Source organism: Cetorhinus maximus, chromosome 3 (genome assembly GCF_964194155.1).
Source record: "Cetorhinus maximus chromosome 3, sCetMax3.hap1.1, whole genome shotgun sequence".
Classification (NCBI taxonomy): Eukaryota; Metazoa; Chordata; class Chondrichthyes; order Lamniformes; family Cetorhinidae; genus Cetorhinus; species Cetorhinus maximus.
In genome coordinates this window covers 79147585-79382399 of record NC_135881.1, presented here as the reverse complement: position 1 = coordinate 79382399, position 234815 = coordinate 79147585, and the positions used below count along the sequence as shown (strand labels likewise).

The 234815-nt window shown below is 42.9% G+C and overlaps 2 protein-coding genes across 4 annotated transcripts; both read right to left on the bottom strand.

Annotated features, from left to right (window-relative positions):
• Positions 1–12592: 12592 nt before the first annotated feature.
• Positions 12593–142180, bottom strand: LOC144678744 (cullin-1). Its single transcript, XM_078538607.1, has 22 exons — positions 141984–142180; positions 108172–108471; positions 87347–87521; positions 77260–77427; positions 71814–71864; positions 65375–65465; positions 65083–65246; positions 64528–64690; positions 47761–47891; positions 44513–44620; positions 42840–42946; positions 40646–40694; positions 35745–35876; positions 35061–35178; positions 34525–34601; positions 34280–34411; positions 29012–29104; positions 28632–28679; positions 28463–28545; positions 28275–28380; positions 17952–18065; positions 12593–13239 (listed from the first exon to the last, which is right to left on the bottom strand). Exons 2-22 carry the CDS (start codon positions 108309–108311, stop codon positions 13159–13161), a joined length of 2331 nt encoding a protein of 776 aa, XP_078394733.1. The 5' UTR covers positions 108312–108471; positions 141984–142180; the 3' UTR covers positions 12593–13158.
• A 62245-nt stretch (positions 142181–204425) lies between these two features.
• LOC144678741 (uncharacterized) lies at positions 204426–231645 on the bottom strand. 3 transcript variants are annotated; one of them, XR_013576168.1, is made up of 5 exons: positions 230322–230646; positions 212244–212378; positions 211092–211177; positions 207130–207663; positions 204426–204924 (listed from the first exon to the last, which is right to left on the bottom strand). XR_013576168.1 is itself a non-coding variant. In XM_078538601.1 (5 exons), exons 1-5 carry the CDS (start codon positions 230897–230899, stop codon positions 204871–204873), a joined length of 864 nt encoding a protein of 287 aa, XP_078394727.1. In that variant the 5' UTR covers positions 230900–231636; the 3' UTR covers positions 204426–204870. The 3 variants fall into 3 exon arrangements, 2 of the variants coding, with proteins under 2 accessions (XP_078394727.1, XP_078394726.1); XM_078538601.1 differs by lacking the exon at positions 212244–212378 and adding an exon at positions 230836–231636 and having other exon boundaries at positions 230322–230447; XM_078538600.1 differs by lacking the exons at positions 204426–204924; positions 212244–212378 and adding an exon at positions 230836–231645 and having other exon boundaries at positions 205451–207663; positions 230322–230447.
• Positions 231646–234815: the final 3170 nt, after the last annotated feature.

Sequence of the window (234815 nt, the reverse complement as noted above, 5' to 3'; positions counted from 1 at the left end):
AAACCGAGATCGCCCCATGCAGGCATTTATCCATACTCCCATTGTCAGTTCCGATCTCCCAAGTAACAGAAAAAGATCTTAACTATGTATAAAAAAAAATCAAGTCAAAAACCTTTAGCTTCAACTCCACTTGTCTGCTTCCCATTATCCCTTGATTTTCTCAGATCAAAAATCTATCTAGGCCTTAAATATATTCAATGGCTGAGCATCCACAACCTTATGTGGTAAAAAGAGCCACAGATTCACAAGATTTGAGTGAAGACATTGTTCCTCATCTCAACCCGAAATGATCAGCCCCTTTTCCTGAGACTGTGTCCTTGTTTTCTAGATTCTCCAGCCAGGGAAACTTCTGTGCCTAATAAGCTCCTTCAGGATCTTGTTTCAATGAGACCATCTTTTATTCCAAAGTCCAGAGAGTATAGGCCAAATTCACTCAGCGCCTCATCATTGGACAATTGTTGCATTCTAAAACCAGATTTAAATTGCAGACTACAAAAGAAAGTCAAGTTGTGATGTGGCATAAGCCAGACTAAACTTTTGATGTGAAATAGTTATTACCGAGGAATTCCCCTTCCCAGTGACACTGTAGTATGTCTGCTTTTATTTTGAAGATAATGGATAAAAACAAAGCTTACAATTTTTTTTTAAATGTACAGCACTGGTTAAGACTGCAGACACACTATTCCTTGACCTTTTCTTTGCCCCATCTTAAAAGCCCCTTCAGGAACACCACGTAACAAAACTCCTTTGATTTTCAGGAAACAATTTTGGTAACTAAAATCTACAACAGTGAGCAGACACGTCAGTCGCTGCTTCCTCATTCTCGATGATATTCCATACTCCACTTATACATCAATTAAACTACAAACACAGGGTACAGGCACCAAAGCAGCTGCTCAATAGCACCGCAGTAACAATAACCATTTATTGATATTGTCTTGAAAGTTACATCTAAGAAACCACTTTCTCCCATTTGTCCACCTGCATCCAAAGCAATACTCTGATTTTATTGCCAAATTTCACACCTTTGCTCGATTCTTTTCCTTAAAAAGTGTTGCCTCTGATATAGTTACGTTGCATTAGCAGCCCACTGGTACCGAAAATGAGTTGCCGTTCTTTACATGACCCCCATCATGGAAAAGGTCAGGCCATCATAACGAAACCAGATGCTTCCTCACCAAACTATAGGGTTTACATGTGCACTTTGCATTGTGAAAAAAATATATATACTGTTATTAGCTTTGTTTGGAGACAGTATGGCTTTCCCTACCAACCAAAAACTACTCAAGCCAGTAGCTGCTGTACGTGAAAAAGTCAGTTTTCCCCTTAATTTCTTTCCAACTCAGCATAGGAAAAGGGAAGTGTTTGGTCTAACATATCTGCTGGCAGGTAAGTAGAAACTCAACATTTAAGACAGGAGACCATTCAGCCCATCATATCCATGCTGGATCCCACCTTCCTCAGACCTGGGAGTTAGGTATCTCAAGTTTTAAAAACGTGCAATTAAGGGGTTCTGCCTCCATAATCCTTTCAGGCAGAGTTCCAGATCCCCATCACCCCCTGGGTGAAAAGCTTACTCAACTCCCCTCTAATCCTTCCACCAATTACTTTAAGTCTATGCCCCCTGGTTATTCACCTCCCACTTAACAGAAACAGGCTCTTCCTATTCACTCTATAGGAATAGGAGCAGGCCATTAAGCCCTTCAAGCCTGCTCCACCATTCAATTAGATCATGGCTGATCATCTAGCTCAACATGACTTTCCCATGCTGTTTCCAGCAGTCTATTGATTTCGGTTTTGAACATGCTCAATATTGGAATTCTTTACCCCAGAGGCCTGTGAAGCTCAAAGATTCATCACCCTCAGTGCAGAAATTCCTCCTCATCTCAGTCTTAAAATGGCCTACCCTTTATTGAGATTTTTTCCGCTGGTTTTAGCCTCACCCTGGCATGCCCTGTAAGGATTTGTAAGTTTCAATGAGGTCACCTCTCATTTTTCAAAATTCTAGGGAATAAAGATCCAGTCTCCCCCATCTCTCCTCATCTCTTACCATCTCAGGGATTAATCTGGTGAACCTCCATTACAATCCCTCTAGCAAGCATATCCGCCCCCGCCCCCCACCCCTTAGATAAGACCAAAACTGTACACAATACTCCAGGTGACGTCTCACCAAGACTCCATACAACTGCAGCAAGATATCTTTAAGCATGTACTCAAATCCCCGTGCAATGAAGGCCAACAAACTATTTGCCTTCCTAATTGCTTGCTGCACCTACATGCTAACTTTTGGTGACTCATGAGCAATGAAACCCAGATCCCTTTGGACACCCGCAATTCTCAGCCTCTCACCATTCCAGAAGTATTCTGCCGTTCTGTTTTTTTCTCCCCAAGTGAATAACTTAACCTTAAATTCCATCTGTTCTAGCCCATTCACTTAGCCTATCCAAGTCCTCTTGAAGCCTCCTTGCATCCTCCTCACATCTTACGTTCACACCCATTTTGGTGTCATCACCAAATTTGGAAATATTACAATTGATCCCCACATGCAAATCATTTTTATAGATTGTGAACAGCTGTGGACCTAGCACTGATCATTGTGGTACCCCACTAGTAACAGCCTGCCATCCTGAGAATGATCTGTTTATTCCTACTCTCTGCTTTGCCTGTTAACCAATTCTCAATCCATGGCAGTACATTATCCTAAATCCCATGTGCTCTAATTTTGTTTACTGACCTGTGTGGGACCTTATCAAAAGCCTTCTGAAAATCCAAATATACCACATCCACTGGTTCTCCCTTACCAATGCTACAAGTAATATCCTCAAAAATCTCCGCACAAGTTTGTCAAACATGAATTCCCTTTCATAAATCCATGTTGACTCTGCCCAATTTTACCATTGCTAAAAAAGAGACATCAAAGCTTTTTGTCTTGCACTCATCAGGACACTGCGCAAGAATACCAATAAAAGAGGAAAACAACAATCTATACTGCATGAGAAGAGAATGCTGATTGGTTGGCAAATACGAACATATGAATTAGATGCAGGAGTAGGCCCATCGAGCCTGCTCCGCCATTCAATAAGATCATGGCTGATATGAATGCAACCTCAACCCCACATTCCTGCCTACCCCCAATAACCTTTCACCCCCTTGTTAAGCAAGAATCTATCTAGCTCTGCCTTTAAAATATTCAAAGACTCTGGAACTCTGTACCTCAAAAGGCAGTGAAAGCAAAGACTCAACTCTGAGAAAAAAATTCTCACCTGTCTTTAATGAGCGACCCCTTATTTTTAAACAGTGACCCTAGTTCTAGATTGTCCCACAAGAGGAAACAACCTCTCCACATCCACCCTGTCAAGAGCCCTCAGGATCTTGAGGGTTTCAATTAAGTTGTCTCTTAATCTTCTAAATTCCAATGGATACAAGTATAACCTGTCCAGCTTTTCCTCATAAGACAACCCGCCCATTCCTGGTATTAGTCTAATAAATCTTCTCTGAACTGCTTCTAATGCATTTACATTTTTAATAAATGAGACCAGTACTGTACACAATACTCCAGATGTGTTCTCACCAATGCCCTGTACAATTGAAGCATAACCTCCCTACTTTTGTAATCAATTCCCCTCACAATAAACGATAACATTCTATTAGCTTTCCTAATTACCTGCTGTACCTGCATACTAACCTTTTGTGATTCATGCACGAGGACATCCAGGTCCGTCTGAATCTCAGAGCTCTGCAATCTCTCACCATTTAGATAATAAGCTTTTTTTATTCCTGCCAAAATGAACGATTTCACATTTGCCCACTCACTTAACCTATGTCTCTTTGTAGCCTCCTTACGTCTTCTTCACAATTTACTTTCCTACCTATTTTTGTATCATCAGCAAATTTAGCAACCATTCCTTCAGTCCCTTCATCCAAGTCATTTATATAAATTGTAAAAAAGTTGAAGCCCCAGCATTGATCCCAGTGTCACACCACTCATCACATCCTGCCAACCAGAAAAAGACCCATCTATGCCAACTCTCTGCTTCCTGTTAGCTAGCCAATCTTCTATCTATGCCAATACATTACCCCCTACACCATGAGATTTTATTTTCTACAATAACCTTAGATTTCCAGGAGGCATTTGATAAAATGCCACATCAAAGTACAGTACATCTATCGGTTCCCCTTTATCCAAAGCACATGTGACTCCTTCAAAGAACTCCAATAAATTGGTTAAACTTGATTTCCCTTTTACCAAACCATGTTGACTCTGCCTGATTGCCTTGAATTTTTCTAAGTGCCCTGCTATAACATCTTTAATAACAGCTTCTAACATTTTCCCGATGACAGGTGTCAGGCTAACTGTAGTTTCCTGCTTTTTGTCTCCCTCTCTTTTTTGAATCAAGGAATTACATTTGCTATATTCCAATCTAATGGGACCTTCCCCGAATCTAGGGAGTTTTGGAAAATTAAAACGAATGCATCAACTATCTCACTAGCCACATCTTTCAAGACCTTAGGGTGAAGTCCATCCAGACCTGGGGACTTGAGCCTGCAGCCCCAATAATTTGCTTAATACCACTTCCCTGGTGATTGTAATTTGATTTATACAGTGCCCAACATTACCATTACAGTTTAGTGGCCTATAAACAACTCCCACCAATGTTTGCCGCCCCTTGACGTTTCTTTGCTCCACCCAAACGAATTCTACATCTTGATCCTTTGATCCAAGGTCCTCTCTTACTAATGTACTGATCTCATCCCTTATTAAGAGTGCTACCCCACCTCCTTTTCACCTATCCTTTCTTGGATATTCAGTTTCCAATCTTGGTCACCCTGTAGCCACTTCTCTGTATTCACCTATCTAGGCCCCTCATATTTTTATACACCTCAATTAAATTTCCTCTCAACCTCGTTTGTTCCAAAGAAAATAATCCCAGCCTATTCAATTTTACCTCAGCTGCAATTTTCCATTCCTAGCAACATCTTCATGAATCTCCTCAGTGCCCTCTTGAGTGCAATCACACACTTTGTGTAATACAGCGATCAGAACAGTATGCAATATTCTAGCTATGGTCTAAGTAGTGTTTTATAAAGTTATTGTATAATCCCCCTTGCTCTTATACTGTAGGCCTTGGCCAATAAAGGCAAGTATCATGTATGCTTTCTTGAGCACTATGTTCCTATTATCTTAATGGATCCATGGACACGCATTCCAAGGTCCCTCTGCTCCTCTACATTTCTCAATATCCTACCAGTTATTGTGTAATTCCCTTTGCCTCATTTACTCTTCCCTAAATACATTGTTACCTCCACACCCCTGGATTTTTAAATTATTCTTTCATGGGATGTGAGCTTCACTGGCTGGGCCAGCATTGATAGCCCATCCCTAAATGCCCTCGAGAAGGTGGTGGTAAGCTGCCTTCTTGAACTGCTGCAGTCCATGTGGTGTAGGTACACCCACAGTGCTGTTAGGAAGGGAGTTCCAGGATTTTGACCCAGCGACAGTGATGGAAGGGGAGTCAGGGGATGAGTTACTCATCGCAGGATTCCTATGCTCTGACCTGCTCTTGTGGCCACAGTATTTATTTGGCTAGTTCAGTTCAGTTTCTGATCAATGGTAACCTCCAGGATGTTGATAGTGGGGGATTCAGTGATGGTAATGCCATTGAACGTCAAGGGGTGATGGTGAGATTCTCTCTTGTTGGAGATGGTCTTTGCCTGGCACTTCTGTGGCATGAATGTTACTTGCTACTGAACTGGACTAGCCAAATAAATACTGTGGCTACAAGAGCAGTGTGTATGCGAAAGGGGTGCGGGGCAGCTCAATCTCATTCCAGCTTCCTGTTTCCTCAATGATTCAATCAGGGGCCCTCCGACACCCAAAGGGAGAAGAATCAGCAGGTGCGCACCCTGGGGCCATCCACCCATGTGACTCTGGGGGAGCCATCCCAGCTGAATCCCCTCTTCCTGTGACCCCAGAAGCTCCAGCTCCAAAGGCCAAGGAGCGTGCCACTGCCACACATCAGAATCCCAGAGGACACCTGCCAAGGTTATCACAGACAGGGTGTAGCAGTCAGCAGGCTGCCTCCACCTCTGCTGTGGATGTCGGGGGAACACCAAGACATAGCAACAAGGTTAGGAATGTAACTTAAGAGTCAACCAATTAAACTAAATTAACAAAATAAGGGATAATTCAAGCACAGCCCCTAAGTCAGGTCAGCTGTAAAACCAAGGACAAAGTTTAAAGGAAACTTACAAACATTAAACCAAAATGTGATTAAAGGGGTCAATAAACCACCCCAGTCCCCCACGGTGCCCACCGGGCACGGAAGGCCTCGATGGTGCCGGCAGACACCGCGTGCTCCCTCTCCAGGGACACCCGGCCGCGAACGTAGCCGCGGAAGAGGGACAAACAATCGGGCGGGACTCCCCCCTCGATCGCCCGCTGCCTGGACCTGTTGATGCCCAACTTGGCCAGGCCCAGGAGCAGGTTCACGAGAAGGTCCTCCTCCTTCCCGACCCCCTTCCGCACCGGGTGTCCGTTAATCAGGAGCGTGGGACTGAAGTGCAAACGAAACAGTAACAGAAGATTTTTTAAATAACTAAAAAGGGAGTGCAGCCTATCACACCCTATGTAAACGTGGTCCACGGACTCCACAAGACAAGGTTAGGAGTGTAACTCTTTCAGAGTTAAAACAATAAACTAAATTAACACAATAAGGAATAAATCAAGCACAACCCCTAAGTCAGGTCAGCTGTAAAATCAAGGAAAAACTTTAAACGAACCTTATAAACATTAAACCAAAATATGATTAAAAGGGTCAACAAAACACCCCAGTCCCCGCGGTGCCCACCGGGCACGGAAGGCCTCGATGGTGCCGGCAGACACCGCGTGCTCCCTCTCCAGGGACACCCGGCCGCGAGCATAGCCGCGGAAGAGGGACAAACAATCGGGCGGGACTCCCCCCTCGATCGCCCGCTGCCTGGACCTGTTAATGGCCAACCTGGCCAGGCCCAGGAGCAGGTTCACGAGGAGGTCCTCCTCCTTCCCGACCTCCTTCCGCACCGGGTGTCCGTAGATCAGGAGCGTGGGACTGAAGTGCAAACAAAACAGTAACAGAAGGTTTTTTAAATAACTAAAAAGGGAGTGCAGCCTATCACATCCTATGTAAATGTGGTCCACGGACCCCATAAGACAAGGTTAGGAATGCAGTTGCACAGCCTGGGCATGGGTGTTAATCACTTGTACATAATGTTCACTATTGTAAATAAACTCTTAAGAATGTCTCCCTGCTTAAAGCTCCTTGTTCTGATGAGCAGTGTTTGCGTCACTCAGATGTGAAACCTTGGGCCAGGATATTGCGCTTGTCGGGCAGGCGCACACCTTACCTGAACGAGCGTAAAATGACACGATAACGTTGGTTGGCAGGCGTGCGGCCAACTCCTGCATGCACCCGCCAACAACAATCAGGCCTATTAAGGCCATTAGAGTACCAATTAAATGACATTTTTCACTGCCCGTCCAACCTTAAGGTTGGCGGCAGGTGAAAGAACTAAGCAGCCTTTGCATTTTTTTTAGGAAACCTCATCCACGGGCAAGATGAGGTTTCCAACAGCAATTAAAAACAAAATAAAAATTTTAATATTTTATTAATAACATGTCCCTGCTCATGCGACACATGAGTGGGGACATGTTTTTTAACATCTTAAAATTCCTTATTTTTCATTTTCAAAATTCTTCATCTCCCTGTGGCAGCTCTGTTCCTCAAGGAGCTTTTCTTGTACACAGTTGTGTGCATGCGCGAACCTGCGCATTCCCCCTTCTCCCCCTAACCCCACAGGCAGCGCTGTAGCGCTTATTTGGCCTGGCAGCATGAAATCGCAGTCACAGCCCAATCGCAGCGGCGATTAACTCCCCGACCTCTCCTGTGCACCCCCGCCAAACCCACCTGACGAGGGCAAAATCCTGGCCCTGGTTCCTGCACAAGGTGAAGGCAGGTATCTCAGTCCAGGGCCTCTTCCCTGTGCTTTGTGCAGCCTTCAGACCAAAGTGATGGTCCAGTCTCACACTCCCTGGACACATTACTGATGCCTGCACCTTGGCGATGGTGGTCATTGCTGCCAGAATGTTGCGGGCAGGTATCACAGAGTTCTATCATTCTTTCTGTTGCTTTCAACACCTTTAAGGCGGGGTCAGCACCCATCTCGTCAGCATGCGTGACCGGTGACGCTGTGCTCCTGAAGGGGTCAGGTGCTGAAGGTAGACAAAGGATCATTTGCATTTAAAGTTTCACAGCTGCGTCGCTATGATATGACTCTGATCACAGAGTGCAAGCGAGCTGCCCTCGGCCAGATAGGAGTTAGACATTCACAGTGGCTCCAAGAACTATGGAGTGTCCTCAATGCATCTCATCATCATTGTCTTGGAATTGAGGGGCTATTAGGGCCTCCACTGCGTCTCCATGACAGGAGCCTATTCACAGGGGATATGTGCGTTGCCATCAGCCAGGCTGCAGTCAAACGTTCACAGATGCAATGTGAGGGTCTATGGTGTCTCCTCACTGCATGTCGTCATCATCATCCTCCACAAATCTAGCAGCTATGAGAGCCTCCCGAGCACACTTGCCTGGTCTGGCCAGTGCAATGGTCTCATCGCCAGCATCGGCGCCTTTGAGGACCTCCTCACCCTCATCCCCTTCCTAATCGGAGGAGGCCTACAGCTCGTCCATCTCCTCCTCAGCCAACTCCTCTCCCCGTTGCAGCGCCAGGTTGTAAAGGATGCCTAACACCCTCTGTGGACTGTATTGCAGGACTCCACCAGACCAGTCCAGGCACCAGAACCTCATTTTCAGCATATTGATGGTTTGCTCCACCAAATTGCCAGTTGCAGCATGAGCCTCGTTGTACCGTTGCTCTGTTGCAGTCTGAGGCCGCCACATAGATCTCATCAGCCACGTCCTCTGCGGGTAGCCCTTGTCCTTGAGGAGAATTCCTTGCAGCCTCAGTGGACCCTGGAAGAAATCAGGGATCTGAGACCAACTGAGAATGTAGGAGTCATGGGCGCTCACTGGGAATTGTGCACAGCCCTGCAGGATGCATTTGTGGTGGTCGCACACCAGCTGAACATTCAGCGAGTGGAAGCCCTTGCGATTGACATAGATGACTGCTTGATTCAATGCAGATCCAAGCGCCACGAGTGCAGTCAACAGCACCCTGCACCTGTGGAAAACTTGAGATCTGGGCAAATCCCAGCACTCTTGCATCCTGGCTTTCCTGATCCCGGGCGAAATGCACAAAGGTGTGTGCCTTCATGAAGATGGTGTCCGTGACCCCATGGGATGCGTTTGTGTGGAGACTTGCAATATCCCACAGAGGTCACCTGTGGAGCCCTGAAAGGAGTTACTGGCATAAAAATTGAGCTCCGTGGTCACTTTCATGTCTGTGGGCAGTGGATGACCTCCATGTCCCCATAGCACCAAATCCTGAGCAGCTGGCAGATGTGACCGACCTGTTCCCGAGAGATACGCAGTCTTCGGCGACACTGGTTCTCGGTCATCTCCTGGAAAGGTGGTGTCTATAGGCCCGGGGTCGAGATAGGCGCCGAGCAGCAATGGCTCACTATGGCTCTTCAGCAGTGTGTGCGGGAGCCCCTGCCACCCCTTCTTCTAGAGGGTGCTGCTCCTCCCTCTCCCAGCAAGGCGCCTCAATCACTCTCTTCTCCTTTGTCTCCGCTCTCAGTATGCCACGAGGCACACAGCTAGGTCACCAGGCTCCAAGCTCCAGATGTACTCCTCCTGCAGGATGAAAAAGAGAGAGACGCGTGGGTTAGCTTGGGTGTTCTAAGAACCTCTCGGTTATCTCTGATGGCTCCTTACTGCATTAGAGTGTGCTCGCCAGCACTTGGATGGCCAAAATTTAATGTGCTGCATGGCTGCCCAAAACCCCACCCACCTCCACCCCAGTCCATATGAACAATTGACAGCAGCTTCACCCATTGGACTACATACTGTGCTCTCAGCTCAGGCATTCCCCTAACCCGCATTGCAAGGCTGCATTGTTAGCTTGAACTATGGGGAGACTGGTCCAAACTGGAATGATGACATTGCAACGGGCTGTGAGCGCCGCAGTCACCGGTGGAGGCACTCTCAGCCCCTTGCAAGGAGATTGTACAAATTGCCCAGTTGTCCAATTGTTCTGCAGTCCACTAAAACGCCCTTTAATTTGCAGTCTATGCCAGAGGAGTGAAAAGCTTTGGAACAGTTAGTGGCATTTTCATGCCTCTGTGTTGTTCGAGTGGGCAGGTAAGCTAGAGGCCCCACTTCAAGCATGTCAAATCGACTGTGCCTGAACTGTCTCAGCTGTAGAGGAATGGTCACCATACAAGGTTTCCCTATGTGTGGCCTCTTCCCTCCCCACCCCACGTGTTTGTACTCTACCATCAATGGCAGTGCAGCCCTTGGGGCCCCCCCCACTCCTCCTCCCCCTGGCAGGACAGCCCCTGACCTGGCACCACACTGTCAGCCAGCCAGGAGAAAACGACTTCTGTGTCCTCGCCTCGACCTAGAGTCTTTTTAAAAATTTGTTCATGGGATGTGGGCGTCACTAGCTAGGCCAGCATTTATTGCCCATCCCTAAATGCCCTTGTTCAGAGGGAATTTAGGAGTCAACCACATTAATGTGGGTCTGGAGTCACATGTAGGCCAGACCAGGTAAGGACAGATTTCCTTCCCTAAAGGACATTAGTGAACCAGTTGGGTTTCATAATCATCATCAGACTTTTAATGAATTCAAATTTCACCATCTGCTGTGGTGGGATTCAAACCCAGGTCCCCAGATTACCCTGGGTCTCTGGAATACCAGTCCATTGGCAATACCACTATTCCATCATCTCCCATAACAGGCAACCCAGGCAAACGCTGCACAACATTACTGCGCACTGATCTCCGAGTTCCCCTCGAAGTGCAGCCTACCAAGTGCAGCCTGGGATGCATTTCATCCAGGCCTGGAGATCTACCTCCTTTCAAGGGTACCAAATAGCTTAATACTTCCCCTCTCATTACTTGCAATCCCATCCAATATTTCACAATCCTTATATATGCTATTGTGAAATAAGTCGGCTTGATTTGCTCGAATGATCCAGAGTCGGGGGACGATTCCAGTGAGCTGGGTTTATTATGAAATGCAGATGTATTACAACGAGGTTCCTGACGTCCGACAGCGTGAAATGCAGCCCGCCATTGACGATTGCAAACTGGTTTCACGACATTGTAAAACTGATTTTTGGGCTTCTCGCCATATTGCCTGTTGATGATGCCAAAAGAGAGACAGAAAATTCCACCCATAGGCTATTCCTTCCTTTATAAACAATGGTTCACTTGGAACATTCCTCCAGCACCACACCTGCAGCCGGAGAATTGGAAACTGGGGGCAAGAGTCTCCGCTATTTCTTTCCTTGTTTCCCTCAACAGCCTGGGGTGCAATTCAAGGATGCTAAATACCTTAATAGTTCCTCTCTCATTACTTTTATCCCATCCAATATTTTACATTCAACTACAATATTTGCTTCATCCCTCTCGTGAGAACCATGCCTGTGTCTTGTGCCTCCATACAGTTACCTTTTTTCTCTAATTAGCCCCACTCTTTCCTTAGTTATCCTCTTTTGATGTTTTTGTAAAACGTGTGTTTTCCTTGATTTTTTTTTGTCGATATTTTTTCATGCCCTCTCTTTGCTCTCAACTTTCTTTTTTAATTTCAGCCCTGCGATTTTTAAACTCCTTTACATCCTGATTGCTCCCCGACAATCGGCACCGCTTCTTCCCCAGTCAGTGACAATGAAGGAGGATTCCTCTCCGGGATCCAAATCTCTCCACTCACTCCACAACTGTACGGGAGGGAGTAGGATCCATCTGGTGGTCTCAAAATAAGAATTTAAGTTAAGTTATCACCTCCATGCCTCCAGATGCAAGAACTTAGGAATTCTGTATCACTGTAATTTTTCCTATAACTTTATGAAGTTTACTTCACTCACTCATTAAACCTGGTTCAAAACAGGCTTTTGAAAGGTGTTAGTTACTCTGTGGAAAGTATTTAATCATAAAAACAGTGCACTGCTGCATCTTGTGAGAATTACATCCTAAGTTAAACACCAACTCAATGTGGTGATTTTCCTGCAACATTTCATGTGTTACAAGCTTAGATGGCTACTCATGATCAACCATTCCATTTTAGCAGAGTTTACAACAACAAAACAAATGGGAAGAGGATAATTAATAGAAAGGCTGAAGTGCACAAATCCTATGTCCAGTTACTAATCCAAAACAGCGCATCCCTCATGCATCTTTGAAGTTACAAGTTAAAGTGATCTGAAACATTAAAAATTGGTACATCATAATAGAAAACACTTCCATCATTGTGTGTGTGAGTACATTATAAATTGGTTTCACTGAAGTTGGATAATTTCCTTTTGTAAGCACAATGTACAACTCTTACATAAATATTTCAGAATGTTGCACTGAGGAATGGTTAGTGAAGATACCTCTGTATCCTCAACAGTTTGTTGGCAGATTTAAAAGGTTAAGTGTTAAATGAAGTCACACCATTTACAGAAATCATTAAATTTTATTTATCACACATTAAAAAATGAACCACACTATACAAATGGTTTTTCTTGTAGCAGATAATGCAGATTACACATTTTCTAAAGGGCTTGTTCAAATTCACTAGTATGCTTTTGGAAAGTGCTGCCAACATTGCATTCATAAATTAGTTTTTTTTCCTGCTGCCCCTTACATTCAGAGCAGTGGTGACCAGGTATAGCTGAAGTAAGGTTTTTAAATGCAGATAGGCAGTAGCATGCAACCCCTATGTAGAAGGTTCAATTCCTTTTTTTTTTATCACTTTACTGAATTAAGGTTAGGGGTTTCTTTCGATATTTACATATTGAAATGTAGCAATCCTGAGAACAGTTCTGTAAAGTAAATGTGACTGGCTGGTGGTTTCCACTCTCACAGTTACCGGAGGTCCAGCGAGCAGCAGACTGGCTGCAATGGAGTTCAAGAATGCAATCTTTTACATTCCCATCTTTATCACAAAACTAATAGCATTCTCTGTATTCAAAGCCAGTATGTCTTAGGAATGAAGTTTTATTCGGACACTTTTATAATATTAAGCCAAATAACTGTATGTGTCCTTTTCCCCATCCACACGCTCCAAATACTCCTTTTCTATCAGTATGTCGATGCATTTCTGCAAAGGAAAAATTAGGATAATTCAGTATGAAGCAAATACAATGCTTCCTTTATGTACAGATTTTATACATTAAACAGGTGTCTGACAATGGGAACATGTGCAGAGATTCCAATTCAATATTTTAATCAAAAGCCTCTTGTTGGAAGGAAGGCAATTTACAGTTACAACTCTTAGCTAGCACCACATAATTTCACATTAGCAGATAATTTAAATAAAAGCAATTGTCTACATTTGACTGCCATATAGTTAAGCAAATGTTGGAACTCTTAACACATATGGGTGTATGAACACAGGTAGATTTTATGTACTACTTTGTTGTTGTCATATAGTTGCAGGGAGTTCAACAACTCAGTTTTACAAAACCAAATAATTGCAGATGCTGGAAATCTGGAATAATAACAAAATGCTGGAAATACTCAGCAGGTCAGGCAGCATCCGTGAAGAGAAAAACAGAATTAACTTTCAGGTTCTGATGAAAGGTTACAGACCTGCAATGCAAACTGTTTTTCTCTTCGCAGATGCTGCCCTGACCAGCTGAGTATTTCCAACATTTTCTGTTTTAAGCTCAGTTGCACAAGATGAGATGTAAAACTAAGTCAGATTTTTAAACAAGTATTATTTTTGGTGAACACAGATAAATGTGTATACTTTTTACATGTTTTGCATAAATTGAATACATCATTTGTCGCATGTTTAATGCAAAGTTAATGCACTATCATAAATGTATTTTACTGCATTGTGTATATCAGTTTAAAAGACAAGAATTAAGAGCAGTAGGCCATTCAGCCCCCAAAACCTGCTCTGCCATTTGATAAGACTGTGACTGATCTGACTGTGGCCTCAACTCCACTTTCCTGACAGCCCCCATAACTCTGGACTCCCTTGTCTGTCAAAAAATCTATCTAACTCTGCCTTGAATAAATTCAATGACCCAGCCTTCATTGCTCTGAGGAAGAGAATTCCACAGACTAACAACGCTGAGGAAAAAGCAATCTGTCTTAAATTACAGTTTTAAACTGTGCCCCCTAGTACTAGATTCCCCCACAAGGACAGATGCCCTCTCAGCATCCGCCATGTCAAGTCTCCTCAGGATCTTATATGCTTCAATAAGATCATCTTCTAACTCCAATGGGTAAAGGCCCAATTTGCTTAACCTTTCCACATAAGATAACACCTCCATGAGCTCTTATTTTGTGTAGTAACCTTTGATGTGGCACCTAATCAAATGCTTTTTGGAAATCCAAGTGTACCTCATGCACAGGTTTCCCTATATCCATCTTGCTTGTTACTTCCTCAAAAGAACTCAAATAAATTAGAGAAACACAATTTCCCTTTCACAAAACCATGCTGACTCTGACTGATTGCATTATGATTTTCTAAATGTCTTCCTACTGCCTCCTTAATAATGGATTCTAGTATTCTCTCCATGACAGATGTTATGCTAACAATTTCCTGCTTTCTGACTCCCTCGTTTCTTGGATAGAGGAATTACATTTGCAATTTTTCAATCTGCTGGGGCCTTCCCAGAATCTAGGGAATTTTGGGAGGTCACAACCAATGCATCTATTTTCCCTGCAACTGCTTTTTTTTAAGACCCTAGGACCCTGGACATCATGGGACTTGTCAGCCTTCAGTTGTGAGTTTTCTGAGTACCTGTAATTGTTTTAAGTTCCTCTCTCTCCCTTACCTCTTGATTTAGAAACCCTTACCATTTGTTTTTATATTTCTAACTAGTTAGCTCGCATACTCTAATTTCTCCCTCATTTTTTTAGTCATTCTTTGCTGGATTCTAAAATCTGTCCAATCTTCTGACCTACCACTAATCTTCACAGTATTGTATTTTTTTTTCCCCAATTTGATTCTATCCACCAATGTGCATTCTTCTCAGAGTCTGTCTTTTTCAATGGAATGTATATTTGTTGAGTGTTATGAAATATCTCCTTAAATGTCTGCCACTAGTTCTCTACTGTCCTAACTTTTAACCTATTTTCCCAGTTCACTGTAGCCAATTCTGTCTTCATATCCTTGCTATTTAAAACACTAGTCTTAGACCCACATTTCTTACTCTCAAACTGAATGTGACATTTTATCTTGTTCTGATCAGTGGTGCCTAGAGGCTACTTCACAATGAGGTCACTAATTAATCCTGTCTCATTGCACATCACCAGGTCATTTTATATTTAGTTATTACTCACCTGAATAACTGATTTGCTCTAGATGTTAAAAGATTTGAGCACCCAAAACCTCAGCTAATCAACAAGTCTAACAGTTGCCAAAATCATTAAGTATCAATTGATCACAAATTTTAAACACAAAGGTGAAATCTGTATGAAACCTGTGATTACCCAACCTCTGGAATATTCAAATATTGCTGTCACAGAGAAGATTTAAAAAAAAATATTTAGCAGCAATATAATAGAGCTCAAAGACTAGCTTTGGTCAGAAAATATGGCTATTACCAGTCCTGAAGGGCATAGATATACTGTATTGTGAATTATTAAGCATCCCAAAATGATATTAATTCTAGACTCTAGCTAGACAGGATGAAAAAATACTATTTTTCATATTTGTCTCCAATTGCACTGTACTTTTTATTACTGCAGTGATGTAACTGAAGATAAACCTCATTGTAATCTGTTGTAAAATTTACTTCAGTTAGCACACAAAGGATAGAAATTCATCTTGGGCAACAGAGTGAAATGGCGGTAGTGAATCACAACTGGTTTTACACTCCGTAATAGATTTACTTTTCTAGTAAAACGTAAGCATTGTAGAGATAGAGAAACAAGGTGCCTTGAGTTGCATACAGACCACCTGAATGCTATTCTAACATTCAACAGCAAAAGGAACCATAACTGCCACACCAAATATAAAAGAATTTAAAATTAGAAGCTGCATGATTTCAAGAGTAAAGGACATATTAACAAAGAAATCATTCAAAAGAAATTCCCTATTGTGTCAACATTTTATTCATTAGTACATTTTAAAGTAGTCTTTAGAAAGTAATTTACTCTGCTCACGTTTTAAATTAAATCTGAAATACCGTAATTATTTCAGAACAATGGCTAACTGGGAATAATTGCAAGGTTGTGATCTCACATCAGGGTTCAAAGAACCATTAATGAGATTCTTTTTTAAGTCATGTGCTATGGCATTCAAGTATTCTCTGCTGTGCTTTATTTTCTCTTCAATTTTCGTTCTCCTTCTCACTAGGATGTATTCCTACAAGTCCAAATGGCTTGTCTTCATGAAGTCTAGAAAGGCACTGCAGCCAAGCCAAATTCTGAATCTCACCAAATATTCATACAATCTTAACCTGCAATACAGATCAATGAGCAGCAACCCAAAGTCAGAACCATGACTGACTTTATCACTCCTTAGTTGATTCACCTTTACCTTTACCACTATCCAAAATCAGATCACAATTCAGTATTCAGATTTGCTGGTCCATATAAACTTGGTACAGGGGTTACCAAATTGTGGGTTGTGGGGTGAACAATCGGGCTCGCGAGCTCCAAGGCAGCAATTGGCAGCTGCGGAGCGGAGGCTCGGATTCGACAGTCCTGGGATCAGCTGCGAGACCCCTTCAAATGCACGCAATTCTTTTCTTAATCCAATAAGCTCTGGGACCCAACCGCTGAATCCAATAGAGCCTGTAAAATGGTAGGTGTCTTGGTTGTTAAATGCTTCCAAATTAAAGTTAAAGTTGAGCAATGGCTTAAGGTTTCTGTCATCCCCAATTACAGGCAACTACTGATTATATGTCCATCTCTGGGATTGAAAATCACATCATCTCCAGGCTGTATTTCCATAGTTTTCTGCTGCAAGTTCACATCAATTTGGAAGCATTTAAGTTTCACTTACAACTATTGGCAACGGCAAGCGTTGGCCAGTTGGTGGCCTTACTTTGCTAATGACGTCAATGCTCTGAAAGCCAGATGTGTAGAGGATGCACAGTCTTATCAATGTAGAATTTGCAACACTTGCAATGGTTGGGATAGATTCCATGCTAATTACAAAAAGCAAGGTCCTTTGGTCAGCTCAGGATGCTTTGAATCTCATGTGGTGCAATTTACCCTTATTTACCACAAAACCCCAATAACATCACGTCAGATGCCAAGGAATGACCATACAGTGATTGTAGGGTATCACTTTTCTATTAAATCAAAATCTGGTTTAGAGACAGCTTCATTATTATTTTCAGGCACTGCCTTGTGACAGCTGGTTGTCCAACGTAGCCAACAGGTTGAGAATTTTTATTTACTTGCAGTTGCTTTTTGAGCCAGGCTTTTATAAAAAGTAACAACTCATATCCATAGTTTTGTCACCTCTAAAGATACCAGTTTTGCAAAATGTAGTTTTACGTTTTAATTAGTTCTGTATCTAACTATGCATAACCCATGTTTGAAGTCTCTAAACAATCCCATCCTAGAAATCTTTAAGTAATTTTCCAGAGTTTACAAAATTTAATGGGAGCCATAAAAAATGTAGTTTAATTTTTTTTATATATAGAACTCATCAATAACAGTTACATTTTACTTCCAAGAAGGAAGGCTGCAAAGACTGCACTAAAAGTGGAGGGGTTGGGCTGGACAGAAGAGAAATTGGTTGTAACTGCCCACCTCCACTGCCCTTACACATATTTTAATATTAGTTTTTGATTAAGTATAGTTAGTATGCATGCAAATACATATATTTGATGAACCTACCTTAATGACTGGGACCCTAGGTTTGAATCTGGAAGAGAGTTGATTCAGTACCTCTGCCAGTAACTGCTGATGTTTCAGAACTTTTCTCATCTTCATTATTCGCACAATTGCAGCCTTGGAGATAGAAAGAATATCAAGGAATGGAAGATTACGCCACTTGTTCCAAGATTTAACTGCAGATTAGAACCATAAAATGATATAGCACAGGAGGCAGTTATTTGCCCAGTATTGCTGTGCCAGGTCTTTGAACAGAAATCCCAGTGCCCTCCCCTTTCCTCAAAGCCCTGCTAACACTTCCCCATTGAATATTTATTCAACTTCCTTTTGAAAATTATTACCAAATCTGCTTCCATCACCCTTTCACGGAATATGTCCCAGATCATAACTTACTGTGTACATACAAAAAGTGTCTGTTCAACTCACCTCTGCTTCTTTTGTCAATTGCTGTAAATAATATGTCCTCTGGTTACTGATCCTTCTCCTATTTATTTATTCTATCAAAGTTCTTCATAATTTTACATAAGAAACAGGAGCGGCAGTGGAGAATGTTCCCTTTATTTCTTTTGTGTGGAGTGCATGGGCAATTTATTTAAGAGCATGGCCCCTTTAAATTTTTTTGCATGGTAATTTAAAGCAGCCAAATTGTGCACAGCCTGCATTGGGGGCTTTCATGTTGCTGCACGGAAGGAACATTGCCAGAAGAGATGGCGTGGGGGGGGTGGATTTAGATTCCTGAGGCATTGGAACCGATTCTGGGGACGATGGGACCTGTACAAGCTGGATGGGTTGCACCCCAGCAGGACTGGGGCCAATATTCCGGCAGAGGTATTTGCTAACACTTGTGGGGGAGGGTTTAAACTAGATTGGCAGGGGAATGGGAACCTGAGCGGGGAGGCACAAGAGAGGGAAACAAAGATAGGAATTAAATACAGAAAAGTAGAAAGCAAAAGTGGAAAGCAGAGGAAACAAGGGCTAGCAGCGAATAGGGCAATAGTACAAAAAGGGATGTGTAAAAATGTTAAAAACAGAAGTCTAAAGGCACTGTAGCTGAATGCATGGAGCATTCACAATAAAGTAGACAAATTAAGAGTGAAAATAAATGTAAATGGGTACAATATGATTGCGATTATGGAGACATGGCTACAGGGTGACCAAGGCTGGGAACTGAATATCCAAGGGTACTCGATATTTAGGAAGGCAAAAAAAGAGGTGGGGTGACATTGTTAGTTGAGGATGGAATCAGTGCAATAGTGAGAGAGGATATTGGCTTAGAAAATCTAGATGTAGAATCAGTCTGGGTGGAGCTAAGAAGCAACAAGGGGCAGAAAACATAGTGGGAGTTGTCTATAGGCCTCCAAACAGTCGTGGCAAGGTAGGGGATAGCATTAAACAGGAAATTAGAGATGCAGGTCACAGAGTGCTACAATAATCATGGGTGACTTTAATCTATATATAGACTGTGCAAACCATATTAGCAATAATTCTGTGGCAGATGAATTCCTGGAGCTTGTACAAAATTTTTTTTTAGACCAGTATGTCGAGGAACCAACTAGAGAACAGGCTATCCCAGATTTGGTATTGTGCAATGAGAAGGGGTTAATTAATAATCTTGTTGTGCAGGGTCCTTTAGGGAACAGTGACCATAACACGATAGAATTATTTATTAGGATGGAAAGTGAAGTAGCCCAATCCGAAACTAGGGTCCTAAATCTAAACAAAGGAAACTACGAAGGGATGACAGGGAAGCTGGGTAAAAAAAATTGGGGAGCTTCATTAAAAGGCATAACGGGGGATAGGCAATGGCTAATATTTAAGGAACGAATGTATGCATTGCAACAGTTATACATTTCTTTCTGGCACAAAAACATAACAGGAAAAGTGGCCCAACCTTGGCTAGCAAAAGAAATTAAGAATAGAATTAAAACCAAAGAGGAGTCATCTCATGTTGCTAGAAAAAGTAGCAAGCCTGAGGATTGGGAGTAGTTTAGAATTCAGTAAAAGAGGACCAAGATATTTATTAAAAGGAGAGAAATTGAGTATGAGAGTAAACTTGCAAGGAACTTAAAAGCTGGCCATAAAGGCTTCTACAAGTATGTAAAAAGAAAAAGATTAGTGAAGACAAACGTAGGTCCCTTACAGCCTGAAACGGGGGAACTTATAATAGAGAACAAGGAAATGGCAGAGCAATTAAATAACTACTTTAGTTCTGTCTTCACGGAGGAAAACATAAATAACTTTCCAGAAATGCTAGGGAACCAAGAGTCTAGCAAGGAGGAGGAATTGAAGGAATTTAGTATTGCTAAAAAAAAAGTGCTGGAGAAATTAATGGGATTGAAAGCCGATAAATCCCCAGGGCTTGATAATCTACATCCCAGGGTACTAAAGGAGGTGGTCATGGAAATAATGGATGCGTTGGTTGTCATCTTCAAAACTCTGTAGATTCTGGAACATTTGCAGCAGATTGGAGAGTGGCAAATGTAACCCCACTACTTAGAAAAGGAGGGAGGGAGTAAACAGTGAATTACACACCAGTTAGCCTAATGTCAGTGGTAGGGGAAATGCTGGAATCTATTATAAAGGATGTGATAACAGGACACTTAGAAAACGTCGATGGGATTTGACAAAGTCAGCAAAGTGGGGAGGTGATGGCATAGTGGTATTGTCGCTGGACTAGTGATCGAGAGACCTAGGGTAATGCTCTGGGAACCCGAGTTCGAATTCCGCCATGGCAGATGATGGAATTTGAATTCAATAAAAATCTGGAAGTAAAAGTCTAATGATGACCATGAAACCATTGTCGATTGCTGTAAAAACCCATCTGGGGTGCCCTTTAGAGAAGGAAATCTGTCATCCTTACCTGGTCTGGCCTACACATGACTCCAAACCCACAGCAATGTGGTTGACTCTTAAATGCCCTCTGAAATGGCCTAGCAAGACACTCAGTTGTAACAAAATGCTACAAAGTCACAAAAAAGGAATGAAACTGGATGGACCACCCGGCATCGACCTGGGCACCGGAAACGCCAATGGCAATCTCAGCCCTGTCAACCTTGCCAAGTCCTCCTTACTAACATCTGGGGTCTAGTGCCAAAATTGGGAGAGCTGTCTCACAGACTAGTCAAGCAACAGCCTGATATAGTCATCCTCGCAGAAACATAGTTTACAAATGATGTCCCAGACACCACCCCTGGGTATGCCCTGTCCCACCAGAAGGACAGACCCAGCAGAGCTGGCAGCACAGTGGTATACGTTTGGGAGTTGCCCTGGGAGTACTCAGTATCGACTCCAGACCCCCTGAAGTCTCATGGCATCAGGTCAAACATAGGCAAGGAAACCTCCTGCTGATTACCACGTACCGCCCTCCCTCAGCTGATGAATCAGAGCTCCTCCATGTTGAACACCACCTGGAGGAAGCACTGAGGGTGGCAAAGATGCAAAATGTACTCTGGGCAGGGGACTTCAAAGTCCATCACCAAGAGTGGCTCGGTAGCACCATGACTGACCCACAGCTGCTAGACTGTGTCTGCGGCAGGTGGTGAGGGAACCAACAAGAGGGGAAAACATACATGACCTCATCCTCACCAACTTGCCTTGCAGATGCATCTGTCCATGACAGTATGGGTAGGAGTGACCACCGCACAGTCGTTGTGGAGGCAAAGTCCCAGTTTCACAATGAAGATACCCTCTATTGTGTTGTGTGGCTCTACCACCATGCTAAATGGGATAGATTTTGAACAGATCTAGCAACTCAAAACTGGGCATCCATGAGACGTTGTGGGCCATCAGCAGCAGCAGAAGAATTGTACTCGAACGCAATCTCATGACCCGGCATATCCCCCACTCTATCATTACCATCAAGCCAGGGGATCAACCCTGGTTCAACGAGTGCAGGAGGGCATATCAGGAGCAGCACCAGGCATACCTAAAAATGAGGTGTCAACCTGGTGAAGCTATAACACGGCTACTTGTGTGCCAAATAGCATAAGCAGCAAGTGATAGACGGGGCTAAGTGATCCCACAACCAACGAATTAGATCTATGCTCTGCAGTCCTGTCACATCCAGTCGTGAATGGTGGTGGACAATTAAATAACTCACTGGAGGAGGCGGCTCCACAAATATCCCCATCTTCGACGATAGAGGAGCCCAGCACATCGGTGCAAAAGATAAGGCATTTGTTACAATCTTCAGCCAAGTGCCGAGCGGATGATCCATCTTGGCCTCCTCCGAAGATCCCCAATATCAAAGATGCCAGTCTTCAGCCAATTCGATTCACTCCACGTGATATCAAGAGACGGCTGAAGGTACTGGATACTGCAAAGACTATGGGCCCTAACAATATTCCGACAATAGTACTGAAGACTTGTGCTCCAGAACTTGCTGCGCCCATAGCTAAGCTGTTCCAGTACAACTACAACACTGGCATCTACCCAACTATGTGGAAAATTGCCCAGGTATGTCCAGGACACAAAAAGCAGGACAAATCCAACCCAGCCAATTATCACCCCATCGGTCTACTCGCCATCAACAGTAAAGTAATGGAAAGGGGTCAACAACAGTGCTATCAAGCGGCACTTCCTTAGCAATGACCTGTTCACTGACGCCCAGTTCTGGTTCCGCCAGGGTCACTCATCTCCTGACTTCATTACAGCCTTGGTTCAAACATGGACAAAACAGCTGAACTCCCGAGGTAAGGCGAGAGTGACTGCCCTTGACATCAAGGCAGCATTTGGCAGAGTGTGGCATCAAGAAGCCCTAGCGAAACTGGAATCAACGGGAATCAGGGGGAAAACTCTCCATTGGTTGGAGTCATACCTAGCACAAAGGAAGATGGTTGTGGTTGTTGGAGGTCAGTCATCTCAGCTCCAAGACATGACTGGAGTTCCTCAGGGTAGTGTCCATGACCCAACCATCTTCAGCTGCTTCAATGACCTTCCTTCCATCATAAGGTCAGAAGTGGGGATGTTCGCTGATGATTGTGCAATGTTCAGCACCATTTGCGACTCCTCAGATACTGAAGCAGTCTATGTTCAAATGCAGCAAGACCTGGGCTACACCCAGGCTTGGTCTGACAAGCGGCAAGTAACATTCACACTACACAAGTGTCAAGCAACGACCATCTCCAACAAGAGAGAGTCCAACCATCAGCCCTTGATGTTCAATGGCATTACCATCACTGAATCCCCCACAATCAACATCCTGGGGGTTACTATTGGCCAGAAACTGAACTGGACTAGTCATATAAATACTGTGGCTACAAGAGCAGGTCAGAGGCTAGGAATCCTGTGGCAAGTAACTCACCTCCTGACTCCCCAAAGCCTGTTCACCACCTACAAGGCACAAGTCAGGAGTGTGATGGAATGCTCCCCACTTGCCTGGATGAGTGCAACTCCCACAATACTCAGGAAGCTTGACACCATCTAGGACAAAGCAGCCCATTTGATTCCACATCCACAAACATTCACTCCCTCCACCACCAATGTACAGTAGCAGCAGTGTATACCATCTACAAGATGCGTTTCAGGAATTCACCAAGGCTCCTTCGACAGCACCTTCCAAACCCACGACCACTACCATCTACAATGACAAGGGTAGCAGACAGATGGGAACACCAGCACCTGGAAGTTTCTCTCCAAGTCACTCACCATCCTGACTTTGAAATATATCGCTGTTCCTTCACTCTCGCTGGGTCAAAACCCTGGAACTCCCTTCCTAACAGCACTGTGGGTGTACCCACACCACATGGAGTGCAGCAGTTGAAGGCAGCAGCTCACCACCACCTTCTCCAGGGCAACTAGGAATGGGCAATAAATGCTGGCCCAGTCAGCAAAGCCCACATCCCATGAATGAATTAAAAAAAAGCATGGATTTAAGAAAGGGAAATCATGTTTGACAAACCTACTGGAGATTTTTGGGGATGTAACTAGCAGAATAGCTAAGGGAGAACCAATGGATGTTGTGGAGTTGGATTTTCAGAAAGCTTTTGATAAAGTCCCACATAAGAGATTAGTATGCAAAATTAAAGCACATGGGATTGGGGGTAATATATTGGCATGGACTGAGAATTGGTTAGCAGACAGGAAACAGAGTAGGAATGAATGGACCTTCTTCAGAATGGCAGGCGGTGACTATGGGGTACTGCAGGGATCAGTACTTGGGCCCAGCTATTATATCAATGATTTGGATGAGGGAACCAAATGTAATATTTCCAAGTTTGCTAATGACACGAAGCTTGATGGGAACGTGAGTGATGAGGAGGATGTTAAGAGACTTCAAGTTGATTTAGACAAATTTAGTGAATAGACAAACATACGGTAGATGAAATATAACGTGGATAAGTATGAAGTCATCCACTTCGGTAGGAAAAACAGAATGGCAGAGTATTATTTAAATAGTGATAGGTTGGGAAATGTTGATAAACAAAGGGGCTTAGGTGTCCTTGTACATCAATCACTGCAGGTGCAGCAAGCAGTTAAGAAGGCAAATGGTATGTTGGCCTTCATTGCGAGGAGACTTGAGTACAGGAGCAAGGGTGTCTTACTGCAGCTGTACAAGGCTTTGGCGAGTAGTGTGCGCAGTTTTGGTCTGCTTACGCAAGAAAGGATATAGTAGCCATGGAGGGAGTGCAGGGAAAGTTCACTAGACTGATTCCTGGCATGGCAGGATTGTCATATGAGGAGAGATTGGGCCAAGTGGGCCTGTCGTCACTGGAGTTTAGAAGAATGAGAGGAAATCTCATTGAAACCTATAAAATTCTGACAGGGCTGGACAGACTGGATACAGGGATGATGCTTCCTCTGGCTAGGAGGTCTAGGACAAGGGGTCACAGTCTCAGGGTATGGGATAGGCCATTTAAGACTGAGATCAGGAGAAACTTCTTCATTCAGAGGGTGGTGAACCTGTGGAACTCTCTACCACAAAAGACTGTGGAGGACACTGAAGTCACTGAATATATTTAAGGAGGAAATAGATTTATAGACTCTAAAGGCGTCAAGGGGTATGGGGAGAGAGCGGGAGTATGGCATCGATGGAGGATCAGCCATGATCACATTGAATGGTGGAGCAGGCTCAAAGGGCCGAATGGCCTACTCCTGCTTCTAGTTTCTAACCCACCAAATAGAACATTTAACAACGTTACACCGTTTAAAAAATATTTTGCTTTTCTATTCTACCCCCACATTATACTCCACCTGCCACTTTCTCACTCACCCAATTAAACACCTTTGAGTCTTCATCACAGCTTACTTTCCCACCTAGTTTTGTATCACCAGCAACTTGCATACATTATATTTGGCCACCTCATCTAAGTCATTCATACAGATTGCAAGTAGCCGAAGAACTCTATTCAATATCCCTCTAATCTTCACTGGTCTAAGAGAACCCCAGCTTCTCTAATCTCTCCATGTAGGTGAAGTCTCACATCCCTGGTGCCATTCTAGTAAATCTTCTCTGCATCCTTCCTCAAGTATGATGCCCAGCAGTGCACTCCATAATGTGCTAGTCAGGCGTCAACTGCTTGTTTAGCAAAACTTCCTTTAGTACTCTACTTCTGTTTATAACGCCAATGATCCCATATGCTTTCATGGATCTTTCAATTTGTGCTGCCAGCTTACAAGATTTGTGTACATATACTCCCATATCTCTCTGTTTGTGCATCCCCTTTAAAATTGTACTACCAGTAGGTAAACAAAATCCACATACAATAAGATCCACTAAAATTGCAAAATAAATTTGAGGATATGCTTGAAATCTAGCCTTTCAGGTTGGAATTTTTCTAGAATTGCTTAGCTAGGAGAACAGAATTTGCCTTCACAGGAAATTAATTCTAATTACGGTATTTTAAGATTCAACTTAGAAAGTTACAGCAATAGTCAATTATACAGCACAGAAACAATCATGTAGCCCAAACCTGTCTGAACATTTTTCATCACAAGTCTCATTATCTAAGCTTATCTTTCCAACAAAGTTAGTAGTGAGGCAGCAAGTCCCTTATAAGAGGAGAGGGTATAGCTTTATATGGCTGGTCAGATTTCAGCAAAAACAGCTTGCATTTCTATAGTACTGTTATCAAACAACATTTGATGCTGAGCCACATAAGGAGATATTAGGACTGATGCCAAAAGCTTGATCAGAGGTAGATTGCTTCGTAAAGGGGATTGGGGGGCAGGGTGGAGGATCAGGGACTTGCAAGCGATCAGAAATCGAACAATGCAGAGATGTTCGAGGGTTGCAGGGCTGGAGGAGGTTAGAGATAGGTAGAGGCAAAGTCATGGAGGGATTGAAAATAGGGATGAGAATTTTAAATGAGGCATTGCCAGACTGTGATCCAATGCAGGTTCAGTAAACGTATGGCTGATTAGTGAATGGGACTTAGTGAGAGAAACAAAGGAAATAGGAGTAGGCCATTCAGCTCCTCGAGCCTGTTCTGTCATTCAACTAGATCATGGCTGATCTTCTACCTCAAAGCCATTTTCCTCACACTATATCCATATCCTTTGATAACTTTAATATCTAGAAATCCATCAATCTCTGTCTTGAATATACTCAATAACTCAGTCTCCACAGCCCACTGGAGTAGAGAAACCCAAAGATTCACCCTCTGGGTGAAGAAATTCCTCATCCCAGTCCTAAATAGCCTACCTCTTATTTTGAGAATGCGTCGCCTGGTTCTAGGCCTCCTAGTCCAGGGAAACATCCTTCCTGCATTAACCCTGTTGAGTCCTGTAAGAATTTTGTATGTTTCAACGAGATCACCTCATTCTTCTAAACTAGAGCATATGGGCCAGTCTCCTCGATCTCACCTCTCAGGACAATCCCACAATCTCAGAGATTAGTCCGGTGAATCTTCGTTGTACTCTTTCTATGGCAAGTTAGTACCGAGGCAGCAGAATTTTGGGTGAGTTCAAACTTATAAAGGCTGAATGATGGAGGGTTGAGGCCGGCCAGGAAAACAGGAGAGTAAATGTCTAAAGGTAATAAAGGCATTACTGTGGGTTTCAGCAGCAGATGAGCTGAGGAAGGGGGCTCGAGAAAGAATGTCCAAGAAAAATGAAATAAAACAGAAAATGCTAAAAACAAACAGCAGGCCTGGTAGAGAGAGAAACAGTGTTAACATTTCAGGTCTGTGACATATCACCATGCATTTTCAGTTTTCATTTCAGATTTCCAGCATCCAATATTTTGCTTTTGTACAAGTAGTGATTTTTTTTTTAACTCCACTGAAAGGGTCTCTCTTTTTTAATAATTAGAAGGAAAAACTGAAATTAACTTATATTAATTTGCAGATTTGCTGTACTTTAAACACTCATTCGCTGATTGTAAAACACGGCTTAACAAATTGTGTCTGGCTACTAAAGGGTTCCTGTAATGCATCTTGTAGATGGTAAACACAGCTGCCAATGTTCATCAGTGGTGGAGGGAGTGAATGTTTGTGGATGTGGTGCCAATCAAGTGGGCTGTCTTGTCCTGGATGGTGTCAAGCTTCTTGAGTGTTGTTGGAGCTACACTCATCCATGCAAGTGGGGAGTATTCCATCGCACTCCTGACTTGTGCCTTGTAGATGGTGGACGTGCTTTGGGGAGTCAGGAGGTGAGTTACTTGCCTCAGGATTCCTAGCCTCTGGCCTGCTTTTGTAGCCACAGTATTTATATGGCTAGACCAGTTGAGTTTCTGGTCAATGGATGTTGATAGTGGGGGATTCAGCGATGGTAATGCCATTGAACGTCAAGCGGCGATGGTTAGGTTCTCTATTGTTGGAGATGGTCATTGCCTGGCACTTGTGTGGCATGAATGTTACTTGCCACTTGTCAGCCCAAGTCTAGATATCGTCCAGGTCTTGCTGCATTTGAATATGGATTGCTCCAGTGTCTAGAGGAGTTGCGAATGGTCCTGAACATTGTGCGATCATCAGCGAGCATTCCTACTTCTGACCTTATGATGGAAGGAAGGTCATTGATAAAGCAGCTGAAGGTGGTTGGGCCTAGGGAACTACCCTGAAGAGCTCTTGCAGTGATGTCCTGGAACTGAGATGATGGACCTTCAACAACTGCAACCATTTTCCTTTGTGCCATGTATGACTCCAAATAGCAGAAAGTTTTCCCACTGATTCCCATCAACTCCAGTTTTGCTAGGGCTTCGTGATGCCACACGCAGTCAAATGTTGTCACTCTCACCTCACGTTGGCGGAATTGTTCATTGCTAATCTTTTTTAGAAATACACAACTATCATAGTAAAAACAAAAACGGCAATGTGGGCTGCAGGTGATCAGGCAATAGTCAAGCTGAAAAAGTCATGAATCAACATATTTATCTCCAAAAGGGCCTACCTGAATCAACAGCTTCCTATCTTCTTCTATGTTTTTGTGTGTGGTCTCTTGCTCTTGTTTCTGCTCGGTCTTCATCGGTACATTAATGTTCACTCTCAGCTTTTTACTATATAAAAAATGTTCAGTTTAGGAAACATGATCCAAACATATGTTCGACAGCTTTTTTTTATTACTTCAACATCACTTACTTTTTGTACCCCAAGTACAGTTTGATTAATGTGTCAGGCTTCATCTCTACTTCATCCACATTTGCACTCTCATCTTCCAAAACCTAATTTAAAAAAGAAACTGATCAAGACAAGTTACGTATTTGATTGTTTGATGGCTATTGCCTTTGAACAATAAATCAGCACTTACCAGCAGTTTGGACTTCAACAATATCTGTAAAACCTGTACCAAGATGTCCTGTAATTAATATCAAAAAATATTACCACAATTTCAAGTTTGAAGCCAAATACCTTATCCTATCCTGAACAAAATAATGCACATAAAAGGCAGCTACTGAGAGATCAAGAAATTTGACTAATTACACCTGCTGCTGAGAACCATCAAGTAACAATTTGTTTAACTACAATACCATAACGTGACTGCAATTTTTTTTTTCCTGGCATTATCCCAAAATCGTCACCATTTTCTGTTCTTTATCAATGTGCAACGCAGTTAAATCTCCCTGTTCTTGTTGGATCAAACATCAAGGTCATTAAGGATAGTTATTTTTGCCTTCTCCCTGCTCTTACCATTTTGATTTGAGTGCTGTCTGTTAACTGCTGAACAGTGTAGGCATCCTCTGTGTTATACTGAAGTAGGATCGCCATCTGGAATGTGGATGCCTTTGAAAAGAAAAGCAGATGATTACATCCTGAGTATTTAGAGAAAGACCCTAACAAACTACTGCTGTGCATAATGCACGATGATGATGGGGAGGAAAACGTACCATAACTTGTATTAGGCAATTTAATACCCAATAGTAAGAAAAAAAACACAGCTGTAACAAAACAAACTCAATGGCAAACGATAGATGTAAAACACTAATATTCTGTTGAGTGAGTAAAACCAACACACTTATAATAGATGAACTCAAATATCATTCAGTAAATTTGGCAGGCATCTTTCTGGTTGCCACAAATCTGGCAAAAACATGCTGAAAATTGTTTTTTTTAAATTCATTTATGGGATATGGGCATCACTGGCTAGGCCAGCATTTATTGCCCATCCCCAATTGCCCTTGAGAAGGTGGTGGTGAGGTGCCTTCTTGACCCACAGCAGTCCCTGTGGTGTAGACACACACATAGTGCTGTTACGGAGGTAGTTCCAGGATTTTGACCCAGCGACAGTGAAGGAACGGCGATATATTTCCAGGTCGGGATGGTAAGCAGCTTGGAGGCGAACATCCAGGTGGTGGTATTCCCATGTATCTGCTGCCCTTGTCCTTCTAGATGGTAGAGGTCGTAGATTTGGAAGGTGCTGCTTAAGGAGACTTGATTAGTTTCTACAGTGCATCTTGTAGATGGTAAACACAGCTGCCACTGTTCATCAGTGGTGGAGGGAGTGAATGTTTATGGATGTGATGCCAATCAAGTGGGCTGCTTTGTCTTGGATGGTGTCAAGCTTCTTGAGTGTTGTGGGAGCTGCACTCATCCAGGCAAGTGGGGAGTATTCCATCACATTCCTGACTTGCACCTTGTAGATTGTTGACAGGCTTTTGGAAGTCAGGAGGCGAGTTACTTGCCACAGGATTCCTAGCCTCTGAGACCTGCACTTGTAGCCAAAGTACTTATGTGGCTAGCTCCCTTCAGTTTCTGGTCAATGGTAACCCTCAGGATGTTGACAGTGGGGAATTTACCGATGGTAATGCCATTGAATGTCAAGGGGCGATGGTTAGGTTCTCTCTTGTTGGAGATGGTCATTGCCTGGCACTTGTGCGGCACAAATGTTACTTGCCACTTGTGTAGTGGATATACATACAAAATATATATGGAGTATTAACTCCTAAATAGAATTTCAGGATACGCAACTGTCAGAAACAGGAACAATGTGGGGAACAGGTAAACATACAGCCCAAGGTATAGTTCCAATTGCATCCGGAGTGTTTTTTTCCAGAAAGCCAGTTGAAGGATAAATCTGGAGCTAATCTTTAGACTTTCATATTTATTTACAGAGTTACACATTACATGCATATCTCCTAACCCAACAGCTGGCTTCAGTCAGTCAGAAAATATTGGAAATACTCAAGCAGGTCAGGCAGCGTCTGTGAAGAGAATGTTTCAAGTTGATGACAACTCTTCATTAGAATGCTTTTGTATCATTTATCACTACTGTACTGACCCCATTCCTTATTAAGAGAGCTACTCTGCTTTTCCTTTCTGCTACCCATCCAAAATGTCAAGTGCCCCTGAATATTTCTCAGCCTTGGTCACCTTGCAATCAGGACTGTAACCAGGACTAAAGATGGATTGTGCGCTTCCTTCTTGGATCTTACCAATGCATTGAAATTCCCTTTATTGCATCAAACCCTATGTATTTCATTCTATTTTTGGAAACAGTATTTTTGGATAGTCATCAAACAAGCAAGTTTTACAGAAAGACTAAATCTAATTGCCAGGTCTATTAAATGTAGAATGAAAATATTTCTTTGTCTCAGATCTTAAGATCCATGGTAACTACCTCACTGAAGTCACATGCCAATGGAAGGCTTACATAAGTTGCGGCAGCATCCTGAGATACTTTTTATAAATTTCACACTTCTTACTAATCTCTTCTATTAGCCCTTTATACTTTTCATCAAACACCCATGCAGTCTTTAGCAGAATTTTTAACCTCCAACAAGGAAGTTGAACAAATTATCTACAATAAGACAATTTGCTGTTTTTTCCTCTCTGAATCTTAACATTTGATGCCATTAATATTTGTTTTAACATTAACAAGAAACATCTGGCTTTGTTAAGGAAGTACAATAATGCCTTTCCTGGGTAAACTGCAGCCTAACTTTTTAAAGGTAATTGCCTCATCATGTTCCATGTCACGTTTCATTTGTACCTTTTTCATAGGTATCTCACTAGAGGTTACATCAGTATTGATAAAATGACCTACTCCAAATGGCTTGCATGGAATTACAACTCTCCTTAGTAACCTCAATTGCGTTGTCAACACTAAACCTAAAATAAGTATTCCTTCTGTATTTTATAACCTTGCATCGACTACTGTGAACCAAAGTAACATTTTAAACAATACGTTGCACGTAGTGTTGAAGTGCAAGCACTGAACAGTTAAATGAGTCTGCGACTAACGCATTCATTACAATACTAAAACTCCTTATCCATATAATTGATTAGGGTTCATTCTTACTTTCATCCTTTTCCTCAAAAATCTCTGCATTATGTTGAGGATCCTGACTCTCCACTTTGTGCATCACATAATGATACTTTGAGTCATATCTGAAGCAGCTATTAACTGTTCCTTGTGCATTCCTGGGATTCATTTACCTACTATCGCTGTTCCAAATTCTGTCTTCTGCTCCAATAGCCAGATCTGCTAAAGGTGCTTTCATTCTCATTCTGCCTATCCTAATCCTTCCATTGTAAAAGCAATTGCGTCCAGTATGTGGACCATTCTGAAATCTGGAAATCATTAAGCCCCCTCTTCTGTGTGTCACTGCAGAATGCCTCATTTGTTCCATGAAGGTTGAAGGAAATGACTGTTCCACCAGGACATTTTTTTTAAGGCAGCAGACATCTGATCCAACAGGGGCTCCTTCTTCAAGAACAGAACACCAGTTAGAACCAAGAGCCTATCCATATACTTACACATCAAGCAACTGAAATGCTAAAAATGATCCAGGGATCCCCAGGTTGAATTTTATCAATCTCTTGTACAATCTGATAAGATCCATGATATATTCTTCTATGGAATGCCTATCTGCTTTCTGAAATCTGTCAAAGTCTGACCATGGCTCATAGGATTTAATACATCAACTTTCTTGTAAATTTCATCCAAAAATTCTAACGACTGGCATCAGGTCACAAAAGCCTTCCGATTTTACTTCTTATAGGAAGTGACAACGCCAACGTCAAACCTCGTTTCCTTTTTGGTAGGGACATAAACTGTGTCCACATATCCACTTCATTTTTCCACTGGTCATATGGTTCAGAATCTGCAAACATATCCTGACAATGTACACTTGCTGTCTGCCATTTTCCACAATGGCTACCGGAATTTTAGCTTTCTGAGGAATTATTTTTCTTAGCTTTCAACCATCACTGCTACCATGTTATTTTCCAGAAAGCCAGTTGGTGAAGGATAGGTGATGAAGGTTGGTGAAGGAGAATGGAACTTAGGATGGAGGAGGTTAAATAGGGATTGGATACGGACAGAGAGGGTTAGAAAATAAGGTGTGTGGTGTGTGCATGTGCTGTGTGCGCGCATTTCGGGGGGGGGGGGGCTAGCAGTTGTATCAAACTGCTACAAAGTCACAAAAAAGGAATGATACCTGACAGTGATGGGGAGCCCAGCCCAGCACATCATTTCCTACAATCTTCAGCCAGAAGTGCTGAGTGCATGATCCATCTCAGCCTCCTCTGGAGGTCTCCAGCATACCAGTCTTCAGCCAATTCGATTCACTCCACGTGATGGCAAGAAACTGAAGGCACTGTGTCACTATATATCACTGTCCCTGGGAACTCCTTCCCTAACAGCACTGTAGGCGTACCAACACCACATGGGCTGCAGTGGTTTAAGGTGGCAGCTCACCACCAACTTCTCAAGGGCAATTAAGAGATGGGCAATAAATGCTGGCCTAGCCAGTAACACCCCATGAACGAAAATATAAAAAAGAAACTAAAATGCCAATGATTTCAACAGAGAAAGAGCAAGTTACTAAAGATTCTTGTGGAAGGTGCAAATGAAGTCCTTGCCAACAGATCCTTAGCTAAACTATGACAGAAACCACTTCCTTCTTGTGAGGAAGATTCCTAATCTGTCATTATAACAGGTTGTTTACTTGCAGGAATTTAACCTCAAACTATAACTTCGCAGCCACAGAACCCAAGGAGTAATGATATCCAATTACACACTGTTGGAGAAGAACCCTCGCCAGAATCCATTCAAGACCTCCTGTCAGTTAATTCTGCTAATGCCAACAGATAGTGATATCGTTTGCAATGAGAGACAATGAAGTAGTAAATCACATTTTCTGTAATACAAAGAGTTTCTTTTATGTGGGTTTGCAGATTTATTTAAGAAAAAGGTATGGCAATTTACCATTATCCAAAGTAATTAAGTAGGCATTTTAGCCCAACCAACACTTACCATTCCTATGCCTTACCTGCTTCATCAGCATCAATGTTTATAGGAGCAATATATGATAACAGAGCATGCAAGCCTCAGGAAATCCATGTGAACAAATTAAGTTTAATAAGCCCAACTGTACACCATTCATGCAAAGGAACACAATGATTGAAAAGTACCTGATGGTAAAATGGTATATTGCTCATAGAAACTTACTGGTATGTCGTATTATAGTCATGTGCAACATAAGAAAATTTGCGTGTTGTTTGCATTGCACATGAAAAATAGTTTCCAAGAGAAAATATACATGCCTATACTGTCATATCTTTTGTTCATGCATACAAATAATTTATATCCCATTAAAATTTAACTGTCACAATTTAAAATTTATTACACTGACATCAAGTTATCATGTTAGTTTGATGATACAAAAAGGAGATTGCTGTGTCAACCATTTGTCTCAATAAAGAGCTTTCCTGACTTAATGGTAATGTGCTTTTTGCACCTCATTTGAATATATATTGTTTTTTCTTTCTTTAATTTAAAACAAAACAACTAGAAAGATTTTATTCAAGTTTTAAAACCTTGACACTAAATAATCTGAATATGTGCATATAATATACACAAAAAATCATATATGCACACAATATATAAAATAAATGTTATCAACAACTTATTATAGCTATTGAAGATGGACTTTTTTTTATCATTACATATCTCACCTGTAATGTATATCTGTTTTTGAAGCAGTTTGTGACTAGCTCGCCTTTGGACAACTGATAGAGCCACGTCAATTTCCGACCACTGTGGCGACTGGCATAGAATGCTGTGAATCTCTGGTAACTGCGTTCCAACTGCAGTAACACAAAGCTGATGTTTATTCAATGAATTTTATTAACTTCTATTATTACTCACGAACCATTTGTAACAAGATTTAAAATAAATAGCAAACATATATCAAATTTACCTCAGATGGGAGTGCAAATGTGCAGGACTGCTGAAAAGGCCAAGAACCGGAGCTCAAAACCTGAATACTGAAATCCACTGAGGGAGAAGGAAAAAAAAACCCTTTTCAAAATGTAACCATATTTTTATGATACGTATGTTGAATCCAAACATCAAACCACATTAAGTTTGAAAAGAACAAGCCAAATTAAAAAGGAAAAAAAAGTATGTAGGCCCTGAAATTATGCTGGTGGGATGTTAATGTACAAACACTTAAAATATTTGACCGAAATTTCTCTCTCCATTATAAAAGAAGCAGTAATCCACTCAAAACAAATTGGTTAACCCCTCTAATAAAGCCAAGAGTGTGAGGATTTCAGACATATCCAGAAGTCACACTGTTCCTTTAAAAAAAAAACCTACAATGAAACAGGCAGAATTTTTGGTTATATGCAGTAGATATTTGACGTAGTGATTATATCTAAATAACCTTTCATTACTAATAAAAGTTTACATAGATTCCTTCAATTTGATAGATCATTCACAATTTATACTCACAGTCAAGCGGCTCAGAGTTAGACAAATGCTTTTTGAATTGTTCATTCAAGTCTTTGCTCACACCGATATCTTGAAACATTCGCTGGAGTTTAGAGGTATACTCAAAGCCACAGGCTTGCTGAAATATGAAGTAAAATCTCATCAGGTGATTGCATTTCAGCCTAGAGCTTTGATTAATGTTGAACAAAAATATTTTCTGGGCAATTCTACTTATTCTGTAGAAATTCTGTTAACACTTAATTGGAATAAATTAGAATTTAATTGAGCTTAAGTATGCAGCAGCCTGGAGAACAAAGGGGGCAGGGAAACATTAGAAGTGTGCCAGACAGTGGCGTTGAGAAATCTCTGAGTCAAGAGATTACACAGCAGTAAAGAAAACTTCAACCTATCACTATTCATGTGTATGAAAAATTATGAAGTTTGCTGTAACACTTCAAAGCAATCCCCAGTCTGAGAAGTGTTTTGGGTGCTCACAAAACTGTGTGCTATATAAATGCAAGCCTTTATTTTACCTCTTGTCACTTCCAACGATCACTAAAACTGTTCCATTGATTTGATTTTCAGAACAATACAAAAAAGCACATAATCTCAATCTTTGCTGAGTTGGCCAATCTTAGCCAGAACGGCAGGAACCATTAATGGAAAGCAAAGTTACAGACCAAGTTTAAATAAACTCCTACTGACCTTTAGTTTGGAGATCATACTGGCTTCTGCATCATCACTAGCACTGTTCTGATGAACCAGTCTCTTTGCTAACATCTTGGCATAGAACTTCTGGAATACATCTTTGTCTTCAATATACTTAAACACCACCATCTGAAAATTAAACAATCCATCAACAGGTGTTAAATTTATTGAGGCAGGTACAAAGTAGTTACCCAACCATGTCCAAGGATAATAAATAGCACAAAAATATTCAAATTAAACAGATGGAGAGTTGTCCAATGATGTTGCAAAAAGGTCCTATGACATTAACACAGTTAATTACTTCCCTTCTCAAAACCAAGACAGCAGTGGTTATTTGGGACCAAAAGATGAATAACAATGGTGAAGCCAAGTCAAACTATTTGTTCATGGGATGTGGGCATCTCTGGCTAGGCCAGCATTTATTGTCCATCCTTAATTGCCCTTGTTCAGGGGTCATTTAAGAGTTTTGAATCTGGAGTCACATGTAGGCCAGACCAGGTAAGGACGGCAGATTCCTTCCCTAAAGGGCATTAATGAACCAGTAAGCTAGTAAAACAATGGTTTTATGGTCATCATTAGACATTTAATTCCAGATTTTTTATTGAATTCAAATTTCACCATCTGCCATGGCAGGATTCAAACCCAGGTCCCCAGAGCATTACCCTGGATTTCTGGATTACTAGTTCAGTGAAAATACCACTACGGCATCACCTCCCTTTGCTATCCTGACTCCCTCTTAGATAAGCCTATGGCCTTCCTCTGTGTTCCTCTTGGCATCCGCAGAAGAGCCCACTGAGGCAATTGGTACTGCTTCATTATGAGCAGCAACCTAAGGCACATCTTATTTTCTTGCCAAGTTTCCTGCCCAGCGTACCTGTTGGGGACTGACCTTGCCAACCTTCTTCCTGCACAACTCACACTTCAAAGTGGCAGATGATGAGAATCTGACTTACATTAACAATGTGGACTCGGTAATGAGAAAAAATTTCTATTTGCAGGGTGACACTATATTTTATGGTGCAGGGTGGCGCAGCAATACTGAAGATGACTGCAACATATTATGGGGGGCATTAATAAACTTGCAGAATAGGTAAATGATTGGCAAACGAAGTTCAACACAGATAATGCAAGGTTTTACATTTTGGTAGGAAGAATAGGCAGGTTACTTATTACTTGGAAGCGCAAATCTAGGTGGAATAGAGGGACAAAGGGATTTTGGAGTACAAATACATCAATCACAAAAGGTTGTGCCACAGGTTAGCAAGGCCATTAGAAAAAGCAAACTTTTTTTTAATCATCCACAGGATGTGGGCTTCACTGGCTGGGCCAGCATTTATTGCCCATCCCTAGTTGTCCTTGAGAAGGTAGTGGTGAGCTGCCTTCTTGAGCTGTTGCACGCCATGCGGGGTAGGTACACCCACGGTGCAGTTAGGGAGTTCCAGGATTTTGACCCAGCGACAGTGAAGGAACAGCGATATATTTCCAAGTCAGGATGGTGTGCGGCTTGGAGGGGAACTTCCAGGTGGTGGTGTTCCCATGTATCTGCCACCCTTTTCCTTCTAGATGAGAGCAGTCGTGGGTTTGGAAGGTGCTGCCTGAGTCTTGATGAGTTCCTGCAGTGCATCTTGTAGATGGTGCACACTGCTGCTACTGTGCGTCGGTGTGGAGGGAGTGAATGTTTGTGGATGTGGTGCCAATCAAGTGGGCTGCTTTGTCCTAGATGGTGTCAAGCTTCTTAAATGTTGTGGGAGCTGCACTCATCCAGGCAAGTGGGGAGTATTCCATCTCACTCCTGACTTGTACCTTGTAGATGGTGGACAGGCTTTGGGGAGTCAGGTGGTGAGTTACTCGTCACATTATTCCTAGCCTCTGACCTGCCCTTTTATCCACAATATTTATATGGCTAGCCCAGTTCAGCTTCTGGTCAATGGTAACCCCAGGATGTTGATAGTGGGGGATTCAGTGATGGTAATGCCATTGAACATCAAGGGGCGATGGTTGGATTCTCTCTTGTTGGAGATGGTCATTGCCTGGCTATTGTGTGGCGCAAATGTTACTTGCCATTGTCAGCCCAAGCCTGGACGTTGTTCAGGTTTTGCTGCGTTTGGACACGGACTGCTTCAGTATCTAAATGGCTCTGGACTAGTAATCCAGAGACCCAGGGCAATGCTCTGGGAATTTGGGTTCGAATCCCGCCATGGCAGATGGTGGAATTTGAATTCAATAAATACCTGGAATTAAAAGTCTGATGATGACCAAGGAACAATTGTTGTAAAAACCCATCTGTTTCACTAATGTCCTTTAGGGAAGGAAATCTGTCGCCGTTACCTGGTCTGGCCTACATGTGACTCCAGGCCCACAGCAGTTGTTGACTCTTAAATGCCCTCTAAATGCCGCTCAGTTGTAACAAACCGCTACAAAGTCACAAACTAAGCACTCGGCTTTATTTCTAGAGGAGTGGAATTGAAAAATAGGGAAGTTATGCTAGGGAATTCAGAAGAAACTTTTTTACCCAAAGAGTGCCGAGAATATGGAACTGGCTACCACGGGGATCGGTTTAATCAAATATTTGAGGGAAACTAGACAAGCGCATACGAGGGAGAAGGGAATAGAGGGTTACAATGATAAGAGTTAGATGAGGAAAGATGGGAAGAGGCTTGGGTGGAGCATAAGTGCTGGCATGGACTTGTTGGGCTCAATGGCCTGTTTCTGTGCCGTACATCCTATGTATTCCTATGCAATGTTTCTCTCTTTATTTATTTACAAGTGAACACTGGCAAGAATTTCTGGAGTGACTCCTTTCTCCCTCTGGATAAAGGAAATGCTTTTACGTGGCATAAAGAGATAAACATTTGATTATTTTAAGTGTACAACATTCATGCTGACAAAACAAAATGGACACATTTGTTTATGAGACCAAGATGAGGATTGTTGAATGCTACTGATATTACAGCCCTTGATACTATGGGTCACTACTTTGAGTCTCCAAATCAGAGCATTTCTTCTATGGATTTTCCACAGACACTCAAAAAGCCATAATGACAATTAACTGAACAAGTTTGAGACACTCCAATTAATACAACCTTGAACTGTAACATTTGAAAGTGACTGACCTTGCCCTGTATAACAAATCACAACTGACCATCAGTCTTTGCTTTTAAAATGTGACTTTATGGATGCCAGGACAGTGTCCATCACTGAAGGGTGAAAAGCTTCACTGAAGTTCTCTAAGACAATGCATTAGAGTTAGGGTTAGGGTTACCTTAAACCCTAACCTCAATGCCAACAAGCATGCCCTAATTTCTACCAAAATATAAACGTATCACTCCCTTGAAAATTTTAGGTGTTCCTCTACTCTCCACTTCCCTCCAAAAGGGACATTGGGTCCAAATCCCAATCCAGGGCTACCCTAGGTTCCAACCTGATTTTTGGCCGGCCAAAAACTCCGAAGCTATGGCTACCTTAAACCCTAACCTCAATGCCAACAAGCATGCCCTAATTTCTACCAAAATATACAGGAGGTCCAATAGTTTAGATAACTTTGAGAAGTTTAGGTGCATCTGGGACTGAAGAGGCCAGAAAGTCTGGGGCACAGAGGCAGGCGGAGAAAAGCGTATCACTCCCTTGAAAACTTTAGGTGTTCCCTCTACTCTCCACTTCCCTCCAAAAGGGACATTAGGTCCATTTGGCCGGCCAAAAACTCCGAAGCTATGGCTACCTTAAACCCTAACCTCAATGCCAACAAGCATGCCCTAATTTCTACCAAAATATACAGGAGGTCCAATAGCTTAGATAATTTTGAGAGGTTTAGGTGCATCTGGGACTGAAGAGCGTCTAACCACTTTCCCTTGATCTTCAATGGCCTACCATCACAAATCCCCCAACATAAGCATTCTGGATGTCACCACTGACAAAGTCTGGGGCACAGAGGCAGGTGAAGAAAAGCGTATCACTCCCTTGAAAACTTTAGGTGTTCCTCTACTCTCCACTTCCCTCCAAAAGGGACATTGAGTCCAAATCCCAATCCAGGGCTACCCTAGGTTCCAACCTGATTTTTGGCCGGCCAAAAACTCCGAAGCTATGGCTGGAGTCCAATGCAAATCTGGTTCCTTTCAGAAACAGAACTTTTCATGGTTAGCACCAAGAAGAATTGGGTCATACTTAACTATTACTCCAGGAAATTGATGTAGAAGTTCAGTCATGATCTTGTTGAAAGCACAACCTTCAGCCAATCTGCCCATGAAGGGGGAAGTAGATGTTTATGTTGACAAATGGGTCGTCAATCAAGAAGATTGCTTTGCCCTGAATGGTGCCGAGCTTCTTGAGAGCTGCTGCAGCCACACCTATCCAGGTAATTGGAAAGTGTACCATCCAACTCCTAACTTGTGGTTTTTAGATGGTAGCGAGGCTTTGGAGAGTCAGGTATGAGCCATTTATTGCAGAATACTCATTCTCTGACCTGTTCTAATAGCTATGGCATTTGAGAGTCTGGTTCAGTTGAGTTTCTGGTCAATGGTGACATCCAGAATGATTATGTTGGGGGATTTGTGATGGTAGGCCATTGAAGATCAAGGGAAAGTGGTTAGACGCTCTCTTGTTGGATATAGTCACTACCTAGCATTTTTGTAGTGCAATTGTTATTTGCCACCTATCTGTCTGAACAGAGTGTTATCTGCATGCAGGTCAGGTATTCTAATCAATGATGATCTATCAGATATTGTGTAAAAGGGAATAATGAAGATTTTTTAAACATTGACTTTCCTTACAAGTTATATGAATAGTTTCAAACTGCTGCATCGCTTCCGAAAATAAAGCAACCTCTTAAGAAGTCAAAATTAACCAATTCTATCCCAGACAAATGAGTCTTTATAACATAGCAACTGTTTTGCAATACTCACCACTTGATTAAGTGTATCCTCAAGCTCAGCTTCTTCTGGATTCTTGGAGCTATAGAGCACAAATTAAAATGTTCATTATAATTAATCTGTACACACACACAGAAGGTAACACCACAGTTTTTCAGTATTACTTATCCATTTTATATAACATTGGGGCAGCATTAAAGTATGCTTAAATAAAGAAAAGTTAGTACTCTAAAAATACTGCAAAAATCAATGTTGCACTACATTCTTGCATTCCCAAGGAGCAGGAAGTCTACTAATTATTGAAGTAATAATACTCTTACTATATTGCAATATCAGAATTTTACTCAGGGGAAGTTATTTAATAAATCAGAACTTTATGAAGAATCACCCACGAAAAGAAGTTATCACTAATCCTTCATTTTGCTACCCTGCTCCTTGCAGGCTGACAATCTTGTTTATGCTGTTGTTCACAGCTAAAATAATGGCTCCCCATGCATCCTCAACTCACAGACTGGAATTTAGATCTATTGAACTCAACATGCCTCGTTAACTAAGAACTTAAACACAAACTCAGGTGGATGTAAAGGATCCCATGGCACTATTCAAATAATATAAAAGGTCCTTGGCTTTATAAACAGAGGTAAAGAGTACAAAAGCAAAGATATGCTTAGGCTTTATAAATCACTGGTTATACATCAACTGTACTGTCAAGTCCAATTCTTGACACCATGCTTTGGGAAGGATGTCAAGGCCATGGTGAGGGTGTAGAGAAGATTTAACAGAATGTTACCAGACATAAGGGCCTTCAGTTATGTGGGGGGACGAGCGGCGCTGGGATCGTCCTCACTAGAGGATAAGGAGGCTAGGCAGAGATTTAATAGTTCAAATGATATGGGGTTTTAATAAGAGTAGATAGGGATATACTGCTTCCACTGGCAAGAGGGTCAGGTAACCAAAGGAGACAGATTTAAGATGATTGGTAAAATGCCAGCTGGCAGCCAAGGATTCTTTGTTTTTAAATAAATGCAGAGTTTTATGATCTGGAATGCATTGCCTGAAAGGATATAAATAAATGACTTGGACATAGGAATACAGAGCAAAATTTCATAATTTGCTAATACTACCAAACTTGGAGGTATGGTAAACAGTGAGGTTGATACCAAAGCAAAATACCGCAAAGGCTGGGAATGCAAAATAATACCAGAAAATGCTGGAAACATCCTGCAGGTCCAAGAGAAACAGTGTTAACCTTTCAGATTGATGGTATCATCTTCCATGAAAAGTCAATCAACTGCAACAAGGCCTTGATAGGCCACAGAATGGGCAGATAAGAAGCTGGAATTTAATACAGAGAAGCACGAGGTGATGCATTTTGGCAGAAGCAATACAGAATTAATGGCATAGTTCTAAAGAACATACAGGGACAGAGTGGCCTGCAGTTTCCAGAGTGCAGATCTTCAAAGGTCACAGGAGATAGTGAGAGAAAAGGGCTTTGTAAACAAAGGCACGAGTACAAAAGCAGGGAAGTTATGGTGAACATTTATAAAGTTTTAGTTAGGCCACAACTAGAATATTGCAATTGCATCCAGTTCTGACACCACACTCTAGGAAAGGATGTGAAGATCCTTTAGGAGAGTGCAGAGGAGATTTACCAGAATAGTTCCAGGGAAGAAGGTATTTAGCTACAAGGTTAGGTTGGAGAAGCTGGGACTGATCTCCTTGGAGCAAAGGAGGTTGAGGGGAGATCTGGTAGACTGTATGAGGTTTACATAAGATAAACAAAGAAACGCTTTTCCCATTAGCTGATGGTTTAAGGACTAGGGAACATAGATTGAAGGTTTTGAGAGGTACAGGAGAACGCAAGGAAGGACTTTTTTAATGCAGCAAGTGAGAATGACATGGAACTCGCTGCCTGAGCACGTGGTGGAAATTGAGATGATCAATGAATTTAAAAGGAAATTGGATAGGGACTTGAGGGAAATAAACTTGCAGGGCGACAGGGGAAGAGCAAAGAAACAGGACTGATTGAACAGTTCTGAAGGAAGGTCATCAACTTGAAATGTCAACTCTGTTTTTACCTCCACAGATGCTGCCTGACCTGCTGTATGTTTCTAACAGTTGCTGTTTTTATTACTTTTTCTTACTGTTCAACTTGTGGGCAATAATGAATTCAATTTCTGGCTTGGAAAAGATGTTGCACTTATATATCATTTTCCCACGATCTTACCTTTTCTTCAGTAGTGAGTCACAGTATCGTGCCAAGAGTTCTGGAGATTTACTTGACGACTGAGCCATTTTCGTCACTGCATTATTATTTATGAAACGGCCACATGCCTGCATAAAAGCAAGTAACATTTTTCAATACTATTAAAAGAGCTATTAGGTCTTCACACTTTCAATTAAGCATTACCAAGTAACGCATTACCACGTTAAAAAAAACAATTTTAAATCTTGACATTTATCATTTCTACTGAATTCCAATTAAGTCCTAATACAATCTTTCCACAAATTTAACAATTCTTCTGAAATCAGTTAAGTTTTCCCATTTTCGTAGTGTACTAAAATTACAATTATAGAATTTCCCATCCTAGCACAATAATTTTGATGCTCATTCTATTCTAACTCATTAATGAGAAAACTCAATTACATATTAACAGAATATTTTAACAGCCTCTTATGCTACCTAACAGACTTTGCTGTTCAGGTTACACAGGGACAGGAGTGAGCCTTTCAGCCCCTTGAGCCTGTTCCACCATTCAACTATGTCATATCTGAATCTGTGCCTCAACTGCATTTAACTATGTTGGTTTCATATCCTTCAAAAACCTTACTTAACAAAATTCTATTGATCTGAGTCTTGAAAATTTCAATTGTCCCAGCATCGATGGCCTTTTGAGCATGCAAGTTCCAGATTTCCACTACCTTTTGTGAAAAAGTGCTGTGTCATGGGGAACCAACAACAGACTAATACAGGTAGAGTACAGCAGTTGGTCAACTAATCCTACACCAGGACCTTGCTTAGAGATCCCACCAAACCTACCTGCACATGTCACTATTTCACCAGGAAGGCTGTCAGAGTTGTAACCATCTGCTAAAGCGTAACCTGCAAACAATATCTGGAAAGGAATGATTCTTCCTAAGTGAAGGTTACCATGGCAGGAAGCTTTCATGCCATTGCATCCTTACAATCCACCACATAGGACACTTCACATCAGACATTTTGCATTGCACATCTGTTTCAAACACACAACTGCTATGCTTGCAAAGGGCAACACCTTCATACCTTTTTTCTGTGAAAGAATGAAATTTTTTGCACAACACAACTTTCACCTGTAACCAAATGCCTAAAAGGCAGAGTTTATGGGCTGCAAACCACCAGGTCTCTTCCTAGCAACCCGATGATACAGATTATTTAGCGCACTCATACCCCAATTAAAATTAGTCAGTGGATTATTATTCGGATGGAGTCACCACTGAAGCTTTGAGAGTTTTAATCTTTGCCACTGGAGGCTTTGACAGGATAGCACTGATAAGCTGTTAAACACTACAAACTTGTTCTCCCATTACAATTGATAATAGGCAAGAGCAGTCACTTTACCCAATTTATAAAGTTGCAGGAATGAAAAAAAGCCAAGTGAACCTAGTGGGATCAAAAAAATTCCACCCACTGGGCATTATCAGGGCTCTCTTCAATTTATCAAGGGGACCAGGAGCTGGAGAAAGGAAACACACCATCTAGCAATTTATTTTTTTGTTTTAAACTTTTTTGTTGTTGATTGGTGCTTTCTAGCATGTTTCCCTCCACTGTCCAAAATTTGCGTTTATTTACTTGCTAAGCTGTAATTGTGAATACAAGCTATTAAGAATTAGTTAAATCACTGCTACACCATAACACCTTACCTTATCCAAAGCAGCCACAAAACCAGCATCATTGTTGAATGCTGACATCACTAATGCATTATACTTCTTATGAACATCCAGAATTGTCTGTACATACATTTTGGGGTCCTGGGTCAAACAAAGAAAAGGAACAAAAGATATGAATACATTAAACATATTCATTTTATAAATGTGAAGAATGAAACTTACTTATTGATGAATAATAGCTTTAAAACAAAACTCAGTTTATTTGGATGGTCTCAAGACATACTCGTGTACAAGTCCAGAAGCCTAGGTTACGGCTTGGAGATTGAAAGTGGTGGGGGTGGTGGGAGGTTGGCAGCGCATCGTCCTACACAGAAGTAATTTCAGTGAGTGGTATTGTAGCTCAATCTGGGGGAGCACACTCACCTGCTCCTGGCCCAGTCCCACTTTCCAGTCGCCCCAAAGAATGGGAAATTTGATTTTAATATACGCTGACAGTTCCATGCGCTGTCGCCACTGCGCACAAACACAATTAACACGTATGAGCAAATTAATTCAAATGTGTGCAAAACGTTACCACTTGTAATACACATTTCCACCATCGAATCAGCTCTTTTCTAAACCTGGCTGCCAAAGCAGTTTGGCAGCATCAGTATAGTGATACATGCCAACTACACTTGCAGCTTTTGTTTAGAATGGTTCAATTAAAATTTCCATTGTTTTGTGACTCATACTGAAACAAACTGGACCGAAAATGTTTATTTAAAAAAAAACGTATAGGACAATGACCATGGATCCAAACTGTTTAGTTTACTTCACTGAATAAGAATATTGCAAACCCAAGTCCTGTAAAGTTAATCCCTATGTTTTAACATCGTAAATGTTAAACTGCAATGGTTCCCTTAACATCAATTTGGAAGTGTGAACATAATGATCATGCTGCAAGTGTGAACATGTTGTTGAAATGTGATAACAAGACCCAGGCTTTGTATTTAACCAGCAAAAGTCTTCAACGTTCACATCTTTCATAATTTATGCCAAGCAAACCTAAATTTGGTTATTTTGCAGGCAGATTTTCTGCTGCAATTCAAAACTAAATTACTGAAACTTAGGTGTTTAGTTTGTTATAGTTCATGGTCTTTTTTATCTGTTCTTGGAACGTGTGCATCACTGCCAAGGGTACCATTAGTTGCCCATCCATAATTGCCCTTGAGGTGATGAACCACTGCAATTCATATGTGTAGATACACCTAGAGTACTGTTGGGAAGGGAATTCCAGGCTTTTGATCCAGCAACAGTGAAGGAGCGGCGATATAGTTTCACATCAGGGCTGTGCGGGACTTGGAGGGGAACTTGCAGGTGGTGGTGTTTCAACGTTTCTGCTGCCCTTGTTTTCCCAGGTGGTCAAGGATTTAGGTCTGGAAAGTTTTATCAAAGGAGGCTTGACGATTTGCTACAGTGCACCCATCTTGTATAGAGCATACACTGCTACCACTGTATGTTGGTGGTAGGAGGAGTGAATGCTTAAGGTGGTTGATGGAGTGCCGATCAAGAAGGCTGCTTTGTCCTGGACGGTGTTGAGCTCCTTGAGTGTTGCACATCCAGGCGATTTGAGAGTATTTCATCACATCTGACTTTTTAAAAAATTTCATGTTATGAGTATTGCTGGCAAGGCCAGCAATTGTTGCCCATCCCAAATTGCCCACGAGAGGCCGGTGAACTTCCTTTTTGAACCACTGCACTGTAGGACAGACTTTGGGGAATCAGGAGGTGAATTCCTCACTGCAGAATTCCCAGCCTCTGACCTGCTCCTGTAGCCACAGTATTTATATGGCTGGTCCAGTGAATTTTCAGGTCAATTGTAACCCCTAGATGTTCAGGGATTCAGCAATGGTCATGCCCTTAATATCATGGGGAGATGGTTAAATTCTCTCTTATTGGAGATGGTCATTGTTTGGCACTTGCATGGTGTGAATATTACTTGCCACTTATTAGCCTAAGCCTGAACGTTGTCCAGGTCATGCTGCATGTGGGCAAGGACTGATTCAGTATACAAGAAGCTGTGAACACTGTAATCATCAGCAAACATCCACACTTCAGACTTTATGGAGGGAAGGTCACTGATGAAGCAGCTGAAAACGACTGGGCCTAGGACACTACCCTGAGGAACTCCTGCAGCGATATCCTAGGCTGAAATGTTTGACCTCCAATAACCACCACCATCTTCCTTTGTGCTAGGAGCCATTCCAGCCAGTAGCGAGTATTTGCCCTGATTCCCACTGACTTCAGTTTTGCTCGGGCTCCTTGATACCAGACTCTGTCAAATGTTGCCTTCATGTCAAGGAGAGTCACTCTCACCTCCCTCTCATATGCAGCTCTTTTGTTCATGTTCGGACAATGTCTTAAATTGAGGTATGGAGCTGAGGTGCCCCGACAGAAGCCAAAATGAGCATAAGTAGGTTACTGCTAAGTAAATGCCACTTGACAGCAATATCAACAACACTTTCATCATTTTGTTGATGATTGAGAGTAGATTGATGGAGTGTAATTGGCTGGAATGGATTTGTCCTGCTTTTTGTTGACAGGGCACAAAGTATCAATTTTCCATATTGTCGGGTGATTGCCAGCGTTGCTGCTGTACTGGAACAGCATGGCTAAGAGTGCAGCTAGTTCTGCGACACAAGCCTTTAGTGGTACAGCTGGGATGTTGTCAGGGCCAAAAGCCTTTTGTCTCTCACCAGAAGAATTCTGATTGGAAATGGTGTAGGCTTCATGACAGAAGCAATTTAATTTAGTTTCTCCTCAAAAAATGGATAACTACACCAAGCAAAAAAAAAATCTGACAATCACAAGAAAAAAACTCAAAATTTTCAGCAAGATGACATGCCTTGGTACCGTAATTTGAAGAAACTTATAAGTTTTAAAACTCACAGCAGATAAGCCAGACTCAACCAAATTTAATTAGAGGCATTATCACCATTTTAAACTGTACTTTTTGGTGTTCTTTTCTTCCCACACACATCATTAAAGGGTGTCTAAGAAACCAAAATTCTCTATCCCCAGAAAGGATGGTGGTGTAAGGGGTGCATGTGGGTGGAGTGGGAGGTGGCTAAGGGAGGAAAATGAGAGAAACTTGGAAAGTAATGAAAGTTTCTAAAAGCATGAAAGGTATAGGTAATCGCAGATGTCAGCAACATTGGTAAAACAAAGATAATGGGTCAGAGGACAAGGTAACCAGGGGTTTTGCAGGTTAACTTTTTGCTGATCAACATTCTACAACTCACATTTAGAGCAGCTTCTCCACACTTCTCAATGGCAGCCAAACCCTGGTTATGAATGTGTGTTTCTAGAAGCTTCTTCAGTTCCCCAAGGCCATCTTGGATTCGAGAAACGAGGTTATACATCCTACCCAGATCTGCCAAACCAAAAAGACAAATCTGATCAAAATGTCAAAAAAACAATTGGAGTTGAATATTTCACTTATCCAACAGCTGGGACATGTTATTTTACTCTTCAGAATAATAAATAAAAATCATAATGTCTTAAAAGAAAAATGGAAAATACACACCCAAATCTATAATCATACACTGGCCTATAGCTATCATTGAAAAAATTATACATCAGACTTGGTCGCAATTAACAGAAAACAAATAGTGCGCACAGAAAAATGCATACAACCAAATATTTTAAAAGTTTTTAAGTAGCCCTTACACTCAATTCAGGCCTGTAACTATGTTTCACATTATCTAGTTATAAAGAAGCTTCATTTTTCTACAATGCTTGTTTTTCCACTACTGAGTGTTTCAACTTTTAATTAAATGATTTAAACGCCAATGGCAATATTTGGATACCATACTTGAAAGCTAGAAAGCAAAACTTGCACCTTTCACAACATTAGGATGTGAATGTACTTTACATTCAATGAAATGTTTTTGAAGAAATGCAGTCAGTGTTATATTGTAAGGAAGGTAGCAGCTAATTTGCGCACAGCAAGCTCCCACAAACAGTAATGTGATAGTGACCGGATCACTGATTTCTGTGATGTTTACTGTGGGATAAATATTGGTGAGGACACCAGGGATAAACTACCTGCTCTTCTTCAAAATAGTGCCACTGGATCTTCTACGTCCATCTGAGGGGGCTGACGTGGCTTCAGTTTGACATATCATCCAAAGACACCTCCAACAATGCAGTACTCCCTCAGTATCACACTGGAGTGGCAGCCTTGATTTGTGTTCAAACCCTGGAGTGGTTCCTGAACCCACAACATTCTGACAAAGCGAAAATGCTACAAGCTGAACCAAATGAACACAGGTCTAATGCACCATTCTTAGTTTCTTGCTTTTTTTCTTCATAGAGCGTCACAGTGTTAAGCTGGGAGTTTGGTAAGTGAGAGAGTTAGGTGAAGACAGAAACAAAAAATTAAGAAAAATAAATTTAATTAACATAATAAAGATGGCAGGATGGGCGATGTATCACAGCTGCAGCATGTGGGAGCTCCTGGATGCCACTGCAATCAATGGCAACCACATCTGTAGTAAGTGCCTGCAGGCTCAGAGTTAATGAGCTGAAGGTTGAGCTGCAGACATTGCAATGCATCAAGGAGGGAGAAAGTTACCCACACCGTATTCCCTTCGAACAACCTTTTCTGGTATTTCATCAAAAAATTCAATTAAGCATAATCTGCCTTTTACAATTCTGTGCTCTCTTTAATTAACTCAAACCTCTTGAATTGAGTGGTAATTTTTGCCGATTATTTCTAAAACCTTACTCACAATGGATGTTAAGCTAACCAGCCTGTAGTTATTAGATATATCCTTACTATCTCAAACAAGGATGTCACATTTAAGTCATAACATCTTAAGGTAAGAAATGGGAGCAAGAGTAGGTTATTCAGCTCCTTGAGCCTACTCCATCATTCAACAAGATCATGGCTGATCTGATTGTAGCCTTAACTCCACTTTCCTGCCTGCGCCCGCACCCCCCCACCAAAACCCTCCACTCTCTTGTGGATCAAAATCTGTCTAACTCAAGCCTTGAATATTTTAAATGACCCAATCTCCACTGCTCTCCAAGGTACAGAATTCCAATAATGATCCTCAGAGAAGAAATTCCCCCTCATCTCAGTCTTAAATGGGAGACCCCTTATTTTGAAACTCTCCCCTAGTTCCAGATTCCCCAGACAGGGGAAACAACTTTGGGGTTAAGCCCCTTCATAATCTTAAAATGTTTCACTAAGATCATCTCTTATCCCTCTAAATTCCAGAGTATAGGTCCAACCTGTTCAACCCTTCTTCATAAGACAATGCCTTTATTTCAGGAATTAACCTATTGAGCCTGCTCTGAACTACCTCCAATGCAAGTCTATACCCCTTCTTAAGGAGGCCAAAGCAGTACACAGTATTCCAGATGTGGTCTCTGTACAGTTGCAGCAACACTGCGCCACTTTTATATTTTATACTCCATCCCCCATGCAACAAAGGCCAACATTCCAGTTGCCTTCTGAATGATTTGCTGTACTTGCGTGCTAACTTTGAGATTCATGCACAAAGACACCCAGGCATCTATGTACAGCAGCATTTATGCAGTGTCTCTCTATTTAAATAATATTCTACTTTTCTATTCTTCCTGCTAAAGTAAACAAGTTCGCATTTTCCCACATTATATTCCATCTGCAAAAGATTTGCCCACTCTCTTAACCTATCTATATCCCTTCACAGACTCTTTGAATCCTCAACTTGCTTTTCTACCTATCTTTGTATTGTCAGAAAATTTTGGCTACAATATAGTCAGTTCCTATTTCCAAATTATTAATATACACTGTAAATAGTTGAGGCCCCAGCACTGATCATTGTGGCATTCCAATCGTTATGGTTTGTTAACTTGAAAATTCAAACACTGCTTTCTTTTGGTTAGCCAATCTTCTATCCATGCTAATATTACTCCCAACACCATGAACTTGTATATAAAAACAGAAAATGTTGGAAAAACTCAGGTCTGACAGCATCTGTGGAGAGAGAAACTGAATTAACGTTTCGAGTCTGAAGAAGACTCTGAAAAGTCATACAGACTTGAAACGTGAACTGTTTCTATAAGACATAAGACGGAGGAGCAGAAGTAGGCCATTCAGCCCATCGAATCTACTCTGCCATTTGATGAGATCATGGCTATGATAATCCTCAACTCCACTTTCCTGCCTTTTCCCCATAACCCTTGATTCCCTTACTGATTAAAAATCTGTCTGCCTCAGCCTTAAATATACTTAACAACCCAGCCTCTACAACCTTCTGCAGTAAAGAATTCCACAGATTGACTACCCTCAGAGAAGAAATTCCTCCTCATCTCTGTTTTAAACGGGCACCCCCTTACTCTGAGATTATGCCCTCTGGTCCTAGACTCTCCCACAAGGGAAAACAACCTCTCAGCATCTACCCTGTCAAGCCCCGCTAAGAATTTTATATGTTTCAATAAGGTCACCTCTCATTCTTCTAAACTCCAATAAGTACAGGCCTAACCTACTCAACCTCTCTTCATAAGAAAATCCCTCCATACCCAGGATCAACCGAGTGAACCTTCTCTGGATTGCCTCCAATGCCAGTATATCCTTCCTTAGATATGAGGACCAAAATTGTTCACAGTATTCCAGGTGTGGTCTAACTGATGCCTTGTATAGTTTTAGCAAGACTACCCCATTTTGATACTCCATTCCCTTTGAAATAAAGGCCAACATCTCATTTGCCTTCCCTATTACCAGTTGAACTGGTATGTTAGCTTTTTGGGATTCATGCACAAGGACTCCCAAATTCCTCTGTGCTGCAGCCTTTCTCCATTTAAATAATATTCAGCCTCTATTCTTCCTGCCAAAATGTTTAACCTCACATTCTCGCCTCTTACATTCCATCTACCAAGTTTTTACCTAATCACTTAACCTATCTATATCCCTCTGTAGACTCCTTGTGTCATCTTCACCACTTGCCTTCCCACCTATTTTTGTGTCATCCACAAACTTGGTGATAGTACATTCACTTTCCTCATCCAAGTCATTAATATATATTGCAAATAATTGTGGCCCCAGCACTGATCCCTGTGGCACTCCACTAGGTACAGGTTGCCATCGTGAAAATGCCCCCCATTCCCCAACTCTCTGTCTTGTATTAGTTAGCCAATCCTCTATCCATGTTAATATACTACCCTCAACACCATGGGCTCTTATCTTATTAAGTAGCCTTATGTGCGGTACCATATCGAACGCCTTTTGGAAATTCAAATATATTACATCTACTGGTTCCCCTTTATCTATCCTGCTTGTTACCTCCTCAAAGAACTCCAATAAATGTGTCAGGCATGATTTCCCCTTCATGAAGCCATGCTGACTCTGCTTGATTAGATTATGTGGGCAGAATTTTCCCAGATTTGCACTAAGTGCAGTAGCAGGCAGGTAAAATGGAGTCCTAACCGCTGACAAAAATGGTGGGTTCTAATGCCGTATCTTCCTGAGCCCGCCCATTATTTATTCACTCCCGTGAAACACGTTGTTTCCATGACGAGCGGGGTCTCATTCGCCCACTCGCCATCACCCCACTGTTGCATCACGCCAGCCGCCATCTTTAAAAGGCAGCAGCCCGCAAAGCGCTCATCGCCGCCAGCTCACCACCGCTGCCTGGGAGACATGGCCAGCAAAGGCAAAAGGGCTGGGGATCCCAACTTCAACGATGGGTCCCTCAAGTGACTGCTGGATGCTGTGGAGGCGCACCGGGATGTGCTCTACCCCATTCTGGCCGTAGGATAGGTAGCAATGTCACCAACCCTGCTTGGGAGGCAGTGACAGCGGTGGTCAGCGCGAACGCCCTGCAGAGGAGGACAGCCACCAAGTGCCGCAAAAGGATGAATGATCTCCTCCGTTGCGCCAGGGTGAGTCACTCTTTTCATCACTCTCAACTCTCTCACTCACAAACCCATCTCACACTCACAGGTCCCTCACTGCTAGTGCAAGGGACATCACCATTCACTCTTTCATATACACCGTCATTGTCCTCATCCCGTCCATGGGACCACTCACACCGGCCAGGCAGACTTATCATCTGGCCCAGTAGGCATCCTGATACACTCTCCCCGTCTCTATCCCAGGACAAACTGGCTCACAACAGAAGGAAAATGTCGCAGACAGGTGGAGGGATGCTAGAAATCAAAGTTCTGACAGAATTCAAAAACAGAGCCATCCAGCTGGCCGGCGATGACCAGGACTGATCCTGTGCTGATAGTGAGGTCGGCGCTGCTCTGCTAAATGAGGACCCGGCAGTGCAGCATTCATCAGAAAACCAGGCCACTGCCATGCACTAATTATCTCCCCTTGCTTTCGCAAACACATCTGCCAAACAGCCGACAGAGTCCATGACCCAGGGCCTCCAATCAAGCTCCGAAGAAACTTCTGAAGAAGAATCCGAAGGCACCCTCCCTGAAGTCCCGTCACAGCGCTCAACCACACCCTCCACCAGCACAGAGAGACGCACCTCGGTGGGACCTAGCTTTAGAGTAGCCTAGGGATCACAATCTGGTGAGCACATCGCACTTTCTGATCCACAGCAGGCGGAGGCAGGGACTTCCCAGGTTCCTGGCACTCGGAGGGTTGCTGGAAGCCAGAATGTTGCTGAGTCCGAATCAAATGACGAGCCTCTGGACTTGGTCATGTCACAGTTGCTGCAGCTGCAAAGGCCAAGCCAGGGAACAACAGGAAGGGATGTCCACTGCACTCCTTAGATTGCAAGGCAAGATGGAGGAGTCCATCCGTCTTCAGGCTGAGCTGATAGCGCCGGCATTGCAACACACCAAGGTCACCACTGGCAGGATGGCAGCTGCCATGGGCACCTTGGTCCAGGACGTTACTCCTGCACTGCTGCGTTGGTGTCATAGTTGGCCTCCAACAGTGTGTACATGAGGGGGATGCTGGACAGTTCGATCTCACTCCAACTACGCTTTCCACTCCAAGTCAACCAGGGGCCCTCAGTCTCTTGTAGGGAGGAGGATCAGGAGGTGCACACTCCGGGGTCATCCAACCAGGTGACTTTGGGAGTGACTGGCTGATCTGACTCCCCTAAGTGCGACCTCCGCAGGTCTAACTTCACAGGCCGAGGAGGGTGCCACTGCCACACAGCAGGCCGGGGCCCTCCAAGTCTCGGCCCTCCAGAGGACACCCGCCAAAGTCATCACAGGTAGGGTGTCACAGTCAGCAGGCTGCCTCCACCTTTGCTGTAGGTGTCCCAGGAGCACCCAGACATAGCGGCAAGGTTAGGAATGTTAGGTTAAAGTAGCTGCACAGCCTGGCCACGGGTGTTGATCACTTGTACATACTGTTCACTATTGTCAATAAACTCCTCAATGTCACCCTGCCTGTGGTTCCTAGTTCTGATGTGTAATATTCTCACTCAGATGTGAAACCTTTCTGCAAAAAATAAAAGGCAGGTGTCACAGTTCAGGGCCTCTTCCCTGTGCGGCCTTCAGACCATAGTGATGGTCCAGCCTCACATTCCCTGGAAACATTACAGTTGCCTGCACCTTGACAGTGCTGGTCATTGCTGCCAGAATGTAGTGGGCAGGTGCCTAAGTGCTCTCAGCAGCTTTAAGGTGGGGCTGGCTCCCACCACACCAACATCTGCAACCAGTGCTGTGTACCAGCTCCTGAAGGGCTGAGGCGCTGAAGGCAGATACAGCATCAGGTGCGTCTAAAGTTTCGTGGCTGCGTCTCTGAGATGGCCCTGATCAGAGTGCAAGCGAGCTGCCCTTGGTCAGACAGGAGTCTGGCATTCTCAGAGGCTACATGAAGATCTGAAGTATCTTCGCTGTATGTTGTCATCATCCTCCTGCAATTGAGCAATTATTAGAGCTTCCATTGCATCTCCATGACAGGAGCATTCTCAGAGGGTAATGGTGCTTCGATTAGCCAGACTGGAGTCAAACGCTCACAACTGTGATGTGAGCATCTATGGGGACACCTCATTGCATGTCATCATCCTCCACAAATCTGACAACTATGAGGGCCTTCTGAGTGCACCTGCCTCGTCTAGCCAGTGCGAGAGCATCAACCCAACTGTTGTCACCATCGAGGACCCCCCTCACCCTCATCCCCAGGAGGAAACGTGCAGCTCCTCCATCTCTTCCTCAATCAGCTCCTCATCCCGTTACAACCTGGCACTGCAAAGGGCACAGCAGACGACGATGATGCATGGCACCCTCTGTTGACCATACTGCAGGGCTCCACCAGATCGGTCCAGGCACCGGAACCTCATATTCAGCATCCGATGGCCTGCTCCACCCTTGCAAGCTGCTGCATGAGCCTCATTATAGCGCCACTCTGCTGCAGTCTGAGGCCACCGCGTGGGTGTCATCAGCCATGGCCTCTGTAGGTAGCCCTTATTCCCAAGGAACCAACCCTGCAGCTTCTGTGGACCCTGGAAGACTGCAGGGATCTGCAAGCGACTCAGGATGTAGGCGTCGTGCACACTCCCTGGAAACCGTACGCATACCTGCAGGATGCGTTTCTGGTGGTTGCATACCAGCTTCATGTTCAGTGAGTGGAAGCCCTTGCGGTTGATAGTCCACTGAGTGTAGCAATGGAGACCTGAATGCCAAGAGTGCAGTCAATCGCACCCGGCACCTGTGAGAATCCCAAGATCAGGACAAATCCAATGGCCCTTGCATCCTGGCTGTGCCGGTCCAGGGCAAAATGTACAAAGTTGTGTGCCATGGAGAAGATGGCATCCGTGACCTCATGGATGCATTTGTGGGTAGCAGATTATGAAATCCCGGAGGTCACCTGTAGAGCCCTGAAAGGAGCCACTGGCATAGAAATTGAGCACCACGATCACTTTCAAAGCCACTGGCAGTGGATGCCCTCCATGTCCCCTTGGCACCAAGTCCTGCAGTAAGTGGCAGATGTGAGCCACCAGGTTCCTAGACATGCGCAGTCATTGGCGACACTGGTTCTCAGTTATCTGCAGGAATGGCAGGCGGTGTCTATAGACCCTAGCTGTCACTAGGCACGACCAGCCACAGCTCATGGTCGCTCCTGGGCAGCCTGTGCGGGAGCCCCCGCTGCCTCTTCATGAGCTTGCTGCTCCTGCCTTTGCGCGGCCAGGTGCCTCAGTTGCTCTCTCCTCGGTCTTCTATGGTCTCTGTAGGCCACCAGGCATACAGCTAGGTCACCAGGGTCCATGATCCTGACGTGGACCTCTGCAGCATGAAAGACAGGCGTGGTTATTATGACTGTACTTAGCACCTTTCCTAGTTGTGTGATTGGCCCTTAATGCTTCCCGGAGAGTGCTGGTCACCCCTCAGATGGCCACAGATGACTGCATTGCATGGCTGCCCAGACAACCTGCGACATGGCGGACACTGGTCCAAACCAGGATGCTGAGATTGCAAGGGGCTGAGAGCTCCTCCAGCAGTGACTGCTACATGGCCAGCGTTGGCGAGGAGATTGTACAATATGTGCAGTCCAACTGCTCCGCGGTCCAATAAAGTGGTGGCGGACTCAAAGTCTGTGCCAGGGGAGGGGTGGGGGTAAGGAATGGAACACTTGGTGGCCCATTGGTGCCTCCGTGTTGCTTGCATTATCGGGTAGGCTAGGAGCCTGACCCCAATCATATCACTGTAGCTGCGCTGATCTGTCTTAGTTGCAGAGGCATGGTCAGTTTATACAGGTGTCCCTAATGTGTGGCCACTTCCCTCACTTACCCTAATCCACCCCCCTCAGCAGTCGCCTCCGAGGCTGGCCAGCATTTGCCCCCAGACACCCCCCACCTCTCAGCAGTGACCTGTGGGGCCAGACATCAGATTCCAATGCCCCCCGAGGCCTGTAAACACTAGCGAGGAGTGAAGAACGCTGCAGCTCACTCACCTCAGTCCCCCACAAAGTGAAGGCCGCCAAGCGCATGTCCCCTGCATGCTGTTGTGAAACACATGGGGGTGCTTTCCCGCCGACGTGGACAGACGATACGGCGGGGTTCCAAGAGCCTGGCAGGATGGCCTTTTAATTATATGCTAATGTATTACAATTGGCTCCCCGCCAACCGATGGCGGGAAAACGCAGCCCGTCATCGGCGGGCTGAGCGGAAGATCGTGACCTGCCTTCACGCTGTCATGAAGTGGGCCCTGCCATATTTTCTGCGCACGCCACCTATCACGCCCGCCAGCAGCGGGCTCAGAAAATTCTGCCCTGTATTTGTAAATGTTCTGCTATTACATCCTTTATAATAGACTCCAACATTTTCCCAATGACAGATGTTAAACCAACTGGCCTATAGTTACCTGTTTTTTGTCTCCCTCCCTTTTTGAAAAAGGATGGTACATTGGCTGTTCTCCAATCTTCTGGGATTTTTCCAGAATCTAAGGATTCTTGGAAGATTACTACCAGTGCATCTACTATTCCTGTAGCTACTTCCTTTATTATCCTAGGATGCAACCCAGCAGGTCCAGGTGACTTATCAGACTTTAACCCCATTAGTTTCCCTAGTATTTTTTCTCTAGTGATAGTTATTGTAATTATTTCCTCCACAGCTTTTGCCCCTTGATTTAGTATTTTTGGAATGCTATTAGTAACCTGTATCGTGAAAACAGAAGCAAAGTATTTATTCAACTCCTCTGCCATTTCCTGGTTCCCCAGCTTCATTCTCCAAGGGGCCTACATTCACTTTGGCATCTATCTTCCTTTTTATTTATTTAAAGAAGCTCTTACTGTCCATTTTTATATTACTTGCTAGTTTACCCTCAAAATTTTTTTCCTCCCTCTTTATTTTTTTTTGGTCATCTTTTGTTGGTTTTTAAAACTTTCCCAATCCTCTGGCTTACCACTAATCTTTGCCATATTATACGTTTTTTCTTTCAATTTGATACTGTCCTTAACTTCCTTGGTTAACCATGGTTGGTTTATACCCTTCCTTGAATCCTTCTTCCTCACTGGGATATATCTTTGTTGAGAGTCATGAACTATTTTCTTAAATGTCTGCCACTGTTCATTAACCGTCTTTTCTGCTAAACTCCTTTCCCAGTCCACTCCAGCCAACTCTGCCCTCATTCCATTGTAATTACCCTTATTTAGGTTTAGCACAGTTGTTTCCGACCCATGCTTCTCACTTTCAAATTGAATGCAAATTCTACCATATTATGGTCACTGTTTCCTCGGGGATCCTTTACTCAAAGATCATTTATTAAACCTGCCTCATTACACGTTACCAGATCCAAAATAGCCTGAGCCCTGGTTGGATTCACAACATACTGTTCTAACAAACTGTCCCGAATGAATTTTTGCTCGTGTCTACCTCTGCCAATTTGATTTTCCCAATCTATATGAAAATTAAAGTCACCCATGATTAATATGCTGCCTTTTTTGCATGCCTTCATTATCTCCTGATTTATTCTCTGTCCTACAGCATAACTACCGTCAGGGGGCCTATAGACTACTCCCCACCGGTGTCGTCTTCTCCTTGTTATTTCTTACCTCTACCCATATGGATTCTACATCTTCCGATCCTAGATCCTTTCTCGCTATCGTCCTTATTCCATCTCGTCCTAACAAAGCTACCCCACCAGCCTTTCCTTCCTGCCTATCCTTTCCTAAAGACACATACCCTGAATATTTAGTTCCCAGCTTTTATTTCCTTGTAGCCACATTTCTGTAATGGCTATAAGATCATACCCATTATCCTCTATTTGTCCCATTATTTTCCCCTTTTGACCCTATTTGCTGCTGTTTTTTTATGTTTGTACACTCAGTCCCTTCCTGTCACACTCTGGGTATTATTACCTAAATAGCTCCCTTGCAAGGCTGCCATGTCGTTTTGCTTTGTAAGCCTACATATCCCCTTTCCAGAACCCTCCCCCCGCACCCCATTTAGTTTAAAGCCCTCTCTACTGCCCTAGTTATTCAGTTTGCCCCAGCACGGTTCAAGTAAAGCCCGTCCCACCAGAACAGCTCCCTTCTACCCTAGTACTGGTGTTAGTGCCCTATGAACTGAAACCCATTCCTCCCACACCAATCTCTGAGCCACGCATTTAACTCCTTGACTTTATTTACCCAATGCCACTCTCTCCACAGATGCTGCCAGATTTCCCAGCATTTTCTGTTTTTATTTCAGAATTCCAGCATCTGTAGTATTTTGCTTTTATCTTACCATTCACTCTTATCTTATGTAGTAACAAGGGTAATTAAGAATGGGCAACAAATGCTAGCCTTGCCAGTGAAACCCACATCCCATGAAGGAATAAGAAAACCTTTTATGTGGCACCTTATCGAATGCCTTTTGGAAATCCAAATACACTACACCTACTGGTGCTCCCTTGTCCACCCTGTTCGATATCCCCTGAAAGAACTCTTAATATATTTGTCACACCATATTTTACTTTTATAAAACAGTGTTTGATTGTATTATGATTTTCTATATGTCTTGCAACTACTTCCTTAATAATAGATTCCAGCATTTTCCCAAGGACGGACTAACTGGCTTGTAGTTTCCTGGTTTCTGTCTCTCTACATTCTTGAATAGAAGAGTTACATTTACAGTTTTCCAATCTGTGGGGACATTTCCAGAATCTAGGGGATTTTACATGAAAGATTACAACCAATGCATCTACCACCTCTGCAGTCACTTCCTGTAGACCCTCTCATCCAAGCCATCAGGTCCAGGGGGACTAGTGAGCCTTTAATCCACACACAAACAGCAAAACGGTGGTAAAAGGAGGAGTAGGGCTGATTAGGGACCAAAAAGGGGGTATGGTGTTAAATGAATACTTTACATCTGTCTTTACCAAGGAAGCCACACGGTGACAGAGAAGGAAACTCTGTCACTACAAGGGTTCAAAATTGATAAAGAGGAAGTGTTGGATAAACTGTCGGTACTCAAGGCACCGGGAATGGATGAGATGCACCCAAGGATATTGAAGGAAGTAAGAGAGGAAATTGCAGGGGCACTGGCCATAATCTCTGAATCTTCCCTAGACTCAGGGGAGGTGCCGGACGACTGGAGAATTGCAAACATTATGCCCTTATTCCAAAATAGTTGAAAAGGATATGCCCAGCAATTATAGACTAGTCAATTTAACTTCAGTGGTGGGGAAAGCTTCTTGAAACAATCACTGGGGATAGAATTAGTAGTCACATGGAAAATTGTGGGTTGATTAGGAAGAACCAGCATGGATTTCTAAAGGGGAAATAGTGTTTAACTAACTTGCTGGAGTTTTTTGAAGAGGTAACAGAGAGGGTTGATGAGAGTAATGCTGTTGACGTGCTGTACATGGACTTTCAAAAGGCATTCGATACATTGCCATACAACAGACCCTTGCTTTTCCTGATATGTATTAATGGCCTAGATCTTGGTGTGCAGGGGACAATTTCAAAGTTTGCAGATGATGTGAAACTTGGAAGCATTGTAAACTGTGAGGTGGACAGTATAGAACTTCAAAAGGGCATCAACAAGTTGGTGGCAGATGAAGTTCAATGCAGAGAAGTGTAAGGTGATGCATTTTGGTAGAAAGAACATGGAAAGACAATATAAAATAACGGGTACAATTCTTAAGGGAGTGCAGGAGCAGAGGGACCTGGGTGTATATGTGCATAGATCATTGAAGGTGGCAGGACAGGTGGAGAGAGCAGTTAATAAAGCATACAGTATCCTGGGTTTTATTAATAATAGGGGCATAGAGTACAAGAACAGGAAAATAATGTTCAGCTTATATAAGACACTAGTTAGACCTCAGCTGGAATAGTGTGTACAGTTCTGGGCACCACACTATAGGATGGATGTGAATGCATTGGAGAGAGTACAGAAGAGGTTTATAAAAATGGCTCCAGGGGTTAGAAACTTCAGTTATGAAGATAGATTGGAGAGGTTGGGACCTTTCTCCTTGGAGAGGAGAAGGCTAAGAGGAGATTTGATAGAGATGTTCAAAATCATGACGGGGCTGGACCGAGTAGATAGGGAGAAGCTGTACCCAGTCAAAAAAAGAATCCAGAATGAGAGGACACAGATTTAAAGTGATTTGCAAAAGAAGCAAACGTGATGTGACAAATAACTTTTTCACACAGCAAGTGGTTCTAGTCTGGATTGCACTGCCTGGAAGTGTGGTGGAGGCAGGTTCATCGAGGCATTCAAGAAGGTCTTTTCCCCATACCCTTGCACATTGTTTCTATTTAAATAATCATCTAGTGCCAGTGCAGACATGATGGATCGAATGGCCTCCTTCTGCACCCTAACATTCAGTGATTCGTTTTCCTAGCACTTTTTCTCTAGTGATAGTTTAAAGTTCCTCCCTCTCTTTGCCCCTTGATTTTCTATTATTAGTGGGTGCTTTTTGTATCTTCTACTGTGAAGACAGATACAATATACTTATTTAAAGCCTTTGTCTTTTCGTTTCCCGTTATTAATTTCCCAGTCTTGTCCTCTACAAGGCCAAGTTCACTTTACCTGCTCGCTTCCTTTTTTTTTAATATACTTGTTGAAGCTCTTGTCTATTTTTATATTTCTTGCTTTTGTACTCTCATTCTAATTTTTCCCTCTTTTTTTTTTAAAAAAGACAACCTTTGCTGGTTCCTAAAATTTTTCCAATCCTCTAGCCTACCACTAATCTTCGCAGCATTGTATGCCTTTTCTTGCAATTTGATACCATCTTTATCATCCTTAATTAGCCATGGAAGGTGCAACTTTCTCCTAGTCTTTGGGTGGAATTTATAACCAAAGTGGGACTCATGGAGGAACAGGCTGTAGAATTGTGCGGGAGCAGTAGACAGAAACTGCCGTCAGAATTAAATTGCCAGCGGGAAGGCAACAAAGCAGCAAACCCACATGAACATGGCGTGAAGCCAGTTAAGATTGTTAAGACAACAGTTAAGAGATATTTGCATGCTGTTGAATGCAATTATAAGCACCTATTGGGATTAAGCAAGTGGCAAGCGACGATGACCAGATGATCAGATCCCCAACCTGTGAAAGTTGGAGTGTTGAGGTGGAAGATCAGCCATTTTGCAGTTGCCTTCCACAGGAGCACAGAAGGAGTTCAGAAAGTTGCAGGCTGAGAGGCATAGATTGGAGGGAGGGGGCCTGATGGTACAGGTTGAGGGGCATACATTGGCACTTGAAATCCCATGGTAGCAGCCAGTGAAATGGCTAAAACCAGACACATGGTGATCACAAAGCCAATATTGTTCGACACGAGTGGTGGAGGAGTAGTGCCAAGGGAGATATCTGCAGACACCAGAGGCTCCATTATTGGAATGGCAGGAGCAGCAAAAGGGCCCGTCCCTGCCACATAATTGGATGGGCCGCGCACTTCACTCTCCCTAATCAGCCAGATGCCCCGTGATCAAAGTCGTCCCCTTCCAACCCACTCAGGAATCCAGACTTCCAAATCTGCCGGTGGGAAATTGCCTGGATTAAATTCCGCTCTTTCTTTCTAAATGGAAAGCATCTTTTTTTGAGGGTGATGAAATGTCTCCTTAAATGTCTGCCACTGCTTCTCTACCATCTTATCTTTTAACTTATTTTCCCAGTCCACTGTAGCCAACACGGTCTTCATACCATTGAAATTTCCTTTATTCAAGTTTAAGACGCTAGTTTCTCACCCTCAAATGGGATGTGAAATTCTATTATGCTGTGATCATTCTTGCCTATAGGATCACTTACTACATCATTAAAATAGACTTCTCCCTGGTTGATTCCATGTCTTATTGTTCTAGGAAACTGTGCCAAATACACTATTCTCAAGTTGGCCTCTGCCAAATCAATACGTCCAAAGTTTAAAACTGCTCACCATTATTTCAGTACCTTTCTTACATTATTTCTTGATTTATACTGTCCTACAGTGTAGCTAGTTAGGGGGCCTATAAACTACTCCCACCAGTGACAGCTTTCTCTTGCCATTTCTCATCTCCACCCAAACTGATTCTACATTTTGATCTTCCGAGCTAAGGCCATTTCTCACTACTGTGCTGTACTGATCTCATCCTTTATTAACAGGACTACCCACCTCCTCCTCGCTTCCTATCTTCCAGGATTATCACATACCCTTGAATATTAAGTTCCCAGCCCTGGTCACATTGCAACCATGAGCTGAATTTTACATCCCATGAGCGGGCGCACGCCTGACCCAATTGGGCGTAAAATTGCGTGAGAAGGTGTTGGACGAGCGTCCTGACATCATCGCGCACCCACGTGATATTTCACTCGACAGGTGCGTGCAAAAGTCAGAAGCATGCCCGCTGACAACTAAGAGGGCAATTAAGACCATTAACTGCGCAATCAACTCCGATTTTTCGCTGCCCAACCTTACAGTTGGTGGTCAGGCGAATTGGCCAGTCAGCTTCTCCATTTTTCATCAAACTTCATCCAAGGGCAGGATGAAATTTCAGTGATTAGATAAAATAAAAGCAAATTTCTGTCGACAGCATTTTTATCAGCTATATTTATTGATTATGATGCATGGACACTTTTTTCAGCTTTTAAAATCTTTAATTTAGCATTTTCAGGTCTGCAACTCCGAGGCAGCTGTCTGCCTTCAGGGAGCTTTCTCATCACGCTCACCTGTGCCCGCAGAAATGTCATCACCTGCCCTCTTCCTGCCCCCACCCCGGCAGCGCTGAGCATTTCAGCGTGCGGTTCACGCTGGTTGGCTGTTAATTGGCCAGCCAGCTCGAAATCGCAGTCAGGGGCTAATCATGATCGGCGGTCTGTTTCCCGACTGCTCCCTGGCCCGCTGATCGGGCGCGCCTGCCGAAGGTAAGATTCAGGCCCGTGTCTCTGTAATGGCTATAATATCATACCCACTTATTTCAATTTGCGCTATCAATTCATCCATCCTGTTGCAAACACTGCATGCATTAAGATAAATAGCCTTTAATTTTGTCTTTTCACCATTTTTCCCTACTCTGACCCTATTTGTTGATGCACTCAAGTTTGTATGCTCTGTCCCTTGCTGTCACCTTCTGGTTTGTCATTATCCATATCACTACCCTGCACTTGTCCTTTCTCATTAGCTTTCTAAATCTCCCCTCGCATGAATCCAAACCCCACTATTTAGTTTCAAGTCTTCTCTACAGCCCCAGTTATACGATTCGCCAGTACACTTGTCCAGGTACAGTTCAAGTGAAGACTGTCCCAATAGTAATGCTCCCTCTTTCCCAGTACGGATGCGATGGCCCATGAATCAAAACCCATTTCTCCCACATCATCTTATTTATCCTATGTCTATTTGCTATAGACTTAGGTAGTAATCCAGAGATTATTACCTTTGTGGTTCTTCTTTTTAATTTAGCCCCTAGCTGCTCATACTCCCTCAGCATAACCTCTTTCTTACTCCTACCTATATCGTTGGTACTCTCATAGATCACAACAAATGGACCCTACCCCTCCCAATCAAAGTTCTTTTTCAGTCCGAGATGACGACTTCAACCCTGACATCATGCAGACAACACAGCCTTCTTGCTCTCGGCTGCAGAGAACAGTGTCTATCCCACTAACTATACTGTCCCCTTCTACTATAATGTAGGAATAGCACAGAATAGATCTCAGCTGCCCATCCATGAGCCAAAAACAACATCTCTACATCCTCTTTTAGAATACGGTTAGTGGTTTGTTTAAGCTATTAATTTTAATTAATGCCTCGAGACCTTAACTCTCAGGCCTCGCCATCTCCCATTCCCTCTCTTATTGCTTCTTGTTTTTTTCATCAAATTCCCCGAGTTCAGCACTCTGTAGAAATAGTACTCTGTAGAACTGGACTACGTACTACTTATGTCAGGCGTTAGCAAAAGTCTTCTGTAAACTATACTAGCAAAAATTCCAAAGACCTGACTCAGCCCCTGCTGTCAGTGATTACCAGCTCAACTAGTCAGCTAATTAACTAGCTGTGCAACTACTACTAGCATATTACTGACTAACACTGTAGAAAAAGCAACAAGGTTAACATAAATGCTAAATGCAAAACTTAACTAAATTTAAAAAAAGTTAATGCTTTGCGCTACAGAACTGGGCATAGATGCCTCTGAATGGAATGAAAAAGAGCCTTACCTTCATTTTTATCAGCATCTAATAAGTTCTGGAACTCTGTATGAAAAATTTCTAGATGTTTTTCAATAAGTACTTGTTCACATTTACGAGCCAGCTCATCTTGTGTACTTTCATGAAGATAAACTTGTACGCGGCGTTGTTCCTCCAGCAGCCGAGCCTCTGCCTGTAAAACAAAATTTACTGTTATCCTTAAGAATACTTCTAATAACTTTTAACCTACAAAGTTCAAAGGGCTCAGTCAAGTGACAAAATACATACCTTGAGTCATACATACAGTGATATGGGGAGGGGGAACAGCAATGTTGGGGAAAGTATGCAGAAATAGGCAAGCAAGGAGCATGGTCGGGGTGGGGTGGGGGGGTGATATGCAACACAGACACACACATATTTATGTAAACATAAAATGAGGTTAGGGAACTAATTTATAGCAGGAGGGCTTCCAAAAACAGATTTCCAGGCACCTAAATTTGCATAGGCTTGTAAACGTCCAAATCAAGTAACTGCTGACAAATAGACTCCGTATACTATCCACTTATGTAATCTGCAGTTACTTACCTTTTTCATGTATTCTGTTACAGGGTTTTGCTGTAGAAATTCAGTGCTTTCCCTTGTGTAAAATCTCTCCGTGTCAGCCAAAAATTGTGACTCAAATGATTCTTTATACACAGTTAACGTGGGTCCCTTTGCAAAAGCATCATCTTCATTCAGCCCAAGTTCCACTGTTAAAATAAATGCAATGAACAAAAACATCCAGCTTGATAAGCTTTCATGTGGAAGATTCAGCGGACACTTCATTACAAATATCAGAGTATTAACATTTAAGGAAGCACAAGAACTTCAAAATTACCATACGACTGAACCACACCGCTAATCAGTCTGGTGTTGATGGTTTCACCATTTCTCTCCTTTTCAATCAGCTTCAAAACTGCATTTGTAACCTGACAGGAAAAATAATGGTATTTTGGTTACCCAATACCAATAATTCATAAGTTAAATATTTATTGCTCTCTTCTCAGCTCTAGTTGTGTAGATCAAACTTCACCTATGCACATGCAGGCAGCAAGTTCGGGGGTGCCACTTGACATGGTGGTCAGAGCTGCTCAAGTCAGCATAAAACAATTAGGAACACAAACTCAAGCTGAGTTTCTTTAGCCATCCTAAGTTCAAGCCAACTGCCCCAGCTGAGATCCAGAAACTTAACAGCAACTAGACAGTATGAGTTCTTTGGTCCACAGGGCAATCATTAACAGTGCATTTATCCACTGACGAACATTACTAAAGCGACATTACATGAAGTGCCTGAACTCAGAACAGTCAAGATGCAAACACGTAAACTGCAACCGTGTACATGGTCTTGCATTGAAAAACAACTCAGTGAATTAGGCAAATCTGTTAAAGACTAAAACAAAAGATCAGAAGAAGTTTTCACAAAAAATAGTTTAAGGTGATAGAGAACCAGTTTATACCCTCATGGGACAAGAGCTCTACTTGCCAAAAAAGGCAACATGGACAACTAAGGTGGTAAGAGACAACATAAAGATCAAAAGAAAAAGCATATAAACATGGGAAAAAGCACAGATCCCAGCAAATGGGAAAAATACAAACAGCAAGGATAACAAAACAGTTATAAAAACAGAACAGGAAAGGGAATTTCCAAGGGATATTAAAATTAACAGATATGATCTGTATTAGGAAAAATAGGGTGATCAGAAGCAACATGGGCCCCTTTAAAACTGGTAATTTAAAAAAAAATTCTTTGATGGGGTGAGAGGGTCGCTGGCAAGGCCAGCATTTGTTGCCCATCCCCAACTACCGTTCAACTGAGCAGTTTGCTTGGCCATTTCAGAAGGCAGTTAAGAGTCAACCACATTCCAGCGGGCCTGGAGTCACATGTAGGCAAAACCAGGTAAAGACAGCAAATTTCCTTCCCTAAAGGCCATTAGTAAACAATCGATACTAGTTTCTCAAGGTCTGAGGTTAGCTTTCAATTCCAGATTTATTTTATTAACTGAATTAAAATCCTCAAACTAATATTGAATCAGGGTAGGTAATCACCAAAATTAACAGAAATCAAATAACAGTAATGAACTACATAATGGCATTAAAGAGCAAAACATCTCCAAGACCAAATAGTTTCCATCCCAGGGTTTTAAAAGTTGGTGAAAACATTGCAGGTGGCCTAACTATAATCCTGCACAATTCTCTAGATTTAGGAACCACTCCTTCAGGTTGGAAAACTCCATGGGCAGAATTTTCTCGTTGGCGTGCGGGGGCGGGCCCCGCACGTCCACGCATAAAATGATGTGCGGTGATGTCGGGCGAGTGTCCCGATGTCACCGCGCGCCATCGCGATATTTCGCTGAGCGGGCGCACGATGATGTCCAGCCCGCACCTGCCATTAATTAACGGGCCACTTAAGGTCCTTGACTCACCAATCAACGCCGATTTTTCGGCGCCCGTGCAATCTTCAGGTTGGCGCACGGGCGCAATGGGCAGGACACATTTATATTAACCTCATCCACGGGCGGGATAAGAGGGTTCGCTGGGGTTGCGAGTGTGCACAGTCAAGTATTTATTTTTGAAAGCTTTTGAAACTTGCCTGTAACACACAATACTTCAAAACGCATACCAGCTGCTTTTCCTGGACTCTGAACCTCAGGTCAGCACTCTGCAGTGAGTAATCTTTTCTGGGCCTACAGGTTTCAGGGAGCCTTCCGTTAGTCTGGGAATGGGAGCTGAATTTCTGGAGGCAGCTCCTCTGAGGAGAAAGGGAGGGCTAGAAGGGGGAGGAGGCCAGGAGTGCACATTCAGCCTCCAGGGGAGCCACCTTTGGGTGGACAGGCACAGGCACAAGGGGTGCAGGGCCAAGAGGTAGTCCAAGGTGGAAGGAGTCGCAGAAGACGCCACTATCCTGCTGCCAGGGTCTACAGGCAGCGAAGCAGCTACCTCAATATGTCTGAGGTGCAGTGCTAAAGGAGGCTCCGTCTCTCAAGGGAGACAGTCAGCTATATGTGTCAGATGATAGGGCCTGATATCTCCGCTGTGTGGGCGGACACCCCATGCCAGTGGCTCTGAAGGTCACAATTGCCCTCAACTTCTATGCATCTGGCTCCTTCCAGGAGCCCATGGGTGATCTTTGCAGTGTCTCCCAATCAGCTGCCCACACTTGTGTCGAGCAGGTTACAGACACTCTGTTCAGGCACGCATTGACCTTCATCTACTTCCGTTGGGACCAGGCAAGCCAGACACAGTGAGCCAGAGGCTTCGCGGCCATTGCTGGCTTCCCCCACGTCCAGGATGCAATAGGCTGCACACATATGGCCATCAAGGCGCCAGCAGGTGAGCCCAGTGCCTGTCAACAGGAAGGGCCTCCTCCACAGAAATGGGCAAACAATGAAGCTAATTAAGGGCATTTTCCCCTAACTTTCCTTCTGTCGCGCAGGCCTATCGGCAATGGTTCAGGGACAGTCTGTCACTGGGACTTCACCAGGCCATGGGTGGCTGAATTAATTGGCAGCATCAAGGAGCGGCAGTTCTCACAGGAGTCCAGGAGTAGCCACAGACACTCTTCTGGAGGCTCAACCCTCCACCCTAAGACTTCTTACAGTACTTTGTCATCTTTCTCACAACCTCAATTTTGGGACATCCCCTAGGTCTTCCTTTTCTCCACAAGCGCTCACCTCTCCCAATGGGTCTGCTGTCCAGACACTGCTGCAAACCCTCCTACATGGCCTCCCACTCCCTGGCCCGCCTGCCATTCTTAATTTGATGGCGAACATGGAGGCAGCCAATTAAGAACCTGTCTTATGTAAAGTGGTTCTGGTGCATTTCCAACCTGCAGCACCTATGAATATACGAACTAGGAGCAGGAGTAGGCTACTTGGCCCCGCCATTCAATAAAATCATAGCTGCTCTGATTGTAACCTCCCATCTACCCCAAATAACCTTTCACCCCCTTGTTAATTAAAAATATATCTAGCTCTGCCTTTAAAATATTCAAAGACCCTGCTTCCACTGCCTTTTGAGGAAGAGTTCCAATGACTCTCAGCCCTCAGAGAAAAAAAATTCTCAACTCTGTCCTAAATAAGCAACTCCTTATTTTTAAACCATGACCCCCTAGTTCTAGGTTCTCCTACATGGGAAAACATCCTCTCCACCAAAATCCCATAGGACCTTAAAGGTTTCGATAAGTTTGATAAGACTTATTGAAGCAGCCGTACAGGGCCTTGGTGAAACCACACCTGGAGTACTGGGTGCAGTTTTAGTCTCCTTACCTAAGAAAGAATATACTTGCCATAGAGGAGAGCAGCGAATTTTCACCAGGCTGATTCCTGGAATAGCAGAATTGTCATATGAGGAGAGATTGGGCCGACTAGGCCTGTAATCACTGGAGTTTAGAAGAATGACTGGGGATCTCATTGAAATGTATACAATTTTGACAGGGCTGGTCAGACTGGATGCAGGGATGACGTTTCCTCTGGCTGGGGTTTCTAGAACAAGGGGTCACAATCTCAGAATACAGGGTAAGCCATTTTAGGACTGAGATGAGGAGAAACATCTTCACTCAGAGGGTGGTGAACCTGTGGAAGTATCTACCACAGAAGGCTGCGGAGGACAAGTCACTAAATATATTTAAGAAAGAAGTAGATAGAATTCTAGACTCTAAAGGTGTCAAGGGGTATGGGGAGAGAGCGAGAGTATGGCATTGAGTTAAAGGATTAGCCATGATCATATTGAATGGTGGAGCAAAAGGGCCAAATGACTTACTTTTGCTCCCATTTTCCATGTTTCTACTCTTACTCTTCTAAACTCTAGTGGATACAAGCCTAATCTGCCCACCTTTTCCTCATAAGACAACCCACCCATTCCAGGTATTAGTGTGGTAAACCTTCTCTGAACTGCTTCTAACACATTTAGATCTTTCTTTAATTAAAGAGATCAATACTGTACACAGAACTCCAAATGTGGTCTCACTAGTGCCCTGTATAACTGAAGCATAACCTCCCTACTTTTGTATTCAATTCCCCTCGCAATAAATGATAACATTCCATTAGCTTTCCTAATTACTTGCTGTACCTGCATACTAGCCTTTTGTGATTCATGCACCAGGACACCCAGATCCCTCGGAATCTCAGAGCTCTGCAATCTCTCACCATTTAGATAATGAGCTTCTTTTTAATTCTTTTTGCCAAAATGGACAATTTCACATTTTCCCCACATTATACTCCATTTGCCAGATCTTTGACCACTCACTTAACCTATGTCACTTTGTAGCCTCCTTATGTCCTCTCCACAACTTACTCTCCTACTTAACTTTGTGTTGTCAGCAAATTTAGCAACCAAACCATTTGTCCCTTCATCCAAGTCATTCATATAAATTGTAAAAAGTTGAGGCCCCACTGATCCCTGTGGCACACCACTCGTTACATCCCGCCAACCAGAAAAATACTCATTTACGGCTACCCCCGTTTCCTGTTAGCTAACCAATATGTTACACCCTACACCATGAACTTTTATTTTCCGCAATAACCTTTGATGTGGTACTTTATCAATTGCCTTCTGGAAATCTAAGTACAGTACACCCACCAGGTCCCCTTTATCCACAGTACATGTGACTCCTTCAAATAACTGCAATAAATTGGTTAAACATGCTTTCCCTTTCACAAAATCATGTTGGCCCTGCCTGATTGCCCTGAACTTTTTAAAGTGCCCTGCTATAACATCTTTAATAATAGCTTCTATTTCCTATGACAGATGTCAAGCTAACTGGCCTGTAGTTCCCTGCTTTGTGTCTCCCACCCTTTTTGAATGAAGGAGTTACATTTGCTATTTTCCAATCTAATGGAACCTTCCCCAAATCTAGGGAATTTTGGAAAATTAAAACCAACGCATCAACTACTTCACTAGCCACTTTTTGCAAGACCCTAGCATGAAGTCCATCAAGATCCAGGGATTTGTCAGAACGCAGCTCCAACAATTTGCTCAATACCACTTCTCTGGTGATTGTAATTTTCCCGAGTTCCTCCCTCTCTTCCATTTCCTGATTTACAGCTATTTCTGGAATGTTAACTGTATCCTCTATAGTGAAGACCGATGCAAAATACCTGTTAAATTCATCTGCCATCTCCTTACTTTCCATTATTAATTCCCCAGACTCACTTTCTATGGGACCAACTTTGTTAACTCTTTTCTTTTTTGCAGAAGAAACACATACAGAAAAAAATTAGCCTATTGATTCAGTGATTTGAATCTATTTGCCACAGTTTTGCCTAATGTAGATAAATGTGCGGTCATCCACTTTGGACTTAAAAGGATAGAACAGAGTACTTTCTAACTGGCAAAATGTTATAAGTAATGGAAGTTCAAAGAGATTTAAGAGGACCATATACGTAGATTATTAAAATGCAGTGAAAAGATAGAAAATAATCAAAAAGGCTAATGGAACACTGGAGGGTGAGAATACAAACAGTTAGAAGACATGCTTCAGTTATATAATGACCTGCTTAGACCACACCTGAAGTACTATGAGCAGTCCTGGGCAGTGGGTACCACACCTCAGGGAGGAGAAACTGGCCTTGGAGGGAGTGCTGCATTCATTTGGACTCCAAAGGTTAAATTAAGAGGAGCAATAACACAAACTAGAGTTGTATTCTGAAATTACAAGGTTACAAAGGGTAATTTGATTGAAATTTTCAAGATATTAAGGGGAGCAGATAGGGAAACTATTTCCACAGGTTGGAGTGTCTAGGGCCAGAGGGTAAATCTAAAGATTAGAGTCAGGCTTTACAGGACTGAAATTAGGAAATACTTCTACACACAGAGGGTGATAGAAGTTTGGAACAATTCCACAATTGATAACTGATGCTAGATCAATTGTTAATTTTAAATCTGAGATTGATAGATTTTTGTTATTCTAATGTAATGAGGGATTTGAGGCAGAATGAATATATGGAGTTAAGTCACAGATCAGCCATGTCATTGCTGGATGGTAGGACAGGCTTGAGGAGTCAAATGGCCTACTTCTATTCAGTGTTTTCAAAATGCTCATCTCATAAGTGAAGGTTTAGCAATTTTACAGCAAAAACAGTGTTACAATAAAGACTTTTATGGTTGCAAAAGTGCTGAGGAATCAGTGTTAAACAGAAACAATTGTACAGTCTCATTTTAAATTTTGAAATAAATTTACATTTCAGGCATACTTTGACAAAAAGCTTATTGACGAAATGGTGAATTTTAAATCATTGCACAATGTTTTTTTTAAAAAAAAGCTATGGGAAAATACTTGCCTGTTTATTTAACGGTCTAAATAAGCAATCCCGCCATGTCACCAAAGCAAGCTGTAAGGATTAAAAAAAGGTTTGAAGTAAATGTTGCTGACAAATAAAGAGCTTGTAATCAATCACTGTCACCAAATGGTATATCTGAAAATGTCCAAAAATAGGAAACAATGATCTATTTAATATTCTTTGAAGACAAAAGATTTTCCTGAACAATCTAAAAATTTTTTAAAAACCTTGAAAACAAATTGAAGTCTTGAGATACTGAAAATTGAAACTAGGCTTCAGAAGCGATTCACTATAATATGGGGGAGGCAGTGGCATAGTGTTGCTGTCACTAGATTAGTATTCCAGAGACAAAAACAGAAAATGCTGGAAAAACTCAGGCGGTCTGGCAGCATTTGTGGAGAGAGGAACAGAGTTAACATTGAGTCTGTATGGCCTTTCTTCAGAGCTCTGAAAGGTCACATCCCATGAATGAATAAACAAAAAATAAGATTTAAGTTATGACGATTGATTCTTTTCATTGGATCAATTTTCAATAGATCATTGGATCAAAGCAAGTTTAAGTCATATGGTGTTCAAAATTTGTTAGAATTCCTTTGTTTCCATTGGTTGTAAGTTCGTAACTAGAGAACATTCAAAAATTAGCACAAGAACAAAGATGAGGACAGAAGTTTTTTTTAAATGGAGAGGATTATGATGACATGGAATGCCTACCAGAAAGAGTAGAAGCACACTGGCTTCTAAAAGATATTTGAAAAATGAAATCTTTAGAGGCTTAAGGGGAAATCCCTGTTAACGGAATAAGTACTATACAGGTACAATAAGCCAATTGGCCTCCTGTGTGATGTAAAATTTTATGAAAAATTAATATAATAATGAAGACTGTTTCAATGAAGAGGGCAGAAGGGCATGTGAGGAGCATACCTAAAAATGAGGTGTCAAACTGGTGAAGCTACAACACAGGACTACTTGCGTGCCAAACAGCACAAATAGCATGCGGCAGGCAGAGTTAAGCGATCCCACAACTAACTGATCAGATCTAAGCTCTAAAGTCCTGCTACATCCAGTCGCGAACGGTGGCGGACAACTAAACGACTAACTGGAAGAGGCCATTTCACAAATATCCCCATCTTCAATGATGGCGGAGCCCAGCACATCAGTGCAAAAGACAAGGCTGAAGCATTTGCAACCATCTTCAGCCAGAAGTGCCAAGTAGATGATCCATCTCGGTGTCCTCTGGAGGTCCCCAGCATCAAAGATGAGTCTTCAGCCAATACAATTCACTATACGCAATATCAAGAAATGGTTGAAGGCACTGGATACTGCAAAGGCTTTAGACCCTGACAACATTCCAGCAATAGTACTAGGGCTCCAGAACCAGCTGTGTCCCTAGCCAACCTGTACTAGTATGGCTACAACACTGACATCTACTTATTGTGGAAAGTTGCAAATCCAACACAGGCAATTAAAGCCCCATCAGTCCACTCTCAATCACCAAAGTGATGGAAGGGATCGTCGACAATGCTATCAAGCAGCACTTACTTAGCAATAACCTGCTCACTGATGTTCAGTTTTGGTTCCACCACGGCCACTCAGCTCCTGACCGCATTACAGCCTTGTTTGAAACATGGACAAAAGAGCTGAACTCCAGAGGTGAGGTAAGGTGAGGTGAGAGTGACTGCCCTTGACATCAAGGCAGCATTTGACCCAGTGTGACATCAAGGAATCCCAGCAAAACTGGAGTCAAAGGGAATTGAAGAAAAACTCTCCACTAGTTGGAGTCATACCTAGCACAAAGGAAGGTGATTGTGATTGCTGGAGGTCAATCAGCTCCGTCCCAGGACATTACTGCAAGAGTTTCTCAGTGCAGTGCTCTAGGCCCAACCATCTTCAGTTGTTTCATCAATGATCTTTCCTCCATTATAAAAAGGTCAGAGGTGGGGATGTTCGATGATGATTGCACAATGTTCAGCACCATTCACAAACACCTCAGATACTGAAGCAGTCCCTGCCCAGATGCAGGAAGATAACATTCAGATTTGGGCTGAGAAGCGGCAAGTAACATTCACACCACACAAGTGCCAGGAAGTGGCCAATGAAGAGAGTCATATAGACTCGAAACGTTAACTCAGTTTTTTTCTCTCCACAGATGCCGCCAGGCCTGCTGGGATTTTCCAGCATTTTCTGTTTTATGTCATATCCCAGCATCCACAGTATTTTGCTTTTATGGAAGAGAATCCAACCATCTCCTCATGACATTCAATGGCATTACCATCGCTGAATCCCCCACTATCAGCATCCTAGAGGTTACCATTAACCAGAACTGAACTGGACCAACCATATAAACACTGTAGCTACAAGAGTGGGTCATAGGCTGGGAATTCTGCAGTGAATAACTTATGACTCTCCAAAGCCTATCCACCATCAACAAGACACAAGTCAGGAGTGTGATGGAATACTCTCCACTTTCCTGGAGGGGTGCAGCTCCAACAACACTCAAGAAGTTCGACACCATTCAGGACAAAGTGGCCTGCTTGATTGGCACCCCGATCCACCACCTTCAACATTCATTCCCTCCACCACCACCGCACAGTGTGAGCAGCACGCATCATCTACAAGATGCACTACAACAACTCACCAAGGCTCCTACAAGAGCACCTTCCATACCTGTGACCTCTACCACCTAGAAGGACAAGGGAAAGTGACATATGGGAACATCACCACTTTGCAAGTTCCCTTCCAAGCCACATACCATCCTGACTTAGGACTGTATCGCCCTTCTTTCACTGTCGCTGGGCCAAAAATCCTGGAACTCCCTTCCTAACAATGCTGTGGGTTACCTATACCACATGGACTGCAGCAGTTCAAGGCAGTGGCTCACCGCCACCTTCTCAAGGCAATTAGGGATGGGCAACAAATGCTAGCTTAGCCAGCAACACCCACATCCCGTGAAAGAACGAAAAAAAGTTTAAGTCTCCTCTTTGTTACTTGGAAGTTCTTTAGGTATATACCTTATGTAGTTTGGATCTAAATTGATTAGTGGCATTAGGACAATCTCACCCATATTACTTTCAAAAGGGTCATCAGTTGACCCCACATGTTTTCACTGGAAGAAAATGTACAAGTACATCAGGCACATTCACTGTGATGACACCGGGTGATTGTAACAAATGAAGATTCTACTTCAAATTTGGATTAAAAAATTCTTCTGAGTAACAGGAGGAAGATAGATGCAAAACTAAAATTTGCAGACTGCCCATTACTCCAGAACTGAAGCAGCTCATGGGTTAACCCAAGACTATACATTCACGTTCCACATTACATTTCACTTGTACTTGCCACCCATTAAGTGTACTTCATCAATTTGCAAGAACTCTGTGGTAAAACATACTGCTCAATAATTTCAGAATGAGCATCAGCATAGAAAATCAAAACCACTACATTCTGCAACAGTAAAAGTGAGGTCATACCATTTGCAATCCAGTGCTGTCTCATGTGCATGAATCTTCTTCCATATGCTTGCTACAAGACATCTCTGTCTCAGCATTTATTGTTGTACCTTATACATGTATCTATTTTGTTTTCACTATTCTGATTATCACATTCTATGCCAATTTAGCTTTACATGACTGAGGCACAAACAGACAATAAATAGCCAGACAGGCTCCCATTCCACTGTTCCTCTTTGCTGGCCCCATTACAATTTAAAACGTACCCATCTGAAGGTGTTGCTGGGATGTTGGCAGCCTCTTTACAGATTTTGCAATGTGCCATGTAAGGCCAACATCCCCAAGCCCCAGTTGTCAGGCATCCAAATGGGGGAAATCCACAGAAATTACACAGGAGACATTATGACAACTCTTGTGCAATAACAGATCACTTAAATGTTCGCACCCATTTCAAGTGCGAACTTCCTGTTTATGCCAGGGGATTCCTAGAAAACTCAAGTCAATGGGCAGGGATCTTGCCACAATGACTAAATATCAATCTCACTCAATTCTGCACCAGGGAAATACATGCATGTATGCCATTAAGTTTGAAGAATTACTTCTTTAGTCTACCTGCTCTATAGTTATGTCAAAATATACAACTGGGGGTTTAAATACTTAGCACTTCTAAAATATATGAAGAACAGTATATTTTCATATCCATAACCTTCAAATTCTTCTGATGTTTCTAGTTTAACAAAGCCAAGTGTACTTTTCCTTAATTATTGGCGGTGTTGCTGACATGGACTCAGTACTAAATACAGTACTTCAATCAAGTAGGTGGAAGGGGAATTGTTGGTGGCATGAAACAACACCAAAAAATTCTCATTGGCAGGGGAGGGGGAAGGGCAGAGGTAATCCACAATGGGAGAAGGCCTAGATTTCAAGGGACAAGCTATATTATCCTATTTAGTGGGTGGTGGGGCAAGAAAATAGCACTATGTTGGGAAAGGGTACCATTGCACCATGTTCGGTAGCTGTGAGGGGGTTCCAATTCACTACTACGTACTATTTTGTTTGGTTTGTTTTGTTTTTACTACTCTACGAGGATGGTAAAAGCAAAATACTGCGGATGCTGGAAATCAAATAAAAACAGGAAATGCTGGAAAAACTCAGCAGCATCTGTGAAGAGAGAAACAGAATTAACATTGAGTCCTTATGACTCCTCTTCAGAGCTCTGAAGAATCATATGGACTCGAAATGTTAACTCTATGGGGAAGGGTTTGGTTGGGAGCAGAGTTCTGTTGTTTAAAAAAAAAACTGCGAATTGCCACCTATGTATTCAGTGGCTTCCTTTAACATTGGGTGAGGTTTGTTCCTGCTGGTTCTGGCACCTATACCAACTGTTGGGTGGCACTACCTCATTCAAAACTCATTAAGTTTACTGGTGGGGCTAAATTTCTGCAAAGGCTGGCTTGTTTATTGTAATTCCAGTATTTTACTTCAGCCAAGAATTACACGTATACCTATTTGTGCTGCTAAGAGGCATTGCAAAACTGGCGAAATACAATCTCAGTGCTCTGATTCTCAAAGCAGAATAACTATTTAAACCTGTGCACATTAGGAAGGGCTGGTGTGAAGGCCTTGTAGTAGTTTGAAGCAGAAAACTAACTTTAGGGACATCACAGATTTTTGTTTCCTGGTGTAATAAAGTTTATGCTCATTGGAGAGCTTTCAGGGTAATTTGGGAAAAGTTTAATATAAACATGGGTAAACGGCACTTTTGGATTTCTGAAGGACTATAGCACATTCTCTCAATGTTCAGAAGTCTCCCAACAGGTGACGTAACATCAGGCTCAACACTATCTACAGCAGCAGTGCCATTAAAATATTACAACCACTTAGTTTAAAATTAAAGATAATTTAATGGTTCCAACAAGACCTATGACAATAGGCAAAAAGAATACAACCTGTTCAGCAATAATAAATGCACTGAAAATGAAACAAGAATGGTTTCTTACCGAATATATTTCATAAATTCCTTTACGTCCTTCATCACATTCACGGCGGACCCAGTGTCGATTGAGGTAGGCGCAGATTCCATTCAATACCTTACTAGAAAACCTGTAATCTTCCCACTGCTGGGTATAAAACTTCAATACACTCTCATCCATCAAATCTTCACCATCCTATATGAAAAAAACAATATTTTCTCTTTTGTAAATAGCCTGCCACATGAATCGGAGTACAGGGAAAACTTACCAAACTGACCCAAGAAAAAAGAGATTTTTCTTTTTATTTAATAATTAAATTAGTTAGACCACATTGCTACATCCCACAGAAAACTACATGTCTGTCACCTTACTCAGTAGATAATTTTTTAAAAATTAATAAACTACATTATAGCAGGAAAAAACAATGACAACCACTTATTCCATCTGAAATACCTGTTGCACCTTTTCTAACACTCAATGAAAAAACGATCCGAAACTTCATTTTAGAAGTATTGATTGAAATATAATGTTTTTCATCATTATCCATGCACATAGATAATGATATAGAATAAACACAGGTACAGAAGTACAGCGACCAGGTGGAGGTAGTGTTAGCAAAGAGCGTAGTTTTGGTCATTGATGTAAAAGATCAGGGCTGAGGCTAAGAACATTTTCCTAAGGCCCCCACAGACTTTGCAATAAGATGCAAATATAAATAATTGTGAGGACGTTTACTCTATTCAATAACTCATCACAAGATGTCAATCTTGCAACAAGGATATCATACCTTTGGAAATGCTCCAGGAATATTGAATACTATTGCATGACCTTTATGCCAAGCAGTGAGAGTCAATATTCTTGTGTAGAAAACTAAAAGCACTGCAAGTTCACAGTTAAGCCAAGGTCAAGGTGCTAACCAAAGAGAAGGTCACCACAGGTGAGATGGTGCCGCATCTTTTCATTCCTTTCACAGCAAAGTTTGTCTTTGACAAGCTTATTTTTAATTTCTGAGATTGAATAAACATGGCTCTTTCCACATTTCAAAATTGTCATAATAATAAAAACAAAATACTGCAGATGCTAGGGATCGGAAATAAAAACAAAAAGCGCTGGAAAAACGCGGCAGTTTTGGCAGCATTTGTGAAAAGAGAAACCGAGTTAACATTTCAAGTCCAATATGGCTTGATGTGTTCAAGAGGAGTCATATTGGACTCAAAACCTTAACTTTATTCTTCTCTCTACAGAAGCTGCCAGACCTGCTGAGATTTTCTAACACTTATTTTTATTTCAAAATTGGCAGGTTATTTAAGATTTATGTAAATTACTGCAGTTCAAAACTTTGTACCTGTCTTTTGCACTAAATTTTATTTGCATTTATATAGCCCCTTTAAATTCATATTATCTTTAAGAATTTCACACAATTAATTACTTTTGAAGTATGCAGTCTATTACAGTGGTGAATGCTGTAGGCATTGTCTGCCAGTAATATAATGATTGAGGAAGTAATGGTGGCCAGGACACCGGAACTCCCTGCTTCTTTAATTTTTAATATCCACTTGAACAAGCCCAACTGGATACCCGTTTCATCTCAAAGGTGAACTGGAAGCTCAGGATACTTTTGATTCCTAGTCCTCTTGGTTGCTTGATCCTTCCCCTCTATCAAAGCAGTCTGCAGCACACTTTTCATTAAGCCAGTGCTGGGTCCAATTTTACTCTTGATATATTGAGGAAGTAGGTAGTGGAATATGTCAACAGGTTGCAGATGCAACTTGACATGGATTTAAGAGTGAGTAATATATCTTGACAGCAAAGACAAGGAATGCAACATACACTTAATGGAACGACACTTCTTAGTGTATGTTGAACTTAGAAGTCCAAGTACATAATTCCTGGAAGTGCAAATACAGGCATTTAAACTAATGAAATATCCAATAACATTTATAAAATTAGGGCTAACAATGCAGGATAAAAACATCAAAATATCAGTTGGGACATCAAAGGCATTGAAGGATGATGCTTGGGATGAGATAGTCCCAGTATCTCGAGTAGGGTTATCAACTGTGATTAAATGCACTCCTTCAGGTATCATCACATGACCTGCCCCCACACGCATGCCATTAGTCAGCCAACATATTCATCCTTGTGAGGTACTGCCTTCCTACGCCAATTGGAAAGCAAAAAGACTCATTCCCCAATTGGATGAAGCCTCTCAGCCAAACAGCCTTTTTAAAAATCTGCTAAAGAGGAACACTCAAAGAAAATAAAAAAAACAACAATCCTTTATTAATGCCCGATGATTTTTCTCCAGGATCCAGGATTGCACACAGCGGTGCCCTGGAGATTGATCTTCAATTCCTGGAGACTCCTCATAAATCCTGGAGGCTTGGCAACCCTAATCTCAAGTCTATTTAAACTGGAGCAGAGATGGATAAAAAGGGTTCATGAGAGGGAAACTGCTCTGATAAGATGAATAGAGAAAGATTGTTTCTTCTGAGAGTCAGTGACAAGGGTGTTAGCAAATTTAAAATGGTCATGAAAGTGAGAAGACATACCAAATGGTCAACATTTAACATAGCTTTTAGGAGGTGGCTCTTGGCTCATCCGTTATCACCCATTTCAAGTGGATTGAAGGATTTTCTCTGCTATTCAGACTGACTTTATGCCATCTCTTCAAAATGGCTGATTTAGCCATAATTTCAATGCAAGGCAATGCACCAAATGCACTCAAGGAACAACACCTCATATTTGATTAGGCACTTTGCAGCCTTCGGGACCCAACACTGAGTTCAACAATTTCCAGCCTTTCATCAGAACTGGGAAAAGTTATCAACGTCAAATGTTAATGGTTTTCTTTCCCAAATGCTGCCTCCCCTACTGAGTATTGCCAGCATTTTCTGGTTTTATTTCCAGTATCTGCAGTATTTTGCTTTGGCACTAAATTTCAGCTTAAGCATTATCACCCCATGCAGATGGTCATGGGTTCAAACCAAGACTCAAGCACATCTAGGCTGGCTTCTGATGCAGTATTGTCAGATATTAACCTGAGAGCCCGTTTGCCTCTCCAGTGCATGGAAAAGATCCCACAGTACTATTCAAGGAGCGAAGAGTTTTTATGGCATCATGGTCAAGATTTATCCCTAAATTTTTATTCCTAAAAAGAATGAATAAGTGGTCACTTTATCTCGTTTGTTGCCTGTAAGATCTTGCTGCGTGCACATTTCTGCCATGTCTGCTTTACCAACAGCAGAGACTACACTTTAAATTTCACTGGCTGTGAAGCGATTTGTAGTCTTACATTATTTGAAAGGTACTAAATATATATGAATTCCTTCCTGCGGGTCCTGGATGAGTACAAACAGAACAAATTACTTTAAGTCAGAATAGCCTAATTATATCTTACAAAAGACCAGAGAGTATATTATTCATTAGCCTTGCAAATAAAGATGGGGTACGTTTAAGTTTTTTTTCTTCTTAAATAACCTCTTCCAATAATCAGACTGCACAACATTTAAGGAGTGCTCTTCCATTTAAGTATTGCTGGAAAAAAAGGGACATGTGGTCAAAGCTTTTCATCTTGCACACTCACAACAGACGCAAGAATGCCAAATTTCAAAGGGAACAACAATCTATACTGCATGAGAAAAAAGGTGCTGACTGACTGGCAAGCTCTGATTGTCAAGACATTGCCATGGCAAATACACCAGGAAGCTTTTGTTTATTCAAAAAAGATGCAATATCTGGACATATTCCTTTAGTGGTGTAGTGGTACTGTCATTGGACTGGTAATCTAGAGGCCCAGGGTAATGGTCTGGGTCCCAAGTTCAAATCCCACAATGGCATATGGTGGAATTTGAATTCAATTAAAATCTGGAATTAAAAGTCTAATGGTGACCATGAAACCAATGTCAATTGTCGTAAAAACCCATCTAGTTCACTAATGCCCTTTAGGGAAGGAAACCTGCCTTCGTTACCTGGTCTGGCCTACATGTGATTCCAGACCCACAGCAATCTGGTTGACTCTTATATGCCCTCTGAGCAAGGGAAATAAATATTGGTCTAGCCAGCAACACCCACATGTCATGAACGAATAAAAAAAAAAATATGTCCAGCAAGCGACAGTGAGCTGCATTGCGAGCCCAACTGATAATCTTAATTTGGTTGTTACTGTAATTCTTAGATGACTCTGGATTCTGGATTGTTCAGTAAGTGTTGTCCAATCGCAGAGCCACATCTAACATTTCACATTATGTTTTGCAAAATTGGGTTGGTTGAGTGCGGTCAGCTGAAGCGACGTGCTGTTTGATGCGATCCGCCAGTCGTTGGATATACAACCAACGTACCTGGCATTGCACCACCACTGAAATTCATATACCATATTATGCATGTGATAGGCAGAACATTTTTTTGGCTTGACAGCAGCATCCTGTTAGTGGAAAACAACAGTTGCATTGTCATTACATAGTGAACCAACTCGCTTCATCTGCTGCTAAAGTTTTTGAGATATTTTGCCTTTCCAGGGTAATTTGAGGTAAATTGGGCACATTTCAGAGGCAGAACTTTTTCCTTAACGGGGGTGGTCGGAAAGCCGACCACCGACTACGATTGGCAGCGCACGGCAATTTTATGTGGGCCAGCGTGGAACGCAAGCAGCAGCGCTGCCTGTGCAGGCGGGGGGAGGAGGGCGAGCGGGCCTAGCGCGAACTTCACGCATGCGCACAAAAGAGCGCTTCAATCTCCAAGGCACGGTGTTGCCTCAGGGAGATGAAGAGCTGTTTGAAAAAAATGAACAAAATCAAAATGTCATAAAACATGTCTCCTCATGTGACTCTGTCATATGAGCAGGAACATGTTTTCAGTTCAAGTGTAAAATTTTTTATTTTATTTTTATTTGCTTTAGGAAACCTCATCCTGCTTGTGGATGAGGTTCCCTAAAAAATGCAAAAGCCTGCAGGTCTTTTCGCCTGCCCGTCACACATTAGGTTGAACGGGCAGTGAAAAATTCAGCATAATTGTTAACTTAATGGCCTTAACGGGCCTTTTATGTGTCAGCGCCCGCTGACCTAACTATGACGAATGCGCGCATTGACGTTGGCACGCTCGACCGAAGTCAATGCGCTTTATTTCACACCTGGTTGTGTCGGGCGCACACCCACACGCCAAGTGAAAAATCGTGCCCCAGGTCTGAAAATGGTAACCATGGGCCAATCGTGAGTATATGCAATACACAGCGAGTAACGATCTGACCAGGTTAGCCATCATCCCACAGGAGAGCTTTGATGCGTTCTATTTCGACATCAAGTTTGTACCACGAGCAAATGGCTCGTGCCCTATTTACAAGATTACACCTTTTTCGAATAAACAAAAGCATGGGCGACCGTAGTTCCCTGGTGCATTTGCCATGGCAATCGGGCCTATTTGCCAATTAATCAGCACCCCTTTTCTCATGCAGTATAAACTGTTGAAATTTTGCATTCTTGCGTCTGTCATCATGAGTGCAAGATGAAAAGTTTTGACAACATTTTTCATTGACACAACAGCTTTTGCCACTTTTTCAGTGATACTCAAGTTCTGCACTACTAAGGACTGTTCCTCCATTTCTAGAAATAGGTCAGTTTGCCCAGAATAGAGCTGACAAGTTTTAAATAAAAGTAGGAGATGATGGCTATCAACATCTGATAAAGAAAAGATAAGTTAAGATTTTTGAGTTTACCTTAAATCACAAATTGCATGGTTAGGATGGAGGAGTTCTTTTTATAGCTTTGAATGGGATCAAGCTGAGCACACCCAAGAAAAAGATAAGCACAAGAAACAATGAAAAAGTTAAATCCACAACTGGATAACCTAGTTATTTAATTGTCAAGGGATTTAATGCATAGTAACTCCTTCAAGAAAATCTGGCTTGTTATTCTGCATTGAGATGCTGCAAATTAAAAGTATGGATATGGTTACACAGTGGTTAAGGCGGTTGACTCTCAACCCAGAAATCAAGAGTTCAATCTCATCATGGCAAGTTGTGAAATTGCATTCGATAAGTCTGGGTAATTTGTGACCTGGGACTAGATAAAATTACATAAAAGCTGCTGGATTGTCATAAAAACCAAACTAGTTCATCCTTCAGGGCAAGGATTCGCCACCTCTATCTGGTCTGGGTGTATGCAACTCTAGTCCCATACTCTATGGTTGGCTCCCAAAAGCTTCTAAACAAACTTGAATGGACACTAAGCACTGTTTGCCAGTGTTGGCCACATTCCAAGAACTATACAAAATATACAGCACAGAAACATGCTATTCAACCCAATTGTGGTCTGTGCTGTGTTTACAATAAACATAAGTCTTCTCCATTCCATCTACTTCATTTCAGCCTTTCAACATATCTTTCTATTCCTTTTTTTTTCGTGTGCACATCTAGTCTCCTTTTGAAACCATCTAAACTGTTTACCTCAACCACTTCTTGTGGTAGTAAGTTCCACATACTAATCTTCCAAGTAAAGAAATTTCCCCTCATTTCCCCACTGGATTTATTAGTAACTATCTTGTATTGATGGCCTCTAGTTTTTGATTCTCCTATAGCTGAAAAATTGTTCCACATCTGCTTATCCTCCCCTTTCATAATTTTAGAGACCGCTGTTAAAGGTAACTCGAAGTCTTCTCTTTACCTGAAAAAAAAGCCTAACTCTGTTCTACCTTTCCCAACAGTTGTAATCACTCATTTCCAGAACCACCCTTGAAAATCCTTTTAAGAACCAATGTGAGAAAAAAAAGCAAGATCTTTTATCTCAAATATTAGCTGCAAAGTAACACCAAAAGAAAGTTTCACCTGGACATCCATGTTCGGTTACAATGCTTCTTACTGCAGCCTGTGAATGTGAACATGAAAAAAACTTCCCTTTGAATTGCTCCCATAAAGTTTAAAAATTAGAATTTGTGGGCCTGGAATTGAAGGGGAACTTCATGCATCACTATTTTGCATTTTGACATAAGTGTGCTAAAATGCCTCTGTATTTAACAGGCCAATGACAAAATACAAGACTCTCAAAAATAACTGTGGGAGGACGACTAGGAGCTTCCTGGTGATTTTTTTTTTGGTTGCCTGGGCAGAGGGTACTTTTGCTGATTTTTGACATACCTTTACTTCACATTCGTGATCGAAGTTTCAGTGAAAGAGAACAAGTAGTTATCATAATATGCTTGAGGAGGATCTTGGGCGTACAGACATTGTAGCTTCCCCAAGAAGCCCAAGGAACAACAGTTCATCTTTCAACCAGTCACTTTACAGACTTTTGGACTCAATAGTGAGTTCAAGAATTTCAGGTCATAACCAATGCTTCCATTTTTTCCAACAGCTGTTGTTGGTAATGATTTTGCAATTATCATTTCCACCTTCTCTAGATTCACCTTTTGTTTCTTTACTTGTCCTATTATCATCTCCTTTTCCCATTTAATCACTGAGGAAGGAGGTGGTACAGCAAAGGTTCACTAAATTGGTACCCAGGGTGAATAGGGGATTGTCCTAGGATCAGAAGATGAGTAAATTGGGCTTATATTCTCTGGAGTTTAGAAGAGCGAGAGCAACCTCATTGAACATACAGGATTCTGAAGGGGCTTGAGAGGGTGAATGCTGAGAGATTGTCACCGCTGGTCAGGGAAATTAAAAGAGGCACAGTCTCAGGGTAAGGGGTCGGTCATTTAGGGCTGAGGTAAGGAGAAATTATTTTATCCAAAGGGTTCACAATCTTACAAATTCTCTGCCCCAGAGGGTTGTGGATGCTCCATCGTTGAATATACTTAAGGCTCGAATAAACAAATTTTGGGTCACGGGGATCCAAGAGGTATGGAGAGTGGGCAGGCAAGTGGAGTTGAAGCCAAGTTTAGCCATGATTGTATTGAATGACAGAATAGGCTCGATAGGCCATAGGGTCTACTCCTGCTCCTATTTCTTGGGTTCATGTTCACTGCAGCCCTTAGGGTAGTAAGTCGCCCAGGCAAGGTTCCTATGCTGACGGTTACAAGCTATGGCTAATAGTAGAGCCAGAGAATTTGCGATGGCAATGGCAGAAGAGCTCGAACCTCAAGGGTCAACAGCTGCTTATAGGTGGAATATCCTTCAGGAAGAGGACTTGTGTTTCCTTTAAGCACACATGAGGAAGGCAATGGGAAACCATCTCATGTATTCTTTATGCAAGTCATATTGCTCAATGAAGTTGAAAATGGGAGGTTCTTACCAGCAACTGATGAGGAAAGCACAGGACTGCAAGACAGAAATGAGCAGAGGACCTACCCTTGGGCAGATCACCACCACCTTGCAACCTATCAGACCTTCCTTTTTGTTCTTTTCACCACTGATCCCTGCTCCCCTTCTCTGTCTCCACACTTCAGATCATTGAGCTAAATCGTTTTGTTTGTTTCTCTCTTCAGTGTATTGGGCAGAGTATTGCCAGCATTTTCTGTTTTTATTATAGCTTCTTCTATAGCTGCCTTCAGTTGAATTCCTGGACAAGAATAAGCAATAATAGGCAAGACAAGAGAATCCAACTCCCATTTTAAATGGCTTCAAATCATGTGCAGCGCTGTAAACTTCTTTGATTTTTTTTCTCTGCTTTCTTCAACTTGTTTTGTTCCCTTTACACCATTTTTCTCTGTCCCCTATAAATCACCCATCACCCCTCTCAAAAATCAGACCATCAAACACACCATTCTTGCAAATTACCACCCCATCTCCAACTTCCCTTTCCTCTCCAAAGTTTTTGAAAGTGTTGTCAGTTCCAAATCTGTGCTTACCTTTCTTGGAGCTCCATGTTTGAATTTCTCCAAGCAAGTTTCTGTCCTGCCAAAATGGCCAATACTAAAATGGCTTGAATCTGCAAATGGCATCCTCTGCAACCGTGACAAAGGCAAATTATCCCTTATCCCTTTCTGTAGCCTTTAACAGGGTTGATCACACCATCCTCCTCCAATGCCTCTCCACCTTCACCCAGCTATGAGAAACCACACTTGCCTGGTTCCATTCTTATCTAATCATAGCCAGGGTATCATCTGCTATCCTTGGCCACCTCCTATTCCTCAGCTACATCTGCCCCTCAGTGAGATTATCTAAAAACAGCTTCGGTTTTCACATGTACTCTGACTACACCCAACAGTACCTCAACAACCCCTCTCTCAACTCTTCAACCATTGCTAAATTATCAGACTGCTTGTCCGACATCCTATACTGGGTGAATTGAAATCTCTTAAGTATTGGGAAGACCAAAGCTTCACCTCATGTACTGCTGAAACCCTCATCCGTGCCACTGTTAATTCAAGACTTGACTGTTCCAATGTACTCCTGGCCAGCCTCCCACATTCTATCCTCCGTAAACTCTGTCGTCTGTGCACTTACTTCACAAAGTCTCATGCACTCATCACCCCTGTAGGCACTGACCTACTTTGGGGCATTGCTTAACCATGAGCCAATTTTAAAATTCCAATTCACATTTTCAAATCCCTCCATGACCCGGCACACTGCCCCCACCCCCCTCCCACTTCTCTGTAATCTCCTCCAGTCTGACAAACTGGGATATTTGTGCTCCTCTTATTTTGGTCTGTTAAGTATCCCTGATTTTAAGCATTCCACACCATTGTAGCCATGCCTTCAGCTGCCTAGGCTGCAAGCTCTGGAATTCCCACCCTATACCTTTCACCTATCTTTCCTCTTTAAAACCTACCACTTTGGCCAAACTTTTGGTTATGTGAACTGGCATCACCTTACATAGTTCATTGTCAAATTTTGTTTTTCACATGTTCCTGTGAAGCGTCTTGGGATGTTTGATTATGTTAAAAGTGCTATATAAATACAAATTGCTGTTATTGTTCTTTTCAATTACTGTACTATTACAAAAGAACCAACGTGCAACTCCAAGCCTCAGTAGTTGGTAAGAACTCCCAAAAAGTTGGAACACTCTCTCAAATTCACTACAGGTTATAAAGATCTCATGGAGCCCTGAATGTAAATTTGGGTTATCAGTTTAAAAATATGGTTTTAAACGCTAAATATTATCTGGGTTAAAAAAAAAGTTACAAATTAACTGCATAAACTTTTCTTCTAAAATAGATTTTTCACAGAAAACAGTCCTCTTACCTTAAGAAGATTTGTCAAATAATTTTTCAGAAACTCTTTTAGACGTTTGTAGAGTTCCAGCCCTACAAACTGGGCTCCCCCGGGGGTTTGGCCCTTCTGTTTTTTGGCAGCAGCTGTTCCTCCTCCTCGCGCTTGATTTGACTGGTGGACACTGGTACAATAGTTATAAACGTGACTGCAGTAGAAGTTAAGGGCAGTAGAACAAAAGAAGTGGCCACATCTTAATAAAATATACAACTTTAACCAGCCAAGATTTAGCCCTATAGCTTTATTTGTATGTATAGCTGTTTTAACACAAGTTTATTAATATTTTATTCACTAACAATCTTATACTAAACATACATTAATGGATTATAGCTTACAAAGATAAGAATATTTAAACGTTAGATCCTTTCTTGCACTTAGATCTGATATACTATGATCAGGTTAATTACATTTGAAATAAAGATCAAATGACAGATAACAGCATTCTTACATCATTGGACAATTGTTAAAGATAGCCAAAATCATTTTCAAAGATCTTAAACCAGTAAACTAACATGTTATCACAGTAAATTCAGAAAACTGTTTAAAAACTTCCAGATTGCACAGTACTACTGGATCATTTTCATTAAAAACTCAAGTTGATTGAACAGCGTGTTTACATGGTGTATTTCCAGAACAGTTCACCCCCGACGGGTTGGCATAGGAACATTGAGAGCCCATTTTATTATATATAGTGAACAAAATGGCAAGCAAACAGATATTCTTATTAGCCAACATATAACATTCTATTATTGTATGCAAAAATACTTGTGGTCTGTCAGTTATGCTGCTTTCAAAAACAGCAACACAATAAAGATGACATCCTTACAATAATTGTTCTCTATCAAATGTAAGAACGTCATTAAAGCAGCCAATGAACCTGAAGAAATAAAACCAGGAAAGACTACAGGTGACTGCACAAGATGATTTCGAAGGATGCTAACCCGAAGTACAAAGATGCGAAATGGTAAAATTCTAGTTGTATCACAAATTTCTCATGTTTCAATCCTCAATACTGTAGTTTTTCAAACTCCAATTTAATATAAAATGCATTATATGTAATTAACCAATTAGCTTATGAAAGTTTAACACTTTATATACAATATGTTGGCCATTATTTTAATGGATGTATTAACCATCTTATGTTAAACAGATTAACTTTGCCAGAAAAACAAGGTAAATTATTGGTATGCCTTTGTGTACTAAGCACAAAAAGTAATTTCTAAACTACATCTGTGGACTTAAAAATTCAAGTCATTATAAAGAGTAAGTAAAACAAAAGCTATGCAGCTTAATCTTCAGAAAGTCAAACAGATCCCAAACTCTTCTCATGCACGGAAATGTTTAGTCTTTCACATATATATCTTCAATTTGTAACAAGTTTGATATGTGAATCAAAGTACAGAGGAAGATGCGATCTGGTAATGTTCAAAATGTATAATGAGTTCATGCTTCAATCCTCAATGCTGTAATTTTTCTAAATCACATTTAAGAACATAAAAATGTATTCTATATAATTAACCAATTTCATGAAACAGTCAAATTTTTTTTTAATTCCTGGAAACAGCACAGATCAAAGCAGATTGTGGACCTTTTCAGGTTGAGCCATTTTTCACAACAGAAATGGACTAGACAAACATTTAATAAAATGAACAAAAAAAAGGCAGGATGAAAAAAACAAAGATGTCAATAAAACGACTGTACCATGCAACGGAGAGCAGCAAAGAAATTATAAGTTAAACACTTTAGAAAAATAGCATTATGGTAGCGACAAGAACAACTAGGAAAAGTTGAAGGACATGTCAACACAGAAAGCCTGTGAAAGAAAAGTTGCTGTCAAAACATAATAAATAGGACTTATACACCCTAAGCTCTCCAGCGCACAGAAGAAAGCCCAGTATCTCCAGCTCATGACACCTGCTGATCACCAGTTTTATAGGTCAGAAATGGAGCCCAAAAAACAACCCAGGGCAGAGAAGTGGGAAAATCCAGCCAGCATATTTGGTTATCCCAGAAAGAGAAAACAAAAAAAGCCAACATAAGGGCACAGGACGCCAGTGTCTGCTTTGTTACCATTTTGTGTTTAATTTCAGACCTGATCTGCAGGTTTCTGCAGTTTGGATTTCTCCCATTTTATTCAGTGTATGTCTGTTAGTGTCTTAAACATTATTTAACGTTTGTTTTCCTTGGCTGACTGAGGTGAACTTTCACAATTTACCAATATTTCCTTGCTGCTTTTTTCCTTTCCCCCTCATTTCTCCCCGATTCTATTCATTTCATTTTATTCATTCTATTTCATTCTTCAGTTCTGAAGAAGGGCTCAAACCAAAATGTTCAATTGTTCGTTCTCTCCATAGAGGCTGACTAATCTGCTGTGAGTTTCCAGCATTGCAACTTTTTGGAATTTTCTATGATACTGCCCTATTACACTCCTTTGGGTTGTCTAAATGCAGATTCAGCACAGATAAATAACATGGAAAACCAAAAAGGTATTCACATTATATTAACTACAGGAATGAACACAAACCTGGACAATGCACTGAAAACAAATGGCTTATAGATTAACACCTAGCAATCACATCATAATTTGAAATACCTCATTCATACAAGTTTGCATTCTCTCAATTCCTTTCTTGAAATTCCACAGCATATTTAACTTGTAATTTACTACTAAAACAAGAACTGAGCAAGTGGATTAGTTACTGCAAGTAATGTATTTGACCACAACAAATTTATACCACTCAACAGTCAGATTTGATGGATGCATCTTCCAAACAAGTCCTTTTTCATTTAGATGTCCAAGACTTCTTTTGTTTGTTTTCACCCCTTTTGTTGAAGCAGTTTTTAAGCAATTCACATTAAAAACACCCTTTTGCTTTTGCCCATTGAAGACATATATTCCCATAACTGAATAGCAACCAAGTGTTTACTACAAAACTGAAATAAGCTCAAAAAAAATCACGATGTCTTTTAATTAAATTTCAAGGGCATGTTAGTCTTATAAAACAGCCGCTAAAGTCTTGTGTTTATTTCACAACCTTCTTACTGTAGCTTTGTAAAATACATTCAATATTGTACATATGATTCACATGAGTCCCAAAACATTCATAGAACAATGCAAATTGTTCACAAATTTAACCTAAACTCAAAGACAAGGTTACTGATGTTAGTACAACATGTACAGTCACAAAACCAGAGGTTTAAGCTTTCAACAAAGTGGACCAATTAGTGTAATTTTAACCTCAATTTACAAAAAATTAAATCTTTTAAATTGTCTTTTTAAAAATATTCCCTTTTATAATCTGTTTGGATTATTGGTAGGATTATTATTTTGGAATGCCTGTTCATCTATCTCAGTAAGATTTTTTTTTACAAGGGCAGGAGTGGGGTCTGAGAAGGAAGGGGTTCCTGTTTCTTCTCCCCCACCACAGCAGATGCATTAGTTTGAGTTGTACAGCAGCAGTGAGTCAGCAAACAGGTAGGTAACTAATCAAACTGAAGCATTCACACACAACAAACCAGGAAGTTAAAAGCAAGTAAAATCCTTGACCTTTAATTTAAAATTTAAGAAAGCAAAATGAATGCATGATGGTATTAAGACAGTGGCCAAAATAAATTTATTTTTGAAACCGAAAATCTTTTTTAAAAATGTGAATTTTTTCAGAATTGTGAATAAATTTGATATTCCATAAATATAAAATTAGTGTTATAGACACAGTGAGACTGCTTGAAAGACAGTGACCTTCGCAGTAATCATAAAGTTATATAACCAATAGACGCCTAGCTACACCAAAAAGCTGCAATTTTTTCAGGAGCTTTTACAACAAGACCAATCACGATAGGGTGGAAGTTCTCATCAATTCATTATTGCAAGGGAGCACCTCCAGAGCACATCCTATGGAAAAGCATAGGCTCACTGGCAGCAATTTCTAGGTTTCCATATCACTGGATTCTGGGCATGTATGAACTCCTCAAATTGCTGTCAGTTTCAGTGGAGGAATGACAAACGCTGACAGTTTCTTCATCTTTGCCACAGCAAAATAATGGCCAATGGTATTGTTGGTATTTGCGAAGAATTTCTGCAGTGAATGCTGGAAATACTCAGCAGGCCAGGCAGCATCTGCGGAGATTAAAACAGATTTAACATTTCATGCCAGTGACCTTTCAACAGAACTGGAAAATATTATAGATGCAACAGGCTTTAAGAACAGGGGTTAATGCAACACCTTACATGATAGACACTTATTTGGACATTATATAAGTATTGCTGTCATGGTTTAGGGTTCTGTGACTGAACAGTTGTTTTTTCAACAGAGGAGGATATATAAGTAATGGGTCAACACCACTGCTTTTCTTAACCTATGTCAATGACTTAGACTTACAGCACAGGGCACAATGTCAAAATTTGCAGATGACACAGAACTTGGAAGCATAGGAAACAATGATTGTGATTGACTTCAAGAGGACATAGACAAGCTGGTGGGGTGGGCGGACACGTGGCAGGTGAAATTTAATGAAAAAAAGCACAAAGTGAAACATTTTGGTAAGAGAACAAGGAGAGGCAATATAAACTAAAAGAGTACAATCCTAAAGCGGATGCAGGAACAAAGGCCTGTGGGATAGATGTGCACAAATTGTTGAAGGTGGCAGGGGAGGTTGAGAGTGCAGTTGAAAAGTATTAAGGGGTCCTGAGTTTAATAAACAGAGGCATAGGGGGTTACCACAGACCAGAAATTGAACTGGAGTAGCCATATAAATACTGTGGCTACAAGAGCAGGTCAGAGGCTAGGAATCTTGCAGCTAGTAACTCGCCTCCCGACTCCCCAAAGCCTATCCACCATCTACAAGGCACAAGTCAGGACTTGATGGAATACTCTCCACTTGCCTGGATGAATGCAGCTCCAACAACTCTTCAAGAAGCTTGACACCATTCCACTTGATTGGCTCCCCACCCACAAACATTCACTTCCTCCATCATCGACGCACAGTGGCAGCTGTGTGTACCATTGACAAGATGCACTGCAGGAACTCACCAAGTCTCCTTAGACAGCACCTTCCAAACCTACGACCACTACCATCTGGGTAGGACAAGGGCTGTAGATACATGGGAAACATCACCACCTGGAAATTCCCCTCCAAGCTACTCATCATCCTGACTGGGAAATATATCACCGTTCCTTCACTGTCGCTGGGTCAAAATCCTGGAACTTCCTCCCTAACAGTACTGTGCGTACCTAGACCACATGGACAGCAGTGGTTCAAGAAGGCAGCTCACTATCATCTTCTCAAGAGCAATTAGGGATGGGCAATAAATGTTGACTGAGCCAGTGACACCCACATCCCATGAATGAATAATAAAAAAAAGTACAAAAGCTAGAAATTATGAACCACCTTGATAAAACATTGGTTGAGTCTCAACTGGAGTATTTTGTCCAATTCTGGGCACACTTTAGGAAGGATGTGAAGGTTTAGAGAAGGTGCAGAAAAGATTTACGAGAATAGGCCTGGGTATGAAGGACTTCAGTTATGAGGATTGACTGGGGGAGTTGGGGTTTTTCACCCTAAAGGAGGGAGATTTAATGAAGATATTCAAAATCATGACCAGTCTGGACAAAGTAGACAGAGAGAAACTGCTCCCATTAGCACCTTGGTCTTAACCGTTTTAAGATTTATAAGGAGTGAGACGCTTTTTAAACAATCAATGCTGACAGCAGATGTGGAACCTTACAACCTTAGTCCCTGCTGGAACAGCAGAGCCATTTCCAGATCTCAAATCCGACAGTGAACAGTGTGCCCAGCAGCTGCCCTTTACCGGAGCAAAGGAATCATTATCCTGCCGTTAGGCTGCCAAATCAATTAGGCAGGGAGAGCAGGATAACACATTCAGTCAAAAGGATTTCCAAAGGGCCAGCGCACTGGTAAGGAACACTCACCAGGACTTGGATTTTTGGTGCTGCAGCTGCAACAGGGATGGAGAAAAGACCTGGGAAGGCTGCTCCCACCCTGGTCAGGGGTCTCACTCTTATCTGCAGGATTTGAGGGGCTGCAGCGAGGTGATCTCGCCCAAGGGCGAGAGGAGGCGGCCAACAGCAGATGGTGAAATTTGAATCCAACAAAAATCTTTAAAAGTCTAATGATGACCACGAAACCATTGCCAATTGTTGTAAAAGCTCCATCTGGTTCACTAATGTCCTTTAGGGAAGGAAATCTGCTGTCCTTACCCAGTCTGGCCCAAATGTGACTCCAGACCCACAGCGATGTGGTTGACCTTAATGCTCTCTGACAAGGGAAATCAGGGATAGGCAATAAATGCTGGCCTAGTCAACACCATCTACATCCCATGAACAAATTTTTTAAAAAAACTTTGTGGATGGAAATGGCCAAGAAAGTAAGCAGCAGTGTGGTCCCTCCAACCTGGAAACAGTGCACCAAGATGATCTAGGACCTCAGGAGGGCATGACAAGCGAGTGTCATAACACTTTCAGGTGCTAAGTCCTACACTCTGATCTGCTCATCATTCTCCGGTGCAGCAGTCCTCAAGTCAACACATCTTGTAGCTCCACTCATTCCTCTCTCTCCAGGCACCTCACATCCTCATTTGAACAGCTAACCCTCACCTAGTTGTCCTCTTGCGTCAATGCCTCAGTTACCCTCCACAAATGGTGTTCTCCCTCTTCTCTACACAAGCCATTACAACCACTCACACCTCTTTCCTTGCAGGAGTAAAAAGCACACAGCTTGCCAAGAGGTGCAGGCTGCTGGGTGGCCCGCCAGTGACTGGCATATTGACAGCCACAGCCAGTCTATGCTCACTTACCCCACTGGAAAGGAGGTCTTGTTCTAAGGGGCTGAAAATGTCAGCAGCAATCTGCGACGAGAGCCTCAGCCTCCTAAGGCACTACCACTTAGACATATAGAAAGCTGATCCTCTGCCTGCAGATCCTGTGTTGGGGGTCTCACGTCCTAACTGGATCGGTGTCCATTCATCTCTTTTGAAATCTATGCTCACTACTTTTACACTCTATCTACATAGTTGGTAATTTTGTCCTTGATTAAACTAACTGGTCTGTAATTAGTCAGATTAATTCAGTTTCCCTTTATAAAGACAAAATGGCCAATACAATAGCCAATTTCCAGTTTCCGGCCATAAATATTTTTCTATAATTTTACAATCTCCTTTTTTTTAAACAAAATATTGCCCTGTAGTAGGGTGCCAATTTCTGCTTTCACCTTACTTCAGCTAGCTCACTTCTCAGCTTTCTAAAAATCCACCCAAACCTGACTTTCTTTTTTGTACTTATCCCATTTCTACTTTGATTTTAAACCTAATTATACTCTGATCACTATTCTCAAGGTGCTCACCCACTTTAGCTCACGTACCTGATCGGTTTCATTCCTCACAGCCAGATCCAGCAACACTTCTGCACTTGTAGGTTTAATATGCTGCTCAAGGGAGAAGACCCATACACATTTCAGAAATTCCATTCTTTTTTCTCCATTTACTCATCTATATACTTCTGGGTCCTGCTATTGTTCTAGTGGATACAGAAGTGTGTGTCATATTCCATAAAAAGCAGGCCACCACTTGTTTAAGGAAGCAACCAATTAACATTGAATCAGAGTTGATACTTATAACAGATCCAAATTTGTGACCAACTCAATGATAAAATCAGGACAAACAGTCCCTAAGGGTAAGACTTATTTATGCTTCCCATCAGTAATCACCCAAACACCGCATGAGGATGCATGGTCTGTCAAATCTCTCAAAATAAGTGGCAGTACATCACAAAACTTGTTCAGAAAAACACATGCAAACTGGATGACTAATCAATTGTTGCTTATACTCTATCATGTGATAGACCCTGAACTCCAATTTTAAAAGGTTTCACTAATGTAAACAATATTTATCTTACTTCAATTGCACGATTTCATAACCAAACTATTAAAAGCACCCAGTAATAGTGGTTGAAACGGTCTGGTATTAACCAGTTCCCCTTGTTCTGTACAAATAAATTACATATTAGGGGGCATGGGTATGCAAACTCATCGATCACAAGTAGACAGCACCCCAAACCTGGCAACAAGATCCAAACTCCGCAGAAAAGTTTGCTCACCAGACAGCCAAAACTGAAGTTCAAAGAACCACCCACAATTTGAAGAACAAATGGTGGTCAGAGAAGGCTGAGGAAACTGAACTCCATGCTGATGTGCATGACATGTGTACTTCTTTCAAGGCACTTTTTACTTTTGCAGAACTGGAAAGATACATGTCACAGGTATAAACTGTCCTTTAAGCAGACATTCCGCTCTTCAAGAATCAGTCCAAAATGTTTGTTAGCTCCCAAGAGTTTACTTCCAATCTTTTACTTTCCCAGCTTGGAAACTTATAACTCCCAAACTTTCTTTCACAATGCGAATTTTCCTGGAGACTCTAGCTAAACAAGGCAAATCTTCCAGCCTCGTTTTAACTCCTCACGATTTGGGTCTGCCCAATCAGAGTGCAATCACCCGCGTTCATGCACGGTAAACCATAGAGACTTTCAGCCTCTGGTTGCTCTCTTTAACAGAGCATAGCAAACTAATCTGTGAGAGTGTTTTCAGGGGTATTTTAGAAACTCTTCCCTTCTCAAAGCCCAACTCCATGGCAACGTGAATCACATGGGCCTTGTATCAAATGGGAATACTGATTAGTTATCCTTTATATTCCAAATCTTTTTCATCTTGGAAGTTAATGGACAGTTAATAGCACAACCGATGAACAGCTTTCTTACCACTTTTTGGGACTTGGAAGACACAGTCCATTCACTGCTAGCACACAGGACATTGCCATTGTCTCCAAGTGTCAACACTTTGCACCTACTTTCCAGTAAAACAATTTGGGCTCCCTTTAATCTCTAGGAATAAAACATTCATTGCTGTCAGGCAGACTTTAGGTCAGGTCACATGATGCCCTTCATTTTACCTTAAAGGCACAGTCCCAAAACAACTTTATAAACCTCATAACTGTATCAAGGATGGCAAGACTCCTCTCAAAGAAATGAAAAATATGAATGCCCACTGGAAAGGGCACTTTGTAAAACTACTCAATCAGAATTCCAGAGTGGACATGCACCTCCACATGTTAGAGGACCTCTCATAACATGCAGTAAGTGAACTAGATAATGATTCAATGTTCAAGTGACAGCTGCTGTCATCCAGGTGGGAAACAACAAAGCTTCTGGTCCTGACAATGTCCCTGTGGAAGTACTGAAACAGAGGAGACATATTGATCTTTTGGATACATGCCCTACTTGTGACCCTCTGGCAGAATGAAGAAATTCCAAATCACCTTAGAGGCGCCATGATGATCACAATCTTCAAGGAGGCAGGTCGAACCATAACAATCACATGGGTATAGGCATTGCTCTCAGCTGTTGGTAAAGTCCTAGCTAGGTTACTTCGTAATCGTCTCTCTCTCTAGTTGCAAAGGAGGTCCTTCCAGAGTCCCAGTGTGACTTCCGCTCCATCAAAGGAACAACTGACATGACCTTCACAGCATGCCAACTTCAAGAAAAGCACAGAGAACAAAACATCCCTTTGTACACGGCTTTTTTTGATCTCACAAAAGCCTTCAACTCAGTGAGTTGATCTGCCTTTTGGAAGGTACTACAGCGATATGGATGCCCAGCTAAGTTCACAAATATTATTCAACTCCTATATGACAATACGCAACTCCTATATTAACACTACTAAACAATGACTCCAATCTAAACCCCTTCCCTATTAAAACAAGCGCAAACAGGAGTGTCTCATTGTATGAACACGATTCTTAATTTTTCTCGCAGCAATACTAAAGCTTGCTACCAAAAGGCTCCCTCAAGGTGTGGTACTAAACTATTGCACGAATGGTAAACTCTTCAACCTCAAGCAACTGAAGACCACAAGACAACAACTACTGCAATAGAGCTACAGTATGCTGACAATGCAGAAGTCGCTGAAGACTCTGAAGAAGAGCTGCAACAACACTTGATAGCCCAGATTTTCCAGCCAGAGGAAATGCAGAGGTGCACACTGCTAACCATGATTAAAACTGCATCCTTACCTTTTGCCATAGGAGGATTAGAGGCTTCCAATCCCGGCTACAGGATTCAGCCACCGAAGGCAGCCACGAGGAGTACTGGCGAGGCACAGAAGCACTGAGGACACAACCCCTGGTCATAGTGGAAGAAACATCCCTCAAGGTCAAGCAGCTTTTCAGTCTTCTGGTGAGTGCTTTTTAAATTTGTTAGTCTTTTTTTAAAAATAATTTCCAATCTTTTAAAGACTTAACTGTTTTTATGAGTTTGTCTTTATTGTAAGTTAACATAGAGAAGTTTTGAATTGAATTCAAAATTTCTTTTGATGAAAAATGGTCAAGTACATTAAGTCTTTGACTGCATTGATTTTTAAAATTTGTTTACCCAATAGATTAGAACTAGACAATGCTATTCCCAAATGCATTAGGGCTTTGAATGCACTGATTTTTTTTTATATTATAGAAGGGATGGAGTTGCAGTAGACAAGGGCTGTACACTAGTGGGGTGGTGGGTGGGTTGACAAATGGGTGGGGTGGCAGGTGGGTTGGGCAGATGGATGGAGTGGCACTGGTGGTTGAGCAGGCTGTTAATTGTTCAGCATTTACTCTTAAATAAATTTTGAGGTTTTCCCGAAACAGCTTCTGCTGTTAATCACTTTCAGCCCAGATCCGATTCCTATGATTAAAAGTGCGGGTATCCTGGAGAAAATTTCCGAGCAAGTTCAAGATATTTAGCCCAAGTCCACAATGGCAGGATCAATGTCAGAGGCATCCATGCAGGTTTCCAGGCAGCATATCGCAGCCCACTGAAAGTTTGAAATTCCCAGCTAAGTACCGTGCATGTGCGCCCATCAGGACTTTCTCTGGGTCCTGACGCTGAACGTCTGAAAGTTCACCACTAATTCAATCAGAAGATCCCAGCCAAGGTATTCACCAAGGCCTATAAGAACATGGGATTTTCCCTGAACATCAAGACCACCAAGGTCCTCTACCAATCCACACCAAATGTATCAAATCCAACGTCTTCAAATTGAGATTCATGGTGAAGTGTTTGGAGAATGTCCCTCACTTCCAATATCTTGGAAGCTACCTATCCCAAAAAGCTGACAATGGTGAAGTTTACACCACTGAACCCAATGTGCCAGCTCAGCCTACAGTAAATGCTTTCAAGTTTGAGAATTGTGATATCAGACCCAACGCTATACTCAAAGCCCACACTCTCTACGGTGAAACTTGGAAAACCTGGGAGGTGATATCAAGGCTGTAGAACAGCATCACCAACACTCTCTTACAAGGATCTTGCGAATAATTGGGAGGACAAAAGAACAAAGACGAATGTCCAAGACACAGATGTGCCAAGTATAGGGGCCCTGATAATCTCACTTCAACTGAGATGGACAGGACATGTCGACAGACTCAAGACTGCCCAAACAGGTGCTCTACTCAGAGCTACACCCTTCACCAATGGGCCAAAGAAAACATTTCAAAGACAATCTGAAAGCTTCAATGAAAATCTTCTCTATTAACATCAACACTGGAAAGCAGATGCCCAATCACAACCAAAATGGAGATTCATCGTCAAAAATTGTCTCAACCTTCCGATCACGCTGACATCTCCCTTCCACCAAGCCATCTGCAGGTAAGAATCATCCTCAACATGGGGGATTGCCAATAGAATTAAGGAATACCATTTGCCACAAATAAAAACAAAAATATTCTGAAAATACTCAGCAAGCCCTTCAGCACCTAAAAAAATATAAGTTATGGATGGAGACCTTTCCTGAAACCTCGTTCTTAAATTGTGACAACTTTATCCTTCATCACCTGTAACTACTGTTAACTGCCAACCTCAGTTAAAGAACAATGTCAACCTTGCTCATTAAAGTACTAACTTATCTTCAATTTTGTTTTCTTGAATCTAACAATGTGCCCCTGAAACTCTGACTGGGCATACAAACATATGAATAAGGAGCAGCAGTAGGCCATTCAGCCCCTTGAGCCTGCCCTGCCATTCAATAAAATCATGACTGATCTCATTGTGGCCTCAACTCCACTTTCTTTCCTACCCCCTGTACTCTTTGACTCCCTTGTCAATCAAAAATGTATCTAACTTAGCCTTAAAAATATTCAATGACCCTGCCTCCACCACTCTCTGGGGGAAGAGTTCCACAGACTCTCGACCCTCAGAAAAAAATTTCTCATCATCTTAAATGAAAGGCCCCTTGTTTTTAAACTGCGTCCCCTAGTTCTAGTCTCTCTCACAAGGGGAAACATTCTCTCAGCATCCAGCCTATCAAGTCCCCTCAGGATCTTATATGTTTCAATAAGATCACCACTCATTCTTCTAAATTCCAGTGGATACATGCCCAACCTGTCCAACCTTTCCTCATAGGATAACCCCCTCATCCCAGGAATCAGTTGAGTGAACTTTCTCTGAATTGTTTCTAATGCAATTATATCTTTTCTTAAATGAGAACAAAACTGTACACTGTACTCTAGATGTAGTCACACCAGTACCCTATATAATTGTAGCAAAACTTCCCTATTGTATTCCATTCCCCTTGCAATAAACAACAATATTCAATTTGCCTTCCAAATCACTTACTGTACCGGCATACTAACTTTTTGTTATGTACCAGGACATGCGGATCTCTCTCTACCTCAGATTCCTATAATCTCTCTCCATTTAAATAATACGTTGCTTTTCTATTCTTCCTGCCAAAGTGGACAAGGTCACATTTTCCCACATTATACACCATCTGCCAAATTTTTGCTCACTCATTTAACCTATCTATATTCCTTTGCAGACTCCTTATGTCCTCTTCACAGCTTACTTTTCTACCTAGCTTTGTGTCATCAGCAAAATTTACAACCATACATTCGGTCCCGTCAGCCAAGTCATTATATAGATTGTAAACAGTCAAGGCTCCAGCACTGGTCCCTGTGGCACTCCAAGTTACATCTTGCCAACCCAAAATGACCCATTTATGGCTGCTCTGCTTCCTGTTAACCAACCAATCCTCTATCCATGCTAATATGTACCCCCTACACCATGATTGTGCATCAACCTTTGATGTGGCACCTTGTCAAATGCCTTCTGGAAATCTAAGTACACCACATCCACAAGTTCCCCTTTATTCAGATTGCTTGCTGCTTCCTCAAAGAGCTCTAACAGGTTAGCCAAGCACTATTTCCCTTTCACAAAAACGTGTTGACTCTGACTGATTGTACTGAGATTCTGTAAGGGCCCCTCTAAAACCTTCTGAATAACAGATTCCAGCATTTTCCCTATGACAGGTCTTAAGGAACTAGCCAGTAGGTCCCTGCTTTGTCGCCCTCCCATCTTAAATAGAGGAATCACATTCACTATTTTTAAAATCTGATGGGATCTTTCCTGAATCTAGGAGATTTTTGAAAATTAAAACCAATGCATCTACTATCACAGCAGTTACCACTTTAAAGTCCCTACGGTGAAGTCCATGAGGACCTGGGGGCTTGCCAGCTTTTAGTTCTAATAATTTTCTCAGTACACTTTCCCTGGCAATTGTAATGGTTTTAAGTTCCTCCCTTTCACCTCTCGATGAACAATTATTTCTGGGCTGTTATTTGTATCCTTTACAATGAAGACAAATGCAAAATATATTCAATTCATCCACCATTTCCTTATTTTCCATTAATTACCCAGACTCACTCTGTAAAGGGCCAAAGATTTTCACCTTTCCTAATCTGATTTGCCCAACCAATGTGTAGATTAAAATAACCCATGGCTACTGCCTTACCTTGCTTACAAGCCCCCATTTATTCCTTCCTGTATACCCCATCCTACATTGTGCTTACAGTAAGGGGGACCATGAAATACTCCCTCAAGTGACTTCCTACTTTTACTATTCCTGCTCGTTACCCACACTACATTGCGTTGCTACTGCATAGTAGCAGCATGAACCAGTTAGCTTCAGCTATTGCTCAGATTTTTGAGATATATTCCAGGGTAATCCAAAGGTAGACTGGGCACTTTTCAGGGCTGAAAGTGACGGCCTTAGGCCCGTTCATGAGTGTGTGTGATATACAGTGCAAAATGATCTGCTCAGGGTAGCCATTATCCCACATGTTGCTACTACGCCATAGTAACAAGTGGTATTGGCCACTAACAGGATGCTGCTTTCAAGCCAAAAAGACGTTCTGCCTATCATACAAACGAGTAATGTGGTACATGAATTTCAGTGCCAGTGTGATGCTAGTTATGTAAGCATACGTCCCAAAGACTGGGCAGATCGTATCGAACAGCATGCCTCAGCCGCTGGTCACAATAGATAAGGCACAGGCCATACCCAACCAGCCTGTGCTTGCAAAACTCGGAACAGTGTCCAATGTTACATGTGATTCCACGATTAGACAACATTTTCTAAATAATCCTCCGTGTGCTAAGAATTACACTGGCAACCAATTTAAGATTGCCAGTCGGGCTTGCAGTGTGGCGCATTTGCATGTACTGGAAGCTACATATATTAATATACAGAGCCCTGTTCTTTGCATATAGAAAGAATATGCACCTGTTTCAGCTAAACAAAATAAGTGACAGTCATTTGCTGACTCATTCCTCAGGGCAATGCCTTGACCAATCAGGGTCAAGCTGCCTGGTTCAAATTTCGAACAATGCTTGGCAGTTAACTGTCAGTCACCATCACTGGTGCTTTCTCCATGGCAACGCCTCTACCAGAGTCCACTTGCCAACCAATCAGCACTCTCCTCTCATAGTATGAATTGTTGTTTTCCCCTTATATTGGTATTCTTGCATAGCGTCCTGAGGAGTACAAGACGAAAAGCTTTGACATGTCTCTTTTTCCAGCAATACTCAAGTTCTATACTACCAAACAACTATGGGAGAAATATATTTAACCAATTGCTTCAGAATGATTATGATATCAGGTTAGATAGGCATAAATTTTACAAGAGACTGAATCACGGGTGTAACAATCAAGACGGAGCATCAGATCTGGTAGGAGGGGAGAATGAGATTTGAAATCTTCCATGCCAACTAGAATATCTATTCACAAGGACAAATTCAATGGTTAGGATTCTGACAGCAGCAGCTGGACCAGGGAAAAGTAACTAAGAGTTTTCAAAGATTATTTTAGTCAAAACCAGATAGAACTAGTTACAGTGTATAAATAGATGCAGAGCATTCTGCAAGCAGCAGATGTGAGAAAGTGGTCATCAAAAGAGCAGAGCGAACTTGTGATCAATCAAGCATGGTCTCCTGGAGTTTACATGATTCTTCAATGAGTGGAGAGGAATTTCACTAAGATTTTCCTAAATTGGCCTAAAGTTTCTTATTTCCACTATCATTTGATTGTGTGACTGTGGTGGGACGGAGTGAGCTTAATGGTGTTTACAAGCTGTCCAGGTTGGAGGTGGACCAGGTTGCCAGGCCAACTTGTCTTTTTTGGTCCTTTTCATACGCTCCTGATATTTTTTCCTCCTCAAAGACCTTTTTTTCCCTCAAACTGAAGAATTTTGTGCTAAGTGCACGCCATTAATGCTGGAAAACTAAGCACAGTTTCAGTATCAAACACTCCCAAAGCAATAGTACAATGTTAAGTTAAGAGTAAAGCTCAACAAGCTCTGACACCACCTCAGAAGAGCACCCCTAATCGCACCAGAATGATGTCCTTTTCCTATGGCAGCTATCCTTATGGTCAGAGGAAGATTATCAATTTCTAACAAATTGATGGTATGGTTAGTTGAGTAGACCATAAGACATAGGAGCAGAAATTAGGCCATTCGGCCCATCAAGTCTGCTCCGCCATTCAATCATGGCTGATAGGTTTCTCAACCCCATTCTCCCGCCTTCTCCCCGTAACCTTTGATCCCCTTACCAATCAAGAACCTATCTATCTCGGTCTTAAATACACTCAATGACCTGGCCTCCACAGCCTTCTGTGGCAATGAATTCCATAAATTCACCACTCTCTGGCTAAAGAACTTTCTCCTCATCTCTGTTCTAGAGGGTCTTCCCTTAACTCAGACTGTGCCCTCGGGTCCTAGTCTCTCCTATTAATGGAAACATCTTCCCCACGTCTGCTCTATCCAAGCCTTTCAGTATTCTGTAAGTTTCAATCAGATCCCCCCTCATCCTTCTAAACTTCATCAAGTATAGACCCAGAGTCCTCAAACGTTCCTCATATGTTAAGCCTTTCATTCCTGGGATCGTTCTCGTGAACCTCCTCTGGACCCTCTCCAGGGCCAGAACATCCTTCCTGAGATACGGGGCCAAAAATTGCTCACAATATTCTAAATGTGGTCTGACCAGAGCCTTATAAAGCCTCAGCAGCACATCTCTGCTTTTATATTCTAGTCCTCTCAAAATAAATGCCAACGTTGCATTTGCCTTCTTAACTACCGACTCAACCTGCAAGTTAGCCTTAAGAGAATCCTGGACTAGCACTCCCAAGTCCCTTTGCACTCCAGATTTCTGAATTCTCTCCCCATTTAGAAAATAGTCTATGCCTCTATTCTTCCTTCCAAAGTGCATGACCTCACACTTCCCCACGTTGTATTCCACCTGCCACTTCTTTGCCCATTCTCCTAACCTGTCCAAATCCTTCTGCAGCCTCCCCACCTCCTCAATACTACTCGTCCCTCCACCTATCGTTGTATCATCTGCAAACTTATCCAGGATGCCCTCAGTTCCTTCATCTAGATCATTAATGTATAAAGTGAAAAGTTATGGTCCCAACACTGACCCCTGTGGAACTCCACTAGTCACCGGCCGCCATCCTGAGAAGGACCCCCTTATCCCCACTCTCTGCCTCCTGCCAGACAGACAATCTTCTATCCATGCTAGTACCTTGCCTCTAACACCATGGGCTCTTATCTTACTGAACAGCCTCCTGTACGGCACCTTGTCAAAGGCCTTCTGGAAGTCCAAGTAGATAACATCCATTGGCTCTCTTTTGTCTAACCTACTCGTTACCTCCTCAAAGAATTCTAACAGATTTGTCAGGCATGACCTTCCCTTGATGAAACCATGCTGACTTTGCCCTATTTTATCATGCACATCCAAGTATTCTGAAATCTCATCCTTAATAATGGACTCTAAAATCTTACCAACCACCGAGGTCAGGCTAATCGGCCTGTAATTTCCTGTCTTTTGCCTCACTCCCTTCTTAAACAGGGGGGTTACATTAGCGATTTTCCAGTTCTCTGGGGCCGTCCCTGACTCCAGTGATTCCTGAAAGATCACCACTAACGCCTCCACTATCTCTTCAGCTATCTCCTTCAGAACTCTGGGGTGTAATCCATCTGGTCCAGGTGATTTATCCACCTTCAGACCTTTCAGTTTTCCTAGCACCTTCTCCTTGGTAATGGCCACTATACTCACCTCTGCCTCCCGACTCTCTTGAATTTTGGGGATGTTACTCGTGTCTTCCACCGTGAAGACTGACACAAAGTACCTATTCAGTTCCTCCGCCATTTCTTTGTTCCCCACTACTACTTCTCCAGCCGCATTTTCCAGCGGCCCAATCTCCACTTTTGCCTCTCTCTTACCCTTTATATATCTAAAAAAAATTCTTGCAATCTTCTTTTATATTACCCTCATATTTAATCTTCTCCCTCCTTATTTCTTTTTTAGTTGTCCTCTGTTGGTCTTTGTAGGCTTCCCAATCCCCCGGTTTCCCACTGCTCTTCGCCGCATTGTATGCTTTCTCTTTAGCTTTTATGCTGTCCCTGACTTCCCTTGTCAGCCATGGTTGCCTCGTCCTCCCTTCAGTGTGCTTCTTCCTAGGGATGAATTTTTGCTGTGTCTCCCAAATTACTCCCAGAAACTCCTGCCATTGCTGTTCCACTGTCTTTCCTGCTAGGCTCATCTCCCAGTCAATTCTGGCCAGCTCCTCCCTCATGCCTCTGTAGTTGCCTTTATTCAACTGTAATACCCTTACATCTGATTCCAGCTTTTTCCTCTCCAATTGCAGGGTAAATTCTATCATATTATGGTCACTTCCTCCTAAGGGTTCCTTCACCTTATCAAATCCGCCTCATTACACATCACCAAATCTAGAATTGCCTGTTCCCTAGTGGGCTCCACCACAAGCTGCTCCAAAAAGCCATCTCGTAGACATTCTACAAATTCCTTTTCTTGGGATCCACTACCAACCTGATTTTCCCAGTCTACCTGCAGATTGAAATTCCCCATGATCACTGTAACCTTGCCTTTCTTACATGCCTTTTCTATCTCCTGGTGTATCTTGTGCCCCACATCCTGACTACTGTTCGGAGGCCTCGACATAACTCCCATTATGGTTTTTTTACCTTTGCGGTTCCTCAACTCCACCCACACAGATTCTACATCATCTGACCCTACGTCATTTCTTGCTATCGATTTAATTTCATTTCTTACTAACAAAGCAACCCCACTCCCTCTGACAACCTGCCTATCTTTTCGATAGGATGTATATCCTTGGATATTTAGCTCCCAGTCCTGATCCCCTTGCAGCCATGTCTCCGTGATGCCCACCACATCATACCTGCCAATTTCAATCTGCGCCACAAGCTCATTTACCTTATTTCGTATACTGTGTGCATTCAGATACAACACCTTCAGTCCTGTATTTCCCGTCCCCTTTCTCATTGTCGTCCCTTTATCTGATGTGCTTGAAGTTCGATTCCTAGACCTTACCAAACACTCTGTCCTATTTTGTGTTTTGGGGACTTTAATAGCCTCTCCTGGGCTCTCCTTTCTTTTCAGTTTTTTCATAATTTCCCATGAAGTTGAATCCACCCCCCCCCACATGCTAATCTGCTGCTTTGTTTCCCATTAGTCATACTTCTTGGAGTTTTACCCTTCCCTCTCCCCCCTCTTTCTAGTTTAAAGTCCTGTTGACCACCCTATTTACCCTTTTCGCTATAACTAGCAAGGCTATGAGTACTGCAAGTAAATGCCCAAAATAAATTGTTTGAGGCTAAAACTGCATTGTTGGATGCAAGAACCCTATATGATGTGACTTTGCATCTATATCCACTGGGAAATGGAATGAAGAGTGTTCATAGTTAAAGGGGGATCAGGTTTGATGTGTCAATATCAGTCAGTGAACAACAAGGACAGCCAATATCATATATTGAAAATGTTGATGCAGTATGGTCTTCTGAGGTTAGGATTAAAGTACATGCGAGCACAACTCACTTCACTTAATTCTGCTTTGGTGCCTGCTATTCTATCATGATGATGATGATAAAATCGAACATGCTCATTTCCCAGCATCACAGTGCATGTACTGTGTCTCAAAACCAGCAATCTTAGAACCAAGTCCATGCCAGATTTCAGGCCTTGCTAGTTTTCAGGTTGGACAAACCACTTGGAGTGCAGGAAAAGACTGACTACAAAGCCAATAATTAGTCAGCACGTCACCACACCAATGCAACACCTAACCAAAAACGTCATTGAGTTATTTACTCATATAGTAGCAATTAAAATTCATGCATGCCCGCTTCAAAAAACATCTAGTTTTCGGACAACGCTGGTTTTCGGATAGCCGAATTTGAGGCTCTGTACCTATAATTCAATTTTTTTTTAAAGAAATATTATAAACACACCTTTAAAACCTGGAACAGGTTTTCTTAAACAAGAATGACAATACAGTTTTTAAACTGTACTTAGAAGACGGCAAGTCAAACTAGGGTGATTTCCTTTGCTCAAAATATTCTCCAATTTTTCAGGACAAATTTTTAGCCTCAAACATTTTGACAGGACTTTAAAATAACAAATTTTCTTACTGGAATGTAAACCAAGTCAGCTGTTTCTAGCCAATTTACTGATCTCACAGACAGGGAGAAGTTCTATGCAACCCCAAAGTAAACAACAAGGACCATGACTTTAGACTCTTCTGAGCACTCATTTAATGATCATAGAAAACCCCAATCCAGGCTAGCCGCATAAATTCCCCAGCCTGTAATATGCTCTTTCCTTTTCCGTGCCGTCACAGCCCCACCGACCCAACCCCCAGATTCAAGAAAGGTAATTTTTTCACATTTCTCTGAGAGCCACAGAAAGCCATTTTCTTCCATAAAATAAAATGAGGAAGCTTTCTGGAAAACTGCCCCTAGTCCTTTTCTTCCCTTCTAAACAATCCACACATTGTTAAAAAAAAAGCATGACATTGAAGCTTTTCATCTTGCACTCATCAGGACAGATGCAAGAAAGCCAAATTTCAAAGGGAGTAACAATTTATACCAAATGAGAAAAAGGTGCTGATCGGTTGGCAAGTCAACTGGTCGAGATGTTAGCATGGAGAATGCACCAAGGAACTAGTGTCCCCCATCCCTTTGTTTAATTCAAAAAAGGGGCAATGCACCTCAATGGCAGTGCCTTGACCAACCAGTTGACTTGCCAACCAATCAGCAGCCTTTTCTCATGTAGTATAAATTGTTGCTTCCTTTGAAATTTGGCATTCTTGCATCTGTCCTGATCAGTGCAAGACGAAAAGCTGCGACGGTATTCTCTTCTTTCAGCAATACTCAAAACCACATATTTTAATTTTAATGACTATGAAATGTAACCTGGTTGTTAAAATCTTTTACTTCACTAGTAGGTTTTCTATTACACAAATGGATTCTTGAGCTCTACAAATCATGATATTTTCAGTACTCTACCTCAAGGCATTCTGCTGCTTACACGACCTCTTGGACAGTAAGCAATAGGTTACAAACTGATGCCTGCTATCAAAAAAACGGTGAACATGTAACAGGATACGTGTATAGTTCCATGTATCTTGATTTTGCCATGCTCTGTCTGGTGTAAACCTGTTGAATGCCAGCTCGAAGGTCATCCCATATCTGATCCAGGCCTATCTGCTTAAGCCCATGTGGGTTTTGGCTCTTGTTTGATGACATTTTCTGTTTTCCCTATAGTTTTCTACAGCAAAGTTCACAGGTAATCAAGCTATGTCTCCATGAGATGTAGCAGTATTGACTCCTTTCAACTTTCTGCTCTTAACTGCCGATGAATTTTACTTCCTCCAAAATTGGCCAGACGGACAGTACCTCATCCAACCTGTAACAAAAATAACAGTTTGAAATAAGGAAATTATCTAAATGTTCGTAGATTTATGATTATTACAAAAATACTTTTCTCAAACTGCATTTCTATTCTTTTGAAGACAGACTTTTTGTACCAGGTTATAATGGTAATATTGTGCATTCAACATCTGAAATTCGTAACATTTTGTGAACCAAATTGTAATTTAGATGTTTTAAAATATAAAGACCATAACTAACAAGTTAATCTGATCTCAGTTTACAGCAAACCCTGTAAGGCTTGTTAAGTCCATGCTGTCATCGATCATTGATGCTATTTGATGACATCATATTAGGTCCCTGTGGTGCTAACAAAATACACTAATGCCCCATATTAAATACACGAAATACAATTTTGGACTCATTTATGGCATCAATACAATTGGGAGGACATTTTAAAAAGAACTTCGCAAAATCCATAAATTATAGCAATTTAATTTTGCCAGCGTTCATAATGGGAATTTGAAGTGGTGATTAGTCGTTCAGAAGGATGATCATTAAATATAGACACAAATTGCTAAAAAATACAAATGTAAAGGAGGCAGATACGCCATGAGTTCCGAATGGCCATGTATTGCTGGGTGTGCAGCCTCACAAAAATTGGACCTCGCCTTCAGTCCAATGACAAGAAATTGCTGCACCTGCACTGTTAAAACTATTCTAACTTGGTGCATCATTAAATACCAACCCACAATTTCTGCATGAGCAAGATTTAGGTTCCTGCCATTCAATCTCAAAGGCTGAGAAAGGGAACAATTGGAATTGTGGAGTCTTATTGTTGCAGGTCGTAAATTGTTATTTTGTCCTTTGTCTCTTTTTTTACTCTCTCTCTCTCTCCCCTATTCCAGTGTTTCCTTCCCTCTTATGTAGCCTGCTGTTTCTAGTTTGACTATCTTCTGCCATTTCCTTCTCTGTTGTTCCTTCGTTTTGTTCTCTGTTCTTAAATCTCATTGGTCAAGATGACTATTGGACCCATCATTCACCAAGTTCCCAGATGTCTTAAAGACCTTATCTTGCCATTATCAACTCGCACTTCCATCAATTTGCACCTCAAAAATGAGCTGAACCTAAGAAGAAAAACTCCAACTCACTTATTCCCCACTCCAGCAAACCTTGGTCCATGTAATCTCAAACATTCCACATGATTCAGAAACAAGCACTGCTTGTGGGGTCGAAGGGTTCTTCCATTCCAGTCACAAAGATGGGGATTTCACTAAATCAGATGTTAGGTTGGGGGATCCTATCTACATAGTAAATGTAGCTTTCACCTCAGGGGAGTAACTACGATCAATAGCTCTGTGATCAAGGCCCTCATCTCATCAAGGAAATAACACCTCTTTCTGACTTAGCGTGGTGGATGCTCCTGCAGCAGGTGTGAGGAGTTCGTTTTTTTAAAAAAACATCTTAACTAGTTTCACTTAAGTAACTTAGCGAGGCATGGTGAGCAGCCTTTTAAAGAGCCACTAACTAGCATCATTATTATTTTCCACATCCAAGAAAAATAGGGACATTGATTTGTTCTCAAGATCAAAAAACTATATACTGCTCTTTCATTCATGCATTTTCTATAAATAAACCAGTTGATGGTCTTGAAGCTGTGACTCATCTCTTTAAAGTGCTATTTCAATCTGCCTTTTATAAGCAGAGGGGTATTTACATGGCAGAATGCATTATATTTCAGTAACTAATATATGGTGTAAGATTGCTTTGTTACAATCCCCATGGCATGCTATCACTTCAGTAGAAAATAGGCAGACAAATCACAAAGAATGCAAGGTCTGCTTCCAAAGTGACAATGAGCTTCGAAATATTTAGTATTAAAAACCATTAAAAAGATAAAGATGTTAGTTGTGCCTTAAATTGTGTTTAATCGGATATATGTGGTGGGTATTAGCTGGGGATTCATCTGGGCTTCTACAAATAGGAACAGACTGAAAACAGGGTTGGTGTTCAAGAGGTGCTCCTACGTTTGTAATGTGAATCTCTTGCATATCAATGCTTCTAAAAATGTGTAAAGATGGCTCCCATTTTATCCTTCACCATTTGGGTTTTTGGAGATTATCAAAAGACACATCTATATATTATATTAAAAGTGGAACACAGTCAAGGAGTTTCCACTATCTTTAGTTAAAATATGATGTACATAAATGCATCATGGCACTAATGAGATGCAAGCAGTAAGACCCACTTCTGAAATTGGCCATAATTGATCACTCAGGAATCACACTTTGAACTAAATATTTATCATAAGTCTCAGTCAATTACAAATGAAGCATTGTATGAATCAAGTGTCAATTCTGCATGTTTATCAAGAGAAAACTATGCATATAAGAAAGTAATATTTTTAGTGGTACATCAGTCCATCAATAAAGTAATAGCAACTATTCCAAAAAATAGGCTGAAGGAGAACCTACAAAGAACTAACTCACCAACCAGCACTGACAAAAAAGCTCAAGATTCTGTCTGACATACATGAATTTGAGCATTTTGCAGCAAGGTGAGATAACATTTCTGAACTTTTGGAAAACTTCTGATAAAGCTCCAACTGACTAAGCTGCCAAATCGAATCTATAGGAATTTAGAGTTGGACATGTGAACTGTATAATAATCTGTAAGGCATGATTTCAAATCTGAATGGGGTGGGGCATGGGAAGCAGGGCAGATGCTGAATGGGGTCCAATTTCCAATCTACATTGAAGACTTGGATTTTGAAATAAAATGCAAGTTTGTCAAATTTGCTGATACCACAGCGGTGGAAACAGTATGGCAAAAGGATTTAGATTAACTTTGCAGCCATAATTGGAAATCAAATGATAAATTCAAGGTACTGCACATTAGTTACAAAACAGTACAGAGATACAGTAAGTTGGATTGAACTGGCAAAGGGACACCTACAAAAGGACTTCTGAGTGATGACTGCCTGAACAGTTTTAATAACAATTGGATAAGTTACATTTTAACCGAAAAAAACCCACTGAAAGCTCCTGGACTCTTTCAGTTAAGGTGGCACAGTGGGAAAAATGATTTTTAAACCAGATCATTGTTGTCACATAAAAAGAGAGGATAATAGGATACAGGAATGTTATACAGTATTTGCAGCACAAAAACAGGCCATTCGGTCCATAAACAATCTGTATTTATTTAGCAGCACGAACATTGCAAAACCTCTCAATGCATTTAGTAAGAGCGTTGCCAATAAAAACACTTCACATCAAGCCACAGGAGTTATCAAACAGATAGCCAAAAGCTTGGTCAAGGAGGTACATTTTGAGGAGCATACTGAAGCAGGAGAGAAGCAGAGAGGCAGAGTTTTAGATTGGGAGTTTCAGAGGTTCAGGCCAAGGCACTGAAAGCATGGCCATCAATGGTGCAGCAGTTAATATCAGGAGGAGCAATCGACCAAATTTGGAACAGTGCAGAAATCTTGACTGTTTGTTGGGCTTGAGGAGGTTATGGAGATAAGGAGGGGCAAGGCCCCCCCCAAGTAAACAAGGATGAGGATTTTAAAATTGAAGTGCTGCCACACCAAGAGCCAGTGCAGGTTAGCAAGCACAGGGGTGACGGATGAATGAGACCGGATCTGAGCTAAGATAGGGCCAGCAGAGTTTTGGAATGAGTACAAATTATGTAACACAGAGGACAGATGGCCAGCCAAAGGAGCATTGGAATAGTCAATTCTAGAGGTAACAGAGGCACTGATGAGGGTTTCAGCAGCAGAATGGTTGAAACAGGGTCAAAATGGGGCAATGCAACAGGGTTGGGAATAAACAGTCTTGATGATGGTGTGGATAAGTGGTCAGGACCTCATCACAGACTTGAACACAGTGCCAAGTTTGTGAACGGCCTAGCTCAGCTTCTGACAGTTGCAAAAGAAATGACAGTCAGGAATGGAATTTGTGCCGGGGTCCAAAAAGAATGGCTTCAGTCTACCCAATAATTAGTTGCAGGAAATTTCTGCTCATCCAGTATTGGTCTATGCCAGCATTTATACTCCACACAGGTTGCCTCCCACCTTACTTCATCTCATTATATCTTCTATCCCTTACTCTCTCTTGCACTCTGGCCTCACCTTAAATGCAGAAAAATAGGACTCGTCTCCATAAACTCTAATGGAACTTCACAGTACATTAATTTTCATTTTCCTGAGTGTACCTGGTTTCTTGATGTTCAGTCACAGGTAACTTCATTTATTTTGTTTTATTGATTCATGGGATCTGGGCGTTGCTTGCTGGGCCTGCATTGATTACCCATTCCTAATTGCCCTTAAAAGGTGGTGAGCCGCCTTCTTGAACTTCTGCAGTCCATGTGGTGTAGGTACACCCACAGTGCTGTTAGGAAGGGAGTTCCAGGATTTTGACCCAGCAACAGTGAAGGAATGGTGATATATTTCCAAGTCAGGATGGAGAGGGGCTTGGAGGGGAACTTCCAGCTGATGGTGTCCCCACGTCTGCTGCCCTTGTCCTTCCAGATGGTAATGGTCATGGGTTTGGAAGGTGCTGACAAGGCAGCCTTGGTCAGTTCCTGCATGGCATCTTGTAGATGGTACACACTGCTGCCACTGTGCATCGGTGGTGGAGGGGAGTGAATGTTTGTGGATGGGGTGCCAATCAAGCAAGCTGCTTTGTCCTAGATGGTGTCAAGCTTCTGGGGTGTTGTTTATCCACATGGGCCCTAAGATCAATACATTTATGTAGAAGGTTTCTTTGTGATATTTAAACAGAATTTCTTTCCTCCATATAAATACTACTATTGCATCCACTCTCATTATGTCCTTTCGGAATGCACTATAACACAGTGTATAGAGTGCTCACTGCACATTTAGCACATACCTAAGTAGATGACAGCTAGATTTTGCCATAATTCACAGGCAGAAAATTGATCAGTTATTATATACTATAGATGAAAAATAACTGAGCAAGCATAATTTTTAATTTATGCCAGCAGGTGAAATTAAGTTCAACTTGCAGTGCAGCTAAAATATATAATATAACAATTTGTCTTTTGTACTATAATGGATTTATCACACAACACACAGATCAACAGGCATATTTACTGCACCAGAAAGGTTTAAGTGCTCACCCAACAGTAGAATTTGTAAATTCACATTAATGCCAGGCTTCTATTTTATATATGCTAGCAAGTTGACATGAAATTACCAATATTCTAATATTTTACTGACTTATATTCAGTCTATCAATTTCATATCCCATTATTTTCATTAACTGTGAAAGTCATTTAATAAATAATGTCCTCATCTTCTATCCTTCAATGTGGCTCTAAGATCTAACATTTTTACTGTTTACACAGCTCTTAATTTTGGGTCTTTTCTACTGACATCCCTAATGCCCCTGAATCACAGTGTCCACCTCCCAAGGACCTCCCTCCCCCAGCTCAGAATTTATCTCAAAATGCATTCCTGTGTGAACTCCAGGTGGATGAGGCTTCACATTGGGAATGAACACTCATGAAATAAGACACAAAACATTTGCTTTTTTTTCCCCTTTGCTCTTCCCTGGCAATTCTACACTAATACAACTTTGGTCACAATCACAACATGTTATATACTTGCATCATAATGCCATAGTTATTTTTGTCATAATAATGTAATGGTCACTAATCGTAAAGATTGAATTAAGACAACCAAATTCAAACTGGACATATTATAAATAGCAGTGTTGCAGTTTAATCAGATGAACTTCACTCTTGGACATTAATGCATCCAAATTATTGACCATGTCTGAGCCTTTTATAGAGCATCATTGCGTCTGGTAACTTTATGCACATTTCACAATGATGTCATAATTAGAAAGACAGAGCACTGGTTCAGTGATGTCATGAGAAACAGTCCGCACATAATATTATTCCCATTTAAGAGTTATGTTAAAATACCTACCCAAGATATGGGGTAACGATGAGATATTATCAATCCATTCAGTTCATTGCTGGTCATTTGTCAGGTGACATGCATCACTTGGCTCATTATACATATCCTCTGTTACACAGATGATAATTGGAATGAGGCATGTTACAATCTGAGTTAGGATTTATGAACTAAGATTGTATGCCAAAACTTAACAAGACTGCTGCTACCTGAGCTTGATTAGTATGTAACATGATGTGACAAAAATGACAGTGGGATAGCCTTTATGATGCAAATGACCATGTGAAAGAAAAATTCTGTAAAATACTCAATGTTGTGATACAGAGCCAATGGGCCACAATGGAGGAACAGAAAATATAAACCCAGACAATAAAGTTCCAAAGAAATTACTGTGCACATCAGGAAAATACAGGAAGTGACATATAATAGTTGAATATAACAGTGTAGAATACCTATGTAAACATCATTAGGAGATAGAGGCACCAGTGAGCTAGCTTCAGAAATAATTATACTCCATTTATAGTAATAAATGAGAACAGAATTAACAGCCTTTGAAGATAGATGCCCACAAAGATCTAGCAATCTGAGAAACGTAATTTTCCCTTTTCCGATGGCAGTTTAAATCTAGTAACTCAAAGACCTCATTCAACAAGAGGTAACTTTTTCAGGGGATTTTTTTTTGCAGCGAGACTAACCGAATAGTGGGAGTTCTCAATTCATCAACTTCCATCGATTGCAGTCTGGTGGTGCCTCAACAGCACACCCTTTGAAGAAGTGCAGAATCACTGACAACAGCTGCTGTTTTTCCATGTTATTCTGCATACATGCAACTCCAGGGGTTGGTGTCAGTTTTAGTGGAGTAATGACTGCAAACACTGAATTTTACTGCCATTATTACTGTAAAATCCAGGCCAACAAATCATTCATTCAATTCCCATTTGTCATCATAAAATCTTCTATGATTAGGCCTTTTGGATACCCAACCACAAACTCCAGTATGAGCTTGACACGCAGACTGCAGTTTAGAACATAAGACATAGGAGCAGAAATTAGGCCATTCGGCCCATCGAGTCTGCTCCGCCATTCAATCATGGCTTATAAGTTTCTCAACTCCATTCTCCCGCCTTCTCCCCGTAACCTTTACTAGCCACTAACAGTGGAAGCAGCAAAATACAACTGTGATCAAAAAAATGGAGCTCGTCTAACACACATGTACCCCAATGTCCTCTCCCCACGAAAGTTACCAAATAGCTTGAATTTTAAATAGCACCTTTAATGTAAGAAAATGTTCCATGGCATTTCAAAGGAGCACAGTAACAAAAGAAAACATCAAGACAAATCACTAAAATTTTGATCAAAGAGGAAGGTTTTAAAAGAGGGTCTTAAAGGAGAAGGAGAGGGCCCGAGGTTTACGGAAGGAATTCCAGAGTTCACGACTTAAGATAGCTGAAGGTACAGCTGCCAATAATCCAACTGACAAAAAAAAGTCAAGGGTTTGATGCTTGCATTGTTCTTGGAGAATTGCAGGGCTGGGGAAGGTTACAGGGGTAGGGGGGGGCAATACCACAAAGGTTAGATATAGCTCTTGGGGCGAAAGGGATCAAAAGGGTATGGGGAGAAAGCAGGAGCAGGCTATTGAGTTGGATGATCATCCATGATCATAATGAATGGCGGAGCAGGCTCGAAGGGCCTACTCCTGCTCCTAGTTTCTTTGTTTCGAATTTGATTAGGACTACTTCAGTGCTGTGGCAAGGGCAGAATTCTGACCGACCAGGTTCAAACATAACAATTGCAGGAAAGATGGGCAAAGGAGGTTTAGTGGCGCCGTAGGTAGCGTTTCTGCCACTGAGCTAGAAGTTGCAGGTTTGAGTCCCACTCCAGGACTTGATGGCTATAGAAGATGCATTCATAATGCAGCCAAGGAGGGTGATTACATACCTGAAAATCCTACCAACATGACTCTGGCAGGCAGTAAGAGCAAGAGAGACTCCTGATCAGCCACGCTTGATGCGGAATGGCACCCCTCAAGCTATAGCCTCTGCCTTCAGGCTAGCGACCTACTCCAGCAAAAGCAAGGTACAGAAAACAGATGTTTGCATGTGCTTTGCCTGCCTCATGCATCTCTAGAGGCGGGAAGTCATCTAAGTCGAAAGATGGGCACAGATTTGGGAGACAACAACACAATCAAAGGCTTTGGAAGAAAGGAGGTACGGTGAGGTAATTGTTTGCAAATAGTTTGCAAGGACTGGCACAGTTATGATCCCAGTTGATGTTACTACTGGACAAGCCTGATCCCAGTTGGAACCCACTTTGATAGATCCTAACTTTTATTTTTTTCTTTAGAGTGACTACTGAACAAAGTCACAGGAATCAGCTGATGAACTTTTAACAAAAGAATAAAACATTTATTTAGCAAGATGAACTATATTACTTCACCCACAACTATACCTTTACAGACATATGCAGATTCGTAAGGATAACACAAGTTACAAAAACTCTCTTACACTCGTATGTTCACAGTAAGTACACAGTCCATATAAACCAATTAGTGACCTGTGGTCAGGCACACCACACTCTGAAACCAAGTGACAGATGCCACTCCAAACAGATGCTATGAATCTCTCAAAAACTCCCCCCAGACGCTTGTCACACCCTGAGGTCTCTCAGAACTCCGTCTTTCACACAATCTCCACTCTCCAAGAATTTGTTTTCTCTCAGACGCCTTCCACAAGGGTCCACCTCCAAGGTTTCGAACACTCCTTGCAATGTTCCTCTCCCCGGGTCACCACATGCATTCAAGCTTTCTTCCACGCACTCACTCTCACTGACTCAGCCATCAACAGTACACCACTGCTTCACATGCCCATAGCAAAGAGTTACAGACCTTCAGCCGTCTCTTTGGACCTTCTGGCCTCACGTTTTAAATCTGTTTCCTGCAGCTTTTCTTCCCTTAAGCCTTCCTCTGCTCCTTACTCTTAACTTCAATTAACAGGACCTTTTCCAGGTTCTTGTCCTTCCTTGGACTAGAAGGTGGTCTTCTTGGGACTCTCTTCTGTTCCACTCCCCTGGATTTTTATTTAATTTGTCTGGGGAAACCTGCTTCTGCTTGCAACTGCTTCCAATTGAATTCAAACGTGTGCGTGCATGTCCTGCCTCTCTGGGCCTGTTGTTAGGCAACAGCACAGTTTTTTCTACTAATGCTTTAACTTCTCCCCGGGAGTCATAAAACTCAGCAGAAATACAGGTATACAAACAGCTTTAGACCTGCTGTCTCCCTCAAAAATGAAATGAAATCCCAGGTTCACCTTTTAATCCACAAATAGAAAAAATATAAATTAAACTTAAAGATATACCTTATCCCTAACACCCACAAATATAAATATAACTTAAAACAGTCTCTGGTTGGAAAACATGCTTCCATGAGCTTACCATTTTTGGCTGTACTGGTTTTTCTTTCCCTAGTTTTTCTTCATGCCCTCTCACAGCTCATTTATTCCCAATAAACTGTTGACCACCCAAGGGGGGAAAGCAGGAAAATAGAGGAAAATAAATAATATTAAACTAAGAGAAAATGTTACTGGATAGGTAACCCAATGGCTCACACTACTGCTTTGATGTTTAAACCCTACCACCTGGAAGAAGCACAGAATAGCAAGATCACACAATGTACTCTGTATGAGTACAGGAGAACTTCAATGTCTATCACCAAGGGTGGTTTGGTAGCAACACCACTGACCGGGATTGAGTGAGCCCTGAAGAACATATCTACCATGCTGGGCCTGCGACAGGTGGTGAGAACACCAACAAGAGGGTAAAACCTACTTGACCTCACCCTCATCAAATTAACCTGTCGCACATCTATCCATGAGTATGAACAGGAGTGACCACCGCACTGTCCTTATGGAAATGAAGGCCTGTCTGTACACTGAGGATAGCTTTCATTGTATTGTGTAGCACTATCACCATACTAAATGAGATATACTCAGAACAGACCTAGCAGCCCAAAACTGGCATCCAGGCTGTGGGCCATCAGCAGAATTATATGCAATCACAATCTGTAACCTTATGGATTGGCATATTCCTCACTCTACCATTACCATCAAGCCAGGGGATTAATCTGGTTCAATGGGAAGCATAGGAGTGTATGCCAGAAGCAGTATCAGGCATAGCTAAAAATGATATGCCAACCTGGTGAGGCTGCAACACCAGGACTACATACATGCTAAAACATAGAAGCAGCAGGCTACAGACAGAGCTAAGTAATCTCACAACCAACGGATCAGATCAATGCTCTGCAATCCTGCCACATCCAGTCTTAAATGATGGTGGACAATTAAACAACTAACCAGACGAGGTGGTTCCAAAAACATCCCCATCCTCAATGATGGCAGAGTCAAGCATGTCAATGCAAAAGACAAGGCTGAAGCATGTGCAACCATCTATAGCCAGAAGTGCCAAATGGCTGATCGATCTTAGTCTTTTCCTGAACTCCCCACCATTATGAACACACAAATTAGGAGGAGTAGGACATTCGGTCCCTTGCATCTGCTCCACCATTCAATGAGATCATGGCTGATCTGATTTTGGCCTCAACTCCACATTCCTACCTACCCCTGATAGACTCCTGACTAACAAGGGGGGCAGAGGTTACCTCTGCCTTAAACATATTCAATGACCCTGCCTCCACCGGTCGCTGGGGAAAGAGTGTTCCAAAGACTCATGAGCCTCGGAGAAAATAATTTTTTCTAATTTCCGTCTTAAATGGGAGATGCCTTATTTTGAAACTGTGTCTCCTGGTTCTAGTCTCTCCTACAAGGGGAATCATCCTTTTAGCATCCGCCCTGTCAAGTCCCCTCAGGACCTTATGTTTCAATAAGGTCACCTATCATTCTTCTAAATTCCAATGGATACAACCCCGACCTTTCTTCATAAGATAACCCCACCCGCACCACCCCAGGTATCAGTCGGGTGAACTTTCTCTGAACAGCTTCTAATGCATTTATATCCTTTCTTAAATAAGGAGACCAAATCTGTGCACATTGCTCTAGATGTGGTCTCACCAACATTCTGTACAACCGTTGCAAAAAGTCCCCACTTTTATATTCCATTCCCCTTGCAATAAGCAACAACATTCCATTTGCCTTCCTAATCACTTGCTGCATACTAACTTTTCATGATTCCTTACATCATCTTCACAACTTACTTTCCTACCTATCCTTGTATCATCAGCAAATTTAGCTTCCATACATTTGGTCCCTTCATCCAAGTCATGGATATCACAGATGCCAGTCTTCAGCAATTTGATCCACGTGATAGCAAGAAATGGCAGAAGGCACTGGATACAGCATAGGTTATGGGTCCTGACATCCCAACTGTCGTACTGAAGGCTTGTGCATCACAATTAACTGCACCCATAGCTAAGCAGTTCCAGTCAATTACAATAAAGCATCTATAACAAAATGGAAAATTGCCCCATCCACGAAAAGATGAACAAGTCCAATCCAGCCAATTATCACGCCACCAGCCTATTCTCAAAGTGATGGAAGGTATTGTTAACAGTGCCATCAAGTTGCACTTACTCAGCAATAATCTGCTCACCAATGGTTTCACCATAGCCATTCAGCTCCAGACCTCATCACAGCCTTGTCCAAGCATAGACAAAAGAGCCAAATTCCAGGCATGAGTGTGTCCTTGACATCAAGATTGTTGGAGACCAATCATCCCAGCTTCAGTACAGCGATGCAGGAATTCTACAGGGCAGTGTCCTAGGCCTAACCATCTTAAGCTGCTTCATAATGACCAACCATTGCCCCATGACGTTCAATGGCATTACATCACTGAATCCCCCACTATCAATAGCATGGGGGTTACCACTGACCAGAAACTGAATTAGACCAGCCATATAAATGTTGTGAACATAAGAGCAAATCAGACGCAGGGAATTGGGGCAAGTAACGCACCTCTTAACTCTCCAAAGCCTGTCCACAAGTAACAAGTGTGATGCAAAACTCTCCACTTGCCAGAATGAATGTGGCTCCAACAACATTCAAGAAGCTCAACACTATCCAAGACAAAGCAGCATACTCGATCAGCATCCCATCCACCACCAATGAACAGTGGCAGCAGTGTGTACCATCTACAAAATGCACTGCAGCAACTCACCAAGACTCCTTCCACAGCACCTTCCAAACCCATGACCTTTACCACCTAGGACGAGAGCAGCAGACACTTGGGAACACCACCACCTGCAAGTTCTCCTCCAAAGTACACACTATCCTAACTTGGAACTATATTGCCATTCCTCCCCTGTCACTATGTCAAATCCTGGAACTCCCTTCCTAACAGTACTATGGGTGTAACCACATTCCATGGACTGCAATGGTTCAAGGCCACGGCTCACCACCCACTTTCTGAAGGGCAATTAGGGAAGCACACACCATTAATATGGGAGGGAGTAGAAGATAACTGACCAATGAGCTAACAGTGGCAGTGTTTTCCAGCCAGTGGTTTCAGTCTCCAATGTGCAAACCTATTTTATACTATGATGGAGAGAGGGAAGCAAATTTGCAGGTGAACTGCAGAAAGATTCTCTCATTTTATTTTCTCTCTTATCTTGTAGCTCATTCTAGAGATACTTCAAATCTCCTAACGGCAAAGGGGAGAAGGAATTCTTGAAATGTGTCGAAGAAAAGTTTCTTGGTCAGCATATTCCAGTTTTCAACCCCAAGAAGGAAAAGAGCAGTGCTGGAACTGGTTTTGAGGAAATGAAGTGGGGCAAGCAGAGCCTTTTTCATTAGAGGTGCATTTTGGAAACCATGACTACAATTTCATTAGGCTGAGAGTAAGTATGGAAAAGGACAAGGAAAGGAATCAAATGTGAAAATACTCAACTGGAAGGTAGCTAATTTCAGTGGCTAGTTGGACTGGAATCAAAATTTGGTAGATAAACAGTAAATGAGTTATGAGTGGCTTCAAGTAGGAATAAGATTGGGTACATACAATCTGGACACATTTCCACAAAGAGAAAGAAAGGTATCAATTCTGGGACTCCCTGGATAACTAAAAATATACAAATTAAAATGAAACAGTAAAAGGAGGCTCAAATAAACATAGGCTGCTAATTCAGCAGAGAACCAAGCTAAATGCAGAAAGTAGGCAAGTACTGAAAAAGGAAACAAGAAGGGCATAGAGTGTATGAAAACAGATTAGCGGATAACTTAAAGAGAAGAACTCAGAAGCTTTTCATAAACATAAATAGTAAAGGGTAGTCAAATGGTGGCGATGATTAGGTGGTCTCATGGAGACAGAGGGCATAGCTGAAATACTAAAGTAAGTACTTTGCATCACTCTTCAGTAAAGAAGATGCTGCCAATGTCAGAGTAAAGGATGAGCCAACAGAGAAATTAGATTGGATAACTGTAAAGAACAAATTCTTTCATCCCTCGTATCAGTTAGATGAAGAGACTGGAGAAATTGAGGATTTTCACCTTAGGGCAGAGGAGGAAAAAGAGAAATTTAGTACAGGTGTTCAAAATCATGAAGGATTCTGATGAAATAAATAAGAAGAAACTAGTGGCAGAAGGAGTAGTATTTAAGATCAAGATTTAAACTAAAAGAACCAGAGGCAATCGGGGGGGTGAAAAAGTACCAGCAAGTTTTTAAATGACAGGGAATAGTGATGAAAGCAGATTCAATAATAACTTCCAGAAGAAAAATCAGATAAATACTTGAAGCAGAATAATCTGCAGGGCTGAGGGAAGGACAGGGGTGTTCAACAAATTTGATAGCTCTTACAAAAGAGCCAGGTGTGTGATGGGCCGAATGACTTTCTTCTGTGTAAACAGTATTCTTTTTTTAAACACAGTCAATCAGAAGGTTGCGGGGTCAAATCCCATTTAGGAATTTATGCATAAAAATCTAAGTTGACACTCCAGTGCGCCTAATGGAGCATTGTCAGAGATGCCATCTTTCCAATGAGACATCAAACCAAGACCCCCTCTGGTATCTCAGGTGGCATAAAAGGTCCAATGGCGTTATTTTGAAGAAAGCCAGAGGAATTATCCCAGGCGTCCGAGCCAATATTTATCCCACAATCATTTTAAAAATATTATCTGGTCATTACCAAATAGTTGCTTGCTTTGCGCAAACTGGCTGCCTCATTTTCTACATTAAAATAGTACCTACAATTCAAAAGCTTCACTGACTGAAAAGCACTCTGGAACATCCCAAGGTCAAAAAAAGCTCTATATAAATGCAAATCTTTCTTTCCTTTTATAGGGTGAAATACCCAGATATTACAGAATCTCTACATTATGAATCAGCTACTACATCCGCTTTCATATCTATTAAATCACTTTCCTCAGGCTGGGTGGCTCACTATTTTTTTTATTCATTCACCGGATGTGGGCGTCACTGGCTGGGCCAGCATTTATTGCCCATCCCTAGTTGCCCTTGAGGTGATGGTGGTGCTGCCATCTTGAACCGCTGCAGTCCATGTGGTGTAGGTACACCCACAGTGCTGTTAGGGAGAGAGTTCCAGGATTTTGACCCTGTGACAGTGAAGGAACAGCGATATATTTCCAAGTCAGGATGGTGAGTGACTTGGAGGGGAACTTCCAGTTGGTGATATTCCCATCTATCTGCTGCCCTTGTCCTTCTAGATGGTAGAGGTTGTGAGTTTGCAAAGTGCTGTTGAAGGAACCTTGGTGAATTCCTGCAGCGTATCTTGTAGATGGTACACACTGCTGCTACTGTGTGTCGGTGGTGGAGGGACTGAATGTTTGTGGATGTGGTGCCAATCAAGCGGGCTGCTTTGTCCTGGACGGTATCAAGCTTCTTGAGTGTTGTGGGAGCTGCACTCATCCAGGCAAGTGGGGAATATTCCATCACACTCCTGAATTGTGGATGGTGGACAGTCTTTGGGGAGTCTGGAGGTGAGTTACTCATTGCAGGATTCCTAGCCTCTGACCTGCTCTTGTAGCCACAGTATTTATATGGCTAATCCAGTTCAGTTTCTGGTCGATGATAATACCCAGGATGTTGATAGTGGGTGATTCAGCGATGGTAATGCCATTGAAAGTCTTGAGACGATGGTTGGAGATGGTCATTGCTTGACACAATGGGCAATAAATGCTGGCCAGCCAGCAAAGCCCACATCCCATTAATGAATATAAAAAAACTCCCTCCTCCCCTCCACCAACACCATGGGGTAGGAGAGGTCGCACTTGGGGTTGCGAGCTGCTCTCCTCCGAGCACTGATGGCGACCGTAAAGATGATATGATCCACGCGGAGGCTCTGACAAAAATCCCTTGAAGCACTGGATCGATGCCAAACAGCTAGGGATGGATGACAAACACAAAGCACTATTAGCTGCAGCTCAAGTGGGCCAGGGATGTTTATGTGCTGAGCTGGTGCAGCTAAAGACAGCAAGCAAAACTTAGAGGGTTGTGGGACTTTGGAATTCTCTTCCTCAAAAATTAGTTGAGGCAGAGTCCTTAAATATCTTTAAGGCAGAAGTAGATAGATACTTGATAAGCAACACGGTGAAAGGTTATCGGGGGTAGGCAGGATTATGAGGTTAAAATCAGATCAGCCATCATCTTACTGTATGGTGGAGCAGGCTTGAGGGGCTGAGTGGCCTACTCCTGCTCCTAATTGGTATGTTCACTGACCGAGTACGGGAAAAACTGAGAGATCATGTGGGAAGGCGAGTGGCAGGTTCAAACTTTGTGTTTCTGTGCCAGTTGCACAAATTCCTTACCCCAGGATAGAGATTTTGCTTCACAGGCACTGGCAATTTTGTTTTTTAAATTCATTTGTTTATGGGATGTAGCCTAGCCAGCGATGCCCATCATTTGTTGCGCTTCCCTGATAGACCAAAAAGGAGTGGGGAGCTGGTGAGCAAGTGAGAGTTGAGGCAATGTGGTTGGCTCTTAAATGCCCTCTGAAATGGCCTAGCAAGCCACTCAGTTGTAACAAACCGTTGCAAAGTCACTAAAAAGGAATGAAACCGGACGGACTATCTGGCACCAACCTAAGCACCGGAAAGGACGAGGGCAATCGCAGCCCTGTTGACCCTGCAAAGTCGTCCTTACTAATATCTGGGGGCTAGTGCCAAAACCGGAAGAGCTGTCTCACAGGCTAGTCAAGCAACAGCCTGACAGTCACACTCATGGAATCATACCTTACAGATCATGTCCTAGGCACCACCATCACCATCTCTGAATATGTCCTGTCCCACCGACAGGACAGGCCCAGCAGAGGTGCCAGCACAGTGGTATACAATCGGGAGGGAGTTGCCCTGGGAGTCCTCAGCATCAACTCCGGTACCCATGACGTCTCATGGCATCAGGTCAAACATGGGCAAGGAAACCTCATGCTGATTACCACATACCACCCTCCCTCAGTTGCTGAATCAATGCTCCTCCATGTTGAACACCACTTGGAGGAAGCACTGAGGGTGGCAAGGGCACAGAATGTACTCTGGGTGGGGGGTTTCAATGTCCATCACCAAGAGTGGCTCGGTAGCACCACTACTGGCCGAGCTGGCCGAGTCCTAAATGACATAGCTGCTAGGCTGGGTCTGTGGCAGGTGGTGAGGGAACCAACAAGAGGGAAAAACATACTTGACTTCATCCTCACCAACCTGCCTGCCGCTGATGCATCTGTCCATGACAGTATAGGTAGGAGTGACCACAGCACATTGTGGAGACGAAGTCCCGCTTTCATATTGACAATACCCTCCAGCGTGTTGCATGGCATTACCACCTAACTGGAAACTGGTGAAAGCAGCTCTGAATTAGATGATGCAAATTAAACACTGGGGTTGCTCATTCCTGAACATCAGATTGGCAGTATGGGAGTGGGGGGTGTAAATTACTTACAGCATCTATAAGGGAGGGTTGCTGCTAAGGTTTTTCTGGCTTGTTTTCATTTATTTGATGGGAATGCAGAGAGACAGGGAGAAACACAAAGTGCTAAATGGGATAGGTTTCAAACAGATCTAGCAGTTCAAGATTGGGCATCCATGAGGTGCTGTGGGCCATCAGAAGCAGAACTGTACTCAAACACAATCTGTAACCTCATGGCCCAGCATATCCCCAATCTACCATTACCATCAAGCCAGGGGATCAACCCTGGATCAATGAAGAGTGCAGGAGGACATGCCAGGAGCAGCACCAGGCATACCAAAAAAATGAGGTGTCAACCTGGTGAAGCTATAACACAGGGCTACTTGCGTGCCAAACAACATAAGCAGCGATAGATAAGTGATAGACAGGGCTAAGCAATCCCACAACCAACAGCCCCAGGCCAAGCCAGTACAGCTACAACACTGGCATTTACCCGGCTATGTGGAAAATTGCCCAAGTACGTCCTGTACGTAAAATGCAGGACAAATCCAACCCAGCCAATTACCGCCCCATCAGTCTACTCTCGATCATCAGTAAAGTAACGGAAGGGGTCATCAACAGTGCTATCAATCAGCACTTGCTTAGCAATAGCCTGCTCACTGATGCCCAGTCTGGGTTCCACCAGGGCCACTCAGCTCTTGACCTCATTACAGCCTTGCCTCAAACATGGACAAAAGAGTTGAACTCCCAAGGTGAGGTGAGAGTGACTGCCCTTGACATCAAGGCAGCATTTGACGGAGTGTGGCACCAAGAAGCCCCTTCAAAACTGGAGTCAATGGGAATCGGGGGGAAACTCTCCGCTGGTTGAAGCCATACCTAGCACAAAGAAAGATGGTTGTGGCTGTTTGGAGGTCAGTCATCCCAGCTCCAGGGCATCACCGCAGGAGTTCCTCAGGGTAGTGTCCTCAGCCCATCCATCTTCAACTGCTTCATCAATGACCTCCCTTCCATCATAAGGTTTGCACTGGGGACGTTCGCTGATTGCACAATGTGCATCACCATTCACAACTCCTCAGAAACTGAAGCAGCCCATGTCCAAATGCAGAAAGACATGAACAATATCCAGGCTTGGGCTGACAAGGCATAAGTAACATTCGCGTCACACAAGTGTCAGGCAATGACCATCACCACCAAGAGAGAATCCAACCATCACCCCTTTATGTTCAATGGCATTAGCATCACTGAATCCTCCATTATCATCATCCTGGGGGTTACCATTGACCAGAAACTGAACTAGATTAGCCATATAAATACCGTGCAAAATACAAAAGCAGGTCAGCAGCTAGGAATCGTAAGACAAATAACTCACCCCCTGACTCCCTATAGCCTGTCCACCATCTACAAGGCACAAGTCAGGAGTGTGCTGGAATACTCTCCACTTGCCTGGATGAGAGCAGCTCCCACAACACTTAAGAAGCTTGACACAATCCAGGGCAAAGCAGCCCGCTTGACTGGCACATCCATAAACATTCATTCCCTCCACCAGTGACGCACAATAGCAGCAGTGTGTACCATCTACAAGATGCACTGCAGGAATTCACCAAGGCTCCTTAGACAGCACTTTCCAAACCCACGACCACTACCATCTAGAAGGAAAAGGCAGCAGATAGATGGGAACACCACCACCTGGAAGTTTCCCTCCAGGCCACACATCATCCTGACTTGGAAATATTGTCATTCCTTTACTGTCGCTGAGTCAAGACCCTGGAACTCTCTCCCTAACAGCACTGTGGGTGTATCTACACCATATGGACTGCAGCAGTTCAAGAAGGCAGTTCACCACCACCTTCTCCAGGGCAACTAGGGATGGGCATAAATGCTGGCCCAGCCAGCGAAGCCCACATCCCGTGAATGAATTAAAAAAGGCCCCAGCACTGATCCCAATGGCACACCACTCATGACATCTTGCCAACCAGAAAATGAGCCATTTAAGCTGGCTCTGATTATGGTAGCTAGCCAATCTTCTATCCATGCCAATATGTTACCCCCTACAACATGAGCTGTTAGTTTCCACAATAACCTTTGATAAGGCACCCTATAAAATGCCTTCTGAAAATCCAAACGTGTGGCAGAGGGGGAGGATTTGGGAAGTGGGCGGGTGTGTGTGTTGGCAGAGGCGGGGGTGGGGAGAGAGACGGGGACTGATTACAATCCACGTGTGGGGTTGGTGGGAGGAAGAGGGGCTTCACTCGAGTCTTCTGTAATCAGGAAATATGCTGAGCTTGGCTGAAACCTATGGGTACATAAAATAACATTTTTACAAAGTAAAACACATTTTCATATTTATATGATGTATCATTATATGTTAATCTATAAATACAAGTACTTTAGTAATTATATACCGAATGTTACTCTGCAACTTTATTGCTTTTTTGTTTTTGCTGCTGCCTGGGGTCACGTTCAAGTGTTAAAATGGGGTCATATTGAAAATAGTTTGGGAGGCACTGCTTTAAAATAACGAACACTGAAGACTAACCCACCATTTGACCCAGTTGGCACAAACAAATTCTGCAGACTTTCAGATGTTTGCTAATCAAACCTATAGATAAAAGGACATTGAGTACAGTACTATAAAAGTAAGAATTTCCTCAAACATTGATTTTGTAATTGTTGGTATTGCAGTGTTATATTTAAGGGTATTACTATGTAGCATTTTTGACTGGTACAAGCCCAAAGTTACTTCAATCCAAAGATGATGATGCCACAAAGCTTCTCCATTTACTGCTAATACAAAAGGTGGAGATTGAAGTGCAAAACTGATTTCTTTGGCACTTATGAAGTCAGTCATCAAGCAACATTCACTCACACAACTGCAAGAGGTGGTCTGTCACTGAGACATACACATTGTAAGCAAAAGGATTTATTTTGTTAAAGTGAGTAAACGATATAAAGGAAATAATGACTGCAGATCACCAAACAGCAAAATATTTTGTATCAGGTGAATATGCCTATTCACAGGGGATAAAAGTGGAAAGTTCAGCTTCATTTCATTTCAGAAGTATGGGTTTCACATGAAATGGAAGGTATGCAAATATAAATATCCATGTAACAGATACAAAGCTTTAAGTTCCTCAATCGATCAGAGTTCCTTGATTTGTCAGAAGGAAAAACAACATTTAATAAAAGCGTAGCTCAAATCGCTTTTTTTTCCCTGTCTGCACCACCACGGACGCTCTCAGTAGGATGGTTAAAAATTGGGAGACTTATAAAACTTACAGCAATCGCTATCAATTTGCAATCAATCTTGGGAGTACTGGAAGTATTGAACAGCAACGCCACTACCCTATTCACCATCCTATTCCCAAATCTAACTCCAAAGGTGAAAAGGAGCAAGTTAAATGTGGCAGTGCTGACTGCAAATGTGAGGGTCTCGACAACAGTAAGGATGATATACTTTCATGTAGCAAGAATTTCTGAGTGCAGGGGAGAGCTGAAAATGTTACGGAATGTTAAAAGGGACTAAAACCGAAGGAAATAAATTTGTTATAATTTTCAATAACTTCTGTGTGGTGATAAGAGAGAGCAAATAGAGATAATCTCAGCATACTTAAGACTTCTAGGTTTTAAATGATAGAAATTCTAGCCATGCTTAAAAGGATCAAAAACAAAAACTCCCCTGGATGGAGAGTGACGGTCAATTCGTGGTTCAAAGCATGGCGCAGGAGGGAGGGCTTCAGGTTCTAGGGCAGAAGGCACCTATTCAAAAGGGACAGGTTGCACCTCAACAGGACTGGGACCAATATCCTCGTGGGGAGGTTCACTAGTGTGGTTGGAGGGGGTTTAAATTAAATCCGCAGGGGGATGAGCACCAGCATATAGAAGTAGGAAAGAATAATAAGGTGCATGAAGGCAATGCCAGAGAAGGAGTTAGTTCCATATTAGATAGGGACAGAATAAGTGGAAAAAGTAAGTCATTAGGTGGGTTCAGAGTACCAGAGAAAGTAATAGTCTAAATTAGGGTTACTGTGCATGTATGTGAATGCACAGACTGTGATCAATAAGATTGGTGAGTCACAGGTGTAGATTACCATGTGAAAATGTTTGGCTATAACACAGACCTGGCTCAAAGAAGGGCAGGCATCGGTATTAAATATTCCTGGATACAAGGTGTTCAGGAAGGATAGGAAAGGGAGAGGGATGGCAGTATTGATTAAGGAGAGAATTGCAGTACAGGAGAGAGAGTATGTCCCCGAAGGGTCATGGACAGAATCTATTTGGCTAGAACTAGAATAAAAGGTGCAATTGCATTGCTTGGTGTAGTCTACAGGCTAGCAACTAGTGGGATAGATGGACAGGAACAAATTTGCAAGAAGATTATTGAAAGTTGCAAAAATTATAGAGTAGTTATAATGGGAGACTTTATCTGAATATAGATTGGGACAGTAGTAGTGTAAAGGGCAGAGAGGGCAAAAGTTCTGAGTGTATGTTTCCAAAACAATGAGAAAGGAGGTGCTGCTAAACCTGGTTTCTTGGGAATGAGTTGAGCCAAATGGATTAAGTGTCAGTAGGGGAACATTTAGGGGAAAGTGATCATTGTATCATAAGATTTAGGCTGGTTATGGAAAAGGACAAGGAAAAATCCAGAGTAAGAATAATTAACTGAGGCAAAGCCAACTTCAATGGGGTGAAATTGAATGTGGCCCAGATTAATTGGAATCAAAGGTTGGCAGGCAAAACCATATCTGAACAATGGGCTACCTTTAAAGAGGTAGTTTGGGCACAGACAAGGTATATCCCAAAAAACTGGAAAGGCAGGGTAAACAAATTCAGAGCTCACTGGTTGACAAAAGAGATAGCAATTAAGATGAAGGAGGAAAATTGTGCTTATGACAGATGTCAGGCGGACAATTAAACCGAGACCAGGGTCAATACAGAAGGTTCAGAGGGGAAGTGAAAAATAACAGAAGCAAAGAGAGGATGAAAAGAGGCTAGCAGCTAATATAAGAGGGAATCCCAAAGTCTTCCATAGGCATATAAGCAGTAATAGAATGGTAAAAGGGGGAGTAAGGCTGATTAGAAACTAAGAGAGCTATGCATGGAGGCAGGTGGCATGGCTAAGGTATCAAATGAATACAGGTCGCGGGTCCTTTATCTGAAACCCTTGCATTTAGGTATTCGGATATTTTCACTTTTCGGTTGATATATACGGTAGGTCTAGGCCTACTTACATTACAATAGCCTAAGCCTAGGTGAGCTATAGTCTACAAATACTATGTTGTTTCTCCATTTGCCAGTTCAATTTGCAAACAATTAGACTTCCCACGCTAAAGGTCGGGTACAGTCAGCGAGGTTCATGTCTGCTCGAGTCACAGACCTCCCACACAAAAAGTCGGTGGTTTGCGTTGACTCACATTAGGGTCCGTTCCAAAAAAAGTTCGTTTTTGGATGTGTTCTGTTTTCAGATGTACAGATAAAGGATATTTGACAGTACTCTGAATCTGTCTTTACCAAGAAAGATGATGCTCCGCAGGTCATAGTGAGAGGAGGTAATTCAGACACTTAGAAGGATTTAAAATCGATATAGAGGTATTGGATAGACTGTCTGTACTTAAGAGTTGATAAGGCACCATGAAAGGATGGGATGTATCCAAGGATACTGGCAGAAGTGAGTGGTAATTATGGAGGCCCTGGCCCTAATTTTCCAGTCTTCCTTAGACTCGGGGTGGTGCCAGAGGACTGGAGAATTGAAAATGTTACATCCTTGTTCAATAAAGGGTGTAAAGATAAGTCTAGCAACTACAGGTCAATCAGTTTAACCTTGGTGGTGGAGAAGCTTCTAGAAACGGTAATTCAGGATAAAATTAATTGTCACTTGGACAAATGTAGGTTAATGAAGGTAAGCCAGCACAAATTTGTTAAGGGAAAATTGTGTTTAACTAACTTGGGAGTTTTTTTGATGAGCTAACAGAGAGGGTTGATGAGGGCAATGCTGCTGATGTGGTGTACACAGACTTCCAGAAGGTATTTGATAAAGTGCCAGACAACAGGCTCACAGGCAAAGTCATAGCTCATGGAATAAAAGAGAGAGTAACAACATGGATACAAAATTGGCTAAGTGACAGGAAACAAAGTAGTGAAGATAACGGTTGTTTTTTGGACTAGAGGAAGAGTTGCCGGAGAGTACTCCAGGTGTTGGAACCCTTACTCTTCCTGGTATATGCTAATGACTGAGATTTTGGTGTGCAGGGCACCATTTCAAAATTTGCGGATGACATGAAATTTGGAAGCATCAAACTGTGAGGAGGATAGTGTAGACCTTCAAAAGGATATAGACAAGTTGGTGGAATGGGCAGACAAGTGGCAGATGAAATTTAATGTTTGTGAAGTAGAGTCAACATGGTTTTGCGAAAGGAAAATCATGTTTGATTAATTTATTGGAGTTATTTGAGGAAGTAACAACCAACATGGATAAAGAGGAACCTGTGGATTTGGTATATTAAGATTTCAAAAAGGCATTTGATAAGGTCTCACATCAAAGGTTACTATCAAAATAAGAGCTCATGGAGTAGTGGGTAACATATTATCATGGATAGAGGATTGGTTAGCTAACACGAAGCAGACAGTAGGGATAGCTGGCGGGTCGGCAAGATGTGACGAGTAGAGTGGCACAGGGATCAATGTTGGGGCCTCAACTATTTACAATCTATTTCAATGACTTGGATGAAGGGACCAATTGTATGCTTGTTAAATTTGCAGATGACACAAAGATAGGTCAGAAACTAAGTTGTGAAGAGGACAGAAGGAGTCTGCAAAGTGACAAAGGTTAAGTGTGTGGGCAAAAATTTGGCAGATGGAGTATAATGTAGGAAAATGTGAACTTGTCCATTTTGGCAGGAAAAATAGAGAAGCAGCATATTATTAAATTGGAGCGAGATTGCAGAACTCTTGAGGTACAGAAAGATCTGGATATCCTGGTACACGAATCACAAAAAGTTAGTATAAGGGTACAGCAAGTGATTAGGAAGGCAAATGGAATGTTGTCATTTATTGCAAGGGGAATGGAATATAAAATTAGGGATGTTTGCTACAGTTGTACAGGGTGTTGGTGTGACCACATCTAGAATCTTGTGTACAGTTTTGGTCTCCTTATTTAAGAAAGGATATAAATGTGTTAGAAGCAGTTCAGAGAAGGTTCACTTGATTGAGATCTGGGATTGGGGGGGCAGGGGATCTTGTGAGAAAGGTTAGACAGGCTGGGCCTATATCCACTGGAGTTTAGAAGATTGAGAGATGATCTTATTGAAACATACAAGACCCTGAGGGGACTTGACAGGGTGGATGCTGAAAGAATGTTTCCCCTTGCGGGAGAGGCTAGAACTAAGGGACAGTTTAAAAATAGGAGGTCTCCCATCTAAGATGGAGATGAGAAGAATTTTTTCTCTCAGGGTTGTGAATCATTGGAACTCTCTTCCCCAGACTGCAGTGGAGGCAGGCTCAATGAATATTTTTAAGGCAGAGGTAGATTGACTCCCTTGGTAGTTGAGAATCTAAGGTTACTAGGGGTACATGGAGTATAGAGTTGAGTACACAATCTGATCAGCTATCGTCTTATTGAATGGAGGGGCAGGTTTGAGGGGCCAAATGGCCTACTCCTGCCCTTAATTCATATGTTCATATATAAGTGATTCATTTTGGTAGGTAGAAAGAGGAGACACAAAATAAAATAAACATTTTTAAGGGAGTGCAGGAGCAGAGGGACCTGAGTACGTATGTGCATAAATCATTGAAGGTGGCAGGACAGGTTGAGAGCACGATTAATAAAGTACACAACATCCTAGGCTTTATTAAGAATGGCATTGAGTATAAAAGCAAGGAAGTTATGTTAAACTTATAAAGGACACTGGTTCAGCCTCAACTAGAGTATTGTTCCAGTTCAGGGCAACGCACTTTAGGGAAGATGTAAAGTCATTAGAAAGAGTGCAGAAAAGATTCATGAGAGCGGTTCCAGGGATGAGGAACTTCAGTTATGCAGATAAATTGGAGAAGATTGCACTGTTTACCTTGAAGAAGGTTGGGAGAAAATTTGATATGGGTATTCAGAATCACAAGAGGACTGGACAGGGTAGATAGGGAAAGAAAAATGTTCCTATTGGTGGAAGGATCAAGAACTTGAAGGCAGATTTAAGGTAATTGGCAAAAGAAGCAACAGCGACATGAGGAAAAACTATTTCACACAGCAAGTGGTTAGGATCTGGAATGCACTGAGTGTGTTAACCTGCCTGCACAATTGAGGCATTAAAGAAGCGATTGGACTGTTATTTGAAAAGGATGAATGTGCAGGGCTACAGGGAGAAGGCAGGGGAGTGACACTAGGTAACTTGCTCCTATGGAGAGCCGGCACAGGCATGTGAGGCCGAATGCCTTCCTTCTATGCTGTAACAATTCTGTGATTGGTGTACATTCCAGGGATTGAGATACAGGGAACAAGTCCTGATAATCACAATGAGAGAGTTATTCAATACTCAGGCTGTCCCACTAAATACAAAAAAAGGTAAAAATTCAAGAAATCTATAAACCCAATAATTTCCCCCAGATGCTTAAACATCCCTTTGTTAAAACAGTGCATCACCCAACTCACTGCCAGCAAAGCCATGGCAAGATCATATACTGACAGAGCTAATCAATTCATGCAACAATTAATGATCTGAAATAGTCGAGAATACTGAACCAGTTCTCAATGTTCACGTGCAGCAGTATACAACCAAGAATTCTTCTCAAACAACTCATACTGAGGTTTTTCTATTAACTGAAATGTCACTATGTTAAAAGGTCAGCCATCATGTTTGAAAGGTGGGGAGGAGAACGAGAAACCCACTTCAAATTCGGGTGTGGGCAAGCAACAGCAACTTGCATTTATATAACACCTTTAACATAATAAAACGTCACAAAGCGCTTCACAGGCTTATCAAGTAAAACTTGACACACAAGCAGATATAGGGCAAATCACCATAATATTGGGCACAAAGAGGTAGGTTTCAAGGAGCATCTTAAAGGAGAGAGAATTAGAGTTGGGAAAATTTAGGGCAGGAATTTCAGAACCTAGGTCCTTGACAGCAAAAGGATTGGTCTATGAGGGTCAGCGAGTGCAATGGTGAATGGTAAACAGGTCTTGTGGCAGAATTCTGGGTGATCTCAAGTTTACAAAGGGTAGAACATGGGAGGCCAGCCAGGAGTGCTTTAGAATAGTTAACTCTACAGGTAATAAAGGCATGGATGAGGGTTTCAGCAGCAGATGAGCTGAGGTGGGGGTGGAGTTGAGTAACATTAGGAGGTGAAAATAGCAATGGTGTGTATTAGTGGTCAGAAGCTCACTACATTACACCAAGGTTGTGAAAAGTCTGGCTCAGATACAAGCAGGTGCCATGGAGCAAGATGGAGTAGCTGGCTAGGGAACAGAGTTTGTGGCAGTGACCAAGGGCAACAGCTTTGGTCTTCTCAATGTTTAGTTGGAGCAAATTTCTGCTAATCCAGTACAAGATGTCAAACAAGCAGTGTGAATTTAGATTCTGTGAAAGGGTCGAGACAGTGGGTGGGAAGATAAAGTTGGCTATCATCAGTGTGCATGTGGAAACTGACAAGAGTTTTCAGATGATGCCACTGAAGGGAAGCTTATAAATGAGAAATAGGAGGAGGCCAAAGATCGATCATCACGAGACACCAGGGAGAAGAGATGCCATTGCAGGTAATTCTCTTACTATTACTGGATATGTAAGAATGGAACCAGGCAAGTGCCTGTCTCAGTGATAGTTGGGGCAAGTGTTTGAGGAGCTGTGAGGGCCCCAAAAGATACTTAACTTTACAAATTTTCTGCTAATTGCTACTGAGATCAATGTTGGGAGTTTCGATCCAGTTCATAATGGTTACATACCCGAAAAGTGTGAGAAAATTGAAATCTGGGGTCTTAACGAAAGCTAGTTTGGGCTTTTTCTCCCACTGGTGCAGTTCAAGTATTCTTCTAAGATTAGGGCTAAGGCACACTATCAGCTCAGACATGTGGGATCTTCACTCTGTATCTCAACATACTGTACTCAATGGTGCCTATTGTAGACACTGGGTGTTTAATCTCTGGACAGCTAGCTGAAGTCAATCTTTACTTAGTATTATATTTATTTACAGAGTTAAACATTGCTCATTCAAGAATACCACAGTTTCAATCAGTGTCTCTTTATATGTGCTCAAGTGAAACCCCAGTTAATGCCCACTACCTGCATACAGTGAAACACAATTAACAGAGTACCCAAACTAAGTACAGAAAAGCACAAATGCACTGCAGTGTAATATCTGACTAAGCTTTCATCACAAATACACTATTGCTATCAGACATCTTGATTTCAGGTTTTGCTCTCATCATTAGTTGTATTAGCCATTACAACCCCAAAGTGAAGCGAAACATTCTAGATAACAAGAATACAAATTCTGTCATTGTTTGTAAGGTAGCAGAATGAAGGCAACACTATTTTCCCAAAGCGGAAAAGCAAAATATCTTTGCAAAGCACCTTAAGATCGGATTAAAATTTTTCTGAAAGGTTGATAAATTTACGTGCAATCAGGGCACATAATGGCTAAACTGAAAGAATACAACTAACCTCTCATACAGAGAGATATCCCAACTTCTAGCTTCTACTATAACTCCAAATGTCCTCTAGCAGTTCAGGCATCTCAAATTATACAAGTTCAGTATCTCCCTTTATTCTAGCAAGTTTTCAGAAATCCTACATCCATTCGACGAGTCACGGCAATATTCAACAAAGAACTATCACAACTTCCATCAGACATTTTTCTGCTGTTTCCTAGGAAGAATCTAGATTACCTGAAAGACACAATTAAAGAATTGGCTTTTTCACCTAGAAAACTATTTATCAACTATGAATAAAATGGCAGGTTTTCTTTCTCCACTACCACCCACATCAATCTATACTTGATTACCTAATACTATCTCCTGATGAAGTCATACAAGAGGTTAATCAGTTGCTCAGCATCACACTTGTTCCTTAACCTAGAGAAAGGTGGTTCATCCTGGAAATCCTACCAGGAAATATCCACACACATTCATATAAAATGGGCAGGTTTCAGCTCAATGGAGGCTAACTGTACAACTCTACCAGAGTGACGATATATGCCTGTCAATTATTCAAGGACTACACAATTGTACAAAAATTGGAGAATTATGCAATAACAGAGCACAGAAGACCATTCTTTGAAATAGCTATCCAATTAGTCCCACTCCCCTGTGCTTTAGACCTTAAGACGTAAGAGGAGTAGGCCATTCGGCCCATCGAGCCTGCTCCACCATTCAATGAGATCATGGCTGATCTGATAATCCTCAACTCCACTTTCCCCTGCCTTTTCCCCATAACCCTTGATTCCCTTACTGATTAAAAATCTGTCTATCTCTGCCTTAAATACACTTAACAACCCAGCCTCTACAGTAAAGAATTCCACAGATTGACTATCCTCAGAGAAGAAATTCCTTATCTATTTTGAAGTAGGCGCCCCCTTACACTGAGATTATGCCCTCTCCTAGACTCTCCCACAAGGGGAAACAACCTCCCAGCATCTACCAGGTCAAACCCTCTAAGAATCTTATATGTTTCAATAAGGTCACCTCTCATTCTTCTAAACTCCAATGAGTACAGGCCCAGCCAACTCAACCTCTCCTCATAAGAAAATCCCTCCATCCTCGGGATCAACCTCGTGAACATTCTCTAGATTGCTTCCAATGCCAATATATCTTGGATAAGGGGACCAAAACTGTGCACAGTATTCTAAGTGTGGTCTAACTAGTGCCTTGTATAATTTTAGAAAGACTTCTCTATTTTTATATTCCATTCCCTTTGAAATAAAGGCCAACTTTCCATTTGCCTTACCTATTACCTGAACTTGTATGCTAGCTTTTTGGGATTCATACACGAGTTCCCCAAATCCCTCAGTGCTGCAGCTTCCTTCAGTCTTTCTCCATTTAAATAATATTCAGCTCCTTTATTCTTCCTGCCACAGTGCATAACCTCACACTTTCCCATATTATATTCCATCTGCCATGTTTTTGCCCACTCACTTAACCTGTCTATATCCCTCTGTAGACTCTTTGTGTCAGCCTCGGCATACCACAGCATTTACTGTAGTTTACTTTGCCTCTCCTCACTTAAGAGATTAAAAACAGAGCCCCTCTGCAAGCATATGTGTTGCACTGACCATTTAGAAAAAGAAATAACCAAGTCATATCTGTAGCACATTCCAATCCATACTGCACTCTGAACATAGTTTGATATTCCAGTATGTTAGTTTCTTTTAGATATAGAGATGAAGTTCTGAAACGAAGCTGAATTTTTGTAAAATATTATCTTTTATTCATTGTGATCTAAACCAAGCTCCAAACATAGCAGCCATTCTACACTTGAATGATATACAAATTTTCATGTCATCAGGCTAACACAAAAAATGTATTAATCAGTCCTAACAGAATTCAATGTCCTTCTTGTTCCTTTCTAAAAGTAGTGCAAGCAAAAAGAACTACAAATATTGGAAATCTGAAACAAATACAGAAGAAGCTGGAATACACACCAGATGTTAATCCATCTTTTTAGACACACGCGTATCCTGATTTTCCATTTCTATTTGCACAGAGGGCAGTAATACAAATCCCACATCAGCACAACACAGGGCTCATCATAATTATGCAGTTTCCTGTTCCAAGTTTAATAAAGGAATGCAAAATTCACAAATTGTCCAATCTTTTTTACATAAAATAAACTTAAAATAAAATTACAGCATCTACAAGTCTTGTCCATTAAGCAACAATTCTGCTACCGCAATTTATTTACTAAAATTAGCTGGGTCAACAGAAAATAGCAGACCACCCCCAACATCCCCAAAGCCAATGAACCAGGAAATCTTTTGAGCAAATTTTTACGACACCTTCATAAATGACTATAGACAGCAATCTAATTTTCTTTAAAAAGAGTTATGCAAAAAAATAAGTAATTTTTGAACTGATCATTTGAGTGCTGCCATGGACTATAGATGGGAAACAGTACACAAAGTCAAAACTTTGTAGCTATGAATATTATTACAGTATACAGCAGCAATCTGAAGGGAGTAGCATTAATCATAAATTCTAAGTTAGTAATAACTGTTCCAGATGAATTTACAAGATCTGCACTTCAGACATAAAGAACATATGGAGGGGTACAGAGCATTGTGGTTAAGTCACTAGTCTAGTAATCCAGAGGCCTAACGATCTGGAAAAACAAGTTCAAATCCCATATCAGCAGCTGGGGAATTTGAGTTCAGACATTGATTAAATAAATCGGAAACAAAAGGCTAGTATCAGAAACGGTGACCATGAAACTGCCAGAGTCTAGTAAAAAACAAAACCATGTTCTGCTAATGTGCTTCAGAGAAGAAAACCTGGCCTACATGACACCAGGGCCATAGCAATCTGGTTCACTCTTAACTGCTCCCAAAAGCCATTCGGCGTATCAAAACCACTACACAAACCAGGACAAATCTAATCCAGCCAATTACTGCCCCATCCGACCACTCAATCATCAAAGTGCTGGAAAGTTGGTAGTACTATCAAGCAGCACTTACTCAATTTGGGCTCACCAGGCTCATTTGACTCCAGATTTCATTACAGCCTTGATCCAAACATGGACAAAAGAGCTGAATTATAGAGGCAAGTCAATAGTACCTGCCCTTGACATCAAAGAGACGTAGCAAAATTGAAGTCAATAGGAATCAGAGGAAAAGCTTTCCACTGATTGGAGTCATACCTAGCACAAAGAAAGATGATTGCAGGATACTGCTGCAGGAGTCCCCAAGGACAACATCCCAGGCCCAGCCATCATCTACTTCTTCTGTTTGCTGATGATTGTACTGTTTAGTTCCACTCACTACCCCTCAAGTAGTGAAGTAGTCTGTGACCACATCCAGCAAGGCCTGGACAACATTCAGGCTTTGGCTGATAAGTGGCAAGTGATATGCAAGCCACACAAGTGCCAGGCAATGACCATTTCCAGCAAGACAGAATCTAACCATCTCTCCTTGACATTCAATAGTATTAACATTGTCAAAACCATTATTAATATACTGTGGGGTCATGATTGACCAGAAATTGATCTAGACCAGCCATATACATACAGTGGCTGCAAGAACAGCTCAGAGACTGGGAATTCTGTAGCAAGCAACCTCCCAACTCTCCAAAATCTTTCCACCACAAGCAAGTCACTCAGGAGTGTGGCGGAATTCTCTCCACTTGCCTGGATGGACGCATCTCCAGCACCATCCAGGACAAAGCAGCCCACTTTATTGGCACCCCATTCACTACCAAAAGCATTCACTCCCCCCACCATCGGCGCATCATGGCTGCAGTGTATAGAGATGGTGACATAGTGGTAATGTCACTGGGCTAATAATCCAGAGGCCTAGGCTAAAGTGCTGGGGACACAGGTTCAAATTCCACCACAGTAGCTGGAATTTAAGTCTGGAATTGAAAACTAAGTAGTGGTGGCCACGAAAAGAGTCATAAAAACCATCTGGTTCACTAATGTCCTTTAAGGATGGAAATCTGTTATTCTTATCCTGTCTAGCCTACATGTGACTCCAGACCCACAACAATGGTTGACTCTTAACTGCCATCTGAAATGGCCACTCAATTCAAGGGCAATTAGGGATGGGCAATAAATGCTGGCCTGCCAGTGATGCCCACATCCTATGAAAGAATAAAAAAAATTAAACCATAACTATTACCATCTGAGCCACAGAATAGAATTATCAACACCCAAAGAAACACATCAACATGCTTAAGTGCCTCCAAGCTTAGGCAGAAATTGATGCAAGTGTGTACCCAAAGTGTGTGTAGGCTTCATCAAATATAGCCACATAGCTTTGTGCTGCTTGCTCCAATGGACCATTCTATCTATAACATGCATTCGTACAGTTTTCTAGAATTCCAGCAACCACTGAGGTACACCTCACATAAATTTGCAAGCTGGTCAATGATCCAAAAGTGCCCTTGAGTACTGCAGAACTCCCTGGCTCATATCAGATTACTGAATCTGTCACACTGGAACAAACTTGGCTCCAGCTCGACCCAAGGCCTTCCTTCCCTTTCCTCAGGGAGGACAGAGATTGACTTTGCTCAACTGCTACTCAGAAAAATACCAGTTCTTGGTTTAAACTAAATAACTGCAAGCATAAAATGGGTACACTGCTGTTTTGACGTCCTTTTTCAAGTACAAATCTCAGTCTTTTACAGTACTTGATAAAATACAGTACCACAAAATTATGAAGCAGCAACACTAACATCCTAGCTACTAAAACTATTTTCACAACACGCTGGAAAGATCAAGTTATGAACAGAACAATCGCTGTTTCATATCCACTCACTGAAGCACTTAGTAGAAGCAAATATTACAGTGCGTCATTGCACAAAAACTTTGACAAAGCAGAACTGCTGGGTCGAATAATGGAAAATAATTTCTTGGTGCAACGCAATCCTACAAATAAAAATTAGTTTTATTGGCAGAGACAAGGTGTTCAAGTCATAGAACTGCAAACATGACGGTTTAAGCGGCGATTGTGCGAGGTTTCGTAACCATTTAATTCGTTTCTTTAAAAAAAAGCACCAGAATGTCGGTTACATGTGGAAACCCAGATCTATATTATTTTTTAAAAACCACCAGGCATCACTATATCAGTTTACGGCCGAGGCTCAAGACCCGGCCGAATCCCGAACAGTCGCCGCCAATCCCGCGCACAAAGTCAAATAGGATCAGAGACCGAGGACTCGGTCCCGGAAACCCAGAGGGGATCCCGGTTTATTTCTAAAAACAGACCAGGGACGGGCGAAGGTTTGTTTGCAGACGCAAAGCGGATGCTCATGGGCTCCTCGTTAATGCGCCACAAACACGAGGAATCCCAGGGCCCGGCTCCCTCTCACCGAGCCCAGCGCAGGGGAACAGCCCGGACTCTCAGATTTGTGATCACCGAAAAGTAGAAGCGGGAGGCCTGAGTCAGAGAGACCTCCCGCTTCACTACAGCGACCCTCCCCGATACCTTCAGTGCAGACCTGGGGGAGGGGGTGCAGGAGGCCGGGGTAGAAGCGGAGAGGAGTGGTGGGCCAACGTAGGAGGGGGGAGCCGGGGTAGGAGGTGGGGGAGAGGAGGGGGGCCGGGAGGGGAGAGGGAGAGGAGAGGGAGAGGAGGGGGGCCGGGAGGGGAGAGGGAGAGGAGGGGGGCCGGGAGGGGAGAGGGAGAGGAGGGGGGCCGGGAGGGGAGAGGGAGAGGAGGGGGGCCGGGAGGGGGGCCGGGAGGGGAGAGGGAGAGGGGGGCCGGGAGGGGGGAGGGGAGAGGGAGAGGAGGGCCGGTGGGGGGCAAGGGAGGTGAGGTGGGGGGGCCAAGGGGGGTGAGGTGGGGGGGCCAAGTGGGGTGGGTGGGGGGGGCCAAGTGGGGTGGGTGGGGGGGGCCAAGTGGGGTAGGGGGTGAGGGGCCAAGGGGGGTAGGGGGTGAGGGGCCAAGGGGGGTGGAGGGTGAGGGGCCGGGCCTGTCCCTGGGCCTCGGGCTCTGCCGACAACAACATGGCGGCGGTTCCGGCCTCCAGCAAACGGCCCGAGTCACGGTGAGTCAGGAGGAATGGGGCCCGATGAAGCTCCTCTCCAGCTCTTCTCCTTCTCGTCTCCCCGCCTCTGCTTCACTCACCATCGCAGCCCCGTCACTGCCGCCTTCGGCCGCTCCCTCCGCTTCGCCTCTTTTCTTCCGATTTAATTTTCCAACCGACTCCCGGCGCCTCCGCTCCGCAGGTTCCGCCCCGCCGCCTGCAACTAATTCCTTAAACAACAGTTCCGCTCCTCGCCCACAATCCAGCCTCTCCCTCGCTCTCTGCAGCTTCAAGCTGCACCGCCACTTGGTTATTTCCCCAACAGTTTGTTTTAGTAAAATGACGAGGAGCCAAACACGTGTCGTCATTCCCGACCAAAAAAAATATTGCAGGAGAGATTGTTTATTATAGAAGAGAATCGACCTGAAGCTGCCGCGCTCCCCGGAAAATCTTGATTGCGACTGTTTTATTTTGAGAAGCCAACTCGTTTACTGTTAAATCCAACAGCGTTAATCTAACAATTATTGCGCTCAATTGGTTGAATTTTATACTCAAATTTCCAACACTATTTTCAAGTTTAATACAAAAATGAACGGAAATATTTTCAACGTTTGCTTTGACTCCGCAAGGTGCCATCCACTGATTTTAAACTGTTTTGATGCACGCAATCTTATCTATGTGATTATAGATTTGATACCAACTCAAAGGATTCACGCAATCAAATTATGAATGTGCGCCTCCGAGACGAACATCATATACCCAAATATTCAGTGTGTTTCGGCATTCCGACTTCTTAGTTGTGACTTTAAAATAAACCTGAAGGCAGTCTTACCAAAGGGTCACTTACATATGAATTAAGCACAGGAGTAGGCCACTGGGCCCTTCCAGCCTGCTCTGCCATTCAATGAGATCATGGCTGATCTGAAAGTAACCTCAACCCCACATTCCTGCCTACCCGGATAACCTTTCACCCCCTTGCTTGTCAAGAATTTATCTACCTCTACCTTAAAAGTATTCAAAAAACGCTGCTTCCACTGCTTTTTGAGAAAAAGGGCTCCAAAGACTCGCCACCCTTGGAGAGAAAAAATTCTCCTCATCTCTATCCTAAATGGGCGACCCCTTATTTTTAAACTGTGATCCCTAGTTCTAGATTCTCCCACAAACATCCTCCTCACATCGACCCTGTCAAGATTCCTCAGGGTCTTATACGTTTCAATCAAGTCGCCCCTTTTCTAAACTCCAGCGGATAAACAGCCTGTCCCAATCTTTCCTCATAAGGGAACCAGCCCAATCCAGAAGGTTTAATAAACCTTCTCTGAACTGCTTCCAATACATTTACATCCTTAAATAAGGAGACCAATACTGTACACAGTAGTCCAGATGTGATCTCACCAGTGCCCTGTATAACTGAAGCATAACCTCTTACTTTTGTATTCAACTACCCTCGCAATAAATGATAACATTCTATTAGCTTTCCTAATTACATGCTGTACCTGCATACTAATCTTTTGCAATTCATGCTGCAGGACCCCTAGATCCTTCTGCATCTCCGAGCACTGCAATCTCTCCCAATTAGATAATGCTTCTTTTTATTTTTCCTGTCAAAATGGACAATTTCACACTTTCTCACGTTATACTCCATTTGCCAGATTTTTGCCTACTCACATAACCTATCTATATCCCTTTTGTAATCTGCTTGTGTGTTCTTCACATCTTACTATCCTACCTACCTTTGTATCATCAACAAATTTAGCAACCATACCTTTGGTCCCTTCATCCAAGTCATTTATATAAATTGTTCAAAGTTGAGGCCCCAGCACTGATCCCTGTGACACACCCCTTGTTACATCTTGTCAACCAGAAAATGACCCATTTATGCCTACCCTCTGTTTTCTGTTAGCTAGCCAAATTTCTATCCGTGCCAGTATGTTACCCCCTACACCGTGAGCTTTTATTTTTTGCAATAACCTTTGATGTGGCACCTTATCAAATGCCTTCCAGAAATATGAAAACAGTTCATCCACCAGTTCCCCTTTATCCACAGCATATATTACTTCTTCAGGGAACTCCAATAAATTAGTTAAACATGATTTCTCTTTCACAAAACCATGTTGACTCTGCCTGATTACCCTGAATAGCTTATAACATTTTCCCTATGAGGGATGTTACGACAACTGGCCTGTGGTTTCCTGCTTTCTATCTCCATTTTTGAATAAAGGAGTTACATTCACTATTTTCCAATCTAATGGAACCTTCCCTGAATCTAGGGAATTTTGGAAAATTAAAACCAATGCATAAACTATCTCACTAGCCACTTCTTTTATGACCCTATGATGAAGTCCATCAGGACTTAGGGACTTGTCAGCCCACAGCTCCAACAATTTTCTCAGTACCACTTCCCTGGATATTGTAATTTTCCTGAGCTCCTCCCTACCTTACATTTCTTGATTTACAGCTATTGTATCCTTTATAGTGAAGACTGATGCAAAATACTGGTTCAATTCATCTGCCATCTCCTTATTTTCCATTATTAATTCTCCAGACTCACTTTCTATAGGACCAACACTCACTTGTTGACTCTTTTCTTTTTAAAATACCTATAGAAATTCTTACTATTCGTCTTTATATTTCTAGCTAACTTTCTCTCGTCCTTTAATTTTTTCCTTCCTTATCAATCTTTTGGTCATTCTTTACTGTTTTTTATATTCTGTCCAATCTTCTGACTTGCCACCCATCTTTGCGTAATTATATGTGTTTCTTTAAGTTTGATACTATCTTTAATTTTTTTAGTTAACCACAAGTGGTGAGTGCTCCACCTTGAAATTTTTCTTTCTCATTGGAATGCACCTATTCTGTATATTCTGAAATATTCCCTTAAATGTCCTCCACTGCATCTCTATTGACCTCTGCCTTAACCTAATTTGCCAGTTTACTTTTCCTAGCTGTGCTTTCATGTCATTATAATTGCCCTTATTTAAGTTTAAAATAGTAGTCTTGGACCCACTATTCTCTCCCTCAAACTGATTGTAAAATTCAATCATATCACGATCGCTTCCAGATGAGGCAGAGGCCACTCAACCCCTTAAGCCTATTCCACCATTATTATATTACAAGTGATCTGTACCTCAACTCCATTTACTCACATGTGATCCATATCCCTTGGTACCATTACCTAATAAAAATTTATCCATATCAGTCTTGATTACTTCAATTGACCCAGCATTCACTGATTTTTGGAAGTGAGTTCTGATTTCTACAACCTCATTGTAGTTGCTGATTTCACTCCACTCCTAACTGCCCTAGCTGTAATTTCTAAATTAATTTAATTATACTCCTTACTCTGGATTCACACCAAAATAAATATTTTCTCTCTATGTATGCAACTGAAACTAGTGTTTACTGATTTTTGGGTCACTTATATTGCTTTGCTATTCCACAGTTTCAAGTTTCTCCACATTAATATAATATTCTGATTTATATTTCTCTGATTCAACATGGATGCCCACACACCTCCCCTTATTGAATGCCATCTGCAAATTTCTGCCCATTCACTCACACTGTGTCCCTTTGTAACTTTCTGCTCTCATTTACCCAACTTACAGTGCCTCCTTAGTGTCATCTGAAAACTTGAAAATACAGTACAACTATGTATTCCTTCAACTAAATCATTTACGTATAGTGAAAAGCTGAACCCCAGGAGTAGATCCCTGGAGAATGTAGCCTAATAGAGTATGTTAGACTAAGTACCATAAAGGGGCAACTGTGATAGACTGTGATGTTATGGAAGGAAGTGACATATACTCGTAATCTGAGAGAGTCTAGGAGAAAGCAGCATGGAGAAAAGGTAGTGTAAGGGTGTGTTCTTATAACTGTAAATATGTTACAATAATGTTAGAGTATTTGCTACTAACAGCCTTTGGAAGTTATTGAAACTACTCCAACCCAACAACACAATAATATATGGTAGGCAGCAGTTAAAAAAAAGAGGGTAATAAAACATCTCTACCTCTACTGGAGCACTTCAAGGCAGTCACAGACCTCAATAAGGCTGAAGCATGGCCAAAGTAGTACAGGAGATTCCCTCGATTTCACACTGCACCAGGACTCGCGGCAAAACCAGACTGTGAGCAGGTCAGTACACTTTCGTACGCAATGGGTAACCGTACAGACGACATCCTGGTTACACTGGGGATCGATGAGGGCAACGCAACGAATGCTGAAGCCATTGATGCATTGGAGACATGTTTCAATCTCCACAAGAACACAACACGCAAAATTCAATAAATGTAGCTAGAGATGCAGGAAAAGGATCTGCACATTTATTAATGATTCATACCGATTAGCGGAAGACTGTGTGTGGTAATCTGAAAGAGGAGCTAATTCACAACAAAATAGTTGTTGGAGTAGTGGATGATGCATTATCACATAATTTGCAGTCCCTGGAGACTTGATGCTGGTGAAGGCAATCAATTAAGTAGGCAAGCCGAGATCAGGAGCCAGAACCGATCGGTAGTCAGTGGAGAGGGAGATAGGCTGAATCTTAAAGTAACAGATACAGTTGAATTCGTCAGACATAAACAAGAGAAAATAGGCAGAAAGAGACACATGCAGCATGAAAAGCAATTCATGGCAGTAGCCCAGTATAGCTGTTGCTGATGTGGAGGAGAAAGACATGGCAATTATCCTGCCAAAGACACGCAATGCCATTGGTGCAAGAAGATGGGGCATTTTCAGGCAGTATGTCGGAGTAGAAAAAACAGGCAGGACACTGAGAAAGAAAAAAAGTTTTAAAAGGAAACAGAGTCTATGAAGTTGAAGATTTACAAGACATTGAGGTACTCTCCTTAGGAGAGATCAAAGAAGCAAGTGCGGAGTGCGGAGATTTTTTTATTTATTCATTCACGTATGTGGGTATTGCTGACTAGGCCAGCATTTATTGCCCATCCCTAACTGCCCTTGAGAAGGTGGTGGTGAGCTGCCTTCTTGAACCATGGCAGATGGTGAAATTTGAATTCAATATAAACATGGAATTAAAAGCCTTATGATGACCACACGACCATTGCCGATTGTCACAAAAACCCATCTGGTTCACTAATGTCCTTTAGGGAAGGAAATATGCCGTACTTAGCTGGTCTGGCTGACATGTGGTTGACTCTTAAAATGCCCTCTGAGCAAGGGAAATTAAGGATGGGCAATAAATGATGGTCTAGCCAGCAACGCCCACATCCCATGAACGAATAAAAAAAAATCTGCTGCCCTTGTCCTTTTAGATGGTAGGTTATGAAGGTGTTGTCGAAAGAGCCTTGGTGAATTCCTGCTGTGCATCTTGTAGATGATACACACTGCTGTCACTGTGCGTTGGTGGTGGAGGGAGTGAATGTTTGTGGATGGGGTGCCAATCAAGTGGGCTGCTTTGTCATGGATGATGTCAATCTTAAGTGTTGTTGGAACTGCACCCATCCAGGCCATCACACTCTTAGCTTGTGTCTTTTAGATGGTGGACAGGCTTTAGGGAGTCAGGAGGTGAGTTACTCACCACAGAGGCATTAGCTTCTGACTTGATCTTGCAGTCACAGTATTTAAATGGCTAGTCCAGTTCAGTTCCTGGTCAATGGTAATCCCCAGGATATTGATATTGGGGGATTCAGCGATGGTAATGCCATTGAATGTCAAGGGACGATGGTTAGATTCTCACTTGTTGGAGATGGTCAATGCCTGGCATTTGTGTGGCGCTTATGTTACTTGCCACTTGTGAGCCCAAGCCTAGATATTGTCCAGGTCTTGTTGCACTTGGACATTAGCTGCTTCAGTATCTATGGAGTTGCAAATGGTGCTGAATATTGCGCAATCATCAGTGAACATCCCCACTTCTGACCTTATGATGGAAGGAAGATCTTGATGAAGCAGCTGAAGATGGTTGGGCCTAGTACACTACCCTGAGGAACTCCTGCAGTGATGTCCTGGAACTGAGATGATTGAACTCCAACAACCATCTTCCTTTCTGCTAGGTATGTCTCCAACCAGTGGAGAGTTTCCCCTATGATTTCCATTGACTCCAGTTTGCTAGGGCTCCTTGATGTCACACGTGGGGCAAATGCCGCCTGGATGTCAAGGGCAGTCTCTCTCACCTCGCCTCTGAAATTCACCTCTTTGTCTATGTTTGAACCAAGTCCGTAATGAGGTCAGGAGCTGAGTGGCCCTGACAGAACCCAAAATGAGCGTCATTGAGCAGGTTATTGCTAAGCAAGTGCCGCTTGATAGCACTGTTGATGACTGATGGGGCGGTAATTGGCCGGGTTGCATTTGTCCTGCTTTTTGTGTACATGACATTTTTTTCACATTGCCAGATAGATGCCAGTTTTGTAGTTGTACTGGAACGGCTTGGCTGGGGATGTGGCAAGTTCTGGAGCATAAGTCTTCAGTACTATTGCCGGAATATTGTCAGAGCCCATAGCCTTTGCAGTATCCAGTGCCTTCAGCCGTTTCTTGATATCACATGGAGTGAATCGAATTGGCTGAAGACTGGCATTTGTGATGCTGGGGACCTCCAGAGGAGGCAGAGTTGAATCATCTACTCGGCATTTCTGGCTGAAGATTGTTTCAAATGCTTCAGCCTTATCTTTTGCACTGATATGCTGGGCTGCCCCATTATTGAGGATGGGGATACTTGTGGAGCCTCCTCCTCCAGTGAGTTGTTTAATTGTCCACCACCATTTACGACTGAATATGGCAAGACTGCAGAGCTTAGATCTGATCCATTAGTTGTGGGATTGCTTAGCTCTGTCTATCGCTTGCTGCTTATGCTGTTTGGCATGCAACTCGTCCTGTGTTGTAGTTTCACCAGGTTGGTACCTCATTTTTAGGTATGCCTGGTGCTGCTCCTGGCATGCCCTCCTGCACTCTTCATTGAACCAGGGTTGATCCCCTGGCTTGCTGGTAATGGTAGAGTGGGGGATATTCTGGGCCATGAGGTTACAGATTGTGGTTGAGTACAATTCTACTGCTGCTGATGGCCCAAGTGCCTCATGGTTGCCCAGTCTTGAGTTGCTAGATCTGTTTGAAATTTATGCCATTTAGCACAGTGGTAACGCCACATAATACAATGGAGGGTATCTTCAATGTGAAGATCCTGGTGGAAGGCCACAGGACACATTTTAAATTAGATACTGGAGCAGCAGTTTCAATTCTTTCAGATGCTGAATCATGGTTAAACAATCACCCTACAAAAATCTACATGGACCAGGAGGAACAGAGCTAAAGGGTCTGGGAGAATTAACAACTATCTTAAAGCACAGGGAGAAACTAATTACTGAAGTACTATAGTTAATTCAAGATCAGACATGTTCACTTTAAAGTAGAAATAGAAGAAATAAAGGATGGTGAAGGTCAATCAGGAGACTTCAAAGCAGAATTCCCAAAGTTAGTTACAGGACTCGGAGGGCTAAAAACAGCATATTGTATAACGGTAAGTCCAGAAGCAAAACCAATATATACAACCAGAAAGTTCCACACCCTTTACTTCCAAATGTAAAGAAAGAGATCAACTCAGTGGTAAGACAAAGAATAATTTCACCCCCAAAAGAGCCCTCGAGTTGGTGCTCAGGGATGGTACCAGTTCCAAGCCAAATGGTTCCATAAGAATATGTGTTGGTCTCAGGCAACTCAATGAAACTGTGAAAAGAGAAGTCCATCCAATGGTAACAGTAGGTGAGAGTTTAACAAAATTAGGGAACAGCTCAATATTCTCTAAATTAGGCGCTAACAGCCCATTCTGGAAAATACACTAGAAGAGGAGTCCAAGCTTCTCACAACTTTCTTAACACCATTTGTAAGATTCAGTTTTAACAGGCTACCCTTTGGAATAACATCAGCACCAGAGATCTTTCAAAGAACAACGTCAAATCTTTTAGGGGGCTTACACAGAGTTGTTTGCCACATTGATGGTGTGTTGATTTATTGGGTCCACAGAAGCTGAGCATGACATGAGTGAGAGGAGATTGCAAGAGGCAGGATTGACACGCAACAGTAATTGTGAGTTTTCACAGCAAATAATCAGGTTTCTTGGTTAATGCATCAGGAATAAAGGTTGATCCACTGAAGACCAGAGTCATAAAAGAATTTCCAGCTGCAAGAAACATCATGGTTACAAAGGTTCCTGGTGATGGTGAATTAAGTGGCTAAATTTCTCTAAACCTTAGCAGAGCTCAACGAGCCACTACACCAATTGTTATGCCAAGACAATGAATGGTGTTAGGTAGAAGCAGGTCAGAAATCATTCAAAAAAATCAAGGAGAAGTTGATGTCGTCAGAGATATTAGCACATTACAATCTGGAGTTACCTAAAATAATAGCAGTGGATGCATCCTCTACATGATTGGGTGCAGTACTTTTTCAGGTACAAGGAGATGGAAAATACAGACCAATCTATTATGCAACACGGTCATTAACAGACGCATGGAAGAGACATGTTGTAATCAAAAAGGAAGCATTAGCAGCCACATGGGCAGGCAAAAAAATTTGCTGACTGCATCTTAGGTCTTCACATTACAATAGAAACAGACCATAAACTTTTAGTCACACCATTGAATTCGAAAGAGCTTGCAACGACACCATCAAGAGGTCAAAGGCTTAAATTAAGATTGATGAGGTTTGATACTCGTACAGTATACGTTCAGGGAAAACAACACAGTACAACAGGAGCATTATCACACATTGAAAGAGAGAATCCAGAAATACGCAGCATTAAATTTGTGGAAGAAGTTGAGGACTTTACAATGATGGGCGGAATTTTCTGAGCCCACTGGCGGTGGGTGTGATAGGTGGCATGCGCGGAAAATATGGCGGGACCTGCTTCACAATAGCATGAAGGCAGGTCGTGATTGTTTGCTCAGCCTGTCGACGGTGGGCCACGTATCCCGCCATTGATCGTCGGGAGGTTAATTGTAATACAGTAGCATATAATTAAAAGGCCATCCCGCCAGGCTCTTGGAAACCCGCTGTATCGTCTGTCCATATCGGTGGGAAAGCACGCTGACGTGTTTCACAACAGCACACAGGCGACGTGCACTTGGTGGCCTACACTTTGGAGGAACTGATGTGAGTGAGCAGCAGCGTTCTCCACAGCTCGCCCATTGTTTACAGACCTCAGGAGTGCCAGGGAGCGGCGACAACTCATGCCTGGCCCCGCAGACGACTGCAGAGTAGGGGGGGGGCGGGATGGTGTCTGGGGGAAAGTGCTGGCCAGCCTCAGAGGTGACTGCTGGCAGGAGAGGGAGGAGGGGGTAGGGGTGTGTGGGGGCAAGTGCTGGCCAGCCTCGGAGGCGACTGCTGAAAGGGCGGGGGTGGTCAAGTGCTGCCCTGGCGCTGCATCCCGTGCACAGGCAATCGAGGAGGGAGGCAGGGTAAGCAAGGGAAATGGCTACATATTAGGGACACCTGTATAAACTGACCATGCCTCTGCAACTAAGACAGATCAGGCGCAGCCACAGTGACATGATTGGGGTCAGGCTCCCAGCCTGCCCGCCCATACAGGCACCAAAGGGCCACCAAGCACTCCATACCTTATCCCCACCTCCCTGGCACAGACTTCGAGTCCGCCACCACTTTATTGGACCACAGAGCAGTTGGACTGCACATGTTGTACAATCACCTCGCCAACACTGGCCATGTAGTAGTCACTGCTGGATGCACTCACAGCCCCTTGCAATCTCAGCGTCCTGGTTTGGACCAGTGTCCCCCATGTCACAGGCTAACAGGGCAGCCATGCAGCACACTCATCTCTGGCATCTGAGGGGTGACCAGCATTGTCTGAGAAGCATTGAGGGGCAGTCACACAGGGCCAGGATAGGTGCTAAGTACAGCCATGACAACCACGTCTCTCTCTCTCGTTCATGCTGTAGGAGGACCATGTCAGGATGATGGATCCTGGTGACCTAGCTGTATGCCTGATGGCCTACAAAGACTGTAGAAGACGGAGGAGAGAGCGAATGAGGCACCTGGCCATGCAAAGGCAGGAGCAGCAAGCTCACGAAGAAGGGGCAGCAGGGGCTCCCGCAACAGCAAGCCATGGCTGGTCGGTGCCTAGTGACATCCAGGGTCCACAGAGGCCATCTACCATTCCTGCAGTTGACTGAGAACCAGTGTTGCTGATGACTGCGCATGTCTAGGGACCTGGTGGCTCACATCTGCCACTTACTGCAAGACTTGGCCAAGGGGACATGGAGGGCATCCACTGCCAGTGACTGTGAAAGTGACTGCGGCGCTCAATTTCTACGCCAGTGGCTCCTTTCAGGGCTCCACAGGTGACCTCTGTGGAATTTCACAATCCACCACCCACAAATGCATCCATGAGGTCACAGATGCCATCTTCTCCATGGCACACAACTTTGTGCATTTTGCCCGGGATCAGGACAGCCAGGATGCAAGGGTCATTGGATTCATCCTGATTTCGGGATTCCCACAGGTGCAGGGTGCGATTGACTGCACTCATGTGGCGCTCAGGTCTCCATCGCTACACTCAGTGGACTTCATCAATCGCAAGGACTTCCACTCACTGAACCTGCAGCTGGTGTGCAACCACCAGAAACGCATCCTGCAGCTATGCGCACGGTTTCCAGGGAATGTGCACGACGCCTACATCCCGAGTCGTTCACAGATCCCTGCAGTCTTCCAGGGCCCACAGAGGCTGCAGGGTTGGCTCCCTGGGGACAAGGGCTACCTGCAGAGGCCATGGATGATGACACCCGTGCAGTGGCCTCAGACTGCAGCAGAGCGACGCTATAATGAGGCTCATGCAGCAGCTCACAACTTGGTGGAGCAGACCATCGGATGCTGAAGATGCACTTCTGGTGCTTGGACCGGTCTGGTGGAGCCCTGCAATACAGTCCACCGAGGGCGTCACACATCGTTGTTGTCTGCTGCGCCCTTTACAACCTGGCGCTGCAACGGGGAGAGGAGCTGGCTGAGGAGATGGATGAGCTGCATGTCTCCTCCGGTGAGGAGGACGCCAGCGGGGTTGAGGATGAGGGGGTCCTCAGTGGTGACGGCAATGAGGATGAGGCTCTCGCACTGGCTAGATGAGGCAGGCACGCTCGGGAGGCCCTCATAGCTGCCAGATTTGTGGAGGATGATGACAACATTCAGTAAGGTGTCCTCGTAGATCCTCACATCGCAGTTGTGGATGTTTGACTCCGGTCTGGCTTATGGCAGCGCCAATACCCTCTGTGAGAATGCTGCTGTCATGCAGATGCAGTGGAGGCCCTAATGGTCGTTCGATCACAGGAGGATGATGACAACATGAAGTGAAGACACGCCATCTTCACATAGCCTCTGAGAATGTCTGACTCCTGTCTGGCTAAGGACAGCTCGCTTGCGCTCCATAATCAGGGCCATCTCAGAGATGCAGCCATGAAACTTTAGACGCATCTGATGCTGGGTCCACCTTCAGAACTTCAGCCCTTCAGGAGCTGGTGCACAGCATCACTGGTCGCAGATGTTGGTGTGATGGGGGCCAGTCCCACCTTAAAGGTGCTGAGAGCACACAGAGAGAATGAGAGAACTCTGTGGGGTCTGCCTACTACATTCTGGCAGCAATGACCTGCACCGCCGAGGTGCAGCCATCAGTGATGTTTCCAACGAGTGTGAGGCCGGACCATCACTGTGATCTGAAGGTTGCACAGAGCACAGGGAACAGGCCCTGGACTGAGACACCTGCCTTTTATCTTGTGCAGAAAGGTTTCACATCTGAGTGACAGGAACACTGCTCATCAGAACAAGGAGCCACAGGCAGGGAGACATTCTTAGGAGTTTATTGACAATAGTGAACAGTATGTACAAATGATCAACACCCGTGCCCAGACTGTGCAATTACTTTTACCTAACTTTCCTAACCCTGCCGCTATATCTTGGTGCTCCCCGGACATCCACAGCAGAGGTGGAGGCAGCCTGCTGACTGCGATGCCCTGTCTGTGATGACTTTGGTGGGCATCCTCTGGAGGGCCAAGACTTGGAGGGTCCCGCCTTGCCTTCGGGGTCCTGCTTGTGTGGCAGTGGCACCCTCCTCGGCCTGCGGAGCTGGATCTGCGGAGGTCACAGGAAGATAGAGTTTGGATGGGCTAGACACTCCCAGAGTCACCTGGGTGGATGGCCCCAGAGCATGCACCTGCTGATCCTCCTCCCTACGGGCGCCCGAGTGCCCCTGGCTGACTCTGTGAGTGGAAGGGGTAGCTGGAGTGAGATCGAGCTTCCCAGAACCCCTCTTGCATACACACTGTTGGAGGCCAGCTATTGCATCAGCAATGGAGTTAAACCTGAGCAGCAGTGCAGGAGTGTTAGCATTTCCAGGCTTCATATCTGGACTTGAACTTTCCAAGGCCCCTGGAGGATTTGGACCATGTGGACCCTTCCAGGTATCAGACAGCCTTCTGTTACCCTGGTAATGGGGATTGTGGTCTCTGCTGGTGGCACCTCCTCTCAGGAGGAAGAGAGGTGCAGAAGGGAGAGGAGGCCAGGTGTCCCAATGCAGGGTAGGGACCTGTGGGAGGAGAGGTGCAAGCACATGGGTCACAGGGCCAGCAGGAAGTCCAAGGTGGAAGGGGCCACAGAAGACGCCACTATCCTGCTGCCAGGGTTTACAGGCAGTGATGCAGCTGCCTCACTATGTCTGAATTGCAATGCTGAAGGAGGCTCCACCTCTCAAGGGAAAGTGGGAGATCCATCTGTCAGATGATTGGGCCTGAGATCAGCTCCGACTGTGTGGGTGGACACCTCATGCCAGTGGCTCTGAAGATCACAGCGGCCCCCAACTTCTATGCCTCTGGCTCTTTCCAGGCGTCAGTGGGGGATCTGTGTGGAATCTCCCAATCAGCTGTCCAAAGTTGCATCAAGCTGATGACAGAAGCTCTGTTCAGATGGATACTGACTTTTATTCTTTACTGTACGGATGAGGCCAGCCAAGCTGAGTGAACCAGAGGCTTTGCAGCGATTGCTGGGTTCCCCCTCATCCAGGGTGTCATCGACTGCACACATGTGGCCATTAAGGCGCTAGCGGGTCAGCCAGGTGCCTTCATCAACAGAAAGGGATTCCACTCTATAAGCATACAATAGTGTGTGACCACAGGATGCAGATTGTGCAAGTCTGTGCAAGGTACTCTGGCAGCTCCCATGACGCTTACATCCTCAGACACTCCCAGGCTCTTCAGTGCTCCAGCCCGAGTGGATGGATGGCTGCTGGGTGACAAGGGCTATCCGTTGAAAAGGTGGCTTATGAAGCCTCTCTACCACCCAGGAACAGAGACAGAGCATTGTTACAATAGGAGTCATGCCTCCACAAGGACTGTGGTAGAGAAAACCGCAAGTCTTCTCAAGATGCGCTTCCAATGCCTGGACCATTAGGGAGTGCACTACAATTCCCCCCCAAAGCAGGTGTCATTGATAGTGGTTCATGCTGCGCTCTCCACAATCTGGCTCTGACAAGGGGGGACCCACTGGAGGAAGAGGATGTTGATGCAGCTGCACAGGCCACAGATGATGAATCCAGTAGTGAGCGAGAAGAGGAGCACGGTGAGGAAAATGCTGAGGGCATCGAGGCAGGCCTCAGTAACCTTCAGGGAGGCAGGGACACCTTGATCCAATGCTCCTTCAGCTCGGCTACCAAAGATCTGTTTCCATCTCATGCCAGGGCTGTTGCCTCCATCCCAGATGTCTGAAATGACCCTTTCATTTGCACTCAAAGTCCACTCAATGCCTGTGCAATAAAATATCCAGTCACTCATAGCCAGCATTACATACTGGCATAGCCTGCACCAGAAAGAAAGAAAGGTGAAGCATACTGAGGCCATCAGAACCAAAGCAAATTTAATGTTATTGTCACATTGAACGCATCATGACATTACCATTACTGGTGTTGATGTCCACACCAGCAGACATATAAACCAAACAGAAATGAATAGAAAATCACCCGTGAACTGTCCCTCTGGTGCTCATGGTGCCTTTAACTTACATTTCCTAGTGCTACGTCTTGGTGCCCCCCCCCTCGCTGGCACCGGCATTGGAGACAGCCTGCTGACTCTGGTGTCTTGTTGGCCTTGATGACTTTGGTGGTCATCTTCTGGCCAGTAGAGCCTGTGGTGGCCCCGCCTGGGAGGGAGCGGCCAGTGCCATGAGTGGCATCTCCCCAGTCATCGCAGCCTGAATTGATACAACGGTTGCTGGCGGAGGGCCCTGAGAGGAGCCTGCAGAGACGTCAAGCAGTTCGTGCGCCAACATGAGGTCGCCCTGGACCTCCCTGCTTACCATTGATGGACAGGCACCTAGCTGGGTGGGTGCCTCATCCATTTTCCACACTGGCACTGACCACCTGATGTCATTGCCTGTGTGAGGGCTTGCAGGTCTGAGTGCTACCCCAGGAACCACTGATTCTGTCCCTGGAGCTGTCTCTCCATGAGTGTTGCCACTCTCTCAATGGAGGAGGCAGTATGCTTGACCATGAGGATCAACACAGTGCTCATGCTCTGCATGGACTACTCCACAACGGAGACCATGGCACACATACCCTCTCCGCCAGATCCTCCCGCAAAACCCACTGGACGTCCAGCATCTGCTGCCTAATGGATGATTCCAGAGGCTCATCACCTGCTTTCGACTGAGCATCATCCTGCTCCCCAGCAGTCCTCTGACTGCTGGCGCCCCGGGCACTCTCTGCAGCCACCTGCACCTCAAGCAAGTGTGAAGTGCCCTCACCATTGTGCACTGACATTCTAGCCGCCGATCTAATGCCCACTGAGGTGCTGGTATCTCCGCTGGTGCCTGATTCAGAGATCGGGTGTGACGCAGGTACAAATGAAGCCCAGTTGTCCTCCAGCATCAGAGGTGGCCCTCTGGATGATGGCAGCAGCTCCTCCGCCCCTTTGCCGGTGACCGTCGCATCTGCTGAGGCTGCGATGCATGCTGGCAAATTTAAAAGGGAGAATAATGACATGTCGTTAATTAAAGTCATCACACTGTCACTGTGTATGTCAGGAACCCTGGTAGACAATGGAGATCTGCATTATGGTGCCATCGTCTTTCAATGTTCAGTGGGGACACCAGGTTTGAGGCTCCCATCAATGAAGAGACTACACTAAAATGGTTGCACAACCTGAAACTCTCACCTCTATGCTCTGTGCTCTTACTTTTATCTGGCACACTCGCCTCTCCACGCCCGATTGCACGTGGAGTGTGCCGGCTCTCCAGCTCAAGGACATCCTGCTCGAACCTGACCAGCAACTGCAGGTTGGACGGGCCTCAGCCTGTTCGTGACCTCTCTGATTGGTTATAGCTCGTCTTCTCCTGAAAGGACAGAGGAGCATTGATTAGTCCACTCTCCAGCTGCAGCGCCATTGCAGCCTGGCCAACCCCAGCTGAGGAACAGGGCACATCCGAGTCATGGACCTCGAGCCGCAGGACACTCAGTCCAGTAGCCAGGGCTCACCCACTTGGCCAGCTCCAGCGTCATTGAACATACCCAGACTCTAACGTCCCTGAGGTCCATGGGAGGGCGGCCACACCTTAACGCTTCTGCACACTGACCCATGCCAACACAGTACTCATCCTTCCTGAGCGCAGCAGGTCATTGAACCTCTTCTGGCACTGCGCCCATGTACGCTGCACCACATCATGGCTGCTAACCTGAGCTGCCACCTCCTCCCATGCCCTCTTTGTGAGGTGCAGTGGCCTCCTCCTCCCATCTCTGGGGACAAGGGTGTCCATCCTGGCAGCCACCTCCTCCAGGAGGACGGTGAGTAACCCAACTGGCCTCCCTCCTGTCATGTCCAGCTGCATTCGACTCCATTACTTGTATTTTGACAACGCAGAGGAGACATTCTTCCGTGGCAGCCTTCAAGGGGCTGCCTGTGTCATTGTTAAACTGGCTGTCGGGTTGCCATTGGACCCAGCAGCCGACAGGCCCCCGCCCCTGCATCAAATTCTGTATGTTAACTCTGTTTCTCTCTTCACAGACGCTGCCAGACCTGCTGGATATTTCCAGCATTCTCTGTTTTATTTCAGATTTCCAGTATTTTGCTTTTGAATATAACCTGTTGTTCTTTTCACAAAGGTTAGGTACAGAGGTGCACACATGTCACATCCATGCTCATGCAATGTTGTACATGCCATACTGATCTCATGGATGTGATCTGTGTGCATCTCAGGATCTCATTTTCAGCAAGAACAAAAACAAAGGCTGTTCAGTTTGTGTTTTTTTAAAGATCTGGATTATTTTTAGGTACCAGCTGTGAAGGCTATATTCTTTACAATAAAACAAATGACAGTCTTTCGTTCCTAGCTGGCAATGAAGCTCCAAAGGCATTGCACTGATACAATTGCCACATTAGTAATCCCCTGAACACTGAAGGCGTCAAACAAAATGCTAATTCAGGTCACGCCCCCAAAACATTATTTACTAAAAGCAAGATTGCAGCTGTTCTCCTGTACATAATATCCAATATTTTTATTATCTCACCACCATAGTGACAGGTGACTGGAATCATAACAGTGAATGGTTTATCCAATTTTACTTTTTATTTAACAAAAGGTATCTTAAGTGAGAATCTAAAAGTGAGCACCAAAAATTAGTGTCTGTGAACTGTGTAAATAATTGTTGGTTGTCATTTAGCTTTACTACACCTTATTTTAGTCCCTTGCTTGTACTCTGGAGAAATAGCAATATTTTAAATAGCAACTTTTCTACAGATATTTCCCAAATTTACTCGGGATTTGGGGTCCAATCTAGCTCTGTTGGTTTTCTATCATTTTTACATTAAATATAAGACCTAAAAAGGATTATTAAATTTGTAGTTAAACCTGATTTTAATGATGGCTTGAAGCCGCATGTCGATTTTCAAGGATAGCTTGGGTAGAGTGGGTGTTCACTCTGCCACCTAATGTAGTCACTTGGAGGCCCCAGCCAATTTTATGTTCAGATTTCATTCAAATATAATTGCACTCGCTGTAGGTAGCTCATCGATTCGAGGGTGGGAATTCAATGGGATGGCCACTCCTTAAAGGAAGCCTGCAGATTCTTAAAGGGAAGGTGCACTTTTCGCAGGTTGTTTGAGGAAAATAATTTTCTAGAGTAGGAGGCAGCATGGCCTCAGTAAGATCCCTAGATTCTCTGATTCAGCCATGGAGATGTATATAGAGCAAGTAATCATTAGGAAGGAGATTCTCCTCCTTCTCTTCCACCATTAACAAAAATGTGTATTGCCAGAAACCCTTTAGGAATTAGAAACATTCTACAGTCAGTACATGTACTTTGAAATGGTCTAAGTAGCCAACAACCACAACATAATATCTCTCAAACTTTCCAGAATTCTACCTGTCACTGATGACTTCCTTATATATTGTTAGAAATGGCCATTGTTTGTGGATGGGGAATTGGTTGTAGCAATGCATGCAGAAATGAAAAATTACATTGGAGGTCTTAGTAATGTTATTTGACTTCAATATACATAAGTGTATTAGCTCTGTTTCTGGCAGTAACTCTGACAATTTAAATCGATGTCCACCTGAAAAGGACAAATGGACAGCCAGTGATAATCAGTCAAAAACTGCTCCATGTCTCAACTCGATAAAGTGGAATTTCAGTTGATTTTCTGTAAAGAAAAGAGAATTCACGTGACAACGCACATCATGGGAAGAATTTTTGTTGAGCAGGCGGGAGGCCATGCGCCCGACACGCTCAAACGTAAAATGATGCACGATGACATCAGGCAAGTGTCCCGACGTCACCACGCACTCGTGCGATATTTCACTTGGTGGACGCCAGATCCGGCCCTCCATTAATTAACAGGCCAGTTAAGGCCCTTTACAACCCAATTGATGGCGATTTAACATTGCCCATGTGAGTTTTCACTCACTCGTCGCACGGGAAAAACTGGCAGACGGGCAGGCCACACTTTGCAAAACCTCATCCATGGGCAGGATAAGAAGGGTCAGCAGCATTGTCAACGTGAGTAGTGAGGGGTTTTGGTGTTAGTTTGCTGCTGGTGGCTTATTGAGACTTGATAGCTTATTCTCTGATCGGGTCTTCATTCTTAGCATTTCCAAGCTTAATTTCAGGACTCATTGGTGTCTTCCAGGCCCCCTGAGGATTTGAACCGAGTGGACCCTTCCGGGTATTAGACACCATTCCCTTACCCTGCTAATGGGGATTGTGATCTCTGCTGGAGGCACCTCCTGTGAGGAAGAACAGAGGGGCAGAAGGAAGAGGAGGCAAGGTGTCCCAATGCAGCTTCCAGGGGAGGGAGCTGTGGGAGGAGAGGAGCAGGCACAAGGGGCACAGGGCCAACAGGAAGTCCAAGGCAGAAGGGGCCGCAGAAGACACCACTATCCTGCTGCCAGGGTTTACAGGCAGCGATGCAGCTATCTCAATATGTCCGAGTTGCAATGCCGAAGGAGGCTCTGCCTCTCAAGGGAGACCGTGACCTCCATTTGCCAGATGATTGGGCCTGAGATCAGCTCTAACTGTGTGGGTGGATCTGGCAAATGGAGGTCACGGTCTCCCTTGAGAGGCAGAGCCTCCTTCGGCATTGCAACTCGGACATATTGAGATAGCTGCATCGCTGCCTGTAAACCCTGGCAGCAGGATAGTGGTGTCTTCTGCGGCCCTTTCTGCCTTGGACTTCCTGTTGGCCCTGTGCCCCTTGTGCCTGCTCCTCTCCTCCCACAGCTCCCTCCCCTGGCTCTGAAGGTTACAGTGGCCCTCAACTTCCATGCCTCCGGCTCTTTCCAAGGGTCAGTGGGGGATCTTTGTGGAGTCTCCCAATCAGCTGCCCATGGTTGCATCAAGCTGGTGACAGAAGCTCTGATCAGGCGAGTATTGACCTTTACTCCTCACCATACGGATGAGGCCAGCCAGGCTGAGCGAGCCAGAGGCTTTGCAGCGATTGCTGGGTTCCCTTGCACCCAGGGTGCCATTGACTGTTCACATGTGGCCATCAAGGTGCTAGCAGGTCAGCCGGATGCCTTGTAAACAGGAAAGGATTCCACTCCATGAACATACAGATAGTGTGTGATCACAGGATGCAGATTCTGCAAGTCTGTGCAAGGTACCCTGGCAGCTCCCAATATATGTACATCCTGAGGCACTCCCAGGTGCCGAGGTTCTTCAGTGCCCCAGATCGACTGGATGGATGTCTTCTGGGTGACAAGGGCTATCCCTTGAAAAGGTGGCTCATGATGCCTCTCCACCGCCCAAGAACAGAGGCGGAGCAGCAGTACAACTGGAGCCATGGCTCCACGAGGGCAGTGGTAGAGAGAACCATAGGTCTTCTCAAGATACGCTTCCGATGCCTGGATTGTTCAGGTGGAGCACTACAATATCCCCCAGAGCAGGTGTCACTGATAGTGGTTCATGCTGCGCTCTCCACAATCTGGCTCTGGCAAGGGGGGACGCACTGGAGGAAGAGGATGTTGACGCAGCTGCACAGGCCACAGACGATGAATCCAGTAGTGAGTTAGAAGAGGAGCACTTTGAGGAAAATGCTGAGGGTGTGAAGCCAGACCTCAGTAACCTTCAGGGATGCAGGGACACCGGGTCGCCTTGATCCAACACTCCTTCAGCTAGGCTGCCAAATAAGAACTACCACCTCATGCCAGGGCTGCTGCATCCATTGTGGATCACACAAATTACCCTTTCCTTGGCCCCCAAGATACACTCAGTGACTGTGCAATAAAGGTTCGAGCCATCCATGTCCAGCATTACATATTGGCCTACCCTGCACCTACAAAATAAATGAAGCATTCTCAGGCCAATAACACAAAAGCAAATTTAATTATATGTTTGAACTCACATCATCTTGAACAGTCACACCATTAAAAAAGAAAAAAAATGGGGGAACAAATGATCACCTATAACCAGCCCCTCTTGTGCTTATGGTGCTTTAAATTTACATTAACGGGTGCTACATCTAAGTGCTGCCCCCTCACTGGCACCAGCATTGGAGAAAGCCTGCTGACGGCTGTCTTGTTGGCCTTGATGACCATGGCAGTCATCTTCTGGCCAGTGGAGCCCGTGCTGGCCCTGCTTGGGAGGGTGGCCAGTGCCACGGCTGGCATTTCCTCAGTCATCACAGCTTCATCGGATGTGACAGTCACTGGCAGAGGGGCGGAGGAGCTGCTGCCCTCATCCGAGTGCCCTGAGAGGAGCCCGCAGAGATGACAAGCAGCTCGTGTGCCAACTTGAGGTCGCTCTGGACCTTCCTGCTCACCACTGGTGGACAGGCACCCAGCTGGGATATTGGGTGCCCCATCCATCTCACACAAGGACACTGACCAGCTGAGGTCAGTGCCTGTGTGAGGGCTTGCAGGCCCGAGCGCAACCCCAGGAATCCCTGATTCTGTTCCGTGAGCAGCCTGTCCATGAGAGTCGCCACTGTCTCCATGGAGGAGGCATTGCACTCGGCCATGAGGGTTAACGCAGTGCTCACGCTCCGCATGGACTCCTCCACAATGGAGAACATGGCATGCATACCCTCTTGGATCTCCGCCAGATTCTCCCGCACACCCTGCTGGATGTCCAGCATCTGCTGCCTAATGGATGACTCCAGAGGCCTGTCATCAGCCTTCAACTGAGCATTGTCCTGGTCCCCAGCAGTCCTCCGACTGTCAGCGCCCTGGGCACTCTCTGTCTCCGCCTGCACCTCAAGCAAGTGTGAAGTGCCGTCACCAATGTTCACCGAGTTACTACCTGCCGAACTAATGCCTGCCAAGGTGCTGGATCTGCGCTGGTGCCTGCCTCAGAGAGTGGGTGTGATGCAGGTGCTGGGGGAGCATGGTGGTCCTCTGGTGTCAGGGGTGGCCCTTCAGGGTCCAGAGAGCGAACGCCTGCTGGTGAACCTAAAAGGCACAAGAAGGACATGTCATTAGTTTAAGTCATCACACTGTCACTGTGCATGCCAGGTAACCTGGTGAGACAATAGAGATCTGCATCATGGTGCCCTCATCTTTCAATGATCAATGGGGACTCCAGGTTCAAGGCTCACATCAATGAAGAGACTACACTAGGATAGTTGCACAAGCTGAAATTTTCACCTCAGTGGCACTGCACTCTGACTTTTGTCTGACAACCCAGCCTCACTGTGGTCGCTTGACTGAGGGCCATGGCGTCTCTCAAGCTCCAAGGCTTCTTGCTCATAGCGGGAGAGGATGAGGAGGTGTGGGGTCCTCCGCCAGTCTGCAATCTCTCAATATTGTTAAGGGATGTCTTCTCCCGAAAGGACAGAGGAGCATTGATTAGTCCACTCTGTACCTGCAGCGCCATTGCAGCCTGGCCAACCCCAGCTGAGGGGCACCTGGCAGGGCAGATCTGAGTCGTGGCCCTCAAGGCACATAGCACTCAGTCAAAGCAGCCAGGGCTCACCCCTTTGGCCAGCTCTGGCTGTTGGCGCTCACAATCTAACACCCCTGATGGGCCAGATGGTGGGGAGATGGCTATCCCAAAACAATTGAACACACTGACCCATGCCAACATGGTACTCACCCTTCCTCAGCGCAGCAGATCATTGATGCACTCAGGTGCGCTGCACCATGTTGTGGCTGCTCACCTGGACTGCCATCTCCTCCCATGCTCTCTTGGTGAGGTGTGGTGGCTTCATTCTCCCATCTCTGAGGACAAGGGTGTGCCTTCTGGCAGCCACCTCCTCCAGGAGGGCAGTGAGGCTCTCGTCAGAAAAACAGGGGGCCAAGTGCCCCCTCCCCACCACAGCCTGCCCTTCTGCCTGGCGTTTGCTGACACTCTGGACTCCATCCTTGCAGCGGTAGACAAACGTGCTTACCTGGCAGCCTTCCTGGGGCTGCCTAGGCAGTTTTTAAACAGGTTGCCAGGCCACCATTGGACCTGGCAGCCTACAGGCCCCTGCCCCGGCTTGGCCCTTCCCGGCCAGTGACAAGCCACGTTTCATGCTGTGTGGGCCTTAATTGGCCCGCCAGCATGAGATCGTGGTCCGGCCCCGATCGTGGGCAGCAGTCGGCTTCCCGACTGCCCCTGCCCACTCCCTCCGAGCCTGCCCACCAAGGATAAAATTCTGCCCCATATTTCTGTAGCTGTCTATATACAATGACCTCACAGTCATGCTATAATTCTCTAGATATTGGGCAGAAAAAGTGGTGCTCTCTGGCTTACGTACATAAGAACATAAGAAGTAGGAGCAGCAGTAGACCATACAGCACCTCAAACTTGCTTTGCTATTCAATATGCTCATGGCCAATCATCAGCCTTAACTCCACTTTTCTGCCTGCTCACCATGTTCCTCGATTCCCAGAAAGGCCAAAAATCCAAACATTTGTATATCTGAACCTTAAATATATTAAATGTTGGGGCATCCACCACCCTCTTGGATACAGAATTGCCAAGGGCAGAATTTTACCTTTTCCCCGCTGGCGGATTTGCAAGGGTGGGGTGGGGCGTAAAATTCCAGGGATGGCCTTGCCCTAACCTCTCTGCAATATGGTGGGATGGACGAGGCCTAAGCCCTTGCCCCCATAGAGGCCCTAAAGTGACCAATTATTTAAGGGTCATTTCCCACCCAGTCTAATTTTTCAGGCTGGTGGGAGGAGTTCAGGGGTACAGGGGAACCCAGACAGTGAGTCTGCTCAGGCCACAGGTGGGGAGGGAGGGGGTGCCTCCATCAACAGCCTCCTTTCAACTTTGGGCGCCCCCCTCCCCACAAGATCTGGCCCCTGTGGGTGCTCCCCCCAACCCCATCCTCTCAACCAACAACCTTTGCCCATCTCCCTGGGCCTCACCTCCCCTCCTCACCTGGTGACTGCAACACTTACCTAGCTCTGGACTCCCAGAACTTGGACTCTGAGAACTGCTTGAAGTCCCAGTCCTGCCCACTGCAGCTTCTGGCACTGCTGGGACTAGAGGGCTGACGGCCAATCTGATTGGCCAGCAGCTCTCTGAGCTGGGACTTCCTCCTGAGTGAGGGGTGGAAGTCATATCTCTAATCAATTGACATTTTTTGGAACTTTAAGTGGCTGTGGAGCATCCAGTATCGGTAGGGATACGTTTGCCGTTGACTCCTTGGATGGCAGGAAGGGAAGCCCCGCCATGCTGAAAACCCTGACCCAAGATTCACAAACCTTTGTGTAAAGAAATTTCTCCTCATCTCACTCCTAAGTGATAGGCCCCTTACCTTGAGACTCTGTCCCTATGTTCTAGATTGCCAAGCCAGGGGGAACAACCTCTGTGTCCACCCTGTCACGTCCCATCAGAATCTTGCCAATGACAGATAGAAAAATGTGAGGTTATCCATTTTGGTAGGAGGAACAGATGTTCAGGGTATTTCTTAAATGGTGAGAGATGAGAAAGCATGGATGTACAAAGGGACCTGGGTGACCTCGTCAATAAGTCACTGAAAGCTAACATGCAGGTGCAGCGAGCAATTAGGAAGATTAATGGTATGTTAGCCTTTACCATAAGAGGATTTGAGTACAGGAGTAGTGGAGCCTTGCTTCAATTGTACAGAACCCTGGAGTACTGTGTACAGTTTTAGTCCCCTTACCTTAGGAAGGATATTATTGCCTTAGAGGGAGTGCAAGGAAGATTTACCAGACTCACTCTTGGGATGGCAGGACTGTCCTATGAAGACAGATTGGGGAAAACTGGGCCTGTATTCTCTAGAGTTTTGAAGGACGAGAGGTGATCGCATTGAAACCTACAAAATAATTAAAGGGATAGACAGGGTAGATTAATTTAAGATGATTCCCCTGGCTGGGGAGTCTAGAACCAGGGAACACCATTTCAAAATAAGGGGGAAGCCACTTAGGACCAAGATGAGGAGAAATTATTTTAACTCAGAGGGTTTTGAATCTTTGGAATTCTCTACCCCAGAGGGCTGTGGGAGCTCAATCATTGAATATGCTTAAAGCAGAGATGAACTGAGAGCGCACATAGAAATAAATAATTACGATTTGATAGTCATTACAGAGACATGGCTGCAGGAGGACATGGATTGGGACCTGAATATTGAAGGGTACAGGATATTTAGGAAGGACAGGAAGTGAGGAAAAGGTGGAGAGGTGGCTCTGTTAGTTAATGATGGTATTAGCACAATAGAGAGGGATGACCTAAGTTCAAGAAACCAGGACGTGGAAACGGTTTGGGTAGAGATGAGAAATGGTAAAGGCAAGAAACCACTTATGGGAGTTGTGTGCAGGCCCCCTAATAGTAACCACATGGTAGGGTTGAGCATAAAGGAAGAAATAATTGGAGCTTGTCAGAAAGGCATGGTGATAATCATGGGAGATTTTAATTTATATATAGACTGGAAAAGTCAGATGGGCAAAGATAGCCTCGATGAGGAGCACATTGAATGTTTTTGGGATAGTTTCTTAGAACAACATGTTCTGGAGCTAACCAGAGAGCAGGCTATACTAGACCTGGTATTGTGCGATGAGATGGGAGTAATTAATGATCTCATAGTGAAGGTGCCCCTAGGTAGCAGCGACCATAATATGATTGATTTTTACATTCAGTTTGAGGGAGAGAGGAGTAGGTCTGAGACTAAGTTTTTAAGTTTAAATAAGGGCAATTATGAGGGCATGAAAGCTGAGCTGGCTAAAGTGACTTGGCAAATTAGTTAAGGGATAGGTCAATCGAGATGCAGTGGCTAATATTTAAGTGGATATTCCAAAATACACAGAATGGATACATTCCAACGAGTAAGAAAAAGTCCAAGGAACGGACATACCATCCATGTTTAACTAGAAAGGTTAACAATATCAAATTTAAAGAAAAAGCAGATAATTGTGCAAAGATAGGTGGAAGGCCAGAAGATCGGACATAATATAAGGAACAGCAAAGAATGACTAAAAGACTAATAAGGAGGGGAAAATTAGAGTATGAGAGAAAGCTAGCCAGAAATATAAAAACAGATAGTAAGAGTTTTTATAAATATTTAAAAAAGAAAAGAATTAACAAAGTGAGCATTGGTCATGTAGAAAGTGAGTCTGGAGAATTGGTAATGGATAACAAGGAGATGGCAGATGAATTGAACAGGTATTTTGCATCAGTTTTCACTCTAGAGTATACAAGTAAAGTCCCAGAAGCAGCTATAAACCAGGAAATGGAAGTGTGGAAGGAAGTCATGAAAATTACAGTCACCAGAGAAGTGGTACTGAGTAAATTGTTGGAGCTGCGGGCTGACATGTTTCCAGGTCCTGATGAACTTCACCCTAGGGTCTTAAAAAAAAGTGTCTAGTGAAATAGTTGATGCATTGGTTTCAATTTTCCAAAACTCCCAAGATTCGGGGAAGGTCCCATTGGAAGATAGCAAATGTAACTCGTTATTCAAAAAGGGAGGGAGACAGAAAGTGGAAAACTACAGGCCAGTTAGCTTAACATTTGTCATAGGGAAAATGTTGGAGCTATTATTAAAGAAGTTATAGCAGGGCACTTAGATAAGCTCAAGGTCATCAGGTAGAGTCAGCATGGTTTTGTGAAAGGGAAATCGTATTTAACCAACTTATTGGAATTCTTTGAAGAAGTAACTTGTGCTGTGGATAAAGGGGAACCAGTGAATGTACTGTACTTAGATTTCCAGAAGGCATTTGATAAAGTGCCACATCAAAAGTTATTGCAGAAAATCAAAGCTCATGGTATAGGGGGGTTAACATATTGGCATGGTTCGAAAATTAGCTGGCTAACAGGAAGCAGAATGGGCATAAATGGGTCTTTTTCATGTTGGCAAGATGTAACGAGTGGCATGCCACCAGGATCAGTGCTGGGACTTCAACTGTTTACAATTCATATAAATGACTCGGGTGAAGGGATTGAAGGTATGGTTCCCAAATTTGACACAAAGATAGGTAGAAAAGTAAGTTGTGAAGAGGACATAAGGAGGCTACAAACAGATATAGATAGGTTAAGTGAATGGGCAAAGATCTGGCAGATGGAGTATTATGTGGGAAAATTTGAAATTGTCCACTATGGCAGAAAGAATAAAAGAGAAACATATTATCTAAATAATGAGAGATTACAGAGCTCTGAGGTGCAGAGGGATCTGGGAGTCCTAGTGCATGAATCACAAAAGGCTAGTATGCAAGTACAGCAATTAATTAGGCAAGCTAATAGAATGTTATTTATTGCAAGGGGAATTGAATGCAAAAGTAGGGAGGTTATGCTTCACTTGTACAGGGCATTAGTGAGGCCACATTTGGAGTACTGTGTACAGAATTAGTCACCTTATTTAAGGAAGGATGTAAATGCATTGGAAGCAGACCAGGGAAGGTTTACCAGACTAATACCTTGAATGGGTGAGTTGCCTTATGAGGAAAGGTTGGACAGACTAGACTTGCATCCGCTGGAGTTTAGAAGAGTAAGAGGCGACTTGATTGAAACATGTAAGACACTGAGGGGTCTTGACAGGGTGGATGTGGAGAGGATGTTTCTTCTTGTGGAAGAATCTAGAACTAGGGGCCACTGTTTAAAAATAAGGGGTCACCCATTTGAAACAGAGATGAGGCGAAATTTTTTTCACTCAAAGGGTTGTGAATCTTTGGAACTCTCTTCCTGAAAAGTTGGTGGAAACAGAGCCTTTGAATATTTTTAAGGCAGAGGTGGTTAGATTCATGATAAGCAAGGGGGTGATGGGTTACCAGGGGTAGATGGGATGCAGATTTCAGGTTACTTTCAGATCAGCCATAATCTTATTAAATGGTGGAGCAGGCTCAAGGGGCTGAATGACCTACTCCTGCTCCTTGTTCGTATGTATGTATGACAGATTTCTAAATACCAATGACATAAAGGGTACGGGGATAGTGTGGGAAAAAGTTGGGGAAGTGGAGGATCAGCCATGATCATAATGAATGGCAGAGCAGGCTCGATGGGCCGAATGGTCTACTCCTGCTCCTATGTTCCTATGTTCCAATGTTCCAATTTACTCAGCATCTCATCACAGGTTAATTTACTCAACCCAGAAATCAATCTACTGAACCTTTGCAACATTGCCTCCAATGCAAGTATATCCTAGCTGGAGTGGCCAATGATTCTGATTCCAAATATTCTAAATTATTCAGTTCTTTTTAAATCTTCAAAATTACAAGGAAGAGAGGGAGACAAGGATACTTCACAGCATGTCTTGGATAAATCCAACTGTTGCCCCCATAACGCCTGATCCTTTTATAGATCAACGGTTTATCTTTTTCTTTCATGTGATTTGGGTGTCACTGGCAAGGTCGCATTTGTTGGCCATTCCTAATTACTCTTGAACTGAGTGGCTTGCTAGGCTCTTTCAGACGGCGATTAAGAGTCAACCACATTGCTGACGGTCTGAAGTCACATGTAGGCCAGACCAGGCGAGGATGGCGGATTTCCTTCCCTAAAGGACATTAGTGAACCAAATGGGCTTTTAACAACAATTGATACCTAGTTTTCAATTCCAGATTTTATTAATTGAATTTAAATTCCATTAGCTGTTATGGTGGGATTTGAACCCATGTCCCCAGAGCATTAGCCTAGGGCTTTAGATTCCTAGTCCGGTGACTTTACCACCATCTCACTAATTTAGTTTTAGATTCAGTTTCAGAGTTGCTGGAACCCAATTTATAACTTAATTTATAGATTGTCACAAAAATGTTTTGTGGGGGTCAGGTTAGATTCTTTCCTCAATATTTGAAATACTGGACAATCTCTAGAGTTTTTTAAAGCAACCATTTTTGTTTTATATTTCTATATGAAACACAGTTCAAAGCCAACATTGATGAAATTGATCCAAGGGCCAGATTTTCGCCATTGAGGCGGGAAACTGGAATCAGGAAATTCCTTGACTCAGCAGACCAGGCCCGCTTTACAATGGCCCCTGCCTGCCATATCTTCATTCTGGGGAGGTGGGGGAAAGATGGAGTCAGGCCCACCGCCTCCAGAGGCAGTTTGGAGGCAGCCATGGAGACGGGGGAGTACTAAGGCGGGCTGGTTAGAAGGCCCGCCTCAGTTCCCTGGGACTTTGTCCCAGTTGTTTTAAAGGCAGTTAGACCCTTTAGCCCTCATCACTCACACTCCACTGCTCCCGTACCCACTCCCCATGCCAGCTTCATGCCCTCATTCCCCCCTCCATAGCCACCCTGCATCCTCCATGCTGACTCACCCAGTATGCTGTATAGAACCAATGAGGCATATAATATCAATAGCAATCTTTGAAATGCAAAGATCCAAGACTCCAGGACTCTGTTTTCACTGGTGGAAGTAGAGTATTTTCTCTGAGTGAATGACATCTTTTTTATTTATTCATACATGGGATGTGGGCTTCGCTGGCTGGGCCAGGATTTATTGCCCATCCCTAGTTGCCCTTGAGAAGGTGGTGATAAGCTGCCTTCTTGAACCGCTGCAGTCCATGTGGTGTAGGTACACCCACAGTGCTATTAGGAAGGGAGTTCCAGGATTTTGACCCAGCGACAGTGAAGGAACAGCGATATATTTCCAAGTCAGGATGGTGAGTGACTTGGAGGGGAACTTCCAGGTGGTGGTGTTCCCATCTATCTGTTGCCCTTGTCCTTCTAGATGGTAATGGTCGTGGGTTTGGAAGGTGCTGTCGAAGGAACCTTGGTGAATTCCTGAAGTGCATCTGTAGATGGTACACACTGCTGTTACTGTGCGTTGGTGTTGGAGGGAGTGAATGTTTGTGGATGTGATGCCAATCAATCGGACTGCTTTGTCCTGGATGGTGTCCAGCTTCTTCAGTGTTATGGGAGCTGCACTCATCCAGGCAAGTGGGGAGTATTCCATCACACTCCTAACTTGCACCTTGTAGATGGTGGACAGGCTTTGGGGAGTCAGGAAGTGAGTTACTCGTCGCATGATTCCTAGCCTCTGACTTGCTCTAGTAGCCACAGTATTTATATGGCTAGTCCAGTTCAGTTTCTGGTCAATGATGTTGATAGTGGGGGATTCAGTGATGGTCATGCCATTGAACATCAAGGGGCATTGGTTGGATTCTCTCTTGTTGAAGTTGGTCTTTGCCTGACACTTGTAAGGTGTGAATGTTACTTGCCACTTGTCAGCCCAAGCTGAGGTTATAATAAGTTGAGTTTATAATAAGTTATAATAAGTTTCTTTGAACTATTTCTTTCAATATCTGTATGTTTATTTGGACAAGAGTTAGAGGTGTAAAGTGAGGTAAAGCTTCTATTATTTATACTATAATGGTTTTGTCTGATTGACACTTTTATAGGGCTGTAAAAGCAGCAGTGCTTTTCAAAGCAGATTTTTGAATGGGTGTTTTTTAAATGCATTTCAAGACTTGCTATTGTTATTATATGGCTCATTGGTTCTATTGTACATACTGGACAAGTGGGCATGGAGGATGCAGGGGGGTCATGGAGGGGGCATGAGGGGCATAGCATGGATGGGGCATCGCAGGGCCATGGGTAAGAGCTTTCAAACATACCTTTCAACAGGTTCCCAAATCTAGACTATGGTTCACAACTTGTCTGAGGGGCCATGCACCACGTACCCTTGAGAAGCTGGCCTAACTCCGTGAAAATTGAACGGGTGGGGGTTATGAGATGCCTACTCCCACAATAGAACTGGCCAGATTGGATGTGTAGGTTGTGGGCTCACTACCCACAATCTTATCGAGTGCTAGCAAAAATTGCCAGTGCTGTGAACGGGGGCAGGAATCCCAGAATCAGGTCCCGCCCACCATTTTTAAAGGCCTCCAGAGTTGGCCCAACTCCATAAAATCCAGCCCCAAGTCATGTACTCTCCTGGCCAAAGTATTTTTACTTGAAGGAACATGGTCTTACACATAAGAACATGAGAAACAGGAGCAGGAATAGGCCATTTGGCCCCTTGAGCCTGCTCCACCATTCAATAAGACCATGGTCGATCCGATAGTGACCTTAGTTTGACTTTCCTGCCTGTCCCTCAAAACCCTGGACTCCCTTCTAGATCAAAAATTTAACTCAGCCTTGAATGTATTCCAGCTCTCTGGGTAGAAAATTCCAAAGATTAACGACCCACTGAGAGAAGAAACTTCTCCTCATCTCCATTTTAACTGGGAGACCCCCTTTTTTGAAACTGTGCCCCTGAATTCTAGATTCCCCCTTGAGGGAATTTCTTTATGTGATGTCACTTTTCACTCTCCCTTGCTCTCGCAGCTTCCATTGGATGAGAGACCTCAATTCTGATGTTTTGGGAATAACAATAATGGAAGAGGGTGAAAAAGTTAGGTAATCTAACTTCCCACTTTCCTTTCCAAATGTCAGTCTGCCAGCTTCCTCACTTGCCTGAGGACTATTTTGTAGAATTATAATGCTCCTCAGAACAAGACTGTTGGTTAATGACTTTATTCCTTCTCACCCCAGCAACGGATGGGAAGCTCGCAAGCATATCCTGAGTTGGTTGGTGCAGGGTGCATGTTGATGATATCATTGTTGTCAACAACAACATCATGAATTGATATAACATATATAATGGAATAAACACCCCAAAGTATTTTATAGAGGAGCAATCAAGAAACTATAGTTGTGCTTTCAAACTATACACATAATTGATTTGCAGGGATTAACAAGTTAAGGAGTTTCTCAATAAAACTACAATTTTGTGGCTCATAAAGTGGGACATGATGTTTACCAGTCTGCAGCTATTTCTGGAGGCTTGGTGACATTGTAAGATTCTGTTTTCAAATAGCAGGGAACAGTGACACAATCAGCACTCTCTGTAAAAGAAACACATAGGCACCACGGCAGGAGTTGCACACAGTTGCTTAGCAACATGTCTAACAGTGTAAGCAGTGATAAAATGAAGGATTTTTCAAACCATGGGGGGTAAGGAAAACAGTACTGTATTGAATTTTATGTTGTGCTGTATTTTCATGTCTTGATAAAAAGTTGTTCAACTAATTTCAGTTATATAATGTTGAGAAAGATTTATATGATTCTCATAGGAATTAAAGACGTTATGGAAATTTCCATGTACAATTAAGAAAATTCCATACACCTGGAGATATTTTCATGCAATGGCATTATTTTCCAGATGAAATTTAAAAAAAAATCCACACTCCATAAATCAATTATTTCATTTTGGAAAATTGGACCGTTTTACTACATAAGACTATCCTTCTGGTCAACATTTAACTACAAGCCTATCTCAGGGAGCCACAGGGAACTTTTGTCACAGTAGCCAGTTTGCAGTGCTCTCCTGTATAAAGCAATGTTCTCTATTGCCAGAGCAGCTCAAATTATACAATTTAATTATGCTCCCACACAGATGAATGACAGGTTCCTCAAATTTTTCACAATTGCTGGATTCCCAGGATTATCAACACTATTGATTACATAAACATGGCATTGTATGCCACAACTATGGCCCTTCTTTATATTGATATGAATATTTAAGGCTTCCATTCCTTAAATCTGCAGCTTATTTCTGTTCATAGGTACAGCTATTTGTGTGGCATTTCACAATATACTGAGAGATGTGATGCTTTTCTATCTTGTCACTCCATTGTCTCTGCTCAAATTGAACAGCAGAGACAAGGGGTTGGATGGCTAGGTGTGAAGAGATGCCTGCTACTCCCATGATTCACACTTCTGTAGAACCAGCAGAGCTGTAGAAGAGCTATACAATGATGCACAATTAAGAATTAGACCAGATAAGAATTGAGCAGACCATAGGGATCTGTTGTTTGGTTAGGTCCTGGGGGGTACCTTGCAGAATGTGCACAGGGTCATCTCACCAATTACCGTCGTATTTTGTCTGCTTTACATCTTTGCAAGTCAGGAAAGGACCACTGGTCTCAGTGGAAGCCAGAAAGCCTGTTGACGATACTGCAGGTGCTGTGAACCAACATACATTGAACAGGAAACAGTTGCAATGGCAATGACTGCTCGACATATAAAAGACTCACTCAGCACACCTTCACAGGTGGATAGATCACTATAATTTGGAAGTCTTAGTCAATCAAAGATCTACCCTCTCTCATCAAACTCTCAAATGCCTATGTAAAATTTCTGCTCCTCACATCTAGCCATCATATCCTAATCTTGAACCATGACATCAGCTTGCCCATGGTCATACAAAAGAATTAAATACCAAGTACCTTTAAAGACTTCAGTCAGTTAAACACATTGGTTGTTCTTTTACATGGGTTGGTTTTGACTTTGGGCAGTTGACCAAGGGAATATGTTAACTCATCACCCATGCTCACAATGAGAAGACAGCTACAATTTTGATGTACTATTCTCATTAACATCTGTTCACGGAATTGCAAGGTGACAAAAGGATATTCCAATGCAGCTTTTGGCATTGAGGTCTATCAATATTAGACTGGCCCAACCGTAAGCAAGGTCAATAGATAGCCTCAATCTTAATGAGAAAACAACAATAATTATTTTGCATTTGTTGCATGAGATGCCTGTGGACTTCCTTATCACTAATAATTCTTAATCACTTGTTGTTAAAGCAGGACAAGAAGGCAGTGAAATCAAGCAAGAGAATTCAGACATCTATCAAAATCACTGAAAAAATGGAGTTTGAAGGAAGTACGGAGATCTAGATGGTGAGGGTTCAAGAAGAGATCAGAGCTGGCCCTGCCTGTGATTGAGATGATGGGAACAGAGAGACCATGTGAGGTTGCAAGATCGAGGGGCTACAAATATAGCCATCCTTTATATTGATATGATAGGTTTCCATTCCCTAAATCTGCAGCTTATTTTTCTTTATAGGTACAGCTATGAATATGAATATGGATAGGAGAGTTTATCTGAACATACAAACATATGAAGTAGGAACAGAAGCAGGCCATTTGGCCTCTCGAGCCTGCTCCGCCATTCAATAAGATCATAGCTGATCTGTTTGTGTTTTGAATTCCACATTTTGATCTACCCCTGATAACCTTTGATTCCCTTGCCTAACAAGAATCTATCTACCTCTGCCTTAAAAATATTCAATGACCCGCCTCTGACGCCTTCTGAGGCAGACAGTTCCAAAGTCACACAACCCTCTGAGAGAAAAAGAATTCTCCTCACCTCTGTCCTAAAAGAGCAACCCCTAATTTTAAAACAGAGCTCCCGAGTTCTGGACTCATCCACTCGAGGAAACATCCTTTTCACATCCATAGGAGGAGGTGATGGCGTAGTGGTATTGTTACTGGACTGATTAATTCAAAGACCCAGGGTAATGCTCTGGGAACCTGGTTTCAAATCCTACTCATGGCAGATGGTGGAATTTGAATCCAATAAAACCTGGAATTAAAAATCTAATGATAACCATGAAACAATTGTTGTAAAAACCCATCTAGTTCACTAATGTCCTTTAGGGATGGAAATCTGCTGTCCTTACCTGGTCTGGCCTACATGTGACCCCAGACCCACAGCAATGTGGTTGACTCTTAAATGCCTCTGAACAAGGATAACTAGGGATGAGCAATAAATGCTGGCCCAGCTAGTGAAGCCAAAACCTGTGAATGAATTAAAAAAAAAACTTTGTCAATACCATTTACAATCTTTTACACTTCAATCAAGTCACCCCTCACTCTTCTAAACTCCACTGGAAACAAGCCCAGTCTGTCTAACCTTTCCTCATAAGACAAACCGCTCATTCCAGGCATCAATCTAGTAAACCTCCACAGAACTGCCTCCAAAGCATTTACATCCTTCCTTAAATAAGGAGACCAAAATTGCACATAATATTTGAGATGTGGTCTCACCAACAATGCCCTGTATAACTGAAGCATAGCATCCTTACTTTTATATTCAATTCCTCTCATAATAAAGGATAACATTCCATTAGCCTTCTTAATTACTTGCCGTACCTGCATACTAATTTTTTGTGACTCGTACTAGAACACCTAGATCCCTGTGCACCTCGGAATTCTGTAGTTGATCTCTGTTTAAGTAATACTCTGGTTTTTTATTCTTCCTGCCAAAGTGAACAACTTCACCTTTTGCTACATTATATTCCATCTGCCAGATTTTTGCCCACTCACTCAATCTATCTATATCCGTCAGCAACCTCCTCATGTAGTCCTCACAACATACTTTCCTACCTATCTTGGTGTTATCTGTAAATTTAGCTACCATGCCTTCATTCCCCTCATCTAAGTCATTGATATACATTGTAAAAAGCTGAGGCCCCAGCACAGACACCTGCGGGACTCCACTTGTCACATTCTGCCAATTAGAAAAAGACCCATTTATGCATAAGCATATGCATTTATGCATTACGCATATGCAAAAGACCCATTTTCTGCCAGATAGCCAATCTTTTATCCAGGTTAATATGTTACCCCCACACCATGAGCTTTTATTTTCTGCAATAACCTTTGATGTGACACCTTATCAAATGTCTTCTGGGAATCCAAGTACAGTACGTTGTACAGGCTCCCCTTTATCTACAGTGCATGTTACTCCTTCAAAGAACTCCAATAAATTGGTTAAACATGATTTCCCTTTTGCAAAACCATGCTGACTCTTCTTGATAAGTGCCCAGATATAACCTCCTTAACGATCGATTCTAACACCTTCCCCCAAGAGACGTCAAGGTAACTGGCCATAGTTTCCTGTTTTCTGCCTCCCTCCCTTCTTGAATAGAGGGGTTATGTTTGCTACTTGCCAGTCTGATGGAACCTTTCCAGAATCTAGGGAACTTTCGAAAATTAACACCAGCGCATCTACTACCTCATTAGCCACCTCTTTTAAGACCCTAGGAAGAAGTCCATCAGGACCGGGAGACTTGTCAGCCCGCAGCTCCATCAGTTTACTTTGTACTGCTTCCCTAGTGATTGTAATTTCACCAAGTTCCCCTCTCCCCTCCATCTCCTGATTTACAGCTATTACTGGAATTTTTTTTGTATCCTCTATAGTGAAGAGAGAAGCAAAATATTTGTTAATTTCATCTGCCATTTCCTTATTATTTACTATTACCTCCCCATTGTCACTCTCTAGATGACCAACGCTCACTTGACTTACTCTTTCCCATTTTAAATACCTGTAGAAACTCTTGCTGTCCATTTTTACATTTCTAGCTAGCTTCCTCTCATACTCTAATTTCTTTCTCCTGCTCAACCTTTTAATCACCCTCTGCCATTCTTTATATTCTGACCAATCATCTGACCTGCCATTCATCTTTGTGCAGTTATGTGCTTTTTCCTCAAATTTGCTGCTTTCCTTGACATTTTTAGTTAACTACGGATGGTGGGTCCTCCCCTTAGAATTTTTCTTTATAGTAGGAATGCACTTATTCCGAGTATTCTGAAATATCTTCATAAACGTCTGCCACTGCTTCTTTATTGATCTATCCCCTAGCCTAGTATCCCAGTTCACTTCAGCTAGCTCAGCTTTCATGCCCACACAGTTGCCCTTATTTAATTTTAAAATACTAGTCTTAGACCCACTCTTCTCCCTTTCATACTGGATGTAAAATTCAGTTATATTGTGGTCACTGCTACCTATGGGTGCGTTCACTCTGAGGTCATTAGTTAATCCTGTCACTCTACACAATACCAAGTCTAATATAACCTGCTCTCTGGTTGGTTCCAGAACGTGCTGCTCTAAAAAAACTTTCTCAAAAGCATTCTGTGAACTTCTCATCCAGGCTACTACTGCCAGTCTGATTTTTCCAGTTTATATGTAGATTAAAATCATCCATTACTATTGCTGTCCCTTTATCACAAGCACCCAATATTTCTTCTTGTATACTTTGTCCTACCTTGTGGTTACTGTTGGGAGTCCTGTAGACCACTCCCACTCATGGCTTCTTTCCCCTACTATTCTCATCTCCACCCAAACCAATTCTACACCCTGATCTCCTGAACCAAGGTCATCTCTAACTATTGCTCCAGTGCCATCTTTGATCAACAGTGCTATCCCTCCACCTTTACCTAGCTTCTTATTCTTCTTGAATATCATATACCCCTCAATATTCAGGACCCAATCCTTATCATCCTGCAGCTATGTCTCCGTAATAGCAATCAGATCATATATATTAACTTCACTGTGCGCTCTCAATTCATTTACTTTGTTATGAATGCTATGCGCATTCGGATACAGAGCCTTAAGTTTTGTCTTTTTGTTATATTTGAAACCTCTAGTATTGATTATTGGTGTATTCTTAGATTTTATCTTTCTGTCCCTTCCTGCTGTTCTATGAACCTCATTTCCTGTATTACTATTATGATCCCCTGCTTTCAATCTACCCTTTGATTTTCCAAATCTACTCAAGCTTGATCCCTCACCCCACTTGTTTAGCTCAAAGCCCTCTCTAGTTCCCTAGTTATGAGATTTGCAAGAACACTCATCCCAGCATGGTTCAGGTGCAGGCCATCCCAACTGTACAGCCCCTACTTTCCCCAGTACTGATGCCAGTGCCCCACAAACTGGAACCCACTTCTCCCACACCAGTCTTTGAGCCAGGCATTCATCTCTTTAATCTTATTTGTCCTATGCCAATTTGCACGTGGCTGAGGTAATAATCCAGACATTATTACCTTTGAGGTTGTGCTTCTTAATTTGATACCTATCTTCTCATACTGACTATGCAGAACCTCCTTCCTCATCCTGCCTATGTCGTTGGTACCTATATGGACCACGACGACTGGATCTTCCCCTTCCTATTACAAGCTCCTTTCCAGCCCTGAGCAGATGTCCTGAACCCTGGCACCGGGCAGGCAGCACACCCTCCTGGACTCTTGCTCTTTGCTGCAGAGAACAATATCAATCCCCCTCTCTATACTATTCCCTACTATCACTATATTCCTGTTTGCTCCCCCTGCCCATCCATGGTGCCATAGCCAGCCTGCCCATCCACCTTGCAGACCTCACTTTCATCCACACAGGTTGTGAGCACCTCAAACCTGTTTGATAATTGCAAAGTCTAAGGCTCCTCCATTACTGTCTGCTCAGTCCCATTACCTGCCTCACTGACAGTCACATCCTCTTGTATCTCACTGCTGACCAAGACAGACAACCCTCTGCTAAGAGGCATGATCGTCTTCTGAAACAAAATGTCCAGGTATTTCTCTCCCTTCCTTATGTTGCGCAATGTCTGCAATTTGTCTTCCAGCTCAATAATCCTGATCCGGAATTCCTCTAGCTGCTTAGCTTCCTGCAGATGTGTTTGTCATGGATTGCCTTGGCATCCAAAAGCTCCCACATTCCACAGCTGCTACATAACACCTGTCCTACCATTGTTACATAGGTTATTTAGCATAAGAACATAAGAAATAGGAGCAGGGGTAGGCCATTCAGCCCCTCAAGCTTGCCCTGCCATTCAATAAGATCATGATTGATCTGCCCATGCCTCATCTCCTCTTTCTTTAGTTAACTTAATTTAATTACTCACTTAATTAACTTAGAATAATTCCTATGCATGGCACATCTCTTTCCCCCGTACACCGAATTTCCACGAGAACCTAATTAGCTACTCACTCAATCTCAGTCTCACTCTGTTTAGTCAACTAGACTAACTTACTTGAAGGTTAGTACTATGTCAGATCTTGGTTCTTAATCTATAATTAAAACCTGAAAAGGACTTACCAGAATTTACCACATGAACCTAATTTGCTACTCACTCAGTCTCTGTCTCACTCAGGCGTAGTCGCTTGTCTCCTCACGCACCCCTTACATTAATGAAAGACAGGAAGTTAGTGAAATCAAAGACAAGAATTCAGATGGAGATTGGAATCACAGAGAATGGAATGTGAGGCTAAGGAAGGAAAAGAGGGAAGATAACTTTGTAAGAAACACAGGCTTAAATTTTACCAATTGGGCGGACGACCCAATATCAATAGGAATGCGTGTCACTGGCATGCAAGGGCGGCTGGCAGGATTTTGCCCTGAATTTTAGGGGTGGCAGTGTGCTATATAAATGCAAGTTCTCATTGTTTTTCAAGGAAGAGTTAATATTAAACAGTCACCTGGTAGTAGAACTTTGCTTTCTCTGTTGCTTTCCCTGTTGCTTTCTCCACAGCAATGCCTTAGCTAATCAGGGTTGGCTTGCCAAACAATCAGTACCATTTTCTCCTTTGGTATAAATTATTGTGATTGTTTGAAATTTGGCATTCTTGCATTTGTCCTAATGAGGGCAAGACAGAAAACTTCAGCAATATGTCTCTCTTTTTTAAGATATTTAAGATAGTGTTAAATTAGAAATGAAGTATAAGGGATGATTTTATCTTGGCCCAAGGGCAGGTAGTGATGGGTATAAAATTGTACTAATTGCCGTGTTTCTGCACAATCCCACTGTAGTCAATTTTTCCAAAGCCTTTATGGGAGTAAGGCAAAATACTGCGGATGCTGGAAATCTGAAACAAAAACAAAAAGTACTGGAAAAACTCAGCAGGTCTGACAGCATCTGTGGAGAGAAAGACAGGGTTAACGTTTTAAGTCCATATGACTCTTCTTCAGAACAAAAGGGAAGTAAAAATGGTGAAATATATACTGTTTAAGGGGGGCGGGAGGGGGGGTGGGGGGTGGGACAGGTAGAAGGCCAGTGATAGGTGGAGGCGAAGGAGAGATTGCAAAAGATGTCATAAACAAAAGGTTGAAGGGGTGTTGTTGGTGGTGATACTGGATAAAGTAGGTGCTAATGGTGACATTAAGAGTAGAAAGCAGAATGAGCACGTGACAGATGGCCCTAGTGGGGGTGGGGTGGGGGGAGGGGAAAGTGTGGGACAAAAGGTCGAAATGGGTTAAAAGGTGAGGATAAAGCAATGAATAAAAATGGAAATAAATTTTTTAAAAATAATAAAAATAGGTAGGAAAAAATACATATAAAATTTAAAAAATAAATATTTGTAAAAAGGGGATCTACAAGGGGTGAGGATGGAGGAGAGAGTTCATGGCCTGAAGTTGTTGAACTCAATGTTAAGTAAGATGAGGCACTTTACAGCCTTCTGGACTTAACACAAGAGCCTAGTCACCTTCCAGAATCAGGTAGGAACCTTATGGCTGCATGCAAATTGGAATCCTATGACATACTGAGGACCGTGATGCACTTTGAAAACATAATTGTATACTCAGTTGTAGCAGATGGTAAAGCAGAGAGGTAAGTGCAGAATTATTTTTGTGGGACTTAGGAGGAACAGGAGTGCTGCTCTGGGCTCCACAAGAATACCATGAGTCACTGTCACTCTGGATTTGCCCTCCCCGTCACCTCTGCTGTTGGATTCCCTCCAACCTCCTTACTTGCTTGCTGACTAGTCTGGTCTCCGGATTGTCCAATATTTTACTGATCTGGAGCCAGCGAGCTACAGCAAGACAGTCGGGTATGAGACCTGTCTCTTAACATGGCTCAGGCCACCTAGTTGGGGCCTGGGAGTTAAAATACATTCCTTGGAGTCTCCAATTTCAAGTGACTTTCAGCAAAGATATACCTCAGAAAATTAATTATTTCATTTTACAGAGCCAAAGAACATTTGAATACAGAATTGGGGAACTACAATCATTTGTGCTACATTATCTACATTCTCAATTATTTGTAAAGGTTTTCATAATGGTGGATCAGTCAGAGTTGGCTGCTGATTCAGAGCTTTTCCATGTACTTGCCTGTGACTTCAGCTCCCAGACTCATCACAGAGCCAACTCAGCTGGACAAAATCTTGCTAAGACGCCAACCAGCACCCTTGTCACTTCCAGCATTCCCATCGTCAAAATCTGAAGTATTCACCTCAGCAGAACTACTAACTTTAAAATCAAAAAAGAACCTACCTGTTTTAACATGCTCTTCACTGACAAAAGAGGATTTTTAAATAGGCAAACTCTGTATTAGCACAGAAGTTTGTTTAATGAAGGTTGCCAATGAAATCAATGGAGAACATTGCATTCCACTCATGTCTGTAGCTGGAAGCCGTGGAGGAACATTTTTGGCTGGCTGGCCATTGTGGGCCTGGCAGCTGAAGAAATGCACAAGTGCATGAGGGAGTCTTATGCTGTAGATAAGCTGATTGTCAGCCTGTTGTAGCATCAGCTGTTCTGCCAGCTGAAAACTCCCTTACACACTGCTGTGAGCATTAATTGTTAAGTTTCATTTAAAGAAAAGAAATGAATCTGTTAATTATATAAAATAAGGGTAAGGGTAAACAGGGGGAGGGCATTCATTACTTGAGCACATGAAAAGAGACATATTGACGCTGGGGTGATGAGTTGGGTTAGGAGCTTTACATTCACAATTTTTCATTTTGTGAATAAATCTAAAATGAATAAAGATTGACTTCTGGTCTGCTCCTATGGCTGTTAAAAGTTTCATACCAACCCATCTACTACTCTAGGAGTGAGGGAAATGAATACAAAAACAAAAATACCTGGAAAAACTCAGCAGGTCTGGCAGCATCTGCGGAGAGGAACACAGTTAACGTTTCGAGTCCGAATGACCCTGCAACAGAACCCTTCTGTTGAAGGGACATTCGGACTCGAAACGTTAACTGTGTTCCTCTCCACAGATGCTGCCAGACCTGCTGAGTTTTCCCAGGTATTTTTGTCTTTGTTTTGGATTTCCAGCATCCACAGTTTTTTGCTTTTATCTTAGGGAAGTGAATATCATTGATGTATGTTTAAACAAGCACTGCAACAACATTAAGCTCGCCACTGATGTATAGTCACAATGTCTCTAAGTATCTGATAGAAGCCCAATTTTTTTGTATGGGGCTTGAAGGTGTTTTTGGGCAACATCACTTAGATTTTAATATGCAATTTTTGCCTTGATCTATTTTGTTTTCAGAGATTGTTTTTCTTTTGATAAAATGTTAGGAAAATATGCCGCAAATGGCAGTAAGTTCTCTATAAAGGGTTTCTGTTATAAATAACTTAGTTATGTGATTTCTTCCGTATATTTACTTTCCATATTTTACCTTTCCATTCTGCCTAGAACAGTAAGTATAGAGTTTGTCAAATTTTTCTATGTTGGGAACTACTGTGAATATTGACACAATCCTGGAATATAAACATATTCCCAGGGACGCTCTGTAAATACTGACACACTCACAAGGATTTCTTGTTAACTTTCAAAAGACACTGTCAGCTACCCAAAGAAAGCCAGTGTTAACATTGCTGTAAATATTTCACTTGTTGTGTAGAGCAACCAAAATAGTATGCTAGAAATGCACAAAGTATGGAGAAATATAATAATATGATAAGCTTATAGAGCTTCTGAGATTCCAAGTGGACTCCTAGGCCCATATTTTTCATTTTCGAGATGGGTATTGGGAGTTTGGGAATTTTCCCGATCCTGTTTGAGTTGTGGGGGTGCCCACCCATCCTATCTTCATGCTGGGGAGGTGGGTTCATGATGGAGCCCACTGACTATGAAGGTTCCATGGAGTCAGAAACAGACCCAGATGCGGAGGCAGGCAAATCGCATTGTGGCCCAGATATAAAGACTCGCCTTTGACGCCATTGCTGGGAGGGGAGACTGAGAGGAGACAGCTGATCCAGTACCATGAAGTCATTCCTGACCCTTGTCATGTAAGTAGTGAACATTTCTCTAATTGTATGTGATGGCCAACAGGTTTTTAACTGTGGTAATATTGGCCCAACATGAGCCTACCTTATGAAATCCCTTGCTGGCTGGCTCCCTTTCTCATGTGACTTCTATACACAGTATTGACCCACTGCCGGCACCTGTACCTGCTCTACTATGAAGTGTTTGCACTCTGCAACAATTGTGATCATAAGCGCAGTTTAGCATCTGCTCTCGGCATGCAGCCTTCAGTTGTAAGACCTGTAATCCCAGCAAGATTCTGAAGGCATAAAACAAATGTGCCAAGTCCTGGCACATCATGCTATCTGGCATCTCACACTGTTTTCACGCCCCCGTGCACCTCAGGGTCCAATGCATCACTGGGTCATGGCCACTTATTAATCACTCTTGCCAAGCTGGTATGCGGACAGCAAAGGCAATGACACACACCTGGCACACAGATAGCCCAGCCCAGCTATCAGTGCTCCATTCACTAATGTCGCCCCATTATTCAAGCAGACTCATAGATTGTGACTTTTCTCATGAGGCGAGCACCCCTAATGATACATGTGCTTTGTTTGTTGTCATGCCAGTTTATCCCAGAGGAGACCATCAATGAAGAGCCTGGCATCAAGTGCACCTCGATTCAGTGACCAGGACCTGAGCAGCAAGAGGGATATCCTGTATCGATTGGGCAGAAAACTTTCCCCAACCATCACTAAACGTGCCAGGCAGGAGATAACATTAATTGTGAGCGCCTTGGGTGAACACATGCATACCTGGATTCAGTGCCGCAAGCACTTCCACAACCTTCTGCGATTTGGCAAGGCAAGTGGGTCCTTCTGCAGAGCAGAGATGGCCATTAATGGTCTTGTTGGAATCATATCTCTCAAGACTGAATTTTTCTTTTTCAAAATGGAAGAACATGGCATTATCTGTAGATTTGGATGCTGACCTGGGATTTTTTTAAAAAAGAAAGTTCACCTTGAAACTGTCAACAACTAGGCCTCTTTCAAGAAATCACCTGAATTTTATGGTACTTGAGGAAGATCTGGTTGTTTGTTTGAACTGTAATCACTTTAATTGATGGGGCAAAACTGAAGAAAAGCAAAGGCTAGTAAATTGCTGGAAATCACATGGCAGAAAGCAAAAAAAAAAAAAAAATTTGAACCTGCTGGGTTTGAAGGTAGCCTTGTTGGGAACAAGCTGAGGAAGGAAGGCTACCCTAACTGGCTCTCTCTCTCTAGATTGCCTAAAATTGTGTGTGGCTATCAACCTGTACCCAAAGAATCCTCATCTGAATGCAACTGCTCTGCATTCAGACCTGCAAAGATGAGACCAGTTGGTGAGAACTTCCAGATGTCCACCGGGGAACTCCATGTTGACAGTGTTGAGACCCTGCGAACTTTGTCCTTTATTTTAAAATGTCTAAAGCCATCCTCTGCAGGGAGACTCTGTCTGTTTGTCCTTTATTTGTCTGTGTGTGTGCTAGGGAAATTCTTTAGGAAGAGATAGATAGTTCTACTTCCTGATTACAATTGTGTGTTAACCAGCACTTGCAACTTGTTAAAAAGAAGTTTTGTTCCAGAATAAACAATTGTTCTGAGTTTATTGAAAGAAGCCTGGTTGAAGACTCTTTTATTCTGGACAGCAGTAGAGGAAATAGGGAATTGGCTATTTTGGTGAGGTGAGAAAATTAAACTTTTAAATTAATGGTATGGCCTGCAGAGTAGTAGGGCCAGATCATATATGCACGTCTCTCATCCCGGTCGTAACAGTCTCTAAACGGCATCCAGTGCAGGTGGGCCATACATGCGTGTCCTGTAACCAGGAAGACTATGTGGACATGAGGCAAATCGGAAGGAAGGTCATTCATGTTGTAAAACATGTATGACCACTGTCAAGTCAAGCCACTTTGATGAGCAGCATATGTCCATGCAGGAGTACAATGTGTTTCACAGCTCTTCCTCTTATCCTCGCAGGAAAAGAGGCACATAATGCCAGGGAGATGGTCTGGACTGGTGGTGGGGCACTGCAGCTGAGGTCAATTTGGGCTGGAGGAGAGGGCCATGGAGATAGCATGTGTGCCTGTCACCAGAGCATTGGAGATGGAGGGTCTTCCTTTCCAGGTGCATTTGGCCATGTACAATTCATACAGCAGCATATTTCATTAATGGGGCAGATGGTGTTAAGTGCCAGGGAGGGGGAGGGCTATGCTGAGAATGATGTTGGTAAGGGGAGAAAATGGATTGGGGGCCAACGGAAGGGGTATACAAGTATGGCTACAGGTAAAGACCTGAGCATCGCATCACTGAATGCCGAGCGCTGAGTGGTGTGGATGGTGACATGTTTGTATAGCCATTAGGATGTCAAAGATTAACTTTCAATACTACCTCTTGTGTCTTACACAGATCCCAGTGGCAAGCAGGCAACCCCACTAGCCAGGTCGTCCATCAGGCATTAGGAGGAGGAAGAGATGTCCGAGGGTGCAGCATCATATCGGATGAATACACCATTCCCCACTGCAGATACTTGCACATTGGTGGGTTCTCATGCACGATTAAAGTTGGGGTCACTGGGTGAGGCACAGCACCAGGAGGAGGTGTCAGAGTCAGAGGGATTCATGGACACCTCCCTTTGGAGGAGGGAGGCCAATCCCAGTGATGCTCTGGCACTCATTGCGGAAGGGCCAGAGGAGTCACTGTTTGGAACTCAGTACTTGGAACAGCTTATAGCAGATGTCTGAACAACTGGCAGGGTTTCAGAGGCAAAGCAAGTTCATGCTCTGTGACTGGAGGAGTCCAAGGTACAGATGAGCTCACTCATGTCATTGGGGCTCAAGTGCATAAGCTCTTATGAGGAGAGAATGGCCAACTACGTGGAGGGTCATGTGGCAGCACCTGGAATGCACACATGAGCAGCGTGAGATTCTGCACAGTGTACAAGGTACACTCAGTCTCTTCATAACACGAGAGCTGATCTCCATGGGGTACATGAGGAGCTATATACCTAAAATAGGACACTTGCTCTGATAGCACAATGGTGGCTGGAAGGCCACCTGGAAGGCTACGCAGGGCTGAGGAGGTCGAGGCGGAGGAGGATGAGGGTCCCTAGCAGCTTTTGGCATCCTTCATTTTCCATGGTTTCCCTGGCCCCTCTGTCAGAGCCAGCATCTGTGATACAGATCCCAGTGACCATGGCTGCTCCTGCAGAGATGTAGGGAGCACAGACACAGGCCTGACAGGTCCCTGCACATGGAGGCCAACTATTACACTCCTCACAGTCACACAGCCAGGGAGGTGAGAACCAGCTTCCACCTCCTCCAGGGTAACACGGGGAACACCATGAAGGACTGTGAGAGTTCGTAAGGCACGTTGTCGCCATGACCACTAAATGAGTCATTATGGTGTTAGATAGATATTCATTGTAGTTGTAATTTTAGATAAGACACTGTAAATACATGCACTGTCTGTTCTCAAGAGGATGCTAAGCAGGCCATGGTGAAAGAGAAGGTAATTCAGACACTAGACAGGTTTAAGATTGAAAAAGAGGTATTGGATAGGCTGTCTGTACTTACAAGTGAATAAGGCACCAGGTCTGGGTCTGATGCATCCAAGGATACTGAGAGAAGTGACAGTGGAAATTGAGGAGGCACTGGCCATAATTTTTCACTCTTCCTTAGACTCAGGGGGTGGTGACAGAGGACTGGAGAATTGCAAACGTTACACCCTTGTTCAAAAAAAGGTGTAAAAATAAGCCCAGCAACTACAGGCCAATCAGTTTAACTTCAGTGGTGGGGAAACTTCTAGAAATAATAATTCGGGACAAAATTAATAGCCACATGGCCAAATGTGGGTTAATTAAGGAAAGCCAGCATGGATTTCTTAAGGGAAAATTGTGTTTAACTAACTTGCTTGGAGTTTTTTGAAGAGGTGACAGTGAGGGTTGATGAGGGCAATGCAAAAGGGACAGTAGCAACATGAATACAGAATTGACTGAGTGACAGAAAACAGAATAGTGTTTAATGGATGGTTTTCTGGCTGGAGGAAGGTTTGTAGTGGAGTTTCCCAGGTCAGTGCTTTTCTTGATATATACTCTTGACTTAGACCTTGGTGTACAGGGCACAATTTCAAAGTTTGCAGATGATACGAAACTTAGAAGCATTGTTAAACATGAGGAGGACAGTGTAGAACTTCAAAAGGACATAGACAAGTTAGTGGAAAGGGCAGACAGGTGGTAGATGAGGTTCAATGCAGAGAAGTATGAGGTGATACATTTTGGTAGGAAGAATATGGAGAGACAACATAAAATAAAGGGCACATTTCTAAAGGGGGTGCAGGAGCAGAGCGACCTGGGTATATATGTGCATAAGGTGGCAGGACAGGTTGAGAGCATGATTAATAAAGCAATATGGTATCCTAAGCTTTATTAATAGGGACATAGAGTACTAAAGCAGGGAAGTTATGTTCAACTTGTATAGGACACTAGTTCAGCTGGAATATTGTGTAGTTCTGGGCGCCACAAATTAGGAAGGATGGTGAAGGCATTTGGGAGAGTGTAGGAAATATTCCCGAGAATGGTTCCAGGAACGAGGAACATCAGTTACGAAGAGAGATTGGAGAAGTTGGGACTGTGTTTTCCTTGGAGAAAAGAAGGCTGAGAGGATATTTGATAGAGATATTTAAAATCACGAGGGGTCTGGACAGAATAGATAGGGAGAAACTGTTTCCACTTGTGAAAGGATTGAGAACAGATTTAAAATAATTGGTAAAAGAAGCAAACGTGACATGAGGAAAAACTTTATCACGCAGTGTGTTGTTAAGGTCCAGAATGCCTGGGAGTGCAGTGGAGGCAGGTTCAATTTCAGCATTCAAAAAGGAATTAGACAGTTTTCTAAAAAGGAAGAATGTGCAGGGTTATGGGAAGAAGGCAGGAGAATGGTACTAAATGATCTGCTAATTCGAAGAGCCAGTGCAGACATTGTGGGCTGAATGGCCTCCTTCTGTGCTGTAATATTTGTCTGATTCTATCTGTGATTTATTATTTGTTTATTTAGTAAAGCAGGTTGATGGTACATCTTCACAGACTAAGTAAGGTTCTTGCCATTCCAACTGAGACAGTAAACTGTTGTCCATCTCTCGGTAATGGTAGGAATGTGAAGGATGCTGGCATGGAAGTCCTTCACTTGAAGGCTCAGGCATGGTTCCATGCCATGCAGCTGCTGTGCTGTGAGCTCCTCATGGTCACTCAGGTGAGTCGCCGCTGTATGTATTAGGAGGTCCTTGGTAACAATAGCATTTTGTATGGAACCCACCAACAGCCCCTGGCATGCCAATCCTTCCCTCACCATCCTCCACTCCTGATGGCTCACCCTCTGGCTCCCCAGGCTATTCCTCTCTCTTGCCTTCCTCCTCCTCATCTTCCTCCTCTTTCTCCTGATGCTCCAATGATATGGGCCCTTCCTTGGCATTTGTCCCTTCAAGGTGCATCAGCTTTGTAGGCCCCATATTGTTCAGGATGCAGCATACAACCACAATGCTGGAGACCTTGGCAGGCGAATATTGCAGTACACCTCCAAAGCAGTCATGGCACTGAAAGCACATCTTCAACAGCCCAATTACCTGTTCAATGATGGTCCATGTCTGAATGTGGCTCAGATTCTGACACCACTGGGCCCTATCTGTGGCGTTCTCAGGGGAGTGAGGAGCCACCACCTTAAAGGGTAGACCTTGTCATAAAGTAGCCAGCCATGCACTTGTGGAATGAGGTGGAATAATTGAGGCAGGCACTATTCCTGCAGGATGAAGCCACTATGACAACTATCTGGGAATTGAGCGCACATGTGCAGGAATGTCTTCCTGTGATCACACGCAGTCTGAACGTTGATAGAATGGAATGCCTTCTGATTTATGAATCTTTCAGACCTGTTGGTAGATGCCCTGATGGCCACATGTGTGCAATTGATTACTCCTTGCACCTGGGGGAAGTTGGCTACTGTGGCAAAGCCCATTGCCCCTTTCACCTTGGGGGTCTGCGTCTGTAGAAAAGGTGTAGAAATCCACCACTCACACACATAGTTATGCAATGGTGGGCTGCCGCTTGTGAAATGCCACACAGTCTACAGCTGAGCCCTGGAATAAGCTGAACTCAAATAAGAATTAGGACTACCTTAACCTTGACTGCTAAGGTTAGTGCCTGTCAGCTGTTGGTGTGAGGCAACAATTTGTCCTGCACAATGGCAAAGATGTCTGTGAACATCTGACTGGACAGTCTCAACCCCCTCCTGCACTGATGCTCCGACATATCCATATAGCTGCACCCAACATAATAACCCTGCGCTCTGGGTAATAGCATGTCCTTCTTCTTGGTTATGCCTCTTGAGGCTGTGCTTCTTGATACCTGGGGACCCTTGCTCTTGAGACACGCACCTGCTGCTGTACATTCTACCTTGATGGCCTGGTAGTGTGAGCGACCTACTGTGATTTTAGAATTGGAGGCCTTCTTAAGAAAGACATAATATCTGTGATAGCCTGCCAGGACTGTCAGGTGCCCACTTTGCTGCCTGAGGTGACCTAGCATGATTCTCTCCCTCTTCCCACCCTCCTGAATGTAGAGCTGCAGGTGTAAAATAATGATGTCCAGGTGACTTTAACAAAATAATAACAGTTTGGGATAACTTTGAATAAGTTTTCCCATGTTAGTCCACCATCCAACAGTATTCAGGGCTCCTTGCTAAGGATGGGTTTCCGAAGTCCTTCACTCCAGTGTCGGGACAATAAAAATGGGGTCTGGAAATATTTTCCACTGCAGGAAATGACATCTCCAACTTTTCTCCAAACTCATATGCCAAATAGGCTCTACCCCCTTTCCCACGCAGATGAAAATACATAGAGCTGGAAATGGGGGCAGGACTTTCTCATCCGGGTCCTGACTGCCATTTTGGCCTGACTCCATTCCGACATGGACGGAGACATGAAGTTCCGTGCCCAAATATTCAACTTTCCAAATTTCGTCTCTTCCTTTTTAATCTGCAAAGACTCAGAAAGATCACAGAACAGCTACTAAGTGAACTCTTGTTTGCTGATGATTGTGCACACAATTTAGCACACACTCCAGAGGACATCTGGCTGCTTATTGACTGCTTTGCCCAAGCCTCGGAGTGCTTCAACCTTACAATAGCCTGAAAAAAGCCCAGAAATCTTCTACCAACCTGCTCCTGGTCATAAACCCCAAGACCCCATAGTCACAACCAGCCATATACCTCTTAACTCAGTTCAGAAGTTCTGCTATCTTGAATATCCTCTCTGGCAGTAGTACTGAAGACTTATGCTGCAGAACTAGCTGTGCCCCTAGCCAAGCTGTTCCAGTACAGCTACAACACTAGCATCAACCCGTCAATATGGAAAATTGCTCAGGGATGCCCTGTTCACAGAAAGCAGGACAAATCCAACCCAGCCAATTACTGCTCTGTTAGTCTACTCTCAATAATCGGCAAAATGATGGAAGATGCCATAAACAGTGTTACCAAGTGGCACTTACACAGCAAAAACCTGCTTACTGATTCTCAGTTTGGGTTCCATCAGGGCTACTCAGCTCCTGGCTTCCTTACAGCCTTGGTACAAACCTGTACTAAAGAGCTGAACTCAAGGGATGAGGTGACAGTGACTGCCCTTGACATCAAAGCAGCACTTGACCGGGTGGGGCATCAAGAAGCCCTAGCAAAACTGGTGTCAATGGGAATCAGGGGGAAAATTCTCCACTGAGTGGAGTCATACCTAGCACAAAGGAAGATGTTTGTGGTTGTTGGAGGTCAATCATCTCAGTCTCAGTATATTGCTGCAGGAGTTCCTCAGGGTAGTGTCCGAGGCCCAACCATCTTCAGCTGCTTCGTCAATGACCTTCCTTCCATCATAAGGTCAGAAGTGGGGATGTTTGCTGATGATTGCACAATGTTCAACACTATTCACAAATCTTCAGATATTGAAGCAGTCCATGTCCATGTGCAGCGAGACCTGGATTGGGGGCAGAAAAAAAGGTGGGAGGGCAATAATGATAGGGGATACTATCATAAGGGAAACAGATAGATGTTTCTGTGGCTGCAGGACATTCTGAAGGGGGAGGGTGAATAGCCAGAGGTCGTGGTCCATATCAGTACCAATGACATAGGTAAAAAGAGGGATGAGGCCCTGCAAGCAGAATATAGGGAGCTAGGAAATAAATTAAAAAGCAGGACCTCAAAGGTAGTAATCTCAGGATTATTCCCAGTGCCATGTGCTAGTGAGATCAAGAATAGGAGAATAGACCGATGAATGCGTGGCTGGAGAGATGATGTAGAAGGGAGGGATTTAGGTTCCTGAGGCATTGGGACCAATTCTGGGGAAGATGGGACCTGTACAAGCTGGATGGGTTGCACCCCAGCAGGACCAGGACCAACATCCTCACAGGGGTATTTGCTAGTACTGTGGGGGAGGGTTTAAACTAGAGTGGCAGGGAGATGGGAATCTGAGTGGGGAGACACACGAGAGGGAAACAAAGATAGAAATCAAAGACAGAAAAGCAGGAAATAAAAAGTGAAAGGCAGAGGAAACAAGGACTAACGGAAAATAGAGCCATAGTACAAAAAAGATGTGTAGAAAGACAAGTCTAAATACACTGTATCTGAATGCACGGAGCATTTGCAATAAGGTAGACGAATTAACAGCGCAAATAGATGTAAATGGTTACGATATGATTGCAATTACAGAGACATGGCTGCAGGGTGACCAAGGGGACTGAATATCCAAGGGTATTCAATATTTAGGAAGGACAGTCAAAAAGGAAAAGGAGGTGGCATGGCGTTGTTAGTTAAGGATGAAATCAATGCAATAGTGAGAGAGGATATTGGCTCAGAAAATCTAGATGTAGAATCAGTCTGAGTGGAGCTAAGAAGTAACAAGGGGCAAAAAACATTAGTGAGAGTTGTATATAGGCCTCCAAACAGTAGTGGTAAGGTAGGGGATGGCATTAAACAGGAAATCAGAGATGCATGTAACACGGGTGCTACAGTAATCATGGGTGACTTTAATCTACATATAGACTGGGCAAACCAAATTAGCAATTTGTGGTGGATGAATTCCTGGAGTGTGTATGAGATGGTTTTTTAGACCAGTACGTCGAGGAACCAACTAGGGAACAGGCTATCCTAGGTTTGTTTTTGTGCAATGAGAAGGGGTTAATTAATAATCTTGTTGTGCGAAGTCCTTTAGGGAACAGTGACCATAACATGATAGAATTCTTCCTTAGGTTGGAAAGTGAAATAGCCCAATCTGAAATTAGGGTCCTAAATCTTAACAAAGGAAACAACGAAGGTATGAGGCATGAGTTGGCTAAGATAGATTGGGGAACTCCATTGAAAGGCATGATGGTGGATAGGCAATGGCTAATATTTAAGGAACAAATGTGTGCATTGCAACAGTTATATATTCCTTCCTTGTGCAAAAACACGATAGGAAAAGTGGCCCAACCATGGCTAACAAAAGAAATTAAGGATAGTATTAGATCCAAAGAGGAGTCATATAAAGTTGCTGGAAAAAGTAGCAAGCCTGAGGATTGGGAGCAGTTTAGAATTCAGCAGAGGAGGACCAAGAGATTGATTAAGAGGGGAAAAATAGGGTATGAGAGTAAACGTGCAAGGAACATAAAAGAGGACTGTAAAATCTTCTATAAGTATATAAGAAGAAAAAGATTAGTGAAGACAAATGTAAGTCCCTTACAGTCCAAAACAGGAGAATTTACAACAGAGAACAGGGATATGACAGAGCAATTAAACACCTACTTTAGTTCTGTCTTCACAGAGGAAGATACAAATAACTTCTCAGAAATACTAGGGAACCAAAGGTCTAGTGAGAAGGAGGAATTGAAGGAAATTTATAGTACTAAAAAAAACAGTGCTGGAGAAATTAATGGGACTGAAAGCCGATAAATCCCCAGGGCCCAATAATTTACATCCCAGGCTACTAAAGGCGGTGGCCATGGAAATAGTGGATAAGTTGATCATCATCTTCCAAAATTCTGTAGATTCTGGAACCCTCTCAGCAGATTGGAGGGTGGCACCATTTTTTAGAAAGGAGGGAGGTAGAAAACAGGAAATGACAGACCTGTTAGCCTAACACCAGTCTATGGTAAAGGATGTGATAACAGGATACTTAGAAAATATCAACGGGATCAAACAAAGTCAATATGGATTTATGAAAGGGAAATCATGTTTGACAAACCTACTGGAGTATTTTGAGGATGTAACTAGCAGAATAGATAAAGGAGAACCAGTGGATGTGGTATATTTGGATTTTCAGAAAGCTTTTGCTAAAGTCCCACATAAGGGGTTAGTGTGCAAAATTAAAGCACATGGGATTGGGGGTAATATATTGGCATGGATTGAGAGTTGGCTAGCAGACAGGAAACAGAGAGTAGGAATAAATGGGTCTCTTCAGAATGACAGGTGGTGACTAGTGGGGTACCACAGGGATCAGTGCCTGGGCACCAGCTTTCCACATTATATATCAATGATTTGGATGAGGGAACCAAATGTAATATTTCCAAGTTTGCTGATGACACAAAACTATGTGGGAATGTGAGTGATGAGAAGGATGTTAAGAGGCTTCAAGACGCTTTAGACAAGTGGAGTGAGTGGGCAAATACATACCAGATGCAGTGTAAACTGGATAAGTGTGAAGTTATCCACTTGGTAGGAAAAACAATGGCAGAGTATTATTTAAATGGTGATAGATTGGGAAATGTTGATGTACAAAGGGACCTGGGTGTCCTTGTACACCAATCACTGAAAGCAAGCGTGCAAGTGCAGCAAGCATTTAGGAAGGCATATGGTATGCTGGCCTTCATTGTGAGAGGACTTGAGTACAGGAGCAAGGACGTCTTACTGCAGCTATACAAGGTCTTGGTGAGAGCAGGAGTATGGCGTTGAGATGGATGGTCAGCCATGATTATATTGAATGGTGGAGCAGGTTCGAAGGGCCGAATGACCTACTCCTGCTTCTATTTTTCAATGTTTCTATGGACAACATTCAGGCTTGGGCCGATAACTGGCAAACAACATTTGCACCACACAAATGCCAGGCAATGACCATCTCCAATAAGGGAGAATCTAAACTAACCAATGTCCTGGGAGTGTGTTTAAACACTAACTTGTAAAGTGAGCAACCTGCTGTAGACTATGGGGTTATTCTGTAACAGAACAGAAAATTGTCAAGCTTGTGTCAAAGAGAAACATGGAAATTACTGCCAACTTGTTATCTAGCAAATACTTCTGCAAAGATTGCTTCACAATCTGTACACTTCTTTCTGCAGCTGGGTGCTGGGTGATACAACGGTTCTAGGGTGTGTTTAACTCCATTCTTACTCAGAAATGTTTCAAATTCTTTTGAAATAAATTGTGGTCCATTATCTGACACCTCTGGCAACTCATAAATTGCAAACCAACTTTGCAAAACCTCAATAGTTTTGGCACTTGTGACATTGGGCACAAACTCAACATTTATCCACTTGCTATAGCTATCGACAAAAACAAGGGAGTCTTTCCCTTCCACCTCAAAGAAATTGACATGTACTCATTCCCATGGTTGACTTATGTTTGACCATGGAATGAACGGAACCTTGGAATGGATTATTTCTCATTCTTGCAACACATTTCACAACTTTTCACCAACTCTTCGATATCTTGGTCTACCTTTAGATACGAAAAATAGCTTCTTGCTACTGCTTTCATATGGACTACCTGTGTGCTCGTGATGAAATTCCTTTAACAATCTCTCTCCTTGGTGGCATAATAATGCTAAAATCCTTTAGGAGACAGCCTTGAGATACACTCAGTTCATTTCTATGTGTGAAATACTCCTGCAATCTTTGGAGAAATAGGCCCCGTCAAAATGGAGCTAGCTGCATCACTGGCTTTAAACAGGGTTGTAAGATTTTGGGGGTTCAGGGGCCACAGATACCTAAGATAGGCAGTCAACTATTCATATGTAATTTTATGATAGTTTGAGTTTATTAAGAAGCAACAGTTTAGATATGATACATTAACTAATTAGACGAAGGTATATGACCCGTAACAATTGAGAGCAGTTTACTGATCCTGGAGGACAAACAAACAGTTAGCAGAGTGTGTTGATGTCAGTAGTTTGTGATAACAGCATTTTGCTCTCTAGTCGAAGTGTTAGGAAACTTTTCGCTTGGTCTTCCTCCTCCTCCACTAGTCCATCTTCCATCTGAGGAAGGCAGCTACCTAAGGAGACTGCCACCTCTCCAGCACCTCAGCCCCTCACCAGCACTTCAGCCCTTCACCACATATCTTTTTGGAGGGGCGATGGTAGCTTACTCAGTGTCAATCATCTATCTAACTATTCTGGCCATTGGATACAGGACAGGTACTCAAAATGTCAGGGTGGTTACCATCCCCCCACCCACCCGCACTTGTGTGTCACTCTGCTTGAGGTCAGCTTTTTAGTTTACATCCTGCTGAGGGTCATATCCTGGCCCTTTCTAAACATTTGCATAGATAAGGGGGTTCAGAAGATGCCATTCTATCAGCTTAGGAACGTCAACATCCTCTTTCCAGAGAGAGAATCAATGCTGCTTACCTAATCTCATAAAATGCAGAAAATACACATTTATTAAAGACCCCAATTTTTACAGGCTGGTAAGACTGCTGACTCTATTTTGAGGCTGTCCCAACCCCGTTAATGCAAGGCCAAGGGAGTGAAATTCAACCCCACCATTTTTGAGATATATAATAAGGACCTCCTGTCATATTGCTCATGGTTAGTTAGAGGATATATTCTGCTATATTATGATCACAATATCATTATGCACTGTCCTGTAATACAATTGATTTCCTATGACATTCCACATAAATGAATAAAAAGGAGTTCCAATTTTTATTAGTACCCCACGGGTACAAGAATGAGAGATGCAGCCAACTGGAAATACCAGCAGAGACATGTAATGCCAGGACTTAGTACCATTGGACTGACTACAAAATTTCTGCACTCATTTGGCAAGTTCCCCGCAGTGCTGTGCCTGAAGGATGTGTATCAGAATGAGCTGCAACCCAGTTGTCCCAGTGTCAGTTGCAGGTCATATGTCAGTTGCCACATAAAAATAAGGCATTAGCAAGAAACAAAGGGCTTTTTTGAGTGCTGTGAAGTCCAAGCCAGCAAGAATCCTGAGGCACAGGAACTTTAACTGCTGATAAAACTTCTTTGCTGCTATTGTAGAACCTTTAAAGGCCTAGTGTATCCTAAAACTTGTGGCTGCAGTGAGTGAGGGCAACTTTCAAAGCTGCACGATGGAGGACTCACTGCACTGTGGAGGATGAGGATGACCAGGAAGTTCTTTATGATGCAAGAGCAGTAAGGCAACACCAGAGGAGGAGAGCACAAACTTGGAAGTACCCTGCTGAATGGGTTCATTAACTCAAATCCCCATTCCTGGACCTTAGGAAGGAGCAATGCCCCTGAATGTTTTGGTTTAGTAGGAGTGCTGGGAAACCAGGAGGACCTTCAACTATTTATCTGCTAGACCTGGGAAGCTACCTGGTGACAAGAATACTTGTGGGAGGGGGAAATAGAGAGTGTGGCAACATAAGGTGACAGTATTGAGTCCCAAAGCATTTAGGGGATTGTGGGTGATCAAGAATGGGGGTTGCACCATGGGGGTGCAGAATACTGGATCCTGTGCTGTGGAATCAGTAAAGTTTGCTTTGGCATGAGGTGAGGAGGATTGGGGCATGCAAGTAGGGAGAGATGCATTAGAGGATGGACTGGATTATAGGTGCACTAAGCTGGTGAGAAAGCACTGAGGAAGTTGAAAGAGTGTTGGGAGGCACTAGGATGTGGGGTTTGAAACTATTCAGGGTACAATCCTGGAACCCTGATGACCGATGTCCTGATCTGAAGCAGAGGCCCAGGACCGGACCAACCAAGGAACGAAGCACAGTTAAGTGAGTGGGCGACAGTCACACACAGGCTTTCCTGAAAGAGAACAATGCAGCACATCGGGGGCGGGGGAAGGTATGGGAGTGGTGGAATCTTTGCCCACAGGTTTGGCTGCACCCTAACCCAAGTATGCAACATAGGCTTCTGGCAGGTTCACCATTACTAAGAGGAGGCTCCACTGTCTCCCAGGCATTAAAGGGGAAGAAGCACCCCAAAGATTAGAATAAGTATCCCACTGAAAGCTTTGGAAGGGAGTTGGACATTTAGTAGGTGCTGCAGGTACAAATGGAGGGAGAAAAAGGTGCTACAAATGTGTCTCAGAGCTGTTGTCACTACCTACCTTAACCTTCGACATAATGGCGCTGGAAGCAGTGGTAACTGATGTGAGGGAAATCTAGTGGGGGTCCAGGCTCAGCTTCCATGCCACCATTTGCAAGTGACAGTGATGGAAAAAATTCCCGCAAAGAATAATCCAGGTTGGATGGGAGACATCACCCAACTTTTCCAGTATTGTCCTCTGTGACCCTGCTGATTTAGAATTATGGAGCATATTCAGACCCATTATGTCATTTCAGGGAGTGTATATCCTCCCCTTCACTGTAAAGCACATTAATGCATTAAAGGCATCCTGTAAAATCAAATTTTGTTGTAATTAAAAGAAAAATAAAGAATGGTACAATTTTTATTATTGTGTTGGTTGCTTTCATTCTTACAACGTTGTATGAGGTACATTATTGTATATCCTTTCCAATGATAGGGCATTGCATTTTTAATAAGGGAGGGGTGAAATTGCTGTTTTACAATAGCACAAAATGGGTAATGGCGATTATCTTTTTTTCAAATTCATTCAAGGGATGTGGGCTTTTCTGTCAAGGCCAGCATTTATTGCCTATCCCTAATTTCCCTTGAGAAGGTGATGGTGAGCCACCGCCTTGAATAACGGCAGTCTACGCGGTGTAGATACACCCACGGTGCTGTTAGGAAGCAAGTTCCAGGATTTTGACCCAGTGACAGTGAAGGAACAGGGATATAGTTCCAACTCAGATGGTGTGTGACTTGGAGGGGCATTTACAGGTAATGGTGTTCCTATGTGCCTGCTGTCCTTGTTCTTCTTGCTGGTAGTGGTCATGGGTTCTGTCAAAGGAGGTTTAGCGAGTTGATGCAGTACATCTTGTACATGGTACACACTGCTGCCACTGTGCATCAGTGGTGGAGGGAATGAATGTTTCAGGTGGTAGATGAGATGCCAATCAAGCAGTCTGGTTTGTCTTGGATGCTGTCGAAGTACTTGAGTGTTGTTGGAGCTGCACTTATCCAGGCAAGTGGATAGTATTTCATCACACTCCTGACTTGTGCCTTGTAGATGGTAGATAGGTTTGGGGGAGGGGGCAGGAGTTGAGTTGCTCGCCATAGAATTCCCAGCCTCTGACCTGCTCTTGTAGCCACAATATTTATATGGAGGGTCCAGTTAAATTTCTGGTTTATGGTGACCCTTCATTGATGATAATGCTGGTGATTCAGCAATGGCAGTGCCATTGAATGTCAAGGGGAAATGGTTAGATTCTCTCTTGTTGGAGCTGGTGATTGCCTGACATATGTGTGGAGTAAATGTTACTTGCCACTTATCAGCCCAAGCCTGAATATTGCCCAAGCCTGGTTCAGTATCTGAGGATCAGTATCTGTGAATGGAACTGAACACTGCAATTATCAGCAAACATCCCCACTTCTGATCTTATGCTGGAGGGAAAGACACTAATGAAGCAGCTAAACAGCCTTAAGTACTGTCCTTATAAACGCTTGCTGTGATATCCTGGGGCTGAGATATTTAGTCGCCAACAACCACAACCATTTTGCTTTGTGCTAGGTATGACTATACCCTGTGGACTGATTCCTATTGAATTCAGTTTTGCTAGGGATCCTTGATGCTGCATTTGGATAAATGCTATGTTGATATCAAGGGCAGTAACTCTCATCTCCCCTTTGGAATACAGCTTTTTTTGTGCATGTTTGGGCCCAGGCTGTAACGAGGTCTGGAGCTGAGTGGTGCTGGCTGAACCCAAACTGAGCATTCATGTGCAGGTTATTGGTGAGTAAGTGCCACTTGAGAATACTGTCAATGACACGTTCCATTTCTTTGCTGACGTTTGGGAGTAGTCTGAGTGTCCAACTGGCTAGATTGAACTTGTGTGGCTTTTGTTAATGGGACAGGCCTGGACAATTTTCCATGTGATCAGCTGATGCCAGCATTGCAGATGTACTGAAACAGCTTTGCTAGCAGTTGGGCTAGTTTTGGAGAACAAGCCTTCATTACCACAGCTGGGATGCTGCTAGGGTCCATAGTCTTTTCTGTTGCCAGCATGCTCTGCTGTTTTTTTATATCTTGTGGAGTGAGTGGAATTGGCTGAAGAATGGCATTTGTGTTGGAGTGGACCTCAGGAGGGGCTGAGATGCATCATCCACTTGAACCTTCTGCCTGAAGATGGTTCAAAACTCTTTAGCCTTCTCTTTTTCACTGATGTGCTGGGCTCCATCATCATTGGGGATGGGGTTGTCTGTGTGGAGTGTTTTCCTCCTGTTAGTTGCTTAATTGTCCACACCATTCAAGACCCTGATATGGCAGGACTTGATCTGATCTATTGATCTGATCGATTACACAGGACTTGGGAACAGGAGTAGGCTATTCAGCCTTTTGAGCCTGCTCCGCCATTCAATGATATAATGGCTGATCTGGTTGTGATCTCAACTCCACTTTGCCGTTTGCTCCCCATAACTCTAGATTCCCTTAAAACCATAAGACGTAGGAGTAGAGGTAGGCCATTCGGCCCATCGAGTCTGCTCCACCATTCAGTGAGATCATGGTTGATCTGATAATCCTCAACTCGACTTTCCTGCCTTTTCCCCATAACCCTTCATTCTCTTACTGATTAAAAATCTGTCTATCTCAGCCTTGAAAATATTTAACGATCCAGCTTTTACAGCCCTCTGCGGTAAAGAATTCCACAGATTCACTACTCTCTGAGAGAAGAAATTCCTCTTCATCTCTGTTTTAAATTGGCGCCCCTTACTCTGAGATTATGCCCTGTGGTCCTAGGTTCTCCCACAAGGGGGAACAACGTCTTAGCATCTACCCTGTCAAGACCCCTCAGAAGACTGACCCACCAGAATAGCTCCCTTCTACACCAGTACTGGTGCCAGTGCCCCATGAACTGAAACCCATTCCTCCCACACCAATCTCTGAGCTGCACATTTAACTCCTTGACTTTATTTACCCTATGCCTGTATGCCCGTGGCTCAGGTAGCAATCCTGAGATTATTACCTTGGAGGTTCTGCTTTTTAATTTAGTTCCTAACTGTTCAAATTCTTTGAGCAGAACCTCCTATCAATGTCGTTGGTACCAACATGGATGACAACAACTGGATCTCTCCCCTCCCACTCCAAGTTCCTCTCCAGCCCTGAGGAAATGTCCTTAACCCTGGCACCAGGCAGGTAACACAGCCTTCGGGACTCACGCTCATGGCTGCAAAGAACAATATCTATCCCCCTAATTATACTGTCCCCTATCACTACTCCGCTCTCATTTCCTCCCCCCACTTGAATGGCTCCCTGTACCACAGTGCCATAGTCAACTTGCTTATCCTCCCTGCAGTCCTCGCTCTCATCCACACAGCTTACAAGAACCTTGTAACTGTTGGACAGATGCAGGGGCTGAGGCTCCTCGAACACTACCCCCTGGGTCCCTAAACTTGCTTCACCTGCAGTCACATCCTCCTGTCCCTGATCACAGACCAAATTTGAATGACCTAATCTGAGGGGTGTGACCACCTCCTGGAGCAAAGTGTCCAGGTAACTTTCCCCATCCCTGATGTGGCGCAATGTCTGCAGCTTGGACTCCAGCTCTTTAATTCAGATCCGACGTACATTGAGCTGCAAACACTTGGTACAGATGTGTTCGCTCTGGAATACCTTGGTGTTCAGCAGCTCCCACATGCTGCAGCAGCAACACATCATCCGTCCTGCCATCGCTATCGTATTTTATTCAATTAATTACTCTAGTATCCACACTCTTTACACTTAATTATAATTTTTTAATACTAGAATCGATCTTATACTTAAAAATCTATCTTTAAGAAAAAGAGAATAAACAGACTAGGGATCTGAACACAGACTAAAGACCTTACTTTTACTTTAAAGACTAGAAATACTCACCAATCCTACTCACCAATCAGCTGCTCTCCGCGTTCTTTTCCGGTCTTTAATGGTCTCACATTCTTCTCTCACTCTCTGACTGTTAAAGGCCCCACTCCTCTCGCACTTGTTCCCTGTAAATGGCCATGCTGTTTCTCTCGCTGAAAATGGCCCTGCTGTTGCTCTCACACTCTCTCGTTGTAAATGACCCTGCTGTTTCTCTCTCACTCTCTTGCTGAAAATGACCCCACTGTTTCTCTCACTGTAAATGGCCCCACTGTTTCTCTCACACACTCAATGGCCCCACTGTTTCTCTCACTGTAAATGGCCCCGGTGTTCCACTCTCACACTCTCCCTATAAATGGCCCTGCTGTTTCTCTCACATTCACTGTAAGTGACCATGCTGTTTCTCTCACACTCTCTCCCTATAAATGACCCCACTGTTTCTCTCACACTCTCACTGTAAATGACCCCACTGTTTCTCTCACACTCACTGTAAATGACCCCACTGTTTCTCTCACTGTAAATGACCCTGCTGTTTCTCTCACATTCTCTCCCTGTAATTGACTATTGTCATTTAATGAACCTTGTCTATCAAAAACCTGTCTAAATCTGCCTTGAATAAATTCAATAACCCAGCCTCCACTGCTTTCTGGGGAAGAGAATTCCGCATACTAATGACCCATCGGAGAAAAAATTTCTCCTAATCTTTGTCTTAAACGGTTGACCTCTTATTCTTAATGTGTCCCCCCAAGTTCTAGTCTCTCCCACAAGTGGAAACATCCTCCCATTATATACCCCATCAAGTCCCCTCAGGATCTTATACGTTTCAATAAGATCACCTCTTATTCTTCTATAATCCAATGGTTGTGGGATTGCTTAGCTTCATCTATAGGATGTTGCTTTGATGCTTAGCAAGCATATAAGTCCTGCTTTGTAGCTTCACCAGGTTGGCACCTCAATTTTAAGTAGCTGATGTTTTTCCTGGCATGCTGTCCTACACTTGTTATTGAGCCAGTGCGGTGCAAAGCAATTCTGCTGTTGCTCATGGGTGCCCAACTTTGAGCTGCAAGATCTGTTCTGAACCTATTCCGTTTAGCACAGTAGTAGTGCCAGTTAACATGATGGAACGTATCCTCAGTATTACAGGACTCAAGTCACCACCTGCACAGGCCCAGTCTGGCAGATATGTCCATCAGAGTTCAGCCAGCTCAGTCAGTAGTGGTACTACCAAGTCAATCTTGGTGAAGAACATTGAAGTTCCCACCCAGAGAACATTGTGTGTGCTTGATACGCTCAGTACTTCTTCCAAGTGGTGTTCAACATGGAGGAGTACAGATTCATCAGCTGAGGGAGGATGACAGTTGGTAATCAGCAGAAGTTTCCTTGGGTATGTTTGATTTGATGCCACGAGACCTCACAGGGCCTGGAGTCGATGTTGAGGACTTGCTCCCTCCCAACTATAACATCTGTGCCATTACCTCTGGTGGAACAGGACATAGCCAGTCATAGTGATGGAGAAGTTTGGGATATTAGCTGAGAGGAATGAATCTATGAGTATGACTAGGTCAGGCTGTTGCTTGATTAGTCTGTGGAACATCTCTCTCAATTTTGATACTAGTCTCCATATGTTACTGAAGAGCCCTTTGCAGATTTGATTAGGCTGGTTTTACCTTTGTTGTATTTGGTGCCTTGGTCAATGCTGGGTGCTCTGTCTGTTTTTATTTTTATTGAACTTTTTTGTAGGGCTCTGATACAACTGAAGGGCTTGCTGAGTCACTTCAAGGGGCAGTTAAGGGTCAATCACATTGCTGTGGGTCTGGAGTCACATATAAAACAAACCGGGTAAGGTTGGAAGATTTACTTCCTTGAAGGACATTAGTAAATCAGATAGGTTTTTACAACAATGCGGAAGTTTCATAACTACCATTACTGAGACTAGCTTTTTATTATAAATTTATTTTTCTATTAATTTGACCAATATAAACCCCAAAATCTTTTAACAGCACCAGCCACTGATAACATTTTGAAACCAAATCATTATCTATCTATATGTAAATGCACACAATATAATTTAACACATTTATTACCATGTAAAATAGGCTCAGTTTAATTGAATGAAAGTTGCAAACACATTGCAATAACATCACACTTAACCCAAGTCTCAATAGTACTGTACTGTCACGTTAATGAATGGGCATCCTATCGTAAGCACAGAGCGTAGTGCACTCCTCTCAATTACAAAGCAAAATTAGACTATGAATTGGCCACACTAATATGTGAACTTTGATCTTTCAATTTTCTTTTTCCAACCTCTGCCTGTAGCTAGTCTATGATAGTGATTCTATCTTTCCTGATGTATGATCATAATTTTAGAATTATGTTTATTATTGTACCAAACCTTATTTTTAGTTATGATTGTTCCTTTGAGTTCCTATTATTGTAATTCTTCTATTAAGTTCCCACTTATGATCCAAGCTACCATAATACCCTAACTAGTAGCAAAGAGGGCAATGTCCTAATGTTATGACAATAAATAGCTATGTTATTTGCAAATAACTAACAATTGGTTCAGTGGTGCCTTCTGCTTTTAGATTCAAAACAAGTCAGTCAAATAATCTTTGGACAGAAGTTAAATGCAGTAAATTTTTAAAATCATTGGACAGAGACAAATGGTGCATGAGCTGCTAAATTTAGCTGGCACCATTTCCAGCAAATAACAATATCAGTTTCATTGCTCTATTAAAGACAGCAGTGCTAGGAAGATACTGGATACTTAGAACATTTAGTGCTGAAGTGTTTTCACGTCATGTATTTGCAGTATTTCCTATTTTAACCCACTTTTTCTTAACATTTTTACTGAGTTACACTGTAAGTCATCTTTAGCTATCATGGATAGTTTAAGACAAGTCATATATTTTTCATTTCTTTTTAATAAAAAACAAATAGTATTTTTTATTGAAGATTCTGTGTTGCAAACAGCTTTGTGATATTGATGTACATGTCATATACTTTACAAACTAGGAATCATTACAATATTCCAGATTATTAGAGGTACAGAGCAGTTCCTCAGATAATCTAACAATTGATAAATTTTCTCATACTTTCCATGTATTTTTCATCATAATAATGTTGCAGCCTTAAGATCAAAGAATTTTTCTTTTATATTATATGCTTTAGTTAGAATTGAAGTAAGTCTTGCATTTTAAGCTATGAATTCGTTAGCTGGGAAAGTACAGGAGTTTATAATGAAGTCTGAGGTATAAATTATAGAAACATGCAATATTCTTTGCAGAGCTGTATATATTATATATATATATATATATATATATATACACACACACACACACATATATATATGCTGCTGTTAATTCCATTTTCATCTACTTGTGTATGATCACACCACTTCCTCCAGTTCTAATTGTTATTTGCCTTCCCTGAAATAGGACAGAGATACAAATTAATATGATAAAGTTATCCATTCAGGAAATCACAAGGCAATATTAACCTATTTCCCACTTTCTAGATCATATATCTTTTCCTAACCAAAAGAATGAAATGTTAACTTAATTGATTAATCTCTCTGTTCTCAACTAGCCATTAACTGGTAAGTAAGAGCAGCCCAAGATGGCTAATTTGTTTTCCCTTGTTATATGCTTAGTTTAGAATCAGCTTCACTTTTTTTGTTCAATGCTCAGAGAACTGGCCAATTGGCCAGCCAAATCGAACTGCACCTGAACTTACAGCGAAACCCCTGGTGGCAAAAATGTTACTGTTTTAAAAAAAAACTTTGCAGCTCCCTGCATTGAACCTGACAGATATTCTCAAACTCTTTCGAGTTATCAACAATCACAGATTGCAACTCGTTCAAGTACAATCACATTTCTTGGTTTCCGGGAGTGGGACATGAACCCACAACCCTCTGATTCAAAGGCGAGGGTGCTATGAACTGAGCCACAAGGGGGTTCTCTGTTTCCTCACCTTGGAAATTGCATCACATTCTGGAAGCACTGGCATCCTGGGACAACCTCTGGGAAGACAGTTTTCAATGCATGCCCACATCCCTCCTTGCCCCCTCTTGCAATTGAAAGTTCGGCTCAAGTTTGGTTTCACTCTTACCTACTATTCAATCATAGCCAAAACATTAGCAGCAATGGCTTCTTTCACTGTCCCTGCTCAAATGCCTCTGGAGTCCTCCAAGGATTCTTTTCTTGGCCCCATGCATCTCTCCACATCAACATGCTGTCCCTTGGCGACATCACCGGCAAACGCGAGGTCAGCTTCCACATGTACAGTGAAACTCTAAATCCATACTAATGATTGCATTCCCCTCCCAAGCCATTGACTCAGGCTCAGACTCTTCACAACCTGTGTCCTATTCAACCATAGCTGTGCTTGTGACTCCATTTTCTCTTCACCACAAATGCTTCATAATTCCAAATTTATAACATTACCCATCTCTGTCCCTATTTCAGCCCATCTGCATTTGTCACCTTCAGACTTCACTATTTGATTGCATGTGTCGTCATATGGCTCCTGAGATAGGACACTGGATGAGTGGCTATGGGAGTGGCATGGAGGATATGAGGGGCAAGGGCTAGAGGACCTAACAATTTCAAAAACAGCTGGGGCAAAGTCCCAGAGAACTGAGGTGAGAGTTCTAACCAGCCCACCTGGGCACTTGCTCACCCATGGCTGCCTACGTTCTGGGCCCAACTCTACCCCGCACCTGTGCCCGAGTGAAAAATTGCACAATTATTGTTACTTTTTAATCTGAGGCAGGTCCAGCAAGTTGAGAAATTTCCTGACTCGAGTTACCTGTCGCAGTTGCTAAAATACGGCCCTTAGTGTCCAAGTTCTATCCTGCACTGAGTACCATTCTCCTGATCACTGACCTACACTGACCTTCTGGTCTGGCAATGTCCTCAATTTTAAATTCTTATCCTCTTCTTTAAATCCCTTCATGTCCTTGATCCTGCCGTTCTCTGTAACCTCCTCCAGCCTGACAATGAGAACCACCGTCCTCCACCCACCAAATCTCTCATTCCTCCTCTGACTCTGGCCTCTTTTACATACTTCCTATGTTCACCCCACAATTGTTGACCATGCCTTCAGACAGTTATGCCCCGTGCACTGGAATTCTCTCCTTAAACCCTCTGCCACATCATCCCCCTCTCCTCCATCTAGACCCTCCTTTAAATTCACCTCTTTGACTCAAGCATTTGTATATCCCTCTTAATATATGCTTCTTTGGCTCAGCTTCCATTTCTGTCTCTGTAAAACACCCCACAACACTTTACGTTGATGGTGCTATACAAATATTGTTGAAGTTCCAATCACAAGACAGTAACCAAAGCGATAACATGGCAAAACCAGTATCTTACAGTCTGATGGAGGAGGACACTTTAGAAAGCTATGAAGGTAAAAACAGATTTTCTTTCTAAAATGGCAATGGTTTTGAACCTAAATTATGTTTTTGAAACATAAGATTGAAATCAGGAAGTGTTTGAGAAGTAAATATTGAAATGCAATGCTACTTTGTATACTTTATTTCTTGGTTTTGAGTTAAGTACATGTTCTACGCTAGACAAGACAAAGGTTGCTAACCCCTCAACAAGATTTTTTGTAAATTGTTGACTGACCGTTGCAGTTGGATAACCAGAGATTACATGATTTGCTCTGGCAGCATTGCCAGACTGAATCAGAACCACCTGTGCTGCAGGATGTTGCTGGTTGGCAACATATGTTGGGGCAATTTTCTGCTGGTTGACAACATAGGTTGCGCCACGTTGCTGCTGGTTGACAACATAGGTTGCTCCATGTTGCTGCTGGTTGACAACATAGGTTGCTCCATGTTGCTGCTGGTTGACAAAATAGGTTGTTGCACGATTTTGCGGGTTAACAACACAAATTGAACTAGGATGCTGCTGGTTGACAAAGTAAGGCAAAATTGGAGAAGGAGCTGCAGCACCAGTATTCTGGGGGACATAAACCACTGATGAAGCAGCAAGTGACTTCTGGTAGCCAGCATATTGTAGATGAGCATTTGGCAGTTGCAGTGCTGTTGGGTATGTTGGATATAGTGGATATGGAGCAGATGCTGGATAGTTGGTTTGATATCCAGTAGAAGCATATGTTTCATCTCTCTGACGTAGAGAGGGGTAATGTGAGGAAACCTACAAAATTAAATCACAGGGCAAGATAAACAATCTTCTTCAATAGGAAACTATTTGCTTTATCATATTAATTTGCTGTTTCCCATGCATGAAAACAATTAATATCATTAACTTCACTACCAAGACAAGGTGAATGGTGCATCAAGCTTAAATAACATTTATCAAATGATGTTGAACAGACTTAAAGCAACCAATTGCAGAAGCAGAGCCAAAAAAATCCAATATTGTCACCAAACTCAAAAATTACCAAGTTAAGTTTCCACGAAGACCTGGGGCATGTTTTTCTGGTCAGCGAGCGGGGGTGGGGCCCATTCACCAACATGTAAAATGACGCAGGATACGTCAGGCGTTCGTCCCAACGTCACCCCGGGTCATTTAGATTTTCAGTTCGGCGGGCATGCAGCCGAATCAGCTGCGCACCCGCCAAACTGTCAACGGCCTGTTAAGGCCATTAAAAAACTAATTAACCTCATTGATGGACCTGTTCATCCAACCTTAAGGTTGGCAGGCAGGCCTGGAGCCCAGGCGGGCCTCAGAAAAAGCATGAAACCTCATCCACAGGCGGGATAAGATTTCATGAGGGTATTTAAAATTTTAAGAAAGGTTTCAATAAAACTTATGGACATGTCCCAACATGAGGGGACATGGCAGGGAAAAATGTTAACCATGTTTATTAAAAGTTTTAAATCGGAGCCGATCTCCCTGAGGCAGCACTTTGCCTCAGGGAGATCTGTGCCCTCTTTCGCACGCATGCGGGAAAGAGTGCACTCCCGGCTGAGGGAATCCCCCCCACCCCGACCTGCACAGGGAGCGCATAGTGCTTCCTGACCGGGGGCGCCGATCAGAAGGCTGCTCTCACCCCCCGACAGGGGGAAAATGTTGACCCTGGTATTAGTACATTGCACTGGAACTCCTGGATTTACATTTTCAGCTTTGACTGACATTCATATCAAGGCTACCTGAGAGTGCAAGATAAATATAGACAAAGTATCATCAGCATCCAACTAATGCAGGCATGGGCCCAGATTTGGCTCTTGGAAAGCCCAAAATTCAGGGGGAAATGTAAAGGGTGTCATCGATGCAGCTAGGTCATGCATCCGTATAAACCTACTCTCTTTCCATCAGACCTAACTGCCTCATGATTAATTACTGATTTTTTTGCTTCCACAATTCCACTGAATGAGTTGGAGGGCATTGGGCTGTAGGAAAGTGCAGTTGTGGCTCTTATTACTCTGGGGAAGGGAAAAGGAAGATAGGCACATAAGAATGTTTCATGGAGATAAAGGGCTGGATTTTAATGGTTCCCAATCAGGACCAAATAAAGGCTAGACCGATGGGGTTGAGTGGCTAGAATTCCTGCCTCCATTCTGTTTACATGTGGATGGGGAGGAAGCAGGCCCTGGAACACACCTGCTCCTATGAAAGGTGCAACTGACAGTGTTGAGAACTCATCGCGAGCCTGTCCCAGGTAAATATTTAAATTTTCATGGAGGCAGCCGGACTTTAGCAGCTGCACGGAGGCATGAACCATGGACTGAAGTGGGGAAAAGTTTAAAAGCTAAGTGAAATGATTTTGCCTCCTGTACAGTTCATCATTAAATGCTATAACATGAGTTGTAAATGTGTTCATTAAGGTGAGTCATGACAGTGCCATGGTTGGGAGATGTAATTACTCATTAAGCAATGTGCTTGCCAGATTGTTACTTTTGCCAACTGGTGAGCTGTCAAGTAAAAGATTGACATTGCAAATGTTGAAGTCTTCAGATCAGTTAGGGAAGTTCATCTAATGGATGAAAAGGTAGAATACATTTCACATTATTGAATGGGTAACCTAGTATTATAACCAAGTGTAAATGTTTCATCTTTTCCCAATGTTTTTAGGTATTCAGTATAGACATCTGTTGAGATAACACTTCTGAAGTCTGTTTGTTTACTCAGGGAATTTTATGGGTTCTTGGCTACAATCCAACTGTCCAATCATTTTACAAGTGCTTCACATTGTTTACACAGCTGCCTTGAAAAGTCTGTTTGTTTACTTGGGGAGTCTTATGGGCTATTAACAGTTTCCACCTGTTATAATAGAGCTCGTGAGTTCTGTTCATAAAGTGGATAATGGGTGGGGGGGGGAGGTGGGTGGTGTGGAGGGGGTGGTAAGGTGGGGGCAGGGGGGGTGGTGGGAAAGGCTGGTTAAAGTGGTCATGTAGGTGAGCTGCTGATTGCCTTGGAAGCACCAAGCCAAGGCTTTTTTGGGAACAGAGAGGACTTTTAGCCTGCCTGTTTGGACTTGTCCCACCTCCACTCTTGCCTCAGTGACAGGCCCATCCCCAGGCCACTTAGGATCATATTGGGGTCCAGGCCAGCAGCAGGAGTAGTCCCGTCTTCTGATTCCCACCTCCAACATGAAAATCCGGCCCAAAGAGATAGATGGTAAAGCTGTCGTCTTAGATCATTATCAGTTATCATTAGAAATACTCTGCAGTCTAAACTCCTTAGTGCCCCAAACTGGGTTTGATTCCAGAGTTACACATGAACAAAAGGACCCAAGGACAGAATAAAATCAGGCAAACAACATCAGGGATTAACTAATTTTACTTGTGCCAAGATCCAGAGATAAATTTCTTGGTGGTGGGAATTGAAGGGATGGTCAGGTCAATAGTGGCCTGTAATGATCTTGTGAACTCAAGAAGAACCCTGATGCTTCTTCCAATTCCACAAAATATAACAAAGTACACAAAGTTCTTTGGCTTCTTTTTGAGTGGCATCCAGTGGTACTTTACGGATGACAAGTTAGGCTACTGAAGACCTGAAAATGCTTGAATTTCTGCATCATAAAACCAATTTACCAACCTGGTTCTGAAATGGTAAAGTGAGGACCATGCTCAACAAGAAGGGCTCTGACCTATTTATCAGTGATCGGTGTTGATGAGGTGAGTCTCTACTTTGCTAAATCAGTTATCAATATGCCTAGAATGGATGCAGTTATGTTAAACTTAGCTACCTCTTTACATACGTAACTAAGTTTAGAAGAATGTCTAGGTCTCGTTCGAGATCTCATTCTGCTGTCCTTATGTTACTTTACATCACCTAAAAAAAAATTCTAGATACTCACATACATAGGAGACAGAGAATACAAGGAATTCACCACACAATTAAATATTTTAAATATTAGGTGAAATTGAGTGGGGAACCCTGAGAGAGTTGCTTCCTGAGTTAATTAAAAGAACTAGGTTCTGAAAATATACATTTTTGTTTCTATGAAATTAAACTTTTCATATATTTTGGCTGCTATCTAGCATTGGCTTGGCAACAAAATGTTCAGGAGATTCAGGATATCAATGGTTTTGCAAGAACCTATGAACTAGATTTCCTTTCTGTCTGCTTTTATACAATATAATTGAAACAGTAGAAATAGATTTTTGATGCAATACCGCAGAGTAAGGTGGTGGGTTCAAGTCATACGGGGGTGGTTGAGGAGCGTTTCCATTAAGTCCAGCATCTGCTGCAGTTCTAACACCTACGTAGTAAGATAAATTAAAAACATTAAGCTAAGTATAAAAGCATAACATTCCATTTAAAAATACAAGCGCTAACAATACATGGTTACTGTGTAGGAAGGAGCAAAAAGACCAACTTTTAGCTTGGTGGGAGGGTGCCCGCCCGACCTGCTCGACCGTAAAATGACGTCGGGCAAGCGTCCCGACATCAACATGCAGTCACGCGATCTTTCGGTCGGCGGGCAAGCGCCGGAGTTGGCAGTGTGCCTGCCAACAATTAAAAGGCCTATTAAGTCTATTAACAAGGTCATTGAAACAAATTTTTCGCTGCCTTACGGTTGGCGGGCAGACAAAAAGGCCAAGAGGCCTTTGCATTTTTTTGGAAACCTCATCCATGGGTGGGATGAGGTTTCCAACACCAAATAAAAATAAAATAATTTTTTTAAAATTTAACTTATAACATGTCCCTACTCATGTGACAGAGTCACATGATAGGACATGTTTTATAACATTTAAAACATTTTTATTTCTAATTTTTAAAAACTGTTCATTTCCCTAAGGCACCTCTGTGCCTCAGGGATATTTTCAAGTGTACACTCGCACGCATACGCTCACCCTCCTCCCCCGCCCGCACAGGCAGCGCTGAGCGCTGCTGCTCGTGTTTCATGCTGGCGGGCCTTAATTGGCCCGCCAGTGTGAAATTGCAGTGTGGCCCCGACCATGGGTGGCGGTCGGCTTCCTGACCACCTTGCCCGCCCTGCCAAGGGCAAAATTCTGCCCCAGAGGGGGTGTGTGAATGGCGGGAATGGGTGGTGTGGAGGCAATGCAACAGATTTTATACCATGGAACGATAGATTGAGGATTCACCCGACAATTTCAGTAAAGGGTATTGCCAGTCTCTGAAGCAAGTGACAATTAGAGGCAATTCACTTATACAGGGGGGAGAAAGGCTAAATGTAAAAATAATCAGAGCTCAAGTGTGCCAGTAAAATTTTTGTATCTCTAAAGCTGACTAGTTTCAGAGCAGAATTAGTGGAATTTTAGGTGCAGACCGCATGCCTGCCTTGTTAGAAATTAATGGCTGACCAACCTTGGCACTGCACACAGATGTGAAGATCAAGTTCAGTAAGGGTAGCAGGTGGAAAATAGCATGTTGCATCGCGCTACAGAGGTTATTCCTTCCAAACAGTCAGTTGAACTTCACTATTGCCTCATTATGTTCTGCGCAAATAGGCAGAAAAGATAATCATTCAAAATCAGAAGCAATGGGAAATACCTGATTGGATGTATACACTAATAAATTATTTGCTCATGTTCTTTAAAGTTCAACTTATATAGAGATGCTAAAATCACCTGCAGGAACATCTGCTGTGATTGCATTAGTTAAAGAAGTCTGGGGGCAGGGCTTTTAGTTCGGTGGGGCACGCAATCGGCGGGCCCGGGAGTGGCTGGGGAACGGACCACCAACCGCAATCAGCCCCGACCGCGATTTCACACTGGCTGGCTAATTAACGGCCATCCAGCGTGAAACGTGCGTTGAAATGCTCTGCGTTGCCGGGGTGGGGGCAGGAGGAGGGCGGGCACTGATGTAAGCGAAATGAAAGGCAGAGAGCTGTCTCAGGAAACTGAAGAATTTAAAAGCAATAAATAAAGATTTTAAAACCCAGAAAAAAATGTCCACGCATCAGAATCAGCCACCTGAACATATACATGATGAAAATTCTGTCCATACATTTTTATTTTTTAAAATTTAATAACAGAAACCTCATCCCGCCCTGGCATTCGCCAACCATAAGGTTGGACTGACCACGAAAAATCGGGGACAATTGGAACTTTAATAGGCTTAATTGCCCTCTTAATTGTTGGTGGGCCGCTTCTGACTTTTGTGTGTGTCCACCGACTGAAATATCACGTGAGTGCAGAATGACACGGGATGCTCGCCCAACGTCATCATGTGCTATTTTACATGTGAGCTAAAAATTCTGCGCCTGTAATTCATATCGTTTTGTACAGTACTATAATCTTGTGCATTTGAAATGTAAGCTATTTGAATATATATTTTTGATGTGTATTTTGTGCTTTAATGCCAGAAGGGAGTACTCCCAAATCAAACATGGCATGGCTAAATACAGATTAATGCTCTTCAGTAATTAGCAATCCATCCTCCGCCAGCATAATTTGTTATACTTCCTGTATCAGGAATCCTATACCATCAGAGTGAGATTCCTAATTTAGCGCCAATCAGTAGTAAATGGTGGAATTTTTTACTATGGATTGTAACTCAAAAATACATTTTACGTAGGATGCTTACAAGCATCAGACAAGGCAAACTTTGATCTGAACTTGATGTTTACTCAAACCCAAGTGCCCATCTGCACTGGATCTACAGTCTTTGGCACTAAAAATATTCATATTTAAAGTTGGCAGTCATATAAGTCATAACTAGTATCTATTTGCATTAATGTCAACTTTAAAGTTTTTGATTATAACACCTTAAGTGCTCAATTTAGTACAGACAGAAACAGCTGTGATTAACTCCTTAAGGAGCACTGAATGTAGGGTGAAACATATGTAAGTAATTAACACTTCATTAATGTTCCATTATCTTTTGCGCATTTAAGACCTTCTAATCAACTCTAAGTGGTGCAGGGTTAACATTTGCAGTTTAAATAAAGGTTTAAATAATGATTACTTCGGTGCGGCTTCATGCTCTCGTCGGGACCTGGAAAAATTTATTAATTTTGCTTCCAATCTCCACCCCTCCATCATTTTCACATGGTCCATCTCTGACACTTCCCTTCCCTTCCTTGATCTCTCTGTTTCAATTTCTGATGATAGTCTGTCCACCAATATCCATTACAAGCCTACCGACTCCCACAGCTACCTCGACTACAGCTCCTCACACCCCGCTTCCTGTAAGGACTCCATCCCATTCTCTCAGTTCCTTTGCCTCCGTCGCATCTGTTCTGATGATGCTACCTTCAAAAACAGTTCCTCTGACATGTCCTCCTTCTTCCTTAACCGAGGTTTTCCACCCACGGTCATTGACAGGGCCCTCAACCGTGTCCGGCCCATCTCCCGCGCATCCGCCCTCACGCCTTCTCCTCCCTCCCAGAAACATGATAGGGTCCCCCTTGTCCTCACTTATCACCCCACCAGCCTCCGCATTCAAAGGATCATCCTCCGCCATTTCCGCCAACTCCAGCATGATGCCACCACCAAACACATCTTCCCTTCACCCCCCCTGGCGGCATTCCGTAGGGATCGTTCCCTCCGGGACACCCTGGTCCACTCCTCCATCACCCACCACTCCTCAACCCCCACCTATGGCACCTCCCCACGCCCACGCAGAAGATGCAACACCTGCCCCTTCACTTCCTCTCTCCGCACCGTCCAAGGGCCCAAACACTCCTTTCAAGTGAAGCAGCATTTCACTTGCATTCCCCCTAACTTAGTCTACTGCATTTGTTGCTCCCAATGCGGTCTCCTCCACATTGGAGAAGCCAAACGCAAACTGGGCGACCGCTTTGCAGAACACCTGCGGTCTGTCCGCAAGAAAGACCCAAACCTCCCTGTCGCTTGCCATTTTAACATTCCACCCTGCTCTCTTGCCCACATGTCTGTCCTTGGCTTGCTGCATTGTTCCAGTGAAGCCCAACGCAAACTGGAGGAACAGCACCTCATCTTTCGACTAGGCACTTTACAGCCTTCCGGGCTGAATATTAAATTCAACAACTTTAGATCTTAAACTCCCTCCCCCATCCCCACGCCCTTCCCGTTTCTTCCCCCTCCCTTTTGTTTTTTCCAATAATTTATATAGATTTTTCTTTTCCCACCTATTTCCATTATTTTTAAATCTATAACTGTAATACCCTGTCGTCAGTCTTTCCACCCCACCCCCACTAGAGCTGTACCTTGAGTGTCCTGCCATCAATTCTTAATTAGCACGTTTTCTTAGATAATATCACCACCTTTAACACCCCTTTGTTCCTTTTGTCTGTGACATCTTTTGATTATCTGCTCCTATCACTGCTTGCTTGTCCCTACAACCACCCCCCGCAACTTCTCTCCCCCCACCCCACCCCACCCCCCCCCAAACTTAAACCAGCTTATATTTCACCCCTCTCCTAACTTTACTCAGTTCTGCCGAAGGGTCATGAGGACTCGAAACGTCAACTCTTTTCTTCTCCACCGATGCTGCCAGACCTGCTGAGTTTTTCCAGGTAATTCTGTTTTTGTTTTGGATTTCCAGCATCCGCAGTAGTTTTTTGTTTTTATAAATAAAGGTGATAGTTGTCTTTAGGTGAAAGTGTTGCTTGAGAGCAAGAAGATCTGGGATAATTGAGAGTCAATGAATCACATGCATGGGGACTCTCTCTTCACAACAGTTTGCTCTTTACATTAGAACTGGTGTTTTTCTTACTGTTCTGAAACCTCTGCTAATCTGATCTGTATCAACAGCAGAAACATGGAGAGAGATTAAAACCGATCCAGATAAAAGTTTATAACCTTGGGAACAAGGTCAGGGCTGAAGAAATTGTATCCATCTCAAAAATGTTTACTTGGTTCCTTTCTCCACAGAAGCTGCCAGACCTGATGAGTATTTCCAGTACTGTTTGTTTTTATTTAAGGCCAGGGCTGCTCCTGATCTGCATATGAGAGAGCAGCAAATACCTTTAAAGGTTTAGAAATCATCCTGATCCAAAGTAGAGTCTGTGTGACAGGAAAAATCCCAGAGTTGGAGGGACTGACAGGCACTTACTGAACCTGGAGAAAGGAAAACAAACAACCCATAGTGAGCTGTAAATTGCAAGGTAGACTGCTCAATAAACTAAATTTGGTACCTCTCTGCAGAGCGTAACCAGACCTCTCACTGTTTATTAAATTAATTCTCGGCCATTTATCATACATCTCATTGTGCACAGAATTAGAGTCCTTATAGAAAACAGAACACAGTTGCTCCCAGCTTCCAATGGGTTCCCGTATTCCCGGCTTTGAGTAGTAACTATGAGTGGCCGTCTCTAGGCGCTTTCCTCAGTTTTTGGAGAATTTCTTAAGTCAACTGCCAGCAGTAAAGCCTGTCCTGATGATTCTTCCTCCACCTGGCCATGCCAGAACAAATCTCCCGGAATCTGTAGAAGGTTGCAGGATGCATTTCTTTGACTACAGATGGTCTCCCTCCTGCGTCCAGCTGTGGTAGCTCACAAAGTCAAGCAGCTTTTTCTCTCTGCTGACCATACAGAACCTCTGTTGTCAGCTTCTGATACTCGTTGATTTATAGGGAACCCTGTAACCAGGTCTCAAAAATGGCTTCCTCTTCCCCATGGCAATATGAAAAACATTAGCCTTGCTTTCATGTAGAAATGCCAACTAGCTATCGTTCATCCCAACATCCAGCCAGAGCTACAAGAGGGCAGGACAGTGATTATCCATTCAAGTTAGCCTTAATCTATGTCTTTTGTTTTAAAGTTTCAATCATGCTGATCAATGAAATAAAATATTTCACTGTCTCTGTTCCACTGAATGGAAAAAAGCATGTCCTCACCGACAGGATGGGACAAAAATAAAAGAGGCTTAACCAATAACTGGTCCAACAATTCACACAGACAACTCCTGCACCTCAACATCATTTATTGGAACCTTACTTTTATTTTGTCAAGTGTAAAATGGGTGTCAAGTATAACGATTTAGCAGTGGGGCAGCCTGTGCACAATCTAAGCAGGTACTGGTTCCAGCAAGAAAATAGTCGTAATGGGTGGAGCAAGCATTGGGTTTGTCCAATTCAGGGTTCTTCAGAGGCTCCCGCGGCAGCCAATAACAGGCAAGTTTAAAAACTATTTATTTGAACTAACACATCCTGTGGAGCCAGAGGAGTCATAGTCGTAACTCTTTCAATAATCCCCCATAGCCTGCTCCAATCCCTTCTCCTGGGATTTACCCAGGGTCTGCTTCCAACGAGAAAGATGGCCAGAAATTGGTGTCTTTGTTTGGATGAGTTGCCTGTGAACACGTGCCCAGTGTTAGCAGCTCAAACTGAATGTCCTGTTGAAAGTTGAGGACCTGCTTCTACCAAAGCTCTTTCTTCTAGAATTTGCCAGTCATCCCAGAGACTCTAGGATCAATGGAAATGCTGAAAAAGGGGCCAGATCAAAATCTACCTCTTTAACTTTGATTTTGAGGCAGTCAGTTGAAACCTCAATTTTTACTCAAATCACATTTTTTAACCGAACAGCAAAGTCTCTAAAATTATCAATGATTCTGCAACAAGCATTTCATATTCCACGATTAACAAGGCCTCAGAATCCATATGAGGACAACATGCACCCATACACATATTGAATCCTTGACTCTCCACATTGCACCTTATGAACTTTATAACACCTGAAATGAATCACCTAACAAATAGGATTTTTATCATTCTAAACATTAACACCATAACACTGCAGCTTAAAAGTTTCCCGAGCAGAAGTTGCAGAAATTTGTCCTGATTATTTATGCAATACTGATTCAGTTCAATGATATATTTCTTTTTTGGATGCTGATCAACTTGTTGTGCATCTCTAGCACTTTTCCTCTTTAATTCAGATTTCCATAATTTATGTTCTTTTTTGTACCTTATTCAATATTGTGCCCCCACCCCCTCCCCCCAACCCCAGTCAAGGAATGCCCTCTTTCCAGATTTCTACATCATATTTATTGGTGGAAAGTGGTATATTCTAGAACTGTTTCTGCAGTTTATGCATCACAAATCTTGACAGGGCACAGTGACTCATGTTTTACCACACATCATTTGAGAGTAAATTTCTTTGTTTGACTAATGTGCATTATGTTTGTTACTTAACATTTGTTTAGAATATTAGCATTAATGGAGCATTACTGCACATCCTCCAAATAATTTGTCTCAGGACAAACTGGCTTAAGATAAGGTAATGGACATTCAGGACACTTAACAAGACCAATTAAATGTTAGTAAGCAAGATTACCCTTCCTTGCTTTCCATGCCACAGTGCGATAATAATGTTCAGTATAAACATGGTGTTTATAGTGGAGAGGGGGAGACAGTGAAGGAGTCTCGGCAATGGAAAAAAATCTTTGCTCCAGTCATATCTGAGGTTACTTATTTGCAAATCTGGCACTTTCTTTCAGCTGTCCCTTTCAGAATTTTCTGTGACCCTACATAAATTTTAAAACTGAAGACCCATGGGCAATGTGGCTTACCTTTCTACTTGGTGCAATGGTCTCATGCTTTCTACCGTGATCTGGAGATTGGGCATTGCAGGTACAAAGCAAATTTTGTCCACCACAGAGTCAGCTATTTCACACCATAGATCCATGAAACCTTACAGCACACAAAACGACCATTCAACCCATTGCATTAGTGCTGACTCTTTGTTAATGCAATCCATAACTAATCCCACTCCCCTGCTCTCTCCCTCTAGCCTTGTATCTTCCTCAATCAATACCCAACGAAATTACCTCAGAATTGAACTTCCAGAAGTGCAGTCTATTGGCTACCAACTTTATAAACAGATGGTAATTATTATACTTGTATTTTTCAACTTCCCATTTCCAAGTTAAATTCAACCCCAGTATTTTTCAAATGTGTGTGACACCCACACGCTTGATGAATTTCAGTGATTCTTAGTCAAGCCACCAAAGGGGAAGTCCTGGACAAAGTGAACTGTTTTGCCTTGGAGATCAAATAGACATTGACTGTCTCTTCCCTCAGCAAGAAAGATACTGGCAAATGACAGAACATGAGGAAATGTCATGGCGCAAAAGTGAGATCAAACAACACCAACTTGCAGTTCCATAGCACCTTTAACATGGTAAAATGTCCAAACACATCCCAGGAGCACTATCAAACAACATTTGACACCCAGCCACTTAAGGAGATACAGTAAAGTTCCGCCATTTGTGACTTCCTTGTTTGCAAATTTACTTACCACACTTTTTATTTTGTAGATAGCATCATCCATCGCGTGAGAAATTCTCACTTATCTGCGGTTTCTTCTCTCCTTTTTCCGAGGGGACGGTTGCCATGACGGAGCAAAGACTGAAATGGTTTCGGCTGAAGTGCAGCCCCAAATGAAGGGATTAACGCAGAAATGTCAGAACTGCTGGGTCCAGAGCTACAATAAAGGCTCTATTCAATTTTAAAATATCACTGATGTATTGCTCAGAAGCTCCCTTGTCTGTCCTTTCCAGGTACTGCACCACATTTTTGCTGGAGAGTCCAGTACTGCCCTTGCATGGCTGGAACCGATCCAATTGAATCCCATTTAAAAACATGTTCCCTATTTGCGACATCACCATTTGCGAGATATCGCAGGAACGTAACCCCTGCGAATGGCGGGACTTTACTGTATTAGGATAGAAAAGAGGTAGGTTTTAAGGAGTGACTTAAAGAAAGAATTAGAAAGGTAGGGAAGGAATTCCAAGGCACAGCCACCAATGGTGATGCGCAAAAGGCCAACATTTGAGAAGCACAGTTATCTGAGGGTTAGGGATAAGAAGGAGCTAGGCTATGGAGGGATTTGAAACCAAGGATGGGGATTTTAAAAATTGAGGCTTTGCTTAGCCAGGAGCCAATACAATTCAAGACCACAGGGTGTTAGTGAATGGGACTTTGTATAAGCTAGGAAGCAGGCAGCAGAATTTTGGATGAGCTTAAATTTATGGAGGATAGAAGATGGGAGGCTGGCCAGGAGTGCATCGGAATTGTCAAATCTAGAGTTAATAAAGGCATGGAAGAGGGTTTCAGCAGCAGATGAGCTGAGGCAGGGGCAGGGGGAGGCAATATAGAGATGGAAGTAGGCAGTCTTAGTGATGGTGCAAAAATGTGTTTGGAAGCCCATGTCAGCATCAAAGTTGCACACAACCTGGTTCAGCCCCAGGCAGTTGTCAAGAAGAGGGATGGAGTTTGTGGCAAGGATCAAAGAGATTGGCTTTGACAGAAAGTAACAGGAATTAGAGTCAGGCCAGTGAGGAATGCAGTGGGTGCATGGCCAAACTACAAGGAATGCGCTCAAATCAATGTCAAACCAGCAAGGAACAAGGAGTTGGATCGTTAAGATGTTAGAAGGCCCCATGAACTGCTTGCTACAAGTTGTTAAAGAAAAAATAAAACAAGTAACAATGATGAGTGGGAATAATAGGAGGAAAATGCCACATTGCTGATATCACATTTGGTTGCAGTTTAAAAAAAAACATTCTTGAGAATTTGTGTGCTTCTCAGCTGGAACCTGAAGCTGACAACCATTACACTCTGAACCACCTGAAGCTCTATTTAAAATTAGACTGGTTTTAAAGAGATACCAATCTACTTTGGCAATTAAACACGTTCTACCTTACATAATGTTACAATTCTGATCCGATGACACAGCATATCATGTGACTTACCAGGAGTAATAGGTGTATATTAAGTATCTTGTTCGTGCACATACTTTGTTGATGGGCTCAAAGTAAACCAACAGCAAACATATAAATCAAAGTTGAATTTCCACAGGGGTTCTCCAATGAGTCCACTGCAAATTTGGCTGAAGAGCTGCAGAAACTGCATTAATTACATAAATGATGCCAAAGCCATTTTTTCCCCAGGGTTTCTGCTGCTTTTCCACTGATGTTAGTGAACAGGTGGGAGAAATCCTACAGAAATTCATCCCTTAGGGATTTATGAAAACAACCAATCATGAATGATCACCAGGAGAATGCAGCTGTAAAAATATTAGGAAGAATTGAATCTCAGAAAGTATTTTGTGAACAAATTTCATCCTTTTTTCCCTCCACATTTCTAGCTCGTTCCCACTCCACCCCCTAGACTAAAGTGATGCAGTCTGTGCTCCAAGTTCTAACCTGGACAATTGGTTGAGCTTCTCGCCAGTGATATCTGACAAGTGGCAAGTGAGCTCAGTTGATGCAGGCTGAATGCAGATACATTTAGCTGCACTTTTGTCTGCTATGTTGCCCCAAATCAGGTAACAACAGTAAATGAAGGCAAATAGAGCTGACCACATCCCCATCACCAGACATTGTTTGTTGAAAATTGATCCCAAACTCCCTTATCACCTTGTAGAACATGTCAGAGCCATAGCACTTATCCACCTTTTCTACTGGTTGATACAGAGCCCTCTGGCTGCAAAAGTAAAGCTGGCTGCCTTTCAAAATAAGGATCTGAAGCCTATTATAACCCTGTATTTGGAGATTCTTGTTGATCAAACACTAACTGCAGACAAATCAATAACAGTATTCGTTTTGCAAAGATCTTAGACATAGCTGTCAATTAAACCTCACTACCCGAGGCTGGGTCTGATTCTTTGATCTGTTGTAAAGTGGCTTGAATTCATCTCTAAGCACGAGTAATTCTCAATTTCAATGGCCCCTTCTGTGTTTATTCACAGAAATATAAACTCAACCCCTTTGAGGTTATTTTGGAAGTGACATTTCTCATATTATCATATTATATGGACCACCAACCTTTGACAATGCCAAGGCTGTGTGATCTCTGCCACCAAACGGTACCAGGCAACTCTATGGGATGGAAAAAGTCTGGATACCCACTGCAGCAGCAAAATGAGGAGGATGTATCTTAAAAATGCTGGAAATAAATATTTTTTAAATGTTGACATGAGCTGCAAGACTTCTAAACAGCGGTAAGGAGAGAGGACCAATACTAGACTCCCTCCCTCCAACATTCTCCTAAGTGGGATTGTCACTGTTGCCTAAAAGTTTACCCCCAACCTTCTCCTAGATGTCACCAGTTGCTGCAGAGGTAGGCAGCCAAATCAGGTGGGTACCTGGGCCCTACCTCTCCAGCCTCATGCAACAGGGTGATTTGGTCTCAGGCAGGGCAGGGAGGGAAATCCAAGCTGGTGATGGAGATGTGGTCATCTCTATTTTCCTTCATTTACCGTTGCTCATAGACTCAAAGATGTTTACAGCACAGGAGGCCATTCAGCCCATTGTGTCTGCGCCGGTCAACAAAGATCTGACTACACTAATCCCATTTTCCAGCGCTCGGCCCATAGCCCTGGAGGCTATGGTAACACAAGTGAATATCTAAATACTTCTTAAATTTTACGAGAGTTTCTGACTCAACCATCCTTTCAGGCAGCGAGTTCCAGACTACCACCACCCTCTTTCTCCTTAACTCCCCACTTAGCCTTCTACCTCTCGCAAGTATCTATGCCCCCTGGTTATTGACCCCTCTACTAATGGAAAAAGTGCCTTCCTATGCACCCTATCTATGCCCCTCAATCTTATACACCTCTATCATGTCCCCTCTTAACCTTCACTGTTCCAAGGAAAGCAACTGCAGCCTATCCCATCTTTCCTCATAGCTCAGAACCCCCAGCCCAGGCAGCATCCTAGTAAATCTCCTCTGCACCCTCTCCAGTGCAAGCACATCCTTCCTATAATGTGGTGACTAGAACTGCACTCAGTACTCCAGTTGTGGCCTAACCAGCATTTTATACAGTTCCAGCATAACCTCCCTGCTCTTGTATTGTACTCCTCGGCTAATAAAGGCAAGTATCCCATATGCCTTCTTAATCATCTTATCTACCTGCCCCATCACCTTCAGGGATCTATGGATATGCACACCAAGGTCCCTCTGATCTTCGGTACTTTCCAGTGTCCTACCATTCATTGTGTGATCCCTTGTTAGCCCTCCCCAAGTGCATAACCTCACACTTTACCGGGTTGAATTACATTTGCCACCGCTCTGCCCACCTGATCAGTCCATTGATATCCTCCTGCAGTTTATGGCTATCCTGCTCACTATTTACCACCCGACCATTTTTTGTGTAATCTGCAAACTTCATCCGCTACCTGATTTGGGGCGACATGGCAGACGAAAGTGCAGCTAAATGTCTCTGCATTCAGCCGGCATCAACATACGCGGATACAGTTGTTTTACAGAGACCATTATCCCCATACATATTAATTGACCTCCATCTGCATTAGTACAGTGTATTTTCCATGCAGGCCCCAGCTCACAGAAAACCGTAATGACGCCTTATGGACTTTACGCACTAGTAAGGCGATACAAGTTAGACATTCAGCACAGACAAAATGTACATTTTATCACAGCACAGAGTAACTGAATAAATAAAATTCTGACTTTTGCTGGTGCATTGGTAATTTTTATTTATATTGTGCCTTTAACAACATCAGCATGTCCCAAATCATTTACAGCCAACAAAGTACTTTAGATGTAGTCACTTATGGAATGGAGGGAAACATAGCAACCAATTTATACATACCAAGATCCCACAAATGCCAATGAGATAATGACTAGATCATTTCTTTTTCTTGACTGATGTTAGTTGAGAGATAATCGCCTAGAACACTGGGAGAACTCCCCTGCTCTTCTTCAAATATTGACAAGGGATCTTTTATTTCCACCCATGAAGATAGATTAATATTTCATCCTAGTTGTAGGTTAACATTTTTGAGTTGCATGCAATCAGATAAAATGGCTCACATGACACACAAAGTCATTCTCATTGCAATTGCAGCTTGGTTTGTAATGCTGATATCCATATTAGACATTATGTCTCCATTGCTTCTTTAGCACAATACTACAGTTGCATGTAAGAATATGTACCATAGAATGGAATTCAGGAAATTGGTTGACACTTACGATTCTCCAAGTAGATCATCTCAGTTGTACCCTTAGGGAAGATGTTGTGGAAGATTAGATGAATCTTCACAGGTAAAATTCAAGGGAAGCTATGAGGGCTGTTCTGGCACACTATTCTGGGAAAATCTGCCCTCACATATCGTACCACCACTGCATAATTTAGTGTTCAAGTACAGCTTTAACAGTTTGCAATAAATCCAACAGGATGTTCTGGTTCAGGTTTGTATGAAACTGATAGGCACAAATCTGATTCAGGTGATAGGCAGAGCATTTTGCACCAGGATAGTGTGCAAGGTCAGCTCATGTGTCTCTCCCTGAATTTTCACTATCCCAGCTGCCCTACACAAAGTTTAAGTTGATTGATTATATATCACAGAATCATAGAATTGTTACAGCATAGAAGGAGGCCATTCATCCCATCATGTCTGCGTCGGTTCTCTGAATGAACAATTCACATGGTGCCATTTCCCACTTTCTCCCCTCTTGAATGCCTCGATTGAACCTGCGTCCACCACACTCTCAGGCATTGTATTCAAGATTCTAATCATTTACTGCATGAAAATGTTTCTCCCATGCCTCCATTGCTTCTTTTGCCAATTACCCAAAATCTATGATCCTCTCATTATCGATCCTTCCACCAGTGAGAGTAGTTTTTCCCTATCTACTTTGTTCAGGCTCACGATTTTGAATACCTATATCAAATCTCCTCTCAACTTTCCCTTCTCCAAGGAAAACAATGCCAACTTCTCCAATCTATTTACACAACTGAGGTTCCTCATTCCTGGGACCATTCTTGTGAATCTAAATATATTTCAAATTACGTCCTGTTGCAAGAACAATGTACCATGAATACAGGGGCACAGCAGAAAACAGGGTCAGGATTAGTCTGAGTTGTACTTGCATAGTTTCTCATGCCCCTTGTAAGATGACAAAAGCTTATTGGTTAAACTTCACCTGTGAAAGATAAGTCACAGCATTGAGAGTCTGTAGCCATCAGCTTAATCAGAATAAGAACAAGTAGCCTGCACATAAGTGTCTCTTGGAAGTGATTCCATTATTTAATAGTCAAAAATTTGTATTTCTGAAAGAAAATTGCACACTTCCCAAAAGTCTATCTAGGGAAATGGGGAAATGCAGTGTTTGCTGTAGTACTGAGCAAAACAGACAAGGAATTACAAGCTTAAGCATGAGTTTGTAAAGAAGTGCAGCTATACAATTGGCCTCCACTCCCATGGGATGTTTTAATACATTAGAGGTGCTATGTAAATATAAATTGTTGTTGTAGTTAGAAACCAGCCAGGGTCCCCCCCCCTTGCTGGATAGTGTGCATGGATATTAGATAATGATTGTCTTCAAGGTTGGTTAGACTCTCAACATTCACTATTTGACATAGGAGCATAGGAGGAACAGTCACTTGGCTAAGACAACAAACGACAACCAATCACAGCAATATGTAAGACCTTAAGGATGGGATGGAGGGGTAAAAGAAGGAAGAAATTTGAAATTTTTACCAAATAAGGCATGAGTTTATTCCTTCCCTAGTCCAGCATACAGAAATTGCTTTATATTCAAGCTAATTTAAAGTAACTAGAGCTTTATTGAGGCATCACTGGTTGGGGAATTTTTCAGATAGACTCACTTCCTGGAACAGGCTGAACCACAATCTGTTCCATATCAGTCACTGGGGATGTTAAAGTTCAGCAGATGCTCCACCTATTGCAACACAACCTTTGTGATTTTATTCATTATACAAATTCTTAAAATTTAGCTGAACACATTTAACTGGTGCTGCACAATCATGGCAATGTTACTGATTGTACCAATGCATTCTAGGCACTTAACAGCAAATTAACTAGCTTTGGGCAACATAATTTTGGCAATATGGTTTTAATTAATGTAAATTGCAAATGTATGGATGAACTTGTACTGGACTTTCCCCTCAGCTGAAATGATCATTTTTTGATCCTAGTGTATATTTTAATTTGCCACTGGTTCAATTCAAGCATTTTTATGCTTGATGTACAAGGGGAACAACAATATCAGGCACTGCCGGTAGCTGCAAGCCAGATGCAATCTTAAAAAGGAAAGTAAGAATACCAAAACTCATCCCCTGACTGCTAACATTAATGTAAAATGACCACAATTTCACGATCAATTGCGACTTATATGGATGTCTAGAGTGAAATTGGGTACCAGGCCAGGGAACAGCATTTTTTATCATTTGCATATCACAGGACTGCTATCAATGGAAGTGGCACTCTGAAACAGGCCTGTTCTCTTGTTCTGTTGATTTATAGTGCAGGGCAGATTGAGCAACAATGGATAGCAGTGTGTGCTTCAAAGCTGTAAATGTAACTTTAAACCAAGTGCACATGTGCAAGATGCAGCTGACTTATACCTACAGGTAGGTATGTGGAAAGACTCAGTCAGGCTTGATCTTTAGTTAAACTGGTTTATTTTGGAATGCTAAGAAGCACACCTCCATATCAAACCACCCCCTGTCCCCCAAACCTTTTTCAGGAGATTGGGCAGAGTCCTCAGGCCTGCAATCGTTGCAATGTAGGGAAATCTGACTGCTAATTTGTGCACAACAAAATTCCACAAACAGATAAGAATTAAGTGCTCAACTTCGGTATTTGTTGAGGGATAAATGTTGGGCAGGATGCTACAGAAAACTTATTTTCTCTTCTTTGAATAGTGCCATTGGATCTTCGACATCACCTGAGACAGGACTTTGGTTTAATATTTCATTCATAAAATGGCATCTGCAGTAATACTTCAGTACTACACTGCAAGTGCACCCCAATGTCTGTGGCCAGAAGAAGGGAGCTGGGAGTCTATGAACAAGGCTTTTAAGGCTCCTACAAATATTTGTAACAGATGCTGAAATTGAAACCTGCTTTAGAATAAAATCCTGATGCCCATTTCCAGTTTCTTATTGCTCATTTGCCATTTTTGACCCAACCCTCACCCCCCTCCCCTTCACAATTCCAGGCCTGGTGCTCATGGTGCATCATGATCAACATGCCCAGGGTGCATGAAACCATTCAAATAAGCTAATCTTGTGTTATCACACTTAATGAGTTTCTTCCTGGATGGGCACATTTATTGTCTGAAGAATGCCAAGGCTGCTGTTGCTGCACTGGTGCCAATTATTGACTTTTCTGTCCAGCCCTCACTGCACAAACACTTCTGTTTCCTGCATTAACAGGTAGATGATATCTGAAGTTTAATGATCTGTAGAGCTGTGTGTTGGGTATCAGGTTAGGGGATTGACTTTGCATGTGGAAGACTTTTAGACTGGGCGCCGAATGAATGCAATATTGGCAATTTCCACGTGGTGCCTGATTAATGTGGCAGTCAAAAGGACTAGCTACTTTTAGATTTGATTCTCTAACTTCTTTTAAAACAGGCTGCAGATGTCAAATGGGGACTGTACTGCAGTTTAAAGTTCAGGAGCTGCAGCACACAGAATCTGGTAGGTAAGGCATGTTCGGGGTGAGGGGAGTCGGGCAGGGGGTGGGTGGAAGAAGCTGATTCTGACAACTTAAGGATCTTGTCACCTCTTGGGGCCTGGTGTATCAAATATGGATATTGACACATCCCTCCAACAATTATGACCTTAGCTCCAACTCTGTTTGTGCACCTCCCTCCTCCAGGACTGCACATCAAACACTGAAGAAAGGGGCTGTTCTTCAGACAGTGATAGGAGGTGAATTGGAGTATATATTTTCTGGAAAATTCACATTTTGCATGTAGGATAGTGTGATTTAATACATTTTCACGCAGTTGTGAACTGAAATTTTATGCCTACTATCATTTAACGGGGTTATCTTAGTTGGCTAAATGGCTAGCATGTAGTTCAGAATAACACCAACAACACAGGTTAGAGTCTCATTCCAACTAAGATAGACATCAGACCACCACATCCTGCCCCGGAGAGTGGAAGGCAATGGCAAACCGCCACTGACAAACTATCAAGAGAAACAGCTTAGGATGAAGCATCAGTAGACAATAAGCCAAGGATCTGCCTTCAGGCAGGGCACTCATGGAATGGAATCATTTAACTATAATATCATTACAAATTGCTGCAATACATAAGCAATCAGAAACTGCTTCACACTCAGAAAATGAACAGCTCCATTTAGCGATTCTGTGATTTTTTTCTAAAATAAAGAGGATTATGAACAGGATTAAGCAACCACTTGGATAAAACCAGCAATGAAGATGCCAACAATTCCATTTCTCATTACAATTTTTTAACCTTTTCCTGAAAAATTCAACACCCACAAATCAAGTATTTCTGTCAATGTTTTCCTCAGTTAGTTAGTTTCAGTAAATTCATACAGGTTTACAAACAGCACATTTATGAATTAATTAAATCTAATGCACAGAAGAAAATATCAGTATTGTTATAAATGAAAAAGCATTTGAGTTTGTGGTTTGAAGTTCTTTTACTTCCGGTACAAATTTCACAGTTCTGTCTTATACTAAAAGACAAAGTTCTTCCCTTCAAGAAGCAAGAGGACAGGTGGTATTTATAGATGGTAGCTATATTTATTCATTTTTATTTCTCAAGACTAAAACATAATATACAAGGCAGGGGTTTCCCAGGTCTGGCTTTTATGTGGCCAATAAAAACTATCCTTTCCTTACATCTCTGTTACTCTCGCCCTGCTTCTGAAGTTCCTATTTCCATTAATTTCAGCAAAAAAAAACACTTCCCTGATAAATATAGACAATTTCAGATTCCTTTGTGCATCTCTCCCTTTCCCCATTATTTTCTTCCAATTGTTTACTTTTACTCTTACTCTGCAGTTGTTCGGTTACTTTCCTTTTTTGTGTTTATGTTACTCTCTACTTGCCCTGTTTTGCTTCAACTACATTTGTTGCTTACTCTATTACCTCGGGGATCTCTCCCAATTGCATTATTTTCCTCTAACTGCTGCTGTTTTGTCTAGTGGTCTCTCCAAATAATTGATAAGGTCACACATGGGGTAAATTTTGCAAGTCCATGTAAGTGAGGCAAGCTTAGACTATACCATAAGCTTAATAAAAAAAAAATAGGTTCAATCAGAATGATATGTGGGTCTGAGTGTACAGCTGTAATTGCCCAAGTGAGGGGGTGTGAACACAAATTATGTAGCTGCTTGGCATGAGTAAGACAATAAATTAAAGGCTCAGAAGACTTAAGAATCTCAGTATTAAGGAGTTATCATAAGTTAACCCATTGCCAAAGGATTCACATGTGTTTGGTTTTTTATCAGTTAGCCCATAGGAAGTTGCCTTTGGCTGTCACACAGTCTAAAAGTTTGAAGAGACTGAACATTCAAACATCTGAAGAGGGTGAGAAGTGACATTCAGACCAAACAAGTCAATCCCGCCAATTGATGATGGAACCTTGCACATATTCCACCCACTACCTAGAATGTGACAAAATGGTTGGATTTTAAATAAACTTTGGAAGCGTATTTCATTCACTCTTCCCCAATGCACATTTTTGTTAAACTACTTTACATGAAGGAATCCAGATGACACAAATCCACCCCCCCCCGCCCCACAACCCTGCCCACTTCTCCTCTGGGAGGCTGTAACATATGATAGCAATTCGACTGTACCCCAATCAACTGGACATGTCTTAGAATCCACACTCCAGCCGGGTTCACTGGAGCAGATTTAGGATCCCTTTTGATTTTCCCTCTCTACTTAGGGGCACTAAAGCATGCTGTAGTACTGTATCCACAATGTCAACAAAGTGCCATGTTTATCTAGTGCCTTTAACATAATAAAACACCCCATGATGCTTTACAGGATGCTCCCAAGATGCTTCGAACACATAAGAAGATATTGGGACAGATGGCCAAAAGCTTGGTCAGAGGTAGGCTTTAAGGAGTATCTTAAAGGAGGAATGAGTAGAGAGGCAGACAGGTTTAGGGAGGGAATTCTAGACCTTAGGATCTTGGCAGCTAAAGGCGAATCACCATTGGTGGGGCTACTAAAATTGCGTAAGTTCAAGAGGCCAGAATTAAAGGGGCACAGATATCTAAGGGTTGTAGGTATGAAGGAGACGACAAAGGTAAGGAAGGGCAAGGCCATAGAGGGATTTGAAAATAAGAATGTGAATTTTAAAATGGAAGCGTTGTTTACCTGAGAGCCAGTGTAGGTGAATGAGACAGGGATGTGGGTGAGAGGGACTTAGCGATTTGGGACACCGACAGCAGAGATCCGGAAAACCTCAAGTTTGGTACTAAGTTTACGAAGCGTCTAAACAGATAACTCACAGAGTTAAATAATGTGTACAGATTTTCTAAACATAAGTTAACAACGAAATTATTCCTTAAAACATCGAGTGGCAACATTGAGTTTTCAGAGCTCATACGCCACAACAAATTTAAGACGCATTTCATACCATCGACTTCGTTAAAACACCGTGGCTTAAGGAAGTTCAAATCTATTTTGTTCGAAACAAATTAATATTCACATGAAATGGCCACAAGGCTCCCTCTCTCTCACTCCCATACCTGCAGTTTTCCCAAATTCTGCCATTGCGGGTGACTTGAGTACAAGTTGCAGCCAAACTGGATAGGGCAGCACACCATGGATTGGCTTCCGAATTATAATGGTACGAAACAGAAGATCAACACCTCGTCATGTAAAAGTGGGAGGGATAGAGGATAAAAAAAATAGATTTATAAAGCACCCAATTAAAAATCACTAGTTATGTTGAAATATTACTATAACTTAGAAAAATAATATTGGACCAAATCTGTTCCACATTGTTACGACCAGGTTGTGAAACCTTAGACTTATTCCATTGCCAAGTAAACACGTTCCATTTCTTTGTGATTCGAAACCATAGAGGTCACAGGTTATAAATTCTTTGGGCTGTCAAAAATGCACGAGCGCTGGGACTGAAAACAAGCTGATTTCTAAAATACTGACCCAATGATAAATAAATGTATCAAAAAGATTCGCTATTGTAAATCTTAACCAGCTGCTGTTTTCCCGATTGGCATCCCTGTGTTTGTTTAGCAGCTGCTGGGAGTGAGCAATTGCTTGTCCTCAGCATGGCAGGAGGTGGGGGATCCTCCCTCCCCATTTATTACCCCGCCACATGAACGTACAGGTCCGAGAGTTCATAGGAAGGAATGAGTGAGAAAATGTGCTTCAGGAGTCTGCGTTTCCCGGAATCCAAACACAAGACGTGAATGGGGATCTGCCGGTGGCGATCAAAATGACCACATTCATTTTAATTATTTTTCCCACACGCTCCTTCCAGGCTGACGTCAAAGGGAACTTAAAGACTATTATTCAGGGAGTTGCCTGTTCCTGCATCTGCTAGATCATGGGTGATCTGCTTCACACGGGGGAGTTCCGGGACTCCATCACCTTTGCCATATCAGCTCCTCAGCACCATGAACGGGGTGAGATAACATAACTGGATGGGGTCGGGGTCGGGGGGGAGTGGCTGAAGATGGGGCATCATTGCCTCATGAGCACCGTCTGCAAAGCTCATGAGCTTTATTTTTGAAGAAAGGAATTGCAGTCCATCAGTGCCTAGCTGCTATGTGACCGGTAACAATGGGCCCTGTGTGCCAATTTGCTGCGAGCTATTATAATGTCTTCCGTCTTACAGCGGCGGCGGAGGCCAACCCCATCCCCTCCCCAACCCCCGGCCTGGCGCCTATTTCCGGTGAACAGAAGCAGGTGTCCGGATGACGCCACGGCCTGACTAAAGACATCAGTGTATAACTTCACAATAAACGCTAAAGCAAATCAGAACCAACAGCTCGATTTTCTTTTTACGTTGAGTGCCTTTTTGCTGTGGGTTGGGAGTGGTTAAAACGGCCGAAGTGTGAGTGTAAGGAAGTCGGCTCCAAACTGCTAACTTCTGCGTTTTACATGGCTGCTTGCGCACAACCCTCTCGGGGGAAGCGGTTTGCCTCTTAACATATGTTAATTGGAACAATATGTCAACTCCCTTTTAAATTTAACACGGCAGCCACGGGTTTCCTGTGCTCCCCGAGAATCGCCGGTGAAATTAAGGCGAGAGCACAACAGCAGTTGAGAGGACCGAATGAAACTATGGTAATGCAGCGAATACTCAGAACTCAGCTGTTTTCTTACTTGCAAAGGATTTGCTCAATTCTTTTGCTGAGAGATTACTTTCTATACTTGGGAGGTTTTCTGAATCACAGTAAGCTGGGTGTTCTTTTGACTGCCTTAGATTGGACCTGGGAGGAGGACCAAATTACCAGATAAAGGAATAAAGTTAAAAGCGAAATACTGCGGATGCTAGAAATCTGAAACAAAAACAGAAAATGCTGGAAAAACTCCAGGTCTGAAAGCATCTGTGGAGAGAGAAACAGAGTTAATGTTTTGAGTCTATTTTCTTCAGCTCCTGAAGAAGGGTCAGATAGGAATATAGAAGCAGGAGTAGACCAATTGACCCTTCAAGCCTGTACCACCATTCAATAAGATTATGGCAGAGCTGGTTGTGGTCTCAGCTCCACTTTCCTGTCTGCCACCCCCCCCCCCCCTTGATTCCCTTGCCTAACAAAAATCTGTCTAACTCTGCCTTGAATAAATTCAAAGACCTAGCCTCCACTACTTTCTGGGGAAGACAATTCCACATATCAATGACCCTTTGGGAGAAAAAGTTTCTCCTCATCTTTCTCTTAAAAGGGTCCTCTTATTGTTAAACTATGTCCCTAATTTTAGTCTCCTCCACAAGAGCAAACATCCTCTGGGATCCACTCTATCAAGTCCCCTCAGGATCTTTATATGTTTCAATATGATCACCTCATTCTTCTAAACTCAAAAGGATATAGGCCTAACCTATGAAGGTTGTCCTTCATAAGACAACCCCTTCATCCCAGGAATAAGTCCAGTGAACCTTCTCTGAAATGCTTCTAAAGCAATTATATCTTCTTTAAAATTCTGAGCAAATCCTTTCCTACTAATAAGTAAGAAAACAGCTGAGTACTGAGTATTCCTTGCAGCATTACCATGGTTTTATGTTGTGCCCTCATCTTAATTTCACCGGTGAGTCTCAGGAATACAGGAAACCTGTGGATTTAGTGTTAAATTTAAAAGGGAACTGAAAAATTGTTCCAATCGACAGATTAACATATGTTAACAGGCAAACCGCTTCTCCTGAGAGGGTTGTGCGCAAGCAGCCCAATGTACTCATATAAAATGCAGAAGTTGGCAGTTTGGAGCCAAATTCCTTACGCATACACACATAACTCTACATAGTACTTCGGATGTGGTCTCACCAATGCCCTGTACAGCTGTAGTAAAACTTCCCTACTTTTATATTCTGTTCTTCTTGTAATAAACACAAATATTCTATTTGCCTTCCTAATCACTTGCTCTACCTGCATACTCACTTAATATGATTCATGTACTACCGCAAGCTCTCTCTATTTAGATAGTATATTGCTTTGCTGTTCTCCCTGTCAAGGTGAACGAGTTCACGTTTACCCATGTTATATTGCATCTGCCAAATTTTTGCCCACTCACTTAACCTGTCTATATTAATTTGCAGACTCTCTACCTCCTCTTGACAACTCACTTTCCTACCTATCTTGGTGTCATCGGCAAATTTAGCTACCATACATTCAGTCTCTTCATCCAAGTCATTGATATAGATTGTAAATAGTTGAGGACTCAGCACTGATCCCTGTGGCACTCTACTAGTTACAGCTTACCAACCTGAGAAAGACCCATTTATCCCTACTCTCTGCTTTCCATTAGCCAACCAATCCTTTATCCCTGCCAATATGTTACCCCCTACACCATGTGCTGTTATCTTGTGTAGTAACCTTTGATGAGGTATCTTATCAAATGCCTTTTGGAAATCCAAGTACACCACATCTATCGATTTCCCTTTATCCACCTTGAATGTTGCTTCATCAAAAGACTCTTAACAGATTAGTTAAAATGATTCCCCTTTCACAAAGCCGTGTTGACTCTGCCTGATCAAATCATGATTATCTAAGTATCCTACTATAACCTCCTTAAGAATGGATTCTAGCAATTTCCCTATGGCAGATGTTAGGCTAACTGGCCTATAGTTTCCTGCTTTCTTCCTCCCTGCTTTCTTGAATAAAGGTGTTACATTAACTACTTTCAAGTCCACTGGAACCTTTCCAGAATCTAAGGAATTTTGGAAGATTTTGACCAATACATGTGCTATCTGTGTTGCCACTTCTTTTAAGACCCTAGGACGCAGGCCATCCGGTCCTGGGGACTTGTCAGCCTTTAGGTCTAATAGTTTTCCTAGCACCTTTTCCCTAGTGATAGTGATTGTTTCAAGTTCCTCCCTTCATATCACCTCTTGATTTCCAAGTCTTCTGCAGTGAAGACAGACACAAAATGCCCGTTCAATGTCTCCAGCATTTCCTTGTTTTTCATTATCGATTCCCCAGACTCACTTTCTAGAGGACAAGCATTAGCTTTAGTTGCTCTTTTCCTACTCAAATACTTGTAGAAAGTTTTACTATCTTTTTATATTACTATCTAGCTTTCTATCATACTCTCCTTTCCGTCTCCTTATTATCTTTTTAGTCATTTTTTGCTGGTTCTTAAAATCTGTCCAACCTCTGGCCTACCACGAATCTTTGCAGATTTTTTACACTGTTTCTTTCAAATTAATACTATCCTTAACTTCCTTATTTGTCCACGGATGATGCATCCTTCTCAAATAACCTTTCTTTCTCACTGGGATAAATTTTTTCTGAGCATTATTAAATATCTCCTTAAAGGTCTGCCACTGCTACTCTCCTGTGCTACCTTTTAACCTAGTTTCCCAGTTTACCATAGCCAGGTCTGCCTTCATACTCTCATAGTTATCTTTATTATAGACCCATACTTCTCCATTTCAAACTGAATATGAAATTCTATCATGTTGTGATCGCTGTCACCTAGAGGCTCCTTTACCATGAGGTTATTGATTAATCCTGTCTCATTAACATTACCAGATCCAGGATAGCCTGCTTCCTGGTTGGTTC

What these genes read in the sequence shown, in the direction of transcription:
- LOC144678741 (XM_078538600.1), bottom strand. Translation starts at nt 230,899, where the DNA reads ATGGGGAGGGAGGATCCCCCACCTCCTGCCATGCTGAGGACAAGCAAT. An exon ending in CAATTGCTCACTCCCAGCAG is followed by an intron (nt 230,448 to 230,835) that starts CTGCTAAACAAA and finishes CTTTTACATGAC; the next exon opens with GAGGTGTTGATCTTCTGTTT. An exon ending in AGAATTTGGGAAAACTGCAG is followed by an intron (nt 211,178 to 230,321) that starts GTATGGGAGTGA and finishes CTTACTACGTAG; the next exon opens with GTGTTAGAACTGCAGCAGAT.
- LOC144678744 (XM_078538607.1), bottom strand. Translation starts at nt 108,311, where the DNA reads ATGTCATCAAACAAGAGCCAAAACCCACATGGGCTTAAGCAGATAGGC. An exon ending in GACTCACTACTGAAGAAAAG is followed by an intron (nt 40,695 to 42,839) that starts GTAAGATCGTGG and finishes TGTGCTCTATAG; the next exon opens with CTCCAAGAATCCAGAAGAAG. An exon ending in TGTTGAAGTCCAAACTGCTG is followed by an intron (nt 28,546 to 28,631) that starts GTAAGTGCTGAT and finishes TTTTTAAATTAG; the next exon opens with GTTTTGGAAGATGAGAGTGC.